Source organism: Equus przewalskii, chromosome 6 (genome assembly GCF_037783145.1).
Source record: "Equus przewalskii isolate Varuska chromosome 6, EquPr2, whole genome shotgun sequence".
NCBI classification, from domain to species: Eukaryota; Metazoa; Chordata; class Mammalia; order Perissodactyla; family Equidae; genus Equus; species Equus przewalskii.
Genome location: NC_091836.1, coordinates 28,316,140 through 28,559,932, shown reverse-complemented (window position 1 = coordinate 28,559,932; position 243,793 = coordinate 28,316,140). Strand labels below are relative to the sequence as shown.

The following is a 243,793-nucleotide window of genomic DNA, read 5'->3' as shown; positions in this document are numbered from 1 at the left end:
TGTTCTACTATTTATTTGTTCTACTTATAAACAGAGCTAAGAGTACATAAAGGTTAATTTCTGCAAAGTTATCTTTGAATATCCTTGATATTTAAAAGGGTTAACTAAAAGATCCTACAAAATACTAAGCCTTTTTTGTTATGCTTAGTACATCTATCAGCCAAATGTGTCCCTGAATGACTGAAAACTAAAATATCATCCCAAGAATAAGTCAAATTACAACTCTGTGTCAAAACCAATATGCAAAAAAGCCCAAAACTCAGTGAGCCTTCTGAGTTGAAAGGTTGGCACGTGAGGAAGTCCAGCACTGGGGATAAGAATGGTAACAAAGACATCATATATTCATTTAGGGAAGCATTAAACTAAAGTTATCTTCAAGTGAGCCAGAAAAGCTGCCCCATGAATCACACTCAATTGTACACTTAAAAATGGTTATAATGACACATTTTATGTTATATATATTTTACCAAAATTTAAACAATTAATAATGTAACATATCAAACATTATTGAATTGTACACTTTAAATGAGTGAACTGCATGATATGTGAACTATATCTCAATAAAGCTGTTTAAAAAACAACCACAAAGCTGCCCGGGAGGCTGGGCCAATCCAGCTGTTAGCGTCCTCACAGAAGCTTATACGTTACAGAGATCAACTGGCTAGTGTTACTAGGAAAGATGCTCTAATAAGCAGGAAGATGTGGGACAGTCACTGCCAGTGAGATTAATTAAGGCCTCCTTGGCACCTAAACTTTTCTACTATAACTTTTATAAGACAAATCAACAAGAATATAAATAAACAAGTCACATACTTGGTTCCTTTAAGCATATTTAATATTTGAACTCTCATTTTCTATTTTCCCAGAACCCAGAAAACAGAAAGTTGTTAGATGACCAATATTTTGTTCCAGAAACATACAGCCTTATCAGCTAATTCATAAAAGAGCTATTTTACAAAGGTACATCTGGATAATTAGAACAATAAAGTCTTTTAGGCATTTCAAAATGTGATCAGTAAAAATACATGATTATTAATAAAGTTTTTTAGATAGTTCCAGATTTTTTTTAAGTAATTTCTGTTAAAGAGTACATGATTGTATGGTGAACGAGGAGAATAAAATGTTCTAGTAGGAAGAGGCTTATTAAAAATAACCTACAGTGTGCACATCAAGTTCTCATTTTTGCAGTATATCTGCTTAGCCGTTGGCACCTGGAAATGGCGGACAGGGCTTCCTTCTAGGAGGTACATTTTTTTTCTACCAACTTATTATCAAAACCATCAGTACCAGTGGGGAAGGCATAAGGAACAAGGCAAAAGAAACTCTTTTTCTTGAGGAAAGATCAGTTTTGCAGTTCACTTTGAAAAAGGGTGGAAAAGTCAGAAAAAAACATGATTTACAAAAGAAAAATGCTAATACTAGGGGGAAAAGCCTAGCCAGCACAAAGATGACTAGAAGGTCCTGCTAGTTTTCTACTTTGAGGTCCTCTGTACACAGCTCTCCGTGGCACCCTCTGTGACGTACAGGGAAGGGAGTACTGACCGAAGCTCCAGGCGCTCACACACCACCACACCCCACTGCAGGGGACAGCGTCCCGGCCATGGGACACCCCGAACTTACCAGCATCAAAAAGGAAGTATGCAAGTAAAAGACAATTCATGGGAAACATAATTATTTTCTCTAGCTTCTAAAAATAAGAAAATAATGGACTTTTCTCCTCTACTATCACATTAGCTAGCCCCACTCTCCTCCAAAAGCAAATAAAAAGTGTTTTAAAAGGAATTCATTCTTTTTAACAGTTGTTAAGTTGTTGTTTTTAGGGAAAGGAAACCAAAAAGCTTAAAAAATATACCTTCCAAAAGCCAAAAAGCTTAAGAAATACACCTTCCATGCAGTGTAATACAATAAATAGTTACAGTTTAGCCAAGATAACTCAAACAGTCTCAGCTGATTTTAAAGTATGCAAAATATATGACTTCTAGGGCAGTAATCATGATTGAAATCATAGCACTTTGGGGCCTTGCTGATTTGCCTTGATTAACTCTGTTCTCTGAAAAAGAAGGAGACACTCCAAATGTCACTTGCTGCTTAATAGCAAAGGAGCCATTAGGCCCACAGGAGAGAGCACAGGGTCATGGCAGGTCACTTCAATAGCTAAAACCCAGCTCTCCTGCTCTGAGAAGGTTGCTTTGTCCACCACCCTTGGACCCTTCCATATGGAATTAGATTCTAACTTCTAGTCGTGTAACTTTGAGAAAACTTTGATGATAACTAGTCTCTCTCAAAGACAGAATCTAATTCCATCATCCTGAAAGGCAGATATAGTATCAGAGTAAAATGGATCTGATCATAATGGTCAAAATAAAACAAAAGATGTTGGGAAGCTAGGCTGGGAAGGAGGAGGGAAGAATTTAGGCTAGCAAGATAAAAAGAACACTTAAAATCGTCAGTTCTTTTCAGAATTAGACTTCGTTTTGGGGCTTCGTTTGAAAATCTAAATATGAATTTATTTAGAGCTATGGTCAAAGTATTTTTCCAGTTAGCCCTGTTTTTGTTCTAAGGAGAGGTTAAACTGCAGGAAAAGAAAAGCAAATAGTTGCTAAGGACAAGATATTGGCTGAACTAAAAGAGAAACCAAAACATTTCTAACCCACAAAGCTTCTTAAATGAGTGCTAGAGAATTACGCAATTACGCTGCACTGTCGGAAGATGAAAGTTCTATTTATATTTACCTTTCTCCCGATTAATTGCCCAATGATGGTATTAGTGTCAAGTAGCCACAGGTGTAACCCTTTTAGGCAGGAACGACTACATTATTTCCAGCAGCACAATAACCATTTGGTTTCTACTTGCTTCTCTGAAGAGATACAGGAAGTTCAAGTTCCAAGCTTCACTTATATATTAGCTTCTGCTTCTAAAATTTTTAATCCCATTCTGATTTAATTTACACTTGGTCTATGACTCAAAATATAATTCTAATTTACAGATGAGGTCCAATGATGCAAGTTGGTCTACTTAAAAACAGATCAGTTTTGAAAAGACAGAAACAGGAATCTGGACATAAATGAGCTTGTTTAAGTTGTAGTGGTGTTTATAAGAGTAGTTGGGAATCCTTACCACTTCTGATGAGGAGGAAAATGTAAATATATATTGGACTGCAGGGAAGAGTAAAACCACATCCAGACTCGCCACAGAGTTCAGAGGGCACTAGTAAAAGATATAAGCAGTGGATGAACTCCTTGCATATTACCAGAATTTTAAGTTTGACAAATGATTTAGTTTTAGTTGGCAAAAATACTCCAAAACATATATACCTGATGCACAAAGAAAACCACAGAAAGCCAATATAATTGAAGATCTTCTCAAGTTACAATTCTGAAACATTTATCCTCTGTCGGGTGCTGCCAATACTACTATTCTTTCTAGAGCAGGCAGTTACCAACAGCTTGCCTGCAGTGTCCAGTGTATGTTCTGGTCTGCAATTTTTAAGGTCAGTCACGCACCCAGGGTGGAGAAAGCTCCCGCAGTGAAGTCAGAGGAAGTGCTTCTGGAGCTGGTCTGAGCAGCTCTGCCTTCTCCACCATCTCTCTCCACTCCACTCTTGGCTCTCCTTGTAACTCAAAGAGCCCTTTGGCACCATCAGTGCAAAAATTAGAGTCAAACCTCCAGGTACTAAAACTTTACTGGCCTTATAATCAGCAGTACCCGTGGCTAATGATAGCCATTGTTCAACTCAGTAGTGATTCAGTTAGATAACCTTCCCAAACTCTTTTACCCGCTCCCATCCCACCCTTCCTCAGCAACCCCCACCCCTGCCACCATCTGAAGCATCTCCTTTTGTTTTTACTTCCTGCTTAATCTGCAGGGATAATTTTACACAAGTGCCAAAGTCTAATGTATAATTATAAAAATGAAACAATACCAAGAATAACAAATTTATAGTCAAGAAAATAAAATTTGCTTTCCTCTCCCTCCCAAATCCCAGCCCTCAATAGAAATGAAGACAATAGAAGAAAACACACCCATTTTCAAGTGCCTGCTATTTAGTACATTGAGGATTCCTGTTAATTGGGGATGGATCTCAGCTACAGAGAAGAGGTGCTTGCCTCAGGCTGGAGGAAGCCCACCTACTCTGCCCACCTGGGCAGCACACAGCTCAAGTCCTCTGCACAGAGGAACCATGGGCACACTATGCCTTTGAGGTGACCCGTGGGGAAGCAGCCTACTGGACAGTAGAGGGCATGGGGCATAGTTTAGTGAAGGCTGGATGCTCCTCCTTCCTCCTTCTTACTTCCTCCTCTTCTTCAGCTCTCTACCCAACTTCCTAATACCCCATCCTGAACACTTTGCTTCAGGAGCAATTGATCCTTGGGTGTACTAAATACAAAGGGCTAAAACTCTCACTACTCAATTAAAACAAAACATGGCAAAATAAAAATTAAAATGTGCTTTCAAATACGGAATGAAGTCAAATAAATACATCTGATTTTCTCTTTTTCTTAAGTCTAAGTAAAATTTCATATCCTACACCCAAAGCTCTATACATTTGGTTTTTGTTCTGAATCAAAATGAATTTCTGATAGTGAGGAGAGCAGAGTGAGAGAATGGCTATTCCCTCACTGACAGACTAGTGCAGCTGCCAGACTGTGAAGAACTAGTCCCGCTCTGGGGCCCCTGGGACATGGCGAACCCCAGGGGGTTCACAGGCAGATCCTCTGTCACACACTCGCTCTGTGTCCACACTGGAGCCAGGATGTGCTGATACAAGGCCGATGCTCAAAATCCAACAACCTTCAGTCACCTCCAGGACGCACGGCTCTAACTTTTATCTGAGAAGAATAAAGATATGCGGAGACCAAATTGAGAAGAACGAACAAATTAACACTTAGAGAATACCTATGAAATCTGTGGGCATGGGTCTATCTCTGTTTCTGGAAGAGAACAGCCTCAGCTGAAAGCAGGTAAGCAAATGAGTACAACCTGCTGCACTGAACACAGACTCAGGTGCTGTCATGGGGGACACTGCTCTCCCTGCCAGGAGAGACGCAAGTACAGCAAGACCTGAAGAGGACCCAGCCTCCGCCACGAGGGAGTCACAGCAGCGCTGGCAAACGGCCTACGGAACCTAGGCTTTAGCGGCTGACCACTGCTCTGCCTTCTGCTTTTGCCAAGAGGAAGACAGACAGAGAAGAGGCGGGGGCCCGGGAACTGACAACCACAGCTCCTCCTAGGAGAGGAAGAGCCGAGTCAGCAGACCACAGCCTCTGCTTCACACATGATGTTTGGAAACAGCAGGTTTTTAGAAAGAAAAAAGAAATGGAATCTCAGAAGGTTTCCACTTCAAAGAATAATAGGTCTTTTCATTCAATGTACTGTCCAGGCAGGCTGATTCTGGAGTCTGGAATCCACAACTTTCACTTACCTGAGTGCTTATCTGTGAGGGCCGATCCAGCCAGCCTTTGGCAAAGAATGGTGTAACTTTCCTCCACCTTCTGTAAAATAAAACCCATAAGTTTTTCATTTGAACATCATAATTTTTGTGGAAAACAGGAAAGAAGGCTTTATTTATATTACAGGTACATGCTTCCAAATTTCAACATTAACATGGTTAAAAATTTTGTTAGGATGGAAAAAAGTAAATTTCATTCCTTTTACCTGTTTTCTCCCTTGAGCGATTAACTTAAAACCTTCTCACATAAAAAGATAGAGGGGAGGGCGGCCACTGAAGATGGGCTCTCCTAAGCCCCAGGAGTCACCCTGAAAATGGCCTTCTGTGGCATGAACTCCTCAAAGCCCGCCCACCCACCGTGGCCTCACAGACTTCTCAGCTCCTCAGCCACAGGATGGCACCACATACACTCAGACCAAGAAGGGACAATCTACTAGATGAAAAACTAAGGGAGATCAGCCTTTAGCTGAAAGGCTAAGAACACTTTTAACTCTGTTCTAACTAAACGATGTCATGATAAAACATTTGGGCTGTAGCAGCTGTGTCTACTGACAGCAAAGTTTAAGATAAAGTCCTTTTCTTGGAAATTACCACACAAGTCATTTGAAATAGTGGCTAATACAATGACATCTTCTATTACCAATTTACAAAAATCCCATTCCCGCCTAGGTTTCTAGACGACAGGAGCCAGTGGAGCCAATTTCTATCTGTCACAGCATCTGGGAAACTACCAACATCCAACAATTCACAGATAATTAACAGGTTACAGCAAATTAAAGCATTTCCCAGCCTGGGTTCATGACAACAACACAGGCCCCAGCTATCTCAGCTTATTGTTCACGTTTCCTTGTGGAGGCCGGCCAATCATCCCAAATGTGTTTAGTTTCTTAAATTTAGGAACCCATGCAAACGTGCAGTTTATAAAGCTACAATTTTTTCTGTTCTTGTGATTTGTAACCAGATAAACAATGCTGATCTCAGTTTTTTATCCAGGTCTATTCATGGATAATGGTGAAAGAAAATATAAAAATCTAGAACCTTAACAAGTTTATCAACATCAGCATTTAAATCATTCTGTACTTCCTGTCTGTTAAATGTGTTTCTAACAACCAAGTCCTAAGGATGTTGAAGTCTGAGGTACCTTTAAGTGTTCAAGGTCAGCCTCTATCTTATGAATGTACTCCATGATCTGGCTTTGTGAATCTGCACAAGACGGGGGACTCTGGATCTCAAAACAGGAATCCTCCATAGCCCCCCAGCGCTGCTGGACCAGGAATTCTGGGGTGAACGGTGAAACTGCCCCATCAGAACGAGCATTCTGGGGAGAATGTTGCCGCTGGTGCGTACAGTCCACAGAGGGGATGCCTGTCACGGGTTGCGAGGGAAGCGAGGAAGCAATCTCCTCATCTGTGGAGCTCTCCTGCACTGTTTCATAGCCGTCAAGGATCAAATAGTTTCCTATTGACAGGGAGAGAGCGGTTTGATGAGATTAGTGCTGCTATCATCCCCTCAGAAAACACATAGGGGGATAGGCTGACAACTTTAACGGCTATTAAAGAGGGAGAAAAGCCATTAATTCCCAAATTCCCAAGTTTAGTTTTAAGTACATCAGAATTTTCTCACTTCTGGTTAAAGCTAAATTTAGCAAACTTTCATGGTAATTTATGAATAACTTTATATTAGTTAGCATTTTCAAAGTTAAAAGTTGAAAACTACGAAGTCCCTACATGATCCTGCCACCTCATCTCCTACCATTTTCTCCCTCACCCTACATTCCTTAACCACAAAAAGCTTGCTCCTGCTTTGCAGCCTGTGCACTGCTCTCTGCTGGAACCCTCTGCTTCCAGGTATCCACACAGCTTCCTCCCTCACTCCCCTTGGGTCTCTGCTCACACATTCCCTCATCAGAGGCCCTCTGCCCCAATGACCTTGTCTGCTCCATTACTCTCCACCCCTTAGTCTGATTTACTTTTCCTCCTAATTCTTCCTACTGACATCTATTTATCTGTTTACTTATTTACTATTACTCTTTCCCCTAGTAATACTTCAGCTTCACAAGACTAGTGGATTTTTCTGTGTTTTATTCAATGCTGTATCTCTCCCAGCACTTAGGATGGGGTCCAGCATAGAGCAGATTCAGTAGTTATTTATTGCATGGAAGAATAAACACTATACACACACACACACACACACACACACACACACACAAGATAATGCTTGGATGCCCCAACAACATCCATTTTAGCACACAGGACAGTTAACACAATGAAAATCAAAGTTTAAGTATGAAAGAAACTTGCCTGAGATGCGCAAATTAACATCCTTCTCTTCCTTTTTAACTGCTCCATCACCGTCTGATGGATTATCATCACTATGTGCTTCACGGGCATCAAAAAAGTGCTCTCCACTCTCATCAAGACCCCCTTCTGGCTCTGCAGGAGGCATCTCTGGGGTCATAATCACGTGGTCCATTACTAAAATGTTACTTGCCTGGCCATCTTGGAAAGCCAGTACCACTGAATCCTGTGGAGCAGAAGATTCAGTTGAAGTCCGTGGACCGTAACAAGATGAAATGTCACCAGTTCCAGTTCTAAAGGGCATCTGTCCTTCACCAGGATGATAGGCCTTGAGAGTTTCAGAGTTCTGGGTTCCACTGTCTGCCTGTGCCCCTGGAGAGGCTGTCCTGTATCTTGGGAAATGTGGCCAGTCTTCCTGAGTGCTCTTCTCAGTCAAACCCAGCTGTTGTACCAGCAACTGCTTCAACAAACCCACTAAAAAATTTAGGAAGGGGGAAAAAAAACACATACGTTCACAACTATAACTGCAGAAGGCCAGCATTAAGTTCGTTAGTGGAATTAGCAATTCTCTCTAAAAGTAAGAACTATTTAGTAGCATATAGTCAAAACATTTATTTCACACAATCGTTTTTTCTTTTGTCCTTGAAAATGAAATAAAGCACCATCTAGAGACTTAAAATTAAACTAGATGTGAAAAGATCAAAGCATTCTTATTGAGGTGAACTCCTATTTAGAACTGCTAAATAACCAACACCCTGCCTGCCTCTATTTTTTATTCCATATAACTGGAATACCCTAAAGGTATTTCTTAAAAGGAAGTTGAAAAGCTGTGTTAAGCTAGACAAAAAAATATGAAAGTCTTGCTTTCTTCTGCAGAAGCAGACACTACAGACACAGGCATTATTTTTTCTAATTTTATTAGACACATAGAACATTTATTTTATCATTTATAATAACCCAAACAATCTCCTTAAATGGTGAAGAAGAAAGTAAAACTGCCTTGTAATAAAACTTAATTCCAGGGGCTGGCCCCGTGGCCGAGCGGTTAGGTTCGTGCGCTCCGCTGCAGGCGGCCCAGTGTTTCGTTGGTTCGAATCCTGGGTGCGGACATGGCACTGCTCATCAAACCACGCTGGGGCGGCGTCCCACATGCCACAACTAGAAGGACCGACAACGAAGAATATACAACTATGTACCAGGGGGCTTTGGGGAGAAAAAGGAAAAAATAAAAAATCTTTAAAAAAAAAAAAAAAAAACTTAATTCCAATGATTTGGTAGCATGTACAATTTCAAAGGAGAAAGAAATATTTATTAGTTTTTAAGAAATGATCTTACTAGTGGCACAGCTTCCTTAGGTCGTTGAAAATACAATCAATTCACTTTTAAATGGGCAAGTGTATGCTATACGGTCATTCACACAATGATAGAGTTACTGGGACAATGCTAGTCAACCATCAGAAATCATCATAACTATTAATTCAAGAGAATCCAGAATAAATTAGATTTTAAAGAACTTGACCAATTCCTTACTTTCAACTCTGGCTTAACTTCTATGTTCTGTTTCTTTAGGGAAACAGTCCCTTGGAGGTCTGAGTCTTTGCCCTCTGTCTTTCTGCTCTACACTGACTTCCTAGGAGATGCTATAAATTCTCATGGCTTTGACACTCAAATCCATCTCTCTACCTATCCTCGCTCCAAATGTCCAGTCTTAAAACTCCAATTTCCTGCTCATCACTTCCTCTTAAATGGCTTGCCATTCATAATCTTAATCTCAACATGTTTTAAAATTGAGCTCATAAGCTCTTGCAAATAAAAAAAGGGAAAAACAAAGTGTGGCAGTGGACAACAGTGGTCCTTTCTGATTTTTATTTCTGACAAGAATACTGAAATTATCTCTAAATAGTCCTTTTCCTTTGCACTCGTATCCAAACAAGTCAATGGTTGTGTTTGTTGACGCCGCACTATTTTATTCCTCTGACATCATTCTAGTTCAAACCCTTTCAGCCTCAAGCCCAGACAACTACAAGAGCTTAATAGTAACTGCATCACTCCAAAGTTCTTTCCATTGAAATCCTCTCACAACCTTGAGCCACTTAATCTTTTTTCATTAGTCATACCTGGCTTAAAAACTTCAAATGGTCCTCTACAGGTAGGCAATCATTCTCAGCCTTTTCTTACCTCCAAGACACCTGAGAGATGTACTACATTCCCATTTGTAACACTGATTCTCAACCAGGCTTGTGGGGGAGGGAGGCAGCTAAGACAGTGACAAGGACCACCCATTCTCGTAGGTGGATGTGTGTGTGTGTGTGTGTGTGTGTGTGTGTGAAGGATGGGCCATGGTGGAGAATACTACGATCTCCACAAGAAAATTAGAAGAATATCTGTAGTTTGAAAAAGCCTTCAGAACCCTGTGATGTGCTATCCTTAAAGTTCAGAGGACTCAATCTGGTATTCAAGCTCATGACAGCTGGACTGGGCAACATGGCTTCTGCCTTCTCCACCTTGTCTCCCACGGCGCCTTCACCTTATATTGTCTACTGTGGGCTAACTGCTCTTCTCCCTGCTCTCTGAACACCCGCAGAGTTTTCCACCTGTGTGCTTTGGTCCTACCGTTATTCTTGTCTCAATGACTTCTACTCTTCTGCATGTCTATCTGAATTGTCCCCATTCTGCAAGGCCCTAATCACATCTGTCTTGTTTTCTGATACTTCCCTTCTCTGGTCCTCCCCACCAGATCAATTTTAACACACCTGTATTGTTTGTTTACTTAAAAAGGTGGAGGGAAGTTTTCCAACTAGATTGTAAAACTCTTGAAGGGAAAAGTCATAGTTTATACTTCTTTGGGTTCTCCCCAAATGGCTACATAGTACACTATACAATTCTGGTACTTAATAAGTATCTGTGTTAACTTATGAATAAAACTTACAATTCCTTAGTGCATCCAATGCCCACCGTTCTTCTGAGACAGGCAAGTGTGGATTTGGGATTGTGATTTGATAATTTCCTCCAACTTCCTTTAGAGTTCCATCTGCACGTTGCTCCTTTGCAAACTGTCTCTCAGCCACAAAGAGATCATCTACCTCTGATTTCCCAGAAGCACCCAGTGAATGAGATTGAGGTTTTGACGATATTAAGGGAGACTCTAATCCCAAATCTCTGTCTGTTCAACGGAACGGAAAAAGTAGAATATATCTTAAACAAAACTTCTAAATTTTAACGTGAAGCATTCAGGAAATACTTGGACAAAAATAACCACGTGAGCTACAGAGATCATCTGTTAAGTGAAATACCCAGCACTCAGCAGTGTTACATGGTACACAGAGGGCTCATAGGCAAGGTCTGTTAAAGAGAATAGTGGATCCAGAACCTGCATAAACCAAGAGTGAAAGTTTCTTTGCATTTTAGTAAGTAATATATAGACTACATTCTTCCAGGTAAACTTAACAGATCAGTTTACCTGGACTCTGCAGACCAGTGACTGAAATGCCATGATGTTCTACTTTTAGTTTTGGAGGTTCTTCTTCATCATTGTCTCCTCTATGGAGGAAAGAAAACAATCTTTCAGCTTCACGAGGTGACTAAACATCATTGCAACAAAATGGAAGAATCACCTGTTCCCTTTCTGACCAAAAACAAAGTCAGTCCCCCTACAATGAAGGGCACACTCACTCGCAAGGGGGCGACTCTGGCAGTGGAATTGGCCTTGTGGATTGCTCCTTCACTGATGCAGCCATCCGACAGATTAGGTCCTGCCAGCTGCAGGAAGTTTGAAAAGAACCCAAAATACAAAAGGGAGAGAGAAATGCCCTTTAAATATACTCAGAAAGGAAAAATAAAAACAAACCAGAAACCAAACCAACAAACAAAAAACCCTACCAGAGATAATCTTTACTTTGGCAACATATTATTAAGTAGAGACTATAACAATTCCGTACCTTAAAGAAAAACCTAACAATATTATGGATACGCTACCCATTAAAAAGCTTCACTTGACACTTCCGAGAGTTTCTTCTCTAGAAAAGATACTTTCAATAGAATAGAATCAAAGTAAGAGACATCAATCTAGAAAAGAACAAGTTCTTAGAAGAATATCTCTAAAAGAAGAGAGAGGAAGTGCTCGTTTCCATATAGTTTTTGGTTTTCAAAGCCTATTACAAAAACAAAGTTAAGTTTGTGGAACATTATATTCAGGATAATAAAAATATTAGAGCAAGGTAGCTAATACATACACAGTCTTTTCAGAAACTGTCTGTGCCACCAGCTCATAAATTTGGGCTCCATTGTCTGACATGGAGATGACGAATAAAGCTTTGTTATCTGGAAAAAACGAGACAAAAATTACTCTAACAATATGTCCTACAGAGACCATGAAGAATGTTTCTAGGGTCTGGGTATTACTCTGCATCTTAATCTAGGTACAGGTTACATGTGTCCACTTTGTAAACATGCGTTCCCTTTGTAAAAAATTCATCAAGCTATACACTTAAAATCTGTGCAACTTATTGTATCTTATACTGTATTTACTATACTTAAATAAAACAAAGATCATAAAAACTGATTCCTCAGTAATTTATCAGAAACAAGAAGGTGTCAATGTACCCAAATTACTGAACCCTATGACTCTTTTACATTTATTTTGAATTGCCCTTTTGATAAATGGTTAATACTATTCAGTGCGTACTGGAGAAAAGAGGTCATAAATTTATCTTGCCATCATGGAATTAACAAATTTTGAAAGGGATCTCATTATTAATACAGCAATATGGAACTTGCTAACTTAAACTGATTTCAAAAAACCCAAACTACACCCACCTCTTCAGATTTTACTTGTTTTTCCACCAGTCAAAACATAGAACATTCTAATCAAAGTCTTTTCATTTAGAATATCTCCCAATTCACTATCTCCACTGGTGTGTAACAATGATTTGAACATGGAATGAAGATCAAAGTAAATATGCAGACAACTTTCAAATGCAGAAAATTACTCAGAGAATCTAGGCATTCTAAATAATTTGGAGGTATAAACTCATTTCATTTTCTGAGCATGAAATAAATTTCATTTAATTTATATAAGAATATAAAAGGAACAAAATTCTATGCCAATTGTGCTACTTAAACAACACTGAATATCTTATGCGACTTCGTGATGAACCTGGAGGTCAGCGTCACTGAGCAGACATACTCGCCTGTGGCCACTTGTCGAACCAACACTGTATTCAACTTAATGACAGGGCTAAACGTGTGTTTGCTATCAGCTGTAGATGCCAGAATCTTACTATGACACCTTAATACCAGCCTATCATCCTGCTTTTGCAACAATACAAGAATGTCGTCCAGCAGCAAAGTGTATAGATCTAGAAATAAAAAAGTAGGAAAGGTGATTAGTACAGAAATCAAGGTGTGTTTTATACACTTTCTAACAACTTGACAGAGAAAATTTATTTCTGTTAAATCTAGTAAATTTTAAAAATTGACTTGCTTCTATCTTAATTTCATTTTTTAATAATTCATTTTTATTGTATTATGCCAAATGGTCAGTCTGTGACTGACGGGAAACAAAAAACAATGGTTCCTCACCACAGATAGTTTGAGATGTAGTAGTTTAAAGAAAGCTTAGACTTAGAATACAAAAATGATGGAGACAGGACTGAATCATGACCAAGTTTTCTGTTTCATCCCCAAATGAATATTTAACACACTTCACAAATAACAAAGTAACATAAGCAAATCTTCTATAAATGTATAAGTAACACAAAATAGCACTGAAAACTACTGCAACCGAAAATTGTGAATGGTTCTTTCTTCTCTTTTGCATAAAGAAACTTTGCTATTCTTTTCTCTTCTCCATCCTTACCAAAATTGACAAACATTAAACCTACCAATAGTTTTATCTCTATTCACCTTCCAAACCAATGGCCCTTCATGAATCATCTTTCTTTTTGTTAAATCCAAATTCTGCCAAAATAAAGAGAATTACACACAAATTATTTCCAAGCACTTAGTGAGATGATATTCCACATAGTTTCTTTTCAAGAAATTCTTAATATAAAAGATACTATTTGCATTCACTATCATTATTGATATCTGTCAATTACTGAAAATGGAATATAGACCAAGTTAAATTCAAAGTAAGCCGCATAGATTTTTCCTAAAAGAGAAAAGGTATCTTGCAGAAAAGCATGCAGGAGTACTGCCTTCTAAATTGCACTCTACACAGACAACAGCAGCTTATGAAAACGAAGTTGCAAACATTCAGTCACTAGATTCTCAACCCATCCCTTAATTTTTTAATGAGTAACTAGATGTGGATGATGCACAGCTTATCTATAAGAGGCCTCTGAATTCCAGGTTCTAGTTCCACAGAAAGTTCTAAGGAAGAGCACTTATGAAAAGTCCAGGTAGTATACTCAGACTTGCTCTAAATATTAATAACTTAATAAGAGAATCATCTTTCAGTATAAGTAGCTCCAGAAAAATCCCATTTTTTCATTGGGAAGTTAAGGCACTAAGCATATTAGCATGCTTTTTGATAAGGTGCCCTATATGACATAAAAGTCTATTTTAACAGTCACCAAAGAATCTGCCAAAACAACCACCTAGTCAAACAGTATAAGAAAAACTAAAATCCTAAGAAGTTATTTAATATAAAAACTCCATGTATACAAGTGGTAATTAACAAATATTTTACTATCATTCCTGTAATGGTTTCAACTGTTATGCTTTTGAAGAGTTTCATGGAAAAACAAGTTATCTTGCTTTACTCAATAATCTGGAAAGTTCCCATGGTAAACAGCCCTACTCTTATTCAAACTATAAAACGCAATAGAATTAAACTTAATAAATAATATTCTTTAGTATCTTGAAAATTCCTGTCATAAAAAGTTACAATTTCGCACAAAATATTCCTCTAATGAAAGATTAAAGTAATCTTCACACAGACCAGATATTTAAAAGGAAGAAAAGAATCATAAACATAGACAATCTATGATACAAGAACTCCTTCAGGTGATGTATGTTCCCACCGAGAGGTTAATTACCTGCCAGGTCTTTAGTACATTTTATTTTATTGTTTTAATTATGATTAGACCATCTCTCACCCTGAGTTCTTCAACATTTGGGTACTCTGACAACTTCAGATTCGAGGTATCAAGGCGACGCTGATAATCTTCTAAGCGCTGAAAATTAGACAGGATGGAGTCAAGGTTACTGCTTTGGCTATCAAAGACCTCCCTCATCCTAAATCAAACGGACACTTTTACCTGCATTTTACTGAGCTCTCTGCAACATTAGACACAACTCACAACTCCCTCTTTCTTAGAACACCCCCTTCCCTTGGCTTTGGTGATATTACTCTCCCCTAGTTTTCCTCTGAGCTCCTTGACTGTTCTTTCTCAATCTCCTTTTCAAATTCACTCACCTCTAACTAGCTTATATTTATTTTCTGAATATGTAAATTGTGTACATGGTAAAAAATTCAGAAGGTAAGATAAGGCACACAATAAAAAGTAAACCTCCTCCCAACCCTGTCCTCTTATCTCCCCACCCCCAATTTTCTCTAAAGAAGTAATCACTAAAACCCATTTCTTGGGTAGCCTATGAGAAAAAGTCTAATAAGCAAATAGAATATATGTGTAAATAAGTATGTTCGTCTCTGTGCACGTTGTGTGCATCTATGTCCTTTTTTAATAAAAGATATGGTAGCATAATATATTCATATATGTATTACTCATTTAAATGATAACATAATACATTCATATACACATTTCTCTGTGTGCGTGTGTGTATCACTCATCAATACATCTTGGAGACTGCTCCACATTAGCATATACAGAGAGCAATCTCATTCTTCTAATGGATGAACAGTATTCAACTCTGTGAATGAACTATAGTTTATTTTAACTATACCTTACTGATGGACATGTAGGTTACTTCCAACCTTCTCCTATAACAAACGATACTACAATGGCCTTAAACATATGCTTTTTTACACACGTGTAGATATATTTTCAGGATAAATTTATAGGGGAAGAATTGTTAGATCAAAAGGAATATGAATTTTTCCCAAGATCATAGAAATTTCCAAATACACACAAAATTTGAATTTGAATGTGTATTGCGAACACTCATATATTCACCACCTATATTCCACAGTTAACATCTGCTATATTTGTTTTATCCTCTATCTATCCATCTATTCATTCCTCTATCTATCCATCAATGTATCTTATATTTTGGATGCATTTCAAAATAAGTTACATGTATAAGCACACTTTACCTGTAATTTTTTTTTTTTTTATTAATGTTATGATAGATTACAACCTTGTGAGATTTCAGTTGTACATTTTTGTTAGTCATGTTGTGGGTACACCACTTCCCCCTTTGTGCCCTCCCCCCACCCCCCCTTTTCCCTGGTAACCACTAATCAGATCTCCTTGTCAATATACTAACTTCCACCTATGAGTGGTACCTGTAAATATTTTAGCACGCATATTAATAAGAAGAGTTCAATATTTGCTTACAGTTCTTTTTTAAAGTAAAATCTAACTACAGTGAAATGCATACATTTTAAACATACCTTTCCATGAGTTTTTACAAATGCATACATCTGTGCAAACTCCTATCAAGAGAGGAAATATCACCAGCACCTCAGAAAGTTCCCTCGTGCTTCTTCCTAGTTAATCTGTCTCCACATCCCCAGTGACAGACAACCTTTTCTGATGTTTTGTCCCACCACAGATTAACCTGTCCTAGAAGTTACAGGAATAGAATTATATATATGCACTCTTTATGCGTTGGGCTTCTTTCACTCAGCATAATGTTTGTGAGATTCATCCATGTTGTATGTATCGCTAGTTCATTCCCCTTTATTGCTGGTATTATTCTAGTTTATGACTATACTACATTTGGTTTACGCTATAAACATTCTTGTACAAGTCTGTGGGCATATATCTTCACTTCTCCTGGGTAAATCACTAAGAATAGAATTGCTGTGTCAAAGGGTAGACGTACGAAAATGTGCATTTTTAATTTAGGTAAAAATTGCCCTCTGGGGTTTTATCATTTCACACTCCAAACAATACATTTGAAAGTTCCTGTTTTCCTACAGCCTCACCAACAGAGCTGTCATCATACTCAGTTCCTAAGAAATCACATCCAAGTCCAGGGATTCAATTAGCCTCTATATGCTCACAATCTGACATTTTTATCTTCAGCACAGTCCTCTTAGAGGAGGATCCATATAGCCAAATGCCTACTGTATGTCTTCACCTGATATCCCAAACTGGACTTTTCATCTCCCCACAAATCTGTGGCTTCTCCCTCATCCTGTCCATCCAAATGTGCACGTCAGAGACCTGGGATTCATTCTTGACATCCCCTCTCTTCAAATCCTTTTCTAAATAAGTCACCAAGTCCTGTCAATTTTACCTTCTAAATATTTTCTCAATTCTTGCACTTCTCTAAGCTATCACCATCTATCCTGGACCTCTACAAAGGCTACTAACTGAGCCCTTTCATCCATTCTCTCCCATTCTAGGTACTTTTGCCATAAGCACCTTTGAGGTAGATATCTTTCCTGCAGACACCTTTGCCACAAGCATTTTTGAGGCCAACATTTTCACCACTTAACTAATTGGTCATAAGGCAATTTTGCTGTAAAAGATAAAATAACTGGTTGACAGTTTGCTCCACATTTCCTGGAGAATTTTAGAATGTCTATCAACGGACATGTGACAATATGCCAAGAACAAACAACAGTGCGGAAGGCTTTTCACAACACAATACAAAGCTCAGTTCCAACTATGCATCCTAGTATTTGGAAACTGATACCTCTCTTAATGAAGGAAGAAATTTTAGCAAAAAAGAAAAGCGTCATGGGGGCCGGCCCCGTGGCCGAGTGGTTAAGTTCGCACGTGATGCTTCGGCGGCCCAGGCTTTCGGGGGTTCGGATCCTGGGTGCGGACAGGGTACCACTCGTCAGGCCACACTGAGGCGGTGTCCCACATAGCACAATCAGAGGCACTCACAACTAGAATATACAACTATATACTGAGGGGCTTTGGGGAGAAGAAAATAAAGATTGGCAAATGATGTTAGCTCAGGTGTCAATCTTTAAGAACAAGAAAAAAAGAAAAAGTGTCATGGATGCTGAATGAGGAGATGCACCAAAAAGCAAAAAGAAAAAGTATAATACTTTGAACAAAAGACTTTGAAGAGACGTGCTTAAGTACAAGCAACCCACAAAATACAATCAGGTTTTGCACAGTATTGCCATGATTCTACACACACTTTAAATGTATTCAAATATTTTGTATTTATTTCACAATAAAGTCTTTTTCATTTTGTCATTCATTTCTCATTTTTTATTACATCCTTTATTCAGCAGAAATAAAACCCACAAAATAAAATCAGTTTTTTGTGCAGTTATTGCCATGAATCTACACACATTTTAAATGTACTCAAATATTTCGTGTTTATTTTGCAATAAAATCTTTTTAATTTTGTTATTCATTTTTCGTGTTCCATTATGTCCTTTTTAACATCCCTCTTTCACTTTTCATGATTTTATCTTTTATGTCAAAATTGCCTTACTGCCAATTAATTATGCAGCAACAACGCCTGCGGCAAAGATGTCTACAGCAAAGCAGCTTACGCCAAAAATACCAGACAAGCTCTCACTCTCCACTCTCCCATTTTCAACCCGTTATTCACAGAGTAGTATGAGTGATACTCATAAAGTGAAAAATCTGAACGTGCTACTCTCCTTAAACGTCTATAATGAATTCCTACTGCATTCAGAATAAAAATCAAAATCTTCAATATGGCCTGTGGGGCCCTGTATGATTTGGCCCTGGACTACTGTGCCTCATTTCGTACCACTCTAATTTTGCTTTTTAGGCATGATCCACACTATTCTAATCTTTCCATTCCTCAAACAGACCATGCTTCCTTTTTACCTCAGGACTTTCGCACATGCTGTTCCCTCTACCTGTAATGTTGCCCCCTTCCACATTCTTTTGGTACATTTCCACTCATCCTTCAGAGCCTTGGCCTAAAGGACAATTCCTCAAGGAAGCTTCCTCTGATGGCCACTACCTAACATCCTCCTCAAACTAGGGTAGGCACCTCCCTAGGAGTTATACACTCGTAGCGCATCCTGAAATGCTCCTACACAGCAGCTATCACAACTGATATAAAATATTTGCACTCTAATCTTTTCAATACCTCTGTATCCTGCTAGAACACACGCTCAGTCTGGGCAAATATTGTACTCATTGTCTTAACCACTCTCCACCCTACACACAGCATACAGTAGATGCTCTATAAATATTTGTTGAATGAACAGATGAATGAAAGAGCAAAAAAAGCAAAAGAGATGCTCAAAAAGGCCAAATACAACTCTGATGTTCTATCACAAATTGATCTGGACCCACCTACATGATCTGGACCCAAATACATGAACAGTTAACAAATATCCTGCCCATGATAGTTTTCGATTATTATTTCAGACTCTAGGTAATACTAATTTAATATTCTCACTATGTCATCCTGTAGCTTCTTTCCCTTCTTACCTGCTTGTTTTCTGCCTCCTTGACAGCCTGATTTACATAATTTAAGATCTGACGACAGTGATCTGCAGCTTTCTTCACCTTCTCCCTTTCCATTGGCCATTCTAAACATGGGGAAGAAATTCAAAATGTAAAATCGAGGAAACCAGAAAAGAATACAGATACATAACTGAGACATCGTTTTATTTCAACATCTGTAGGAACTTACTAAGACCTTGAATTATTTTTATACTAGAATAAAACCTATGGCAGAATCTCAATTTAGATAGTCTCTGGACAGGTGAAACTTCTTATGACAGTAGCTTACAACATAAATACTAATCTTTAAAAAGAAAGTATGGGGGCCGGCCCCACGGCCGAGTGGTTAAGTTTGCGCTCTCCGCTTTGGTAGCCCAGGGATTCACTGGTTCGGATCCCGTGCATGCACATGGCACCGCTCGTTAGGCCATGCTGAGGTGGTGTCCCATATAGCACAACCAGAGGCACTCACAACAAGAATATACAACTATGTACCGGGGGGCATTGGGGAGAAGAAGAAGAAAAAAAAAAAGACTGGCAACAGATGTTAGCTCAGGCGCCAATCTTTAAGAAAAGAAGAAACCATAGCATGAACCCCAAGTCCAAGAAGTGATGCTATACATCAACTATCGGGCTCACCATGGTGCACACTCTAGGGAGTGCGTCTCATTCAGGTTGTAAGCTATACAAGTGGGACTCCTTCTCCCCCTAGAATTTCACAGTACAGAGCCTACATGATTATATCCAGTGGACCTGTTAAGCAACATTTTTTTAATGATAACACAACCTAAAATAACTCCAAAATAAGTTTTTTTTAATTTGAGATTAGATTTAAAGAAAGAAAATAGATCACAACATTTGCATCATTAAACAAATATGAAATTCACCAAATGGTGTTGTTTACGTTGAGATCTATAATGTAAAGAATACCCAAATCAGAATATTCAAAATTATAATCCTCCAAACAACAGTCTAACTATACGGAACAGACATATTAAAGTATAAAAATTAATGTGTATGAGTATTTTCAAATTCTCAGGCATAAGAAACATGAGTTTGATTGCACACAATTATTAATGAGAACTAAGTATGAGAGCCTAAAGCTCAACTGAGAAACTTGGATTCAATTCATGTTTCAAAACAGGAGAGTTGGAATTATAATGCATTGGTTGGGCTTAATGACAGTACATATATAGATACAAAACATCTCTTCAACCCAGTGTAAGTTTTCTTCAAAGCAAATAGGATATACACTGGAGGAAGGACTGGTAAACTTTTTCTGTAAAGGGCCAGATAATAACTATTTTACACTTTACAAGCCAAATGGTCTTTGTCACAACTATTCAACCCTGCTGCTGCAGTGCATAAGCAGTCAGAGACAATATGTCAACAAATGAGCAGGACTTTGTTCCAATAAAACTTTATTTAGCAGAAGAGGTGATGAGCCAGATTTGGCCCATGATCCGTAGTTTGCCAAACTTTGTGCTAGAGCGACTAATAGAGTACATTAAATCAAATAGCCTCAAGATGACTGTATTGAATCTTGTTAGAAACTTTTGCCATACTATTCGGAAACCCAATCTCCAGGAAGCAGGATGCTATGAGAGATTATTTAGCAAGAACTTTTTCTGAGGGGTGAGGGGAGAGTTGGAGTTCCTAAGCTTTTTAATTTCAGTGAGAATGCTATACCTGTGTATTTGGCAATATTATCCAATAGAAGAGGGTACTTAGTAAGCCTCTGCATTTGGGTGGGAATGATATCCTTGAGCTGTAGACGACGACACAGTGGATTACTCTCAGCATCCTAAAATTAAAGTGAAATAAGTAAACTTGTAATTCTTATTAGGACTATAATTACTTACCATATGCCATATATTCATCATACAAATGTCTACAGCATCACAGTTCTGGTTATTAAATCAAGACTTAAAACATGCCAAGACACACCACTACCATACTAACTTCTGCTTGCTCCTTTAATTACACAGTGAAGGAGAGGAGCCTTTATCACTAAGCCAATGGCTTCTTTGTTACCTGTTTAAGCAAGGACTGAGAACATCCATAATCAACTCCATTGCTTTCTTGTGATAAAACACTTTTATCTTCACATATTAAGAAAATCTAGTTACGTTTCCTTATGATTGGCATTCCTACCAAAAGTTAGTCAGCTAATTTGCTATCTGCCATTCCAAGCAGGCACAATGGATCACCAGTCTAGATACCCAGCTTGTTATAACATGGGTCTGAAAGCTTTTCAGTAAAGTGCCAGATAGTAAATATTTTAGGCTTTGTATGCCATACAGTCTCTGTCACAACTACTCAACTCCGCTGTTTTAGCGCAAAAGCAGCCACAGACAATAGGTAAAGGGTAAATGCAGGAACATGGCTATGTGTGGTAAAGAGTCGTAAGATGCTCTCCAAGATTCCCTCTCTCTGATGTACACACCCAGTATAATCCCCTCCCCTTGAGTGTGGACAGAAGCTGTGAATGTGATGGGTTATCCCTCCTATGATTAGGTTACTAGCAGTTAACTTTGAGTTAATCAAAAAAGGGTAGTGTCCTAAGTGAGTCTGACTTAATCAGAGGAGTCTTCAAAAGAAAGCTCTGTCAGAGAGATACATTCCCCCTGGCCTGGAAGAAAGGAAATAGCTATCTTGTAAACTGCTTACAGGGCCACATGGCAAAGAGACATGGGCATTCTCTAAGAGCTGAAAGCAGTTCCCAGCCAACAATAGCAAGACAGGGACCTCAGTTACACATTTGCAAAGAAATAAATTCCACTAACAATCAATGAGCTTAGAAGACTCAGATGAGAACTGCAGCTCCAGCTGACAGTCTGATCTCAGTTTAGTGAAAGCGCAGAGAGAGGACCCAGCTAAAGTACACCTACACCTGTATTCCTAAACTGCAAAAACTGTGACGTAACAAATTTACATTAAGTTACTACATTTGTGGTAATCTGTTATACAGCAATAAAAAACTGTTACACTGTGTTCCAATAAAACTCATTTACAAAAACAGGCAAAGGGCTGGATATGGTCTGTGGGCTGTAGTTTACCGACCCTTGATCTATACCAATATCTACCTCAATAAGTATGATCACTGCTCTGTTCTTCCTTGGGCGTGATGTAAGCCCACACTCGTGTTTTGACGGTATTATTTTAACAATGTACATGGGCCATTTCCTGACAACATTTCCATGGCAATGTGGACTTCTATGTCATCTTTATACCCTCCAGTAATTTAAGAGATAATGTGTGGCTTTAAAAAATGTTAACATAGATAAAATCCTTGTAAAGAACTTAATCAGAATTCCCCCAGTTCATTCTACAATTGATAAAAAATTGCATTTCTTTTTTCTTACATGACTCACTCAACTCACTTGCACAAAAGTCTGGAATCTAGAATCCTTTTTCTGACGAGACTTGATCATTTCCAGGGCAAAAGGTTGGTTACTGCAAAAGGTAGCAGCAGCGTGTTTCAACTTCTCCTCCCCTGGTCCGCTGAACTGTGCCAAGAACACAAAGAACACAATAGAGAATGGGACACTGCACTTATGAAAGGCCAGGCAAAATGAGAGACAAACGCAATCCTTTCAATACTCCAATAAGTATTCTCAAGTGACAAGAAACAGAGCACTACATATCTATGTGGAATACCAATGTTTCCCCATTAAAAAGGTCTGACTCTAACACATCCAGACCTTTCCTGTCATATTCCAATGTTTTCTGGATTGTAGCCTACCACAACTTATTGCCTTTGCAGTTTATACCACTTCTAAATTAGATAGAAAGGTTGACACTTGTGGACTATGAGACACAAAATGCTTAAAGGTTGAGATTAAAATGTCATTTTCCTAGAACCTGACACCTTCACAAAAATTACATTCTTACCACTCTAGGAAGAAAATCTTTGGAATTCTAGCTTTCTCTCTTACTATGAAACCCAGGGCAGTCATAACTTTTCTGGGTCACAATAAAATTAAATCACTGCTGCTTCGCCTTTGCAGAGGCTGGAGCTCCATGCCTTGACTCTCTCTTGGGGGAGACCTATGAGCCTATGAACCTCTTTTGTTGAAAATTATACTTTTTACTGTTATTTTTTAATTAATAAATTCAAGGCTGAATATGCCATGATTTTAAAGTTTCTTATAAAACACCTAACAAGTGCTTCACACATAATAGGTACTCATATAAATACAGATGGAGCAAATTAGTTTTTAACCATCTTTACATTTGTAATAATTGCTTTATGGTTTACAAAGAAGCTTTTCATACAGTCTGCCACTTAAAGCCATATTTCCAAAAGTTTGTACATGAAGATACTTTGTGGAAAATCGTTTTGCAGTGCATTGTAGATAAATTCAGAGTATTTTCTTCTCCAACTAGGGCACACAAAGTGATATTTGAACAGATTGCTCTACTGTTACAGTCTTATTGTATTACAAATACGACACTCAAAATACTTAAAGATGAAACTGGCCACATTTTGGGTATTTTAGTCAAATACTAACAGCAGCTGGGTTTACGAAAGATGACGCCCCCAACCTCGAGCAGTTTTACAGCAGTTTTATAAGTAGCTTAAATAGAAGTAAGGTGATCTCAAGGGACCAATACTGAAAAAATACTCTCCACAACTATTTTAAAAAATAGAGTAAGTATAAAGGTCTATTCATGATTTTTGCTTTTACCATTACTGGCCAATGCTTTGCCCTAAATTAACCCTTTGTACCTAACAGTTACTAACCAAATTGGTTAGTCCATTCTGCTGTTCTTCAACTTTTTATAGGTACATCACACTGACCAAGAATACAATTCTTTTTATATATTCTAAAATAAATTTCTTGTCTCGCTCTGTTAACAGGTTTCTCCACTTTATTTTACCACATAGTAGATTTATGCAGTCCAAAGGACTGTGATAAGAGGACCAAATGTACTTCTGTACCTTACTAATGATGAATCTCACTTGACACTTGCTGTTAAACATTCTTTATACGAGATGCAAATGAAACTGTTTAGGAATCAAGATTTATATCTTAAGTCCATATGACTTACAACTTTTTAATCCAAATTTGACATGAAAATCAATGCTATATTCGGTCACACTACACATTTTCTGTTTCAAGTTGAGTAGTGTGCTGCCAAGCCAACAGAACTCAGTTATAACTTTCATTGCTGCACTGCGATCAAGAAACACCACGAATCACACAGCACAGAGCAGCCACAGAGTAAGCTGCACTATTCAAGGAAGATGAATCTCCTGAATAACAATCATTTGAGAGCGAGTCGAGGGAGAAAATGCTGTGGAAAGTTCAATAACGCAAAACGAGACTGGATTATGATTTCTTGATCTGTTCCCTGAATCAAGCAGCTAAAAGGGGATCTACTATTAGACTAGTAGATTCTGAGCTATGATCTCACCATCAACGAAAGGAGTAAGCTGAAGATAGTTTTAGTCAACTTTCTAGTATTTAATCTTTTAAATATTTATTATCGTAGAACTACCAAAATCTTGTGGCATGTCCTCAAGCAGCCTACATAGTGAAGTAAATTTCTGTGGGCATATCTAAACAGTTCCTGTTCAACCTGTGTTAAGATTTTGAGAACTACTTTATATACTTTACTAGTATTCATAGCCTTAACTACAGTACTTTCTTTAAAAGTCTGGATCAAACCCACTTTCCCCTGGAAAGACTTTCTGTATGTTCTAGTTTAGATCTCCCTGCTATATTTCCCATAAAAACCTGTACTCCCTCCTTTCTGTAACACTCATCACACTTGAAAGAACTAATGACTGTTTCCCATGGATCATAAGCTTTACTAGGGCAGGAGCTATGTCTGTTTTGATTGCCACTGAATTCCCAGCACCAAGAACAATACTTGGCACATAAGTATATATTATGGCATATACACCGACAGTCAGAGAGAAAGATAAACAGAATTTGACAAACAGCTACTATAGTCTCTGAACACTCTCCTTATACTGCAAATAAGATTAATTTTTACTTTTCTACTTTTGTGATGGTAGTTCTGGATCTACAATTATGTTTTACAGTACAATTCTGAGATTTGGATAACAGAAGATAGCTAAAATTCTCTATCAGTTAAATTATTTTTATCAACATCTGTTTTACTCCATATTCTTTAAACACAAAGAACTAGTATCTTTAATTTGATGGAAAAAAGAGCACTTAGTTTGAGCACTTAGAAGACATTAACCAAGAGAAGACATATTTGGACTCCTTCATCTTTACACTAGCTTTGCAAAATGGATGAGTTTGCATATTTGGAAAGGTTAGTTATTTAACCTTTAATCTGATCATCAAGTGTCTATAAAAATAATAAAATGAAACAGCAAATTTCTTTACCCAGGTCAGCAAATCTTCCCCAATCTGATCAATAACAGAAGTTTCATTCCTCTTTCGAACAGACTTCATTTGCTCATTCAATCCAACTAAGGAGGGGAAAAAATAGAAAAAATTAAGTATACACTCATTTCAGGCTGAGTTAAAGGTAGTACCAAGAACCTAAATTTTCAAAAAAAGAATTTTCATAGTAGTGCAGCTGCTTCTAATATCTCCTTAAATATAAATCTGAACACAATTTTTTACACATCCAGCTACCTGTGAGCTCTATCTGAAAAACAGGTGCCAACGCATAAAACAATGTGGAAACTAGCACATTACATACAGTGTAGGTGTATCAAATATGCATTTAATGTCAAGACTCCACTATAACCATGCTCATAATGAACTTAAATTTAAACAGTAGTGATTCTGCCCACTGTTCCTCTCAAAATGTGTATGTTCACAGGCAATGTGTATCATCAAGCCAGAACTTGTCAGTACATGCTGGTGAACCCTAGGGCCACCTACAAAGAAGTAAAGGCATCAATTTGGTGGGCAGGTGTTGGTAGGTGGTGATGGCACCCTTGATGCAAGAAAAGTCTAAAATTAAGGGTCAAAGAGAAAACACTGACTTACAACAAGAGGAACTCATACTACTGTCTACAAAAGTCTGAAATTTCCTTCCTGGAAAGCCAGCAAGGTAGAAATTTTTATATATTTACTCAAGTGTTCCAAGCAAAATAACAATAAAATAATTTAATTCCTGAAATCTATCCCACCCTGGGATTATATACTACATATTACTATTTATAAAATATATTTACACATATATTACCATATGGGATATATATTTTTAAAAACATATATACTGTAACTGATAGGAAGTTTCCATATTCATATTTTTAAACTTAGACATTGACTTTACATCCTAAGTCCTGTGTTAACACTGTATACAACAGAAGATATTGTTGCATTTTCTGGGGGGAAGATATTCAGGATCCAATCATTTCTTTCTTTATGTTATGCGCTCACATGTAATTATATAATTTCAGGAATGCTAACATGGATACATTTACAAGATTTTACTGCTATGGTTCCTATACATACTCACAATCTTTTATCTACTGGCAATGTTAGGGACAAAGATCAGAGTCAATTTCTCTTACTGTGAAGCTGAAGAATATCTTCCAAGTTTGAAAAAATTTTCCGTAGTTCTGAAGGTGACAGAATTCCTTCTCTGGACACTCGCTGATAAAAGACCTGATCAAGAACCTTCAGCGTTCGAACATGAGCTCTTTCAGTGTAGAACAATTCTAAGCAGGAAAAAAAAACATGAAACGTTACCTTACTTAGAATAATTCCATGGGACCAAACATAGGCGTAAGCGGGAATTAAGTAGCAAATGAGTTATGTGATAATTATTGATAGTTCTGAAAGGATGTAGTATCTCTGAAGTCACTTTCTTGATTCCATGAAACTCTCCTACAAACTGGCTCTAAGAGCTGAATACTGGCAAATGAAAAATATCATTCAAAATTATTTTGTACTTAAAAGTTAACAATGTACTCCAAAATCCATGTGTCTTTTTATAATAGTACCCACCAATCAGAACTACAACATCAGAAAACTGTAAGCCCAAACATCAGGTAGCCTTTAAATGGAGCCCTCTTCAGAAACAACAGTACTTTTGGTTACCTAATTTGCCTATAAATCATTAACTCTGAGGCCAGACTTGTAATTTCAGCATGTCTCAATGTTATCAGAGACAAGAAGGATAATTATTCAAATCACATCCTAAAGATGGTAGAGGGTACAGCATCCATGTCACATCTGTCACATACATGCTAGTGTAAAATACAGAACACTGCACTACGATAAAGAAAGACCTGGACCCTAGTGTTCTCCTTACTGCTCATCAGCTATAGAGTCTTGACTAATTCAACCAATCACCCTGAGCCTCAGCTTCCTCACTTATAATCTATACATAAAAATGACTTAGCCTGAAAGTCAAGTGATGGGACAAATGTTGTCTCAATGATTTTTCGAGCTTAAGATCTGTAATGCTATGAATCTTAAAGATCCTGATGGCTAAACACCTTTCCTTTTAAATTATCAATAAGAATCACAGAACCATTTGCATTTTTTGAGTTGTAAAGTTCAAGGATCATCTACCTAGTTTAATTTCCTCTTTGTTTAAAGCATAAGGCTAGCAGAAATTTCGAAGCAAACTCCAAGGCTCAGGGGTTTGTTTTACTCTAATAAAACTCAACAAAGGTGAACAAGAACAACTAATTAAACTCACCATTAATTACTTCCTGTCTTTTGATCTCACAAGGCTTTAGTCCCAGTAACACTTCCCGACTAACGAGCTGTTGCCAGTTGGGTGGATCTGTCTCTAAGTCATTTTCAAACTGTTCATCCTCACTTTGACTTTCTCCAAAAGCTATGCTGTCAAACCTAATGAAGAAAAAAAGATGAATTCTATCTGAGGACCTCAGGTGGACAATGGGAAATAGCGCGAGTCATTACATTACAGTAAACAGTCAGATTTCTGAAATATTTCTTAGCACAGGGCCTGAAACATCATCCCTGCCTACAAGATGCCTTACATGTGTTATATACATCTCTAAAAATATCTTTTGAATCATGTGTGTTTACCAAAAACTTTCTTTTATGCTATCTAACAGATTCATGTACAGGGTTTCTTTTCCTTTAAAATCAGAACTTTAGGGAAAAAAGATATATTTCGTAAAATATGCCTCTATTGAAAGCTACTTTAGGATTACTTACTTTCGAAAGGGCTTTGGTGTCCCGTGTTCAGTCACCCTAAAACAATGGAGAATAAAGAGTCAACATGAAAACAAAATGGTAATCGAGAAATTAATGCCAAAGATATTCAAAACTGGGTTAAACTACAGTGGCTAATAGATAATTCTTCTGGACACTGTAATGATTTAATATCAAACAAACTGAAAAACATTTCAGTACCTATCTAACATTTACTACCAATAAGTTCTAGTTCTTTCCCCCAAAAAATCACATATGGAAAAAAAAACGCTACAAAGTATAGGAATCCTATACAATCAAAAACTTTAAGCCATGTCCTAAACCCCTTAAGATATGACTGAATTACCTTTCTACTTCCCATTCCTCCTCCTGCACTTGGTCTAATGGAGGAGGTGGGAAATCAAAGATGGTATTGGGAGTACGAGGTGTGCCGTCTAAGGAGTCTCCAGATGTGGGGGTTTCTCCAACTTGTTTTGATCCTGAAAAGACAAAAGTCAGACATTCACATGGTGTTAATACTTAATAAAGACAATGATTACCAAAAAATTAGTCCTCAAAAGAGCTTCAACCTAATCCATAGCCACATTCTTATTTAAACAACTGCATGTTAGCTAGAACCAGAATTCTACTATGTAAAAATTTTAAAGACACTAAAAATAAACAGGAAAATCATTTTTAAGCAGCTTTCTTAAGACATGGCGACCACTCAGAAGAGCATGAGATGAGGAGAAACATCTTACCTTCTCCTTTTCTACTCCAGTGCCAACCTTTTTCCTTCAAATTTTAGTTACTACAGTGGTCCACCTCAAAATACAAACCTCCACTTATTTGTCTTGACTTATTACCTTTAGGTAGTATCTATTTCTTCCTCCTCTGAGCATTTGGCTCACTTATACTTCCCACCTTCACTTCCCCCCCATTTCTTCCCAATGTTTAATAATTATCTTACTATTACTAATTGGGTTACTGGTTATTACCTAAGTTTAAACAATAGAATTATATCTGTATTTTTGTTTCATCAAGGAGTTACTGTGTTAACTCTCTTCTACATCAAATTAGGTATTTAGTGTCCATATCCTTCCCTTTAATTATATTTCTTTACTTCTACCTTTCATTTCTTTCAACTACACGTTGACTCATATCATTAAGAGGATGTTTTATATTTCCATTCTGATCTACAGCTGTAACTAAATATTCTGTTCTCTGACTATTAGGTTGACTCTAAAAGTCTGAAAACCAATAGAATGCTTACATTATTGTGACAATACACATACTGTCATGTACAATGTACAACACACATAAACATATTATTCTTGCTAGGTTAAGAGGTATGTTAGTTAGGATTATGTTTTCTTTTCTACTAGTCCAATGACGCAACTCCTGGGCCACTTGAAATACAATGTTTATTACATTAAAGTCATATATTCCATCAATTACTTTATTGAGTCTCAAATTTTTTCAGCCGCTGCATCATACTATCAACTGCTTAAAACTTCCCTTTTTCTTACCCACTATGTTCCTGGGTTCCAATCTGGAGCAGCTGCTCCCTTGGCCTGTGACACAACTATCATCCTACAACTGCCCTTCACCACTTTCCCAGGTTGTTTCCCCTGCTTCCTGGATCCCACGACATTTTTGTTCTTAATTTTTCCTCTCAGTTTTCTGGAGTGTGTATCTTCAAATAATGTTCAAGGAAAAGGCACATTTTAGTTAAATTCTGAAACCTAGCATATCAAAAAATGTCTTTACATCTTTCTTCATCTTTGATAGTTTGGATGGATACAGAATTCTAAGCTCACTACCATTTTCTTTCAGCAGTTAAAGGCATCGCTCCTTTGTATTCTGGCACCTAGTGTTCTAACAAGAACATAATCCCCATTTTCTTCCTCTTAAAAGTTTTTAAGATTCTTTTTCTTTATCTCTACTGCACTGAAATTTCCAAAGACATTTTAGGTATAGATCTTTTTATTATTTTTATTACATGTATTCTTTTTTAACTCTGGAAGCTTTCTTCTGCCATTTCTCTAACTGCCTCTCCTCGTGTCCTCTGCAGATATTTTGTCAAAGAAACAAACGTTGCACCTCTGTAGTGGTTCTCTACATAATTCGTCTCTCTCCAATTTCTATCTCCTAATATTTCTGATACACATTTTGAAATATTTCCTTTATTTTTGGGGACTACTCTTTTTTTTTAATTATTGGTAGCTGTGGTAGTTTGACAACATGTCCACAAATTCTTTGATATTCCTCCGTTCAGGGGTGAGCCTAATTCTCCTCTTCTTGAGTGTGGGTGAGGTTTAGTGACTTGCTTCTGACTGGCTGAAGCGACCGGGTACACCCACAGAGACTAAGTCATAAAAGACACTGAGGCTTCTTTCTTGCTCTCTCTTTTGGATCACTCAGGGAAAGTCAGCTACCATGTCATGGAACACTCAGGCAGTTCTACGGATAAGCCCATGAGGTGAGGAGCTGAGGCCTCCAGGAAGGAACTAAGTCCTCCTGCCACCAGCCACCTACACGAGCACAGAAGCAGGTCTCCTGACCCCAGGTGAGCTTTCAGATGATCGGCTGACATCTTGACTGCAACTTATGAAAGAGCTCAAGCCAGAACTGCCCAGCTAACCTGCTCTCAAGTTCCTCACCCACCAAACAATGTGAGATAATATTTTTTGTGTTAAGCCATTAAGTTTTAGGGTAATTTACCACAAAGTAATTGATAACTAATACAATAGCTATTGTATTGTATGTAACAGTTACATTAAAATGTTTTTTGGTCTCTGAATGCTTCTTTTTCATAGCATCCTATTCTTGTTTTATAGATATGATAACGTCTTTCATTTTCCCAAGTATACTATCTAATTTAGAGGTATTTTTTCTTTCTTTCTTTTTTTTTTTTGGAGGAAGATTGGCCCTGAGCTAACATGCATCCACATGGAACATGTACCCATCTCCTTCTTCTTTATATGTGGGACACCTGCCACAGCATGGTTTGACAAGCAGTGTACCTACCTGAACCCAGGATCTGAACTGGCGAACCCTGGGCCACTACAGTGGAACACGCGAACTTAACTGCTGCGCCACTGGGCTGGCCCTAGAGGTATTTTTTAAGGTTCTTGTCTATTACCTAAATTACTGTTTTCTGCTAGGGACAGTTTTTCTGTTGTTTATATATTCTCTTTTGTGTGTCATTAATATGCTTAGCTTTATGCATTTTCTTAGCTTTTAACTCTAATAAGCAAATTTTGCGAAGAGTGAGTAATGCTGTTCATATTTAAGAATGCAAGACCAGGTCGCTCATTTGGCTTTCTTTCATTGCTAGATGGAAGTAGGTCCATTTCAGCTGGGAGCTCTCTGAGCAGAGTGAGACCTTGGTGTACCTACTGTCAGGCTTTAGGCCCCCAAATGTTAGGACTCCAGGGCACTAATATAGCGGAGGACCTAACTCTCCCTACACAATTCATTCAACTTCTCTAAAAAGAGGACACACTCGTTTTCCTCTGGTACACAAACGGCAGACTGCCTGCATGCCACAATGCAAGGACCAGAAGCTGTTGACACACTGTTTTGAGTACAGACCTTCAATTCCTAATTTTCAGCTTTATTTCTTATTCGTGCACTCTGTAACACAGGCCAACTCTGAGCCCAAAATCTCCCCAGAGTTCTAATGGGGAGACTGCCCCCACCTTGGATTCCTTACACAAATTATGGGTTCCAGCTTCCTTTATGTTGTTTTAACTATCAAACCTTTCTTGTCCACTTTCAATCTTCCAAAAATTTGTTGCAATCTCTTATTCATTGATAACATCTTCTCTTCCTCAACTTCCTTTCTCTTTATGGCTTTTGTTTATTTCTTACCTACCATGTTTTTATTTCAATGAGCCATGGGAACCATGAATTAATTCATGTACCCAATCCAACATCTTCAGAATTCCATATAAGACAAGAATCTCCAGACGTTTCTACAAATGTCACCCCTACTTCTTTGTCTTAAACAAAAACCTGTCTATCCCATGGGGATTACCTGTTCTGCTATAGCCCTCTTAAATAGAAACTGATCTTTCTGTCCTACACTGTGTACTTCAGGGTACAGAGGAGATGCACATCCTTCTTGCTCCTCAATACTACTTTTAGGTCATTATCTTGTCTTCTTATAAAATCCCCTGCTCCACTGAGGCTCTCACTCTCTGAGTATTATCACATATTCTCCCTCCTCACAACAATCATCTAGCAACACTGAACCTTTCACTGCTGGCTGTTTTCCTCTCCATGCTAATGTCACATGAGGTGACCTCAAAACCCATGGATATTATTAAGGTATTAAAACTCCTGGCTCCTTGGTTCCTTACCTTCTTCATTTCTAGTAACCTCCTCTACGCCACCTCAGTGACCACTCCCACAGCTTTATCCTTGATCTTTCCATGTCAGAAATTGAATTGCTTCCAAAATCACTAATATGGATAGGCATTCCCTCCTCCAAGTAAAACCACCTATTCTCCCAGTTCAGTTGCTTAAGAATCCCATTATAACAAGTATGAAGAAATATGGCAAAAATCTCTTTCCCCAATTATCTACAATTACTTCATATCTTTCTTTACTCTTCAAATCTCCTTGCCCTTCTCACTAAACTCTCTCTCAGTTAATAACCTTACCCTTCACATACAGTCTGCATCTCATCTCCTCTCTCCTTCTTGAAGTTATGTTCTATTGGTTATACAGTCTATCTCCTGCATCTTCAACCTCTTCCTCTCAATTGGCTTCCCCTTAGCATTTAAAAGAAATCTACAGTATTTCAGAATTTTTTTTTAAAAAGTCTTCCTTAGACGCCCCCAAGATCTGCCTCTAACTACTGACCAGTCCTCTCAACACTTCCTTTCCTTTTCCTCTACTGGACTCAGCACAATTTGAATTTTTTATTTGTGTGACTATCTCCCCAGGAGACTGAGCGCATGGGGCAAGAATCTATGTCTGCTAACATCTGGTACAAAGCTAATGCCTGACAGAGAGGTCAATACTTACTTTATGAATGGATAAGAACTCAAAATTGTCATTCAGCATAGATTTGTCAGTGGTTGTAGAATACTAAAATGTTAAAACTAAATTAAACTGGGATTCAGTCTTGATTAAAATAATATACCTCTAAATTCCTAGTTAATGTGATTGTTTTAAAATCTTGATATTAGTTAAGTTGAACTACAGCATTAGCTCACCAGTATCATTTTCTTTCCCTCCTTCCTGGGAAAGAGTGGCCCCTGAAACCACAGACGACGTGGAATTGGCTGGCAGGTATCCAGCGTCTGCTCCTTCACTTGCTAAGCCACTCTGGCGCAACTTAGCAGGGTCTTGAGGTTCAGGACTCACGGATGAGGGTGTGGATAAGTGCTTAGGGTGGCGCTGCTTCTGTAGTTCCATGGCTCTGCCAACTGAACACGAAGCAATGGTTAACAATTTGTGTTGCAAAACAGCTTAAAAAAAAAAGATGATGTAAGGATCTGGAAAAATGTCTGAAATATGGTGGGCTCTAAAAAAATGTAAGTTGAATTATTACACAAAGTGAGGGACAGATAGAAAGAAAGAGGGTTGGCGGGAGAGAGGAAGGAAGGAAGGAAAGAAGGAAAGAGAGGGAGAGAGTTGGAGGAGAAAGAAAGAGAGAGAGAAAGACAGAGGAAGGTGGAGGAAGGATGAAGAGAAAAAGGAGGGAGATGGTAGAAGATGAGGGGAGAGAAGAGGTAGATGAAGAAGGGTCACGAGAGAAGACAAGGAGAGCAATGGTGGGTGGGGAAGAGGGAACACTGAGAGACTGAGATAGGTGCATATGGAGCTGGAGTCGTTTGTAACAGTGAAGATGAAGCCTTGTAGCTCTGTGAGCTCTTAGCAAGCCCCTACCCCACATCTCCCCAACACTCACAACTTCTTCATCACAATATGCCTCAGAGACACTCCAGACTTATCTCTATCCTGCTCATTATCCCAGTTCACATCAGTCACCATGAGAAGCTCAAGACCCTCAGGTCATGATTCCTCATACATCCCTCACACAGCTTTGTACATCCCTAATCCTAAAACTCTTCCTCCTATAATTCCTAAAATTCTTCTTCTGTATCCCTTGGAACTCATGGTGAGCATGTGTGAAATGCTCCATTCTCCTCAACCTCTTCTCCAAAAATTTCCTTCGTCTTCTCAGTGTTTCTCAACAATGGGCACTACTGGTATTTAAGAATTCTTCAATGTGTGAGACAGTCAGTACCACTCTATCACAACACCATCACCACTCCAACCACGTCAGTATTTTCAAATGTGGTACTGCCCAAGTTGAGGACCACTACATAACCTAGTTTCCCTCCCCATAGTACCACTATCCCTATTTCTCCTGCAGCCCTCTCTAGTGAGCTGATCTCTCCCAATTAGGCCTGAGGGTGGAGTGAGATCAGGAAATAAAGCACAATGGAGAGGTGGAAAAATTGCAGAAGTATGGAGTGTGAGAGTAACATTTGTACAAAAGATTAAACAAATTATGGTGGAGGTATTTATACACTTTTTTTTTTAATTTAACAATCAGAACTTGAATGCAAACAAAATCAGAACGGGTAAGAAAGATATGTTATGGACAACTGATAGAATTCTCTACTGCCATTAAAGAAGATGTTTGTAACAATTACGTAGCCACATGAGGGTATTTAGTTCAGAAATAACACTGAATGGAAACAAGGCACACTGGAAGTTCATTGGAATCATTTCAAGAACACTTTTCTCCAAAATTCATTCTAGCTAAATGAGCCACCCACATAAAGTCAGCACGGAATGGTGGGAATGCAGCATTTCAAACTCAACATACTTGCACTGTTGTCATGACGGCTTGGTCTCCTCGGAGGTCCCAGGATGCTAGGGAATCCTCTTCGCTTCCCTTTTTCTTCGCCTTCCCTATCTTTCTTCATACTTTGCTAGAGTTGAGGTACAATCAAAGAGATAAGAGAGAGATAACAGAGTAGATTTCTTTTGTTTTTTTCAAACATAGAAATGCAATTCTAACGGTCAGTTGAAAGGAATTGGTTAAGTGTAAATGAAAGACACACAGACACACAGTACTCATTTAGAGGCTGGCACCCAGTACTGTGCATACATCAAACTCAAGGCGTCTTTTCAAACCCTTTAGAGCTGACAATTTTGGAAAGTAAAAAGGGAGTTTTATAACATTTACTAGGAGCTTGTTCTAAGCAATTCATTCATCTGTTGAACAAATATTTACTAAGCTCATAACATGTGAAAGCACTACGCTAAAAGCTGGAGATACAATGATGAAGGAGGTCCTTGCCCTCATAGAGCTTCACAATCTAACCAAAATTAAACAAAAACAAATAACTACAAACTGTGAAAGCTACCATAAAAGGAAAAGTGTAAGGCCATCACAGAGTCGGAGATGGCACTCTACATAAACCGCTATTTTCACATTGTCTAACAGTAGTTTATACGTCTAGATTTCTCACTAGATTCTGCATTTCTTGAGAACAGGGAAGCAAGTACTGAGAGGGAGGAAAGCACTGCACCCAAACGTAAAGCAGCACAGAGCCCTGTACCCGCCGCTGCTATGCCAGCTCTACCTTGATTTTTGGAAGGAATCCAATCCGACCCCGCTTGTGCTCCAAATTTCGAGGTTCTTTCACTTTTACTCCCAAATGCTTCATGTACATGAGAATAACATACTGCATTGTTGAACTGGAGGAGAAAAGATTAAGTAAAATGACACTTCTGAGAAGGGAGGGTGGGTGGAATGAAGATATCAAACGACTCCCAAAACTCCAATGTTGAAATTCTTAGAACTATAATTCATCAAGTAAAAAAATAAGGAACTATCTATTCACTGCAAAGAGAAAGATTCTAGTCAAGACACTAGAATATTCCTCAAATAAAATACAGCCCACCAGAGGGAGTTAGTCTACATTTTTAAGTTAAAAGAAAAAAATCATAATTTAGGACCGACAGGAGAAAACATAGTTTCTTTCTTTCTTAAAATTCTAGGAAAAAATAATTCTATTACCTCTTATCTTCTTCTACAGCCTGAGCAGTCATCCTAAAAATAAAAACATTTAAAAATGAAATATTGAAGTTTAATAAAAGAGCTGCTATTAAACTCAGATACCTGAAACAGCAGAAGGGAACCAAATGCTTTGGGCCCCATCCTAAACCTGTCACCTGGAATAAAATACCAAAACCCACTAACCCCCAAAGGAACTACATGCTTTTCACACTCATGTCATCAATTACAAATGTTTTATAACAAGAAATATTTCCAAAACCTGTGAACCGAAACTAATTATTCAACCTGTTTTTAATCAATTAGAAATTTTATAGTCATTCATTTTACCAATACCCATTAAAAGAAATATAAGAACTTTATCCAAAATATCAGCAAAAATAAAAAATTCCAGTTTCTCAAGTATTATGACACACTAAAGAGCTCCACATACACAATCTGACACCCCTTCTCAATTTGATCAAAGTGTACTTTAAACATACTAATGTCTCAGTAGAGAGGGCACGTCTACAGATACTTTTATTACTTACAGCACTTCTTCAATTTTGGCAACAATCTGCTCTGCACATGCCCGTTCCTTCTCCAAAGTTACCCGGTCCTTGTCTCGCTCTGCATCAAGTTTAGTCAGTTCACTTTCAGCCAAGGTCAGCCCCATGCTACGTTTCTGCCTAAAGGGAATGGGAGAAATTTCCTGAGGTAGCCTAGAGAAAAACTGTCTCCCTCTGGAGATGTTTCATCAGAGTTTCCATAGCTGTGAGTTTCTAGCAACAGGCAAAATGTCACAGTTTTCTATTTTGGGGCCCATGTAACCTAGGACACCAGAGGAAAAAAATTCTAGAGGCAATCACTCAACAGAACACATTATCTTGAAGGAACACACTCAGCATAGACATAGGACTGAGCTCAGATCCTAAAAGCGTATGGAATCGGGACTTACGGACCTCTCAGTACCACTCCAACCCTTTGACTCCAGATGCTCATGATGTTTTAGTAAGAGTGATAGAGACCACATGCTAAGCCAAGGATTTAACGTGCAACCTTTCCCAACCTAATAAGAAAATTAATTCAGAATGACCATATCAGCTTATATCTACCACCAAATTTACCGAAAATCTTCCAAGTGCCTCTGAACTTCTGGATGGACTTTTTCTTGCATAGTTTGGATATAGTGGCGATGTAGATCCTCAGGAATAAGCTCAGGTCTTCTTTTGTCTGTATAAAAAAAAGGAAAGGAATTATTTGACCTAAAGGTATACTCTGCACACCATAACTGGCAACATATCAATGATATTTGGTACAAACTTACAGTAAGACAAAGAAAAGTTCTTTAACGTAGTTTATGTATTTTATCTCAGAATTCAGATTTCATTTACCCTTAATGTACTACAGACTCTCTTTCTGCTGTGATTCAGATGACCTACTAGTCACCATGTGACAGACCAAACCTTTAGAGCTGAGCTCAGCTATGTATCTAGAGATGTAATTCTCCAGGATATTGGTGCTTCAAACTTACCTAGATCTACTGATATTTCATCAGGAACAGAAACTTTCAGGTGCTAAAACAAAAACGCAAACAAAGAGTGAAACAGCACTAAGGACTTTTCAAGACGTATACAAGTACTTGCATAAAAAGAGATACAACTTGGATACCTATTTTTATAAGCATACTCATGTATAAGTTCATTTATTGGGTTCCACCCATGCAAATCTCACAACTCTGGAATGTTCTATTGTCTAAACTTGAATATAAGCCCTTTTCCGAAGGATCATGTTACAAAGGAAATAGCTACAATCATTTTACTAGACGACTGAATGCTCTGTGCCTTACTTATTCCTTTTGGCTTTGGCTTTCCAGAATGAATGAGCATTGGCTTTGGTTTTCTAGAATCACTGGTTAATATAATCAGTTATACATGATTTAAATCAACTTAGGTAAAACGTGAAATATGTGTCTACTATCATGTGAAAAATGTACTCATCTATAACCATGATTTTTATCTGCTATATTTGAGATACTCACACTACACACCATGATATTCCCAACCATTTTCCTATGTGAAGTGAAACAGCCTCACAACAGGCACACACACTCCCAATGAGAAGGCACTGGAGGCCAATGCGGAGGCTTCATAGACTCAAACCTCCAGTAACCATCTGTAGTTTCTACTATTAAACTAACTAAGGTGACTGTGTCACAAAATTTACTTCTTCTTAGGTAGGATTTTTCCCATAATAACTTAGTTTCTGGTCCCATTACCAGATAGTTGTGTTCTCCCTCCTGTCACTTTGGGAAATGTTTTGGGAAAAAAACATTATTTTGCATTTAGAGGAACTATCTTAACTTCTGCATGTTTACTTTGTATTGTATACCTACTTAAGTCATACACTTCCAGAATTTGAACAATTCCTCTAAGATCTAAGGTTTTACACTTGAAAATAAGCCAATGCTAAAAATTATGACATCTCTAATATTCATTTGAAGAACAGTGAAATGGATCTGAAAGCTTCCTCTTTAACTGAAGCTGCTGCACAGTAGCTCAAATCAACTTTCCTAAAAGTACTTCTAGCACAAATGCAAAGAAGTACCTAAATGTTCATTTCCGTATGTAGGTATTTATTTGAAATAAATACCACCTGTGGCATAAAAGAATAATTAGCAAATCTATCAAGGTTCTTACACTTTTACGTTGATAAACTTCTATAAATTATGAGCAGCAAAATATAAAGTTTTGACTGAGCATGGAGCTCTCTTAATAATTGTGAGATTCAAATATACTTCAATATACTGCCATTTCATCATGGAGGCAAATTATCTTAACATCATTAAACAACGGCAGTATAATCAGAACCCTAATTAATTCATTCAATAAATATCCAAGTGGCCACTCTGTGCCAAGATCTATTTGGTGTTGGGGAAACATCGGTGAATAAACAGAACAAGAATATCTGCCCTAATGGAGCTTATGTTTAGGGCATAAGAGTGGGAATATGAACAAACAAATAAATAAAATAGAAGTTCTATGGACAAAAATAACACAGGAAAGGTGACAGAAAGTGACGGGGAGAAAATTTTAAGTAGGTTGGTTAGTGAAGGCCTCATTGAGAAGGTCATTGTCTTCCGCAATATGCAGGTGCGTAAGCAACTCTGTAAAGGAATACAGAGAAAATGGGGTGAGAGCTACAGGGAGCAGGGGAGCCAGAATGTGTCTGTGCGTGTTTGTTGGGTTTAAGACAGAAGAAGTAACAATGTTTGCATGCTAATGTGAATGATTCTAGAAAACAAAAAGCTGATGCTGCAGGAGAGAAGAGGGGTAATTGCTAGAATAAGGTCTTTGAGGGAGGATAAGGAAATAGCACGTGGGGAAAGAGAAGAGCTGGCCTCAGGAAAAAGCCAGGACAATCCCTTCACAGCATCAGGAGAAAGGGCAGAGCATATGGGATGGTGGATGTAGGAGATAAATCTGCTAGAAGTTCTCTTCTGTGTACGTTAAATTTCTCAAAGGAACAGCAAGGTCATCAGCTGGGAAAAGGACAGGAGAGGGAGTGATGGAGGCTTTAGGAAAGGGGAGGTGTGGACGGGCATCTAAGAGAACCACAAATGTGAGCACGTCAGGGACACGCAGCTGATGACTCAGGAAGCATCAGGGCTCCCCGTTACTACCCTATAGTAAGGTTAGTAACAAAGCTTATTAGTGTAAAAACCTTATTAAGATTTCTATTTGTAAAATAAAACACTATTATCATTCATGTAAGATCTTTTCCACCACTTTTCAGTTACACTTGTGCCTCTGAACTTCAAAGAGGCCAACCAGAGTTCAATTATGCAAAAGTATTATCCCTTGGATCCTGATTTTTATATATACATGTATCATTTGTCTTCTCTTTTCACTCTCATCCTAATTATGCACATGTATAAACCAAAATATACATACAAATCCCTTAAAACCTACTATGAGAATTCATATGCCTACAACTAATTTAGAAATGATAAAAAACAACAGTCAAGAGTAATCACTAAGTGAGACGTAATATAGAAGTCAGAAAGCACAATAAAGTCCAAAAACATGGGAGGGAAGACTGAAAGCAAGGGGCCAATAATTCAATGTACTAAAGCAAGGACTGTATATTAACTTGGTAACTTACTGCAGATCGATCCAGGAAGAACTGATGAAACTCAAGGAAGACACGACGAGTCTCCTTGGAATTGGTCTGTTTATACAGGTCTGAGTAGAGATAACAGAGCTGTAGTAGAGAAGGAAATGGAAAAGAGAAAGAGACAAATCATGAAAAATGTAATCTGCTAAATCCTTCTTGAGTGGGAACGTTTGGAAGAAGTAGATCACCATAAACAATGTAGTAATTATTATATACCCAAGTCTTTAAAAAAATAAATTAGTAACATTTTAAATACCTTTCACATCTATCCTTGTGTGTTTAGAAAACTGAAATAAGTCTGTCCACTCATCTTGCCAAAATGAAAAAGTTTTATGGTATAGGAATCAGTGTAAGAGCTTTCAATTGGCCAAATCAGAAAATATATTACCAATGTTGCAGGGTCAAACTGTGAAACCACATGGTGTAAGAAAACAGCCAAGTGAGCAGGGCGAGATTTTAGCAGTTCAATGCTCTGGAAACAGCTACATTGCCCATTGATCTAGAAAAGAAATAATTATACATCAATAACTCCAACACAAAAATGCAAAATGTAATGTAAGCTCACCTAAAACATAACTATCCAAATTTCATTTTGATTTTATCCTAAAAAAATTTGAGATTTTAAAAATTTCACTAGAGGGCTGGCCCAGTGGTGTAGTGGTTAAGTTCACGTGCTCAGCTTTGGCAGCCTGGGGTTTGTGGGTTCAGATCCCAGGCACAGACCTACAAACCACTCATCAAGCCATGTTGTGGTGGCACCTCACATAGAAAATAGAGGAAGACAGGCACAGATGTTAGCTCAGTGACAATCTTCCTCAAGCAAAAAGAGGAGGATTGGCAACAGATGTTAGCTCAGGGCCAATCTTCCTCACCAAAAAAAGGGAAAAAAATTTCACTAGAATTTATTAGCAATAGGCTATGGAAGCTCTCCCGCTGAAAATTAGTAATCTCTTGAGGATAAGTTGGAAGAAAGACCATCTTGGAAGAATGCAAGTTTAGAAGATGATTATCAAAGAGATCAGATGTCTACAAATCGGTATATAAAACAGTTAAACAAAAATTCTAAAAATGTAAAGGCAGGCTTTTTGCCTCATAATGAAATAACTGCCTTACTTTTCTTTCAGACTAATTGCAGAAATGGTGGCAGGAAATGGAGTTGCATGATTTTAAGTAAGGCAACTCCTAGAATACTTGTATATTCCCTAACTACACTGAACACAGAAAACAGTATAGTTACTAAACTTAAGATAACCTCGAATCCCAATTTCCATATAATCTTTTACACACTTAAATAAAAGTAGGGAAGAGAGTTAATCTAAATAAATAATACCAATTCTACACAATCTATTTCAGAAAATACAAGAGAACACTTCTCAACTCATTCTAAGAGGACAGCATTATTAACAAACTATCAAAACTAGACAGACTGGGGCCAGCCTGGTGGTGTACTGGTTAAGTTTGCGCACCCCACTTCAGTGGCCCAGGGTTTGCCAGTTCAGATTCCAGGCACGGACATACGTACCGCTATCAGGCCATGCAGAGTCAGGTGTCTCACATACAGAATAGAGGAAGATGGACATGGATGTTAGCTCAGGTGCCAATCTTTTTTTAAAGAGTTAACATCTGTTGCCAATCTTTTTTCTCCTTCTTCTTCTTCTTCTTCTCCTCCCCAAAACACCCCAGTACATGGTTGTATATTCTAGTTGTAGGTCCTTCTGGTTGTGCTATGTGGGACACTGCCTCAGCATGGCTTCATGAGCACTGCCATGTCCATGCCCAGGATCCAAACTGGTGAAACCCAGGGCTGCCAAAGCTGGAGCACGCGAACTTAACCACTTGGCCACAGGGCCGGCCCCTGGGACCAATCTTCCTCAGCAAAAAGAGGAGGATTGGTGGCGGACGTTAGCTCGGGGCTAATCTTCCTCAAAAAAGAATTAAAAAAAACACTAGACAAAGATGTTACCAAAAAAGAAAACTAAAGACCAATATCCCCCATAAACACAGATGTAAAAATCATCAGCAAATTGAATTCAAGCAATACATAAAAAAGAAAATATATTATAACCAACTGGGGTTTATCCTAGGAATGCAAAGCTGGTTCAACGTACTAACATCAATCAATGAAATTTACATTAAGTGACTAAATTTAAAAAACTACATGATCATCTCAATTATTCAACAAAATCCACATTCATGATAAAAATTCTCAGCACACTAGGAATGCAAAGCAACTTCCTTTACCTAATACAAACTATCTACAAAAAACCTGTGGCTAACATTATGCTTAATAATAAAAGAGTGAATGCTTTCTCCCTAAGATCTGGAACAAGGCCAGGACATCCTGTCTTACCACAACTTTGTACTAGAAGTCCTAACCAGTGCAATAAAGGTAAGAACAAGGAATAAAAACATAGTTGTCTATGTAGAAGATCCTAAAAAATTATATCAAAAAGCTCCCAGAAGTAGTGAGCTTATTAGCAAGATCATGGGAAATGAGGATAAGAATCAAGCCAATCATATTCCTATATACCATGAATAAACAAATGGAAATTGAAATTAAAAAAGAAACATTTATAATAATACCCACTCCCCTCCAAAAAATGAAATACTTAGGTATACATCAATGACTTTTTATCAGCTTTAAAAGCAAAGTCATTTCTATTTTCAAAGCTAAAATAAGCAATTAATCTAAGCAATTAACCAAAACCTTAGTTCTAAGATTCAGCTTCAAATCCTTACAAATATAATTTCAGTCTCCAGAAAGTGTTCATTTTGTAACAAACCAAACATCTCAGAAAACCAATAATTTGTTTTACAAAAAAAAATGTCATCACCTGTTCATGTTCAGTACCAAAATCATCATCCTCTGCTCCAATAATATGAGGTGCTATACGGGTTGAGGGACTCCCAATCAGTGATTGAGTATCCTGGTAACATTCAGAGAAAAGGAACAGAAAAATTATCTAGTGGTCAAATCAGAGAAAGACTGAGGCCAAACCATCAAAAAGACATAGTTCTCTAAACTGACTGGATTCTTTGTATTTACTTTCTTTAAAATAGTACTTTATTTTCAAAGAAGTGGTTCTCAAATTTTCAAGGCCATGAACCACTTTAGCAAAGAAAACCACACCAATATTGGTTGTTTCTTGGGAGGAAAAAAACATTTCCCCTGGAAATAACAAACACCTTTTGCCCACTACATCTTTGGTTATCTAATCACTCTCTGTATACTTTATTTATTATTTCATACATATCTACACCTTGTTACAGAAAGAAATAAAGCTGGCTTACATGAAAAATTACAATTTAAAAAAATTAGATTTAAAAAAGTGAATGAAGGCAACAGGACAAAGGAAAAACAAGAGTAGAAATGATAAGAAAAGCACAGAGGTTAATACAAAGATTTCTATTAATGTCACACAAGTGAAAGCTGTCACTAAACCCTATTTTTTCATTTTTAATTCATTTTCATAAGTGCATAACGTAGGGTTTTCAACCCCGGCACTGTTGTCATTTTGGGCCAGATAATTCTTTGTTGCGGGGGACGTCCTGTGAATTATAAGATGTTTAGCAGCATCATTAGCCTCCACCCACCCACTAGATGCCAGTAGCAGCCTCCCAGTCATGACAACCACAAATGTTTCCAGAAACTGCCAAATGTCCCCTGAGAGACAAAATCACCCCTGGTTGAAAATCATTGACGTAATACAATAAAACTTTGAAGAAATCACACAAACACTGCTAGAAAAACAAAGATAAGAAAAGTGAAAAATAAATTGTAGGTTGGCAGACCTCACTCCCACGCAATAGCTCATCCATTTGTCAACTCACAAAGTTGGATTTAGCATGAAAAAGGCAGTGTAGAGGCATTAACGTATAATGTAAAAAATAGAGGATGCTTGAAGACCACAAATATTAAAATCAAAGATCATACAGTATGAAGAGAAATAAAAATGTTGGAAGAAACAGGAAAAGAATGAATTTGGCTTAAATCTGCCAGCAGCTGAAGACAGGCTCTGGAGTAAGCAAAGGGAGTGAGGCTGTGACAAGATGGGAGTCACCTGCGTAGTAGCTATAGCTGAAACCATGCACATAGATCCACAAGTCATAAACTAAGTTAATAAGATGCAGCTGTAGTTTTTCCTCTTTAAGTGTGTTGCAACTCTATATATTTGTATCTCCTAAACTTGATTCTGCCTTTTTTACTAGTTTTTTTTTTTTTCCTGAGGAAGATTCGCCCTGAGCTAACATCCATGCCAGTCTTCCTCTATTTTGTATGTGGGTTGCCACCACAGCATGGCCACCGACGAGTGGTGTATGTCCACACCCGGAGACCCAACCTGGGCCACCAGAGTGGAGCGTGCTGAACTTAACCACTAGGCCATGGAGTCAGCCCCTTACTACTTGTGTGGTTTTTTTTTCCTCCAGCTTCCATTTTTTTTTTTAATTTTTTATTGAGTTAATGATAGGTTACAATCTTATGAAATTTCAGTTGTATATTATTGTTTGTCAGTCATGTTGTAGGTGCAACTCTTCACCCTTTGTGCCCACCCCTCATCCCCCTTTCCCCTGGTAGCCACTAATCTGTTTTCTTTGTCCACAGGTTTAAATTCCTCATATGAGTGGAGTCATACAGAGATTGTCCTTTTCTATCTGGCTTATTTCACTTAACATAATTCCCTCAAGGTCCATCCATGTTGTTGCAAATGGGACGATTTTGTTCTGTTTTGCAGCTGAGTAGTATTCCATTGTATATATGTACCACATCTTCTTTATCCAATCATCTGTTGATGGGCACTTAGGTTGCTTCCACGTCTTGGCGATTGTAAATAATGCTTCAATAAACATTGGGGTGCATAGGACTTTTGGAATTGCTGACTTCAAGCTCTCTGGATAGATACCCAGTAGTGGAATAGCTGGATCATATGGTAGTTCTATTTTTAATTTTTTGAGGAATCTCCATACTGTTTTCCATAGTGGCTGCACCAGTTTGCATTCCCAGCAGCAGTGTATGAGGGTTCCTTTTTCTCCACAACCTCTCCAACATTTGTTACTATTTGTTTTAGTTATTTTTGTCATTCTGATGGGTGTATGGTGGTATCTTAGTGTAGTTTTGATTTGCATTTCCCTGATGATCAGCAATGATGAACATCTTTTCATGTGCCTATTGGTCATCTGTATATCTTCTTTGGAGAAATGTCTGTTCATGTCTCCTGCCCATTTTTTGATCAGGTTGTTTAATTTTTTGTTGTTGAGTTGTGTGAGTTCTTTATATATTATGGATATTAAGCCTTTGTTGGATGTATTACTTGCAAATATTTTTTCCCAGTTAGTGGGTTGTTTTTTTGTTTTAATCCTGTTTTCCCTTGCCTTGAAGAAGCTCCTTAGTCCAATGAAGTCCCATTTGTTTATTCTTTCTACTGTTTCCCTTGTCTGAGAAACTACTTGTGTTTTAAACTCTAAAGCTTTAATAATTAAAAAAAGAAATCAAGTGAAACAACAGAAATTTGTTTAGAGTAGTAGACAACTTTTGATTTTATAGCTGATTCAATATTTCTGATTTTTTGATAGTCCTTGTTGCTAGTAATTAATGCATCAAAATACGCCGTTAAATCTTTTACTACAAAACTTTACACAAGTTTAATTAAAAAATAAAATCAGATTGCTAAAAGTACTCAAGTAAAAATACGCAAGATCCAGCAATTCCAAGTATAGACTCAAAAGAATTGAAAGGAAGAACTTGAACAGCTATTTGTACACTCATGTTCACAGCAGCATTATTCTCAATACTCAAAAGGTGGAAACAACCCAAGTGTTCACTGATGGATGAATGGATAAACCAAATGTGGTATATACATACAATGAATTATTATTCAGTCTTAAAAAGTAAGGGAATTCTGACACACATTACAACATGGATGAACCTTGAGGACATTACGCTAAGTAAAATAAGCTGGTCACAAAAAGACAAATATCGCATGATTCTATTTATATGAGATTCCTAGAGTAGTCAAATTCAGAGACAGAAAGTAGAATGGTGGTTGCCAGGAGCTTGGGAGAGAGGAAAATGGGGAGTTAGTGTTTAATGGGTGCCCAATTTCAGTTTGGGAAGATGAAAAAGTTCTAGAGATGGATGTGGTGATAGCTGCATTACAATGTGAATGTAACTTAATGGCAGCAAATCGTATACTTAAAAATGGCTAAAACGGTAAATTTTATGTTATGTATATTTTACTATAATAAAGAAATAACATTAAACCACCTAGTAATACTAACTATGGAGTAGCTCTTCATTCATCAACTCTTTATTAACTTCCTTTAATAAATTTAAGTTTTTGCTCAAAAAAAAAATAGAATATACAAATATCAGACATGCCTGCCACTAAGGTATAAGGAAAGCTAAAGAAAGCGTTATCATTTCATGGATTTCATACTCACAATGTCCTGATTTACTTCACTTTTCTCTGGGTTTTCCTCTAGATAAATCCTCTCTTTCAGGCCACTCTTGGGACTCTAATGAAAAAAAGACATCCAGTTCATTTCAATAGGCTCACCAAAGGGGGATCCACTCAGAATAATTTCCAAATTTCATACTTGTATTTGAAACTTCTAAGTATCTTTCATACAATACCTGACTCTGCTACATTTTTCCTGACCTTACAAGTCACAGCTTTTTAGTTTTATGTTGATAAAACAATATAGAAGCATTAGAATAGTTTTATTTCATCTCCAGGCTTGAGGGCTAATTTCTACCAAATAACTCTAACTAGATATATTACATATCTCAAACTTATTATGTCAAAATCAAACTACATCTTTATCCATCTCCTCTAACCCCCTCTGCCCCAAACTCTTCTTTCTATCCAAGTTAAAAGCACTTTGGCCTGTTTACATGAATGAAATTAAGCTTCTATTTTTCTGTTACTACCTCATGTGAAACTAACGTATGGATTTATATGAGATTTATATCGTATGTTTGGGATGACCTAATAAAAATACAAACAATATGATATGCAGAAATTTGGAGGAATAAGGAACACCCCAAAGCAATGCAAGTCATTCTTCAGAGCAGCTGAAAATGAGGTACAAAAGATTTTTATGTGAATGCCAACAGGGAAAATACATGCTATCTATACATATACCAAGATACCACAAGATAGAGAAGACCATAGGTTCACATAAACCCCACCTTGAAGAAATGGATGACTCTGGGTCTTGGACAGGAGATATAAAAGATAAAGCTAGAATAATCTGGTCACACCAAAAAGCAAGAGAGCTATCAAAGTTACTGGGGAATCATGTCAAAAAACACAGAAGACAACTTGAAGGGGCTCCCACTAGTTTAAAAAGGGACAATTTAAACATCAAAAAGAAGGACTGCAACAGACTGAAACACAGTAAGCAAATACAATAAAATCTATGATTTCAAAATACTACACACACATCCCCACACTGCTGACTTCTGGAGTTGATTAGGGTATCAACGCTTCTGAAAACAGACACATGAAGGAAAAGAATCAAATATTTATTCTGCATTTCCTATGTAAGCTATATTTTAGGGTAAACTAAAAGCTAGTAAGAGAAAATTCTTCTTTATAAAATAATTCCATCTAATAAATACACAAGGAATGACAAAAGTATAATAACATCACTTTGAAACTGGTAATTAAATAATGGATGCAATCATTTTGATTATTAATGGCAGATACAAACATTAGATAAATCCTTAATGGAGAACTTTATAATGAAGAAATCATACTGACATCATCTGAACACCTTAAACAAATTTACAGTCATAAAAAGACACCCAGACATTCACCTCCTGATGTGATGTAACAGGATGTACAAAGTACCATCATGAATTATTTTTGCCAAACAACAACTCTCAAGCCTTAATCTGATCAAGACTCCAGATCTATCAGTTTTCAGGAAATATACATGGAAAAATGTATTAAACATCACCATGAAAATACAATTAGAATCTAGGTTGTTTTACTGGACATGTGATCCATTTTCTTTAACCAAAAAAATGGGGATTAAAAAAAAGAGAAGTAGGGGCCAGCCCGTGGCCAAGTGGTTAAGTTTGTGTGTTCCGCTTCGGTGGCCCAGGGTTCACCGGTTTGGATCTTGGGCGCAGACCAACACACTGCTCATCAAGCCATGCTGTGGTGGCACCTCACATAGAAGAACTAGAATGACCTACAACTAGGATATACAACTAGGTACTGGGGATTTGGGGAGAAAAAAAAAGAAGAAGGAAATTATTATATATTAAGAGATATTAACAAAAGGCTGAAGACCTTGACTGGATCCTGATTCAAATAAACCAAATGCAAAAATATCATTATAAAACAATTAGGGTAATCAAATCTCATATTAAGAACATATTAATTCTTAAGATTTTTTTTTTTTAAAGATTGGCAGCTACGGGGGAGGAGGGAGGGCAAAAGGGGTGATTAGGCTCACACGTGAGGGGATGGACTATAATTAGTTTTCAGGTGGTGAACATGATGTAATCTACACAGAATTTGAAACATATTATGATGTACATCTGAAAATAAATAAATAAATAATTTAAAAATTAAAAAAAAATAAAGATTGGCACCTGAGCTAACAACTGTTGCCAATCTATTTTTTCTGCTTTTTTTTTTATTTTTTTTATTTCTTTCTGCTTTTTCTCCCCAAATCCCCCCAGTACATAGTTGTATATTTTAGTTGTGGGTCCTTCTAATTGTGGCATGTGGGATGCTGCCTCAACATGGCCTGATGAGTGGTGCCATGTCTGCACCCAGGATCCAAACCAGCGAAACCCTGGGCCACCGCAGCAGAGCGCGTGAACTTAACCACTCCACCATGGGGCCTGCCCCAAGTTCTTAAGATTTGATAATGGTATTATGGCTACATATTTTAAAGTCTTCTTTTCTCTTAAAAATGCATATTAATGAAATAATGTCTTGGATTTACTTTAAGATCATCCAGTATTTGCAGGGTGTGAGGAATGAGGGATATAGACAAAAGAAGTCTGAGCACCTGTTGATGCTGAGGCTGGGTGATTAGGTACATGAGGGGGGTCATTATGCTAGTCTATTTTTGAATAGGATTGAAAATTTTCCAAAATAATTTTTAAAAATATCAGCCACAAATTGACAATCAGAGAGGCAGATGCTCTGAATTTTAGAAGATGATTTGTGATCAAGCTGCTTCTCTTGTGAGAATTGAGTATGTAGCTATTCTTTAAAGCCTTCTCTGAGGTGAGAAAAAGCAGGGAATTCTACAATGATAAAAATACCATAAACACCACAGGGAGATTACTTTATAAAAATGAGCATAAAATGGAAAAAAAAAATTAAAAGCACTGATTCAAAAGATAAGAAGACTGACTGGTTCCTACAATCTTAATACAGTACAACTGAAACAAACATGGGAATCCATAAGGTAAAAGCAGCACATCTTTAGCTTCAAATGCACACTTGTAGGAATTAAACTAGGTTTGTTACGTTTTCAGTAAATATCCTATCATCTCTCACCTAGATTTCCACAATATCCACCTATTTATTTGGCTTTAGTCTCCTCATCTATAAAATGGTGATACTGCTTCTTCAAGATTATTATGTGAATTAAAATGAGTATCTGTAAAGCTTAGGTGCAACTGCCGACACAAAGTAGGTATTCAGTAAACGGTAACTATTTGTTAGCCATTCAACACACATTTGTTAAGTTCCTATTAAGCCAAACAGTCTTCTTTTCGTATACATCTCCCTATTTACTCCAATTCATTTTTCACACTGACATGTTTCTGATTGTACCTCTCTTCTGCACACAAGATAAAACCCAAACTCCTTACTCATTCATCTTGTCGTTCATTCGAATACTTATTAAAAACCAATTATGTGTCAAACAGCCTTAATTCATTGGAATGCCTGTTTCTACACTTGCCAGTTCACTCTGTATTTTAGAAAGCTGTACCTGTAAGCCAAACATTTTCATGTAACATTCTCCTAAATATAAGATAAAATTAAAATTTTCCATTCGTATCACTTGTTCTGTATTCCTACAATCTGCCAGGCTTTGGAGATATAAAGTTGAATAAGACAGTGCCTGTGCTCTCGAGAAACTTTCCATCTAATGGTAGAGACAAGCCATGAAAACAGAGGAGAAGCAGCACTAAATCAAAAAAGAGACTATGAGAAGGATTCCCAAAGCAGGACCACTAGAACAAGTTGAAGTCCTTTACAACCTGGACTCAAGACTTTGTTTCTAAGATAAACTCTAGCCATTTCATCCATAACCCTAATATACCAGTAAAATTTTCGCTGCTCTCCCCAAATGTTATGCATTTTCATACCTCAGTGCCTTTGTATATTTAGAGTGCTGGTACTCTGGAGCTGCATAGAGGCAGATCACTTATTACCTGGGGAAGTCTGGCAAGTTAGTTAACTCCCTCTGGCCTCAATTTTTGCTTTTGTAAAGTTATGATAACAATAATAGTACCTCATAAGGCTGTTTTGACAATTAATTAAGATAAGGAATGTAAAACACTTATTACAGCATATGGTATGTATGCTCAATAAATATTAGTTATTGTAATTTTTTCCTTGAGTCAAAATTGAAATTTTTCATTAAAATCTTTAGCCTATCCAATCATAAGACTCCTATCACCATCTTTCAAAAAAAGAAAAAAATCCTTAAATTTTCCACATAAGAAACTGAGTCACTGGGCCTAAGCCTCAAAAGGTGGCCTAAATGACAGCATAGACCAGTGGCTTTCAAATTTTTCTTACTGCAATCTTCAATAAGAGAGAAATTTTACACTTATAACCAGCACACACACATACATACACGTGCTTATCCACATGTCACACGTGTGTGTATATAGCAAAAGTCACAAGAAGTAAACATTTACCTCTTCTACATGCAAAACACTCTTATTTTTTATTCTAGTCTTTTTTTTTTTTTTTTTTTTTAAAGATTTTATTTTTTCCTTTTTCTTCCCAAAGCCCCCCGGTACATAGTTGTGTATTCTTCGTTGTGGGTTCTTCTAGTTGTGGCATGTGGGACGCTGCCTCAGCGTGGTCTGATGAGCAGTGCCATGTCCACGCCCAGGATTCGAACTAACAAAACACTAGGCCGCCTGAAGCAGAGCGCGCGAACTTAACCACTCGGCCACGGGGCCAGCCCCTCTAGTCTTTTTTTTTAAATGCTAGTCCCAACCCACTAACCCACTAAATTGATTTCATGACCCACAGTTTTAAAAGCACTGGTTTAGACTACTTTCTTCATCACTTTTAAAGAGGTGATCTATTTTTAAGTCATTATTCCCATCATTGCATACTACTTACAAAGTATTGCTGAATAAATAACACTGAATTTAGTTTTGAAGTATTCATATGACTGGTGTTACATCATATTCAACTTAAAATATTTTCTTATCAACTTAATAAATATTCATGTTTATCTAGCAATTTCTGGGTTAATCAAGAAAGTGTTAACTAAAAATGGGCTATTAACTGAAGTCTAACAGGAATAAGGCTTTTCCTCTTTGCAATGGCAAAGTGCCCCATGATTCAAGACTGAGTCATTCTGACCACAAATGGAACATTAACATGCTCTTAAAGATATCAACAGTCGGCCTCTCGGTTCAGTAAGAAAGCACTGGCATTATTAACTTCTCTGCACACAAACGATGCCTGCTGGGAAATTCCATCTCCTCAAAAGAAACATTTGGCAATGGGCATCCAAAGGAAAAAGTGAACTCTGGAATTAAAAGCTCATATACAACAGTGCCCAGAATTTCTGCTCACCAAATTGCTATATTAAAGATGGTGGTGATAAAATGTAAGTAATAAGAGAAATACATCTAATTCATGTAATTTAAGATCAAATCTAGAAAAGGGCTGTAAAGAAGAATACAGAAGATAAACGTGTAGAACACTTACATCTGCATTGTCACTACTGTGCCGAGAAACATCTCCACTGCTATAATCAATTCTGCCTAGTCCGTCACCAGGATCTGCTTCTACCTCACTGACTGTCAGGGCATCACCTAAAGGCTTGGAGGACGTAACTACAGCTCCATCCTAAAACAGATTAAACACACACACACGAACATATGAAAACAAACCTTTGATTACTGACTGCATAAAGAAATAGAGTCACACTGCAATCTAAATGGAGACTGTTAAAAGTTGGCCAGTTTGATGTGATCAAAAAAGCTTAAAGCTCTGAAAGTTAAATGCATAAACAACTACTAATTCTGTGGTTCTAAAATGCCATGACCTTAAAGAGAAAGAAAGTGATATTTTAATAAAGAGAATGAAAGTTCAAACTTCCAAATAGAGCAAAAAGATAGTTTGTTAAATTATATAATTTATATTCCCTGCCCATTAGTAAAGATTATTACACTATAGCATCTAGCTAACTGCCTTCCAACACTTTAGAATTTCAATAAATTGCCAATTCTGGGACACAATGCTATAACATAGATTATTGTAAGCTTTTACATCAGAAACCATATTTTTACTGTTTGAACAGAGTAAAAACGTCTTTGAAATGTCAACATTACTGAGGCATAATACTCAAAACTTCATATAGCTAATGAGAATGAAAGTAAGGAAAAAATAACCTGTAAAAGTACAGTAAACCAAAAGGTCAGGAGACCTTAGAACTATGTGACCTTGTCTAAGTCATTTAACCAGCTTAGGCCCTAATTTTCTCAACTACAGCATGATTTTTTAACTTTAAAATGAGCCCAGGCTAGATGAGCTCAAAGAATCCCTTTAGTTCTATGAACCTGGGACTTTCACTTACAGACCTAACTCAGAAAAAATAACAAATCAACAGCTTTTACTCATTTTAAACAGCAGAGCCAATCTGCCCATTTTGCTTTAAGACGGAAGCATTAAGGAGCTTTCTAATCCCAAATGTGACTATTATAGAATATAAATTTAGTTGACATATAAATGCTGAGCTATTTTTTCTAATGAGACCGTCATCTCTGTAACTTATACTCATGTAGCAAATTCTACTGAAATCTATTTTTAAATCACAATAAAAATACAGTCATTAAGAATATGAATGCGCTTTGAATTCATCAGCCTGGGTTTAAATTGTAGCTCCACTGCTTTTGAGCTACCTGACCTCAGATGAGCTATTTAACCTCTGTGAATTCCTCTAAGTGCACATGTAAAATAGGGGGAAACAGTGGTATCTAACCTCAGAGGGCTGTTGTGCAGATTAAATAAGAAAATGCTTGTCCATGTAGTTAGCACTGTAATTTTGTAAAATCTTAAACCACTACTTAAAAACATAACTGCCATTCTGTTTCAAAAGGGCAGAATGAAACTCAAAAATGTAAATGTATGTTTCTGAACATATTTTAGTAGTTTATCACATCATAGCAAATGCATTCAATTCTTTTCTGAATTATTATGGAACAAAAAAACCGTTATTATGAGCAAGCAAACAATCAGAAGCCCACATTTCTTTTAGTTAATCCATTATTTCTGTAACATCCTACACAGGACATCCTGTTGGCCTATGTTAGAAAAAATAACTTTTAAAAAAAGCAACTGCAACATTCTCTGACACATTCCCAGAAGAAAATTCTCCTGCAAAGAGTTGGGTAGCATTTTTAATAGTGATGCTACCTGAGCAGAGCCTGTGGCTTTGGATAACTGCTCTTGCAGCTGAGGAATGTGTTTCTTGGCCTCTTGGATCTCTTTTAGCAATCTTTGGGCAGGTGTTCGGTTGTAATCTTCCTGCAATAACTGAAAAGTTATAAAAATATTTTGAGAATTAATTACTTATGTCAAGAAAATATAGAAAAAGTCTATTCTTAACAAAATAGCTGATGGCACTGATTACAATACTGCTTGATTGTGATTAGGATAAATATCAACTCAACTACGCCTACAAACAACCCCATTTCTAACTTAGTACCTGTAGCCGTTCCTGTTCTTTCTGTAACATTTTCCTCAGAATTTCTACTTTCTGGTTATGAACCACATTGTTTTCCTCCTAGAAAAAGATTAAAAACAAACAAAAAAGAAGCAATACAGAGCAAGTGAAGCTATACTAAATAGAAAAACGAGACATATAACATTATGCCTCAGTTGCAATTTTCAATACCTATTAGGATTTTCTTTATTTCCAGCAGTTATGGGGACAGGCTTTTAGACATGACACTTAAAGCTAAAAGGTTACAGGGAAATTTCAGCCCTTCTATTTCACTTTAACTAAACTAGGTTCAAGAAAACATTAAATATTCATCTTAGTTGGAGAAATGAAGTTGCCTTAAGTATAACAATAACATCTTACACTTTCCCTCCTTTGGATCTTTACTGTCAACTCCCATGCATGGCTCACATTCCTAGTACTTTCTACCTGAAATATTGAAACAGCTCCCTAACGCATCTCCCGCTTTCTTTCCTTGTTTCACAACCTTATAATATTTTATTAGTCTTTCTAAAATCCTATTATAACCACAGTACTCTCTTTCTCAAAAAAATTTTAATGGATTCTTACTGCCTATCCAGTTACATGTAAATTAGCCTGGTAGCAGTGATTTTTGAAAATTAATAGTCTTACTTTTTTCAAGCTCATCTCTCACTACATAATTCCTTAAGAGACACCAGCAAACGAGTCCTAGCTACTTCGCCAGAACACTTAGTGCTTTCTTGGCTCTTTACCTCTGTTTACCCTGCTTCCTCTACCTAGGTTGCCCTCCTCCTCACTGCCAACACTTAAAAGTTACCTGTTTCTCAAGGCCCAATTCAAATAATAGCTTTCCTCAAAGTCCCTCTTTACCACAACTGGATGTGCATTCTCCCTCCTTCGAATCCTCACAGAACCTAATATTTCCCCCTTCATCATGTCTACATTCTGCCTTTGTATTATAATTATTTGTATACTCTTGTTTCAGTCTCAAACAACAAAGGTTTATTAAGCACCTACCATATGCCAAGCAATATTTCAGGCACTGGGGACAGAACAATAAATAAAATAAACAAACAAAAAAAAACCCCTGTCCTCCTAAAATTTATATTGTAAGATAACTAAGGATTTTGAATATAGGATATTTTAATTATATTTTTGTGGGTAGCAAATTCCAAATTATTATGTAATTTTTATATTAGGAAGTTATTTTCTAGAATCTTGAACTTAAATTTATTTATCAGCTCAATACTTCAAAACTCTTAATATAAAGCACAGGCATCATTGCACAACTAAGTATTTACAAGGAAGTTTTCCCACTCTTACCCCCATGAGCACAGGACTAGTAATTCTCTCCATATTCCCAGATGCTCCAGGTGAATGTGGGGATGTCATGATGGGAGACATATGTCCAATGACTGATGGCTCTACTTCAGAATCAGCAAGTGGAATCTGGGGCGACCCAGGTGGGCGTCCCTGAACAGTGAGAGCTACATAGGAACCAGCTTCAGGCGAGCAAACGAAAGAAAAGGGAAGGAAGAGAAAATAACATTGCCAAAAAAATTTTTACAGCATTTCACTACTTAACCTTTGACAATTCTAAAAGATCCAGTTATGTCAGAAAGTTTCATCATCTGCTAACCATTTCTCCACAGAAAAAGAATTCAATTTGTCATTTCTCTTTTATGATTCCCCTAAAAATCTAAAAGAACAATGCCATTTTCAGATAGCAAATTACTACTCATAAGATGAGACGTTACTTAAAAGCAAATAAAATTTATAACCTCAAGAATTTTTTTTAATTTAGGAAAGAGTAAATTAATATAACCATCTACTAATGACTATGTTCAATTAATTTCTTAAATGTAAATTTAAAAAATTATATTTTAAGATGATGCTAATTAGGCAGGATTTAACTAATTTTCTGGAATATAATGATGCAATTTTAAATTAGCTTTAAGAAGTGACTATGACAAAAACTATCCCATAAAAAAACAGAAAGAAAAAAATAATAAATAAGCACTGAGTTTTAACTTTTAAAATTTGGAGAAGAGAGAAACTCACTAGGCATATTACAAGAAAAAAAACAACAGAAAGCAAAATTAACCATAACCAGAAAGATTCAACAATAGACATTCATTATTTATCTCATATCAAGAAGATAAATGATTCCAAATAAATGACTTTTCTAAATAACTGACCTTTAAATGACAAAGTCTTTCTCTTAGACTTTCCATTAGAACTTTTAAACGTATTTCACACTTTCCTCCCAATTTTACCCTCCCATGGAACTCATTGTCACTTATTTCACAGTGTTTGGGGTTCTAAAAATTATTTTTTTTCATTTAATGGTCACAAATGCTATGATTTGGGGGGATTTTACATATATATACTTTCTGAGGTTTTTCGATCTTATTTCTCTCTCTCTCAAAAAGTCATCTATTATATCTTGTTTACTTATTCATGTGCTTGCCTTCAATAACTTCCTAGATCTTCCCATCCCTTTAGTAATTTTTTTAAAGTGAAGAAGGAAATAGTTGGAACTTTTATGTATTTATTTTTTTGGTGAGGAAGACTGGCCCTGAGCTTACATCTGTGCCAGTCTTCCTCTATGCTGTATGTGGGTCCCCTCTACAGCATGGTTTGATGAGTGGTGTAGGTCTGTGCCCAGGAACCGGACCAAGGCTGCTGAAGCAGACTGCTTTGAACTTAACCATTAGGCCACCCAGGATTTAGTTTTTTAAGTAAAATTTATATTGAAATGAGTAAAATATATAACCCAACAAGCTAATAATCTTACTTTTTAAACTTTTTATTGAGATTATGATAGTTTACAACCTTGTGAAATTTCGGTTGTACATTATTGTTAGTCATGTTGTAGGTGCACCACTTCACCCTTTGTGCCCAGCTCCCACCCTCCCTTTCCCCTGGTAACCACTAATCTGTTCTCTTTGTCTACATGTTTAACTTCCACATATGAGTGGAGTCTAACAATCTTACTTTTTATACTCTGCAATAGTTAGGCACATATTTACTATCATAAATCATCATATATATGCAGCACATAAAAATTCACAAATCACAATCTCATTAAATAAGTAATCAAATTTATTCAACTATGCAGATCTCATTTTGATCATCGCATTTCTTTCTAGAATGCAGTGAAGTTAAGAACTGTGAACAAAGTGACCTTAGAGTCCTGGTACTCTGATGAAAAGGTAAAGGAATTCATGGGTTGCTTTACTTAAGTAATAAGAAGGCCAAGACAGAATTCAGTTTATTGAGTTTATTCTAAAGATGTCCACTCACTGAAAAGAAATAGGATTAAATAAAACAGTAGTGTTTCTGCTTGGCCATAAATAACTCTCTCTTATTTGTAGTCTACTGTGGAATAGTCTGATGAAAAAGATTATAAATTCTTAATCCTGGAGATTTCTATAAGAAGATCACTACTCTGGATTATTTAATCATTTACTTATCTGAGGGAACATGATTATGTTAGACGATTTTTAAAAGTTTCATTTCAGTTCATCTAGGCCATTGTGTCTGATTTCTCAACCTCTTCCCTCTGAGGTGACTCATGCATTTCTTTCAAATATATGCTTTCAATATTACCACAGATGACAAGAACAGCCACATATACGAAGTGAGTGGAAGATACTTATTAGTTCGTTAAAAATTTTCACCTCAGATTTTCCTTTAATGCAGGGGTCAGCAAACTCCAGCTAAGAGGCGAAATCCACCCCAGAGACTGTTTTGGCAAATAAAGCTCTGTTGAAACACAGCCACACTCGTTCATTACATATCACCTATGGCTGCTTTTGTGCTAAAACGACAGAGTCAAGCAGCAGATCATACAGCCCACAAAGCCTAAAATATTTACTATCTGGCCTATTACAGACAATGCCTGTTGATCCTTGCTTTAGAGCTTCAGAAAACAATTAACACCGAGAAGACATTCACCTACATTTGATTAGCTTCACCACTTCCAGATGGTTTGAATGAGTCACCAGAGTTCCATTCACCTGTAAGAAAATGAAAACAGTGCATGTCAGATACATTCTATTGAGACAATTGATAAATTTATTTCAGGAATTATCATACATAATACAACCAATTACGATATAATATAATAATATAGTACACAGGGCTATATTAAAATATGAATATATTTGATTCAGTATTCACTTTTATCACTATTCTGTAAGGTACACTCAACAACCAAATGAACTTGAACACAAAACAAGGCCTTGACTTAACTAACTTATTCACCACAAAAAAATGACAAAATATACCATGCAACAGACTTACAAATCCTTCACAGTGAAGAACTCTTGCAAATAGAAAAGATCTCTTTGGTTTTTAATTACAAATTCAATGATTTGTCAAATATCATAAGTTTTTTAAAAGATGAAAAAGTAAGTAATACTTCCACAATAATACTCAATTTACTTTCAGTTTTCCAATCATGACCTAATGTTTACAAAGAAAATTAATTTACACTAAATGTAGGAAATGTTATCCAAAGTCTACACTAAACTAAATGAAACAAATTAAGGTAAAAATATCAAACATGGATCTAACATTATTTTTTCTGTTCCAAGTAAAATTAATTTTTACAAGTTCAAATATATCAGCGTATAAAATAAAAGTAAAACTATACTCAACATGCCCACCAGAGATGATCACTGTTAACCATGATGTTTAATCTTTGAGACATTATTCTAGCATACACACAGACAGATACACAGACACACACACACATAAACATTATAATTGCATTTCTCCTGTAAATAAATAAATACTTTTTTATTGTACTGTGGATATCTTTTAATATAGGTACATATAGACCTAATCCATTCTTTTTAAAAGCTGCCGATGAAATGCAATTTATTTCTCTAGACCTCAATTTATGAATATTTAGATTCTTTATAAGTTTTCGATATGATAAAGCTGAAATGAATTTCCCTATCCACATACAACTTTACATTTATACATTTATTTCCTTAGATAAGTTCCTAAAAGCAAAACTGCTGGTGAGAGGTTATATGCTTTCTTAAAGTATATAACTTTTGATACTTATTCACCAATTTCCATCAAAATAGATTTTACCTAATTTATACTGACAACAAGCTCATGAGAGCAGCCATTTTACCATACCCAACTATGCCAGATGTGTATTATCAATCTTTACAATTTCTGAAAACCGAATACATTGTCACCTATCATTTTAATTTCTACTTCTTTGTTATCAGAGAAGTTGGACATATCCTCATTAATATATTGTTTATTTCAATTGCTTTGGGGAATTGCCTGATAAAATTCTTCACTCATTTTTCTATCAGACTATTCTTCTTAGTAATTTAAAAGTGTTCTTTACAAATAAAGATATCATACTCTGTAATATGTTTCAAATCTTTTTTTTCCAGATAGTTCTATGTTTGTAAACATGTTCATGATGGCTTTTCCTGTTTAGTAATTTGATTTTAAGTAATCAGATTAGTCAACTGTCTCAAGAGTAATTACTGTCTAATCCATTCTTTTCCCACTAATCAGAATTCAAGGCCTGTTTCTAGATTTCCTAGTATGTTCCACTGATAGGTCTATAAGCTAGACTAGTCACTTTCTTTAAATTAATCTATACCATCTCACCTCACAAGTACCCATATACATAAATTATTTTTTTCTTCAACTATTCTTATACCTTTGTAAAGTTCATTTGGAAGAACAATCAGTTTGACAAGTAACGACGCACCTCCCCAACTCTATTTGTATACTTTGATAAGAATTTCTTGCTAACAGTTTAATTTGGAGAGAAACGATCTTCACAACAGTGAGTTACTCTCCTATTTGAGAACATATCACTCCATTTATTCAAGTCTTTTATTATGCCCTTCAGTAAAGGGTAATATTAATTTTAAAATAAAAGAAATAAATTTTCATAGTTGACAAATCCATCATATGTAATACACTGCTTTTTATAAAAATCCAAGTGAAAAAAAAATCAAAATATGGCTAAGATAGGCTGTTTTTTAATTCTACCATAAATTCCATAATAGTCCTTTCCTTACCTTGATGATTCGATCACCTGTCTGTACTCCAGCCCGCATGGCTGCTCCATCTGTAAGAGAAACTAATTATTTACAATGTAATTCATTTGTATTCACTGACAATCTTCTTGAAAGAGAAGCAGTGTAACAAAGTGGTTAGAAACACGGACTATAAAGTCAGACAAACTTGAAGTTCAAATCCCGCCTCTGCCACTCACTAGTTGTGTGACCATGCACTGATTTTATGTTTTTTTCCTCTAAGCTTCAATATTACCTGTAAAATGAGGATAAAAAATACCAGCTCAAATTATAGGACCCAACATAAAGGAAGTATTCAATATATGGTAATAGCAGTAGAAGATATTAATTATTGTCATTTTGGTAAAAGAATGGATATTTTTGAGCCTATAACCCATTTCTTTAACCTGTCTCTAACAAAATATCTCTGGTGTCATGAAGAAATAAAATTCCACAAACTTCTGTAAGAGATAATGCATAAAGTATCATGATCAAGGAGTCATAGGATTTCTAAACTATACAAGAACTGTTATCTTTCTATAAAGTACAAAGAAAATCAACTAGGGTAAATTCATGCCTATAACTATGACACTCAAGACAAATCTAGTACAACAGGCCATACGACCTGTAATGTATGTGATTATTTTATTCTGGGCAATAGCCATTATTTAAACTTGTCTATTCTTACTCTGTTTACTCCCGAGTGACGAGACTGTTTTAAAAAGTGCCTTGCCTTCTTTGACAGACTGTACGAAGACTGGATTGTCTCCACTGACCGTCAGCCCAAATCCATTGTCATCCTTCTGGATGATCACACAACGTTGAACAAGACCTGCACAAGAACCACAGAGTAAAGAGAGAAGGAAGAGAAAACAGAAAAAACAACAATTACTTATTAGTAATGAACTGTATTCCATCTGGAGAAACACAAGGCAGCACATGAAATCCATATAAAAAATAAGAGCACTAACTCCATAAACAAAACAAACACAAGAACATCACAAAGAGTCATACATATTGGTTTCTCACTGAAGGGGTAGAGTAGAACTGCTCCAAGATTAAAAACAGCTATGGCAAACTGGGAAAGATGAAGAGTAGAGAGGAGACAGTGAGAAGGAAAGCCCATTCACATCTATGTATGCTATTTATTTGTAACATAAAATCCACCCGCCCGCCCCCCCCCCAACCCATCCCTGTGTTTCTAGTGCTCTAATTGGTGTTTAAACTCAAGAAAATCAAACATTTTGGGAAATCAGACTAGTAGCATCCCATGGTAAACTCTAGAAAATTCCAATCTCACTCTCAGGAAAATATACTCAGAAAAACACACTACATAAATAAGGAGGTGCTTGAAGAGCACTTGCAGCTCCTCTCCCAAAAGGGAAAAAGGGAAAATTTCAAAGGGAAGAAAGACCTTGGCTCTTAGGAAAAATAAACAAAAAGGAGAAAAAAGTAGAAAAGATAAAGAAAGAACCTAGGAGCTCAAGCAAGTCTTTCATATACTTACCCGCTTTCTATAGGAGAAATTTGTTTTCCTTCTAGTTAAATGTCAAACAAAAATTGTCAAGGGAAGGTGAAAGAAAGAGGACCACAACCAAAGGAACAGGGATGTCCCGTAATAGAACCCTGATTAGCACCCAGGGCTGTTTTATCATAGATCAAGATCTGAAGATCCTGGACTCTGTGTTAGCCAAAGATTTAATATATTCTTTCAGTTTTGCAGAATTTAAGCATTTCATCAAAAATCAATATATAAGACATGTAAAATAACACAAGTACAATCGTGGTTAGAAAATAAAAACTTCTTAAAGATTTTTAGACAAAGAGCCATGATCTTTTAAATAAGTCTGATGTACAAAAGACATGTTAAAGATTGCGTATTTATGAATACAAATATATATATTTCTTGCTGTTAATGAAATGTCACCATTATGTGGGCCTACTACAGATGAAAGACTGGAATAAATGCATCTGAGTATGGAAAACATGACCCTTGAACCTTAGCTCACAACCCTACACAAAAATTAACTTAAAGCAAGTCATGGACCTAAATATAAAAGCTAAAGCTTTTCATAGGAAAATACAGGAGAAAATTTTCAAGACCTTAGGGTAGGCAGAGATCTTTTAGGACACAAAATGCAACAACCATAAAAGAAAAAACTGGTAAGTTGGACTCAAAATTTAAAATATCTGCTCTTCTAAAGACACCAATAAGAAAATGAAAAGGCAAGCCAGAGACTGAGAGAAAATATTCACAACACAGCTCTCTGATAAAGGATTGTATCCAGACTATATTCTTTAAAAAAACAACTCTACAATTCAGTAATGGAAGACATTTCACAACAGACAAAAGATTTGAATAAACACATCACAAAGAAAGATACACCAACAGTCAATAAGCACATGCAAAGATGGCTCAACATCAGCAGTTATCAGGAAAATGCAAATTAAAACCACAATGAGCTATCACTATACACTAACTGGAATGGCTAAAAATAAAAAGACTGATAATACCAAGGCCTGATAAGCATGTGGAGCAACTAGAACTCTCATACATTGCTGTTACGAGTGTAAAATGGTACAAACACTTGGAAAACAGTTTGGAAATTTCTTATAAAGGTAAGCATACATTTACAAATGACCTAGCAATTTCACTTCCAAGAGAAATGAAAACTTATGTCCACATAAAGGCTGGTACACAAATGTTCGTATCAGTTTTGTTCATAAGAGCCAAAAACTAGAAAGGACTCAAATATCCATCAACAGATGAATGGATAAACAAATTTTGGTATATCCGTTACAGTAAAATACTACTTAGCAAGAAAAAAAAAGGGACTACTCATACATGCAACAAACATGGATAATTCAGAAAAACATCATGCTAATAAGCAAAAGAAGGCAGATATAAAACAAAGTGCATACTATATAATTCCAATGTAGAACAGACAAAACTAAACGACAGCAACAAAAAGCAGATTAGTGGTTGCCTAGGGGCGGTGTGGGGAGCGGGGGGGGGGGGGGGGGGGGGCGAGAATAACTGCTGAGAGACATGAAGGAACTTTCTGGGGTGAGAGAAATGTCCTATATCTTAAGTAAGGTAATGATTACCTGAGTATATTCACTCATCAAAACCCATCGAACTGTACACTTAAAACAAGTGCATCTTATTTCATGTAAATTATACTGTAAGAAAGTTGATTTTCACAATATTAAAAACAATTCTAGAGACTACGAAATATAAAGCAGTATTTGAATTTAAAAATTCACCATTCCCACAAAATAGTAAATTGTAATGGGGGCAGAGGAAAGATAACTCATCAGAATTCAACCTTTTTCTTTCCCTTAAGGTTGCTTCCTTTAAGTATAAGGAAAAACTATAAATAGAATGGGTATGAATACATAAAATCAAGGAAAAAGGCATTCTTTATAAATTTCTAGTACATAATACAATAAACACAAGAATCAGAGAACCTTAAAATATTTTAAGAACAGTGTTTTACAGGAATCTTTTAAAATGCATGACCAGTTTTGGAAATATAAGCATCTAATGACCTCCTTTACAGTTATTTGAAATTCAAAATAAATTAGACATTGTGACTTTAAAATAAAAATCAAGACAACTGGAACACTCAATATATATTTTTTTCATAATACATCTATCCCTCCCAGTTCTCCTACCCTACCTCCCAAGAGCTGAAAATCAGTGAATTAAGGTTTCTAATACTGGTATTTGCTGTGCTAAGCCAATGGGCTTCTTAAGCAGACTTTTTTTGGGTCCCCGTAGAGAACAGGGTGCTGGTAAAAAATGAGGGAGAGCAGTAGTGGGAGTTAAGAGTTGGCTATGTTTGTGTATTTCACTTGAATATAATGTACGTAAAGTATTTAGCACACTGCCTGACAAATACTAAAGGCTCATAAATGTTAAGTATTATCATGATTGGAGGTAAGTTGCCCTTGAATTTTCCCACTCAGAAATATATTACTTATCTACCCATGTCATCAATTAAAAGTTAATTAAAAACATTTGTGCTCAATTCCCATGATTAACGCAACTGCTCCTTAAAATGATCAATCCTCACTTATATCTTTACCTAAATTTTGTTTTGTTTTGTTTTAAGAGACAAGCAAATTAGTTGTGGATGGGGAAGGAAGAGAGAATGGAAATTTTACAGACAAGGGCTTCTTGTGATGGGTAACTTCAGAAAATGAGAGACAGCAGGAAGGCCTCAAGAAACAAATCACCTCCTCTTATAAGCCTTTCCTAAATATCCAGGCTGGGTTAGGTGCCCCCTTAGAGACTCCCACTGCGCCTTCTATTTAGTCCCACAGTATCAGTATCACTCACAATTGATTCATATTTGTTTTTATCCTTTCGGTAGATTATAAGCTCCAAGAGTACAGGGGCTCCATCTTGTCTACAATCTTATCTCAGGACTTGGCATATGCTCTGGCACAGAAAGAGATTTTTTAACTTGCTAATGAATTAATGAAAATCCGAAAAGTAGAGGAGTCTAGAGATGGATATAAGCTCAGACAGGGAGGTGATCAGAGAGAAACAAAATACCACCACAGAGAGTCAATTTTAGCAAATATGCCTAGGGTTCTAAAAGACTGCTAAGGATTGAGTAAATATATTAGGATTATCTCAGAATACTGCAAACCTGTCTTCTCTAATTCAAAATGGTTCAGCCTGATGACTTTCTCTTTTAATTCTACAACAAAAGGAAATGAGGAATGAAGGATAAAGAGGAAAAGAAGAAAGAGCTATGTGCACATACTATTCATCTTTCTCCTCTCCCCTACCCCACTATATTGTCCATTTACTATTATTCTAAATCTATCTGCTAATCTGAGAATCTGATGTACTTTAACATACAAGAATTACTAGACCAATACAAAAAGAAAACGTACCTTACAAATACTGCCAGTTCAGAAGCTATGGAATTCAAATTAATGATATTATTTGGTCCTGTGAATCTATGGCATCTGCATAAACTTAGCTTTGGGGTCATAATTAACTGAAAACTAAGCTGTCATACCATTCAAAATTCAATAATCCAGTCTCTCAATGCTTATATCTATTATATTCCTTCCCATTCAAAATCAAATAAAATGTTTTTTTTTTTCTTGAGAGAGTTCCTCTTGTTGTAGACCTGAAGCTGTTTTAACCCATCACAGAGGATAAATTCCACCCTTAACACTGAAGTCACCAATACTGACCGAATCATCATATCTTTGAATGTCCTTTTTGACCAAAACACAAAATCCACTTCTTTGGTTTAGCAAATTTGTACTGAGCATCTGTCTACTAAGTATTTAACACTGCAGTCTGTAGGTGTTGTGAGGAATACAAAACTACTAGGAGTCTTTGCTCTAAAAGAACTTAAAATCTTGGCAGTGAAAGACAACAGAGAAACAAAGAGGGAAACAACGGCAATGTTTAAGAATCTGCGTATGGTACAGATAACAGGCCTTATAAAAGAAGGGAAAGATAAAAGTGGACTCCTGACTCCAAAATGCCATTTTCAAATTTCATTAATTAAAAAAAACTCCACCTGCCATCATTTTACTTTTTCTGGTTTTTACAAATACGTATAGTCCACGGTTTGTGTGTTTGTAGGTTTGTTTTGCTAAATCTCTTAATGTCTGGTATAAAGATTATTAATTATAATGACCATATAAATGTGTTTCTCTCTGAATATTAGTTTTTATAAGGTCACAAAATCACTTTAACATGACCTGTATCCAAACACTTTGTATGAAGACAGGCAAGGAGAGTGTTCAACAAGAAAGATAATGATAAGGCTTAAATGTCCTTAAAATTGAGTCTTGGTAATAATGCTTCTTCATTCTCATTGTTCTTAACACCATATGAAGATTTTTTTCACAACTATTTTTCAAGTGCATATGGAGTATTGGCAAACAAGTGTATACCTCTATTATTGTACTTACCAAAATATATTATAATTCTTTTTTACTAGACTGTGAACTTCTAGAAAGGAGGTACAGGCTCCTATTATCCTGGTATCCCTATGCCTTGTTATAGTGCCTGGCATATAACAGGTGATCAATGAATATTGATTAAGTAAATTTGAATTTATTTTACATAAAGAAACTGTTAAATAAATCATACTCAATCATTTTTTAAGAAAAAGCAGGGGCCGGCCCCGTGGCCGAGTGGTTAAGTTCACGTGCCCAGGGTTTCCCTGGTTTGGATCCTGGGCATGGACACAGCACTGCTCAAGCCATGCTGAGGCCACATCCCACATGCCACAACTAGAAGGAAGCACGACTAAAACTACACAACTATGTACTAGAGGGCTTTGGGGAGAAAAAGGAAAAATAAAATTTAAAAAAAAAAGAAAAAGAAAAAGAAAAATCATAGCCCTGAAAACTATGCAAAGTAGAGAAATATTTCTATAAGGACACTAACCTTCTGCCCTGACTTAAACCTAACCAAAATAATGTGATTCCCTATCTACCCTAAAATAATTCCTCTAGTTGCAAATAAATTTTTCTTTATTTCCTGTCTTTTAAGGATTATGATATTTCTCCTGGAAGCTGATAACAGATATCATACTTTATATCATAAGTGAAGTAAAGATGCTCTATCAAATTTATGTAAATATTATCTTTTCATAAATTTTATTTTCTCTTTATAACAAAGGACATTTTTCCTGTTATAACAATGTTGTATTTGAAACCAACATAAAAAGATTGTTTCTTACTCAAAAGATAATTACCAAGGATTGTATTTTTGAAAGTGAAAAAAAAACTAAATGTTTGTAATGCTTGGGAGTTTGGAGGGAAAGTCCTAAAAAGGTATTCTTAAAGGTGAGGAGTACTCCCAAGTTTCACTATAAAACATTCCTGGAAAAAAAGCAATAACTGTAGCGGCAGAGAGCAAATTAGTGAAAATGGAGTGTTACATATGTAACACATGCTAAACCTTCCGTACTGCATTTACCTTAGTGAAAGCACATTAGTATTTCTTCACCCTTGATTTTGCTATATGACCAAACTTTTTTAAGTTTCATCTCTTAAGAATTAGCTTCAGGGAAGGGTGTGGAGAAAGACTATGTGCAACCTCATAAAAACAGCTCATTTTTAAACTGATGCCAGACATACATGTTCTATGAGTAAGACCCCAGATAATCCTTTGATTAAGAAGCTTCTTGATTCTAAATGCACAAATGCTGCCAGCAAGAGAAGGCTTAAGTTCCAAGTATGCTGGTTTCTTTCTTTTAGACTATTACCAGCAATGTCTCTTTTCTATGTTACACATTCTTTTACCTTAAAATTTTTGACAAGAGAAGAAAAATCCAATTAAGATGAGTCAAAATTTTATTCCATCAATTCTCTTGACCAAAACACGGCATCCTATTCTCAAGAATCATTCATTCAAAACTCATTTAAAGAGTGCCTTCGGTGTGTCAGGAATTATGGGAGACACAGACGAATATAAATACAAATAACTAGATATGAAGCAGGACGTCAAAGTGCAGATAACAAAAGTAGCTGGGCAAAATTAGGAAAGCCCTGAGAAGGAGGCAGTAGTTGAAATGGGCCGTGAGGGATGGGGAGGATCCTAAGAGGAAGTGATAGGAGGTAAACCATTTAAGGCAATGGGAATGGCATGGGTAAAGAATGAACTCCAAGACATATTTGGGAAACGAAAATCTGGAGGAGAGTCTGGTACCTTTAGGTGAATAGCAGTAAATTAAGGTAGAATGATAAACTGGAAACAAATTATGGCATATCTTAATAACTATTTGTACCTTGTTAACAAGTGAATGACCAAATCCTTACTTTAGTAATACTAATCTGACAGAATATAGAATGGAGAAAAGGAAGTGAATCAATGTGAGATCAAAGTGAGAGAAAGTTCTAAGTCTATTGAAATAGTCTACTGACAAGATGAAAAAGTGACCAAAGCAGTGGGATGGAACCAAAAAGCAAGGGATGAAAAATAATATGATGATAGAATCAATAGAACCTGGCAAAGAGTTGCCTACAGAGAATGAGGGAAAAAGAAGCCAAAGATAATTTTAAGAAAATAAGACTAGGTGAATGGAAGAGTGATAGTACCATTAAAAAAATCAGGGAAATCAAGAGGAAGACTGATTTCTAGGCATAAGGAACAATGATCAGTTCCAGATTGATTCTGAATTGAAGGATAGTTAGAGGGGAAAGTATTCAGCAAACAGCTAAAAATATGACTGGAAATAGGGAGAAATATCAGTGACAGAAACTTGGGTCATCCCTATAAGAGGGAAAAAGCAATCAACTAAAGAAAAGACAAGAAAATAACAAAGAGAAAAGAACCAGGTAGATGTCATACTATAGAAACTAAAGAAAGGGCATCAGGATTGCCAAATGGTTCAGAGGGAAGGTGAGAACTCAGAAAAAGTTCACAGATTTTCAAGTAGGATATCTGGGTTCGCCTTCCAGAAGCTCTGTGTGTTCAGACGTCAGATTTCAAGAGGTTAAGAAGTGAATGATTTATGAGAACATAGAAGGTTCATATTGTAGAATGTTCTTTGCAAGCTTGAAGAAGAAAACAGAGAATAATAACTTGGTGGGAGTAAGAATCAAATCAAGAACTTTTCTTTTTATAGATATGAGAAGCCTGAATAAGAAAAAGATATAAATTTTTTAAAAATACAGTCTGAAGTATCCAAACCAGGATATTTCAAGTACTAACAGTTCACTTCTGCTAGGGACTGAATGTTTGTGTCCCCCTGCCAAATTCACATGTTGAGCCCTAACCCCCAATGTGACAGTATTTGGAGATGGGGCCTTTTGGAAGTAATTAGGGTTAGATGACGTCATCAGAGTGGGGCCCTCGTGATGGGATTAGTGTCCTTATAAGAGAAGAGACACCAGAGAGCTTTTCCCTCTCTCTCTCTCTCCACGTGCTTGCACCAAGGAAACACCATGTGAGGTGAGCACAAAGCAAGAAGGTGGTGGTCTGCAAGCAGGAGAAAAGCTCTCACTGGAACACAACCATGCTGGAACCCTGATCTCATACTTCTAGCCTCCAAAACTGGGAAAATAAATTTCTGTTGTTTAAACCAAGTCTCTGGTGTTTTGTTATAGCAGTCCCAGGAGACTAAGACAGCTTCAATAAGACATGGATTATTTTCTGGTACATAACACTATCAGCTGGAATCTCTTCACAAAACCAAGACAGAAGTTAGGAAGAAGCTGTAGTCTAAACCAAAATTCCCTTCCTAAACCTCTCATATCCCACAAAAACCCACAAAATTTCTCCATTACAATACAGCATGCACTGTCTAACGACGTTTCAGTCAACAACGGACCAGATATATAACAGTGGTTCCATAACATTAGTATCATGTAGGCCTGGTACGTAGTAGGCTATACCATCTAGGTTTGTGTAAGTATACTCCATAACGTTCACACAACAACGAAATCCCCTAACGATGCATTTCTCAGAATGTATCCCCGTTAAGTGATGCATGACTGTATTAGTGAGAAAAATGGAAAATTAAGTATCATTAAAATTGCAGATCAGAAAATATATCTGTACATGATCAATAGACTCCAAAAGGTAGAGAGGGAAAAATAAGGGGAAATGGAATAAATATTGACCTATTGCACCAGGCAGAAACTTAACAAAAGATGTAAATACAAAATGAACACTTGGTTTCCTTTTAAAATGAACAAAGTAAATCTCACAAAATAGCTCTAAAAATGCCTATAAGTTTAAAATAAATAATTCATAAGTGAATAAGTAGTATTTGTGTTAAGTACCCAACTAATGAATTATACCCCAAGAGAAAATAATACATAATCTCACAAGTTAAAGTGGGCTTGTTAAGAGACCCTACACTAAAGCAATTTCACCAGTTGCTATGACCCTGTTCGGTCATATTCCAGTATTTCCAAGCTTTCCTTGACTCCCTAGAGATTCTTTTTCACCCATGCACACAGTCTGAAGAAGTCTATTCACAAAGGTGATAAAATATTTGTAATGTCAAACAGATTTACGTTAGCATGTTAACTCTGTTCTGATCAACTCATCCCTCTGATAAGTGCTTTTGAGGACTCACAGCTCAGTTTCTTCCAAAAAAGGTATTTCAAGGGTTCTCAAGAAACACACACACAGAGCAGCCACACCTTACTTCCCCATTACCACTTAAAATGTTTCTGTTACTACCAAGCCAATGGCATGTCTGAACTAGTGTTAATATTCCTATCACTGGTAAGAAAAATATTAGTATAATATTTCTAGTCATGGATTCCTAGGTTGTTACTCCTCATCCAAAGCAAACAGCAAGCTTTTGCATACACAACACAGATCTAGGAAAATGGTAGGGGAGATGAAATACAACATTGCAAAGGCTACTGGAAAAGAATGGAGCTATAAAGATAGTGTTCACATTCCTAAGGAGATAATAAACCATAGGAAGCCCTTTATATAGAACAGAAAGACAGAGTCTTGAGAAATTCAGCAGCTACTTCTTACTTATGAGGAACAAAATACTTTGGAAAGATGAAAAAGCATAAACTTGACATTCCATATGGCATGGTATACATTTCCTGCTGCACTACTGTAAAAGGTTTACCTACACAGAAAAAGCACTGGTCACGAAAACCCAAGCAAAAACCTACGGGTATGTATCCAACACAGAAACATTAACTGGTTTAAAACCAAACACTGAGGCCTCATAATATGAAAGAGTATCTGACATGGACTCAAGTGTCAGGAGATATAAATTATAAAATGTCTTAAAAGGAGAAGCAGAATTTTCATTTTTTTTTTTTTTCTTTCATGTATGTCAAGCTAGGAAACAGCTGCCCTGCGGAAACTTCCACTTGATAGATTTTGGACTCTATCAGAGAAGACCTGGCTTTCCTTTGAGGCCAAATTTGGAATCCTTTTAAAAGGAACTAAGTTATGAGTCTTTCAGAGATTGTTTTAAAAGTCTTGGTTCCAGGCAGTGCTTTTCCTATTCACTTGTCTCAAAAAACTAATTAGATGCCAAAACAAGGGAAGAAGACAGGTAAAACTATGCAAAGAAAAGGAAAAATATGTATGAACTTCAAAACATGGTTTGTATTATCTTTGGAAGACAGGACACAGTCTGAAAATTATCAGTGTTTGAATCATCTGTTGCAAAAGTTGATCATTCAGGTTAAACCTGCTCTTTGTGAAGATTATTTTTAAAAGGTACCATTTTGAAATTTTCCCATTCAGAATAAGCTTTAGGGAAACATGAAAGGCATAGGCAAATTCTTCAAGCTACAAAAATAAAATACTTAAGGTATTTTTGCTGTTGTGGACAAATTATACAAGAACAGCATTTCCAGATGAAGAGTTAATTAAAAATAAAGAAACAAATAAAAAATAAATAAAAATTCCAAAGAACTGCTAACATATCTAAATTACGCAGAATTATACTTAGAGGAAAAGACTGGTAGCATTGATGAAATTCTTCATGATCGAAACTCCACAAACGGGACTTGGGAAGAAGATGCCAAGAATTCAAAGCCCATCTATGTTACTTGGAGGAACCTGACCCAAAGGTATTAGAGATAATCACTTTCCTAACAAAAACAAGATGAAAGAGAAGATGGGTAATGTGGCCTATTCTTACTCTACAATGTTAGTTTCTAGCAACCTTAAGCTTCCACATCACAGCCACATTAAAACCCCAGGCTCCCTTTCCCTGCAGTAGATCATGCCATGCAGAGCAGACACAAGGAAGGCTTCAGTTATTTCAAAAAAAAAAAAAAAGGAAACAGCATGAAGCAAGCTCCAAGGTGCAAGGCTGAATCGGCTACATTAGCTTACCATATATCTCGGATCTACTCTCCTCTGAACTAGACTTTGTCTTCTTGGAGGAGCTATCTGCACAAGAGCGGGAGAAAAGGAGAGAGATATAGAAAATATGGAGACCAATGTAAGGGGAAAACTTCATGGGGGAGAAAAGAATGAATCATGATCAAGTTAAACCGTGCAAACACAAAGTATGAACATCACAGGTGATAGCACTTGGAATAGTCACAAACAGCACAGGTAATGACATATTTTAAAGATTTATCGAAGAAAAGACAGTGCAATAAAAATATGCTCAAACAAAACACATGAATAGTCTACCAAATATATTATCTGACAACTGTAGAAATGACAAAAACACTAAAAGCTGTAATAATCTCATTATAAAGCATTGCATACTACTTTGCTAAATCTTGTTGTCTGGAAATGGGCATATCACAGATTAACAATACAGAATAAGTCAATCTAACAACACTACAATAATTTTATGAACAGAGGGCAGAAACTTGTAACCCTCAATAGCAAGACAATAACTAATCATATAAGTGAACGCCTCTAAGCTCCATGATCTCAAAATTAGGTAAGAATATCTCTTAATGTAGATCCAGAAGTTACCTATTACATACTCCCACCACCAAAACCTTCTAAATTGATGATTGGAATTTTATTTTTACTAACTGCCCAAGATGTAAGTAAATTATTAGCTATTTACTTCCTATTCTTCCCTTCCTAGATAATACTTAGAATACTTTTTCAAAATAAAAGAGCAAGTTTATTAAAAGTATAAAACATCTTAATTAGATACAAAAATATACTTCCTATTAAAAACTTAAAATTTTATTTCTAAATGAAAATACCTAAAAATAGATACATTACATTTATGTATCTAAGACCTTAGCATTTACTTACTTTACCTTTTGTCAGAGGAACATACGACCAAATAAAACAGTGTGCACAAAGAACACACATCAGTTTCAAATGACAAAAGAAGAATTATCAAGCAATTTTTATAAATTAAATACTGAGTGAGTTTACAAGGAGAAAGCAAAAACCTAAATTTTATAAGAGGAGTTCAATCTATATGTACAAAATTAAAAATGTAAATGGCCAAAAGTCCAGTAACATGAAAACTCTAGGAAAGATCAATAGCACTGAGGTTGAAAGACAGCTCTTTGAGTTCTGAATACTTTTTGACAGAAGAAAATGGGATTTGTATTCATCTACTTACTCTAAAATCAGACAATCATTAATTTTTCAAGTTGTATTTTATCTAGTACTCCAATTTACCACGATCACAGATGAATTTTTAAATGACTACAGAAATTTGTAGTTGTTATGGCCTTGATTTTATGACATAGTACTGTTCATACCATGACTTATCTCAATACTAAGTCCTTGGTCTGACCAAAATTTCCAATTACGATATAATAACTATTTCTATTATCATCATTATTTTTAAATATAATACAGTCTTACAATGATGCTTCCATAGTGGAATCCATAGTGTTGAAAATTAAAAATGCTTGCATTGCTCCTGAATGTAAAGGTTTTATATTATACAAATGAAGAGGAAGGAGAGTCCTAAACAGATCAAGTGGCTACTCCTGGGTGTTTCAGTAGTTACGCAGCTTAAGCCATATTATTCTGAACTTCATGACTCTCAATATTCTTTGGAAGAACAAACAATGTTTTACCTGTGGGGTCAAAATCATGTGATGCACTGCGCTCAACTTTCTGCTTCTTATCTGTTGGTGACTCTCGATTCAAAATACTTCCATGCCTAAATTAAATCAAAGCAATCAAATATTTACTACAAAAAATTCATTAGAATAAAAGCTTAATTTAAAAATCCAAAGTGTTTCTTACAAAGAGAAACCAAGAAATCAGTTCACCTTACACAGTCTCATAAACCTCTCTATATTTTTCAAAAGTTCAGTCTATGCTATGTATAATAAACACAAACGCTAATTACTTGGTTATAAAAAGTGCTTAAAAATAATAAAAGTAGTAATTAGTACTAAAGTCTGTTTTATTCTTAGAAATAATTACTTAAATTCTTTCAGTGGTTTTCATAGGTTAATCACTATTATTTCCATTTAACAGATAAGAAAACAGTGCCTAAAAGTTATGTAAACACATTCCCCAATCCTACATACACTACAGTCAGGTTCAAAATCACTGTGTAAATACTGGACGAATGAGAACAGTTTAAAAAAAATCTTCCTGCCTATAGTTCTAGCCACAGAAGTCTAAGCCAGGCCCAGATGACACTAGAATTACTATTTTTGCTATGACTGACCAATTACATTGATCAGATAATGGCTGGGCAGCAAATAAAACAATAACTACAATATATACAATACTAATTAATTGAAATGCCAAGATTAGCATTGGTATCTTGGACTATGCTGTCACTAAAAATGATGAAAGTACTATAACAATTTGGAATGACATACTACCTACACTTTAAATAATATTTACGACAATTAGCATGTGAGAGAAAAGAGCTGTTGAAGAGCAAGTACTGAGGAAGAGGCATCTAATCCCAGGAAATAAATAAATATGGAGATACAGATATAGGCACAGACATACTTGAACATTTGGATTTTCTCTTTACTGTCTTAAAGTAATTAAGACTGATCCAGTTTTCCAAAGTTCATTAACAAAGGCAGTTATAATTACCCAAGTAATAAAATACATCAAACACTGGCAATCCATTTACACTTCCCAAGCTACTCACAACTGAAAACAGTCACAATAGATTTGAAAATTAAATCTCTTCATAGGGAGTGACCTTAAGTATCAATTTGAACAAACTTTTAAAATGCTTATATTAAAAACACTGAAAATGTTATCAAAACAATGCCGTCTTCCAGAAAAAATATGCAACACCTGTTATATTTTAAATTTGTAAAACATTTTGAAATTTTAAACCTCTTAAACCCACATTTTCAAAAACCACAAAAATCCACCATAATTTTGAAGGAATGCTTCTAATTAAAATTTAACCTAAAGTGCAACTGAACAACTTACCTTATAGGTTTTTTGAGGGGAAACCTGAAACAAAGAAAAAAAAGGACAGATGTAGTTATTTCACTTGTAATATTGTTATTAAATTTATTCACTCTACTAAACAGAGTAAGGGATTTAAATCTTATGCTAACTTTCCCAAAGCAAGATTCAACAAAGAAGTGGAGTAAGAAGCTGGATACCAGTTTTTAATATCTTAACTACTTTCTTAAATCTTAAATTACAGGTGCATTTACCATCAGCTGTCCTTGAATACGGGTTCTCTTTTTAAAAATACAAATAATAACAACAATAGCTAAACTTATTGAGGGCTTACTAGATGCTAAGCACTATTCTAAACTGTTCACATGTATTATCTCATTTAATCCTAAAAAATAACTATGAAGAGGGGCTGGCCCTGTAGCATAGTGGTTGAGTTCTCTGTGCTCCACTTTGGCAGCCCAGGTTTGCAGGTTCGGATCCTAGGTGCAGACTCGTCAGCCATGCCGTGGTGGTGACCCACATACAAAAGAGAGAAAGACTGGCACAGACGTTGGTTCAGGGCTAATCTTCAAGTAAAAAAAAAAAAAAAAAAAAAACTGAGGCAAATATTTTGCCATCAAATTACAGTTTCCCTAGCAAAGAAAGTCCCTTCCTATCCATCACTTCTCTCCACCCCCCCAAAATACATGGGTGCTGATTACCACACTTCATTGAGCTGTGCCTTCCCTTTGATCAGGATCAAATCATGATTCTCAATTATTTACGTTTACCTTTAATAACAAACCTAGAAAAAATACTATTGGAGTACTATTAATTTTTTAAAATATATTTCAAAAGTAGAACACAAAGGGTCCTTTTTTCATTTTTCAGTTCTGTAAGGTAAAAGAACTACAGCATTTCCTCCTGGTTGTCTTTTTAATAAGAAATATTACTGAAAGCTTCTTGACAAGAGTTTGATGCTATACATAAATGCTAATCTAAGTCTAAAAGAATATTCTCAAATTTCCTCCCATTCCTCTTTCCATTTCTGTCCTTTTTAGAAATCTCAACGTATGGCATTTTATGTAAAGATTATTTAGTCTAGGTAATATGAACAAGGCTTATTAGGAATATCAGTAAAATTGGATGTTTTACAAAAGGCTACTAGGGGGCCGCCCCCATGGCTTAGTGGTTAAGTCAGTGCTCTCTGTTTCAGCGGGCCCGGGATCTCAGATTCGGATCCCAGGTGCAGACCTATACTGCCTGCCAGCCATGCTGTGGCAGTGAGCCACATACAAAACAGAGGAAGACTGGCACAGATGTTAGCTCAGGGCTACTTCTCCTCAAACAAAAAAGGAGGAGGACTGGCAACAGATGTTAGATCAGGGTGAAGCTTCCTCAGAAAAAAACAAAACAAAAACAAAACAAAACAAAAAGGCTATTAGTAAAGATAGTAAGACATAAACATAAAACAATGATACTTGGATGACTATTTTATTTGGTATGGAGGTACTTCAGTTGGAAAAAAAATTCGTAAGTACAAGTTTAATTACAATTTCCTTTAACTCCCCATATAAATCAATATTGATCCAAAGAAAAAGACAAAGAATCCAAAAACTTCCCTAATGAAGGATAGCATATTAACTCACAAGAAAGTCAGAGTTAACAAGGAAAGAGCATTCTGAGATAGGAGAGCACCACTCTAGAGAATACACTGATTACAGAAGATTACCAAATCTTCAGAAATAAGAGTTCCTACATAGTCCATCCTCACTGGTTGGAGGGGGTGGGAATGCTTTTGAATTTACAGATGAATATAAAAGTTGGCAGAAAATAATTCCCGACTGAGTTTCTGCAAAGGATAATACCTCCAGTTAGAACTTTGGACACTCTGCCTGATAGCCATTATAAAACTCCTACCCCAAAACAATGCTGCTTGCGTCAGGGACTGCACAGCCAGGGAGATTCTGGGAAAGAATCCCGGAAGTTCCCAGACTACTGATTGCAATCAGTTTCCTGAGCTATTTTTTCTTACAAAGGAATGGAAAAGGAGGGGAAAGAAGAGGACAAAAATGGAATGAGAAGATGAAGAATAAGGACTACCATGTAGTATAATTTGCTTGTCATAATCTACTTATTACATTCATAAAGTACAGATAAAGAACTTTTCTCAAACAAAAATTTTTTCATCACAATACTTTTTCTCTAATCATGAAATTCCACTTTAAAGTATGTGATAAAACAAGTATGTATGTACAGATGTATGTGTAGTCCCATATATACATAAGTAACAATGTGAAAGGCTTTCCTAGCTATTTCATTTGTTCCCTTTGCTCCAGCTAAGAAAATCACCAAGAGAGTCCCAGTTTTGTAAAAATCCTACCATCTGCTGGATATTGAGATGGAGATTTAATCAGAGCTGGAAATAGGAAGCTAGAATCCCAAAGAAAAGCCTGGGACTAGAGTTATAGAATCATCAACCTATTGATGGGCACTGAAATTTAAAACAGCATATAAAGAGAAAACACCAAGAATCAAATCCTGGGAGAAAAAAATAGCTTCTGAACGACTTGAGAATGGATGTGAAGGAGATGAAGAAATGAAGGTGACAAAGAGGAGATAAAAACGAGATAAAGAAAGTCAGTCAGAAAAGAGAAACAGCTGTGCCAGGGGCCAAGGAAGAGATCATCAACACTATGAAACACTATGCTGCAGAAAGGCAGGTCTGGAGGCTAAAAAGTGGCCATATTCTAAGCAACAAATTAGCCCACCACTAGGCTGATGAGACAATTCTGATGTACACAATCTTATATTTTCAAGTCGCTGTCCATTGTGGAGTCCAATCATAAAATCGTGACAATCTTCTTTGGTCAGATATTTATGTAGAACAGCAGAGCTGAATGCTGACATAATGTTAATGTACCTAATCAAACCATCTCTGGCTTTTGAAAATATCATATTGAACACTTGGACATGATGAACATGTTAGTGCATATTTATTTGCATATGTATTTTTCTAGATATACGACAAAGTCAAAGTACCAATGTGAAGAATCATAATAAATAAAGGAAAAGGTTATCAGGAATTTGAGCCATTGGGATAAAGTGACTAGATGCCTCACTTTTGATTACTAAGCACACTTGCATGCCAGAAATCCTAACCAAGGGCCTTAAATGCCACAATACATCTACTCACTCGACTCAGGATACCTTTTCCTTGTTAGTTCTGAGCTCTAATATTAAAGCCCATCTAATAGAGGCCTCGTCCATTTTTTTATTTTCACACTCCTCCCAGTATGTCATTACAGCGTACAGGGAAATGTGATTTGGTAATTAAAAAACTCTAACCCAATAAATAATATATACTAGAGTAAAACTTCCATTTTTTAGCCAGGTTTAACTAGTCTACAATATATATACACACACATGATTTTACAATGGGGATATCCCTTTAAGACTGCTAAAGAGAATTTCTTCTGGATTAAAAAAAAATTGCAAAGGACCGTCAAAGTTTTGTGTTATCACGTACTTGCTTATAATGAATAGCCTACTAGAAATCATATTTTCCTTTTACTGATTTTGGTGAGAAAAGAGGTAGCCTTTGACACTACTCCAGTGAGAAGTGTTCTGAAAGAAGAACAGGAATATCACACAAACTTTAGCATCGACCCTCTCTCTCCTCCAAGGTATTAGATATTTTTTCCTTGGGTGTAGTTATAATGAGGAATTTGAGAGTCTAGATGGTTCTTAATAAGGGATGATTGAAATGAAGGGGAGGAAGTTAAGGAAATTTTACTTACATTGGATAGTGGTCAAGCTTTCATTAGTAGTCAAACAATGTTAGCTACTAAATTTAGAATTCTCAAAAGTTCCATTGTAAGATACATCCTCATTTTAGCAAAGTTAAAATGCAGGGGGAAGAAAACGTGCATCTTGGAATCAATGAAATATAGTACTACTTTATTGGAATCCACTCCAGTGAGGAGAGTTACTAGACAAAGAACTCTGGAAAATAGATAACAATTAAGATAATACTAAGGCTCAACCCTCATAAAATGATAAACATCAGTGCAAAAAAATATACTATTCCAATATTGTTATAGTCAATGAAAATTAGACGTGATTTCAAGGCCTTAAGGGAAGGGAGTCCTCAGAAAAAATATAACAAGGTTCATATTCTAGTTTCACAATTTAAAAGGTGCTTGAACCTGGGCAAGTTGTTTAACCTCTCTAAGCATCATCTGTAAAATAGTGATAATACTAGTACCTAGTAACTAATTCACAAATTATTTTGAGGATTAAATTAGAAAATGAGAAACATTAAATGAGAAGTAATGCCTAGCACACAGTAAGCACTTGATTATTATTAGCTATTAGAAAGAAAAAATAAAATCTGAACTTTAGTGGCATGACTTCAAATTAAATTTAGAGAAAAGAAAAATAAACTTAAAGACTAACAACATTCAAATAGGTTTTCAACTCAGTAAAATCCACAGAAATGCATAATTCACAGCAAGTGATGAAACCATAGATTTAACTTGCCAAGTAATATATAAAATTAACGTCAATACTCAAGTTAACAAACTTCCCAGATGATACAGGGTAAGAAAAATGATCAGGTTACAACCAAAACTTTTAATTTTCCTGGCAAGCAGGGCTAGTGATTTTTTTTCAAAACCTAGTGAAATTGTGTTGACCATCCCTGCCACTTAGCAAAAAACACTAGTCATAAATCCTTTCACCACCTACAATTGATAACTGGTCTAGCTTAGAGTCACCAAAAGAACTAAAAGTTATGGAAGTAGCTAAAGGAAAATCTGATTATCTACCATTGTATTTTTTTATTAGCATATAGATCCAAAGCATAAAACGTTGTTAGCAGAGCTGGCAATAAAGCATTAGTTCTATCAGAAAGGCTCTAAAGGAGAAGCTACAGCTGACAGGATGACTCATGGAGAATTTTTCATGATGTTATTGGTTTGAAACCTCTGGACCTTGCAATACAAACCACAGAAGGACAAGGACCAAGAGCTCAGTTCTGGTGTAAAATCCAAAAATGATTCAATAGAATGCCATGTAAGATCTCAAATTAACTTCTTAAATACAGCTTAATATACTGCCATTTTTACTGAACTTAAACACATGACAGACCCTTAGTAAATGTGTCTTATTTCCTGGACATACTTTGACAAATCAAATAGTAAATTCTAAATTACTTTAAATCCCTCTGCCAGAACTAGTATTAATTGGATATTGGTTGTTTCTGAATTGGGAAAAGTAGTTCACAATAAAAATAACAGCTTATTAAAGGCTTTCATTTCCTTATCAATAATCTGGAACATTACCATTTTTGTCAATATTTCCTGTAAGGTTTCTAAATAACTTTCCTTTGAGATAATGAATATCATTAACTTAGGCAGTGTCTTTTTAGACTTCAAACTATTCACTTCAAAAAAATCAAGTAAAGACAACTGCCAGAAAAAAGTATGAGACCTTCACACTACTTAAGTATCCTCATTCCATTTAACAGCTTTCACACCACCAAATCCATGCTTACTAGAAGAGATGTTAATATCATTAAACAAATATAAGCAATAAACTGGACTCTATAGAATAATCTATGATTTATAAAATAGGGACAACACATGATTTTCATTTCATAGGGATTTAAACCTTAATTTTGCTCCACAAATCAGTATTTCAAGATATGTTTGTGAAAATAATAAAAATAAGAGGGGAAAAAAAAGAAGTCCTCTTAATCTGGGATGGGCATGTTTCCCAACAAGGTTTTAAATAAAATACATTAAGGTTAAACGTTCACATTTTGCAAACTAATGTGAAAACTGTGCAAAATTTGTTATGACAAGCTGCTTTCTGAAAATCTGCCAAAAGACACAACTGTGCTTTTGAAAAGGAGAAAGTCTCACTTAACTTTTAAGCTTTTGCATTAAGGTGTGACTGAGACAAGCTCCAGCATTAATCTGAGCTTGAGAATTTTATTAAAATGTAAAATTAAAATATAAAATAATATGTCAATTAACACTATATTGTCTGATATAAAAAAAGTTCTACTCAATTTAAATTCTTATGTATCACTTTAAATCACATGTATGATATATTTGTAGTTTGCATTAATTAAAGCATCCATTAAAAAAAATAGCATTCTGTAGCAAAGAATACTGATTCAACAAGAAAACAAATAAGAATCTTCCTAAACATTTCTTACCAAGTGCCAATACAATTACAGGAATAGGCCTCTTTTATTTCTAAAATCCTGAGAGAAGGAAAAACAACTAAAACTAAATGAGCTCCAGGATCACAGACTATTATTTATGATCTCTGCTCACCTTCACGTGTTGTACTGGGATGCACTCATTCCTTGAGTACAAAGACGGCTAATCACCACTATTTCTACACCACAAAGCTAGACAGACAAGGATTTGCCCAAAAGTCAGAGTACAAGGAAACACACAGAATCAGAAAATATAAACTTACTTACTCTAAAAATGTTCATATTTTCCTTGAACTAAACCAACACAGGTCTATTTTTTCTGAAGCAATAAAAACCTCATATGCTTTCTGGGAAGAACTCTGAGGGAATAAAGATTGAGCATATTCCATGTTTTCTACTTACAATTTTTAAAAATTAAATAAGACATCCATTATGGGTATTTTGATTACATACCCTTAAATTTATGTAAGTTATATTCTCTAGCTGGTGAAATATTTCTACTAATAAAATTTAGAGGCTATATGAATATAAAATATAGGTAAAGATAAGACTATTAACAAAACTCATCACAGCCAATATGATTACAATTAAAGCATCTATATAATACTTTCCACATCCATAAATGTTTTATTTTCTTCTGAGGAAGCTCTTTTTCATTAAAAATACTTTTACTGGTTATATATTTAATGAATGCTTTAATGAAATTTTTGGTTTTAAACCGAAGAGATTTCTCTTCACAAATGCTTTGGTTCTGGCATCAAGTATTAACAATTCCTCTTAGCTATCCACTTAGTTTATCATGAAACCACACTTTCTGCTGCCAAATCTGAAAACTCCAAACTTTCAAACCACCACAAAGAAAAAAAGACCTATGGTTTTGTGGGGAAAAGATGAGAAAATTAGGTACATGCATGCCATGTCACACTGATTTCTATAACAGTTTTTTTTTTGACCCAAAGCCAAGGAATTAGAGCTGGGTGTACTCTTATCAGTAACAAAGGCTCACCACAGCACTGAGTTTGGAAAGTCGGAAGGAAGGGGTATTTCAATTATTTTGACATTCCTCTTATAACATCCCAGAATTGGGAATCACCGCTTTACAAAGTTCAGTTCATTTTGAATTCACTGACATTCAGTTCTATTTTCTCCCTTACAGGCTAATAATGTGACTTATCCTAACATACTTAACACATAAGACTACTGCTGTTACTAATTTCTAAATAAATTTGTTGGTAACATTATTTTCATGACATTTTTAAGATAATTCTTTCCCTCAAGGGACTGAGGAATGAGATTATCATCTTTCCAAAACTGTAGTTTCCTATTAAGCAACAGTTTTCTATTTTTTAATATGAAGCAATGTCTTTCATTATTCTCAAAGATATACATGTACAAAACGTAAAAAATTAAAAAGACAAAAGAGAAAACAAAAATCATCCATCATATCAATACCCAGCATTTTCATGAATATTTCCCCTATCTTTTCTCAAGATAGAGATAGATTTCTGAAATTTGTATATAGTATAAATACAGTATATAAAATTTCTTTTTATAAAAATTAAAGCATACTGGACATATTATTTGGTTACTTTAACTTAATAAAACATCACCATAATTTTATATCACTAAATATTTTACTACAGCACTGTTTTAAACTGTGCTGCATAAAATTCTAAGGGTTCAAAAGAGGTCCCCTCAGAGAGCAGAAGTAGGCAGACGGGGCCCAGGTTCCCCATATATCAGAGCTGCTTATTAGCTTTTACTTATTTTATACATTGAACTTCCAAACAGGATAAAAATTTGAAAAACAGAGGTCTAAATAATTCTGGATAGCTTCAAAATACTTTGTGATATGGCTATTTAAGTAATTTAACCAATTCCCTTTTGTAAATATTTAGGCTACATCCCGTTTTTCAGTATAATAAACAATGTTCTAACAAAATATCCTTGTAATTCAAGTTATGCACTCCTTCTTGATTTTTTCCTTACGATGAATTTATCTACAGTAAGGAATCCATGCAGGAGTTTGGACTAAAAGTAAAGAGGATTTTGTGCGTGTCCTAGGTAAACAGAAAAGAGAGGATGTACCAGTCCCCTAGCTGAATCCCATGGACTCATAGGTAACCCTTATGCAAATACACAGCAGCAAGAACTGAAGAAGCTGTTTTGGGAACACACCTTGTAAGACAAAGGGCCAGGGTAACAATCCTTGGGTGCCCGAGTGTGGCACAAGATAGGCGAGAGAGACTACTTCTGCTAAAAGTAAAAACAGACAAAATAGAAAAAAAAAAAAAACAGACAAAATAGGAATCTACATAATAGCAGTTAGAAGTATATTATCCACAAACTGAATAAATGCCAAAAAGCTACAAATTCATATTTTCAAATGAATTTGTATTTTATTAATAACAACACTATCATTACATTTGAAGAAAAGTAAACATAGATGTGGAAGATGCGTTACCTACCTACGCAGTATGGGAACTGCACTAAGTACATACCAAGATTCTCAGTTCCCCTGCATTAAACATGAAAGCAATCCCTAAACTGGGAACCATTACATTTGTTATGGGTTGAACTGCATCCCCAAAAATGATATGTTGAAGTCCAAACTCCAGGTACCTGTGAATGTAACCTCATTTGGAAATGGGGTCTTTGCACACACTTTTGGTGTCACATCTAAGAAAATTTTGCCTAATCCAAAGTCACAAAGATTTTCTGCTACATCTTCTTCCAGAAGTTTAACGATTTTCAATTTTATTTTTTAAAGTCTACGACATATTTTGCATATTACGACAATTTTTGTATAGGGTGTGAGGTATGGATAGAAGAGTTTTCTGTTGGTGGTTTTATTTTGGCGTATGGATATGTCATTGTTCCAGCATCTTTTGTTGAAAAGATCATCCTTTCTCTACTGAATTGCCTTTGCACTTTTGTTGAAAATCAGTTGTCCATATGTATGTATGTGGGCCTATTTCTGGAATACCAAAGGGGGGAAGAGCCCTTCTCATCACATTATCAGGGGATATACAATATCAACATTATTTATCACTAGTAACATTAACATTGGTCATTTGTTTAAGGCAGTGTTTGCCAGAATTCTCCCTATAAAGTTACTTTTTTTTCCTCTTCTATTCTCTGTTCTTAAGAAGCAAGTCACTAAATTCAACCCACACTAAGAGTTGGGAAGATTAGGCTCCATCTCCTGGAGAAGGGAAAATGTACATATACTATTTGGAATTCTTCCATAAGGAGGATTTGTGTCTTCTCGTCCACTTATTTATGCAATCATTTATATCAGTATGAACTCCTATGTATTTATTTTATACTTTGAGTTCTAATCCAATACTACATTATTTATTTTCTTGCTCAAATTTTCCGCGTAAGCCATTGATAGTTCTTCCAGGTTGGCAGCTATGTCCCTTAGACATGCCCCACCCTCTTGTTTTTTGAGCACTTCCTTGTTTCTGATACATTTACAAGGTGCTCTAGGCTCATCATGTATTTTCCCTACTCCAGCCCTAGAATCAACCATTTCCCCAAGGAGCGATTTTACTAGAAAACTGTATTCAAAAACCAAGATCTGGGCACTGGGGGTGCTTGCTGCTACTGAAATGTCACTGCTTCTATGGACTCTCAGTAGACAGAACTAGGACATTTATGTGCGTATACTAACTAATGTATATGCACACGTCTATAACTGTTTCTGTATCTATCCATCTGTGTATATTAAGCTAAACATGAGTTCACACTGATGTCTCTGATTCTAATCCAGTACCACATGGTTCATTCATCTTCCCTCCCTGTTTAACTCCCCTGAGAGTGAGAAATGTAGATCCCACCAACTCTGTACTCCCAGGACAAACTCCTTGATGATGATGTACTGTTCTTTTTATATGTCTCTCTCTCTATATATATGTATATATACACCCACAAATACATATACACACATATACAAAAATATATGTATTTTATAAGTTCCTATTTATATATACAATATATAGTTATATACACTTTAACCTATTATATACTTATATATTGCTGGGATTTATAAAATTGCAAACCATTATTTCACCTAAATTGTAAAATTTATTGGCATAAAGATATTCATAATATTCCCTTATCATCCTTTAATATCCATAGAATCTGCAGTGATGTCACCTCTTTCATTCCTGAGATGGGTAATGTTTGTCTTCTCTCTTTTATTCCTAATCAGCTAGAGATTGAACAATTTTATTGATATTCTCAAAGGAACCAGCTTTGATTTTGATTTTCCCTATTGTTTTTCTGTTTCTATTTCATTGACTCCTACTCTGACCTTTATTATTTCTTTCCTTCTGCTTACCTTGGTTTTAATTTACTTTTCTTTTTCTAGTTTCTTAAAATGGAAGTTGATGTCATTGACTTTAGACTTCTCCTTTTTTCTAATAGATATTTAATACTATAACTTTCTAAGTAATGCTTTAGTGGTACCTCACAAATTGATACGTTGTTTTCATTTTTATTCAGCACAAAATAATTTCCCATTTCCCTTTTGAATTCTTCTTTGACTCATGGGTTATTTAGAATTGTGTTATTTAACTTCCAAATATTTAGGGATTTTCCAGAGATCTTTCTTTTATTGATTTCTAATTTAATTCCACTGTGGTAAGAGAACATACTTTATAAGATATGAATCCTTTTAATTTATTGAAAGTTAATTTATGGCTCAGGATATGGTCTAGTTCAGTAAATGCTCCATGTGCACTTGCAAAAAAAAAAAGTGTATTATGTTGTTGGCTAGAATGTTCTATAAAAGCAATTAGATCAAATTGGTCAATAGGGTTAAGTATTTTCCATGTCCTTGGTGACTTCTGTCTACTTCTTTCACTTACTGAGGAATATTAAAACCACCAATAATGATTATGGATCTATTTGTCCTTGCAGTTATGTCAGTTTTTGGTTCATGAATTTTGAAGCTCTGTTATTAGGTGCATAGGAAAAAAAAAAGCTTAGAACTGCTACATCTTTTTTTTTAATTGACTCCTTTATCATCATGAAGTGACTTTATCTCTAATAACATTTTTGCTCTGAAATCTACTTTATGTGATATTAATGTAGTTACTCTAGCTTTCCTTTGATCAGTGTTATCATATCTTTTTCCATCCTTTTACTTTTAAACAATGTGTATCTATTTTTAAGGTGTATTTGTTGTAAGCAGCATACAGTTGGGCTTTGCTGTTTTATCTAATCTGATAATCTCCACCTTTTAATTGGGATGTTTAGACCATTCACCTTTAATGTGATTATTGATATGGACAGGTTTAAGTCTATTATCTTGCTGTTTGCTTTTTGTCTTACCTGTTCTTTGCTTCTCCTTTTTGCTTTTTTCTGCTTTCCTTAGGATTAAATTATTTTAATCAATTAATTGATTTTTGATTTTTTTTTTTTTTTTGGTGAGGAAGATTGGCCCTGAGCTAACATCTGTGCCACTCTTTCTCTATATTGTACGTGGGGTGCCATGACAGCATGGCTTGATGAGTGGTGTGTAGGTCTGTGCCCAGGATCCAAACCACTGGCGAACCCCAGGCCGTCAAAGCAGACCATGCAAACTTAACCACTATGCCACTGGGTCAGCCCTAATCAATTAATCGATTTTTAAAACAATTTTAACATTCTGTTAACTTGTCTAACTCTCTTACTAGACCTTAAATTATCTGAAGGTAAGGACATATTCTATCTGATCTTGTATTCTAATTAGCCAGTATAGTGCTAAGCATGTATTTGACAATTCAATACATGTTTACTAAGTACATTCATTCAAAAAATTTTTGTTTAGAATGATAGAGGATATAAGTGATTCTCAAACCAGAAACCACAGCCTTCCTTCTAAGAAAACACCAATATTATTCAGTTATCTACTACTTTCCTCAGAGCCCAGCTGACTCAGGGGAACCTGACCTCACTTGAAGCAACAGAGATGGGCCTTTTTGGCCTAACGGTAATTTCCATTCTTGGGTAATTGACTGGTTCAGAAAGAGACAATGAAAACAGAAACAAAGTTTACTGGAAGCATCTCCGAAAGTATTTTCTTTCTCTTAAGAGAGAACCACATGAAACCTCTTTTCCTCTCTCCCATTGGATGTAAATGAGGAAGCAAGCAGCTCTGACTGCTACTTAGCATACATCCTCAAGAACTAGTTTAAGATGAAGCTGACACTGATGGCAAGAGTGGAAAAATGGAAAGAACCTGGGCCTTTGATACAATTTAGCCGCTAAATCAAATATCACTGAACCCTGGCTCTAGACTTATTTTTATGCAAGCCAGCAAATGTCCTTGCTGCTTAAGTCAGTTTGACTTATGTTTCCTGTCAAAGGCAGCCAAACACATACTACGTTACATAAACAGCAATCTGTGCCAAGCACTGTTCTAGACAACAGAGGTTACAGCAGTGAACAGATAAGGCCTCTACTCTCAAGAAGCTTACATTTTACAAGAAGAGAGACTAAATAAACACATAATCATACTAAATAATTTCATACAGTGCTAAGTGCTGTGAGAAAACTAAAAGAGATGCGACTGTGACTAAATGGGTTAGTTCAGCTTATTCAAAGAAGACCTCTAAGGCATTTGAGCTGAGACCTAAGTGAGGTGAAGGAAGCAGGCATGAGAAGATCTTGGGCCAGAGAGTTACAGGCTAAGGGAATCGCTACTGCAAGGGTACAAGGGAGAAGCTCAGTGTATTTGAGAAATACAAAGTCCATGTGGTCTGAGCATTGAGAATGACCAAGAGAGTAGTGCTGAGACGAAATCAACAGATTTCAGAGGCCAGATAATATAAGAATGTGAGCCATGTCAATGAGTTTAGATTTTATTCCAAGTGCAATGGAAAACCACTGGAGGGTTTTAAGTTATGACCTGATTTATGTTTTAAAGGAGCACTCTGATAAATGAATAAACCTTCATATTCCATAGATGTGAACACTAAAAGTCAGTCTAGGTCTACAGTAACAGTGTTATTTCACCCAAACATCAAATACTTATGAAGCACCTAATATGTGGAGAACATTACACAAAGTTTATAACGTTGTATATCCTGTCCCTATCACGTATGAATTCCACATTATCTTAAAGTTAGATTTCATTTAGGAAAAAGAATAAAATGAGGATAAACTAGCAAAGAATGTGGGAGGCAGCTGTTAAATTGTCCTTTCTATCCTAATTTCTCTAGATAATATCTAAAACTTGCAGACAAACTTTTTTCTTTAAAGCACAGCATTGACTGGGAGGCATCTGGTAAACTTAGAACTATAGTTCAGCCATTTAGTCTCTGCCCAGGCGAGTGTTTCAGGCCTGTTTTAACACAAGTATTTGGTTTTTTCCAAGAGCTGATGTCAGGGCTTTTCAAAGAGACAGAACAGCATTTACAGGCCAGAGAAGGAAAAAGGGTTTCCCCAGGAGCTATGCTCAATGTGGTCTTTGTACTGTTCCACTGCTAAGGGCAGGAAGACCCTGCTAGATAAAGCTATTCAGTTCCTGAAAAAAACTGTACCCTTGGAGGGTAAAACAGGGTGAATGGTCAGATTCCCATTAAGGAAATCCAGCTCGGTTTCCTATCAGTGCCCAAACCCAAATGTAAATGGACTCATCATCAGAACAGAAGTTCTTGAATTCTTACGAGAAGAACCATTCTGCTGAACTTGTATTTAAAGAGCAGATGAACTGGCTGGAAATAAATATAAATTAGAGAGGTAAAGAATAACACAGCTTTTCCATAGGGTTGAAGTCCCTGAAAAGTACTCACTTGGGAGGAATAGTTAAAATTGAGGAACACTCAAAATGTTTAAGCTCACACTTGGTAGTTAAAAATTATGCTTGGGGGACTGGCCCAGTGGTGGTTAAGTTCACGTGCTCCAGTGGCCCGAGGTTTGCTGGTTCAGATCCTGGACACGGACCTACACACCTTTCATCAAGGCATGCTGTGGCAGCATCCCACATAATAGAACTAGAAGGACATATAACTAGAATATACAACTATGTACTGGCGCTTTGGGGTAAAAAAAAAAAAAAAAAAAGAGGAAGAATGGCAACAGATGTTAGCTCAGAGCCAATGTTCCTCACCAAAAAAAAAAAAAAAAAAGCATAAAAAGAGGACTGGCTTCGTTTGCTTCCTCCCTTAAAAAAAAAAAAATAAATATAAAAATTATGCTTGGAAGATTGCTCCAAATACATATCCTCCATTATCCATAAGAATAATGATTAACAATTAAAATCATAATGATAACAGCTAAAACTTATTTGGGTAGTTTTACTTGAGTACTTACCATACGCCAGTTTCTGTAGTAAGTCCTTTATATATAGTAGCTAATTTAATTCTAACAAAATTCTAAGCGAGAAATATTTTTTTAGCCTCACTTTATAGCAGAAAAACGTGAGGTTCAAAGAGGTTAAGTAACTTTTACAAGCTATATAACTAGTCAATGGAGGACCTCTGATTCAAACCCTCACAGTCTAACAGAGCCCCTGCTCTCAACCTCTAGACAACTGCCTTACAACAAAACAGCATGTTCCCTTCCTATAAGTTTTCACAGTTCAACAAAAGTTTTCACATAAGTCAGATCAGAAACGTAGATCTGGCATAACTACAAAATATTTAGCTAGAAAGGTATTTATACTCTTTATATAGTTTCAGGCAAAGATGAGCCAATATAAACTGGTTACAAAAGAACTCCCAATCCTACAGAATCTGCATCTCCAAATTCCAAAGCTCAGCGGAGAATTCAGTTACTATCCACTGACGTATGGGCACCTGGCCAGCTACACATCTAAAGAGAAACCTGTTTTCACCTGAGTGTGTTTCTTCATGGCAATATTCTCACAAAGCACTGGTTGCTTCAATAAATATGCTTTAAATTCCAGGTAAACATGGAAGAGAACAAAAGCAATTTTACTCCACAAGCCTTCCTCAACATTAAAAGCAAAATAGAGGGGGAAAAAAATCCATCTTCTATGAAAGAGGGACATGAATATAACCTCAAACCATTAACTACAAAACATACTTGCCAAATCTATTAAATTCTGGATTCATACCAAAGAAATTCTAGTAGGCTTGAAGAGGAAACAGATTTCCCTAAACACAAGGGTCACGACCTGAAACATAAATCCATCCTTTGATTAGAAAGGCAATATAGGTGTGTGGATAGAGCGAGGGAACAGGGGACTACAGAGACCTAGAACAGCAGGAGGCAGGAAAATTCAAGAAAAAATACACTGACACATTCCCAGGTGTGGGATACTGCTAGAGGCAAAGCAGAGATAATGGTGAAAAGACAGAGTAACTGCCACTGGAACACAACACAGAGAACCTGTGACCTCAAGAACTTTGCTGTAAGTCACAGAGGCCCTTTTGAACACTGACAGAAAAGAACAGTAACAGAAAAATGGAATAGTTAATAATAATAGCTAATACTTAGTGTGCATGTAACCTATGCCACTAACTGTTGTAACTGCATTACATATATTAACTCATTTAATCTTCACTAATACTATCATTATCTCCATTTTACAGATGAAGAAACTAAGGCACAGAAAGATTAACAAACTTGCCCAAGGTCTGACAGTAAGCACAGAAGCTGAGATATGAACTCAGATATCACAGTTCTGTAGCTTTGTTCTTAATCACCATGCCTTACAGAAATAAAAAGAATATTCACAAAAGTACTAGAGTGTCCAAAACCAAAAGTGACAAATGTTGGAGAGGTTGTGGAGAAAAAGGAACCCTCATACACTGTTGGTGGGAATGCAAACTGGTGCAGCCACTATGGAAAACAGTATGGAGATTTCTCAAAAAGTTAAAAATAGAAATACCCTATGACCCAGCTATCCCACTACTGGGTATCTATCCTAAGAACTTGAAATCAGCAATCCCAAGAATCCCATGCACCCCTATGTTGATCGCAGCATTATTTACAATAGCCAAGATGTGGAACCAACCTAAATGCCCAGAAACTGACAATTGCATAAAGAAGATATGGTATATATACACAATGGAATACTACTCAGCCATAAAAAAGGACCAAATTGTCCCATTCGCATCAACATGGATGGACCTTGAGGGTATTATATTAAGCGAAATAAGCCAGACAGAGAAAGATGAACTCTATGTGACCCCACTTATAGGTGGAAGTTAACATATAGACATGGAGAACCGATCGGTGGTTACCAGGGAAAAGGGGGGGTGGGGGGAGGGCACAAAGGGTGAAGTGGTGTACCCACAACATGACTAACAATAATGTACAACTGAAATCTCACAAGGTTATAATCTATCATAATCTTAATTAAAAAAGAAAAAAAGTACTAGAGTGATGTCAACAACATGGCAGAGTGAGCAGTTTTCTTTGTCTCTCCCCGTTCGAACTAAAACTAAATGGACATTCATTGATCAACGGAGGATACTCACACAGCACTGCAGGACGCCTGAGAGACCTGTACTGCTATACATGGGAAAGTGGATGGACTAGCCCTGGGGAGGAAGTGGAGATAGGTGAGAACTCTCCGGCCCCCAGACAGCCCACTATCCATGAATGACTCTCTCCTGGCTGAAGCACTCATAGCACTGCCACAGACCCAAGGGTGGGGATGCACACTGGCGTGACTGAGGAAACAGGTGACTACGGCCCTAAGCCCCCCGTGACTGTTCTTTGGACCAGTGGGAAAATCTACAGTCCTACTGCAGCCCCAGGCAGTGACTTGGGTTCAGACTCAGTAGGGAAACCCCACCCACCAAGCACAAAGGCTGGGCGACGTAGGAGCAGACGCAGCATGGCTGGGCAAGCAAACCACCAGCTGCATTAAACGCCCATAACTCTGCTGAAGCCCTGAGGGGGTAAGTGAGATCCAGTGTGACCGTGGGAGTGGGTGGTGACAATCTGGAGCCCCACTGTGATCGTTTCTTAGTCCAATGGGAAAATCTATAGTCCCACAGTGGCCCCAGGGAGAGACTCAGCTCAGGAGAGTTTCTCGTTGGCCCTAGTGGAGAGGCCCCACCCACCAAGCACAAAGGCTGGGTGACCTAGGAGCAGACAAGGTGCAGCTGGGTGATCAAACCGCCAGCTGCATTAAACGTCCGTAGCTCTGCTGCAGCCCAGAGAGGGCAAGTGAGATCCAGTGTGACCACAGGAACAGGTGGTGACAATCTGGAGCCCAAGCGTGATTATTCCTTAGTCCAGTGGGAAAATCCATAGTCCCACAGTGGCCCCAGGGAGAGACTTGGCTCGGCCTAAGGGACAGGCCCCGCCTACCAAGCACAAAGGCTGGTGCGACCTAGGAGCAGACATGGCATGGCTGGGCGAGAAAGCCACCAGCTGCATTAAACATACATAGTTCTGCTGTGGCCCCAGGGGTGCAAGTGAGATCCAGTGGGTCCTGACGGCAGCAGAGCTGTGAGTTTGGACAAACAAGCTCCCAGCTGCTCGAAAGCCCATAACACTGCTGCAGTCCCTAAGGAGGCAGCATGTCTAGGTGGGTCTGTAAGAGTAGGCAGCAGCAACCCAAAGTCCCAGTGTGACTGTTCCCACAGTTGACGGGAGACCCCACAGGACCACTGCAATCCCAAGGAGTGGCCCAGGCTCAGTCGGGAACAGCTCATGGGCATCCTGGTGGGTGCAGATGACACAGCTCCTGCCCCTTCCTTCAGTGGCAGCAAGTGGAAGCAGTAACCAAACTCTATCTCTATGGAGAGGCACAAATCCACACCAGCAAGCAGTATGAAAAAATATATTAAATCTCCAGAACAGAAGGAAAATGACAAGTACCCAGAAAACAATCCCAATACAGAAATCTATAACCTAAACAACAAAGAATTCAAAATAGCTATCATTAAAAAACTAAATGAGTTCAGAGAATACAGATAGACAACACAACAAGTTCAGGAGCTATGTTACAAAAGTATTTGAAACTATAAAGAAGAACCAATCAGAAATGTTGGAGAGGAAAAACACAATGGATGAGATTAAGAAAAATCTGGACTCCTTGAACGGTATGGCTGATAATATGGAGAAAAGAATTAGCAGTCTGGAGGATAGGCATATAGAAATGCTTCAGATAGAGAAGGAGAGAGAACTAAGACTAAAAAGAAATGAAGAAGCTCTGAGAAATACCCAACTCGATTAGAAAATGCAATATAAGGATTATAGGTATCCCAGAGGGAGAAGAGGAAGAGAATGGAACAGAACACTTGTTCAAAGAAATAATAGCTGAGAACTTCCCAAACCTGGGGAGCGAGCTGGAAATCCATATGACAGAAGCCAATAGATCTCCAAACCTCATCAACGTAAAAAGACCAACTACACAGCATATAGTAATAAAACTGGCAAAAGTCAATGACCAAGAAAAAATATTAAGGACAGCAAGGCAGAAGAAAATAACTTACAAAGGAACCCCTATTGGGCTGTCAGCACATTTCTCAGCAGAAACCTTACAGGCTAGGAGAGAGTGGAATGATAAGAACAACATGAAGAAGGAAAATTACAGGCTAGTATCGCTGAGGAACACAGACGCAAAAATCCTCAACAAAATATCAGCAAACCGAATACAGCAACACATTAAAAAGATCATACATCACGATCAAGTGGGATTTATACCAAGGACACAGGGATAGTTCAACATCTGCAGGTCAATCAATGTGATAAACCACATGAACAAAATGAGGAACAAAAACCACATGATCATCTCAATAGATGCAGAGAAAGCCTTCGACAAGATCCAACACCCATTTATGATAAAAACTCTCAATAAAATGGGTATAGAAGGAAAGTATCTCAACGTAAAAGGCCATGTTTGACAAATCCACAGCCAATATCATACTCATTGGGGAAAAATTGAAAGCCATCCCTCTGAGAACAGGAACAAGACAAGGGTGCCCACTCTCACCACTCTTATTCAACACAGTACTGGAGATATTGGTCAGAGCAATTAGGCAAGAAAAAGAAATAAAAGGAATCCAAATACGCAATAAAGAAGTGAAACTCTCGCTGTTTGCAGACGACATGATCTTATATATAGAAAACTCTAAAAAAAATCCATTGGAAAGATACAAGAAGTAACCAACAGTCACAGCAAAGTTGTAGGGTACAAAATCAACTTACATTTATAAATCAGTCGCATTTTTATACTCTCATAAGGAACTAACAGAAAGAGAACTCAAGAACACAATCCCATTCACCATCACAACAAAAAGAATAAAATATCTTGGAATAAATTTAACCAAGGAAGTGAAAGACCTATACAACGAAAAACTATAAGACTTTCTTGAAACAAATTGATGACGACATAGAGATGGAAAGACATTCCATGCACATGGATTGGAAGAATAAACACAGTTAAAATGTCCATACTACCTAAAGCAATCTACAGATTCAGTGCAATCCCAATCAGAATCCCAATGACATTCTTCACAGAAATACAACAAAGAATCTTAAAATTCATATGGGGCAACAAAGGACTCTCAATTGCTAAAGGAATCCTGAGAAAAAAGGACAAAGCTGGAGGCATCACAATCCCTGACTTCAAAATATACTACAAAGCTACAGTAATCAAAACAGCATGGTACTGGTACAAAAACAGGCACACACATCAATCGAACAGAACTGAAAGCCCAGAAATAAAAAACACACATCTACTGACAGCTAATCTTCAACAAAGGAGCTGAGAACATACAAAGGAGAAAGGAAAGTCTCTTCAACAAATGGTGTTGGGAAAACTGGACAGCCACAAGAATGAAAATAGACCATTCTCTTACATCATTCACAAAAATAAACCCAAAATGGATCAAAGACTTTAAAGGTAAGACCTAAAACCATAAGACTTCTAGAAGAAAACATAGGCAGTACACTCTTTGACATCAGCCATAAAAGGATCTTTTTGGACACTATGTCTTCTCAGACAAGGGAAACAACAGAACGAATAAACAAGCAGGACTTCATCAGATTAAACAGTTTCTACAAGGCAAGGGAAAACAGGATTGAAACAAAAGGACAATCCACCAACTGGAAAAAAATATTTGCAAATCATATATCCGACAAGGGTTAATCTCCATAATATATAAAGAACTCACACAACTCAACAACAAAAAGTCAAACCACCAGATCAAAAAATGGGCAGGGGATATGAACAGACATTTCCCCAAAGAAGATATACAGATGGCCAATAGGCACATGAAAAGATCATCATCATCACTGATCATGAGGGAAATGCAAATCAAAACTGCATTAAGATATCACCTTACACCCATTAGAATAGCTATAATAACCAAGACAAAAAGTAACAAATGTTGGAGAGGTTGTGGAGAAAAAGGAACCCTCATACACTGCTGGTGGGAATGCAAACTGGTGCAGCCACTATGGAAAACAGTATGGAGATTTCCAAAAAAGTTAGAAATACCACATGACCCAGACATCCCACTGCTGGGTATCTACCCAAAGAACTTGAAATCAGCAATTCAAAGAGACTCACGTACCCCTATGTTCATTGCAGTATTAGTCACAACAGCCAAGACGTGGAAGAACCCTAAGTGCCCATCAACTGATGACTGGATAAAGAAGATATGGTATATATATACAATGGAATACTACTCAGCCATAAAAAAAGGATAAAATTGTCCCATTCACAACAACATGGATGGACCTTGAGGGTACTATATTAAGCACAATAAGCCAGCGAGAGAAAGACAAACTCTGTATGATTCCACTCATATGTGGAAGACAAACAAACACATGGACAGAGAGAATAGATTGGTGGTTACCAGGGGGAAGGGGAGCAGGGGGTGGGCACAAAGAGTGAAGGGGTGCACCTATAAGATGACCAACAAATAATAATGTACAACTGAAATTTAAAAAAATAAAAGAGTACTAAAAACCTTCCAAAAGACACAGAATAATTTGAACCTGAAGATAGAAAGGGTACATTGTTTTTATAACAGACAAAATAATCAACATTAACATATACACTACTAAAATTATGAAAATTCAAGATTTTAAATAAAGAGCTATATAAGCACCCAGATAAAAAAAATTTAAGTCATGTACAAGTGGGAAAGATTGTTAGCCTCAAGACTTCTCCACAATAAGATTGCACATGACAGAAGATATGACTCCAATGGGAGAAGATAATGTTACACTGTCTAAAATTTCTTCACAAGTTTTTATGCACACTGGAAAGAGAGATATAAGAGAAATAAGAATTTAAAGAAATAAAGAAGGCACCTATGAGCTTCTTAGAGGGGAAAAAAAACTACTTGAAGACAAATCCATCCAATAAAAATACAATAAAAATAAAGAACTCAGGAATACAGAAGCTAAGCTAAAAGGATTGAGAGTAAGTACTGAATCAATTAACACGCAGAAACTAATAAATACCTATAACAAAAGCCACCCTCACTGCCATCCAGTAAAACACTAGCGTTTCCTCAACGGAGAATTTGTCTTAACTTTGTACCATCACTATACCCCATACAGTACTTCTGCCTATAGTAGTCAACAAACAATGCTTTTTAAAAAATGATGATCTGATCTATCACCCACCCCACCTCCAACCGGCAGGAATATAAACTCAATGAAAGCAGGATCTCTGGTTCACTGCTAGGACAGTGCTAGGCACAGAGCAGGTGCTCAATAAATATTTATCTAATGAAAGAATGCATATTAGACCCGGGCAGGTGGATCTGCTCTATCTTCTGGGCTCCAACCAACTGCCGTCTGGGCATATCCATTTAGACATCCCATGGCATCTCAAATTGCAGCAAATCCCAAACTAAATTTATTTTATTTTATTGAGGTTATGATAGATTATAACATTGTGAAATTTCATTCGTACATTATTGTCAGTCACCTTATAGGTGCACCACTTCAGCCTTTGTGCTGACCCCTTACCCCCATTCCCTGTGGCAACCACTAAATAGTTCTCTTTGTCCATGTCCAAACTAAATTCTTACTCTGCCTCTCAAAACCTGCTTCTCCATCTCAATAAACAGACCTCCATCCACCTAGCTGATCTAGTCAGAAACTAGCAGTCATTAATGACACCTTCCTCTTCCTGAGGTCCCACATCCAATAAATCCAACTCTCCATCCATCCAACAATATTTATTGAGCATTTACTGTCTCCTAAGCACTACTCTAGAGGCAGAAGACACAAAATAAATAAAAGTCTCTATTTTCGTGGAGTTAACATCCATCATCGGATTCTACTGATTTTACCCTCAATGCACATGTCAAATTTGTCTATTTCTGACCTTCGCCATTGCTAGCTTAGAGCTAGCCACCTCGTCTAGGGTCCAGACTATTTCAATAGTTTAACAGGTCTTTCCACTTCTACTCTTGCACACATCCTCCTATCCATTTTCCCATATAGCAGCCATATAATTCCAAAATACAAATTTTAGCGTGTCCCTCCCCTGCTTATATTATTTCAATAGCTTCCCATTGCATTTAGGAAAAGAATCCAAACACCAAACACAACAGGCAAGGCCCAAATATAAAATAGAGTTCTTGTTACTTTTCTAATCTCAACTTCTACCACTCTCCGGCTCACTCATTATGCTTCAGCCACAGCAGCCTTCCTTCAGTGCTTCACATGCTTGCTTCCTCCAGAAAGGGGTATCTAGCATGAAGCTCTCTCAATCTGGGACACTCTCCCCACCAACCCAACTCCTGAGTATACTTTAGGTCTTTGCTTAAAGGCTGTTATCTGAGAGAGGACTTTCCTGACCTCTGTTCCCCAATTTAAATTAGGTCCTTCCTGTTACTGTCTCCCATAATTACTTGTTCTCTCTTTTTTCACTACGATTTACCACATTTTATAATTAATTATTTTGTGTTTAATGTTAGCCCATATCATTGGACAGCTCCATAAGTACATGGTAAATCCAGCACCTGGCACAGCTCCTCAAAGTGTTCAATAAATATTTGTTGAATTAATTAATAACCCATTCAAGGAAAAGAGACAAGTGGAGAAATTCTAAGCAAGGGAAGAAGCATGTGCTGATGTGTCTGGAGAAAATGCAAGTAGCTCGGTATGGCTAGATCATGGGGGGAGAATAATGATGTCTGGAGAAATATGCAGTGCAAGATCAACAACGGTCTATCTAGCATACAGAGGAATTTAAATTTTGGTCTATAGGAAGGTTTTTAACTCTGGTTTCAGCTTCTACAGGTATCGGATATTTTGAGGTTAGGGGATCTCTAAAGAGTTTCAAAAGAGTCCATAACATTCCTCCTGCAAAGAATCACTGCTAGAGACAATACAGGAACATAAAGGTTTCAAGCCAGGCAGAAATATGATCCAACATGTATCTTAGAAATATCGCCTTGCAAATAGCATGGAGTATGGGCAGAAAAGGTATGAAACTGAAGGCTGAGAAAACAATTAGAAAATAATAATAGTACAGATTTCAAAAAATGATGAGGATCTACATGAGTGCAATTTCAAAGGCAACGAAGAAAAGTGGATAAATACCAAAAATAATATTACTAAAATAGCACTGAACCTGTATTTAGAAATAAATAGAATTATTTATTTCTAAAATAAGACTTAGAAAAGGAGGGAAAGGAACTCCCAGGATTTTGGCTTAGATGACATAACATTTCATTGTGCCACTCACCATGGCAAGAAATGCAAGAGCAGGTCTGGGAAAGAAGCAGTTTTAGCTTTGTCAAGGTACCTGCAGGACACCAGAGCAGAGATGTCTACTAAGGACTTGAGTTGAGAGAGAGACTGACCTGGAAATTCAGACTTGGATGACATCAACACAATACCAGAAATCATCAAAGTAGATGAGATTCCCCAGAGATTCAGTTAACATCATCTATAAAAATGTAAGGGTTAGACTATATCTGAAATACACTCCTAAAGTAATTTTACTCAGTATTACTGATTTTTATGGAATAAAAAAATCTTCTAAACTTATGAAAAAAGCTTATTATTTTAAACTTCACATGTCTATAGATTCCACTTCCTCATCATGTTCTTATACTATATTTGAATTCAAATTTAGGTCACAACTATTTCATAGCAGAGAAAATACTAAAAATGTTTAGTTATGACTTCTCTTGCAATGTCAAAGTATTTGCAGTGGTAGAATTCACCTGTTAAAAAAAGTATTAGCATATTGAAAAATACTCTGAAAGCTTTTCTTCTTAAAAAGTGTAAATGTGATATTTTTTACTTTTTAAAAATTTTTACTTAATGTGAACAACAGTATTATCAATTACATTTCTAGTTCCTATAGCAAGAAACACTCATAAAAGCCTACCCTGATAAATGGCAGCTACAAAAAACCTACAGCTAACATCATACTTAACGGTGAAAAATGGAATGCTTTCCCTCTAAGATCAGGAACAGGACAGAGATGTCCCCTCTCACCACTTTTACTCAACACTGTACTATTCTAGCCAGTGCAACAATGCAAAAAAAATAAATAAAAGGCAACCGGACTGGAAAATAAGAAGTAAAACTGTCTTTATTCACAGACCACACGATGATCTATGTAAAAAAAACCTCTATGAAATCAACAAAAAAAGCTACCAGAACTAATTAATAAGTTTAGCAAGGTGGCAAGATTCAAAATCAAGTCTATTTCTGTATGTTGTACCAGCAATGAAGAATTAGAACTGAAATTGAAAAGACAACACCATTTATGACAGCATTAAAATATTAAATACCTAGGGTAAACCTGACAAACATGTGCAAGACCTGTAAACTGAAAACCAGACAACATGGCTGAGAGAAATTAAGGCCTAAATAAATGGAGTGATATGTCATGTTCATGAATTGAAAAACTCAATATTGTTAAGATGTCATTTGTCCACAAATTGATCTACAAATTCAATGCAATTCCAATCAAAATCCCAATATGCTTTTTTCCAGAAATTGACAAACTGATTCTAAAGTTCATATAGAAACGCAAAGGGCCTAGAAGAGCTAACAACTTTGAAAAAGAAGAACATGGTTGGAGAACTAACTCTACTTAACTTCAGGACTTATAAAGCTACAGTAGTCAAGACAGAGTGGTTCCAGGGTCAAGACAGACAAATGGATCAATAGAACAGAATAGAGACCTCATGTCTATGGACAACTGATTTTCGACAAAGGTGTAAAGGCAACTCAGTCGAGAAAAGATAATCTATTTAACCTATGGGTCTGGAATATTTTGATATCCACATGCAAAAAATATACGTCAATCTACACTCACAGCATATAAAAAAATTACCTCAAAAAGTATCACAGGGGCTGGCCCCATGGCCGAGTGATTAAGTTTGCCTGCTCCGCTTTGGCGGCCCAGGGTTTCACCGGTTCAAATCCTGGGCGCCGACATGGCACTGCTCATCAAGCCATGCTGAGGCAGCGTCCCACATGCCACAACTAGAGGGACCCACAAGTAAAAATACACAATTATGTACCAGGGGGCTTTGGGGAGAAAAAGGAAAAATTTTTTTAAAATCTTAAAAAAAAAAAAGTATCACAGATCTGAAAGTAAATTTAAAACTTTAAACTTACAAAAGCAAATATAGCAAAAACATTGGTTATGCAAATACTTCTTAGATATACCAAGTGCGTAATCCATAAAAGAAAAACTTGACAGACTGCAATTCAAAGTTAAAAACTTTTGATCTTTGAAATGTGAACTATTATCTCAATAAAGCTGTTAAAAAAGAGAATACTAAGAGAATGAAAAGACAAACCACAGATTGGGACAAAATATTTCCAAATCATATATCTAATAATAGACTCATATCACAATGTATAATGAACTCTTACAACTCAATAATAAAAAGACTGTAATTAAAAACAAGACTTGAACAGAGAATTCATGAAAGAAGACACATGGATGGCAAATAAACACATGAAAAGATGCTCAAGAGACTGGTCATTAGATGAAATGCAAATTAAAAGTACAATGACACCATTATACACACACTAAAATGATTGAAATTAAAAAGACTAAAAATAGCAAGTATTAGTGAGGTTGTGGAGCAACTGGAACACTGCTGGTAGGAAGGTAATATGATACAACCACTTCAGAAAAACAGTTTGGCAATTTCTTAAAAAGTTAAATACACTCCCATCACATGATTCAGCCCATTGCACTTGTAGGTGAAATGAAAACATGTGTCCATACAAAGACCTGTATGTCCAAAGCAAATTTATTCTTAATAGTCCAAAACTTGAAACAACTCAAATATCCATCAATGAATAAACGGATAAACAAACTGTGGTATATCCATACATTGGAATATTACTCAACAATAAAACACATGAACTATTGATACACACATGGACAAATCTTACAATAATTACGCAGAATGAAAGAAGTCACACAAAAAAAATCTTACAATCTTACAGTACATATATAGCCTAAGATTCCAATCATATAAAACTCAAGAAAATGCAAACTAATCTATAATGAAAATATCAGTGGGTACCTGAGGATGGGTGGGGAGGATTGAGAAGGAAGAATTACAAAAGGCATTAAGAAAACTTTTGTGGTGACGGATATATTTATTACCTTAATTGTGGTGAATGGTTTCTCAGTTGTATACATATATCCAAAACTATCAAACTGTATACTTTAAACATAGGCAATTTATTATACTTCAATAAAGCTGTTAAAATCTCAAAAAGCCTCATGCTCAAACGAACCAAAACCACCAGTAAACATTACATCATACTTCATGAAATATCTATTAAGTAAAAGACTCACTGGTCTGAATACTTTCTACCCACTGTAAATTAGTAACATTTGAGAGTATAGATAAATTAACAGATAAACCAAAAAGGAACTTTGCTACTGTGTTTTTCTCTGCATAAGTGGAAGCATCTAACAATACTTTTTAGTATTTTTAAATAGAATACTGAGTAAACCTATGGTTATCAAGTTCTATACTATCAATAATTTCCTATGGGGAAATCCTAGCAAACTTAAGTTTACTTGCCTAGACTCAATTGTTATGTATGTTTTCTTCTCTTCAAGAATCTCACACTAATTAGTTCCTTAAAGAATCACTGTGATAGTAAAATGATTAATTTTAGTCCCAAGAGAACTTATTGGTATTAAAAAGTATGCAGTTACTTATATATTTTACCAATGTACTCTACAAGTCTATTATTCACGCATTCATTCATTTATTCAATAAATTTATACCTGTATACTATGTAGTCAGACACTACTCTAGGTCCTTGCAATATATCTGGAGGAAAGGGAAGAAGGAGACGACAGACAATAATGATCTTAACAAATAAATGTATACGGTAATACATGAGAAGATGATATGCATTACAGTTTCCCCCCCCAAAAAAGCACAGCAGGTTATGTAGGATCAGGAATGGAAACTAAATATATTTATAATAAAAACTTCAAAGTAATGAGACTTGTTTCCATAAGCCACACATGAAAATCTCTTACACTGAATAGAATCATATGTTAGAACTGAACTTCAGGTGACCTAGTTCAACCCTCACACTTTACAGATGATGGTAGATGATTTACACAATCATTCAGTTCCTGGCAGAGATTAGGATCCCTATCTCCCGTTCACCCTACTGACATCACTCTTTGTGATGTCAAATAATTGCCATAAAATGTTTTAATCTGCTCATGTGGAAACAGTGGAAAGACTTAGACTGGCCTGGGCTTCATCACTTCATAGTTTTGTTACTTAGGGTAATTACTTGACCTCTTGAAACATAAATTCCCTCATCTATAAAAGAAGGATGGTGATAATTTCGTGACTGGGTTGTTCTAAGAACTAAATGTAGTAGTGTATGTAAAATACCTACATGTCAGTATTAAATATATAACCAATACTTGTATCCTAGCACCAAAAATAGTATGTCATATGCATGAGTTTTTTATATCTTCTACTAGACCATAAATCTCGTGTATATTTAAAGTATCGACCATAAAGAAAACGCTCAATAAGCATTTGTTAATATTATGAGGGTTCAACCAGCTTTCAAAATATGGCAAACAGTATGAAAGCTCATATCACTATGATGGAGAGAATCAAATTAACTGAAAGCTTCAGAGCATGTTTAAAAATGTTTTCGGTCTCTTTTCTAAACAGAGAAGTCTATAGCACTAAATACTTTTTAGTGTTATAAACTATGGTCCTGAATCTTTCTGTCCAGAAGAAAAAAACTTGCACCAGGAAAAACACCTTGAGGAGAAAACAAAAAGCCTGCAGCATTTCATACCACTTCTACTTTTTACATTCATGCTTCTACTCCTGTACTCACAGATATGAATGCAAAAAAAAGAAAGGCAGAATGCAATTCCAATGCCATCACAAAGAATTCCAGCAGCTTCTTCATATTTATAACCAACATTTTAGCTGACAAGATAAAAAATACCACAAACTGGACAAAGGATAAAATAATTAAATTGATGAGTGCCATGGATATTACCTTTTCCAAATGGTTGTATATTTCAATTTAGTTTCAAATGAAAAAACAATCATGAAGATCACTCTGTAAAAACATTCCCTTCCCCCACTAGAGGATTAATCCCTGTTCACCCCCATATCCCATTCAAGGTGCCTTGGGTATCAAAAGGAAACAACCATTTTGAAGCTTCAGATAATTAAATCACAATTTACAGAATAAATCAAAGTCCTTAGCTAAGATTAAGGAGAACTTATGTCAGCTCAGTTCTAAAAATGTAAAAGAACAATGCTGCCTCCTATCCTTTTGAATAAAAATATCCCTGCAATGCTGGATGTTAAAACCTTTGTTCTCAAGCTAAGCAATTAAAGCACAGGTTTTCAAAACTAGGAATTTCTTCCTTTAGGTCAAATTAGGCTTTTTAAAACACAAGAAAACCTTAAAAGCTATTTTAAGAATAACGAATGATGTAAAATATCCTTTTCCTCTTTTATTTTATTCCTGTTATAGGTAAATCCCTTTCACTGAAGCTATTTTTCTACCATTTTGCTACATTCCATACACCACGGAGAAAACAAAGACTGCTATAGATTACCTGGATCACCGGACAAATCAGCAGACAAGTAAAAGCTCAAAAGGCTCGTTTCCATGGAGGAGAACGAAATCCTCACCAAAACATCACTCCCTTAGCAATCCTAGGCTTTTTCTTTACATACACACTCGACATCCTTGGAAAGGCATTTGTCGGATGATTTTACTGACCACAAGGGGGATGATAGGAAGAAACCCCACCTCTTCTCCCACCACCAATCATCTACCATCATCAGCTGAAGCCCAAAACTGCGCTGCTGATAGAAAGGGAAAGAACAGCATCCACGTCCACTGCTCTAGACGATTACAGCATAAAAATACAGAAATGATAAAGAACGCAAATATTTAGCTGACAATTTTTTAAGGGAGCAGACCAAGTAGCTCCCACAAAATTTAAAATTCTTGTAAGAGATCCAATGATAGAGCCACAAAAAATTAATTTTCTTTAGAATTTCCTGAAGTATAATTTTTAGAAAAATATATAGTGTCTCTATCAAAAATAGAGTTCCTCAAATATCCTGACACTTTGTTGTTACTACCGCTCCTTTCTCTAAAGCCAAATAAATTAGGATTTACCAAAGAAGTCTCCTTTGGTTGGTAGTGCGACCCCTTCAAAAATAATCTTGGGTAGGAGGTGGGGGTGGAGGAGAAACAGATAAAAAATGAGAGGAGGAAAAATATTTTCTGCCCCAATAAGCCTAATTAAGTTTGTAAGCAAGGCTGGGAGGACTGAAATTTCTTCATGCTACTCTGTCTGTTTGTGTTTGATTATTGTAATTCTCCCCTTCCCTTCCCTAATTATGCCCCAGGCATTACGATGTCTGGCACTGTTAACCAGCATCCATGTCACTTCCAGTAGAATGAGGGAGGGACAAGAACACACTCATTCAATCTAATCCCTAGAAGCCATCTTATTTTGCGAAAAGAGTAATTTGCCTCAAACATTGCTCTCTAACAAATGCACTACCACACTAGGAAGACTCATTAGCCTCTACTTCCCTTTTCAGAAACATCAACCCAACTTCACAATTTGCACATACACAATTTCTGAGATCAATGAATTAGTAATGAACGAAACATACATTCTTTGTTTTATAAAACACAGTCCCTAAAACATCTGAATATATCTAACTTTAAATTAGAATCCAGTAATCATTTCACTCACATAATTATAGCCCAGGGTTCTGTGAATTTATAAACAAATTCAAGGAACCTGAGAACCACAGTTAATGATCTATGAAGAATCAGCTTCCAAGAAACCACATCTTGGTAAATATAGTTTGTAAAAAATAAACAAACCAAAGAAGAAGAACCAAAGAAGAGACAGATGAGAAGATTTTATGGATTTTCTAAACTAGACACTAACAGCTGTAATGTTTTCCTTGGGTAATATTAAAGAACAAATTTGCTGAATTTATGGTTTACAAGTACTTAACAGAGTAGTGATAAAACTTACCATACAACCACGACCCAGAAATCTCAAGTGATGTGAAAATTTATGTTCACACAAAAACTTGCGCATGGATGTTTATAGCAGCTTTACTGATAATTGTTAAACACCGGAAGCAACCATGATGTCCTTCAACGGGGAAATGGACAAACTATGACTGTGACTCATCCATACACTGGAATAATACTATTTAACAATTTAAAAAGAACAAACTATTAATTCACACAACAATATGGAGAAATCTTAAATGCATTTTACTATGTTAAAGAAGTCAGATGGAAAATCCAAAGATTTTCCTATCATTCCATTCATATGACACTCTGGAAAACGCAAAACTAAAAAGAGACTAGCAGTTACTAGGGATCAGGGGTGGGGAGAGTGGTTGACTACAAAGGGGACACACGGGAACATTTGGAGTGCAGGATCTGTTCTGTAAGACACTAGGGTGGTGGATACATGACTCTACTCTTTTGTCAGAACCCACAGAACTGCACATTACCAAGAGTAAATTTCAATGAATGCTGATCAAACAACAACAAAGCCATCAAACAGAATGTCAGAAGATTCCAAGATGAAAGGTGGACTGTGACAAATGAATCCAAGTGCATTATAAAGTATAAAATAACTGGACTAAGGGGTGGAGGAAAAAGCTGACCTAACTAACTTTAGAAAACAATGTTTTGACTGGAAATTGTAAGGGTAATGACAAAAATAAACACTGTGCTCTAATTGGAAAATTTGTTTCTCGTGTGTATACAGTTCTGAAATAGCTTTCCATGTGCACTAGAAGCGAACAAGTCAGTTAATGGATAAGGGGTCACTGGATGCAGGTTTCTCACTATCAGATAGGGGAGTGAAATACAAACAAGAAAGGAAGACGAGAGTAAACCCTATGGTACTGGATTAAACTCAGAGACAGCAGTGTGAACTCATGTTTAATTTAATATATATACAAATGAATACAGAAACAATTATAGACATGTGTGGATACATGGGTTAGTATACATACATGTATTACCTAGCCCTGCCCCTTGAGAGGGTCTAAAAGCAATGGTACACCAACAGCAACGAGCACACTGAGCGCCCACATTTTGGTTTCTATATATCATTCTCCAATAAAAGGAATCACAGATCAGGGCAAATCTTCCTCAGCAAAAAAAAAAAGAAAAAAAAAACCATTCACACAAAGAAAACACCAGGCTCAGATGACTTTACTGGTGAAGTCTCACAAACATTTAAAGGAAGAGATAATAACTACAGAAAATAAATATTTAAAGGAAGAGATAAATAATCCTACACACGCTCTCTCTGAAAACAGATGACACTGCCCAACTCATTTCCTGAGGCCAATATCACCCTGAAATCAAAACGAGGCAGTGAAATTACAAAAACATGAAAAACCAATATCCCTCATGAACACAGTTATAAAAATCTTCACCAAAATATTAAAAAGCAAATCTATCAATATATACAAAGAATAATATATAATGACCAAATGGGGTTTATCCCAGGAATGCAAAGTTGGCTCAGCATTCAAAATTCAATATAATTCACCATATTACCACTCTACAAAAGAAAAAAACATATGATCATCTCAACAGATGCAGAAACAGCATTTTATAAAATTCAATATCCATTGATGATAAAACTTCTCAGAAACTAAGATAGAAAGTAACTTCTCCAAACTAATAAAGGGCATCTATAAAAAACAAACACAAAGCATCTTACTTAATGGTAACAGATTGAATGCTCCCTAAGATCGAGAACAAGGATAGGATGTCTATGTATCTACTCTCACAACTTCTATTTAACAAGTTAGCTAGAAGAGTAAGACAATAAAAATGAACACAGAAAACGTTTACAGACTGAAAAGAAGTACAATTGTCTTCAACCAGAGAAAAATAATCACCTATGTAAAAAATCCAAAGGAATCAAAAAAACCTAGTAGAACTAATCAGTTTAGCAAGCTAACAGTGCCCAAGATCAATATACCAAAAAAACTGTATTTCTATATACTAGCAACAAATTAAAAATTAATTTTTAAATGTCATTTACAATAACCTCAAAACACATAAAATAGAGATGAAGTTAAACTATACGCAAGACCTGTACACTGAAAACTACAGAATCTTTTAAAGAGAAATTAAAGACTTCAATAAATGGAGAGTGAGATAAATAGAATACAAAGACAACAACAACAAACACATAGATACAGAGATTAGACTGGTGGTTACCAGAGGGGATAGGGAGGGAGAAGGGAAAAAGGGGTGAATAGGCACATGTGTTAGGGGGATGGATGGTAATTAGTCTTTGGGTGGTAAACATGATTTAATCTACACAGAAACTGAAATATAATGATGTACACTTGAAATTTATATAATGTTATAAACCAAACTTACTCAATTAAAAAAAGGAAATATGAAAATAAATAAAATGGGGCTGGCCCCATGGCTGAGTAGATAAGTTCGCATGCTGTGCTTTGGCAGCCCAGGGTTTCGCCAGTTCAAATCCTGGGCACGGACATGGCACCACTCATCAAGCCATGCTGAGGCAGCATCCCACATGCCACAACTAGAAGGATCCACAACTAAAACTATGCAACTATCTACCAGGGGGCTTTGGGGAGAAAAAGAAAAAATAAAATCTTAAAAAATAAATAAATAAAATAATTAACCCATTAAAATTAACGTAAATAATACACTTTTATGAAAAATAACCATATTTTCCAAAATAAAAAAATCAGTGAGAAAAAAATAAAGTAAAATAAATAAATGGAGACTGAGATTATGTTCATGGATCAGAAGACTCACACTGTTAAGATACTGATTCTCCCCAATCTGATCTAGATTCAACACAATCATACTCAAAATCACAGCATGTTTATTTTTAAACAGAAATTGACATGCTGATCCTAAAATTCATATGGAAATACAAAGGATGTAGAAGAGCCAAAAAAATTTTTAGGAAAACAACAAAGTTGGAAGACTTATACTATCTTTTTTCAAGATTTAAGATGAAGTTAAGGTAATCAAGACATAAGGATAGGGATATTGATCAAAAGAATATAACAGAGAGAATATAAACTGACCCATGCATAGATGGTTGAGTTTTTAATACAAATGCCAAGATAATTTAACAGGGAAAGAATTGTCTTTTATACAAACAGCACTGGAACATACGCCAAAACAAACACACACACAAACAAACCTCAACTATTACTTCCACCATACACAAATGTTAACTTGATATATATCATAGTCCTAAACATAAGAGCTAAAACTTCTAGAAAAAATTAGAAGAAAATTCTTGTGACCTTAGATTAGATCAAGATTTTTCGGATAGTATCCAAAAAGCGAAAACACAAAAGAAAAAGTTGATAAACTGAACGTCATCAAAATTGAAAACTTCTGGGGGCTGGCCCCGTGGCCAAGTGGTTAAGTTCACGCACTCTGCTGCAGGCGGCCCAGTGTTTCGTGGGTTCGAATCCTGGGCACGGACATGGCACTGCTCATCAATCCCTGCTGAGGCAGCGTCCCACATGCCACAACTAGAAGGACCCACAACAAAGAATACACAACTATGTACTGGGGGGCTTTGGGGAGAAAAAGGAAAAAAATAAAATCTTTAAAAAAAAAAATTGAGGGGCTGGCCCCGTGGCCGAGTGGTTAAGTTCTCGCGCTCCGCTGCAGGCGGACCAGTGTTTCGTCAGTTCGAATCCTGGGCGCGGACATGGCACTGCTCATCAAACCACGCTGAGGCAGCGTCCCACATACCACAACTAGAAGGACCCACAACGAAGAATGTACAACTATGTGCCAAGGGGCTTTGGGGAGAAAAAGGAAAAAAATAAAATCTTTAAAAAAAAAAAAAAATTGAAAACTTCTGTTCTTTGAAAGACACTGTTAAGGAAATAAAAGGACAAGCCACAAACTGGGAGAAAAATTTTCAAAACACCTGATAAAGGACCCATATCTTACATCTCAATAAGACAAGCCAATTTTTTAAAAGATCTGGAAAGATACTTCACGAAAGAAAACAAATAGCAAAAAGCCCATAAAAACCACATTAACCATAAGAGAAATGGAAGTAAAAAATACAATGAGACTGTCATTCACACTCACTAAAATTAAAATGAGTGATAACGCCAAGTGTTGATGAAGATGTGGAGCAAGCGAAACTCTCCTACCTTGCTGGTGAGAATGTAAAATAAGAGAGTCACTTTGGAAAACAGTTTGGCAGTTTCTCATAAAGTTAAATATATACAACTTAGCCATCCTACTTCAAGATTTTCACCAAAGAGAAGTGAAAATGTACAATCACAAAACCTTATATCCAAATGTTCAGATTTATTCAAAATAGCCAAAACTAGAGACAATCCAAATATCTATAAGCAGGTAAATAGATAAAGAAACTGGTAGAGCCACACAGTAGAATACTATACAGCAAGAAAAAGGAGCGGAGTACTACAATATGCAACAGCTTGGATGAAAAAGCATTAAAGAACACAGACATAAAAAGATTATACACTGGTAGATTTCATTTACACGAAATTCTAGAAAAGGCAAAACTCTTGTGACAGAAAGCAGAACAGCAGCTGTAGGAGATTAAATGAAAAAATGCATGAGAGAACTTTTTGGGGTGATGGAAACATTCTACAGTAGTCCCCCATCCACAGGGGATGAGCTCCAAGACCCACAGCAGATTGCCTGAAACTGCTAATAGTATCGAACCCTATATATACTATGTTTTTCCTGGGATAAATGCTTAGTACAGGAAAAACACAGTAGATAAAAGTTACAGCCATGGTGTAAAAGTTATAAAACTTTTATATGTAGGTTATAAAGTTATAAAACTGTTTAATGTGTGTGTATATATATATATGACATAAAAAACTTTTTTATGTATATTGATATACATTTTAAATGTAACTTTTATAAAAATTATAAAAGTTACACAGTGTAACTTTTGCAATTTGAGATATGAGAGCAAAACCAGCAAGAATTTCTTTTTCCTTCTGCAGAATTTCACAAATAGAAGATTCCTTCTTACCATAGACCTTAGTTAGCAACCTCAGCATATGATTTTTTTTCCTTCTTTATTAAGTTGATAGCTTTCACCTTTTCACTCAAAGGAAGCACTTCACGCCTTCTCTTTGGCATATCTGAATTGCCAGCATGACCACTCTTAGACTTTGGGGCCAGGAACTGAGTAAAATAAGGGCTACTTAAACACAAGCACTGCGATACCACGGCAGTGGCTCTGATAACCAAGACTGCTGCTGAGGGACTACACTACAGCACGCAAACGTTGGCCAAAGGAGTGTGACACTCCAGGCAGCAGTGCGACCGCACAAAATTTCATAATGCTGTTCAGAACAGCTGGCAATTTAAAACTTATAAATTGTTTATTTCTGGAACTTTCCATTTAATATTTTCAGACTGTGGTTGACCGTAACTGAAACCTCAGAAAGTGGAATCATGGCTAAGGGGGACTACTGTCTATCTAATTATAGTAGTGTTAGTTAAAACTGTATTTACTCGTCAAAGGTCATCAGAATACACGAGTTAACTTTAATAACATGTAAATTGTATCACAAAATAAGTCTATTTTTTAAAAGATAAAAGGAAGAGAATAGGTCCAGAATTTAAACAGCTGATAAACTTCCTTCTCTAACTTCCTACCTAAAATATTAAAACCTACGTTGTTGCTTTAGATCAACACAAAATCCTTAGAATTTCGCAGGAAAATAAACCTTTATTTCAAAAATAAAACTTGAAAGGTTGAATATTTTAAAAATTTAATTCTTACTTCCGGCATATTATTTGGAAAAATATTTAACACTTCAATGAACACTATATCAATATGACGACTTACTTCAATACTTTAAAGCCCAAGTAATTACCTAACTAGGATAATCTTACCAGAATATTCCATCTCTCTACCAATGGAGAAAACTGACAAACACTACTTTGGCCAGGTGAGGAGGTCATCATCCAGGTCATAAATTGTGTTGCCAGTATGTACCCTTGATATGAAGTGATGGAAACCACACTATACTTCTGTGATCTTCCTTCCAACAACCGGTAACTCCAGTCTAACCATGAGAAAAACATCAAACAAATGCCTATGTAGAGGCATATTATAAAATACCTGACCAGTACTCCTCAAAACTGTCAAGATGATCAAAAACAAGGTAAGTCTAAGAAACTGTCACAGTCTGAGAAACTTTCACAGCCAAGAGGAACCTAAGGAGAAAAGACAACTAAATGTAACATGGTATCCTAAGTGAGATCCTGGAACAGAAAAAGGACAACAGGTTAAGGAAATCAGAATAAACTTTGGACTTTAGTTAATAATGTATTAAGAACCAGTCATTAATTATAACAAATATATCATAGTAATATGTTAATAGAGGAATCTGAGTGAAAGTATAGGGTACACGTTCCTCTCTGTACTAGCTTTTCAATTTTTCTATAAATCTAACCCTGTTCTAAAAAATAAACTCTTAAAAAAAAAGCCCTCTCCCTCTCACCACCGAATTAAAAAGTCCATCTCACCAGGAGAACTTAGAATGTTACAGGAAAAGGAAAGGAAAGATACAAGGCGAAGGGAATCAAGAAAAGGACTGTATGAATGCTAATTTAAAGAACATGATTATAACTTTGGTAGAAAATTATATTATAAAGCTTCTTCTTCTTTCTTTTTATTTTTTACTATTTAGTGAGAGAAGAGAAAGCATAAAAAAAAAGGGCAAAAGATGATCTAACAGGGATGTTAAAAATACTCTTCCTCCTGCTTATACAGCTGTACTGGTGTTTTGACGTCAATCTCAAGACTCCCGTGGATTATAGCAACAATTCAGTCTTTGGTGTTTGCCGTATAAATTTCAAAGCAAAACCAGTTATTAATGAATGTTCAGTTTCCATGATGAGAAGACTAACTTTGCTTAAAATCTGAGAAATACAGTGGCTAACTATGGGGGAAGAGGGACAGGACTGGACACGATCGTTCTGACCACGCTTGAGTCCAAGTCTTCTCTCTCAGCTCTTTAAGTCATAAATCTTCTCCTTCTTAATCATCACTGGAAATTAAAGTGAAATGCCAATCTCTTTCATTTCCTTTACAAGTGTGAAAAAGACTCAGTTGGGTAAAAGCACATTATTACTGTGTCCTTCAAAATTCAGGGTTGATATCCAAAAATTTTTGAAATTTCAAAGACTGGAATATCTGTGCTTTGTATGGTGGATTTAACTTAATAGAGCTATGTTAGTGATTTGAATCACTAATTTACATGAGTCAATGTAATTGGTTATTCATAAAGCATATACTTCGCTAAAACCATCATAAATTCCTCACTATTCAAAGAGATGTGCTTTGAGAAATTTTTTTTCCTAAGTTTGTAACTACATGAGGACTGAGATTGTTATACCAAAATTCACAAGGTTAATTTTGCATATTGGCAGGTAATTTCTACTGTGTTGGATATGTTGTATTCTTGAATTAAGAAACCTCAAGAGGATATTGATTTTTAGCTTTGTAAACCTTTGGAGTTGAACAGAAAAATCACCTAGAAATGTTCAGTAGTTCAACGAAGCTATTTTTATCAAGTATCATAACAGTTAGCTATATAGAATAATCCAACTTTATCTCCAAAAGTACCTCCTTACTCTTTATAGATGATTAAATCAAAAGGAGTGAATGTTTCTTCTCTACCTAAGGATAAAATATTCCAGGAATGTAAAAACTGAACTGTTAGAGACAATAAAAAACTAGGAACTAGGCAATTCATTTTTACGATAAAAAGCATTATCTGAAAGTCATAGCATCTTTCCTACATTGAACAATGGTTACACTCTGAAATGATCATAGGAGAACACAGGAGGCACCACGCAGAAGTTGTTAATGAGAGCCACTAGATTATATTTAAAAGAAGCACGATAAAGAGAAGACATTTAACTATTAACTATTAAAATACATTTTTCATATTTTAATTTTGTTCTCAAAATGTTTTTTATTTCCACCACTATAAAAAAAAGAGTTGCAAATTAAAAAAAATATGGGAAAGAAACATAGAAGGGAAAATATCACCTAAAGTCCTACTATTCATCATTATTTCACTAGTTAAATAAAGTATACAGCTATACAATAGAATTTGGTACAGTCACAGAGCATAGGACTCACAACCAGCTACAATAATTAAAAACAAGACAACTATTGTTAAAAATCCCCTGAAGTAGATATTATAATAGGTATTACAGATAAAGAGACAAAAGCTAAGTTAAGCCAAGTAACTTTCTCAAGGTCACTCAGCCAACAAATGGTAGAGACAGCATTTGAAACCAGACCTATCTAATTGCAAACACTATTTCTGCAAAAACTTGGAAAATTTTGTGGGGCAAAACCCCACAAAAATTGAGCACCTATCTTACCTCTAAAAAACAAACTTCAGTTTTCCATAAATAAATCTTTCAAATGCAAGGAGTTAACCAAGGAAGGATTCCTCTACTCTACTGCTCACCTGCCTAGGGAAGATCAAGATATGTCTGAGAGCAGACCGAACCCTGCAAAGCTAACTGATTAATAATCAACTGGGAGAAAAGTCTGTTAGACAGAACTTTGTACTGCGGCAGTGTATGACAGTGTGCAGTGAAGTACAAATAACTGTAATTTAGGGGCATGAAATAATATCAAGCCAATGTTAAAGATGGTCTATCTATTAGAACAGATAAGAACTCTGCTTCCTGAATACACAGAAAACATTACCAGAGTAGATCAGAGCAGTAAACAATTCTACTGAAACCCAGATGGTGGGGCTAATGGTGACTGGTTAAAAAAGGAGAGAGCTGTACATTCTACTGTAATTTATAAGGCATTTTTACTGTAGTAGAGGTTACCTTTTGGTTACTATTAGTTATCTAGTGTTCTCTTAAAAGTTTTAGTAGTTTTAAGGGTGGCACCAAAAATTCCAATATTCAAAAGTATGAAGGTAACACAAAAAAGTTTAGAGTACCACTTCCCTAGATTATAATCCAAGTTAGTGCCTTAAAAATTGGGTTATAAAATACCTAAATAACAGCAGCTTATCCATCCAAAGTCAGTTTTGGTGAGTCACGTTTTACATTATCCCCTCAGTTTTTTATTAAAGGTCATTAGAAAAGACATAAAAAAACCTGCTCATAAATTGTTATGAAACTGTTGTAGGAGACACTGTCCCCAGTATTGTCTTGAAACTCACTTGAATAATATTTTTTATGAATTTTATGGCAAATAATAAAAATTGGGCTTCTTTGTTACAATGTAGGAAATACAGCCACCAAGAACCAAATCAGATTTATTTTTCCCCACAGCATCCGGAAAGCAGAGCAGCTTAATCGCAACAGCTGTATTAACCCTCACAGGGGTTAGGTTGTGTGTGTGTGTTCTGTATTACAAACCACTTGACATCCTTTTTGTGAAAATGGGGCATAACCATCATAAGTAATTTTTAAAAGTCAAAATAAGTTTAAATATTGAAGGCATTTTTCTTTAATAGTAATGATTCTAATAAATATCTATAATCTGACTTGGGGCGAACCCCCCTACCAAAATAACTCCTTTTTTCAAGTTTTTAATTAGGAAAAAAATCAAATCTCATTTGATCCTGTGAGGTACATAGTAGTATAAAAGTAAATATTATTCTCCCAATATAGATTAGGAGAGTTAGGCTCAAAAAACAGAACAAATAAGTTGACTTAATTATCATATCATCCTTGAGGGAGACAGCTGGGATTCCCAGTAATTCTGACTCCCATATGCTTTCCTCTATATCATAATACCTTAAATAGAACTTCCAGCCAAGAAAACATAACATTAAAATATTAGACGATAAAGAATGACAAGAAGATAGAGGGAAGGAGATGGCAATGGCGGAGGGGAAAGGAGAAAAAAAGGAAGGGAGAAGGAAGGAAGGAAGGAAAAAAGGAAAGAGGGAAGAGGGAGAGACCAATCAACCATTCATAACAGCAGTGAAAATCAAAGTATCTAGGGAAAAACTTGACAAAAAATGTTTTCAGATCTCTATGGATAAAATTACAAATTATCACTGAAGAACATAAGAGAAGACCTGACATTTCTAAAAAAATACCACGATCATGTATCAGAAAACACTATCATAAGGATGCTCATTTTCCCCAAACTAAACTAAATACTCAATGTAATTAAAATTAAAAACCCAAGGGGCTTTTTATGGAACCTGATAAGCTGATCCGAAAATTCACATGAAAAAGAAAAAGTCAAGAACAGCAATAAAAATTTTGAAAAAGAAAAACTGGGTAAGGAGACTTACTCTGCTCATAGAGCTTAAATAATCCAGACAGTTTGGTATTGGTATAGAAACAGCCAAATAAACCAATGGAACAGAATAGAGAGCTCAGAAAGAAATCCACAAAATAGAGGGCACTGCAAATCAACAGGGAAAAGACAGATGGTACAAAAAATGGGGCAAGAAAACTGGTTATCTATAAGGAATAATAAAACTCGATCTGTACCTCATGCCACATTCACAGTATTTTATTAGTTTAAAAACTCCAGCTGTAGAATATATCCAACATGAATTTAATTTTTATAAAGTTAAATAAATCTGTCCCCCCAAAAATTCTATAATGTTGGAAGATCCATAACTATGTAGCAAAAGTATACAAACACACATGAGAGCAATAAACACCAAATTAGTGCTTACTTCTGGAGAAGAGAAGGAGAGTAGGGAAAAGTAAACAGGAGAGCCTCAACTTTATCTGCAATTTTTATCCCCACCCCCAAAAAAGATGCTGCTAGGTAGTAGGTGGATAGATGCTCATTATATTCTTTTTTTGTCTTATGCTTGTAATATTTCACAGTGAAGCAAAACGAGGGGGAAAAGGAAATTTAAAACTTAGATATTGCAGCTAATAGAGACTTCCATTATTGAATAACACTGAGAAAGCATAGATTTTTTTCCTTTTTTAAGTTTAGAATTCATTTAAAGAATAAAACATTCTTATATACCTCTAGAATACTACTTCCGTTAAAACTGCATCACTCCTATTAATCTCTGTAAAATGATAAATGTAATGCTTCAATGGCTTATACCACCAGTTCACTAACTTAACACTCTAAAATTTATGAGTAAGCACCAGTTCTGAAACAGCTCTCCTTTATCTTTGAAATTTATTATAAACTTTCAATTAAAAACAAAAGATTTGAGTGCACACTACCGTAGTCATTAGTCACCATATAACAGCATGCTGCTATCATGGAGACAGCTAGACACCATGGACAACACCAATCTACTTTATCAGCAGCTAAAGAATGACCACCTATATTATAAACACTGCCAAGTAAAAATAACTTAAGAGCCAGATAATATTTATAAAACTTTTCTAAAAGGAAAATGTACAGAAAAAAACATGAGTTTTAGTATTGGTCATATTGAGGTCAAAATCTGGCACAGCCACTCAAGACTTTGTGTGACACTAAGAAGCTTACTGAACTTCAGTGAACTCCAATTTCCTCACAAACAATTTAACTAAGTACTTGCTTTACAGGAATGTTGTGAGGATTAAATGAGATAAGTGTTTAGGCCAGTACTTAGGACATACCAGGTAATAAACAAACGCTGATTTCCTTTAATAAAAATGCTACTTAGGGGCCAGCCCTGTAGCCTAGTGGTTAAGTTCAGCACGCTCCACGTTGGCAGCCTGGGCCCAGTTCCCAGGCATGGACCTACACCATTTGTCAGCAGCCACGCCGTGGTGGCAACCCACATACAAAACAGAAGAAGACTAGTAACAGATGTTAGCCCAGAGCGAATCTTCCTCAGCAAAAAAAAAAAAAAAAAGCTATCCAAATATAAGAATACTATCTTAAATTCCACATTGTTTTCTTCTCTATTCCACAATGAAATCTTTGGGCCTTATTTTATCATTTAAAAAGTATTCCAACAGATTTTTTTAATTATTAAAAGCACATAAACAAAAGAAATTATAGATTTTTTTGTGCTGTTCTACAATCCTTGGAAAAACTCCCACCAACATGTTTTTCCCCAAAACTATAGGAAGTTTCAAATCTATTCACATATCACAAAAGTTCTGAGATATGAAGAAGAGAATTACAGATCAATCATTTGCTCTTTCCTTCCCATGCTGTGACCCCCTACTTGTGTAATCGCCCAAAGAATCAGATGCAATAAGACTGTTGGACAGTAATTAAGCTTCTTAAAAGTACCCAGCTCTACTTTGCCACAGCGTAGTAGTGACTGGTTAAATTTTTTTCTTTTCTATTTATTTCTATCCATCTATGGAATATATGCTATCATGTGACCTTGGAGAAGGGAAGATGGGCAAGTTCAGAATTAGGAAACTGGAATCAGGATGTTGGAGTCAGACTGTGGTCATGTGGTCATATTAATTTACCCGTGCTCACAGCCAGAAAAAAGGACGAGATCAGCCAATGCTTTTGTGGAAAAATAAGGAACTTCATATTTGATATGCAAGAACAGAGCACTTACTGTATTATGTTATTGCCCACAGCATCATGAAAAGATCAAAAAAGAAATTTAATGTAACTCCCTCAAAGCAGATACATTTAAATTTAAATTAAATTTCAGGTCATCAAGAAAGATCCTGTTGGTATTGTTTTCTGTTTTTAACTGACTGTTTCTCCAGAGTCTTGCAACAGAGGAATAGTTGGCAGGATTTTTTTTTCCTGCCTCTTTTTGTTATTGTTACTGAAGTGCTACCAGGGGTACATGTAATTTCTAAAATTTGACCTAAAAATTATTCTTTCCCACTTGGGAGGTGCCCCTTTTCACTAAGATACAACTTCAGAAGTAGTGCACATAAATTGGTGAGCAAGTCAACTAAGACTCATCGAGATAACCAGGTTCACTGACCGGCAATCCACAGGGTAACAGATGTCAGAAACATATTATCCTCATAGTCATATTACCTATTTGTTCTTCTCAATCTTAGCAAATTAGAAACAGGATCTTCAACAATATATAGGATTTAAAGAAGTGAAGTATAAGGAAAAGGGAACCTGAAGTTGTTAATTATCTGATTAAATTTAAATACCCCCAAATGAGAAAACAGTTTTTTAAGAGCCAAACTTCCATCTCAAATTCTTCACATTTACATTAAACATCCAGAACCTCGGGGGTCACCCTAGATCCTTCATTTTCCTTTATCCCTGTATCTAACTGGTCACTACAGTCCTCTCCAATCCTACCACCACTGCCCTAGTTCAGGAACCACTCATATCTCCCATCAGTCTCCTAAACTGCACTCCTTGTCTCAAGAATTACTTGTCCCTGGTCACCCAGAAGATTACTACTACAGTTTTTCATTAAAATAAAAATCAAGTATGCAAATAAATACCACATAGAGTTTTCACTCAAAAACAAAACATCTCTAATTACAAAAGCAATATATATTCATTGTTGAAAGCCTAGAAAATACAGACAAATATGCAGTAAGACAAAAATCATCCATAATCTCACAACCCAGAAACGCTTTAAAAATTAGTACACCTGGGAGACTTTTTGCTTAAGCATTATACATGTATTGTTTTCAAACATAATTGGCATTATATTTGAAACTTCATTTCCTACTTTCACATACCATGGACACCTTCCCATTAAGGTTTACTTGAAAATGTCTTTAGTGCTTATAAAATATTCTATCAAATGTCATACAGTAATTTAACACTGGTCTCCTGGGAGCTCCTTGCCACTATAATTTCTAGGTCTACCTCTTCAGAGGCACCAGACTTAGATTGGTTCTTCTTCACCCCTAAAACAAATAATGGTGTGGGTGGCATCTTTGTATAAAAATTGGCAACTAAATCTTTATTTTCTTTATGTCTTGAGATATATACCAAAATTGGCATTACTAGACCAATAGGTTTGAGTATTTCTTAGGCTTCTGAGCTATCTGTCAAATTATTTTCTATAAAGTTTAAATCAACTTACATGCTCAACTGCAGGGTTTAAGAGACACTGCCTTACCACAATCCTCCCTAGCATTAAGTATTTATTTAAATTGCAATTACAAAAAGGAAAAAAAAAAAAAGATGAAGTTCCTGACACAGCAAGGCATAGCCTCAGAGATTCTTCTCAAATTTTTTGCTTGGTATCCAAAATTATGCCTTATGCTATGACACTATACCTTTTATCCGGGTTTATTTGTTCATTCATTCATCTATTGAACTATTTACTGCCTGTTGTCTTCCAGGTACTGAGAACACAAAAGTAAATGAGACAGATAAGCTCAGTAAAGCTGGAAAAATTAGTTTCATGATTCCTCCATCCAAAGCACTGTCCTCAGAGCTATCAAATTCCCTCTCTACTACCTACCTACTGCATCCCATCTGGGCTCAGTCCTTGAAGAGAGGCAGTCCCTACGCTGATCAATATGACATCTGTGATAATGGAAAGTGGTGAGATAAGAGGCTGGAAAAGTTAGACAAAGACCAAGTAGTGAATGGTCTTGAACTCACGTTAAGGAACTTGCCATAAACCTGTAGGCTGTTGTTTCCCATACTTAAGCACCTCCTTAATGATTTGCCACAGTCACATAACCCCTGAACTATTAATTAACATTTTTCTTTCAGTAACATTACTTTCATTTCAAAAGGAAACTTTATTTCGCTGTTATAAATAAAAAGTCAATATTATTTGCCACAAATAGAAGGCAATAGTAGACAAAAAATACAAACTATCATTAAATTTTAAAAATTAAAAATTAAATGCAAGTAAAGCATTCTTGGAAATAGGAACACTAACAGTTAGCACAGCTGTAACATGGTCATTACAGCGGCCGTGAAAAAGGCATTTCATGTTTCCTTCTCCTCACAGCTACAGTTATGACATGCCTTTAGCCATACAGTAAAAAGTGTCCTATTCAATGCACTGGTACTAGTGACTGGTCATTTAACGGAAAACAGCAGTTAAAGTAAGGACTTGTTTAAAAAAACCACTCATATATACTTTAAACTTCATTTCAATCTAAAATACATGTGTCTATTTATTTGCCAATTTTTAAATGCAAGACCAAGGCCTTCTCTTTAAGTAAGGATGTGTTGATTGGAATGCTGCATTATTTTTCTTGTATAAACTATACTAAAATACATCAGCTATGATTTATTTCCTGTTTCAGTTTCCTTACAGTACAGCAAGAAACTAGATCTACCCTTCTCCAAAATAGCTAACAGTTGTTTTTTTACCCCTATCTAATTTGACAGCAATTTCTTTAATGACAAGTCTCTACTCGTATTTCCAAAGTACACACAACTCAGTCTTCATAGAAACAATTTTCTTTTTATGCTCACATTTCATCGTTTTTCATAATATTTAACTAAACTAATTCTAATACAAGTTCAATAGGTTGGGACTATACTGGAAGGAATGGAAGTATTGAGACATACTACAAAGTAGCCTACTAAGTACAAGCATTTAACTCACTGTGGGTAAAAGTCATGCTGTACAGAGGGAATAGAGAGAGTCCATTAAACTGAGGTTAACTAAGAGATTTCCACTACTGCTTCTCTCCTCTCTTCTTCCTAAATATATTGGTAATATCTTTCAAGACTTATTTAGCTTTAAACACATAATGTTTAGCTTCCCTTGATGTTATAGGACTTTGTGAACTCCTAAATGACCATCCATCTTTACCACATTCCCTCCAACAATTCTTATTGTAATTGGCCACCTTGAGAAACTCCAAAACTTTTATTTTTTTTTTTTTTTTTTTTGAGGAAGATAAGCCCTGAGCTAACATCCCCTGCCAATCCTTCTCTTTTTGCTGAGGAAGACTGACCCTGAGCTAACATCCACGCCCATTTTCCTCTACTTTATATGTGGGGACGCCTGCCACAGCATGGCTTGAGCAGCAGTGTGCAGGTCTGCACCTGGGGGTCCGAATCAGTGAACCACAGGCCACCGAAGCAGAGCGCGTGAACTTAGCTGCTATGCGACCAGGCTGGCCCCAAAACTTTTATCTTAACACCAGGAATGATACTCTTTCTTGGCAGTTTTGCAATATCTCTAACACTATTATTTGCACACTTTTTGTTAGCCAATACAGCTCAAAAACATTCATTAAAAATCTTATGAAAGTATTCTCTATCTTAACTTCAAAACTGGAACTACATACAGAGTTTGGCAGAAATAGTGGAAAATTCTTCACACATCCATTTGAGTTGCAGGAAGAATTTTAAATATTTCTGGAAGAAATCTTCAATTTGTGAGATCATACGCATGACTGAGACAAGCTTTGCAAATAAGAACATCTTGAAAAATATATCTAGGTGAACAACTTAAATTCACCCTGACAAATTTAAGTATTCCATGTACAAAACAAAGTGAACAGGATAACTGCAAAACTAGAACTGTAAGATATCTAAGTGAGTTGGATTATTTTTCCTCTCTGAAAGAACTACTTAAAGACTCCTCTGAAAAACCACTGAAAATATTCTGAATACTATAAAAAATGCTTGACAGATTTGATAAGTTTTCACAAGAATTTTCCCAAACTAAATGACAGCAAAGAGCAGAAGAGGAACCCCCTTTCTACTTCATGACCATCAACTAATAATTAACTTGACAGATCCAGAAGAAGAGATTCTAAATATTACTTTAGATGGTTTCTTGGAACAAAAGGCCTAATTTTTACTAGTATTTAACTGCAGACCAGAGTTGACTATTATCCATCTTAAGATCTTTCCAACTACAAATACTTGAGAACTGGGACTCTTGGTGCTTGTTAACATCAAAATTTAAAAATGGAACTGTCCTAATGACCTTAAATCTCAGTTACACACCAAACAATGTCCAAACAAATACCCCTTTATTGCTGACTGAAAACAGTCTCCTTACTGAGGAACTGATTTTCAGGCAGACATTTTTATAAATCAAAGGATGCATTACTGTATTTCATTTTTAATTTTTTAAAATTTCATAATAGTTGATAATTTTTTCTACTATTGCCTTCCATATGTGGCAAAAATACTGATTTTCTATTTATAATAATGAAATAAAGTTTCCTTTGGAAATGGATTTTCAATTTAAAAAGTAATGTTAAAGAAAAACTAAGTAATTGATAGTTCAGGAACTATAAGACTATGGCAAATCATTAAGGTAATATCCAAATAAGTAAAGTATGGGAAACAACAATCAACAAGATAAAGACAAGTTCCTGAACATGCACTCGAGATCAGTCTAATTATCCTTCTAATCTCTGTTCTCACCACTTTCCCTCAACACAAACTTGTTATAGCAACATCCCATACAGAACCAACCATCCTTTCTGCCTAAAATGCCCGTTCTATTATCCATACCTCCACCTCCACACACTACACCACACACACACCATATCTAAACACCCAACTCAACTCCTTACCTTTCCAAGAGACTCTACGCTAAGGAATACCTTACTCCAAGAAATCCTCCCTAACCATGTCTCCTCAGACTGTATATCTTATTAGAGACTTTGTCTTATTCGTCTATATAGCTTTCTCTGGTTCCCAGCAGAGTTATTCAATAAATAATTTTTGGAAGAATGACTCTCAAGTTTTACTCTTACTTGACAACTCTGTACCATTTAGCAATGTCAATTACGTCCTATTTTCAACTGTTATCCCTTCATGAAGTTTCCTTTACAATGTACTCTCCTGGAACTCCTCCTACTCCTCTGTACCATTTCTTTGATTCTCTGTAACTGTTTCTCAACAGCCTTTGAGAGCACTTCTATGCTCCCCCAAATATGTGACCCAAGATACCATACTGGCCATCCTTCTGGAGCAATCTCATTCTTATTGAACTCACCTATTCAAATTACTTCAACCACCATCACCAACACAGTAGCAATAACCAAGATCTCACTCCTACACATCAGGTTGCCTATTAGACATTTGCACCTGGACAGTCCATAGGTACCTGTAGTGCGCAGCCTTAAAATAACCCCCAATGAATCTTGCTTCCTGGAATTCACGCCCTGTATAGTTTCCTCCCTCACCAAAGGGAGCTAATCTGTTGAAGTGATAGAATGTTACAAAAATGAGAGTGTGTGACTTCTGAGGTCAGCTCATAAAAGTTATCATCACTTCCACCTTGCTCTCTATGATCACTTGATCTGGGTAAAGCCAGCTGCCTCAAACATCCCTATGGAGAGCTCCACCTGGAGCAAGGAACTGAGGCCTCCTACCAACAACCAGCACTCACTTGCCCAGCATTTGAGTGATTCACCTTGGAAATGGATCTGCCAGCTCCCGTCAAGCCCTCAGATGACTGAAGCCCTTGCTTCAGAATCTACTGCACCATACTACATCTCTACTGCAACCTCATTAGAAACCCTGAACCAGAACCACCTAACTAAGTTGCTCCCAGATTCCTGATCACAGTAAACAGTATGAGATAATAAATGTTTAGCAGCACTGTCCAGCAGAACTTTTGGAAGTGATTAAAATGTTCTATGTCCAAAGTCCAATACAGGAGTTATTGGACTATTGTGGTTAGAGTGACTGAAGAACCAAATTTTCAATTTTATTTTATTTTAACTACTTTAAATTTAAATAGCCACATGTGTCTTGCGTGCTGGACAGTGCAAGTTTATTAATTATTTTGGGATAATCTATTACACAGCAATAGATAACTACTATAGTACCTTAAACCAAATCTGTCCCTTCGTACATCTGTTCTCTTCTCCATCTTTCATCTGATCATTTGACCAAATAAAAATAACAAACCAAAATAAAACCATCCCTCCTCTATTTCATGTTCCCCATCCTGGTGAATAGTACCAAAGTCCACCCAAATACCCAAGCCAGAAAGGCCCTCTCTTTCACCACCTACCCTTTTCATACTACTTGTATTCTTAATATCTTCTCAATAGCTCTATTTCTCTCTTCTCTTTTAAATGTATTGTTACAACTTTAGTTTAGAACTTCATTATTTTTCATCTGGATTATTAAAAAATGTCCTACTGGTTTCTCTGCTCCTAAAACTGCTTCTCAAGACTAATCTATTCTTCACACTGCCACCTAAATGATCTGTCTACAACACAACAATCATCTATTACTCCTCTGATTAAAGGCCTTCAATGGCTTCCCACAATGCAGAGGATAAAAGCCAAAGTCCTCAGAATGACATAAAAATAACTCGGTGCCTCCTATCCCTACAACTTTTGCTGTGCCCATGATCAACCTCCAGGTTCTAATCACCCTGAACGATATGTGTTCCTAGAAAACATGAGCTATTTCACCTCTGTGGCATTCTTCACATTGCTACTTCTACCTGAAACGCTTTTCCATCCCTTACCTGTCTGGTAAGTGCATCCTATATTTCAGGATTCACTGGAAGTATTCATCTCCTCTATGAAGCTGTTTCTGATTTATCCAGAAAGTATTGATTCTTCTCGAGTCCCCACTGTGCCTGTGCACTTAGCTGCCTACATGTCTCTATTAGACTAGAAGTTCCTAAAAGGCAGAAATAGTACCAGTTTCAATGGTGGCTATATCTGGCAATACAGTATAGTGTTTAACAGCGCAGGCTGGGAAGTCAGACACACTCAGACTAAAATCCCAATTTTACCACTCACTAGGCATGGTAGTTAAACTTTCTGAGCTTCTGTTACTTACCTGTAAAATGGAGATCATATAAGAAAACCCATTACCTCACAGGGTCATTGTGAGGAATAAGTATAATAATACGTATGTACAAAATATTACAGTGCCTGCTACATAACTTTCACTCAATAAATGTATTTTGGATAGAGAGATTAATGCTTCAGTTACTACTTCTCGAGTAGGTAAAGAAAAGCTGAAAAAGGTCAAAATAGAAGGCATCATGTTTGAAATAACTTTTGCAAGCCTACTCTAAAGAATAATGAGTAATCCAGGAAGCCTATTGGGCATCCAATATGTGGTCAGAAAATGGCAGGGAATGTCAAAAGGACTCAACCAAAAATAAATAAAAGGTTGAGGAAGAGCACAGGTTCTAGATGGGGTCAAATAAGAGATAAGAAGCCTGGTGATGACAATGAAGGCAAAAAGTACATGCAAGATGGTATAGGGGAGAAGTAGAAGCTAAGAGAGAGAAAAACACAAAAATTTGAAAGTAGAACTCTTCTAGGCAATGAGAAGATCTAAGATGTAGTCATACAGACAGAAAGTTCCTAAGATAAATCATATGGAACTACAAATATTGGACTGTTTTTGACTAATAAAATGGATTGGTGAATTTTTTATATAATAAATTAGATCTTTTAAAAATAACAAAATAAAAGTTTGGGGATTACATGTTAATACCATTTTACATTCTACCTTTTGCCTTCAGTGCCTGAGACAATGTGAGCTTGTAAAACAATTACGCTGAACAATAAACTACATTCCTATTAAAGTGTCCTGGATGTTCTCTGAAACTCAATTTAGAACTTGCTGCTATAATTTACATTAAAAGACAGGAGACTAAATAAATAACCTTCTTTGGCTGAACCTTCTCATTTGAATTTTATACTTTATACTATTTGTTTTTGGATTTTAGCTTCACAGAAATGACAGCTACCCAAAACTATGTGCAGTAGTAAAAGCAATGAACCAAGAGTCCAAAAACCTGGATTTTAAACCTGGTTCCAAAAATGTACTAGCTGGGAAATACTAGACTAGTCAAAGAACGTCTCTGAATCTAAGTTTTTCCTCATCTGCAAAATGAGAATAACATGGCCTCGTAGTATTTGTTACGTCTTAAATATAATAACTATAACGCATCTAGAATGATGCTTCATAAATGAATGCTGTTTATTGTTACTAAATACGGAAACAGTTGTAAAAGTACAGTAAATGCTAATGTAAATTACTACTAGTATCATACAAATAAATATATGAAAGTCACAATAATTTGGCTTGTTAGATAAGACAAGACTTGAATTACACTGTTTGTGTGGTAATAACCTTCTCATTTCTAAATAGCAAAATAAGCATGGGCAAATATTTCTATAATAAGATTATTTATGGACTGTGAATTGAACGTTTACCTCCTCATTTTTCCCAATCTGACTTTTTAACTTCATCAGTGCTCAAAGATGACAGAACATTCTCCAGACTAGCCATATCGATCAACTGTAAACTTTTAAAGCTGGATAAGCAAAGGTTTCCTTATTGCTAACAGCGTGAGGAAGCAATGGTAGCTAAAATGATATGGTAAATATTTATGCAAAATTAACAGACCTTTACCCCACAGGGAGGCTGCAAGCATGGGAAAAAGCAGCTTCCCAGAACTCAGCATAGCGGATGTCTGTAGATCTCCCTAAGGGCTATGAAGTCTCTGCATCCATCAGAATGCTTCAAAGGGCACTGCCTCTCTGTATGCAGCCTCTTTCTAAATCTTAAACCTAGTAAAATTCTCAAATTATAATTCTCTAGTCTTTCTCCACCTAGAAACAGTACTTATTCAATAAAAGATTTACTTTGTGGGCTTATTTTTTAAACCAACTATCTGCCTACTTTCGTTCTAGATTCTGTAGGGTTATTATGAAAATGTAAGAAAACAATTTATGGTTAAAAAGGATTAGGTTAAAAAATAACACACTTAAATATCTCTTAAGCAAATTTTCTTCCCAATGTTATCGTACAAAAAGTGGCCAAACCAAAATGATCCATCAGACCAAAATGATCCATCACAGAATTTCAGCAACAGAAAAAAAAATCATTCACAAGGAAGAAATAACGATTAAAAGTAACAATGTTTTATTGCTCAGAAGATGAATCTAGAGCTAGAATAAAAGGAATAATTACTTATTTCTTTAAGTGGTAGAAAATAAAAACAACGATAAAGAAGGGAAGGGCACTACTATAACAAGAAATCTTTAAAAAGAAAATATTATCTCCACTGCCACTTAACCAAACATAGACTCTTGGTAAGAAAAAACAAACCCAATTTGCTTAAATCATTTATGCTTCACAAAGGCCTGATCACCTACTATTAAAATCACTCATCTGCTGCCTTTCCTTCCTCTTACATACTCAGATAACATTTTTTTAAGTCACTTAACTGCTTTCTGTGCCTATAATAGAAAAAAAAAAATAAACCACAAAACTTCTATTAGATGAGCCTTAAACTTCCTAAAAGAACCTCAGAATAGTTACAATGGAAAATGATTTATAAGCAACATACATCAGGCTTCAAAAAAGTCTCCAATGTTGGTGGTGAGCACAATGCAGACTATACAGAAACTGATATATAATAATGTACACATGAAATTACACGATGTTATAAGCCAATACGACCCCAATAAATTTTTTAAAAAGTCCAAAGTTTACAAATGTGTGTACATTTAAAGCAATGAATAAGAAACCAAAACACAATGTAGTCATTCTTTAGAGGAAATGAGACAAAATCCGTCATGTCAGAAATCTAGAAAAGGGAACAGGTAAACAGCTGATTACGAGTGGAAAGACTAGGGCTGACCCAGTGGCGCAGTGGTTAAGTGCGCACATTCCGCTTCTCGGGAGCCCGGGGTTCGCTGGTTCGGATCCCCAGTGTGGACACGGCACCACTTGGCCAGCCATGCTGTGGTAGGCATCCCACATAGAAAGTAGAGGAAGATGGGCACGGATGTTAGCTCAGGGCCAGGCTTCCTCAGCAAAAAAAGAGGAGGACTGGCAGCAGTTAGCTCAGGGCTAATTTTCCTCAAAAAAAAAAAAGAGTAGAAAGAATAAAACATAGTTATGAAATTATATTATGAAGACAACACTTTAATGGTGTTGAAGATGAAATCCACTTCCTGGGTTTCATTCAACCAATTCAAAAGATCAATTAACTGATCCAAGTGAGCCAATCTCAACAGGCCAAGAGAAAATGGGTACTGGAGTCATAATCCCAACTCTTCTGTTTAGAAACTACGTGACCTTGTGCAAATTAGGAAATGTCTTAAAACCTCATTTTTCTGTTTTAAAATGGGGATGGTAATGTTTAACTTACATAGCTGAGAAGATTAAAAAGGCAATGCACACAAAGGACCTAGGACAGTGCCCCGCACTTAGTATGTACTCAATAAACATAAAATCCTTTACCACATCCCAATTTCTTTATAAGACTAAATTTCATCTATTTTAAAATGCTCAGTTTCACATACATTCATCTTGCCACGTTGCTAAAATGTAAAATAGTAGAGCAACAAGTCATCATGATTTAGGCACTGTCTTGCTAACCAAACTACCGTAGTTTCCAGAACCCTTCACTGATCAAATCGTCACTATATTTATCACTGGATGCACAAAGTTTAGGCTTAAGGGGTTGCTAATACCTCCAAAGAAGTAGCTAAGGAGTAGACGCTCTCCTTCAAGTAGAGACTAAAGCAATGCCAAATTGATAAAATGCGATTTCTTCCATTCAAACGCAATGAACAACTAAAGCTTCTTAAATTTCAACTTATACCATGTCCTTTTCACTTTAGTTTAGGTAACTCATCAAAATATAATTAAACTGAAAAATAAAAAGGAAATATAGAAGAACAGTATGTTACAGGAAGTAACATTAATTTTTGCAATTTGGAAGATAAATGTAATCGTTAATCATGATTTCATACAACCACTTCCCCAAAATACACAGGACTTCTCACCCTAACCTTCAGTACTAATCAATGAATATCACTCTTACAGGTAAATTTCTTAATTCTTAAATATAAATGAGCAGGAAAGCAAGAGCCCAAAATAAATTTGTCAACACAATGACCTACACAGAGCAGGCATTTAATATTTACTGAATAAATGCACAAACAAATGAACTAATGTTGTAAAGATAGAGCTGGATGAATTCTGAGTCACCAAAGGCAGATTTAAAAGTTGATTACCAATCCTAAAAATCTTATCAATTCTGCAACCAGAGATGTTACTGTTTCACAGTCTGAACTGAAATAACTCTTTAGTCACTCTTCAGTCTACTCCTAATTTCAAATGTATCTTAATTCTAAAAACAGCCTATAATTTGAAATATATAGGATAAAAATACGATCACTGCAGGAAAAAAGTGTCGCAGCAGCAGCAAATACACATGAATTCAAAATCATTTCATATGCACAGATCAAAGTTTTAGGAAAACCTAACTAATTTCTGAGGTTTAAACAATAACAGCTATTATAACTTAATGACCTCTTATATGCTAGGTAATTAAATACATTCTCACTTAATCTTCATGACAACTCTGAAAAGTAAGTACTATTATTCCCACTTTTACAGATGAGAAAACTAAACTGGCATTCAGAGAGGTAAATTTGCCTAAGGTCTCCCAGCCAGTACGTAGCAGGACACAACCAAAACCCAGAGTCTCTTCTCTACAAATTCCTCATTCAGGGCCCTTCTATGGCTCTTCTCTTACAAAAGCTAAAAAATAAAAGTAAAAAATATATATATAAAATTAACAGCTGAAATTCTCTTTTCCTTTAAAAGCTACGTTTTATCTCTGACAAAGAGGATAGTCTCAAAAAGAATTCTGCCAGGGGAGTCAAAATTAACATAATTACTAATATTTATCCACATAATATTTCTCTTAATTCCTATTTTTGGAAACAGAACTGCACCTTGTATTCCTTTAAGCAATAATCAGATGGTGAAAAGCTTCTCTTTTTTCGCTTGTCACATCCAGGCAACACACCCAATTTACCTTTAACACTGTCTCAAGAATTCTGATCATGCAGAGCTTCTGGGTAAATACAGTAACTAGAAACCACAAACCTTTCCCCAAATTGTATAACTAACAATTGCAACTAAAATGCCACCAAAGTACAGGTATATTATTCTGACAAACGTACTATCTCTGTTATCTCTGAAAACAAATGTTTTTCAATTGTGATACAACAGAAAAATAACATGAACAATGGTAAATCAAAGAGTTATTCTCCATAGGGAAAAAACTGGCTATTCATTTACATTTTAAATAGACTATATTGTCCCAAGCAACCAAAGCCAGAATCAATTCAATGCCAAGAAAAATTCAAATTTAAATAAAAACTTTATTTGCAAGCCAACGACAGCCATTTTACTACTGCGGTTACTACATGGATTCTGAAATATCAACAATATGTATAACTTAATTAAAGAAAACTAAAATTACCTGGATACTTAGAAAGACCACGTTAATCTAAGTGCCTCTATGCACAGTGAAAGAAGCCAGTTAAGAAAATAAAATTAGATGTAGTACTATACTAAAATACACTATTTTCATCATATTACATGCAATAATTTATTCACTAGCCTGTATAAATCCTCTTTGATTACCGCACTGTCTCATGCCAATCTACAAACTGAAGGGATTACGTCTATTTAATTTGCTTTCTCCTGTTGATTACATAACACTCCCTCCCCAAAGAACGTCCTGTGAAACTGATGATCCTAGATCCATAAGGTAATGTCTATTACTCCCTATAGCCACAGAATGACAAGTAAACTTATTGTATTACACTGAATGCTAATAAAATCTGTGAAGTCTTAAGTCAAAATGGAGGCTTTTAAAGCTCTCAGATGAGCTAGCCTGAGCAGTTGAAAGTGGTTTTAATTATTTCTAAACTAAAATTAGACAGGCTCACTTCCTTACTTTTATATCATATTAAAGATCCCCTTAAAGACTTGATAGGGCCTTTCTCTGCATTGCAAATAGCATGGGTCAGTAGAGGACTTTTATAAACGAATCTGATGATCTTCTCTAGAGTAAATAACATCACTGACTGGGAACTCCCAGAAGACTTGGAGCCATTAAGGGCTGGGATTCCTTTCAATTGGCGTCATTTCAACAGAGGCTCAGTGAGAAATGAAACCTCCTGCAAATCAAATCTGTTACAATGTTATTTTTTCCAGCGGTTAATTACCTGCTTTCGCTAGACACACAGACACACACACACCTCCCCACCCTAAAGTGGAGAAAAGGAGGTGCTGGGAAAAATAGACGACATTCTGTTGTAAGCCTCCTCCAGAAATACTCGAAATGAAATCAAAACAAGTTTCTGGCTGTCAAATTCTAGATACACTCCAGGAACAACCTTTCCTACCTGACACCTGTCAGCCCACAGTATATTAGCTCAAACTATTAGACAGTAAGAATTTACTAAAAGAAGTCACACTTTGAGACCTTATCTTTCAGAGCTACTTAGTGAAACATTTATGGGTGAAATTACGATATACAGACACTGCTTCAAAATAATCCAGTGGAGAAGCAGGACAAGGAAACATAAACCAAGACTGTCTGCACACTGCTAATTATTGAAGCTAATGATGAGAACATGGAGGTTCATCATAGTATTCTCTATACTTCTGTATATGTTTGAAATATTTCATCAAAAATTTTTTTTCCACAGATCCAAAACAACCCATTTAACAAGTATTTATTGAGCAATTCCTGTGGTACACTATATTATTGTTCCTAATTATTCACGCTCCCCTTTCCTTCCTTAAGAGGATTATACAGCGTTACCCATTGTCCATTATCGTGTGACTCGTAATGCCACCTGTGGGAGAAGTAGACATCCCTCACTCACTGACAATGAGCTTGACCATATGACTTGCTTTGGCCAATGACACATGAGTGATGCGATGTACACCATGACCAAGTGGAAGCTTCAAGAGTCATCACATGTTTGCATCAGTTTTCCTGCTTTCTCCCTCTGCCACAATAATCTCATGTCCCAGGCAGGGCCTGCTCCTTCAGACTGGGTTCCAAAAATGCTGCAGCCAATCTACAGCTAACAAAATGTAACGTAAACAAAAATAAACCAGTGTTGTAAGCCACTGAAATTTGACAGTGTTGCTATGGTACCATAACCTAGCAAAAGCTGACAAATACACCTACTCTGGGCTAGGCACAAAGAATATTAAAATGATAGGCTCAAATATTTATAAGAATTTTTGAAAGGCAGACAAAAAAAATTTAACTCTTGTTACCCCTGAGGAGAGAGTCTGAGGACCCGCAGATGGGCAGGGACAGGGGTCAGATCAGAAGGAGTTAATACTATTATATATCGTTTGAATTTTTTTGTGTATTTTCTTTTTATGTGAACAAGATCATCTGAGTAGCTGGATAATTTGTGCTTTTTTTCCCCTATGTCTTAGTATTAAAAAAGAACAAAAATATAATAAAGCAAATAGTAATTACTTAAAAACAAATAAGAAGTATCCTCCTACCCTTGAGAAACTCAAAAATTAGTTGACAATTTAGCTTTAAACAAAGTCTCTTCCCAAAAACCATTCATTGTTAATTTTTTCAAGAGGCAAGGGCTAAACGCAAAAGCAAAAAAACAAATTAGGAGTATGACACAAACACTTCTATCAGTTTGCTCATCTGAAGGCGTCAGCAAAGCAAGGATAGGGTTTTGTGTATGGGTGGTGCAACTGATCTCAAGGAAAATTCTCTCAATTATACTATTATGGTATGCCACTTAAACTGGTGAATAAGCTTGATCTAGGTGTTTTGTGATGAACAAGCCTTAACTAGTACTATAGACAAGCTATCTACTCCACTAAGTTAACACATGTAGGATAAAATTATCAAGAAGAGTCAGAAGAAGGGAAAAAAAGAAAAAATTTCTAACCACGACTCTTGCAATGATTAAACAACACCGGAACAGTTACAGAAGTCAAGGTCCACAGAGTAACACTCTACTACATGAACACGTTTTTACTTAAATTTGAGCAATTTCTGAACATAGCAGTAACCTGCAACTATGATTAGGAACACATCTATGCTCTTCATCTTGGATCTCAAAGCACTTTACAAACATTAATTTAACTCTCATATCGCCTGAGAGGTAGATATTATACAACATTATAACCATCTATCCTGCCACTACAAAATATTTAAATACCCCTTCAGCAGTACTTGTCATGAGAAGGTCTTGCCCAAACAGCCAATAAAACAGGAAATAAGCTGACAGTGCATGTGCCACCAACAATCTCTGAAAAGATCAGACCTTCACCCACAAGAACCACTTCCTCTGAGTAAACCACAGAGACTGTACAGAGCAAACCACAACATATCAACTTGTGCCTGGAACACAGGCAGATAACCCATCTAGAATCTACGGGAGGCTATGTCTAAGCACCTTCACAAGATTTCTTATATGCATGTAGGTATATTCTGGGGACTTTTTATTCTTCAGCCACCTTCTGCATTATGATCAATTTCACAATTAATTTCTCCAGATGCTGATGAAGTCCACAGTCTTTTCACAATAGAATAATCTACATTTTCTGAATCCACAGAAGACCCACGAAATCCTCTGGTCTCTCTTGAGTGTATGAACCTAAAACCAGGACTTAAATGAAATATTTGACCAAAACTGTAGTCTCAGAGCAGTATCTTTAAATGACTACAATAGACTTTACAACATCAGAAGAAAAAGCAGTCTAACAAGTGGCTAACCAACGCAAGCATTAACTAAACCAGGTTTTCTTAGGTATGTCCAGTCTCCTCGTAAGTTGTTACTCACAGTCTCAAGACAGGAAATCTAAGTTTTCATTGGCTATTAGATCTGCTGGTCTCTCAACACTGGGAAGCTACCCAGGCCTGTCATGTGACTATGATCTCAAAAACCAGGATTCATCATTTGAATAAGTAAAAGATTCTGTTTTGGCATGAATCTAAACTGTGAGCAGCACTGGTGCATGCTAATTCAATAAGGTAAACTTAGTGTATTTCTCCTTTCACTAAAAGTCTACAATGTACGCTTATAGCAGTCTAGGCAAAGCCTCTGACCTTCAGCACCATCATGTATTACCTCTGCAAAATTAAAGAGCTGAAAATATTTCTAGCCACTAGCTTCAAAGATTTCTCTTAGAGTTAGAAGCTGTCTTACCACTAGTAACAATTATTCTAAATACAGTGGAAAGACAGTAAAATGTTATTTCAATTTTAACTATAGTGCATTTTATTGGAAAAATACTGCTAAGCACTGCAGGTCTATTTCTTTTCACTAATATGTGGAAATAACAGAAAAAAATAAGATCAAACAAACAAAAATGTGGGGGAAAAAACCATACAATTTAAGGTAAGGCTGAAAAACCAGTGCAAAAAAAAAGAAGAGTAACAACTTCCAGATGTATCTCATCACACTGCAACAGATATTTTACTTTAGAGCTATAATCACATCTCTTCATTTACTTCTAAGTTCAGAGATGTTTTATCTTCACTTCTGATTGATTTTCAACCAAGAATGGCTCCTAATACTTATCATTTGTTTGCTACCTTTTTGTCACATAATTGATAACACCTTCTACATTAAGAGCATTCATATTTGAAAGAATCACTTTGCAAAGTCTTTTATAACATGAGTAATTGCTTAATTAGTCAATTTGGTAATTATGCTGTTTGTATAAATTTACTGTTTCTATTTGATTGTGACCTCTCCCAAATCCATTCTAAAAATGAAACAAAGTGATTTAAAATGATCTTGAGAATCTCTTTACCCATAATTTTGGGCTATGCCTAGAGAAGACCAAAGACCTCCTGAATTACAGTAAAACTACAGTTGGAACTTGCTGCTCTAGAACACGTGTAAAGATAAAATACAGAATATCACATTTTGTACTAGGAGAACATCTAAGGAAAAAAATCATTTTGTACTAGGAGAGCAATTGGGGGAAAGTTAATAAAATATTAAGAGGGACAGGTCGATTTTTAGACAACAATCAACAGCACATACAACATGGCTATGCAAGGAACAAGGGTGGGGGAGGGAAAAGGTGGCAGATAACTGTCTGAACCATTTATAGTCATACAAACATAAAATGGGAGGAGAGCATTATTTAGCCTGGTACAGCAAGTATATACAAGTAACAGGACAACTTAAAAGAAAAGTTTGAGTTAAAGATCAAGAAAAACTTCCCGACTAAAAGATCTATCAGATTGTTGTTCAGTCTCCTGAGGAAGTGACGAGAGCTTTATCCTCTAGAGATACTTAAAATTAGAACAGATAAGGTACTAGAAAGCATCCTGTAAGAGAAAAATGAAATCCTGTAAGAGAAAAATCCAACTCTGACTTGGTCAGGTCGGACAGCTACTAAAGGAAAGTAGAAGAGAAAAAATAATATACATAGAAAGATGATAATTTAAAGTGAAAGTGGAGGACTTGAGAGCCAGAATCTAGGTTAAAATCTTGGGTCTGTCCTTTCCAGTTTTAGAATCTTGACTTAAACTCTGAGTTACCTAAAGTGTAAATGATGACCTGACCTATGCTGAGGAGAAAACATTTAAGTGCTAAAACATTATGCTACCATAGCACATTACACACCTAAAGGTATTTTACTCAAAGGAAACAGAATATTTATAATTTTGCTGATTTAAAATTTTCAGTTCAAAAACCACTATTTTGAAGACTCTTAATTATTAAAAGAGAAAGGAGCATGTCTTCAAATGAAGTTTTAAAACAGCATTAAAACCAAGTTTTAACAAATGAGACCAAATGAAGTTAAGCTCCCTGTTCTTCAAAATGTGGCATGGTCAATTTCTAGGAGATAAGAAATTATATGATAACAAATATCTCAAGTAACTTTGTCAGACAACTAAGATGTCTAAAAGAGTCTCTCCAATTACCTCTGGAAAACCATTAAAATATCCTGCCGTTTCTGTGACCCATATCAGCCTGGTAGGCAGGCAATTCATACCCATTTCCAGAAGGCTTTCAGAAGAGGCAACCACATATGTTTACTCAAAGATTTTCCAACTATTTTCTCTGGGATCACAAGGCTCCACAGAAAAATATATAAAACCCACCATTTACAAGTTTCATCAATGTTTGCCTCAAATTTCATTTAAAGCGAAAATTCAAACTTAGTTTAAAAAAAAAACCCTACATGTTAACTCAATGTCATACAGTACATTTTAACAATTGGAAACCACCAATGTGTTAAGTGGTATTACCAGGTTAACATATTTTTGTAATGATTCAAATAAAGCTTCTCTTGCCATCTCACTGAATAATACGAACATCATATAAATGTGCCATTAATCAGGAAGACTATAGCTCTGTACTTTGTGAAAAATTTCCTTCAGACTGTACATGTTGACTCATGTACAACTGTACAAGTGAGGGACTATCGCATACCTCGATGAATCAGGATTTCATGCTGAACAACTAAAAGAAAAGACAACATAAAATTGAATACTAAAGCTAGCCCTGTGATCCTGATCCCCAATTTCAATTTTGTATTTATCAAACGACTGACCTTACAAGTAAATGTTACAAATAATTTCACCTTGCAAATGACTCAAGCAACCTTGAAAACAGCACACATACAGGAGTTTTTTGTTTTTTAATCAAAAGCATTATATGGCAATGCTGGCAGAAAAAGTATCGCGAATGAAAATGCTAATTTCTGGGTATATGCATATAAAATCACAGGCTTCCACACTTTAAAAGTTTGCTTAAGTTAAATAAGCTTAAAGCTGAACTCAATGCTAAGAAAATGTCAATATATCAAAAATCTTTATCTATAAACCAAAAACAACAACAAAACCCTTAAGTCCTAGACAAGACAAAGGTCCATTTATTTCAAGGTAGATCCTTACAACAAAATCCTACCCATATCATCCCTGAAAATTCACTGTTCTAGAATCTAGTCTGAAATCATTTAGTGAGTCCACTGAAAGAGCATGCTCTCCTGTCCATCTCTCAGAATAAATTCCGACTGCCATAGGATCCCTCAACTCTCAGAGACAGAAGACAGGCAGTAGGAGGATTGAAAACAATTAGGATATATTTTAGGACTGAACACAGCAATCAATGCAAACTGAAGAGCAACAATCAGATACTTCTGCCACTTTTTAAGTGCTGATTCGAAGAGTTGAAAAGTTGTCTCCAGATCTCACAGAAGTTACGAAGCAAGACACTGGATGGTATTCATAAACTGCCTGGATTTTTTTCTTCAACTGTTCAAATACACTACATAAAAACAGTAGCTACCATGAACATAGTGTGGGTTTTAAATTTATGACTATGCCTTTATAAAAAGGAGTAGGGGATCTGGGGAGTGGAAGATGAAAAGAAGGGAGTAAATGAATGTGTTAATTTAACTGCAAAATAATAACAGAATATAAAAGAGTTCTGAGTATCCACAGTGACCAATCAGAGCCTAAACATAGCTGAATTCCATCCCAGCCCCAGCACGTCCCTAACACAAGAATAAAACCCTTCTTATCTTGTTCAGCCATGTGTCGCCTGCCACAAACTGCAAAACAGAACAACGCCCAAAACCAGCTAGTCTGATTTCAAGTGAGGACAGACTGACTCTGTAGTCAGAAGCACCACAATGAAAGAACTCTAAATCACACAGCTGGCCTGGTGGGTCTGCACACTCTACAAAACAAAGCCATACCACATACAGTACTTCAAACTTGAAAGGATCTTTAAAAAGCTACGCTAGCACTGTTAATTTGCCAAGAGCTCCAGAATCAGTAAAATATACCTACAGTGCACTGGAGTTAGACAGTGAGAAGAGAGGATGAGGTAGGTAAGGGCTGGGAAAAAGCTAGGAACTATTCTCTACTCCTAACTCTGTCAGGGCATTCCTGGCACAGAAATGAGACTAAACCAGTACTTCCGGATTTCACCCAACACATATTCAAATCAGGGACAACTACTCTCTTAAACAGCAAATGGATGCTAGATATTTACGGAATAATTTATGTTTAAAGAAAAAGTAATAGTCACATAAGAACAATTCTTGTTTAAAAAAAAAAAGCAAGTAACACATTCCTAAGAAATAAATATCTATACTGTCTCAGAAGTGCATATTAAATTAAGCGGCTTGTAAAGTTTTTCTTCTTCTAAAAAATATATAAAATCAGGCAGCACCTGAACCAACTCAAGGATATTAATACCGTAAACCAATCTGCAGATTCGTCTTATACTTACAACATTCATCTCTTAATCCTTTGTGCCTAGCAAAGAACAGGCATTCAATAATTGCATGCTTACTTTATATTTATATTCACCTAAGTTATGAAAAGGACACAAATCCCAAGATTTTATTTCCAAGATAATGGAGAGAGGAAGAAAATCTCTGAGAAGCAAAGGGGAAGAAAAGTCATTACTTGGGTGCTTTTATGTGGAATGAGCTGGTGACCCTCAATTCTGCTTCTACAAAATTAAACACTCCTAGTATCGCAATGAAAACTACCAACACTACGTTAACAAGACTTCTTGTCTGAGGCTCAACAGAGAGGGCAAGAATCAAATGAGCCAGGAAAACAATTACCCACACACCCGTGGAAGTGACTTCTCAGAAGCAAAACATCCTGAAAGAAAAAGGAATGGGAATAACTAGGAAATGGAGATAAGCATTGTTGCCACTCATGTTAAATGTACTCTCAGAAAAGTTGAAAATTAAAACGCATTTAAAAAAAAAATACGCGAACAAAGAATAAATATAAATAGTTTAAATATTTCACGGAATCTTTTAAGTGAACATCCACGTGACACTGGAAAGCATCAACAGGAAGAGGAAGTTCTGTTTCTGGAGTGGCTGTTATGGTATGATAATGGAATCTGGCCCGTTGAAAATCAACAAATGAGTCTTACAATTGGGTGAAACTCATTAGGAAATTCAAGTACTTTCTGCAGGAGCACTACTGTTGCACTTTTCATCAAAGCGCCTTCTTTGGCCCCCTAATTCAGTTATTTGATCTTGTTCTTTTTTAATGATGTAATAGTTTGAAGGATAACTTAAAAAAAAAAGTGACAGAAATTTGGGACCAGGATACAATGTCATAAATAAATTGAGAAATAAAATGTAGTAAAGGAATTAATATGCTTTTACTGCTTAACCTATTATTCCAAAGAATAACTCTTAAGAGTAAGGGAACTCCACTTAAACCACAAATGGTCTCCCTCAATTCACCAAACACCAGGAGGCAACACAGATAAGCACTACTATAAAAGACTCACAAAACTCAACAAATCCACCTGCCACACTTGTACCACAACATTCACTTAGGGTTTGTATCCCTTAAATGCAAACGTCCCTGGAAGATGAAACACTAAAAGTGCAATAATTAAAATTAAACCCCATGAATCTTCCTCGCCTTTTTTTTAGCTCCTTGACATTGCCCCCAGCAAGAGCCTGTGATTTACTGATAATTTCAACATTGTGGAAAATTATTAGAGAATAAACACTGTGCAGGTCAATACTTAAAGGAGATCAAGTTCATAAATTCTTATGCAGCAGTCTCAAACTAAAATTCACAAATAGAAATTCCTAAAAAGTAACAGTGTCTGGAAACAACAGGACAGAAGTAAAACCGATGATGCACCAATACCCCAGCTGACTTCGGGCACTGACCTTCACCCAAAATGACCTTCCTCTGGTTCCAAGTACAGAATCCTAATGCACACTACAGAGAGAAGACCACAATCATGGTTTTGCCTACCCCTTCTCTGAGAATCTGGAGGAAAGTTTCCCTCCAGAAAAAACTACATTTCCAAATTCAATCAACCGGGGAACTTGGCAGCAACCCTAGACTAATTGCAGAGCTCGGAAACAAGCTTCTCTCCTGCGCCTGTCAACGCCACTGGTCAAAGGCAATCAGACTCTCCTGCTAGGTCGGGCGAATCCAGGAAGGCTAAGCGCAGGGGGGGCTTCATACCAACCTGTCGGTGATGGTAGACTGTGTGCCACTCATTGGGGCCCTTGGCGAGAGGTCCTCCTTTTATCCAACTTGCATTTTACAGTAGCACCTCCACCCCACCCCCAGTGCTCTGGGATCAGGCCCGACTCCGCAAGGGACACAAAAGTCCAACTCAAAACTCCATGCAGTCATCTAGAACGTCCGATGGGAAGGGGTCAAGGAAAGGGGATGTGGGGTGGAGCAAAACAAGTTATTTCCCCAAACAACCCGACAAAGTCTGCCAGAAGGCGAGTTCTAGAGCTCGAGAGCAATCCTCGAGGAGGCACAAGGAGAAAACTTCGTCACCGAGGGAAGTCGGCGAACCGCAGGGAAGGGGCCCGGGAAGCCCTCCGGGGCCGGGGCGGGATCCGCTCGCGCTGGGTGTCGGCGCCTCCTCCGGAGTCTCGGGGCCTGCGCGTCCCGCTGCCGCAGGGCCGACCCTCCCGTCTCCGCTCTATCTGGGGTCGCCGGCCGCTCGTGGCCGCAGCCCCGGCCGCATCTCGGGCCGCCCCGCGCCAGGCTCGCGCGGCTCCATGTCCCCGGGCCGGGGAAGCCCTCTCGTCTTCCTCGCCGCCCCCACGGGGTGCGGGGGCGAGCGCGGGTGCCGGGGGCGCGGGTCCCGCGGCCAAGGGTGACAGGAACCTGGTCTCAGCGCCGCGGGCTGCTCCCCATCCCACGGAGGCCCGGACTCTTCCGCAGTCGGCAGAGGCGGCGGCGGCTCCTCCCCGACGCGCCGGGAGGCGGCGGTTCCAGCGAGGGGCGGGAGGTTCCCGTCCGGCCCGGCCTGGAAACACCGACCCCGGAGGCCGGCGGCGGCGGCGGCGGCGGCGGCAGCGACTCGCAGCGCAGGGCCGGCTCGCCGGGTCCTGGGGCCCTCGCGGGAGCGCGCGCGGCGGGCGGAGGAGGCCGGCGGCGGTGGGGCCGCGCGACCCTCGCAGGCGCGCGCACGGGTTCCGGTTCCGGTTCTGTCTTCCTAGCCCCAGCCGCGGCCTGCGCGAGCGAGCTCGTCCCCTCCCCCGCCGACTTTTTTTGGCCTCCTCCCCTCAGACTTCGGGAAGCCGCCTCACCCGGGATCCCTCCGCGGCGCGCACGGCCGCCGCACCGCCCGCGCCGCCCGCGCCGCCCGCCGCCCCCGCTCCCCCGCCTCGAGGTCACGCCGCCCCCGTGCGGACGCCTCCGCCGGAGTCGTGGTGGGGAGAGCGGCAAAGTAGTTCTGCCGCGCGGAGGGAGGTGGGACAGTAGGACCCCGAGAGTTTCTTCAGGCAACCCACCGTCGCCCCCGGGGCCCTGGGAAAGCTGCGTGTCTGTAGTTTGAAGTCTAGATTGTACTAACGCAGCTTTAACCGGAGGCCGCCAGAGCGCGCCCCCAATCTCGAGGATTTCGGGCTGAGAGTCTCTTTGGAAAACACCCGACCCCTTGTCCTAGAAACTTATTCCTTGAGGGAGTGTACTTGTTCCGATTTCCTGGTAACATGTATAGGCTGCTTTTGACCGATGGAAGCGAGCTTAGGTCCAGGGTCCCGGACACTGCCCCTCTCTTCCGAAGCAAACCCCAGCAAAGAGCCGTTTGGGCCTTGGCCGCTCACCTGGGGCACCTGCTGGCCTCGTTCCGGGACCGAGGCCGCCACGCACACTGACTGCCTGGTTGCCTGGGGAGGGTCGGAGGACAGGGCTGTGTAGGGCTGGGGAGAAAGAGTTTGGGAATTGGAGCCGCGATTGCTTGGGATAATACTGCTTTTAGGCTGCTTCTGCTTTGGCAAAATGAAATGCATTATTTGCCAGATGAGAAAGCATGATGCCTTCCACAGCGACTTAAGCTTGCCTGTGGAAAGAAATGGGAGCAGAAAATACAGTCTTTATCCGATACATGGCATTACAGTTCTCTTTGAAGAGTTCCCAAATATCTTTTCAGTTTCTTTCCTACCGCGTAGATAGATTTAGATATCTGTCTAGTTTTATGATTGCATAATTTGCTAGTGTAGCAGTTTAAGCACAATGTGCAATTTAGTTCTTCAGTTCCAACCTTCCAGGTCTAAAGCGGCTGTCCCTTTATCCAAGTATTTTCAGACTTTTGAGTTTAAACCTGAATTGGTGGTCTTCAGCCTTTTTTGTGGCAATCAAGTGGCAACGCAAATGTAAGTCTCAGGGGATGTGGAGAGGGGAAACAATTACAATGAACTCTTAACAATGCTGTTTATAGAAGTCAATCTACAACAGTTCATGAAAGGATCATGGTCCCTGAATAGATGCATGAGCTAAGGCTGACGTTAGAACGGGGTAAAAAAAGGATAAGATAAACAGAGGCCAAAGATGACTCTTTATTGTTTGATTTTTGTAAGTCCAGGACACAGCCAGCTAATTTTGTAATGTTTATTTTGGGAAAGAACAGAAGCAGATTAGGGTTCCGGGCCACTTTCCTAATGATCAGACCAGGACACATTGCCACCTGCTGGTGTACCCTAACATGATAATTCTGTCCTGAAAAACTCTTCATTAAATTATTTTCTACATATAACTGGAAAGAGCTCCCTCCATCTATATATACAATGACCAAAATGCAACCTTATCTCCAAACGTATCTTTCTTAAACATAAAATATCTTTTTTGCCCTATTCTAATAATTGTACAGTGTAGCTATCAAATTAATTGGACCCAGTGACTCATCAAATTATGCTTTTTAAAAATTGGTTCCCCTCTTCCCTTCAAGACTGCCTCACTACTTGAGCTTCAGAAATAAAACAAACTGGGAAAGTTTCCTAATTCACCTTCTCTTCCTTGCATACAAAACCTCTTGGCAGACTGCTTTCAAGATCTTTCCAAACTTAAACAGACCCAAAGTTCTAGCTGTGAGCAAAGAAGGCATTTGCTGTGGGAAAGCTTCAGAAGACGGTAAGCAAAGGATTTAATTAAGCCAGTGGTTCATTCCAGAACTATTTTTTTCTTAATGATGAAAACCTCTATATTCACCCACAAAGCGCTAACAGGAAAATGTCCCTGAAAGCCTCTTTACAGCTGTTGGAAGCTCTAGACTGTTCTAAAGTCTCTATCTGAAGAATGCCTTCAGAAAAGTCACACTAATCTACGTAGAACACACTCCCCAGGGTCATTAGTTCTTGGCCTAGAAAAATGAAATTGGTGACACAAACCACCGTGCCTGCTCTTTGAGGAGGTTTTCCAGTGGGGGTTATTCTAACCCACATTCCCCTCCCCTCATCCATTCTTTCAACGTGCTTATTGAGCACCTACTCTCCTGACACTGTTCTAGGCGTTGGAAGCACAGTCCCGAAGAAAGTCGAAGGCCCTGTCTTCATGGAGCCCACTCAACATCATCATTTTCAAGGCAGCTGCCCACAGGTGGCCAAATAAGAAAGAAATTAAGTTCTTCCTCTCTCTTTTGGCAAACTGTTTTCTGTATGTCGATTATTGCTCCTAAAAGTAAAGAATGGTAGGAATGGTTGATGACAAGCAGCAGATAAGAGTTATTTCACTGATATGTATAAATATGGGTCAACATTTCTACAGGCCAAAAGACATTTTTTTTTTTTTTTTACTTCTTGCAAAAACTACAACAAAGATATAAAGGCAGACTCTGGGTTGATAAAAAGTTGTTTATTTTTATAAAATTTAGTACAAATCTTACTGAAATATAAATCCTTCTTGAGCAGTGTTAGTAATTATTACATAGTAATCCAAATGCAAATGAGTCCTGCACTTGGTCTGACCACACAAGTGAATTAGCCCTTCATTTACCTGTGATGTAAAAACTCAGCATCTTAACTGCTGAGTCATCTTTATTTCTCATTTCTCCCTCAGAGAGTTTCCTTCATAGGTATTAGCTGCAACATCAAGAATAGCTGAAATGAGGAAATCTCTTTCCCTTAGCATTATTTAGGTTTCTCAAAATTCAAAAAAACTACATACATTCCCATAAGAGTACCCCACAACAGCAAGATCTGCAATCCCTTCATTTCTGAAGAGTAGGGAGAAAGAATTGGTACCAGATTAAGCCTATTCATTTGGCTGGTATGGAACAGGTTACCCTGTGCCCAAATTCAAGAGCCAGCTTTTCCTTTTTCTTTTTTTTTTTTTTTTAAGCTCATGCGCCAAGCCACTCTTTTTTACTAGGCTTTTGCTAAAATCAGCACTCTCCGGCATCCTACTTTGACCACAAATTTGTTGGAAGGAACCTAACCAGCATTTTAGGGATACTGATCGTAGACAAAAAGAGATAGAGATGCTACCGTCAGATTATTTCCATGGCCAGCAAAACTCTTTAACCAAATGACAGTCATTTGAGAAGACTCACTGTCAACATGCCTTTTCAAGTTGCTTTTCCCAGAGCAATGATGACTTTACGTGGTTCCAACCACTCCGTCATGCCTGGCCAATGATATCCATTTTCAAGACCACTCATTAGGTTGGGATTACCAGTCACCATAGGATGGGCTCACACTTCCTACTGACCTTCAGCCTTGACTTCAAGAACCCCATACACTGGCTCACCAACTGAGCTAATCAGTCACCATGGGCCTCAATAACATAGTCAAATAAATAAGTAAACAACAAATATATAAATAAATAAATACTTCATTTTTTCATAAAAGCCCTACGTTAAAGACCTCCCTTAATAAAATGCCACATATTGTCTCTATGAAATACACAATGGGGTATTTCATTCATTCACAACAGGGTTTAAACTGAGGCATAGAGTAAACAAGCGACCTGCCCAAATGATCTGGCAAGTGAGTAGCAATATTAGTTAAAAGAGCCCAGGAATTCTTGATTCCTATCCCCTTGTTCTGTGCTTACACTCTTGCTTTTCCTAGGTGAGATTAGAGACTATCACACTAAAAAATATTTTTTCCTTCCAAGACTGGCCTTGTCATAACATTCTGTCCATAGACACTGGCACCTTTTTCCGAGAAAAAGAAAAAGTTGTAAGAGGACTAAAAGGGAATGTATCCGAAATGCAAAAAAATTAGCCTCATCCCCCTGAGGCCAGGACACACTTTGGTTCTCTGGGTCTAGCCTGCAGTGTGCACAGCAGAGCTGAAACCTGAACTGTCATCTCAAGCTCAGTGGAATCCACAGGGTAAATCCCTATGGAATTTAGTCACAGCCTCTCATGCCTACGAGATTAATGCACAAAGCCCTGAGAACTGGCATGGTTTTCCTGGTTGGGCAGAACCCGTACAACAGGACTCGGTAAATCTGCCCACACCTCATTCATCTCTCATCCAAAGCCCTGGCTCTATGGTTTTTGTGCAGAAAGAGTTAACATGGCAGGACTGAACTGCTCTCCTTGGAAAGGCTGCTTGCAAGGCTGGCCCTTGGCTGGCATCTGGGAGCTTAGATTTCGGGAGAGCTCCCACCCTTAACTGATAAGACTGGCTCACTGTGCCTAAACTGTTTGTGCAAATATGGTTTATGCTGAATACCTGCTTTCCTGTTGGGAGTCAGGAATTTTGCTACCCACCAGGCAAAGGCTGCCTACATGACCAGCCCCCAATAAAAACCTTGGGCACTGAGTCTCTAATGAGCTTCCTTGGTGGACATTTCACACCTATTGTCGGAAATCGTTGCTAGAAGAATTAAGCACGTCCTGTGTGATCCCACTGGGAGAGGGCTCCAGAAGCTTAGGCCTGGTTTCCCCTGTACTCTGCCCCAGGTGCTTCTTCTCTTTTCTGATCTGTCTTTGTATCCTTCCCCTATAATAAAGCAATGAGTACTACTATGTACTGAGTCTCGTGAGTCCTCCTAGCGAACCTGAGGGTGGTCGTGGGGACCCCAGATGCAGTTGGTACAGGGATGCTCAGTAAGTAACCCATCACCACTGCCACAGCTTCACCCCCATCCTTCTCTCATCCTCTGTCCCCTTCGTTTAAGCAGATTCAATCCCCTGATCTAATAGTCAGAATGTCAAAGGCATTCTTCTTCCTGGAAGTTCCTCCCTTTTTAGTAAATGGGGTGAATTATTATAAATTGCTACATGGAAAGTGTTGAAGGAGTCACTTCTCAAAGGAATAAGGAAGAAAGAGCAGTAATCTTTTTCGAGTTCCTTTCTAAGCTGTCTGACGATCCAGCCTCCTAGCGACGAGAGGACCCAGGGTCACCACAGACTAAAAGGGATGCAGCAGTGCTCACCTCACAGTTCTGACTGATGCACAACTACCACTGAGGAGGAGTCGCACTTTCTACAACTGTGCGATGGTAGAAGTTAGTGTTTTAATACTGGTATGTGCCGCACTCGAAGACCAACCAAACTGATCAAGACATTTAGCCCTTTTTAGAAACCTAAGTTTGTTATAAGCGTGATTCCGTAACAGCCATATTTCCAACCTGGTTCCCACGGCTGACTTAACCCAATCCATTATCTGGAGCAAGCCTTGGCGAGTGCGTCTTGACATGTCCATTACATTTTCGCTGCCACTCCTCACTTCGCCTGCTTCTCCAGGCATGGTACTTCTTGATGCTTTTCCTCCATGCAAAGCGCCAGATGCTAACCATGAAACACCAAGACACAGCATACATCGCTACTCCCCCAACCTTTACAAACCACTTGGGCTTGGGTGAGACCATTTCACAGTAAAGGAGGCGAGCTCCTACGCCAATCCTCACTCCGGTGAACAGAGCCACAAAGAGGAAGTCCACCACATCTCCAGTGAAACTGTGGTAGTGCCCTGTTTCACGGAGAAACCAGCGCATCTGCAGCAAGGGGTTGGTAATCTCACTTCCAAAGAGGACTGCATTGACCTCTGTGCCTGACTCTCCAAGCACCAGGGCCATGATGATGCCCAAGATACTCAGTGTGTGGTGAGCCAGCATCAGGGCACCCTCAGACTGGAAGTAGATGCACCAGCCCAAGTCGAAGATGAAGTAGCCCAAGGTGAGACACAGAACGTGCACTTGGAGAGGTGTATTAGGTGAGCCTGAAATAAACCAAGATAGAAGCAAATTGAGTGACTGGCAATTGTGCTACCTTGCAGAGGGATCCTATGTTGTCGTCTCTCAAACCTTTTTGAATCACTGAAAGCAAAAACAATGGCAGGAACATGCTTTTTAATGACAACAAAAGAAAGACTAAAATCTAAAAACTTGGTCTTTCTCAAAGCAAACAGCGTTACAGGCCCCAGGAAATGTTCTGATGAATCAGATCTCAATGAGTGATTCAAGCATCAGCAATTATCTCAGCGTCCTTTCTGTGTAGCAGCATAAAATAGAGTTATTTTGTTCTTTCAGTTAAAATCCTACATGGCTTCTTTCTTTTATTTTATTTTACTTTTTTTTACCAGCTAAAGGTCTGTTTCCAGATTCTTTTAGTTATGCTGTCCTGGGTGTCAGATTAATTTCTTAGCTTAATGGATTGGATTATTGGGCACTCGTGGTCCTAACTGATCTTGAAACTGGACTCTGGAAAGAACCCCAGAAGTTAGTGTGTTCCCGTGTCCAAGACAATAGCGTGCAAGGACCTGACATGTTTGAATCCATTAGAAGCCATCATATAAAACTTAAAGCCTAAGAGTTACTTTCATATCAGTTTGACAGTTTTGGGGAAAACTCGGAAGCTCAATATGTGAATCCAAGGAAATTTTTTTAAAAACAGAATCTAAGGAATTGAAAAACAATCAGATTCTAGAGACTTGGGGACTGAATTCTGGCCCCTCAAAATTGAAGCCCTAAGTCCGGTACCTCAGAATATAACTCTATTTGGGGATAGGACCTTTAAAGAGGTAATTAAGTTAAAATGGGGTCATCAGGGTGGGCACTAATCCCATGTGACTGGTGTCTTTATAAAACTAGGAGATTAGGACACAGACACACACGAAGGGAAGACCATGTGAGGACACAGCAAGAAGGTAGCCATCTGCAAGCAAAGGAGCGAAGCCTCAGAAGAAACAAAATTGGCCAACACCTTGATGTTGAATTTCTAGCCTCCTGAATTGTAAGAAAATAAATTTCTGTTGTTTAAGCTACCCAGTCTGTAGCATTTTGTAATGGCAGCCCCAACAAACTAATACAGGGGATATGATTTTTGTACTCTAAGGAAGTAGCACTCATACATCTAGCAGCTTAAAAATTAATATAACTGGCCCAGATAATGAGGCATTGCTTACCATCATCTATTTGATGGTAAATGCATACAACACAGTGTTACGTAACAATTAAAAAGGACAGCTATATACACAGACATGGAAAGATGATGTCCTTCGAATACACAATCAAGTAACAATTGCAGGTTACCAAAAAGTATATATAATACAGTCTATTTGTGTCTGTTTGGGGGCGACAGTGGATGTTGATATTGGCTTTACTTGTACATTCCAATCAATTAAATTGAAGCACTTAAAATTTGTTTTAAAAGTAGAGAGTTATGAAAACAGAAACCATAGGTAACATACACAATATCAGAGTTAACACTGAAGACGAATGAAGACTCCCAATACAAATTATAATGCTAATTATTCTTCAATACTGTACAAATTCTGTGAAAAAGTCCCATCTTTCTAAGACTACCCCCCAAATGATGAATCCCTAAGGGAAAATCCTCTACTGTCTCCCACCTACCTGGGTGGGTAAAAGGCCAAGGGCCATCAATGAAGCCAATATAAGCAGAGAGGCCTATAGAGAGGACTCCATGGGTGAAGGTAACCAGGCGGCAGCTCCACTCATAGCTTCGGTGCTTAGTCAGGCGGCAGAGAGAAATGTAGAGCGAGAGCCAGCCCCCCAGGCTGCACAGCACCTGCAGACACAGAGCTAATGCCATCCTATGATGAAAAGACCGAAACCAGAAAAACAAAGGAGGCACCCTAAGAAAACAGCATTGGGTCAATTTGTGTATAATCTTCATTTCTACTCTAGAATAGTATAAAAATATTGCCTTCGCTGAAACCCTTCTTCCTTATCTGCATAGTCAAGAATCTTCTGTTTAAGTGTGGCTGTATTTCTGACTCCGTGTTCCTTAGAGATAACATGTTGGCAGCTGTTAAAAGCTGTAAACTGAAAACCAGACCTGCCTTCTGAGTTAGTAGACTGTCTAATATAACATGTGGTTACGATGAGTAAATGTCAATCATCATAACCAGCCAGTGATGACTGACCTTGGAAAATGATACACAAGTAATATAATACATGTATTAGATAACGTGTTCACATTTCAAGAGTCCCAATAAGAAGCTCTCATGAAAAAAATACCGCCACCACTTGTGGTCTCGACTCGATAGGTCATATGACAAATGGCAGTTTCATGTGGTTTTAAGCTGATACTGAACTCAAGTGATGTTTGGATGTGGGTCACAGGTTTATCAGCAACATCGAAACTTGAGGTAAACCTAAATATAGCGCTAAACAAAGACTCCAGATATCTTGGAAGGAAAAAAGTAAAATAAAATCCTAGTCCTATTCAGTTCTGAAATCCAACTCAGAGATTTACCAAGAGGGAAGCAGAAGGATTTGAAGTACAAAAGGAGAGTTTTTGTTGAGATACAAAAATATCTTTAAGGCAATTATTCAGTTAAAAATGAAACAAAGTCACAAAGCTACACTTCGAAATTTTTACGGGTGACAAATATATCAGGATAAGAACTATCGTGACTGAGTCAATTTAGTCATACAGGACTAAAAAATAACTAAGATGCTGTTATTAATATTCATTAGCCCTTCTATTGAAAGGAGGAATGAAACAGTCAAAAACATTTCAGATATCTGTCTCATCTCAGCAAGAATCTTCCGCATGGCTACACTGCTTAACCCTATTCTGACAAGTGAAATAGTATCTGTGGACCAACACACTCAATACACAAGCCACTCCCAAGAATGCTATCCAGAGAGGGCTTGATGAAGGTCAAGTTCTGTACAGCTCATCTGAAATCAGATTTGTAGTCAAGAGAACAGCAGACGTCAATCATAGACGAGTTCCTATTCTGTCTCTGCCCCTAACCAGCCATAAGAGTGCCGGCAAATCACCTCAATTGAAAAAAAAAGAAGAAAAGAAAAGAGGGTTGAAAAATTCTATAATCCAGTCCAGTTCTAACAAGCAGTTCCGAGATAAGTTTTGTAAAACGTCTAGGCCAGTTTTCAGAGCAAGGGCCAGAAATACAAAGTACCCAGAGTGAAAAGAACAGTCCTCCCTCATTTCCTTTCAAAGGCCAGGGTCACCGGCCAGTAATGCGGATCAGCTCATTTGGATATGCCGATTAGTATTTTTAGAGTCCTCTTCCCTGAATCCTAATTCCCTGGCAGAACAGAGGAAACAGTAGTCCATTTACAAACATTTCAATAAAAGAAGAGACATTTGTAAATGGAGGATACAACTCTGTGACCTTGGGAAAGTCACTCCATCTCTGGGTTTCGGCTTTTTACTCCAGGGTAAAGGAATGGCAGGGTATTTAGATGGCCATTCCAGCTCAGAATTCCAAGGCTCCGGGCCTCGCTCCTCCCGTTCCAGGGCCAGATTCGGGAGGAGGAGCGCGGGGCGGGCCCACCTGGCTCTCGGCCTCGGAGCAGGCGTGGCTGGGGCGAGCAGCAACCTCAGGCGGCTCGCAGGCATGGCGAGCGCATCTCCCCTGCACCGGCCTGCGGGCTGTGGCCAAGCCCGGCTCGGGCACACCTGAGCCCGGCCGCTGTGCGGGCATCCGTGCGGGCGCCGAGCCTGGCGCAGACAGGCCTCCAGCTCCCAAGACAGGAGGAGGCCCCGTCCCCTCGGAGGCCAGACCATCCGCCCGCCTCCTTCCCCACCAGCGGGCCGGCAGGTCCGGAGCCCAGCCCGGCCGCGGGAGCTGGGCGGTTCGCGCCGCGCGGTTACCTGGCCGAGCGCCCCGGGAAGCCTCGGGCGCTTGGGCCCCTAAGCTTGGGGCCCGGATCCCGCGAGCAGGAAGCAGCGGAAAGAGGGAGAGAGAATGAGGCTCTGACGGTGGAGGAGGAGGAGGAGCCGGGGGTCTGGGGGCACCTGGTGGCTGGGAGGACGGAGCGCAGAGCCGGAGCTGGACGAGGCAAGGTTCCTAAGGGAGCCGGAGGGTTCTCCTTCGCGCAGGGCTCAGTGTGCGTGTGTGTGTGTGTCCGTGTGATCTACTGGTGACGTGAGATCTGCAGGCTGTTGTCCTTGTTTGTTTGTTATTCTCTGTTTGAGTAATTATCCATACCCCCCCCCCCCCGCCCCCACCAGGAGACAGCCCATCCAATACCGGTTGTTGAGCACCCACTAAGAGCCTCACTCCTACTAGGCACTGTGAGAGATGTAAGACATAGTCCCTGCCCCTCATGCTTGAGCCTAAATTGTGAAACAAGCACGCAAATAACTAATTCCCAGGAAAAGCCTCAGGCCTGGGAATTAGAAGTTACTCATCATTTCAGCCCTGTCACCAACTTGACAGTAGAGTAGTATAAGGCTTAAGAATAAACCTGGTTTGGTTACTGGGCAAGTTTTAACTTTTCTGTGCCTCAGTTTTCTCATTTGTAGAATGAAAATATTAATAAGACTTATCTCCTAAGGTTATTGTAAGAATTTTACACACTTCATATGTGTAAAGTGCTTAGAACAACGTCTGGCACATGGAAGTGACTATATAAATGTTAATTATTGTTGTTATGTTACTTTGGGTAAATCCTTTCTCCTCTCTGGATCTATTTTAATACCAAGGAAAGTAAGTTCGAAGAGACGACCAAGCATATGTCTGGAGGCTCAAAGGGGGTTAAGAGGGCATCTGGCTTGGTTGATCCAGACAGGCAATGATGGGGTGCTGGGGGGCCCAGACAGTCGTAAAAGAGAAGACTTTGCACAGAGATGTGAGTGTTTAAGCCATGTCTGGGGAATAGTAAGTAGTCTAGTTTGGGTCATTTGTCTTTTCAATCCTTCAACAGTAAGGATCACACTGTTTTCATCTTTGTTTTCCTAGTACTTGATAAGAGGCAGGTACAATAAATATTTGCTGATTGAATGAATGGGAAGTGAGTCCAGAAAAGTATATCAGAAGCATATTTTGGCTCTTAAACCTCATTGATCATCTATACCACTTGGTAAGTTTTTTCAAAATACCCTTGTGCAGGCTCCACCTTGAAGATTATATTTAGTAGGCCTGGTGTGGGTCCCAGGAATCTGTATCTTTTAAAACCTGCCCAGGCGTCCTTCAGATGATCAGTCACATTTGAGAACCACTGCTGTTAGAGGCCCCTAAATGACTGATACCAGCCTAAGATGCCAGGCCGAGGCCTCTTATTATGTGGATAACAGGAAACCTACAATGTTATTGGGCAAGGGAATAATTTTGTCACCTTCTCCAAGCCGTTGCTACTCAAAGTGTAGTCCATGGACCAGAAAAATCTGCATCACCTGAGAGTTTGTTAGAAACACAGAATCTCAGACCCTAACCCCAGACCTTCTGAATCAGAATCTGCATTTTAACAAGGTCCCCAGTGATTTGTATGAGCATCTGGGCAGTGGTTCTCAACCCAGGTAGCACTATACCATCACCTGAGGAGCTTTTAAGTCTCCCAATGCCCAGACACACCCTAGACAAAGGAAATCAAACTCTGTGTGGGTATTAACCTTTATTAAAGTTCCCCAGGTGGTTCCAATGTGCAACCAGGGTTGAGAATCCCTGTCATACACTCAACTAAAAGCAGTTTAAGATGAATTGGAGAAGACAGCCTGTTACAAGTGGGTTGGAATGGACCAGATAAGAGGTAATGATAGCCTGAAGAAAAAAAACATGGAAAGATCCATCTCACTAAAGGGATAGTATGCAAATTTCAATCCTTTCCCCGCTGGTTTTTGTTGCAGTATTTTTTTCTTCTAGTATGTGAATCTGGAACTTTCTTTTTGCTGTCATCATTTCCCAGGAAAGAACAGAGTATTTGAGGCCTCAGGAGTCTAAAGGCTGAGGGGGTAACGGAAGGCGCCAGTTCTCCCAGTGGAGCCGTTATTGGCCTTTATCATAGGGTGAATGGGATTCCAGGTTCGAGCTTCATTATCTGGGATTAAATTTTATTTATTTATATATCTTTGGCCACAGTCCTTGTTCCATCTTATCAGATCGTTGGCAACAGTGGCATCTCCCAGAAAAGTTCTGGGCTGTTAGGGAGAGCAGGGGATAGGAAACTCCCCACCAATTTAGTTTAATAACAATGACAATGATAATCATAATCGCAATAATAACAGATAACACTTATTAATGTGCCAGGCATTGTTCTAGGCACTTTACATATACTAACTCATTTCGTTCTCACAATAACTCTGTGAGATGGATTTCATTGTTATGCCCATTTTACAGGTGAGAACCTGAGGCACAGAGCAGTCAAGGAACTCCCTCAAGGTGCCATGATTAGTAGGAAGCAGATTTGGTTATGAACCCAGGCAATATGGCTCTGGAGGCCGTGCTCTTAACCAGCAAGATATGCTGCCTCCACTCATCTAGAATGTCCTATGGATGCGTACTGTATTTTTCTGTGTGCACAGCTCCTAATCTCAGTGAAGGGCATTAGAAATTCTTTAGAGGTAAAAAAGGAATTCAGTTTTTAAAAATCTTAATTGCCTATTACGTACTAGTCACAATGCTAGTGATGGGGAAATGGAGAAAAAGAGACAACCTCAACTACAAGGAGCTCACCTCAGTCAAGTGGGAGAAGCAGAAGAGTCAACAAATGCAGTACATGAGATATGACATAAACATTTAGAGTGCACAGGGGGGAGAGGCACAGAGGCCAGACACCTGGGGACTCAGGGCAGGATTCCTAATTTGAGTCCTGGGACCAAGCCAATTCTTAGGGTTGGACCAAAAGTCCTTGGCATTAGGAGCCTACAGCTGGGTCCACCTGTCTTGAGTCAACTAAAGATCGAAGTATGAAACAAAGTTTGAAAAGCCGCAGTAACGATCATTTTCTCCTTTCTGACCCCCTGGACAATGACTGGTTGTTGCCATTAGATTCTCTTGTGCCTGATTAGGTGCTGAAGAAGCTAATCAAGTTTCGCTTAAACTTCATTGGAATTATGAGTTTTATGGAATCACGCAGACATGAAAAGTAAGTTGGTACTCACTTTCAGATTTGACTCTATTCAGCAACTGTCCGAGTCAATGGACAATGGAAGCTACTGGAGGCTAAGCAGTTAGGCTACAATTCTGTTTCTTTCTTTCTTAAGAACCTAGTCAAATAGAGATCCCAAAAATAGACCCCCATAAATATAGTCAACTGATCTTTGACATAGGAGCTAAGGCAACATGATGGAGAAAAGATAGTCTCTTCATAAATGGTGCTAGCACAACTGGACAACCACATGCAAAAAAATGAATCTCGATACAGACCGTATACCCTGCACAAAAATGAACTCAGAATGAATCATAGACCTAAAGCTAAAATGCAAAACTATAAAACTCCCAGGAGAAAACATAGATGATTCTGGGTTTGGTGATGCCTTTTTTAGATACAACACCGAAGACACAATCCATGAAAGAAATAATTGATAAGCTGGACTTCATTAAAATGGAAAACTTATGCTCTGCAAAACACAAGATCAAGAGAAATAGAAGAGAAGTCAGACTAGGAGAAAATATTTGCAAAAGACACACTGATAAAGAATAGTTATCCAAAATATACAAGAACTCTTAAAACTCAACAGTAAGAAAACAAACAACCTGATTGAAAGATGGGCCAAAGACCTTAATGGATTCCTCACCAAAGAAGATATAGAGATGGTAAATAAGTATGTGAAAAGATGTCCCACATCATATGTCATCAGGGAAATGCAAATTAAAATAACAATGAGATACCACTACAAACCTATTAGAATGGCCAGAATCCAGAACACTGACAACAACAAATGCTATCGAGGGTGTGGAGCAACAGGAACTCTCAGACCTTGCTGGTAGGAATGCACAATGGTACAGCCACTTTGGAAGACAGTTTGGCAGTTTCTTGCAAAAGTAAATATACTCTTACCATATGATCCAGCAATCACACCTCTTGTCATTTAGCCAAAGGAACTGAAAATTTATATTCACACAACAACCTGCACATAGATATTTATAGCAGCTTTATTCATAATTGCCAAAACTTGGAAGCACCCAAGATGTCCTTCGGTAGGTGAATGGATAAACATACTGTGGTACATGCAGACAATAGAATATTATTTCATGCTGAAAAGAAATGAGCTATCAAGCCATGCAAAGACATGGAGGAATCTTAAATGCATATTACTAAGTGAAATAAGCCAATCTAGAAAGGCTATACAGTCATGCATCACTTAACAATGGGTATACGTTCTGAGAAATGGGTCATTAGGTGATATTGTTGCTGTGCAAACATCATAGAGTGTACTTATCCAAACCTAGATGGTATAGCGTACTATATATCTGGGCTATGTAGTACTAATCTTATGAGACCATCATCATATATGCAGTCCATTGTTGACCAAAACATCATTAGGTGGCACGTGACTATATACTATATGATTCCAATGATATGACATTCTGGAAAAGGCAAAACTATGGAAACAGTAAAAAGATCACTGGTCGCCAAGGGTGTAGTGGGGAGAGAGATGAACAGGCAGAGCTCAGAGGATTTTAGGGCAATGAAAATATTCTGTATGATATTGTAATGATGGATATATGTCGTTATACTTTTGTCGAAATCTGTAGAATGTAGAACACCAAGAGTGAACTCTACGGTAAACGATGGACTTTGGGCGATATGATGTGTCACTGTAGGTTCATCAGTGGTAACAAATGTACCACTTTAGTGGAGAATGTTGATAATGGGGGACGCTATGCATGTGTGGAGATAGGAGGTACCCAGGAAATCTCTGTACTTTCCTCTCAATTTTGTTGTAAACCTAAAACTGCTCTAAAAAAAATTGTGTTTAAACAAAAGGCAACAAATGAAAACCAGAGTCCTGGACAGTGCAGGAGATCAACTTTCAGCACTCACCTGAGCAGGATGTCAAGGTAGCCAGGACTGCAGCAGGAAAGGGTAAGCTCTGGCACCGAGGAGTATACAAGGAGGAGTGCACACAGGCATGTGCGTGTAGGCAGAGAGATGCACAGATGGGCTCATGGGGGCAGAGTAGTGCCTTGATTTACTTAAATCACTGCTGAAGCCTCCTCTTGCTGTCTCTGCTACATACGTAGCCCCTTTCAACTAGTTCTTTTCTTGAGAATGTTACCACTACCAGGAGGCCTTCTCCTACTTGATAAATGAAATATTAGTCTTACTATAAGCCCCATTCAAACATCAGGGACAGTTAACTCTTGATTTTTTATGTATAGGTTTCCCATTTGGATATTATTATTTGCACCCAATGTTTAATCCCAATTTTAGTTTTTCCCCATCAGCCATTACATTTTTGAAGGGTCTCACTTTCCCACATGTCAGTGTTTACCTCAGGAATGATAACTACTTAAATTTTTATTAACCTAAGAAAAACACAAGGAAAGCTTCCCTGCCCCTCAGTCCCCTCACCCAAAGTCACGGTGCATTCCAAAGCCAAATAGATTTGATTATTGAATTATCCTTTGCCATAAATATCTATTGCTTTCCATTGTGAATAGTGAATGATTGACCTTCATCATATCCGAGATATGAGCTGTCGGCCTCACCCTCCACCTGAGTCTCCGAATGACTTGACCTCAGACATTTACCATTCTCCCACTTACCAAAGGAGCCAATCTCTTGCCTACTCTGCCCTCAAGGTAGTTTAATCAAAAAGAGTAAGAAGTCTGAACTCTTCAGAGCCCTGTATTAAGGTATGTCATCTTTAGGATCAGTTTGGGGAGTAATAGACTTACTGCACCAATTTGAAACATTTTCCCCATCTCATTTCATTATATGCACTCACACCCCCTCACAACAAAAGACACAGAACAGCAATCTCAACCTCTTCTTATCAATAGTGGAATAGTTTACACCATCACTATACAAATTTATTTAGAAACAGATTCCTTTGAATCTCAACATTTCCTTGGATATGCAGTCTTTTTTTAAAAAAAGTTACCATTTCTGGAATGGCTTCATGTTACATCTCTACACACTGGCCCACAAAGAAGGAGATTAGAGATAATGTTCCCAAGAAGTCAACAAGGATTCCCAGCCCCCGTGGGAACTCCTGTGGGAGCTAGCACAGTATTTCACACTTTGGTATTTTTTCCTTTCTTTTTTTTAAAAGAAGATAAAATATTACAGAGATGTCCTCAAAGTTCACACCTGAGTTAAACATTTTGCTGGAAAATTCCACATGAAGGAGAGAAGAACATAATGCAAAAACAGGAAAGGGCTATATACAGGTATTTTGCCAGCATAATTGCTGCATTTTGGCTTTTGTGTGCTTCCTTCTGCAGCCAGGAGAAGGAAGAGAGGACAAGATGAGGGGAAACACAGGGAAGGAGAGAAGGAGGAAGCACTGCTGAACTCTGGCCAGACGTAGCAGACAGAAGAGCACCTGTGGGTAAAGAAATGTGCCCAGGGACTGACGGTGGCTCAGCCTTCTGTAAAGAGGAGGGAACTTGGAGAACGCAATCATCGATGGATTTGGTTCTAGAAAAGGGAGCAGGGCTAAAAGGAAAATGGGGTGAAATGAAGATTCAGTCAGAAAACTCTGCTGAACAGAGAAAACCATCAAGGCTTTAGTGGAGACATCAGATTCAAATCTTCTCACAGATTTTTGAATCAGTTCGGAGATTGCGGCTAAGTTCAGAGTCAAAAGCATTGTCTCCTCTCCTGGTTGTTTGGCATGCCAAGCAAATGGCTGTCCCCAGAAGCCCACAGATGAGTTGGAGAATCATAGTAAGAAGTCCTTTCTCTGAAAGACTACGGCCACAGTGAAGCCATCTAAAATATTTAGAACTAGAGGATAAGGGCACAGATAAGGAGGAGGAAAAAGGTAAACTCCTAGGAGGGGTACATATTTCAAGAGCTCTAGGAGTCAGCACATGGTTCAATCACAGTTTGGATCTCCAGAGGTCCTTGCTCTTGAAGAAGGCAAGAATTTGGGTTCATTGATAGTGGAGATTCTCTGCCACTCTTCTGAAAGTAATCTTTCCATACAGAGAAGGTGTGCTTCCCTTCCTTCCAGTGGGGAATACAGGGCCAGGTGGAATAGGAGAAACTTTTTGGTCTCAGTGGAGGTAGGTAGGGTGATTCCATCGGTACCAAGATCTGGAAGGAAGAAGGAAACGAGTCAATCACGAAGCTGCTAATGTGATGAGGGAAGATGGGAATGGGCAGTGAGGGCTAACAGATTTCCTTCTGGAGTGAGAAAATGTTCTGGAATTAGATCATGGTGATGGTTGCAAAACCTTGTGAATATACTAAAAACCACTGAATTGTACACTTTGAAATGGTAAATTTTATGATATGTGAATTATATCTCAAAACAACTTTTTAAAATGTACACTATATTGTTTTCTCTCTTTTTTTGGTGGGGATGGTTGCGGAGCTCCAACTTTTTGGGCTGTGCAATGATTGGCCAATAAGAGCTGGCTACCTTGCTGAGTGGACAAGTGGATTCATCTCTTTCTACAAGCTCAGGGCTTTGATCTATTGCTTAACTTTCAAATCTCTGTTTTGCTCTGAATTAGGGAAGAATCTCCTAAGGCATCTGCTCTGAGAATACTGTTTAGAGTAGATTCTTTGGCCCAAGAGGCTGCTTTTCCCACTGCATCCCAGGTGGGAGCGTGGGATAGGGAGCAGCCTCACTTCCCTCTCTCGCTGTGCCAGCCACACTCAAAGCTCAGGCTCACATCACAACACCCGAGAATGGGGTTGCTGGCATGAAGTGGAGCACTCCTAAGTCCAGGGAAGGACCTGGCCCTTTCTGACAGGAGTGTATGGAAATTTCCATCCTCGAAGTGAGGACGGAAATTTTGGCTTTGTTGACATCAGCTCCTTGCCAGGACTGCTCACTGGCTGAAGCTTCTCTTTTAAAGCCCACTCCCTAGGGATAAAGTCCAGTCTGGCTCTCTGTCTGTCCCCTCCCTGTCAACTCATTCCTCTTTTCCAACCCAGTGACAAGCTTTCTTTCCCAAGGTATTGACCCAGACACAGCTTCTCCCATGCCCCTTCACCCTTCTGGGACATTGCTGTACTCTGCCCTCCATCTTACCCTGAAGAGTTAAAACTGGAGGAGGAGTTCACTGTTGCTTTGGAGTTATTTTGAGATGCAGTGGGGCTGCTGGCGTGGAGTCCTGAGCCAGGAGACGAAGGGCTGCTGTTGTTCCCAGGGGAACAGGATGACGTTGCTGAGGATGAAGAGAAGCAAAAACAAGGGGAAAATAATGCAGCTGGGTCCTGGGACCTCATGACATGGCCCTTCAGACTTGTATCCCCCAAGGATCTCACTATCTCCCTACTCCCACTCATCATCCACCTCCTACCATGTTAGCATCAATGCCCAGCCCCAGAGGGGCCCTCATCATAAATGCTTTCCTCAGCCCAGGCCTTGGAGAGGGGCATGGCTGGTTCTGCAAGTCCAACACTTGCCAAATGCAAAAAGGACAGATGCCAAAATCATCCTACTATGGGACACACCCTGGGCTGGGCATATGCAGCCCAGACCAACAGGCGGGACAGGAAAAAGAACAAGAAGCTTTGGAAAGGAAGAGAAGAGGAAAGAAAGAAAAGTGCTTGGGGAGGAAAAGAGAACCGGAGAGCATAACTAAAGATTGCCAGCCTCTCTAGTGCTCCCATCTCTACAAGGAAAATATACATGGTCTTCTAGACAGAGCACAGCCAGGAGTGAGGAGATCTGAGACTCAGTCCCCAGCCGTTCACTAAGTAGCTTTGTGGCCTGTGGTAACTTGCCTCACTTCCCTGAAACTCATTTTTGACCTCTGAAAAACGGCAGATTTGGATTAAACTGAATTCTTACGTTTGAGTTTCCTACACAGCATTCAATGGATAAGGTGACATATTTTACCATCCAAGCTAAGATACTTTGAAGAGTGGAAGGGAGTGCTATTGATAATTATGTCTGGACAAGAGGCAGACACTGGGATTGTCTAGGCATATCCAGACCGATGGTCACCTATCTAGTTCTTTGAAATGCTGTAGGTACTTTTTGAAAAGCTGAGTTCTGTAGAAAATTATTTTGGAACATCCTGCCTTCCATACAGCTCATTTAGGAACATATAATGTACTTCGGTGCTGAGAAGTGCTACAATTAAAACAAAATAAAAAACAAACACTGGTTTAAACTTTGCTTATTCAGCATTTCCCAAACTTACTGGACAGATCACGGAAGTTTTTTTCTCCTAGCACAGATTTTAATATCCTTTGAGATACAGTTAGGGAATGCTGACTTAGGTAGGTATCTTCAGTCCTAATATTCCACTATTTAAAGGAATTGTGATGTTATTCAGAAACCTCATTTTAAAGCTCACCTGTTCCAGGCATAGTGCTGTGGATGGGAGGGACAGAGAGGGGGCCCAGAGACCCAGACGGAGAGACCTGAAAGGCAACAGAAGCTTGTAAATGTCCATTTCCACTCCCTTCTCCAACCTTGGGTGATTCTCCCAGGATGCTGGGTCCCAGACTCTTCAGAGACCAAGGCTCAGCTTCCTTCAAGATTTCCTAATCCCAAATCTATACTCCATCCCCCATTTCACAGGAAGGCCTCTGGACCACCCTGCTGGACCATCCAGCTGTAGCTCTGCCCTGCTCCCACAGCTCCCTGCTGCTGACACCAGGCCCTGCCTTCCCTGTCGTACATCCCTGGCAAGGTTTCTTTGGCATTGCCAGGTTGAAGGTGCCGTGCTTGAGTGCTCTGGCTATGAGAAGGACACTCCACTTGGATCCTGCTGTGGCAGACACTGCCACTTGGCTGCCTATTTTCCAGTCCCTATTTCTTCATTCCTAAAAGCCTCCTGCTTTTGCTCAGGGCAGCAGAGTGCTTGGCCCTACCGACCCTGTTTCAGGCGTCCCATCCTCATGCATGAGTGGACCATCGACTCTTGAGACGACCAGAGAAGCTGAACTTCAGTCTCTGAAGCTTTTCGTTTTGCCCTGGAGACCTCACAGCATCATGAACTCTGAGATTTGGAAGGGACCTGAGATAATCTGGTTTAACCTCCCACAGAGTTCAGGAATCTCCCCTCAGCGTCACTATCCTAGAACAACCTAGAACAAGATGTAACACAAAGAATGGACTTTGTAGCCTGGCAGATCTGGGGGTGAGACCTGGCTCCATCACTATCTATGAGACTTTGGGCAAGTTACCTAACTCATTTCTTATCCTTAAAATAGCAGTAATACCTCCCTTATATTTTCTTTTAATTAAGACTTAATGAGATAATGTCCATAATGCTTCCAACTCAGTGCCCAGCACAGAGTGCTGGCTTGTTAAATGTTCGTTTCCTTCCTTCCTGAAAGAAGCTGTCAACTGCTGTGTGTCTCTAGACACTGTTCACCTCATCATTTGACCTGAAATCTGCATACTTTCCCTCTCTCTTATTCTTCTCATGCTGACAGAGGAAGCTCTGATCAATGTTTTCAAAGAACATTGAAAGAAGTTCTGCTCAGGGAGCTGTGATTTGCTATTCCTCTCCTCCCCAGTTTGGAACATCCCATCCCAACAGGATGCGGCATGTACTCATCTCCAAATTAATGAGCAGGGGCTTCGGCCGCGTTCATGTACCTGTCCTTTTACAATGAGCCTCCTCAGTAGGCTGCAGGCCCATGAAGGGTGGAGCCAGGTGTAGGGCAGTGTGGTAAGAGATGTTATCAATAATCTCCCTCTCTCTGCTCCTCCTCCCTTCCTGCTGCCACACCCAAGAATTTGTTGTTGTTTTTAAATAAATGTATTTAGTCATTATGACCAGCTTCTTCCATTTCCTTCTGGAGACAGGCTGTGCATACACAAGCAGACATATATATGGTGCCCCCTTTTTAATTTTTTGTATAAATAGTAGCATTCTGCTGACATTGGTATGCACCACCTTGGCAGTTTTGTTTTTTTTTTTTCTTTGCTTAACTGTATATCTTGGAGATCATTTCATATCAGAAGAAGAAACCATGTCCTGGTCCCAAAGAGACTGTCCCAGTGAGACCTGAGGAGAAGATAGGATCAAAACATTTTTCTCTGTTCTCTTTCTCCATGACACCACAAGTATTAATATAATTATTTATTTAATGTCTTCCTCCCCGACTAGGCTGTTAGACTTCGTGAGGGCAGGACGACACCTGTGTGGCTCACTACTCTATCCGCAGTGTCTACCACAGTCCCTGGAACTTTGCAGGTGCTCAGCAAATATGTGTTGAATGAATGATGAGAATGAATGAGGCTCCTTCCAGGCTCCTCCATGCCTCCCACCACTCTTCTCCAAGTTGATGTCTTGGGTTGGGGTTGAACCCAAGCGGCAACCTACTTCCCATGTACTCTAAGCTAAGCAGCATCTTTAAAGATTGCAAGGCTCTTAGGACATGGTTCAACTTCCTTAACACGGCCTACAACGCCCTACTAATCTAGCCTCCACCTACTACTCCAGTCTCCTCAGTCACTCTCTCTCTCCCTGGGGTCCAGCTCATTTCCAGCCTCTCTGCTTCCTCTCCCACCCACCCTAGCCTCAGGCTCTTTGTGTAAACTGTTTCCTCTGCCTAGAATGTTCTTCCCTAAACTCTATCCTCCCTGCATTACCCAACTCAGACTATTCCCCATTAATGTCTTCTACTGTCAGTTCAAGCATCATTCTTCAGAGAAGCCCCTGACCCCCTGGACTAGGTCAGGTCCCTCAAATACCTGTACATCTTCTCTGGAGACTTCATCACAAATAACATTAGTTTAATGTCTATTTTCCCTCCTGGACTGTAAGCAAGGGATCACATGTATCCTGTACACCACTGTATCCCAGTGCCAAACGTATAGTGGGTGCCCAATAAATATCTAAGAAAGGAATGATGATTGAATATCATGTTGCCTCCAACTTAAAATTTTCAATGGTTCCTCATAGCTTTGAGGATAATTTAGCATCCACGACCTATCATAATCTGGCCCTCATTAAACTCTCTGCCTTAGTCCCAACCCTTGGCTGCAGCCAGATTGAAATGCTTGTGCTTTCCCAAATGCATCACGTTGTGTTATAATTCCATGCCTTCTCACAGATCGTTTCTTCTGTCTGCTATGCTGTCCTTCTGGCTAGCTCTGAATCTATTCTTCAAACAAATTAGGGGATCAGCCCTCCCAGACCCCATTCTAATTTGGGTGTCTTTCGTCTGTGTCCCAATAGCACTCCCACGAGGCTCCTGACCTCTACTTCACCCCTCGCATCTACTTCACTGCAATTTCTTGCCTTTTCTGGCTCCTACTTCTCAGTTTCTTCCCTTGATCCTCTTCTTTTGCCCATCCTTAAAATGCTGGTGTTGCCCAGTGTTGAGCCCTGGACTTTCCTCTTTGCTTCCCCCCTGCAAACTCCATAGGTGAGCTCCTCATCACCCAGGATTGCAACGCCCACCAGTATGCTTATGACTCCCAATCCATATCTCTATGCTGGCCTTCCCTCCTGACCTCCAGGCCCATCATTCCAAGTGCCCAGGGACATTCCCACGTGGGTTTCCCCTAGGCCTCACCGTACATCATAATGATGTAAAGAACAGAAATCATCACTTTTTCCTACTCCCAAACCAGTTCCTCCACCTGTGTTTGCTTTCCCATCAACAGCACCACCATCTACCCAATCAGCCCAGCCTGAATGCTGAGAGTCATCCCAGAGTATTCTCTCTCCTTCATTGCTCTCCCTGCCCCCACCCGATTGCCAGTGTATTAACCAAGACCTAATAATTCTACCTTCTAATTATCTCCTGAATCTCTCCCATCGCCCTCATTCTTACCACGTGGCTCTGCCTCAGCCCTCATTATTCCTCTACTGGAATAACCACAGTCATGTCCAACTGGTCTCCCTACAATGAATCTTGTGATTCTGAAGACACACTTTATACTGCAGTCAGAGCCATCATTCTGAAAAGCAAATCTGAGCAGGCCAGTGCTCTGTTTAACGTCCTTCAATGACTCCTCCAAGACTTCAAGCTCCTTAGCATTGCACATAGTCCCCTCAGTCCTGCCTTTGCTGATCTATCCAGCCTCTTCTTCCAGCATTCCTCCACGCGGAACCACCTGCGGTTTCATGAATGTGCCATATATTCTCCCTGCTGCATACCACTGTTCTCATCCTTTCCCCTTGTGAGAACGCCACCTCCCACTTATTTGCCTCATCACTCCTTCCTGTCCTTTTAGACTCAGCTCAGGTACTAATTATCTCCTTGGGGAAGCTTTCCCTAACTACCACCTCCCAAGGCTTTGTTAGCTGCTACTCCAAAGTTCTCCTAGAGAAATTGTCATGTTGTTTATCATTTGTTTATTTGTCTATCCCCTCTGCTAGGCAGTGAGGTCCTCTGGGACAGGGGACAAATATTATTTATTTGTGTATGCCCAGCACTCCACACAAAGACCAATATAGAGTTGATAGTCAAATGTTTGGTGAAAGTATGAACAATGGTGTAGTTTTTATTAAACAACTATGTCCCACCCTGGACAAGGCTGAATCTCACCCATCCTTGAGTGCTGAAAGACTAGAGGACAACACCATTATCCCCAACTACCTTAACTTTCCAACCATCATCATCCCCAGGGATGGAGAAGAACCCTCCCATGCCTGCCTACCAGGCACTATCTCTCTCCTGGATGTAGAAGATATTTCCTATTCTCCCAACTTCCAAGGCTGCCTAAACTGCAAATTATTCCCAGCCCTGACTTCTCCCCTGAATGCCAGAACCATAGATATAACTGTCTACCTGCTACTTCCTCTCAGATGCCCAGGAGAGGTGTCTAGCTTAATACGACCAGCTCCAAATTTTTAGTTTTCCCCCTCAAACCTCTTCCTCCTGCAGGCTCATCATCTCAAAAAAATGGCAGCACTTTCTAATCAGTTGCCCAGGCCAAAACCTTTGAAGTCCTCTTTGCCTCATTTCTCATACTCTGTATCTGAGCTATCAGCACAACTTGTTGGCTCCATGGTCGAAGTATATTCAGAATCCAACCACTTCTTCTCACCACCATGGCTATCGCCCCAGCCCAAGCCTCCACTGCTCTCAGCCTGATTTTTGTAATGCTCCAGGCTCGTCTCCTGCTTCCACACAGATTGTTCTCCACACAGCAGCCATGTCAGCCAGCTCAGGCTTCTCTGCTGAGAGCTCTCCAGCAGCTTCTTATTTCACACCAACTAAAAGTCAGGGTCCTTTCAACGGCCCCCAAGACCTTGGGCGGTCTGCTCCCTGCTACTCCTCTGACTTCATCTCCAACTTCTTGCCTCCTTCCTGGCTCTGGCCCAGCTTACACTGGCCTCCTTGCTGTTCCACAAACATGCCAGGTCTTTTCACTTGCTGGTCCCTCTGCCTGGAACACTCTTTCCCCCAGATATTTCATTCCCTTTCAACACTGAGGTCTCTGTTCAAATGTCACCTTATCAGAGAGGTCCTCTCTGACCTCTCTATCAAAAAAGCATCTCCCCACTATCACTTTCTATCCCCTTAGCCTTCTTGATTTTTCTTTAGATATTTAATATAAGCATCTATTTGCTTATTTATTGTATGCCTCCCTAAACTTCCAAGCCCCATATTCCCCAGAATGAAGAAGACTCTTTGCCTTCCAGGCATCATCTTCCCCAGTGCTTGGCAGGCAACTTGGTTCCCGGCCACTCACCAGTCGGGAATTGTAAATGGGCGATTTGATGGGTGTGGCCATAGGGCAGTTGATTCGCTTCTCCTTTTGGCGTCGGTTGCAGAACCAGACCCTCACCACCTCCTTCTCCATGGACAACTGCTCTGCAATCATGGAGATCTCCTCTGAGCTGGGTTTGGGGTTCTACAGAGACCAAAGAGATAGAGGGCTGTCAGGAGGAGAAAGGAATAGGGTCAAGAATCGGGGATGGGGGACAGATGTTCCAGAGAAGCAGGATAGAACAATAGATGCATCAAAAGCTTTAGAAGCAGACCTAGAACAGAATATAGGCTTTATCACTTACTGTGTGTTTTAGGAAACTTTCTTAACCTCTCTGAGCCTCAGTCTTATCATCTATGAAATGAGAATAATAATGCCTACCATATAGGATTATTGTGAGGATTGAATGAGAAAATGTGTGTGAAGTGCCAAGCACAGGCCTGACACTGAGTACAGGCTTTATAAATGTAGGTTCTTTTCTGTCACTCCTTCCTTCAGGAAAAGTTCTGGAAAGAGGGGTCCATTGATGAGTTATGTGGGGCAGGAAGAATCCCCAGAAGCTGTGCTCCCCTCTGTGTTCTTTCTTTCTAACCTGATGATATCCTTCTCCTGTGTCATTGCTGCCTGTCCTACCTCAAAATAGGAAATCATAAAGCTAAAACTCATGGACCCATCAAGACTGTGGAGATTATATGTATCTATCGATCACTGTCTTCTTCTGACCCCTCCCCACACCCAATCTTTGATCTCAGCCCCTTTTCCTCCCTCCTTACTCTTGTGCTCTGAGAAACCTAATCAGAATGAAAAGCCTAGCTCTTGTCATCCTGCCAGGAGAATGCAGCCACAAATCCTTGAGCCAGATGCAGTGGAGAATCTGCTGGAGGGGCGGCAGTCCTGGAGGCCTGGAGGATGGACCTGTGTGGTGTGGATGGAGGCTCTGGAGGCTGGTACCTAAGGGATCCTGATTAGTAGCTGTTTAGACCACACCTGTTTTCCCCTCTTCTCTCCCCCATCTCCCACGGAACACATAGCTGGTATTATTAGCTTCCACATACTGGCTCAAGAATATGCTTTTGCTATAAGTTCCAAAAAATGTATGTATATAGTATGGTCACAGGTATTTAAATGTGTGTGGAAAAGGAAATACACGTAGACGGCATTTGATGGTGGATTTTTTTTTCTACATTGTGCATTTTTCTAATTATTTACAATGAGGCTTTATTACATTCATAATTTGAAAAATACAAAACAATTTATAGAAAATAAAGAATTTATATATAATGCCCTGGCTTTGCTCCCCTTACCTCAACTGGATACATAGATACACCCTCTTCTGGGACCCTATCTCCCATTCTTTAAATCTCCCAGTGAGAGAGACAATGGGCCCCAAATAGATGTCATGGCAAGAAGGGTCAGTGGAGGAAAAGTTCCTGGAACCTGAGATGAAGGGCAGCCTCGAACACCTGGGGATGGAGTGTATCTTTGCTTTCTAACCCTTTCCCAGGGCAGGTATATGGTGGTGAGGGGTTGGTGTCCAGGGGTCTGTGTGAGCCTGCTCATGCAGCTGTGGAAGTTGGCCCACCCGCTTCCCCCCTGAAGAGGCCACTCACATCTTGAAATCTCTTCTCTAGAGTCAGGCGGATGTTGGTCTCGATGCTGGTCCGTTTCTTCCTCTTCCTACCGAACACTTCGCTGAGGGTGGGGTAAGAGCTGGGAGTGCTCATGGAGGGGTCTGACGGAGAGGATTCTGTCGGGAGGTGAAAGAGCAGAGGAGGCTCAGAGAAGGGAACACATGGCTGGTTCAGGCCCTGTTGTAACGGACTCGAGGTCCAATGACCTTCTTGGTGGGTTCTGCAGTGGCATTTTCAGGACCAGCCCCCTCCCCCCAGCAGGAGAGCCAGAAGAGATCAAGAATCTTGCTTCTCTTCGTTGCTCTGGGCAAAGGTCTTCCATGACTCCCAGAGCAGTGCCTGCAGTGTTTGCGGTCATGGTTCAGGGACGCCAACATCAGCGCCATGTGTAGGTGTGAGTGGGTGCAGGCAGAGCTCCTACAAGTCACATTTGTGAGTCTGTCTTTTACGAGTATGCCTGGACGTGAATACCAAGTAACATGTGAATTGGCGTTTTGAACTAAAAGCAATGGCACTTGGTGGCAGAATGTTGGTGTTGACGCCATTTTCTTTTTAGTGTGTTAGAGCTGAGGCTGTAAGATCGATAGGCAGGGATGTCCCTCAGGAAGGATTCAGGTGTTAGCTGGGGCATCACACTAGAAATGATCTATAAGGTCCTTGCCCAAAGACCCTAAGACCCTCTGATCATATTTCTCACTTCAGTGCTGCAGTAAAAGTAGCCCAAGGGACGGCCTGTCAGGGGGACTTCCGAGAGGGTAACACCCGTGGCTGCCCACCCCACCCCTTCCTCCTTCTCCACAGTAACCACTAATCTACACGTATCTATTTCATAGGTCCCAGCCTTGGCACTGGCTCTGCTCCTTCCCTGTCTACCTAGACCAGGTGCTCTCAACCGGGAGCGATTTTGCACCACCATCACTCCCCCAGGGGACATTTGGCAATATCTGGAGACATTTTTGCATGTCTCAATGGGGGGCAGGTGCTACCGGCATCTAGTGGGAGGAGACCAAGGATGCTGCTACATCTAAATACCCTACAATTCACAGGACAGCCTCCCACAACAAAGAATTACTGGCCCAAGATATTGATGGTTGAGAAACTGTCTCATGCTATTCCCTGACACCAACTCTTCTATTCAGTATGCTAAACACTTTGCCCTCGGCTTACACCCTTGACCTCCTGGGAGGCCTCCCTGACCACCACGTGTGACTGAATCTCCTGCAAACCCCTCTCCTGCTGTAAGGCTTTCCTGACCAGTCTAGTTCACAGTAACTCCCTGCCCCCTGAAAACCTACTCAAGAATTAGCCAGGCAGAGATCTTGTGTGGTGCCTGTCGCCTCCCCCTCCCAGCCATGAGAACCCACTTTCCTGTCCCCCGACCTAGACCTCATCCAGACTGCAGTCTCGGTAAGTGTGTTTCCCCTGCAGACCCAAACTTCGTCTCTCGTGAGCTGTCCTGAGGTCTAGGCTGGGTGGGTCTGGGGCAGGGAATGGAAAGGGGACAAGTCTTCATGGCCAGAGACCTAAAGCCATGTCTTCCAAAGGGCTTTATGAGTAACGAAGCTGACATTTTCATTTCCACTTGCCTGTCTCCTGGGCCTCATTTCTCAGTTGGTTCCAGACTCAGGAGGAGAAGAAAGGGGTGTTACGTATCAACTGCCTACAGCCCCAACACAGACAAGTCACTAGCCCCTTCCCTGCAGAATCCTCTAGGGCACCAGCTGTCCTCTGTCCCTGAGGCCTACCTGCATCGTTCAGCCACTTCTCCAGCAGTGGCTTCAGCTTGCACATGTTCTTGAAGCTCAGATTGAGGGCCTCAAACCGCGAGATGGTGGTCTGGCTGAAGTCGTTGCCATAAAGCTTTCCCATTGCCAGCCCCACGTCTCCCTGCATGTGGGGATTCAAAGGGAGGAACTTGAGAGACAGGCTCCTTCTCTTCTTCGTCTGCACCCCCTACCATCCTAGCACCTATCATGCACCCAGCGAACCTTCAAGCACTCACCCATCACCTCGCCCCTTTCCGGGTTTTTCCCTCTAAGATGGAGAATTGGTCTACTTCTCTCCCTAGACTTTGAGTGGGCCTTGCCTATGTGCCTAGCTTCTAGCCTGGCCCTCATTCCTCTCCCCTCCACCAGCAGTGTCTTCAGTTCCCCCACCAATGGTGACTGTGCCCTATTCTCAGGGAACAGAGGGACACAATGGGCTTGCCCCAAACATAGAGCCTCAGGTTGGTCTTGAAACCCGCACTTGGGAAGACCAGTCTCCACTCACTCAACCTGATTTCTTCCATCTCCTCCCCCTAAACAAACCTGTGTGAAGCCCAGCTTAATGCGCCTCTGCTTGAAGGTCTTGGCAAACTTCTCCAGCTCTTCCAGGTCACTGGGCTCATCAGCCCCTCCAGAGCTGGGTAGATGCTTGGGCACTGGGAGATGCTGGGACGCTTCCAGGTGGGGTTCTAAAGAAGATCCTGGCAGCCCGGGGCGCCCAACTGCCTAAGAGGGAGTATACGCCAAGCAGATCCACAAATAGTCAACAGATCAGATGGCATTTTTCTGATATTTTGTACTAACAGGCCCACTCAGAGGATGACAGATCCCTGGGGACATCTGATTCCTATTTTTTCAGTGGGCTGAAAGTGGAAATTGGAGCTTCTGTGAAGGGTTAGTAAATAGCTAGAATAGCTGGGGTAGAAACAGAAGGAATGTGGGGAAGGGAAGTGACCTTTCTGGGTTCTGGCCTATGACTCAATGTTTGACTCTGAGCAGGTGACTTCCTTCTTTCAGTTTTCCACCATAAAAGGAGCAACCTGGGTTGTTTACAAAGATTCCAAAACCAAATCTCAGAATGGGACAGGGAAAAGGGTGTTGGCCTTGCCTGTTCTTTTCCACAAAGCAAAGTAACTGAGGTGTTCGACAGGCATTAACTGAAGATAACAGAGGGCATCGGATAGTCACTGCACTAATAGAATTTGCATAACATTTCAAACTCTTGTGACTGTCACTTTACTTTCTAAACCACCATTTTCTTTCATGAGAGTGTTTTTCACTTTTGAAAAAAAGTCAAAGGTATCCCAGTGCTATCAGAATGTATCTTGATCTCATTCCTAGTTGTCAGGAGATATTCTTTCTTTAGTTTATTTTCATAGGAAAATGGACCCTTAAACCTGGAACCCACGTTGTGCCCATTTGGGGTCAGAAGTGAAGATATCTATCATTCCACAAAGTGGGAGTGGGAGCCAGGCCTAGGGGTCCAGACACTGTGTCCCGAACAGGGGCCACTGACCATGTGGATACCTTGGCCTAAGTCCATCCTCCTCTCTCTCTTCCCAGTTTACTCTTCTCCTAGACTGGGGTCAGCTTTACTCCTTCTTCCTTCCAAAACATTCAGGTCTACCATTCAGATGGGCATCCTTATGAGGAGGAAGCTAAAAGGACCAGAGAGAAGTTAAGGATTCTTTTCCCTGATACAGGGTCTTTTAGAACAGAATGATTTGAAACCGTTACGGGTTTGATCCTGTTTGCAGGGAGGGGGTGGCACAGACCAGACCCTCAGGACAAAGCCTAAGTCCTCTTTGAGCCCCTTCCTTTCCATTAATTCATTTGCTCTCTCATCTGACAAATACTTACTGAGTTCTTTGCTAGACCGTCTCCTTCCCCTCTTCACATGCAATCAGGAGCTGAACTGCATTGTCCCAGCTTCCCGAAACATCTCCTCACTCATCCCCTCCTCTCTGTTCCCATTGCCACAAACCTAAGCCGGTCCCTGCTTACCGCTGCCCAGGAGGATCTCAATCACCTTCTCAACAGCCTCCCTGCTTCTGGCCTCTCCCGGCTCTCATCACATAAGATGTGAGAGTTGAACTTGAGGATTCCCTAGCATCTGTTCCAGACCTAAGTTTATGATGATTCTGAGGAGAGCAGTCAGGAGGAAGTACAAAGCTTACGATCCTGGCGTCCCCATTTCTATTAGCCACTAGAGGGCACCCTCCCCCCTTCCAGGTGTCTTCAGTGTACTCTAGCCCTCTAAAATCCTGGCCCTTCCTGACCCATGGGGATCTTAGCACAGAGAAGGGACATTAGGATCTCTGCAGTCATTCCCAACTCTTCTGCACATCCATCTCTGCAGAGCCATCTTGCGCAGCCGTGAAGGTCATTAACTGCACGGGGCACCCAGACGAGGGGAGGAGTGGCAGCTACCACACAGCTTCTGCTGCCCTGGCCAAGCCAGACACACTGGTATGTGGCGGCATCCGGCTGGAGGAAGAGGTGTCTTTTTTTCTAATTGGCAATCAGGTGGTGCAGGGAACCACGCAGCTCTGCAAACAGCCTCTCTGGCAGACCTCAGTGCTCCTGACCTGCACACGTGCCCACTGCAGGATGCAGCCTCGGATAGTAGATCTTAAGAGAGGCCCAGAGGTGGGAGACACTGACTTTGTGGTCTGGGGACATGAGATCTATGGGACTCTGGTCTCTGCCTTGGGGCTTAAGAGCACCCAGCCAGGGCTGGCGGCCACCTTGGCATCCCTGGAAACTCAGCTGACCCCTGGTTCTAAGAGGAGTGCTGGTAGGGCCTGATCGGGCTGGAGTGGAGTGGCCGCAGTACTGAGCAGGCTGGCCAGGGAGCTGGAATCTCTGGGTTCTCCTTCTGGCTCCTTCAGTCACATTGGGCCGATCACTTCCCCTGGCTGCGGCTTAAATGTCCTTGTGTGCCAGCAGGAATAGACCCTGGCTTTTCCCTCTTCCCAGAGGGGTAAGTGTACCGACAAAACCAGGGAGCTTAACTCTGTCAGGAGCTGAGACATTCCTAGAGGAAACAGGGACAATGTGGTTGTTTACCTGGGACGCCAGGCCAGGCCCCGTCTGCGGGAGGAGGAGCGAGCTTTGTTGCTGTGGAAAGGGGAGAAGATTTGGCTGCAGACCTGGGTGAAAGGGGAGGGACAAAGGAACAAAGGAATAAAATCCAGGCCATCGGAAAGACATGCTCTACAACTTTGGAACCACGATAGCTGTCTCCACCCCCTACTACCTAATCAGGTCCCTTGACCCACCTCAAGCCTCCGTGGAGAGGCCCCCAAGGGCAATGCCAGGCATTGCCACACACAGCTGGAGGCGAATCAGACACAGGGATAAACAGATGTAAACAGCAGTCCCCAAACCAGTCCTTCTGCTTGCCTGCCTGCCTGGAGTGGTGCAAGGCTGATGAAGACAGTCTGCTCTGGTATCTGATAACCAGGGCTGAAGAAATCCAAGAAGGAAGGAGATGCGGGAAGTGACAGCTAAGAATTCAAGCTGGAGCTGAGGATTTCCGTTTTGCCTGCAGAAGTAGCTGGGATGGCTACTTCTGCAGGCAAAGATGCAAAGATGTCAGACTAAGTAGATGGGGCCGTACAGCTCCAAAGGGCAGTGGATCATTGGCCAGAGGCTCTTGGCAGAACCAGGACATTTTACACTTGGGAGAAAGGGCTAAGAGAGTAAGGGAAGATGAGAGGCCAAGTGTGGGGAAGTTCAGTCTGTCTCTCTGGTGGTGTGGACTACACCTGCTCGTTGCACTGCCTGAGGATGGCTTTCTCTTTCCCTCTCCAGGAAAACTGTCCATGAAGGGCTCTGCCCGGCTGCTGGTCATGACAGTGGCCTCCCTCTAGGAAGGGCCACAGCCAGGAACTCTTACTTTCACTGAGGGAATGGGGCCATCAAACTACCACAGCAGATGATGGGGCGGGTCACCCCAATCACTCAGCACAGAGCAGAACCTTGGGGTGTCTATTGTCCCCAAGCTGTTTTGGGTCACCGATGTACAGCATCTCCTGATGCTGACCTTTATACTCCTCAGCCTAAAAAAGTCAGGGCTTAATTTTTCCTTACTAAGATAAATAGGCACAAAGCTCTTATAAGGAACCCTGGACTGGGAGTCCAGAGGCTTGACTACTAATAGTAATCTAATATTTGTATTGCGTTTTGAAATATACAAACCCTTTTCACATGCATTATTTCAAATAACCCTCAATAACCTTGTGAGGTAGAGTTTCGCTATTATTTCATTTTTATAAAGGAGGAAATGGAAACTCAGAGAGGTTAGGTAAGTTTCTCAAGGAAACACAGCTAATAAGTGATTTTTGTTTTTTTACCAATGAATTTTTCTGACTCCAAATTTTGAACTAGGTTTTTTTCCCCCCCGTGCTTCATACACTGATCTCATTGGTTATATGCCTCAGCCATTTTTCACATCACTATCTTCCCAAAAAATTGAATTAACTGTTATCTTCCTTTTCCTATTCCAAGAATATGATATATATTGTTTAGCTAATACTTAAAGGTTCAAATGTGTTCTCATTCATCATCATAATAACACTCTGAGATGACTTGGAAATTAAGGTTTGGGACTACAATTTTGGAAGAGTTGAATCTTCTTTGGATTCTGGGTTCCCAAAGCCTCTACTTGGGATTTGTACAATGGAGGGGAGCTTATAATTCCTCCACCACTTTTGGCTCTAGTTAGTGGAGCTGGGAGAGAGAGAGGCAGGACAGTACAACGGCCAAGAACACGGGTTTCAGACAGACTGATCTGGAACCTTCTGGTAGGTCACCAGAGACATAATATGACTACCTATACACAGTTATTTTATTTTTTTGCTGAGGAAGCTTAGCCCTCAGCTAACATCTGTGCCAATCTTCTTTTTTTTGCTTGAGGAAAATTAGCTCTGAGCTAACATCTGTGCCAATCTTCCTCTACTTTGTATGTGGGTTGCCGCCACAGCATGGCTGACGAGTGGTGTAAGTTCACATTCGGGAACAAACCTATGAATGTCGGGACACTGAAGCAGAGTGCTGAACTTAACCACTACAACACAGAGCCAGCCCCTGCACAAGGTTGTTTTGAAAAATGTCAGGAAAATCACTCAGCAGAGCTCCTGGCATATCATGATCAAGAAATGTTGGCTAATATTATGAATATTCTGTCTCTTTTGCTCTTGGCCAAAGAGAAGTTCTCTGGTAGCAACTTCCCTGCCAAAGAAAATCTGAAAACCCTCTCGACAGCCTGTGGGTGGCACTGCCGCTCTATCCGAATAGAATCACAGTCGGGCTTCCCAGAGGTGAAGTCTGAATCCGTTCCTGGAGATTTCCAAGGAATTGGGACTTGTCATATACCACATCAACCAAGGAGTGCCTCCTTCTTTGTACTGTTCCCTGAGAGATTTCCAAGGAATTGGGACTTGTCTGTACTGTGTTTCTCAAGGAGCTCCTCCTTCCTTGTATACCCCAGCTTTCTGCCACCCTAGCACCTTCAGATTTGACTCTATGAAATTGAAGTGGTGGGCCAGACCAAGCACGAGGCTGGGGAGACTCAGTCTGGAGGGGCAATCCCAGGGTCCCTACCTCAGGCCCCAAGGTGGACAAGCTGGTCTGAATACCAGAGGGATGAGCCACTCCCCACGCCCCATACTTGGGCATCCCCACTGGGCAAGCAGCAGCAACACTTTACTGGATTCGGTCCTTCTGGAAAGCCCCAAGCTTCTTACCTTGCTGCCCAGGCTGGGTCTGAGATAGCAGGAACTGGGATACAGACTGTAGGTGGCCAGGAACCAGCACGAGCTGCTGGAGCGGGTGGAGGGTAGTCATGTCCTACACGCGAGGAGATACACATATCACAGAATTTACAAGCTGGGGGGGCCAGTGCCATCTGCCTGCTGCCCGTCTGTGCCAAAGGCCTCCACACCCTTAGAGTTTGCGGGCATTGACCTTGCCTTATGCCTCCGTGTAACCCCAGCATCTGGCACATGGTAGCTGTTCCCTTAATGCTGGTGTTGTTACAGCTCCTGCACTTGGCCAGGCAGTGCCTTGCAACCTACTGTTACTTAGACCTTGCCTTGTTATTTAACTTTTCTGTGAGTCAGGCCTGTCTCCCAACTAGACTGTAAATGCCCTGAGAGCACTGACTGGGTATTATACATCTCAGAGGTTTACCCTAGAAGTGATGTGCAATCCCAATTGTCCATTGTTACTATTTTTTTAAAAGCTCACGCCACTTGATTATGCTAAAAGCCATGTCTTGGCCATTTCCTGGGCCTGAACCTTTCCTGGAGGAAGGGGCAGGTTATTAGTTCTTAATAAAACCAATTTGACTAAACAGAAAGTGCGTTTCCCCCGATTTCCTCCCGCCAACCCCAAAAAGGGAAATACTAGTCCCAATACTTGGGGACCTGGGAGTGCTCTGAGATCTAGACCCCCCAGGGCTCTGTGACCCTGCAGGCCTGAGCTTAGGTCTGTGCGGTAGACGTGGTGAACCCTTGCTGAATGAAGCAGGGAAGGAATGGATGCACCTTCTAGTCTTAAATATTTCCAGGGGAGGGATGGCTCTTTCTTCCCCAGGTCATCCAGACCAAGAAAGGGGACAGGGACACCACATGGACATCCGCCCTCTCAGACACTGGCCGTTACTGTTTCTGGATGCCTCTTTCTGCCCCGCACCAGCACCCTGTTCTACTTTGGCTTTGATGTAAAACCTTGGAGAAGGGAGGAGAGTGGGCCCGCTGGGGACAGAATTGCTCTGTATGTGTAGCAGTAGGTGTCATCATAGGGCTCCTCTGAATACGGCTGGAAGACGCCAGCCCTGTAGTTGCCAGGTCCACCGTTTTGGCAAGATTGGCTCCTTTTTCTCCCAGTGAGGCAGAGACCTCCCTCTTCACATAACCAGCCAAGCTGCAGCTTTAAGAGGATGTTTTGTAAGCCCATGTGCACCCCGGGCCTCCCAACCCCTTTCTCCCCTTCCCTGCAGGGGGTTCTTTAGAACATCATGGATTCACTGAGAGCCAGATCTACAGATCAAGCAGTTTGCAGAAGGCTTGAGATAAACCTGACAAGGGTTGGCATTTACCCCAGACATTTGGTTTCCGGCCATCGTGGCAGGTCCTTGGCTCAGGTGGCATGGCCGATGTGAGAGGGTCTGCTGCAGGGAGTCACTGAGGTCCTCAGTTTTAATCTGTAAGTGGAGGCACGAGGAGAGCATCAGTTCTAGGCCTGCCCAGGCAGACGGAAATGGAAACTTCGAGAAGAGCAAGGCAGGAAGCTGAGTAACAAGCCGGGAGAGTGAAGAGCTAGAACAGTGCCTGCTGGGCTGCAGCTCGATTTTCCTGCGTGCGTGTGCCCTTCAGGCCAGGGCAGCTCGTGAGACACAGAGGTGAGGGGCCCTCTGGAGTAATAATCTGCAAGATGGGGAATCCACTTAGCTCGGTTATTTCCAAACACCATTCTGGAGTCTATGCCCATACGTGGGGCAGTTTACGTTCTTCTCATTGAAATGAGAGAAAATAAGGATATCGTAGTGACTTGAAAAAATTTCTTTAAAATTCTGAGATGATGTTTTTTTTCCTTGGGGGGATATGTCAGAATTTCTTCTATGAAGTGATGGTGATCCTAAATGGCATTTTTTAAACTCCCCACCTCACAAAGTACAAAAATTGGCGACCCTTTATCAACTTCCCCTATATTCTGTTTTTTATTTTCCAGGTACACAAAATCCCAAAGTCTGGGAACCAGCTTTCCCTCCATCCCCGCCTTGTTTTCCACACTCCTCCATCCTCTGCGTGCTAAGCGGCCTCCGTAGCCAGCCCTCTTTGCCCATGTGGCTTTGGTGACAGTCCTTGCCTGTCTCCCTACAGGCAAGGACATGTCTCCCTCACAGTCGCTGCTGCAGTTGCAGCCTGAGGGGCCTGTGGTGGTTTCCAAACTCTGCCCAGCCTCCAGCACCCTTCGATGACAGCACACCCACCCACTCGTGGGTTTCCCAGGTGTCCAAGGGCAGGGCAGGAAGCACAACTTGTGCCCACCCCTCCTCCCACCCCGAGAACAGCTTCACTCTTGCAGCTTTTCAGGAAGTTCATTTGCGGGCTGGGGGGCAGAGGAGCCAAGTGATTTTGAATTCATATAATATGGCAAGGAGTACGGGATCTAGAACATACCCTATAAATGACGTTAGGGAGACCCTCTGATGGAAACTCTTGGCCATAGAGATCCTGCTAAAAGCATTTTTTTGGTCTGTGCTGGGAATGTCAGTGACATCCCAGAATCTCTCCTGTCTCTATAGTTTAACTCAAGTTAAAAGTTCAGACTAATAGCTATACTTGTGCTTAATCTCTGTGGGAAAATGGTGCTGTGGAACACTTAAAGAAAGAATTCCCTTTAGTTGGAGAGTTAGGAAGATCCTATTGAGTGACTGAGACCGAGGAGGGAGCTAATGTCCTAAATATGTGCCTTGCACATAGTGGGAACCCACTGCGTGTTAATTGAATAAAAGACATAAACACAACCCATCTCTCCACGGTCTCCAGTGGGATACATTGGGGAAAACATTTAACAGGGAGCTAGACTTTGTTTCTAGTCCTAACTCTGACTCTAACATACTATGTAAACTTGAACAATCATTTAGCCTCTAGGGGACTTGGTTTCTCCATCTGTTATACACTTCTCTATGATTTTTCTCTCTTTCAGCCCTAAAATGGAATTATCAATTCTAATTGCCTAGTGCATTTGGCAGAGCCGGCTAGTCCAGGTTGCTGTCATGTTCTTAGAGAAAGCAGATCTAAACAGCACCGAGAAGCCCTTGTTGCACCAGAATTGGTAAGAGGATGCTTCTTTCAGGGACAGTGTTTACAAATCATTCCTTTCTTCTCCTCTCACCCAAGGAGACTCTCCTGGAGCCTTGGAAGCAAAGAGGAGGAAAGGAGAGAGATAGGAAGGAGCATAGTAGGGGCAGAGCTAGACTTTCGGAAAACTCAAAAGGCATGGCCACCTGGACACGCTCTCCAGGACAGCCCCAATCCCTATCCCCAGTGCCCCTGAGCTCTTCCTACCACACTAGGCATCTCTATCTAAGGAGCTCTAGCATCCTAGTTCTTCCCCCGAAAATTAGAGTTTTCACATCCTAAATTCCAGGGAAACATTTGTTAGCAAGTTTTAGAAAGCTAGAAATAGATGATAAACTACTTATTTAAAATCACCGCCACCCTTAAGGTTTGCTCCAAGAGGAGACTTTATTGAAGCAAAGCCTTTTTGGCCAGCCTCCCCTCCCCACATCTCCCCTCTCTATCCCCCTCCTGCCCCAGGGCATCCCTCGTCCTAGAGTGGGGACAGGTGAGGCAGGATGGAGGAAGGGGGACGGGGGAGAACATGGAAAATTGGAGCTGAAACCACAGTGGTGGAACCACCGCAGGCAGCTTGGCACAGCTTCAGCTGCGAGGCAAGTGTCAGGCTTCCTTTATAGACTTATTATGAGCAATGGAGAGATAAGGAGGTGCAGCTATGACAGAGCTTGAAAACATGTGCTTTGCCTCCAACCTGGGCACTATCTGTTAGAATCAGTGCCAGGTCTTCCTGCAACACTTAATTTCAGAAACCAGCGCCATCATAAAAGAAAACGCACCCTTTCATCTGTTTCCTGGATCAATTGCCCTCCAAACTCTTCAAGGGGCACTTTCGACCTCCCAGGTCTGAAAACGAAGTGCCTGATGGCAGAAAGTTCCTTAGGGGGTCAGTCCGGGGCGTTCTGACTATGCAGTGTGCTATTCTTCTGAGTTTTTGCTTTGTCGACATTTTACTCTCTTGTTTTTCATAATTCATTACCCCTTGTTTGGGAGCTGCTGAGAGTAACCCCCAAAGAAGACAATCCTAAACAAACCCAGTTGAAAGACAATAAAGAAGACTTCTTTTTCTATGACAAGTTCTAAAGTCTCCGCTTGGGTGGGTGGGTGGGTCTCAGAAAGGGCAGAGCTGGAAGAGGAGGGGAAGCAGGTACATCAGCCGCCCGTACGCTTTGCCGACAATTCTCTGAGAGTTCAGAGGCTAAGAAACTAAGAAATAAAGTCCTTCACAAATCAAAAAATCCCTTTCACAGCTGTCGAGTGGAAAAGATTGGAGCCTTTCCAGGCAACTGGGTGTTGGCTGTGGATCTGGAAGATGCGATAGAGAGACTTCTGTTGGATCCCCTTGACTTCTAATGTGATAACCGGAGGCAAATTGGATGAAAACCGAATTCCCCCGTATTTGTGAAAACCCAACCAAACCCACGGGCTGCCTGGAATCATGAAGATCAACTGCAGGGTCCCTTTGGGGGTTCTCCTCACACAAGTGGAATATTTCTCCAGGATCAGCTTGGGATGGGCTAACCCCTGGGGACACAGGCCACCACAGAGGGTTCTGCCCTGTAACAGCCATTGATCATCCTGTCCATGTAGTAGACAAGGTTTGTTAGTTTAAGATCTTCTCCACCCACTGCACTGTGCAAAGGTATTACACTGAGTCTTGGGCAGTGACCAGGGAGGTAAAACGGCATCATGAGTGATTATCTTTTCTAATCCCAGTGAACTCCCTGACATCATCTGCTTTAGAAAGCAGTAGCCTTGTCATGGGAGGAGAGAGCCCCTTCTGAGAAGCTGGAAATCCTTCATACATGCTTTACTTGGCTTCACTGTGGGGACTAATGTTTACCTTCCCATCTCATAGAGGCCCAGAGAGCCTCAGAAATGAGCAGAAAGTTACATAACAAGACAGTGGCAAAACTCCAACAAGGGAATCATTCTCTGACCCTCCCCGGTGCTCTTTCTGCAAAACAATCCTACAAACGTCCCAGGGATATGACCATAGGTAATGGAAAAGGCAGTGTTCTGGCCCAGACATACACTTGGACCTCCTTATTAACCATCTGTTTGGGGGTCATGTGATGGGGCTCGGGGGGTGGTACTGGGGTACTCATCCTTAGCTCCCTCCCCATGACATTTTCACATGGTCCTCTCCAGGGGGAAAACAACCCAACACTAATGAACATATCATCAGCGATGAAAATGATCAAAGCTGTTGTCCCAGTTGCATAACTCGTTTGTGGAAAGTGTTTCATAAACATTTCACAAGAAGGTGAATTTCAAAGCTTGAACATCTCCCAACCTGCCTTCAATTACAGGCAAGATTTTTTTCTTTCTCTCCCTTCTACACTTCTCCTTAGCAGTGAGGAAGAATTTCTGTTTTGTAACTGATCTATAAAGGGTTGGCAAACATGTTGCTCATGAAAATATCCTAAAAATATACTCCAAGCGGTGGAAGGGGGCAGGGAGGTAACTCATCTTAGGTGAAGAAAGCTAGAAGTCCCCGAAGAGATGTTGGCTGTATTTTCGCTTGGAGGGCTGTCCTCCCTCAGTGGCTCTCAGCTGCTCATGTGTCCAGGGCTCTTGCCTCTTTGGATGCCTCTGGGAAGTGCCTGGGGAGATGGCCTCATCCAGTCCCCCGTCAGACCTATGAGAGACCAGCCTGTGCACCTTTGCCCCTGCACACTGGGATCTTCTCCCTGACAACATCCAACTTCCAGACAAACGAGTGATGGAGGAGAGGAGACATGGGCCCTTTAATAGACTAACGGCTCCCTAGGAGGCTGGGGCCACTTAGAGTTACTAACTCCTGAAAGGAAACTTTCCAAAGAGGCATCCTTGTCTTTCCTGCTTGCATTTACCCTGGAAATGCAACGAGCTTATCAGTCATGTTATTTAGTTCTTTGGCTTCAGTTCTTAAGACATAGCATTGCTAGTGCTGACACATGCATGAAAAAAACTCCATCATTTTAAGCCCATAAAAGTTTTCTTCTTGGAGCCGGCCTGGTGGTTTAGTGGTTAAGTTCGTGCACTCAGCTCCAGTGGCCCAGGGTTCATGGGTTTGGATCCTGGGCACGGACCTACACACTGTGCATCAAGCCATGCTGTGGTGGCATCCCACATACAAAATACAGGAAGATTGGCACAGATGTTAGCTCAGTGACAATCTTCTTCAAGCAAAAAGAGGAAGATTGGCAACAGATGTTAGCTCAGGGCCAATCTTCCTCACCAAAAAAAAAAAGTTTTCCTCTCTCTCTGGCATAGAAGTCTGTGAATTTAGGTTTATGTTTAAAAACTCTGGGAAGGGGCTGTGCCCTTATTGAGGACAGATTCTCACAAATATTTCTTGGTGCCCAGGACTTGAACAACTTTAACCAATGATTACTTCACAACCCTCCTGAAATGCCAGCAGTGTCCCCTGCAGTGGGGAGCCGGAATGGTGAGTCTTCCCTTTTTTGACCCTGATCCCCTCTGAATCAGAGTCTTCTGGTTCTCCTGGTAGCCTACCTGGTAGACAAGCTCACAGAGCTGCTACTCTCCAGGGAGGAGCACCACAGAGAACTGTGGATACACCTGCACAGCGGGCTGTTCTGCCCCCAAATAAGTGAAATGGTAGGAGGTGGGGGAGGTGGGGAGTAAGAAATGCCAAGCATGGTCCTTGAATCAAACTCTGAAAACTGTTTCTAAGCCCAGTGGCTATTCTTGGGAAATATCTGGTGTGTGAATGCAATTTGTCATCACACTGAGTTCTTCTATAAACATCTGGGCTGCCTATCATGGGAGGACTTTGCTGTCCTTTTCAGAGCAGTGGATGATTAAAAAAAGACATCCAGGAAAGAAGCACAGGCTCAGAATCAACCAGGGGACCTGACTTTGGGTTCCATCTTTGCTTCTAACTGGTTGCATGATCTAATATTAAGTTACTTCATTCATTTCTCTAGGCCTAGATTATTCCTCCATAAAAGGAGGGAAATAGACTAGATGGAATCTCCTTAAGAAATTTATAATGTATAAAAGGCAGGGTGGGAGGAGACTTGTGCGCATCTAAGTATGCTAACTGTGTCACTAGACCCATTTTACAGATGAAAAGACTGAGGCTTGGAGATGTTAAGAAACTTGCACAGAGTCACACTACTGGTAAATAATAGAGCTGAGATTTCAATCCAAGTCTATGTGACTCCATAGCTCTTCGACATAAACCTAACTCTCACTACTGTGTGTGATGGAGTCATAGGATCATAGTTTCTTCAGGATAGCTTAGTGCAGATCATGCCAGGTGCATGGCTGACATTCAACAGGTATTGATTCCCTTCCTTCCGCATTAGAACTGGAAGGAAATGTAGATATCACCCAAGCCCAATGGTTCATTTTATAGCTAAGACTCCTGAAGCCCAGAGAGGGGAAATAAGTTGCTCAGGGTAACGCAGCTAGAGTTGCAGCCAAGCCAGGCCTAAAGATCAAGCCACGGCCCTAACTCCTTGCCCAGTATTCAGTCCATTCCCCTGCACTTTGGCACTGCTCTGTCCTCTAGTTCTGTCACTCTGAGGCTGTTGCCTACTCCGGCTCCAGTAATAATTCAGTAGTAACCCTAATCTCATTGCTCTGAGATTTAATCTCAGTCAAAAGGAAAGTCCCCATTGAGAGTTCTCAATTACTATACAGGGTAAGGTTTAGATACAGAGAAAGCACACATCTGCTTGATATGATAACACAGTGGACATGGCTTGGGCACCTGCATCTGTATTTCTTTGACTCTCGTGTGTACAAATTAACTCCAGGGGGTTGATATTTGTTCTCTCCTTCCCTTGTTATGAGGAAGAGAGGTGGTGGTCGGGGGTGGGGGAAGGGAAGGCTCCGCCATGCCACAAAATCCCCATCCCAGTGTGTATTTACTATGGGGTCCCAAAGGAAACTAATGAGAGGAAGGGCAGATGCCCTGCTTGTCCTGGACACCCATGCGCACCCATGCACACACATGCGCGGTGCCAACCTGTCGCTGTGAAGCACTACGCAGATTAGTTCCAAGAGCTTCAGCTTAAGAAAGAGAAAGCAATGTTTTTATTTAGCACTTTAGAGATTAAAAGGCACTTTCAAATGCATCTTCATTTATTCTTCATGATAATTCAATGAGGAAAATAGTCTTACCAGACCGTTTTTATGGATATAGGAATCAAGACTAGAAGAATTGAAGTAACATGCCCACCATCACACAGCCAGGAAGAGCACAGCCTGACTTTCTGCTCAGGTCTTTGGCCTCCAGACCCTCCCGTCTTCTGCCTATACCACTCTGCCAGTCAGCCCCATTGGGCTCCCACCCAGAAACGTGCCTATTGACCCTGCCACCTCTGTGCACCATGTTGTTTTCATGTGTAGTGCAGAGTTGGTGTAAACGTTTCCACAAGTGTAGCCTAAGACTTTTACACATACATGGGGCCCACATAGTTATCAAAAGTAAAGTTTGCAACAAGTCCAAATGGGCTTTTCTTTGGCATTTCCCGGTTAACTGCCTATGACCTGGAAGCCTGCCTCTGAAAGTCTAAGCATTGGCTATAAATGCAAGGAAATGATTTTCCTGGTAATTTTCATCCTTAAGAACAGTCTTCCAGTAAGGCTGAGGTCCTTGTCTCTTATAAAGCAGGCATCTCTTGTGGCCCTCTGACACCAGGTCCACTCCAAAAGCAGTGGAGTAGATGGTATTCCATGTGGCATGCTTTAAACACAGAGGTTTCCTGCCCTGTAAAGGTCCCTTCCCAGTTCAGTTTAGTTCAACAAACATTTAGCATGCACCTGTTGTATACTAAGAGGAACTGTGGATCCAAAGATGAACAGGGACCTCCCAGAGTGATTAGGAGACGTCAGGTAAAAAGTAATCACCTGCAGTGCAATCTTTATAGCAATCAGAAGTAGGTGCAGTGGTGGCACGGAAAGGCTGCGATTCACTTTGTCAGAGCGGAGGACAGCTCAAGAAAGGGGAGGGAGTTAAGGAAGGCTCCTCAGAAGAACAGTCCTTCTGAGCAGCCCTGAAGGATGAAGAGGGCTCCCTCCCCAGGAGAAGGCAAAGAAGGGCACGCCGGGAAGTGGGAGCGACTTGTCCAAAGTCACACAGGGCAAAACAGGGCTTCACGTTCAGAAGTGACAAACAAGTGGGGTGGGAGACGCCGGGGCAAGAGCAGTGTCGTGCAAAGGAGTTTAGACCGGACTCCGGGGGCAAAGTGCAACTAGAGTAAAGCCGAGTGACATGGTGAGATTTTCCTTTAGTTCAGTTAAGCTAACAGCTGCATGGAAAATGGATTTGAAGAGAGAACAACTGTAAGCGGGGCAACTAGTTAAAAAGCTGTTCATTGCACTAGTCTAGGTAAGACTGGTGAAGGTGTGCCTAAGGCCAAAACAGCAAGCCTCAGAGTGGAGGAGACAGAATGGAGAGTGTTTAGGATAGAAAATGCATTTCCACCCACCCCTAGAGGTTTATCCTTTATAACAAAGGACAGTTTATTTCAGGAATTCTCTTTTGAATTACCACACAACTAAAAGGACTAACAGAAAAAGAAATCTGAAAGACCACAGCCAACTGAACTGCTCATAATAGATGGAGTGGAGGGCATCTGGGGTTCCAGAAGGTATTCACTTTCTAACTCACCTATTTCTGCAATGTTCAATTTTTACAAGCTAATTCTTAATTTTAAATTAGAAAAAAATTAAGATTAAAAATAGTAAGCACTCAAAATTTCATATATCTGTATAGAAATTTTAGTTTACAAGGAGCTAAAGTTGGTTGTAGAGCTTCTTCTTTTGCCTGGTGAAAGGGAAGTCTTGAGAGGTCTAGAGGCACATTATCTCAATAAACAGACACATCTATGCATATCTGTGTATGTGTGTATGTTTATATCTATTTGTATGTATGTGTGTATGTGTGTGTGTATATATATATACACACACACATACACAATGATTCTGCATATTTATTACCTGGGAGACTATCTTGCTTGCTATGACCAGCCCAGCACATAGCAGAATGCCTGTTACTTACTAAGTGATTATTAAATATATGGGGAATTAATGCATAAATAGTTTCAATGATCCTGGAATATGGGAAACTGAGTCTCAGAGAAGTCACATGATTTCCTAAAGGCCATACAGCCAGGAAGTGGCAGAGCTGGAATTTGAGCCCAGGTCTGACTGGATCCAGAATCAATCCTCTTTCCACTGTATCACACAGACTTAAAAAGTCATGTCAAACTAGGCTCATTTCCTTGTATATAGGGTTCCTAGGAGTGAGGATCAGGTGAACCCTATAATTATTGCATGTATACATGTATATATATATATGTATATATTCTCCCTGGAGCCAGGATGGGGTCATATGGGCTGAGATAGTGTTGATTAAGAAGTCACTGTCATCCAGGAGGGATGTCTCCAATGGCGTGCCACAGGACTCTGCTTGTGGTCCAGTCTTGCTAACAGTGTTACCAGGAACTTGGATAAAGATACAGCATGCTTACATAATAAATCTCTATATGAGGAGCAGGCCTAGCTAGTACCTTGCACAAAGACATCAAGATTAAAAAGAAAAGCTTGAAAAAATGGAAAGAAGGGAAGAAAGTAGTGAGATAAAACTCAGGAGCAAATGTAAAAATTCTTTACTTAGAATATGAAAATTAACTGTACAAGTTGAGGCAACAGTTTATATTTAAAAAGACTTGAGAGGTGTTAACTGATTCTAAGACCATGTAAGTTGACAGTGTGATATAATTATCTTTTAAAAAGTCTGTAGGATAGGCTGTTCTAACAGAAGTAGACTATCAAGGGAGGTTTCCCTACTTGACCATGTAAGTTCCATGAGGACAGGCCCACTACTGTCTTATCTATGCTTGGGACGACTGGAATCAGGGCACAATAGAGTGCCTGCTCACTAAAAATGTGCTGAATGAGTAAATGGATGAATGCATGAACAAACGGTCCACTGTGCTCTGGCCCAGCCAGATGTCATCTGAGTGTCGAGTGTTGTACACTTGTGGACATTATACCTAAAGAGGGTGATTGGCAGGTGATTGCATATAAAGGCATCAAGACACAGACAGGTTCAAGGAGTTCCTCACGGCATGGTAAGAAAAAATATTTGAAGCAACCTAATGTCCATTGATAGAACAATGGAGAGGTAAAACTGCATTGAAACCATAGAATATTATATGATCATTCATTAACAAAAATCGTATAACTCTATGTATACTGCCGTGAAACAATCTATAAATCTCATTTTTAAATTTAAAAAGAAAGTTTCAGAAAAACACATACAGTATAATTTATACATACATATATATGTACATACATATGCATTTTAAAGACTTCACATTCATACATTTCCATTAGCACTCATATCCATGCAAGTGCAGAGAGAAAAGTCTTCTGGACATATACACTGACATCTAGACATCTAAACATATACACCATACTGATAATAGGAGTTACTTCTAGGAAGGGGGCTGAGCTGAACAGGGATCCAAAGTCTTCTTTTTTATCTCTATTACTAAATTTTTTTACAACAAGAAAGAGTTCGTGTATTATGCGTATAATTGCTGTAAGTAAGGCAATCAGAAACCCGATTATGTGGAATCGTCCAGGGAATTATAGATATTTACATGGAAAGGGGAAGATTTCAGGGTGAGAGCTCGTCTCACATACCAAAGGGCTGTCAAGGGAAGGGGATGGACTCAGGCCCTGGAACTGAGGCAGGCAGAGTGACAACCATAGGGGTGACAATCACAGGCAAGTCGATTGGGGTCTAACAGGATGGCCTAACATTGCAACCCCCTCAACCCTGGGGTAGGCTGCATTCTGGGTAGTAAGTCCAAAATCCCTGGGAGAGCCTTGCCAGATACGTGAGGCCAGGAGCCAACTGACACGGTGTCAGCAGTGCAATGCATGCGCCAGGAGATAGGTTAGGCCGGAATCACCGGTTCCTAAGCTTTTGAGGCTCCTGACAAGTAAACCATTTTTTTTTGGAGAGTTTAGATAGGGTTGTTTTATTTTGCCAAAAAAAGAATATTAAAGTAACTAATATCATCTACTCAGACCATCATTGCATCACATACAATTAATATTTTAACACTAAAAAATGAAAATGTCAGATTATAAAAACTGAATATATTTAGCTTTATAAAAATTCTCTACATTTTCTGGGGCTGGCCCCGTGGCCGAGTGGTTAAGTTCGTGCATGCTGCTTTGGTGGCCCAGGGTTTCACGGGTTCAAATCCTGGGCACAGACATGGTACTGCTCATTGGGCCATGCTGAGGCGGCATCCCACATGCCACAGCTAGAAGGACCCACAGCTAAACTTATGCAACTATGTACCAGAGGGGGCTTTGGGAGAAAAGGGAAAATAAAATCTTCAGCAAAATACAACCCCCCAAAATTCTCTACATTTTCTTTTTTTAAAATGTCACTGCAGACAGTGAAAACTTAGTCATAAGATGTTATAGGTCGAATAAATAAGAGTGTCCACATACACAATAGAAGGGAAGAAGAAGAAAGCCTTTGTGCCAGACAACTGGGAACAGGGGACAGATGACCTAAGGAACCCTTTAGCTCTAAGAGTCCATGTGTCTCTGACTCACGCCAGAGTTAGGAACTCAATCCAAATTTGTCTCCATAGTTGATGAAAAATAGAGTCACAGTGATAGCAGGTGTCATTGGCTGCCCCCAACCACACTGTTTTCATTAAACGGCCAGGAGAGGGCAGTCCCAGGAGAGCCACGTTACTCCCTAAGGGGCATTTGTAAGGAGGCTGTTCTGGCTTGGGAGACACAGCTCGGTGCCAAACTCCCAACCTCAAATAATTTAGAAAACTGAGTTGGTCGGGGCTGGACCTGTAGCCAAGCGATTAAGTTCGCGTGCTCTGCTTCGGTGGCCCAGGGTTCGGATCGTGGGCGCGGACATGGTACCACTCATTAGGCCATGTTGAGGCAGCATTCCACATGCCACAACTAGAAGGATCCACAACTAAAATATACAACTATGTACTGGGGGGATTTAGGGAGAAAAAAAAAAAGAAGATTGGCAACAGTTGTTAGCTGAGGTGCCAATCTTTAAAAAAAATAATAAAAATTAAAAAAAAAAACTGAGTTGGTCAGAGTCCTGTAGGCAGACCCTGGATCCCCAGAGGGTAGGCCCTAGCACCCAGCAAACACTGAGCAAACAAGCGAGACGCCTCAGCCAACAGCTCTCAGGTCCCAGCCAGCCAGTGATAGAGTTGGGAAATATTTACCAGAGCCAACTAGATGGAGCCCATTGCCCACTCTATTTGCATAAACCCAACGAGCTCCCCTTCCTTGGAAAAGAGGTGAGTTTCTGTAGATCACTGGCTGAGAGAAAGAAAGACGACAGGGAGCAGAGCAGCATGAAGAACAGAAGGCCCTGAAAAGCAGAGAGATGGGAGTTCACGGCACCCAGGATGGAGGGATGGGTGGGTAGGCAGGTAGGTTCATTCCAACCATCCACCAACTCATTTATTTAGGAAACACATATTGAATCTCTACTGTGTGCCAGGCACTGCTCTACTGTAATAAATAAAATATAAATCCTTTTGAGCCAGCCCTGGTGGCCGAGTGGTCAAAGTTCAGTGTGCTCTGCCTCAGCGGCCCAGGTTCGGTTCCTGGCTATAGGACCACACCACTCCTCTGTCAGTAGCCATGCTGTGGTGGCAGCTCACATAGAAGAACTAGAAGGACCTACAACTAGAATATACAACTATATGCTGGGGCTTTGAGGAGGAAAAAAGAAAGAGAGAGAGGAAGATTGGCAACAGATGTTAGCTCAGGGCGAATCTTTCCCAGCAAAAAAAAAAAAAAAAAAAAAAAAAAATATATATATATATATATATATATATACACACACATATATATTTATAAACTGTTCCCTTAAATATTGGGGTGGGGGAGGCAGACCCATGCACAATAGAAGCCCATCAAGGTACAGAAGATGGAGGGGAAGGTTCTGGAGGGCTACGTGGAGAACAAGACATCTGAGCTGAGTTTGGAAAGATGACTGAGAGCCTGATGGGTAGATGGGGAGTGAGGGCAGGGCTCATTCAAAACACAGTCAAGATGCCTGTTCCTCCCTACATTCAGGACACCTCCATCCTCTCAAAGAGAATTCTCCTTGCTTCTTATGAGCACTCAGGTGGAACTTGGCAGTCCTTAGGACCTGGGAAAGAGGGGACTGGAGGCCTCTTGTGAGGTTGGACTCCCCATATCCTATTTCCTCAGAGGCTACCTGAGCAGGAACGGGACAACCTACCCATGGTAAGGAGGCTGGGCCCTTGCTGAGTTGCCAGATCCTGGACAAAGTCCTGAACCCCAGGTCCCACTGCCCTCCACGTTGCTTTACGCCAGAAAAGCATCTGGCCCTCCCAGGCCCCTGGGCAAAGCCAGGCTCTAGGGAGGGCCCCATTAGCCAGAAAGCTGCCCTTGTGCTGCCAGGCTGAACGTAAGGGGAAGCACCAAATCCTCAGAAAGGAAGTTGGTTCTGGTTCAGTCAGAGACGGGGGTACTCCTTGCCTTCAGACAGCTGCACTGTGTCCCCCTCCAGACACAGTGGTGTTAACACTTCCTGGCCTGGTGGCTCTTGCCTAGCGGCTTGATCGCTCTTCTGAGCCACAGTTCTGAGGGTCCCAGCCCAGAGCTGGGGGCACAGAAGCACTCGACCACTGGCCCCTGCAGGAATCAATGTCTGCCCCCAGAGACTGGGTGTCCAAACCTTTCCAGACCTCAGTTTACCAGCTACACAAGGGGCCTACAAAACCCACTTCCCAGGCCTCAGAGGAGCACATCCACAGTGACGGGGTACAGTTTAAAACTTTCCTTGTTAAGATCATACACTTTCTTTGAGAATCTCATCAGGGGGAAGAGCAAGATTAATATCTACTTCACTTTAAGTAAACCCTAACTGACCGTAAAGGGGCGTTCTTTGTTCTCTGAAAAGGTTCAGCCTAATGTCCTTTAAATAGCAGGATTTCTTGGTGGAGAAAACTAAGAGTTAGTTTACAGAACTTCGACTTATGTGCAACCTTTCGGGAACCAGCCTTTTAGGTACAGTGAGGCAGGCCCATGTTTACCTGGCACAGACCGAGTCTGGCTAGTTTTTCTTATTATTGCTCTAGTAATGGGCTGAATCAGGTCCAAAGGCACAGGTAAGAGCACTCAGAGGAAGGCCAGCAGATGGAGAAATCTGGGTAGAACCGCCATCTGGAAAAAGGTGAACTCCAGGCCTCCAGAGCCTCGGAGGCGGAACTAAGAAGAGGCAAACTGGAGCCGGGCTGATGTGAGATGGGGCAGCTGGAACAACAGTGTCGCAACAGCAACAATAACTCCTGTTTCTTGAGTGCGTACTACCTCCCAGGCACTTTACACTCGAGATCCCATTTAATCCTCGTTGCTATTGTTTCCCCCATTTTACAGAGGCAGAAACTGAGGCTTGGAGAGGGCGAGTGGCCAGGTCACACAGCTCCCATTGGTAGAGCCAGGATTCGAGTCCACGTCTGTGTGATGCCAGAGCTGCACCGCTGACCACTACACTGTCCTCTGCGACGCAGCCTACAACTGCAGCAGGGCATGACAGCAAAGTCTGCGGGAAAGTATTAGAAGACGCCAGCGCAGGGGAGGGACGGCCAAGAAAAAAAAAGCAAAACAGGATGTGAACCAAGGATCCTTGGGGGTTGGGAGCCATAGGGATTTCTGTGATCACATGGCGGGGGCGGGGGTGGGGGGGGGGAGGCCTGACACTTCATCTGAACACAAGCGGTGGAGGTCCCGGGAGGCTACAGGGGCAATAAAGGCAGCTCCAGGTAGGAAAATAATCTGGATTTGGGGATAACCGATCAGCACGGAACATACTGCCTCTTATCAGGTAGGCACTGAATCCCAGCTCTGTCACTTGATTGCAAGTCACTTTACCATTCTGAGCTTCAGATCCCTAATTTGTCGAATGAGAATTATAACGCTCGCTTTACATAGTTATTGTGAGAGGAAAAACCTATTGGCTCAATGAAGTCCTCCGTGAGTTAAGCAGAAAGGGACACGAAATGGGACGTGCCCTGGTGTCCGGTAGGGAACTGAACGTAGAAACAGCTCCTGAGCCCTGAGTGTGGCCTCCAAATCTACTCGAGACTGGGCTAGACTGGGGGAAGGAAGTTTGAGGTGGAAAACGGTGGAAAAAGCTGCAGCTGTGATTCTGGGAGAAGTAGACTCTCCAGGTTCCTAGAGCTGCCTTGACAGCCCTCTGACTCCAGGGGGCAAAGAGAAAGCCAGGCCCCACCCCCTGCCCCGCAGGCATCCACACAGGCAAACACTCCTCCCCTCCCTGCACCCTTCTCACGCACAGGCCAGGGAGGCGCTTCTCACAGGGCCAGGGGAACCCTCTGGGTGGGACCCTTCTTCACCCCACCCTTTACCTGGCAGCCTTCCCCGAGCCTGCGATACTATCTCTGCCATCCCAGTTGGCAAGCCCCAGTCGGGGAGTCAGTAGGAGGGAGAGGGCTCTGGAAACGTGGAAAAGTACCGTACAAATGTCAAACGAGGGGCTCTGGGGGATGTCTCATTGGCAGAAGTTCTCGCTCTTTCTCTTTCTCAAAAGCAGCCTGGTTCACTGTCAAGTCAGACAGGCCTGTTGTATATCTGAGCTCCACCTTGGCTATTACTTAACCTCTCTGAGCTATAGCTTCCCCGGCTATACAATGGGAATGAGACTACTCACCTCACCGGGCTGTCCTAAAGATTAAGTCATAACAAATAAGACACAACTTTATATAAAGTGCCTAGCACATCCCGTCATCCTCAGTTTGAATCCTGGCTCTAGGCAAGTCCCGACCTTTCAGAGCCCAGTTTCCTCATCTGTAAAATGGGGATTACAGAAGCTCCTGCTCGGGGTTGCTGTAAGGGTTAAATGAGGTACTGCTTGGGAAGGGCTCAGCCCAGTGCCTGTGGAACAGAGGGCTCAATAAATGGTATTTGCTTCTTCTGTGATTGTCCAGGGCCTAACCCAGCTTCCCTTTCAAGACCCCTGCACCAAAGAGACGCCTGCGTGAGAGGGGAAGAGCCGGCCCTGCTGTTAGTGTCTCCAGAGTCTGCATCCACCAAAGGCCACTCACTGAACTCTTCAAAGGAAACCCACTTAGCGATCCCTGGAGAACCAGGGAGAGGCCACAGACGCTTTCCTCTTCCGCTCACGTCCTCACTACTCTCCATGTGCCCCACCCTCAGCAGAGAGGAACATTCTGGAACATTCCGTCTCCACTCCCCAGTTAGACACATCCATGGGCTTGTGCCAGTGCTGGAGCCTGAGGAAGCTGGGCCCCAGACCCAGTGTCACAGAGGGGCGTTGCAGTGGTGTGGTATGTTTTGGACAGTCTGATAAACCAGGGTGGGCTAGGGATGGAACTCACAGCTGCTCCTGTTTCTCCCTGCTCTTCACTGTCCTGCTCTCCACAAGGCTGGGTCCGTCCAGTACTGGGGCTGCTGCCCGAGCCACAAACAGGAGACTGTTGACATCTGAGCCTCGGGCCAAAGAGCCAAGTGTGGCTGGCAAAGGAGGACAAATTCCGACCAATCCAAAAGCAAAGACAGCTATCAGCTTCTGCCCACTGGAGCCTAGGGGCTGGGGGCTTAGACTGAGATATCGTGGATCCCAGAAAAAAATCGCCTTTCTGGTAATGCTAGCTTTCTGGTAGCATCCTCAGCCCATCCAAACAAGTGCAAGCCCAGCTCAGCAGCCACAGGGAGGAGAGGAAGAGAAAATTATGGGTTCTGATTCATCAGAAAATAATAGGAGCTAATGTTTATTGATTGATTACTGGATGTCAGAGACTATTCTAAGTTATAAATCTTAACTATAAATAATCCTTACAACACGCCTAGGAAGTAGATACTATTCCTGTTCTCACCTCTGGATGAGGAATATGAGGCACAGAGAGGTTGCCCAAGTCACTACGTCGGCCTGCCTCCTCTGAGACCTGCGGGGTGTGGAGCACCAGAACCATGCAGTCTGGCGTCTGGCAGGCCTGGCTTTAAATTCAGACCTGTCCGCTTATGGATGGTAGGGCAAGCATTAAATGGAATAATGGTTATAAAGCATTTGGCACTCAGTGTCTGGCACACAGGCAGGATCCAATAAATATCATTATTTTTATATTATTTTGACAACACTGGGGAAATCACTTTGGAGAAAGGAGTCCTTTGACCTCGCCAATTATCCCCTGCCTGAAAATTCCACTCTGTGGCTGCCTAGTCACTCAGTAAGCCAGCTCACTCCCTGTTGAGGCCACACTGGTTTACCACTCCTTGTTCTGACATTTTTTGGAAATTTTCAGACCTGTCCCCCTCATTGCACAGCAAGTAAGTTCTCTGAGGGCAGAGGCTGTGTGTGTTATTTCTGGGGTGCTCTTCCCAGTGCCCAGGGAGCCTCTACTTTCCGCTGCCTCGTATTTCTATGTAGCAGAGCTGTAGCAAGGAGAACATCTTTCTCTCTGCCTCCCGGTAGAAGTGACCTCTCTCTACAGCGGGTCTAGGACAGCTGTCCTCACTGGAGGTGACAGCTAACCTGCATGGCATTTTCTGAAATCTGTGGGGTGGTTTTTCTGGCTGGCTTCATAATTAGGAGGCTCGATTTGCATTTCCTGGGTAGAGGGCAGGCATTCTAGATATCCTGCAGTACAGAAGATGGGACAAATGACAAACCCTTGTTCATGTCCCATATGACTTTCAAATGCCCCACAAGACATTTGTGTCAGTAAACAGCCTGCCTATAATCATATAAGCCCAGAACCCAATTCCATTTTTTATGCAAGCACAAAGTATCTTTTGCACACTTTTTCTTTGTTGTGTGTGAGGAAGATTTGCCCTGAGCTAACATCCATTGCTAATCATCCTCTCTTTTTTTGCTTGAGGAAGATTAGCCCTGAGCCAACAGCTGTGCCAATCTTCCTCCACTTTTTATGTGGGATGCACAGCATGGCTGACTAGTGGAGTTGGTCTGCACCCGGGATCTGAACCCATGAACTTGGGCTGCTGAAAGTGGAGTGCAGAACCTTAACCACTTGGCCATGGGGCCGGCCCTGCACACTTTTAATACGCACTGATTTTTTTCTAGGGATGTCATTTTCTGTGTAAATTGAGGAAAGATTATATTTTATTTTGTTTGGAGGTTTACCAAGAGTTGTTTAACATTTTGGAAAACCATGGCTTTTGAGCTCTCAGTACAGCATACCCCTATCAGACTGTATTTGTGTCTGTCACGTTCATAAAGGTGCAAGCATCCTACCATCTCATTAAACCTTCCAGGGGAGTGTGCCCAATGACTTACTTTGACCATTCCTTCTATAGTCTCATTTATAAGCACTCACTCCTCAGCCTGTCCCTTTGGTGTTCCTTCTCCTCTAGGTCTGTCCCCATCCCACTCTGCATACCCTCTCTAGGTGACCTCACTCCCTCCCATCACTTTAGTTAACATGATTCAATTGTGACTCCCCAATATGCATCTTTAGTCCTGACCTGTCTCCTGGGCTCCAGATCCAAATTTCTCACCACGTGTTGGGCACCCATAGCCCATTATCTACCCTTCTTTCTTCTGCTGTCATCTGGACAAATGCTCCACCTCCTGTCCTCTTGATCTCTGGTTGCAGTCCCACTAATGCTCAGCATCCTAAGCTAGCAAACTAAGAACTGTGCTGGACTCTTCCCTTTCCTTTGCTGTCAAGGTACAATTTGTTGCCAAAATGCTCTTGATTTTATATCAGAAATATCTCTCAAATCTGAGTCTCTCCATGCCTACTGACACAGTAATAATAATAACAAATACGTATACAGTATGCATGTTCTAGACACTTGTCTAAGTGGTACATGCGCGCGTGCGCACGCACACACACACACACACACACACACACACTCATTTGATCCTCATATCAACCCTGTGAGATAGGAACCATTATTCACCCCATTTTACAGACAAGGAGTTTGAGGAACACAGAAGCTGAAGAACTTGCCCAAGGTCACAGAGCCAGGTAGAATTCAAACCCAGAATACAAACTGGGGCACTCTGGCTCCACGTGTGCTTAGCTCTTCGCTGTAATCCCTCTCCTTAGCATTGCCCACTTCTTCCTACCACAACGGCATCCCACCAGGCCTCTCTTGCATCATTCGTCCTTCCTTCCCTCCTCACCCACACCCGCCTCTAATGCTCTTCCATTAAATGAAACTAGTCATGCTTGAAAATGCCGAGTGGCTCCCTACTGCCCAAGGGATAAAATCCAAACTTCTTTCCTGGGCATCTAGAGCTCTTCGTAATCTGGCCCAACCCACAGCTCCAGCCTCATCTTCCACCATCTCATCCCTCTTCTCACATCTCCAAAGCCGTGCCCTTTACAACACTGAGCCTTCACACACTGTCTCCTCTGCCTGGAATATTCCTGCTGGCCCTCTCTACCAGTCAAGCTCCCTACTCTTCTCTTGCCACGTACTTCAGACACCATCTCTTTGTTGATATAGTTGGGCAGTATCCCAGAGCTCAGTACTGTCATGTCTCTTACAGAATTCACTGCACACTACTGCAATTTATCTTCTTACAAATGACACCCTCTATCTAGTTCTTGGAATGACTAAACCTTCAAAGAATGAATGGAATACCCCAGATCCAGCCTGTTGGTTTCTTCCGTTTCTGCCCCCAAATTTCAAATGATTCCTTTCACCGGATCACACACGATCATAAAGGCTGGGAAGATTCCATGTGACACAGTTGCCCTCACTCTCTACAGCTCAGGGTGAAAAATGGACACTCTCTTCCCCATTTCTCTTCAAAGACAAACATGAGAGGAGAAAGGAAGTCAAAGTAACCACTGAGCATACGGTATGAAAAAAATGATGGGACCATAACATTCAGACTGCAGGGGCCTAAGAGATCATTCCATCCAAACGTCTTCGTTTGATTCATGAGGAAACAGGCCCAGAAAGCAGGAGAGGATTGTATAAGGGCAGAAATAGCACCGGCACCCAGGATTGCCAACTCCCCCAGTTAAGGAATTGGCAATTTTGTCTTATCTTTCCTGGGGACTGAGGGTTGGTCCTGCTTCTAGGTCCTGGGGTCTTTCCACAATTATCCTCCAAACAGGCTCAGGCTGCTTTCCTGGGACTGGGAAGTTAAAAGCCTTAGCATAAAACTTCCCAATAAGCCAAAGTCCCTTGTGCATGCAGCTTCAGGACTGCAGGTGACCTGGCACCTTGCCACAACTCCCAATTGCACCAGCCGGCTTGGGGCCTTGCAACAAGAGCTTCACCGAGGGCAGTGGCTCATCCTTTGCTCCCTTGCGTCTGCCAACCCCTTTCCTGTATCAGATACAGAGGCTGCTCCTACACAACCACTCTTTCTTCCCCTCCCCACTCCCTCTCCCTCCCATTTCCTCCCAGTTAGTCCTGCTGAGGTCACGCTCAGCCTCTGGCTCCCAGGCCCCTCCCTAAGGACGGTGTGTATAGACAAGGAGAGAGGAGTTGAGAGACTGCAGAGGAGGATGCAGCAAGGCACCATGGGGAAAATAGGCTCTGGAGCCAAAGAGAGGTGGGTTCAAATCCTGGTTCTGCCAGTTGACCAATCGTGTGACCTTTGGTAAATTACTTAATCTCTCAAATCCTTTGCCAAATAAGGTGGAGCTGCCTAGGAGGCAGTTTCCTCATTTGTATAATGGGGATAGTTAACACTTACCTTATTGATTTATAGTGAGAATTAAACGAGATAAAGTGCCCAAATCACCTTACACAGAGCCTGGCATCAGCAGGTATTGGTTTGCTTCCCTTGTTGTGAAGTGTGATGGCATGAGTCTCAATGCACTGGCCTGAGAAATCCTGGGGACCCACCTGTAGGCCTGCAGGTGAGCTGGTGTGAATGTGAGCATGTGGGCGTCAATATCTGATGGCATCCGTGGGACAGAGGGAGGGGGAGCGAGGACGAGCCTTAGGGAGGGTGTGGAGGTGTGTGCTTGTGAGCAGAAAAGGGCTCCAGTCTAAGTGTATAAATGAGTGTGACTCGGCTGAGCCTCTCTTCCTCCAAAATTCCCCCCTCTTTAAAGGAAAGATCTGTCGTGTCTGTTCTTGTCAGTCATGAGAAATCTAAAAACCCTTCCAGGGGAGGGAGGGAACGACCCACCCCAGGAGACTCATCCGAGGGAAGCCAACTCAAGCAAGGCCCACTCCTGGCAGAAGCTAGGAAACTTCCTTCCAACTGGTGTGGAAACCATACCCCAAAAGTTGTGCAAAGGGTCATGGGTTCTCTCTGCAGGCTGCCCAGGGCCAGAGGGGCTGCCCTCAGCCTTGTTCCAAGCGCGAGGGTTTCTCAAGTTTCAGAAAGATCACAAGGCAACCAAACCCACTGGGACTGTGGGGCTGGCCACCTCCAGGCAGGGCTGGTATGGCGATATCTTGGTGTGGGATGGGCTCCTCCCTGTGCATGTGGTCCAACGGCCTGGGGCAGCGAGAGGTAGGCCCTAGGCTGGGATCCTGAGTCCTCAGGATGGAAAGCACAGGGCACAGGCCATATCCCAACCTGCTTAGGACTCTCTTTCAGGATCACAGAGTCCTTGGGAAACTTCCTCCATCCTCCTGCCCTTAAAGGAAACCTGGCCAAACTCTCCCTTAGACAAGAATCTGTCTCATATTTAAAGACCTTGAGTGAGGAGCTGATTCTATAGTCTCTCTCGGTAGTTGATCCAGGGTTTAATAAACGACATTGGCTGCAAGGCCTCCCTCATAGCTAACCTAGATATCTCTTTAACTGAAGTCTCTGTTTTAGGTCCTGAGCACAGAGGGAGAGTAGTCGGCCTCTACTTGTTAGCAAACTGCCCCAGTGAACAAAATTGAAGAAGTTGCTTGCCTAAGAGGGTTTGGCTCAGGACTCAAGATTATTCCTCCCTCTGACAGTAAACGATACAACTAGAGTTAACAGCCTTTTAGGAAGCGTTAGTGGTGACTTCAAATCACTGTGCAGATAAAGGAGGAGAAGAATCCATGTCTGCGTTTTACCCCCAGCCCCACCCTAGGCTTCCATATACAGCTGGATTCAGAATAGCGGAGCAGGAAAGAGCCCCAGTGAGTCCCAGCGCACCACTACACTGGGATTGACCTCCCTTCCCCTGGCTGGCTCCCTCTCCAGCCCGCTTTGCTCTACCTGACCAACTCCCACTCATCCTTCAGAGCTAGACTCAGACATCACCTCCTCCACAAAGCCAGGCCTGAGCTCCCAGGAAAAATTAACTGTGCCCATTTCTGTTTGACACCATGTTTTTTCCACATCTCTAGTAAAGCAGGAATGAGATTGTATTATAATTAATTCACTTAAAAGTCTCTCTCTCCCCCCGTCTACTTCTCCCTCTCCCTCCATCTCTGTCTCCCCCACGCCCTCAAACTAGACTGTGAGCTCCTCCAGGCCGGAGACTATGTCGTCATTTTCCTTGTATTCCCACACCTGGCATAGTACATGTTCCCCCCACCCCAAATCTATGGAATAAATTAATCTTTCAGCTGAGAAAACTCAGACCAAAAATATTAAGTGACTTGACTAAGGTTATATAGCTAGTTAGTGGCAGAAACAGGACCAAAACCCAGGCTTTCTGACTTTGCATCTAATTCTCACCACTCCGCCTCGCTCTAGGGCCCCGCATTATTGCTTCCTGGGTGTCTCCAGCTTGGACTTCCTCCTCCCACCATCTGCTTCTGACATCACACCCTGTCCTGGCCCTCACCCCCCAGCCTTCCCATCAGCCTCTACCCTTACAGGGAAAGTCCTCTCCCTCCACCCCACCCTACTCTTTACACATCCATCCATCCATCCTGCAGTCTGTCCAACACCACCTTCCCTGACTAACTGGAACCCCACCCAACTCGGCCTCCTTCAAAGGCACCAAGCTTGCGTCTATGCCATCCCCCTGACCTGGGCTACGCACTCCTTCCTGAGCTCTTTTTGTTGTTTCTCTCTTTTTGTCCCCATCTTCTTCCTTTAAGTCAGGAGCCCCCTAAGGAACCCACACACTCCATCCTTGCATCTCCATAAATTCCTCTACACACAGTCAGTCCACACAGACAGACTTGCCCAAGAGGCAACTGAGGCTGAGTTCAGGCAGGAGAGGAGCTGCTGTCCCAGATTCTGGACCACATTTGGCACGCAGTTGATCTTAAATGGATGCTGCACTCATCAGTACACTTCTGAGGGGAAAGCGAAGAGGAGACTCCATCACTGGACTGTGGGCTGGGGGAAGGGTTGGGTGCAAAGGCCCTTTAAGGCTGCGAGTCTATGAATAAACGCCCTCAAACTTACTTAATCTTCTTGGTATCCCCCACACCTGACACAGTGTAAGTGACCCCCAAAATCTATAGAATAAACGTTTTCTTCTGAAAGTCCTTACCTGCCTGTTGAAATCTAGGCCATTTCGATCATTTCCTGGAAGAGATAAAAAAGAAATTAGTTGCTAGCAGGATTGGTAGAGACTGAAGGTTAGAGGAAGAATAGGATGTTGGGAGGGGCTTGCCCTCATTCTGAAAAAAAACATCTGCTTCCCCCGTGGCCAGGAGCTTCTTGCTTGTCCTATTTCCTGGAAAGCTCTTTGGAAAATCTCCTCCAGGGAGGTGGGTAACCAGGCAAAGGGGAGACTGGCTTGTCCAAGGTCACATAGAGTCAGTCTGGATTAGAATTTGCTGCACAAGGCCGGCTTCGTGGCCAAGTGGTTAAGTTTGTGTGCTCTGTTTCAGTGGCCCAGGGTTTGCAGGTTTGGATCCTGGGCATGGACCTACACACTGCTCACCAAGCCAGGCTGTGGCAGGTTCCCACAGAGAAGAAGTAGAAGGACTTACTACTAGGATATACACCTATGTACTGGGGCTTTGAGGAGAAAAAAAAAAGGAGGAAAATTGGCAACAGATATTAGCTCAGGGCCAATCTTCCTCCCCCAAAAAGAAAAAAAAAAAGAACTTGCCAGACCAGAGTGCTGGTTCTGCTGCTGTCCCTCAGACAGAAGCTATTACATACATTTTCATGGATAAGCAAGGAATGACCAGCCACACATCCTAAAGAAATTGCGTGAATGCAAGAAGTCCTCCCTCTGTCCTAGTCCTCCAGGGGTGATGACCCCTCAATCATGTCAGGTAGACACATGTCAATCCTGTTTTACCCTCCCCCAACTTTCATTTCTTGTTTAGGTCATCTTTTTCCTTTAACAATAAATGTTGGGTTGAAAAAGTAAATATGTGCTAAATAGAGAAAACTTTTTGGTTCAGAAAAAGTATAAAGTAGCAGAAAACTCACTCTGCTGAGAGGCAGCTGTAATTAATATTTTTGTATACTTTATGGTCTTTTTTATGCATACCTTTCCCACTGATATACACCACCCCATATAGATTTTTACCCTACTTTTTCCAGTGAGCATCATAAATATTTCTCTTATATTATAAAGGGGCATCATAAATCTTTCTCTGATGCTCACAAGCATCATTTCTAATTGCTACCTAATATTCCATTCTATCAACATACCATCATTTGCTTAAACATATACTTATTGTTAGAGAAATTGTTTCCATTCTTCACTATCATAAAATTTCCTATGCGTGTAGATCTCTAGGGCAGGAGCGGCCAACTTTCCTTTGGGTCCCATGGTTTGTTGGCTATATAGTGGCAAGGAAAATGACTATTTATTAAATACTATACACTCAGAGCCTAGCACTGGGCTTAGTATAATAGGAGCTCAAAAACATATTGATTGATTGAATGAATAAATGAACAAATGAATGAATTCAGAACTTTCAATCAGAAAATTCTTCTGCTTTTCATTGGATCTTCAATACCTTCAGAATACAGCTCGAATTTCTTAGCACAACGTATAATTTCCCATATGACCTGGTTTCTGCCTACCTCCCCTGCTTCGTCTTCTGCCACTCATGATTCCCCCGGGGACTCCTTCCCGAGGGCCCTGCGCTCCAGCCCCACGGAATGCTCGCTCATGTCCAAACACATCAGGCCTCTCACGTTTCCATGCCTCCATGCACTGTTCCCTTTCACAGAGTTAGCCCCCCGCCCTCTCTACCAACGACATGGCACTTATCACGTAACTCCTTATTTGTCTGCAAATTCTATGAAAATGTCACCTCCCCAGAGTGGCCTCCCCAGACCACTGTTTACGGTCACCTCCACTAGTTTATGAATTCCCACTAGTTTATGAATTCCTTGAAACTGGGACAATGACACCCATTTTTGCATCCTCAGTGGCCACCACAGTTCCTAACATGAGTCAGAGGTTCATGAAATACATGTAGGTGAACTAATGGAATCTAAGAGAATCCTCTGGAGTTTTAATGTAAGCCCGGTTCCCTCTGCTCTGTTTAAACAACGCGGGGAAGCGCAGACCTTTCCAGTATGGTTGTGGCATCTCTGAGAGCAACTGGGCCAGGAAGATGAGAGCAGAGCGTGAACGGTGAGGGGATCCTGAGAAAGAGGAAAATGGTGAGATACGAGTGATCTCTGAATAGCAGCCTGATTCTGAGATTAACTAAGATGATATACAAAATCTACGAGGGGAGCAGAAGGTGGGAAGGGCCACAGACTGAAAACAGTTGTGTATAGAGGGGTAGACTTGAAGGTAAAATTGCTCTTATCTTAAAAAAAAATCCTTTCATGATATTGTAAAGTTGCCTAATAAGAAGTAATTGTAAAATTGGACAAAAGAGCAAATCCATTCCTTCTACAAGTATTTTCTAAGCACACTTTACATGCCGGGCACTGTTCTAGGCACTGGGAATAGAACATTGGAGAAGACAGAAATCCCTGACTCATGGAGCTAGTTTTCTAGTTGAGGAAACATAAAAGGAAGAAGTAAACAAATATATAACTTCCTTTAGAGACAATTACTGTGGGGAACAATAATACATGGTCGGGGGAGAGAGCATCAGAAGCTGTTCATAACCAGGGTGGTCTGGGAAGGCCACTCGGGGGAGGTGACATTTTCATCCAGTGAAGTGAGGACCCACCCTTTTGAAGGTCTGGGGAAGATCATTCCAGATAGAGGGATCAGGACCTGAGGCAAGAACAGGCTTGCACGCTGAGGAACAGGAATGAGGCTGGAATGGCTGGAGAGAAGTGGCTGGGGAACCAGGGGCGAGATGACACAGATCCGGTAGACAGGTCATGGTGAAAACTTTCAGCTGTTACACCAAGGATGATGGGAAGTGATGGAGGGTTTTGAGCAGAAGAGTAACATGATCTGACTTAAGTGTTTAAAACTGCAGTCGATCAGCCGTAGAGAGTAAGAGAGTAGAAAGGGAGACCAACTGGGAGGCTGTTGCAATGGCTCAGGTGAGAGAGGGCTGTGGACTGGGTGGAAGGGTAGCAATGGAGGTGGTAAGAAGGGCCTGGATTTAGAATACATTTTGAATTGATAGCTCATGGCAGCAGTTGATAGACGGGAGGTGGGGTACAAGGGAAAGAGAGGAATCAAGGACGATTCCTAGGGTTTGGGCTTTCTTGATGGAGTGAGTGGTGATACAATTCCCTGACATGGGGGTGACTCGGGGAGGAGCAGGCTGGTGGTAGAAAGTGAAAAGCTCCATTTTTGGACGTGTTGAGTTTAGGATGCCATTTAGATATCCCAGGAGAGGGAGGGAAATGAGTTTGGACTGAGGAGAGGTATCAAGTCAGAAGTCTAAATCAGGTAGTTATCAGCTTATAGGTGGTATTTAAAGCCATAGGACTTGGTGAAGTTACAAAGGAACTGAGTCCAGATAAAGAAGAAAAAAGGGTCAAGATTGGGATGAGGAGAAAGAGCCAGCAAAGGAGACTGAGAAAGATTGGGCACTCAAGTAGGAGGAAGACCAGGCAAGTATGGAGTCTGGAAGGCAAGAGGAGAAGGTTCCAGAAGGAGGTAATAATATATATGTGAATGAGATCTAGAAATTGAGAGAAACACTGGGAGCCAAAACACATTGACTTGAGGGGGTCATCAGGTTTGTGGACAATTTAAAAAGGTCTTTGCTTTTGGTTCCTGTGAATGCCATCACTGTGTTTGTGAGATCCACAAAATGAAAAAGACGAGCATGCAGAATTCAGAGACTGATTTTAAAACCCACCAGCCAACAAAATTAACAGCTTCTCTTGCACATAAGTTTTTCCGTGGCCCTTCTCAAGAGGCCTCTGAACGTGAGGATACACCTGCTGCTCTTGGAGCCTGGTGACAGAGTTTCTCCTTCTCATCAAATTCATCCTTACCTGCATTGGTATCTCCGCCTGACTTTCCTTGAATCCTGGGCTAACTGAATGGCTGGACTAGAGGAGCCTGGTCCAGCCAGGACCTCCCAGGAGTCTGACCCCATGACATTCCAGGAGAGCAGAGGGTGGCACGTAGCTCAGCGCTGGGCAATGAGTAAGGGCTCAGGTCCCCAACGCTATTCCTATTCAGATTCTGACTCCACTGCTAAGCAGGAGACACGGCTTCCCTCATGGTCCCCAGCCTGAGAGAAAAGCTCAGAGCCTCTGGGGGTCTCAGTCAAGACACAGTGACGTAGTCTACTAGAGGCATTAGTTAATTTCTGATGACACCCGATTCTCTCTCCAGATTTGGCCGAGGGGGAGCTGCCTCAGCCCTCGTTTTACTGCTGCACTTGTTCCTTCTCTCTCCCATGGTCCGCTGGACTTGCTCTACCTGGCATCTCTCCCCACCCAGCCTACAGGAGAGGCCTGGGAGGTGGTGCCTGGGAATTCTGGGCCAACATCTAGCTCCCTGGGGTGCTGCTGCTGCCTTAATGCTCTAGATTGAGAGGTGACTGGTGAGGCAGTCCCAGGACTCAATTTATTCACCTTTGAAACAGTGCAGAAGGTGCTCCTCTTCCCAAAGAAAGGAAGGGGTACCATCATCATATTGGTCCACAATCACCAGAAACTTCTTTTTCTACCCCTTTAAGATGCTATGTGGAGGAGCAGTGGGGCATACTTAGAAAGAGTTCTGGACTTAAAGTCAGAGCCCTGGGGTTCCAGCCTGGGCTCCCGCACTGCGCAGCTGTGTGACCTTGGTCAAGGCAGGAAGTTCCAGAGTCTCAGGTTTCTCAGTGGCAAAGGAAGGTCATAATTCCCCTTCCACTCACTTCCCAGGAATATAGGAAAGCTTGAGTAAGACAAAGCTGGTGGCTGTGCTTTGTAAGCTGGGAAGCAATAACCAATTGTGGAGCTGGGCTCCAGACATCCTGGGCTATTCCTCAAACAGGCTGAGCTTGGTCCTATGTTAGGGACTTTCATACTCTGTTCCCTCTGACTGGAATGCCCATGTTTCCCTAGAAAATACACACTCATCCTTCAAGACCTAACTCGAATGTCACACCCTCCATCAAGCTCATCCAAAGGGATTTCCTCCTCTGTGTTTCCACATCTCTTATTTATATCTCTTATAGCACACAGCACATTTTTTAGAGTCAGTGGTTTGTGTGTCCATATCCCTCAGGAAATTATGAGCCCCTAGGGGCCAGGGCTATCATATCTTGTTTATCATTGTAACTCAAGTGCCTCAAAGTGTCCAACACATAGTAGGTGCTGAAAGACTATGTGTTTGACCCAAATTACTAAGAAACTGCTACCAAAATGAATCTTCCATTCAGACCTAAGAAATCACAGGCGTCACCATCTGCAGAAACCTGAACACATTCTATTTCCAAGGCCTGGCTCCCTCTTTGGAAGGTGGCAGCTGTTGCAGAAAAAACAAAGCAGGACAGAGACACATAGGAGCAATTTTTTTCCTTTTAAACATTTATTTATTTACTGTACAAAATATTTACACTATCGCTGTAACCGTCTGGCCCTATTTCCTGACCTGATGGATTTGCAGCAGGCTGTGGTCTCTGCTGAAGTTCTAGAAACCCGCTGACACTCTCCTTGGCGTTCACCTGGTGCCTGGTCTCCTTCAAAGATACTAAAAGGCCAGAAGCTTAGCTGGCCCCCCAAGTACCCGGGCCACAAGGGCATAAATAAAAGAACGGGCCCAAATAAGAAATGTGAATTGAAAATTGCCCAAGAAGTAACAGCCACTCTTCCTTCTCTCCAACACATTGTATCTTTTCCTCACACTGGCCAGTACCAAGGCAGGACTAGGAAAAAAGGTGAAAGGCCAAAAAGAGAGAAGATAGTTTTGAATAGAGTTAGAAGAGACAGAATAAACTGGAAGAAAAGAAAACCACAGCAGGAGCATTATATTTAGAGTCAGAAGAACAATGAAGTCCAACCTCCGAGGGGACGCACCTTGCTAAGCTCAGAGAACCTCAGAGAACCTGAACTGGGACCAAAGCTCGGGTTTCTCAACTCCTGTACTCATTCAATTTCCCCAATAAACACACCGCATCAAGAGCGCACCAGAGCATTCAACTTTAGTCAACAGCTTAGGCAAATAAACAGGATAGATGTTGATCGATTTTAAAGTAATTTGGAGCCGAGAGGGAGATTAATACAGAAAACTGGATGATGGACTCAGGGTTAGAAAACATTTTTGCAGGTTCTAATAGGAGGCCAACACCAACAAGATGAAATGGAACAGGAATAAATGTAAAGTCTTGCATTTAGGTTAAAAATAAACTGTATAAAGGTAAACTGGGCACTTAGAAATCGTTAAGAGGGTAAATTTTGTGTTTAAATTTTATTTTATGTTATTTTACAACATAATTTTAATAAACTTTATTTTACTTTTTACAATAAAAATTAAAAAGAAAAAAAGTAAGCTGAAGATTTTTTTTTAATTAGGGAATTGTGTTTTGACAAATACTCTAACCTGGAAACCTTTCTACTTCATATTGAGTAGTCAACTAAAGTAGTCAAATTGCACAAAAGCATGCTCTGCCTTTAAGACTGTCTGCTGTATGACCCAACAACCCCACTTCTGGGTGTATATCCAAAGGAAATGAACACAGGATCTTTAAGAGAGATCTGCACCCCATGTTCATTGCAGTATTATTCACAATAGCGAAGATATGGGAACAACCTAAGTGTCCGTCAGCGAATGAACGGATAAAGAAGATAGGGTGTATGTAGATATATATATATACACACACAATGGAATATTATTCAGCCACGAGAAAGAAGGAAATCCTGCCATTTACGACAACATGGACAGATCTTGAGGGTATTATGTTGAGTGAAATAAGCCAGAGAAAGACAAATACTGCATGGTATCACTTATGTATGGAATCTAAAAAAAAAGTCAAATTCATAGAAAGAGACAGTAGAAAAGTGGTTGCCAGGGACTTGGGGTGGGAGAAATAGGGAGAGGTTGGTAAAAGGGCACAAACTTCCAGCTAGAAGATGAATAAGATCTGAGGATCTAATGTAAACACGGTGACTATAGTTAATAACACTGTAATGCATAACCGAAATTTGCTAAGAGAGAACTTATGTTTACTCACCAAAAAAAAAAAGATAAATATGCAAAGTGAGGCATATGTTAATTTACTAGACGGTGGGAATTTTTCCACAACGTATACATATATCAAATCACCACAATGTACACTGTAAATATCTCACAGTTTGATTTGTCAGTTATACCTCAACAAAGCTCAAAGAAGACTATCTACAGCATTGTGAAGCCTGATAAGGAGTTTCTTCACCAATACCACCAACCAACCTCCAAATGGAGCTAACAATAGAAATAGTCACAGCTGATGCTCGTGGTGATTAAAATTTACGTGTGCATTCCTGACCATCGAAATATCTCTACTCTGTATTTCACATTTTTAAAGAGGCTAAATCTCCTACAGAAATCCAGTACAGTCATGAGCCAAATAAGACCTTTAGATCAACGATGGACCGCATATATGACAGTGGTCCCCTAAGATTAGTACCGCATGGCCTTGGTGTGTAGCAGGCTGTACCATCTAGGTCTGTGTAAGGGCACTCTGATGTTCATGCAACGACGAAATCTGACGATGCATCTCTCAGAACATGTCCCCGTGATTAAACGCACACGACTGTATACACCTCCCCCAACAAAAAAAGAAAAACAAAAACAAACGAATCTTATTTCCCTTTATTGGCAGACACTATTGGGAAATAAACATACTGCAGTTCCTTGCGGGGAAAGGACTATAGGAGAAGCTGGTGTTAGAGTATCTCATGCGAAAAAGAAACAACAAAAAAGGAGTTTTCATTGACCAAAGCTCAGTATTGGCCCCAAACGTGCCACACGTGGGTGCTGAAAAAGCTAATGCTCTCCCATGCGTTAACAGACATGCAGATCATTGCAGATCTCAGACTGAGAGCATCATGCCCAGTTCAGGGCGCCATTTTTCAAAAGATACCCTGATGAAATGGGCTATAGAGCCTGAGGACCAAGATGGTAAGAAGCCCAGCGTCACACTGGATAAGGAGAGGGTATTCAGGCCAGAGAGCACACTTGCCTTTAGACAGAACCTTCTTCAAAGGGTCGCCATGAGAATTAAATGACTCATTTTGTTAAGTGTGATAACGGTGTTGTAGTTAAGAAGGAAAATGTCCTCACGTTTTAGAGGTCATACTGCCATATTTAGGATTGAAATGTTATAATGTCAATAATTTACAAGCAAATATCCCGGCGACAAGAATGGCAGAAGTCTGATGGTTGTCGAGAGCAGGCAATGAGTGTACGGGGCTCACTGTATTCGACTCTACTTTTGTTTGTGTCTGAAAATGTCCACAATGAAAAGTTAAAAAATAAAGTTTTCAGGAAAAAAATGGATGAATCAAATATGGCAAAATGTTAACCGTTATTAAATCCAGGTGATGAGTATACGCTGTTCATTAGACTGTTTTCTCTCTTTTCTGTATTTCTGAAGTTTTTCAAAATAAAACAAGCCAACAAGGGAACACTTGAAAGCAGTGTGCCAGGTGCATAGTAAGTGCTTAAATAAATGTCAGTGGACTTTTTCTTCCTCCCCAAATGTTGGCATGGAAGTGAAACAGGCTTAGCCTGCAGCTCCAAAGAGCAGAACAAGGGCCAGCGATGGAAGCTTCTGGGAAGCGGGCTTCATCTCAGCATAAGGAAGAATTCTGTAAGAAGTGGAATTGTCCAGCTGTGAAACGGGCAGTTTCACATCAGCAGAGCTGCCCACTGCCAGGAATATTCAAGCAGAGGCTGCGTCTTTCAGGGATGTTACAGAATTAGGTTTTGAATTGAGGGGCAACTTGAGAGCATCAACAGGGGGCTCTCAGGTGACCCCTAAAATCCCTTCCATCTCTAAAGTCTTGGGATTCAATGCAGCTGATTGAAAGGTACCAGGGCTTTTTCTTCCCCTCCCAAAGCTGGTCGCCGTCTGCAGCATCTGCAGGGGGAGGCACAGGAAAGACCAAAGAACTCTCCTCACCATTTCTCTCTGTCCTCTTTGTTCTGCACACAATAAAAGACAAGGACACAGAGCGGACGAGGAGGCAGAAAGCGCTCGCAAAGGAAGCTTCAGAACCCCGTCTCTGGAGATCTTGGGGGCAAATGGGTGAGATCCGTGCCAAGCTGGAAGGGCTACCAGCTGGGGTCTCCCAAGGCCTCTTGTGGTTCTCATGGTCCCCTGGGAGTCCCCAGGCCATGACGCTTTCAGCAAGAAAGCAGAAGGAGAGCAAACACCTTGCAGCCCTGGCTCATAGGGCTGGGAGGGACCCCAGGAGGTCGTTGGGGCAAGTTCCCTGCCTTTGGGAAGATGAAGCATTAGTATTCACCCCATTTTCAAGGTGAAGAATCTGAGTCTCTACAAGGTTAAGTGATGATACATACAAACAGACGGAGCTTTTAAAGTATGGGCACATGTTGGGAATGATCCTCAGGGGGAGACAAAAGCTCTCACTGGGTTTCCAACCCAGTGTGGTGTACCCTACCCACTCTAGCATGACTACATTGTTACCATGTCCGAGGACTCCACCCAAGCCCCAGTTTAGCTCCCCAACTCCAGCATCTCCCTGGGCCCTCATGGTTCCCAGAACCGTTCATTGGTACCAAAGGGCTCCCAAGAAAGGAAGAGGCTGGGGCTGCAGTTCGAGGGAGCAGGGTTAAATATGAAAACCACGGCCCAGTCCATAGAAAATGGGATTAAGTGATCAAAAGAGGGCAAAAGGCACAGTGAATTAGCGAGGAGCCCAAGGATTCTGGAAAGAACCTCCTTAGGCCAGAAAGGTCATCACACCCAATGGAGTCTCCATGAGAAAGGCAGTCTGCAGGAGGTGCTGGGGTGTGAAGAGCAACATCCACCTCTGCCTCTCCTCCCCTGACATCCAGTGAGCACCGGGTCAGCCGTGCAGCCTGCCTGGCCAGGACAGTAGGAGCCGGCGCCAGCCCTCTGCTTTCCCACCTCTGAGCCTGCAGCCTCACAGGCCCCGCTGATTTGCATAGCTTTGGCAGCCCTGGGATGTGAGTTTGCCTGGGGAGCAATTCTCTGGGTGAGGGAGGTGGAAGTACAAGAATGGAGAACCGTTCCAGCAGGATTTTTCACTTCTGCCTGGTAAACAATGCAGAGAGCATTCGGCAATGGGGAGGAGCCTCTCCCATTTCTGGACTGCTTCTCTTCTCACCAGATCCGCTCCTAGTATAACGCAGTAAGCCTTTCAGTGCCACTCTGTGACCACTTGGCAACTTGCTGGCACTTCCTGGGACAGCACATATTAAAGTCACCAGAGCAAACCAAGAGACTTCCCAATGAGGACATTAAAACCAGTCCAAACAGTTCATAGGACCCCCCAGACACCACGCCTACCTTTTTGGTTACTTGAGGTTCCTCCAAGGAACTGAGAAGTCTTGCCTAATGGTCAGAGTGCCGAGCAGAGAACGCACAGTAAACTGAGCTGGAAGGTCACTTCAAAGGCTGTTTTACACTGGACTTTGGGCCAGTGGCTTAATCTCCATAGCCTTCACTTTCCCTTAAATATTAAAACAAAAAAGTTTCTGTCTGCATTCCTGCCACCTCTTTCATAGGAGCAAAGAAATGCCCAGAAGGAAACTGAGGATGACCCCTGAAGCCACCTGAAGCACAGGACACAGGAGGACCTGTCATGGACTGTGGGAAGGGCACCGGCTTAGGGATTGGGAGATGAGTTCCACTTCTCCACTAGCTGAGTGTCCTTGGTCAAGTCGCCTGACCTTTGAGGGTACAGATGGCAAATGCAAAGACACGGCGTGAGTGCAAGCCATGCCCAGGCAGATATCACTAATGGATTGCTGCACCCTCTTCCTTTTCCTAAACTCGGTGCTCAGAGATCACCACCAATGATCAGAATTAGCTCTCCCGAACAAACCCACTTGCTACTCCAGGACTGGATGACCTTTCAGGTTCCCTATACCTCTGACAGTCTGTGCATTTGGGGATTTTCATGATTTAAAGCTTCTTCCTCTCTACCCCAAGGGAGAGAATGGCAGAGTAACCATGACCAACCTCACGGCTTCTTGCAACATGGCCTTTGTGAGGGACCTGCTGACTTTTCTCCACATGCACCGTCAGGAGACTGAATCCCAAAGCCTTGCTCTCGAGGCCCTTCCCACAGGTCTCGGGAGCCCGGGGACACACCACAGTGGACAGAAGGCACTCTGCTGCACCCCTTTGCTAGAAGAGAAGTCCAGCATCTTCCCAGCTTCCCTCTGCAATCTGTCACATCATTCTTTGATAAACGAAAGGCTCCTCACCAAGGCCTCCTAGTTTTTTAGGAAATACAAACCCCATTTCTTCTCAGTCCGAGCTAGAGATGGGGCTCTCTGGGGCTCTTATGCATTGCCCCCTCCTCTCCAGCTGGCCACACACTGATGCTGCAGTCACCACCCCAGGGGCAAAGGAGACAGCATGATCAGGGGCTAAGCTGAAGGAGCATCCTGGGCAGTCGCACCAGGTTCCAGAAAAAGAGTCCAGGGACTCAGGCTACTGTGGCAAGGAAGCGGGCCAGAAGAGTCAGGTTTCCACAAAAGTCTTGACTCATAGTCCCCTGACCCTGGCAAAACAATAAAAATCCATCTTCAAAGGAAGAACTCTGTTAAATAAACCCAGGTTGTGGGCGCTCCCAACAAGCACATCTCAGAGAAGCACCTCAGCTGCTATTTTTCTGTCAGAACATTTTCATGCTCGAGGGGACCACAGAGACTCCTGGTACTGCACCCATCATTTACAAGTGAGGAAACAGTCTTGGAGAGGACAAGTCATGAGCTAAAGGTCACACAGGCAATAAATGGCAAAGTGGGAACAAACCCCCAGAGCTCCGATGCCCGGACCTGACTCTCTCCACAGCCCATGGGGCTCTTTCCAGGTCAACTCCAGACCAGCACCAGCTCCACTCCTGGCCCAGCCTTGAGAGGGGAAGAGGTGCAAGGTCAGTAAGAGACCTCTATCCTAGCCCTCTTTCCAGGGCTGAGTGAAGTCTTGGGAGAAGGGGTGGGCAAGGGGCAGGAGGAGCTGGCAGAGAGGGGCATGAATGCGGTTGGGCTCTGGTTCCCATGTGGGCGCCGATGTCCTTTGTGCGGCTCAGCAGGGCATGTGTGGAATGAGAAAGCTTACACGGGAGATGCCATCTCATATTCGTGGAACAGCTCACACTTCCAAAAGCTGCTACAGATACACTCTCCTTTCGTTCATTCCTCCCACTCGGTTGCAGATAAGGAAGCCCAGGCTGGGTCACCCGGGCTGGAGGGAAGGAACTCGATGCATCTCAAAGCTCTGGCTCCTGGGCCAGTGTGCTCACCACCATGCCAGGTCACAGTGCCTGCGCTGGGTTTGCTCCTTTGCTTTGCAGTGACCTTTCACATCCAGTTATTTGATCCTCACCACACCTGTGAGGTCTACAGGGTGGCAATTACAGAACTCCTATTTTACCAGTGAGTAAACTGAGGGCCAGAGAGGGTGGGGCTTGTTAGACCTCACACAGCCATCTTCTGAGTCCAGACACCATGTCCTTTCCCTCATGCGGTGTAATGCTGCCAGTGTCACGTCTTCCTCTCCTGTCTGGGGCCTATGTTCCTGGGGCTGGAGAGGCCACTTCTGAGGGAAGGGTGGTGGGGAGGGGAGAGTCTCTGTTCAATGAAACAACAAAACAAAAACAAAGGACAGGGTGGTTGGGGGTGGGGGTGCAGGGACATGGACATGCCTCTGGGGCGGGGAAAGGCTCCTAAAGAAACATCCTCTCAAACCCTGCTGTGGCCTTGGGAAAGTCACTCCCCTTGTCCGACCCCAGTCGCTCTTCCCGTAAAATAGGAGACCAGGACTAGATCAGAGAATTTTCAAGCATTTTGGCAGCAGAACACTGTTTTCAAATAATAAGGATTAATTAATAGCTGACATTTATGGAGCATTCACCAAGCTCTGTAGTAAACATTTTATACATATGGCAGCATTTAATCCTCACAACCACCTGTGAGTAGGTGCTCTTACTATCCCCATTTTACAGCTGAGGAAACTTGAGGCTCAGGGAAGTTAATCACCTTGCCTAAGGTAACTGATTAGTAAGTCACCGAGCAGAAACTCAAACCCACATCTGTGCACCAGCCAAGGCTGTCCACACTACACTACACTCTCTTGAAATGCAACCGCATCTGGAGTTGCTGCCGAAACTCGAGGCAAAAAAAGGACCTTTAGACTTTCCAGAACCATAAATATCATCTTGTCTCGTTGAATCTGTCCCATCTCAGCCCTGGGTCCTGGGAGAAGGGGTCTTTCTACCGACTCTCTCCCTTTCTTCTGCCATTTCCCTGCTTCCGGAGTAGTAAAGACAAACCCGAGTCAGGATGCACACAAGCAGCCCACACTGGGGCGAGGGCGTGGGCTCTCCATGGAGCCCATGTCTTAGCTCCTGAGTGTAAGTGGGTATGACAGTGAATTCACAGGCAGGTCTACGCAGGCGATAGTCCATCTTCCTCATAGAGGCTCCCTGGATTGGCTGTTGGGTCACTGCCCCACCATGTGGACACTTTGTCCCTCTGATACTAATACCAGCAAATAGCGTTATTCCGTGGCAGGCATTGTTCTAAGTGCTGTACAAATGTTGACTCAGTTCATCCTCGTAGCAACCCTAGGAGGTAGGCACTATTATTACTCCCACTTTACAGATGAGGAACTGAGCAGAGGGCCATTAAGCAATGAGTCCAAGGTCGTATAACTAATAAGTAGAGAAGCTAGCTTCAAATACAGAGTCTGGCTCCAAAGTCTATGCTCTTAATGACTGCATCTTGGTAAGCTGGGGGGCAGGGGTGCCCTTCCTAACACATTAGAGGAACTGAGGGGTGCAGCAACTCACCTCATTCAAAGAGTCTTGCAAATAATAACTGGTGAGTGCCAAGGATCAGAGCATGCTCCGATCACAGCATCTTAGGGCTAGAAGTGATCTTAGAGACTCTCAAGTTCAGACCCTTCATCCAATGTGTACAAAGTCAGGCCCAAAGACGGGAAGCGATTTGTCTAAGGGCACAGGTTGGTGGTAGAGATGAGTCCAGAACCCATCTGTCCTCACATCTCCTCAGCCAAACCAGAAAGTGCAGATTGTTCTCCAATTTCACTGATAGAAAAACTGAGATGACTAGTCTGTGGTCACCAGAAGGAGGGAGGCCTAAGTGCAGAACTAGAACTTGCCCAATGGTCCTTGTGAGCTCAACATCCTCAGGACCCTGGGGCATAAACTGAGCCCAGAGGCAGGAGGGGATAGAGACCCAGCTCATCTTCCCAGGCAGAGGCCACTAACACTCAGCCCGACCACAACCACCGGCAGGTCCCCAGGGGCCTGTGGAGATGGGTGGGAGGGGAACCAGCCAAATGCTTTCAACAACTTTGAGCCCGGAGCAGACATTTGCCAGTCGGCTTAACCCCTTTTGTCCGTGCTTCCCTCCTCAAGAAAATCTTAATCATCCTCATTTGAATTTCAAATGACCTCTCCCCTCTCCCCCTCCCCACCCCAACAGGCTTTGAGGCAGGGATATGGAAATTCACCCTGCAGTATGGAAATCATCGCCCTATGCAAATTGGGCGCTGAGACCCCATCGTCATAGCAACCACTGGGTTTCCTCTCCTTTCGGCCCCTCTCTGTGCTCTCTGGCTTAGATTTTTTGTTCCTCTTCTCAGCCGGAGCAGGTGGGGGTGAGCAAGCCCTCTGCTGGGGGCCTCACTGAAGTGGACAGCAGTCAGGTGGGGTGCTCCTAACCCAGGTGACCAGGGGGCCCAGACCTGCTAGACTACCCGCCAGTTCCTTTCATGCAAACCTGGACCAGTCACACCCAAGTGAGGCCAACTGCTGGGTTTTTCTGGGCTGGGCTACATCAAGCATGGGCTAGGTAGTGGTGGGGAAGTTCTGGAGTCTGGAGGACACAGCAATGCCCTGAGAGGAGGCGACAGGAGAGGGGACACCTGGGGGGCTTCGGAGGTGCCTGTGGTAGGAGATGAAAAGGCACTGCATGGAGCCCGTACGTAAAATGCCATGCAAATGAACACCTATTATTTTTTGAGTCAACAGCACTGGTGCTTTTTGGGAGATGCCTGCAGCTCTGTTTCCCATGCCCCGGGCTTGGCACAGAGGCCTGCCCTTCCTGAGTCTCCCCGGGGCCCTGCTGTGACCACAGGAGCTCCCCCCAGCGAGCACTGGCCCAAGGAGGAGGCAAGAGAGGACTTTGAACTGTTAGTGGCTGAAGTCTCTAGAAATGAAATTCAGCCACCTTGAGGGCTCTTGCCGTTCTCTGATCCTGCCCTGCCCGCCGCTCAGGCTTCAATGAGGGGGAATGTCCCCCTGCTGGGACAACCTCATGCAGCTTCCCTTTTAAGGACACAGCTGATTCTCTCGGGTCCTCCCAAACCAAAGGCTGTGGGGAGTGTGGGGTGAGAGGGTGAGAGAGAAGTTGGACCTGCTTCTCCCTGCAGCAACTCTTCCTAAGCTTGGGTCATCCTAGGAAAGCCCTCCCCGGGAAGGGGTTTAAATATGGGAGACCTTCCAGCAGATGCGGGCTGAGACTCAGCTCTCGGTGCCCCGGCTCTCCTGTAGTTTCACAACCCCCGCAAGGACCCCAGCCGGCCTTTGAAAGAGCAGCCTAGACCAGAGATGAAGACTGCCAGTAGGTGCACCTCTGGTCCCGCCCCGAGGGTTTGGAGGTGGGGATTGTGTGAGTGTGAATTTGTATTTGTGTCTGTCTGTCTGTGCGCTTGGGAGATGGGGTGGGACAGAGTGTAACTCATCTTAGTTGCCTGGATGTTGGCTGCTCCTCGAGCCCCTAAGATTTACCCTAATTTGGTTGCTTGTTTCTCTTTAAATTCTTTTTCTCCTGTTCAGCACTTTTCTACACCAGGTGTTCATTGCCCTAATTGTTTCTTGAGGAAGAGGTAGACCAGGAGACAGAAAGTGTTTACTCACAGCTAGGGGGCAGGGTGTGTGATTTGGGCTGCCTTAGTGGAAGGCTGAGGCCCAGAAAGCTACAGCGGCCCCGAGTCTCTGGACGCTGCTCAGTGTCCAGTCTCCCAGTTTGTGTGTGGGGGACCTACCTCTCCTGCTGGATCTCCCCATCATCACCCCCACATTACCCACAGCGGGAGTAGGAGGAATGTTAAGAAGGTCGTAAGATGTGCCCAGGGTCAGAAGTACCCATTGCTCACGGAATGCCTACTCTTACACACGAGGGAAACTCCTCTGAGGCAGAGCATCTGAAAGTGTGGTCCAACAGCCAGGGCTGGTCTGTGAACTGTTCATTAAGGGCCGAGACCAGGGATGTACAAACGCGGAGAGGAAGAATTTAGAAATGTTAATGGCACCTCAAGCACGCCATCAGTGGGCTCTCCCTGCTGAAGTGGATGGAGACCAGTTTGGGCCCTGTGGAACCTGTGTGGTGGGTACGAGCTGAGTGCCAGTCCTGCGCGGTAGGACCACATACGGGTCTGTGACACACTGGAGGTAAAACGACTGGTCCTGCACCCCAGATTGTTTGTGAAGCAGTGCTCTAAAGAATGACCACCGGTGAAACCAAGTGGAGATCTGGACTGTAAAAGACAGCATGTGGACGCCACCCACCCAGCTCCCTCACTTTGACCCCTCTGAGGCTGGAGAGAAGGGAGGTCCATGTTCTTCTAGGGGTGGCAGAGATGGCAGCTGGGGTGGCAAGGGGCCACTTCCTTAAAGAGACCTCCAAAAGGAAGAGGGAGTGGTGCCAGGCAGGATCATCTGAACAGGAGGGTCCTGCCTTGTCCATCCTGTGGGTCTGGGTTTGGGAACAGACAGATGAGAAAGTGTCTGAGAGCTGTAAGGCATGGCACAGGTGTGAGCTGCTGCTGTCACTGCTTTATTGGCTAAGGTTCCTGAGAGCTGGGGAGGTGATCCCTGATGTCACAGGCCGCCCCCTGAGACCTCCAGCATGTACAGCCGCAGGATGCAGCCTGGGTGGTGAATCAATACTTTCTAATCTGCCTGTCACAGAAACTGGAAATAGGTGGGATGGAAGCCACTCTGGGTTTGAGAAGGCCAGAACAAGAGGCAATGGGCTTATGCTGCAGCATGTGGGTCTTAGGTGAGAGATAAGAAAGGAGTGTCAGGCACTGAAGATTGTATCCTACAAGGATAGGTGGCCAAGAGAAATTGGAGGATTAGCTTTTCTTAAGGATGAAGAATAGATGAGGAAAACAAACGTCTCTGAAAACAGTAGTTTCTTTCATTTTCCAGAGATAGTTTTGAAATGTCTCCAAAGGAAGAGAGAGGTATGGACAAGACACCCTCTCAGAATCCTCACACCCTCAGGGATTCCTATCAGTTCCCCCTGGGCATCTGGAGGAGCTGTGGCTTCATTTTTCTTTTCCAGCAAGGTGAGGGATGGAGTGGGGACAGATGGAGACACAGGAGCAGAGTCACCAGGCTTGGATCCTAGAGACTGCCTGCCCCCCCCCCCCCCCGCCCCATTTTACCCCTGCAGCACGCTCCTCCCCATAGAACACGGAGGAAATGCAAGTCTAGGGCACAAGTAGACTTGTCCCACATCGCTCAGTGACAGAGCTCTGTCTTGTCGTGTGAATGTTTCTGATAATTATCAATGTAAGGATGGACTGTATTTGTATGGTGGCATATACTTTGCAAAGTACTTTCATATCCACTGTCATTTAATCATAAAAGGAAGGGTGTGTGTGTGTACATGCATGCAGATGTGCCTCGTTTAGAAAGCGCTGTCAATAGGAGACTTCTGCACCTTCCCCTAAGGCTCGCCTTTCCCTAAGTACTTCCTGGATTTCTCCTGTCCTCTCTGTCATTGAAAGAATAGTTTTATTCAATAAATATTTGGATTGAAAACCACACACATTTCTAAAAGTCTTCTGCCTGTCTCTGCCTGGAACCTCACCTCTTGGTCGTGATGAGACACAGTTCCTTTATCCTCAGCTTGTTTTCTCCAGGACTGAGCAGGGTGGAGACGGCGAGGCCCCGGGAATGAATTGACGGGGAGTTTCTAGCCTTGGGTCAGTTACTCATTCTTTCTCTGGGACCTTAGGAAAATCACTGACCTCTCTGGGCTCCCTGTAGAATCATGTCAATTCCTTCTTAAAACCATGCTGAAAGTTCCCAGTGTTAAGTGAGCAGACTTTCTGCAAAGAGTCCCCAAACAGCTAACTCACCTCAGCGGAACTTCTAGGGGGTGGGACAGACGCTAGTCACTTCGCCTGGCAGACAGGACAATTGAAGAGGGGGAAGAGGGGCAGCAGGAAGAGACGACTGACAAAGTCCAGTCCCCCCTCACCTCTAGCCCCTCTTTTCTTCCCCTAGACTCGCCTCATGAAGTCCTTCCTTCCTGATCTCTGAGCAGGACCAGGGAGCCAAGGCATTTGCTCCTCTGTCATCTGGCTTTGTAACCCTACCCCACTCCCCCTGTCAAATGACAACTGAGCCTGGAGAGTTGCAAGGGGTGGGGGTGCTGGCGCATTGGTGAGGCTGGTTCAGGATGAGAGGAGGGAAGGAGAAAGTTCTCTCTGAGGCTGGATCCTTGCCCTCCACAGCTCACCAGAAGGGAGTGGGCTGGCCGGCTCCTTCCCTCACTTTCCCAACAAGCATGTTTTTGCCCCAGACACAGCTTCTGCCTCTTGGATTAGACGACCCACTAGTAGGAGCTTGACTCCCCTATAGTCCCTTGCTGGTGTCACGCTGCACAATCTTGGCACCTCCCTGATGCTGCCACTCTCTTGTGTCCTCTGTCCCTGGTCTCGGCTTGCTCCCCAGTCTTCCCACCACCATCTTTGGGTAGAAAGTCACTAGAAAGACCCAGGTTTAATGCTGTCATTTGCTTGGTATGGGATCTTGGGAAAATCAGCTAACATTCTTTCCTATGACCAGCCTCAATGTCTTCACCTGCAAAGCGGGACGGTGACATGTGCCCTCACAGAACTGTTGTAAAGGCCAAATGCAGTAAGAGCTTGAGCGTGCTCTTCCAGTCACAAGTTGGCATTGTCACCTGCTTCACCATGAATTCCTGCACTAGGAGGACAGCTCCTTGAGTTCAGGGGCTGTTTCTTCATCTTTCTGAGCTGGGGCTCTGACACAAGTGCGCTCCAGAGATGTTGGTTATGGGACCAGGTAGGTCAGAGAGAAGGATCAGAGCCCAAATAAAGCAAGGCAGCTGGAGATGTCAGAGAGAGAGAGATCAGAAAAAGGGGACCGTGAGGGGCTGAGGGAGTGGGGGTGGAGGGGCTGAGGAAGCCTTCATACAAATGCAGGATGCGGAAACCGATGGGAGAGAATCTGGAAAAGCAGAGCCGTGTACTCATCTTTTAAAATTCAGCCCTTAGCGATTATCCAGTTCAAAGCTCTCTTTTTTTTTTTTTTTTTTTTTTTTAAAGATTTTATTTTTTCCTTTTTCTCCCCAAAGCCCCCCGGTACATAGTTGTGTATTCTTCGTTGTGGGTCCTTCTAGTTGTGGCATGTGGGACGCTGCCTCAGCGTGGTCTGATGAGCAGTGCCATGTCCGCGCCCAGGATTCGAACCAACGAAACACTGGGCCGCCTGCAGCGGAGCGCGCGAACTTAACCACTCGGCCACGGGGCCAGCCCCTCAAAGCTCTCTTTTAAGAGAGGAAAATAAGGTCCGGGTGGGGAAACGCTTGCCCAATAATCTGCAGGGAGTTAATGGCAGAACCTGGAGTCAGACGGGGATTAGTTTGATTCCTAGTTAGATGCTGTGTGATCCTGGGCAGGCTAGTTTCTCATGCTGAGCCACGATTTCCTCACTGATAAAAACAGGGATAGCAAGAACGAAATGAGATGATGTACATAAAGTTCTGGGTACATGTGCGTGTGCCTGGGTATGAGGAGAGGCTCTCTGAATGTGGCTGGCCTTTCCCTCCTTCCTCCGGAGCCCACTGTGCGTCCTCCCCTGGGTTTGAGGCTACGCTGTGACCAGTGTGGTCAAAAGTCGTAGGGTGAGTTGCATGGGTGCTTGGGGGTTGTCAGTTACGGACCTGGGGGCTTTTGGAATGTGGGTAAGGCTATAAATTCTTATCAACCACTCAACTGAGAACAGAAAAAACTATTGTCAGCCTCCAGAATGAAGAAAGAGTAACAACAGGTGAGGAGGGAAAAGGAAAGATAGAGAAGCTGATAGTTCAGAAATCTAGAAACAGCTTGGCTCCAGTTGTCAGGAGGTGTGGAAATAGCATCGGAGCCTTCTCTGGTCCCGTCTGCTGTCACACTATGAGGCCTTGGGCCTCTGTCCATGCCTTGGCTTCCTCACAGGCAGAAGGAAAGGGGAGGATGAGCTATGCAGCCAGGCCTCTACCAACCAGGAAATCTGTGTCTGGACCTGAAAATGCTCTCCTTTGCAGTCCTGGCCAGTGTGGACGGGGAAATTCACTTCCCTTTCCCAGCTCCCACCCCTGGTGCCCATTGGGGATTTCACACAACACAGTGGGTGCTCTCAGGGAGCCGGGGCTTTCTAGGTCACCTTTGTTTATAGTTCCTTTAAAAGCCAGAGACAAACCACCCCTCAATTCACGTACTGCTGGGAAGGGGAATCTGCCTTTTAAAAATCCAAAGGAAGCCATTAAACCAAGTTGATAACCATTGTGACTCATAATAAGCTTTACTCTGTAAAAAATGAGTCAGAACGACTTTCCAGGAAGTTTGGTTACTTTAATTAGCTACCTCTTTTTTCTTGCCCTGAAAAACATGCAGTAATTTGATGATCACTTAAGCATGGATGCTACCAGCCACGGAGCTGAGCCCCTGGAAGTGAAGGATCTAGAGATGGAGAAGTTCCAGACAGCACGGACTCCGTGGTCCGAAGAGGACCCACACAGAATCCTTTCCTGAATGGTGAAAGAACAAAACCAACCTCCGGGGCTGACCCCCTTGGCCTGAGTATAGGGGAGAGGAGCACCCCAGTTATCTGCAGCCATGCTCATTCTGTATATTACAGAATCACAGAATCTTAATCATGCCATCAGAGGGAATGATGACCACAGCTGCCACGTGCCAAGCGCTGTGCTAAGGGCTTTAAACATCATCTCAGCTAACTCTCAACCCACTCTCTGAGATGGGCATTAATTGTCTCCCTTTACAGGAGAGACGAGGCTAAATTAACTTATTGCATCATACAATCAGTAAGCAGGAGAACTGTGATTTTTATCCCAGATCTGTTTGATTCTAAATCCACACTCTTCAAAGGTCATCTGTTCCTGCCTCCTAGGGAGGCATAGTCTCTGGTCTAAGGGCATATATTGGATTGGTTGTAACTCTAGGATGACAGTCACATTCTGAAAGTCCCAGCTTATGTCCAGATTGTTTCTCCTTCAACCTAGCCTGGACATAGCTCCCACAGTCCTAGATAGGAGGCCAGAACTTGCTCAGACCGTCCATAACACCTTAACCGTCCTAACTCCTGGCCAGGATCTGAACTCCCTCCATCTCCTGGCTCACTTTTCAGGGTCTATGTAGCTCCTCCTCACTCCCAACACGGTGACCCTGACTTTGTCACATAACTGATTACAGAGCACCAGTGCCAGCCTGCTAAGCATGGTCTTCTTCCCACATGGACACTCTCTAGCTGTGTCCCCACACACCTGGGCAGTATACCTGGCCCACGTGAACAGAGTTGGCTCTAGCCCACCTGCTACCGAGAAAGGGTGGCCCACCTTCTCCAGAATCATGGCTTCTAGACTCTGATTTTTCCCTAGGGAAGAGTGTCAGCGCAGAGACCATGCCCATTACTTTCCAGCTGAAGGGATTTCAAAGCCTTGCTTGGGTTCTTGAGGCTGGAGGGCATCTTCTTCTCAATTAGCAAGAATAGGTGGCCCCTCCACAGACCCTTAGTAAAACATATTCAACCAGCAAATCAATCAAAAAATGGGTGCAACTGGCCCACACTCTTCTAGTTCAGCTGTCCGTATACATCAAGCAAAATATAAAACCTATAGCTCTAACTGTGAAATAGACACTGTTTCAATATTAAAGGGGGGGGCATACAAGTTTATGGTAAATGCATCCTACTGATGCCCATCCCTCCCCCCAGCAAGACCCTCAATTATCTTGTTCCCAGTCCCAAGTCTTTTAGCTTCAAGAATAGAACTAGGCTGCACCTGAAGACTTGGGAAAAGATCTTAGCTCTGGGGAACATCGATTCTCTTCCACTTCTAACTTCTACGTCTCTAATAATCCAGATGAAAGACTAATTGAGGTCTTGTTGGGATGCTATTAAAGTTATTTAGTGGTGTCACAATTTATACTCATCTTTCTTTAAGTTCTTTTTAATTATATGGAGCTTTCAAACCAAGGCTTGGGCTATGGAGTTAAAAGCAGAGAGCTATGAAACTTTCTTCTTAATTCTTTCCTGACCTCTTTCCCTTCTTCACAAAGCAGAGTCATTTCCAGGCACCACGCCTTCCTCTCTGAGTCTATTTACCACCCACATGCACGTAATTTGGAAGAGGAACAATTGCACACGGGCCTCTCTGGTTACTTCTCTGAGTAGGACTATTGAGATATCTGGGGTTAAAAGGCCCTAATCCCCATCTACGAAAGACAGGGTCTGCCTTCCATCAGTCAGTAGAAGCTGGGAACTCAGCCTGCTGCTTCTAGGGGTGTTGGAATGGCGCATCAAGAAGTGAATCTCCTCCCTAATTTCTTTGTTTTTAAGGATCTGGCCCTCTCCTAGCCTAGGTCTGGAGGTTTTGTTCCACTGTAGACCAGTGTCTACTGTTCGAGAGCTCCAGGGTCATACACCATGTCTCTAGGGAATGTCTTCATTTCCTAAGACCCAGCTTCTCAGTCTGATTGGGCGAAAGACCAAGCAAGGAGGGAAACCACATTGTTCGACAATTTGCAACAACTCTCTCCCACCCGGTGCTTTCCTGTTCCCTTCCCCAGAAGAGAAGACCCTTACCTGTCTCCACCTGGCCGAGAGCACTGCGAACATTCGTGGAATCTGCCACATCCCCACTCATCTTGATATCTGCAGGGGAAACACAACTGATTTTAATAACAGGTCACAATTTTTCTTGCTATGACACATGTGGCTTTAACTAAACAGCAAAGATGAATGTGTAATTACAACAACCATCAGACTTTCAAATTCCGGATTCCCGCACATACAATCATTAGAATATTCATAAGCTCGGGGGCACACTTCCCCTCCTCCTGTGCTGGCCTCCGTTCCCTCGCCTTTCTCTTCAGCGCTTCTGAAGGGTCTCTCACCTTCTGCATCATTCATCGCCACTTCCTTCTATCACCGGGCTCAGTTGGTAAAAATTTAACAAGGGGAGGGGGACAGTGAAGGTGGGGGATGGGGGAGAATGCTTCCCATTCTTAATCCTCATTTCCGTTGGGATATAAGGAATTTATTTTATTTTTCAAAGTAACAGAAGAAATATCCATCTCCCTCCTCTCCCCGTAATAACCCTACCCTGGGAGGTAAGAGTACCCTTGAACCAAGGCTTGCCCTTCTCACCTTTCTTCCTCAACTCCTGCCTCTGTTCTCTGTCTGGTTCTCAGAGGTCAGCTCACTGTCTGGGGATGAACCCTGGCTCCTGTGTGACCCCCATGGAGAGCCTGTCCTCTGGGATCCTTACCTTCTCTCCTACTCCTTTCACTTGCTCAGTGAGAAGGGGATGGCGGGCAGTCAGGTCAGTGCCCCACAGAGAGAGAAGACCTACCCCAGGCCCCCGTCTCAGCCCCCAAGTGCTGCTGGTCCGGCCTCTCTGCCCTGCTTCATTTCAATAAATTAAACATTTACCCACAACAGACAGCTGCCACCACCTAAGAGGCCCCTAAGTGTCCTCCAGGGTCAGCAGAGAGAAGGAAAGAGGCAACTTTGAACTAACTCACTCTCTTGGCTCCCCTCCTTATTAAACCACCCCAATACTGAAGCCGTTAAAGACAAGAATATTTTATTCAAATTGTGTTGACCCCCCCCTCCTCGCCCCCACCCTCGTCTCTGGGGCGGCACTTTAACTCTTTCAAACCAGATAAAGTCTTGGTGAGCCGATTTGCATGCCCGGCTCCCCAGCCAATCCCAGGTAAGCAGGCAGTCTTAATTTGCATCAGGTAATCAGGCAGTTGGCAGTCTGGACGCCTGAGGTCTGGAGACGATCAGGATGAGGGAAAAGGGCTGACCTCCGCCCCAGGAAAAGCAGGGAGAAAACCTTCTTCTTCTTTTTTTTTTTTTAGGGCAATGATGTGTGTGGCTCTCACAGAGATTAAATTGTGGCCCCTGGAGGCGTAGTGACTGCAGTTCAGGAGGGGTGACTGCCATGCCAAGCAAGACAGATGGGGTGTCCAGAGGCTCTCCAGCCCTTAGAACACCCCCAGAAGCAGGGGAAGGAGCAAGCAATCCTAGGAGCCACCGTGGTTTGAGGAATATTTTTGAGACCTGCCAAATCGACAACTCCCAGGTAAATGCTTGGAGCTCCACCCAGCCCTCTCCAGTCAGCCACACTGTCCTGCATGGTCATAGACCTCTAGGGGAGACCCTGTGCCCACAGCCCACCACCCCTCACAGGGTACTACATTTAGGAGGGCATTTCTCGAGCCTAACCTAAGTCCTTCTGACTGCAGTTTGAAACTTTCTGTATAGTCTGTCATGCATGAATATGCAGAATAACTAGTGTGGGCCACCTGGACACATCTGCAAAGGGCTCCTGCCACTGCTCACCTTCCGCTTCAAGGGAGAAATGGGCTTTGCTTTGTCCCACCCATGAAGTTCTACGCCTGGAGCTGGGCATTGCCTAACACAGATCTGCTCACCCCACACTTCCCCACAGGAATTCTTCAATGGGGCTGAGCAAACGTCAGAGACTGCTGGGATGGTGCCAAAAGGGGCGAGTCCTTCCCCGGGTGGTTTTTAACCCACTTCAGAGGTTAAACCCAGAATTCAGAGCATGGGTTTTGGCGGCAGACAGATCTGGAATTAATCCCAGTGCCATCGCTAACTAGCTGGGAGACCCTGGCCACGTATTTGAACCTCAGCTGTCTCCACTGAAAAATGGGACTAGTGACACTTACTTCCCAGAGTTACGGTGAGGAGTAAAGGAAATGCTGAACGAAAACTGCCCGGCACAGTTCCTGGCACAAAGTGAGCACACAACAAACAAACTAACTAAACAGATACTCAGGCTGAGATGTCACAATGGACAGCTCTGGCTCAGCACTGCTGTAATTTGTCCTTTAGCTGGGAAGCCATCAGCATTCTCCAGATTCTGACTTCATAGGAAAAATGCTCATGGGATCAGGAAGAGTTTAAGAGGAGGTAAAGCTGGGATAACCAGCACATTCTCTGAATCAACTTACTTCAAACTCCTGACGTTTAAGAAGGGCAACTCTTTAGCTAAACCATAATTTTACGCCAGTAACCCAGACTCTCTGCATCGCCTGTAAATATCCCCAAAAGCCATCTCACTCGCTCTTTAAATTAACTTAAAAGGTAGTTCTAATCACGTCTAAATATAACTTTTGAAGGAGTCAAAAGGCCCCACACTCTGCCGGGAGTGAGGAGTAAATGAAATACTGAATTTACTCCTCTACTCATTTGATGCATCCATTACGGGAGCAACATTGTGACACTTTGGGTTCCGATAGAGATTTGAGCCCGAATGGAGGGGCAAGCTGAGATGATCTGTGGATCTTGTTCGATTCCATAGGATGTGAAGATACTGAGAACCTGCTCCTGTTGGGGAGGAGGCTGAGGCTGATGGGTGGGACAAGCTTTTGAGTCTCAGTCTAAAAATGGGGCAACACCGAAACTCCCTGAGACGCCATAACCCTTCGCCTGTTAGATAGCACTTGCCAAGGGTGGGTGAGAGAGCTGTGGGGTGGGGCCAGGCGTCTTGGCTGTTTTGATCTCAGCCTGCAACTGAGTAGTCTCCTTGCCATCGCTTTCTTCCCTGGAGAGGCTCAGATGCTCTACGTAAGAGCCCAGATACCAGACATAGACCTTCAACTGCCTCACCAGCACACATACTCTGAAGCTGGGGCAAGATGCTGGCCACCCACCCTGCCCTCCCTGTGCCTTGGCAGGACCCAGGAGCAGTCAGTCCCTCTTTACATATCTGTGAACCAGGATGTGTGTGTGTGAGTCCACAGGAGCAAAGTGCAAGGGATGGCATTTCCCCCAGGCTGCAGGCTGAGTGTCCACAGTGTCCTGAGCCTTCTGGTCCAGGCAATGCCAGGAAAGCAGAGGGCCCATCCCTCTCTCTCCTACTGTTCATCTTTATGTTTTTGGAAGGAACTGGAGCTCCCTCGTGACGTCTCCTTCACACACCCGCTGATGGAGGCACTTCTACCAGAGGGAATTTAAGGGACCCACTCGTCCTAATTCTGAGCTAGCCATGGCTCCAACTCTCCCCAGGAGAAGACTTCTCTCACCTCTTCTTCAAGAGAAACCCACTTCCTCTCACAATGAGGCCTTCAAACTCAAAGGGTATTTCTGAGCTTAACTAGTATTAGTCTGTGAGACTCCATCCCTCTTTCCCAACCCTGATGGGGACAACTCACAGGGGGAAGGGCAGAAAAAGAGATGCTCTGGGGCCAACTAGGTGTCCTCCTCCAGCTGGCTTCCCACTGTTTTCCTCCATCTCTTCTCTCCTTCCCTAGCTGTCTGTCTGTCTGACTCTTGTCTACCCTTCTGCCTGTTTTTGGCCTAGGAGTGAGGAGCCCCACCTTGGCTGGGGTGCCCCATGCCTGGTGACCTCATGCCTGCTCAGGTGCTCGTGCTTGCACTGAGATGCCCTATAAAACACAAAGTGCCGAGGCCCCGGGCTGACCTGAATCAGGTTATCAGGTTATCAGGGTGAAAAGACAGGCTGACTTGGGGGCTGCAGTGCTCTTGGAGCTGACGGGGACCTGGGCGCAGAGCTTCACCCTACGTTGTGTGCTCCTGTCTCCCCTCCTTCCCCTATCCAAACTGTTCCAGTAAATCAATGAGGAGGAGTCCCCAAGGGCCCAGGCCTGGGAATTCACAGGGGAAGTGCCACTGATAAAGAATCAGCAGGATACAGGATTACTGTGAGGGGGAAAATCGAACTCCAAAGAGACTAAATTTCTACAAAGAGGGTGGTGGACTGAGAGACCTGAGACAGGGACCCATACTGAGATACTCCATAGAGGGACCCTCCCTCACAGACCCCACAGCAGAGCCTACACTGAAAGACCCTACAAAGATGACCCTGAAAAGCCCACCAAGAAGACCCAGCAAAGAGAATCCTCAAATGGAGACCAATCACAGAAACTCCACAGAAAGTCCCAAACTGAGAGATCTCTTTGAGGTGCCACTGAAGGGGAACCAGACACCACAGAGGGGCCAAGACAGAAACCTCAAGGAGGCCTGGACGGCCCTGAGGCCCAGGCTACAGAAATGGGTTGTGGAGGGGCAGAAGTAGCTGTAGAGAGCTGAATCGGGGACCCACCCTGAGGAGTCACCTGCCTTGGGGTCAGCACGATCTCCCCCTCTGTGTCTGGAACCCCTTTGTGTCGGCCTACAGTGGACAGGCATGAGGGAGGCATCTGGGCTTCTGAAAAGCATCAGCCTGGAGCTTCCTCCAAGGCCAAGGCATGCAGGCTTGGCCTTCTCACCTCTACCTCACTCGCTGTCCTCCTCTGGCTGGATCCTCTTAGACCCTCGGCTGCTTCCCTGCTGGGTCCCAGCTGTCCCACCTCCTCCCACTTGCCCCAGAGCAGGAGCCCTCAGTAGACAATGAGGCGGAAAACCCCCAGGAAGTCTCTGATCTTGATCCTAAAGAACTTCCCGCTGGGGGCCCACCTTTCTGAAGCCTTGCTCCCATTCAAACGTGGGTCTTCTTGGTAGGGGGTGAAGAAAGGAGAGCAGGGATCTGCCCCAGGTCTGCCCAGCTCCATGTGGGTGCCACAGGGTCTGGCAACAGACTTTCTCCAAACATTGGATGACACCCAGTTGGATGGTTCCTTCCGCCTTCCCTGGCCCTTCCTGGCACGTCCTGGCACCTGGAGATCCACTCAGAGTCAGCACCTCTCTGTCAGCCTGCCTTTCTCTCGGCCCAGCTGGGACTGCTCTGGGGAACTGTGGACCCTGTGTCTCCTCCGGGCACCCACTGCTACTTGTTTTCAGGATTGGTGGGCTCCAGCCTGCTCTGTGCCTTGGGGCGCGTCCGGAGAATTGCCTCCCCCCACTCTTCCTCCGCACTCTCCCAGAAAGGAAAGCAGGTAACAAAATTCCCATCAACAGCCCTGAAATCCTAACCAAAGGGCCTTGGGTGCTGCCTCTTTGCAAGGTAAGTTGCTGGTCTGAGATGGCCATTCAGGCTCAGCGTTCTTCACCTCAAGCCTGTTCTCTGCTCAGGCCCTCAGACCTCCAGATGCCCACCCTTCAGGATTAGCTCCTGTTCTAGGCTGGCTGTGAAAGGAGGGATCAGCAGAGCGAATGGAGGGGCCTCCATGTCCATATACCATTCATGCAGGGGAAACGACTCCTGGAAAAGCATTTCCATCTCCTGGGTTCCCACCCCTGAGGAAAAGAGGGCTTGGTATCCGAACCCATGGGACATAGAATACAGAGGAGGTATCTGTCATCACCCTCTCAGACACAGAGATGGAAGCACCTATCCCACAGGCCCCTGGGCAGGCTGCTCCTCCTGTGGGGTCCCACAGAGCTGCTGAGCGGCACCTGCACACAGACTCCAGCCCCACCCTGCACTGAGCCTAGAGCACCGCCAAGACCCACAGACCATGTGAGTGGGCACACCTTCACACACGGGGTCTGCGGCATCTCTTCTCCCAACGTGCACGGGAAAGGTAGACTCACCTCTGATATGCACGGACACATGCTTCCAGAAGCCCTAATCAATACATGTGTGGCATGGCACCTGCCCCAGGTGTGCTTCTATAATTGTCTGGCCCCACTCACTCCTCCTGGGTCCCCCAGCCCACCCCCAGCCCTTACAAATGTCACTTTGCCTTCACTTCACGTAAATGCCAGGGACACCAAACACATAACATGTGGATACATGCATTTTCCTCACTTATGCCCTCCCAGGTCCACACCCCTGGCTGACTGAGTGAGCCACCCTCTGCAATCAGGGAAGAGGGCGACCTCACGGAGACGGCCACAGTTCAGCGTACCCAAGTCGCACACATCTGCCACTCTCCAGCTGTGAGAGAGTGAAGAGGGTGGGCTTCAGAATCTCTTTCACCCCTGCTGCAGCCCCCGCCCTCATTCTTTTCCAAGGTCCCCCGGGCATCTGCCTGCTTACGCCCGCCCCTGGGTGACCCGCTATCCACACTGCCCTCTCCTGGCCGCTGGGGAATAAGACCCCCGAGCACGGCGCCCCTCGGCCCCTTCCCGCGCGCAGTGACACCTGTCAGAGCTCACTGCCTCTGCCCCTCACCTGTGTGCATGGGTTCCAGATTCACCATCCTGCCCCAGGAGGGGCCAAAGCCAGCGCCCCCCCAGGCCCCTCGCGTCTGCCCCAGCCGGGCCCCCGGGGAAGCCAGGGTCTCCTTCCTCCCGTCCCGGCCGCCGCCGCCGCGGGAGCCGCTGCCGGAGCCGTCGCCGCCGCCGTCGCGCGCTCCGCTGCTCCCGCCCGCCCGGGCAGCCCTCGGCGCGGCCAGGATTGCCACACTCCCCAGGTGAGCACGCGGCGCGGCGCGGGGCGGGGGCCGCCGGCCACGCCCCCTGGCAGGGCCCCCGCTCCTGGCCCCGGGCCCATGCAAAGCGGCGATTTGCATACGCGGAGCTGGGGGCCGGGGGAGAGGGCAGGGGGTGCTGCCGGGGCAGGTCCCGACCCCGCGGAACACCTGTCTGCCCCAACCGGGTCTGGCGGCCTCTCCCCACCGCGCCCGCAGAAACCCGGACTCCTGGTCCAGCTCGCCCTTTTTTCGAAGCCCTGGCGGATTATCCAGCCTCGGCGTGAGCTTCGGTCTGGACAGACTCCGAAGTGTAAGCGCTGCAAGGAGCCTGGAGTGTTTGGAGAAGCCATAAGGGTGTGCTGGAAAGAATCTGGTTTTGGAATCCTTCCTCTCAATTGCTTACCAGCTGTGTGTCATGAGATAAGGCTCTCCACCTCTCTGAACTCATTTTACTCGTCTGTAAAACGAGGCAGGTACTAATCATAACTGGCCTCTGTCTACGCGGAGTCCACAGGTGGCCTAGCTCACGTAGCCCCCAGGCATCCTCACGACATCTGGGGCCTAGCTGGAGCCCAGCTGATGATCGCACTTCCGGGGGGAAGACACTGCCCCTTGCCTGCCCCCAGTCCCAGCTTGCATGAGGCTCTATGAGAGGATGCTATGAAAGTTATTTACTAGTGTCAGCGGTTGTGGGAACAGCTATGTCCCTCATCTCCAGAGCTGAGAAGTGACTTGTCCAAAGGCACCCAATTCCCTAGTGACAGGTGGAGCCTGGCTGGAGTCAGGTCTCTGGACTCTCACTCCAGTGCTCTTTGCAGCACCCATCATAGACTCACCATCTGAGCTCCGCCCACCCCTCTCCTCCACTCTTGAGGTCCCAGGAAGTGGCGCCAAGACCCAGGCTGCACCTGCCTGTAAGCCCAGAAAGCCACATGCAGACAGGGCACAGGGCCTCACCTTCCTTTGCAGACAGGGCTCCCTGTGGACCTGCCTTCGCCTTAGTCTCCAGGACTATTTCCTGCCCACTGAACAGGTCCTGGGCTTTTCTGCCACTGCCTTGTTTACAGTGTTTTTTCCACCTGGCGTGTCCAACCACCCTCCACCCCAGTAACCCCCATTATAGAATCCAGCACCTACTGAGCTTCCACTGTGCTCGCCACACTTTAAAGGCACGTGATCTTGTATAGTCCTCATAACAACTTGTAAATCGGATAGTTACGATTTCCATTTTACAGAGGGGGAAAGTGAGACAGAGAGTTTGACGTGCCCCGTGTTGCGCAGCTGTATCAGGGCTCCCGTTCTAAAGCACAGCGTGCCACTTCCTCGATGCCCGATGCACCGTTCAAATGCTGCCTCCTTTCTGGAGTCGGAAGTGAGCTGATCAGGCTTTTACTAAATTACTGTAACACTGCAGTGTTCTTAACAGTCCTTGTGGCGGATTCTGTGGGACTTTTCTCTCCTACCCCGTGGGTGTTAACTGATCGGCTGCCCCCACAGCACCAAGCACAGTGCTGGGTACACAACAGGTGTCAGAGAGGGCTCCGAGGGTGCCACAGTGGCCCCAGAGGAATGGAAAGCATTTAATAAGTGCTTCTTCAGGTCCACACAAACCGCTGTCCCCTAGTCACATAGTCCTCTCTTCCTCCCGCTCTTGGCAAGACGGGAAGGGGCTTTCTTACCGTTTCTTCTGGCTGGGGGAAGAGATCAGGGAAGGCTTCCTTGAGGCTGAATGAACCCTGGGACCCCCCTCAGGACACTTCCAGACCGTCCCGTCTCTCCTTCCCTTCTCCTTCCTTTCCCTCCCCTCCTGCACTGCAGCTTTGGTCCCTTCCCTGAGGTGCATTTCTTATCTACAACTGCATGTCACCTGTCCTCATGCTAGAAAAATGCCTGCGCATAGTTTATATAGCCCTTTGTGCTTGTGATTTCCATATCTCTATTTGCACAGTATTTGCATGGCCACGTGCACTGAGGGTCTGATTCTCCAACCACCGTATCTGGGACCTGTTTCTCTTTTCCATGTGCAAAGTTACATTTCTTCTCTGGGCTTTAGTTTCCCAGACAGCAGAGGGGCATGTACCTAATGATTTCCAAGGGTCTTCCAGCTCCAGCAGCCTAGGATTCTAGGGTCCCAAGGATGGGGGTGGGGGTGGTGCTCTTGGGGATGGGGCCCACTGGGGCAGAGACAGGACCTTGGAAGTTCACAGTTGGAAGTACAACTTTGGATTCCAGACATGGGGTGGGAGGATGGGAAGGTGGTAGGAGGTGGAGGTGGGGAGAGGGTGGCAGGTATTACTTCAAACTTCATTCATTTACTAATTCCTTTACTCATTCATTCAATAAATGTTGGTTGAGTACTTCCTATATGACAAGGGAGGTGCTACATGTTGGTCATGAACCTTCTAATTTAGTCAGCATGATTTTAGAAGGAAGGTGTAATTTTTAGGCTCCGTTTGTGGATGGGGAAACTGAGGTTCAGGCAGGTTGACGCAGCTAGTCGGTGATGGAGTTGGGATTTATACCAGGTCTGCCTGAGTCCAAAGCTGGTGCTTTTCATCTCACCCTCCAGCGTCTGAGCCTGAGTCTCACCTTCTCTCTCCTCCTTCCATGATCGTGTAACTCAAGGTGAAAGGAAGCTAGATATCATTCATAGGAAGAACCGGAGGTCCACAGGGGAGGCACTTGCCCAGGTCCTTGGGGAGAGTCCCAGCACAGCACAGACCCTCGCATTCTCTCTGCTCCTCCTTCATATGCCCCTCCTGGGTCTTAGAAGGTTGGCTGGGTTTGTGATATGTGTGTACGGGGCAAGGGGTAGGGTAGGACAATTTTTATTCCTTCCTTCTCTGACTTGCTTGATGATCACTTCAACTAGATGAACCAGAATGGGAGCACAAAAGACCCCTTTCCTTTATCCCTCCGTCCTTCCAGCACTCAGTCTCCATGAAATCAGCTTTTTGAGTTCTGGGTGGATGGGAGGTGGTGGGAAAGGTGCCAATCTTCTGGGCCTCATACTCTCTCTCTCTATTTAGCCTGGGAGACGAAAAGCTGTGGGGTAGAGGAGAGAGATAGAGGGTTGCCTGGAGGTTAGAAAGGAACAGAGAAAAGAAAGGGAAAAAGAAGCAAGGACAGGAAATTTCAGTGCCTTTGGACATCAAAAGAGTGGTATGCAAATTAAATTCAAATTAAATGCAAATGAACCCACCCTGCCTCCCTTACCCACCTCTCTCAACAACTGGAGGACTTTTTCAGAGTAGCCAAAGCCTTACTCCAGGATGCGGTCAACTCAGACCTCTCCCCAGGTCTTCCTGGTCCTCCTGGGGTGACATCTGATTCCCCTGGCTGCACCTCTAGGAATTCACTAGCTCCCCAGGTCCCATTTCTACTTGAGCACGCTATTAGCTTCTTTTGCTTCCAGGACAGAAGGTTCTAGGAGTCAAGCATCCCCTTCCGGACATGTTGCTGGAAATGGGCTATAGCCCTGGAGAAAGTGCTCGGGGGAGGGGGTTGGGACCCCAGCCCTGTTCCCCACCTCAACAAAGAAAAGTAGTCTTCTTGGCTGTAGGCTGTGCTGTTCACTCTCATTTCCTGTCATGTCAGCTGGATTGAGTCGTCAGGGCTGGGAGCAGGGTGGAGAGCGAGGCGTCCTGGAAAGTCACCAAGCAACAAGTCCTTTCTAGCTCATTCTGTCTGCCAGATGGGCTCCCAGAGCGTGGGGGTGCTGGGTGGGGGTCAGCTCCCTGCCTTGGGGCGACCACAGGGAATGGATCCAGGCTCAGGCTTCCCAAAAGAGCAGATGGAAGGTAGGTAGAGGCCAGGAAGAACTTCCAGGCCTCTTTTAAGATGGCACCTTGGAGTCAATCCAATGGTGCCAGAGGAATATTGCAGACCGGGGGCGGAGCTCATAGTGTCAGGGTGATAAAATGAGAGGTGCTCTGGGAACGGGATAAAGCAACTGTTTCTGGGGAGTAGACTGGAGAAGACATGGGAGCCAGGACACAGAGCTATCCCCTGCCCCTGACATCTCTAATGCTGAGCCGCCAACCCTGGACATCCCACCCCACCCAGGTCCCAGCCTTCACTCATGTCCAGGGGGAGGAGTACACGCAAACTCATTGCCCATCTTGTACTTGAAGGTTCCGAATAATATGTATTTAATTCTAAAACAGCGTGACAACTCTGTCTTCCAATGAACTTTTTATTGGGCCTGGGTCCAGCCACCCTAATTGCACCATCAGCAGAGCTCTGCCTCAGTGAGCCCTTTCCTGCCTGCCCCACCTCTCCCGCCCCAGACCAGCTCCACCACCTAAGCCTCCTGCTCCAACTGCATGCTCAGGGCAAGTCTAAGCCCAGGGTGCCCTCTTGTGGTGATGGGTGTGTGACCCTGACTTGAGCACCCACCTGCAAGACTGGCGAGGTCTCACCACCGTCCTGAGCTGAGTGCCCTCCGTGATGGGGGAACCACAGGTGGGGGCCCCACTCCAGGCAAGTTGGAGATACTGAATTTTAGTTTCAGAGTGCTGTTGGGTCTCCTAGTCCATGATCCCCATCAAAGGCCAGAATTTACCCTGTGACCCCAGTTGGAGTCAGCCAGCTTCAGCCCAGTGAATGCAGTGACAGGAGCCCTGGGCCTTGTTGGGCTGTCGGTCCTGTTGCTGGACAGCTCTGCTGGTTAAAATGTCCTACCTCCCACACTGCCCTCCTGGGCTTCTGAGCTACAGGCCAATCCTACACTCCCACGTAGGTCAGCCATCCGTCCATTCATCCACTCAGAATGTGTATTGATTACCCACTGGTGCTATGCTTTGGGCTGGGAATGGAACGGAGACCAGACACTGTCCCTGTCCTCAGGAAGCTCACGGCCTGGAGACGCTTGTGGACCAGAGAACAGGCAAGCCCCTCACACTGTGGCACATGCTCTAACAGGGAAGTAGAGGCTGGTACAGGGCCTGCTGCAGCACACGCCTCACCCAATCTGGGGATGGGCACCACGAAAGGCTTCCTAGAGGAAGGGACATCTAAGCTGAGGTCCCCAGCAAAGAGGAAGGAGGTGGGAGTGGGAGTAAGCAGTATGAGCAAAGGGAACAGCATATGCCAGGAGGGTGTGAGGGCCATTGGGGCCCCCAAGTAGTGTGGCTGGATGATCACCAAGTACAAGACGCAGAAAAACACAGGTGAGTGAGGGTAATGTTTGTGCGGGAGGACCTTGAGTCGGCTCTAATTTAGGTGGAAATAACCCACCAGTTTCCGTAACAGATGACTTGTTACTGATTGCACATAGTTGAGTCGTGACAACTAGGTTGGGAATTGCTGAGGACAAGGAGGATGCTGGTAAGAAGTTTAACTGTGAAGAAACAGGGAGGAATAGGGCTGAGGTGGAGAAGGGCTTGGGTTTGAGGTGTTTTTTATTCTGTGTTTTAGATGGGAAAGATTTAAATACTCTCAGGGCTGATGAGAAGGAGGCAGGAAAGAGGGAGGTGGAGGAGGTAGAGAGGCGACAATTTCTGCAGAGAGGGAGGGGGAGGTGCTGGGAGACAGAACCCTGAGGTGGGAGAGAAGGGATGCCCCCCCACGATTATGACAGGAGAGAATCCCGAAAGGCAGGTGTGGAGCACAGGTGGGGTAGAGATGCTGCATCCCACCCCAAGCCTTCTGTTTCCCGTGATGTGGGAGGGGAGGGGGCCGTGTGGGCAATGTCACTTCATCTGGCCTCTCCCTGCCTGGGAGTCAGGACATTCTCCCAGAACGACACATAGCAGGAGTCAGGGCCAAGGCTTCCCCGGGGGTGTGGACGCTACCCCTGAAAGGCTCTGCAGGCCTGGATCCTGAGGTAGCTTGTGGCCTGCTGGTCCCTTGACGGGAAGCCCCCTGTGGTCTGGACCTTCTCCTGGGGAGAGTGTGCACTGAGTCCCTGCCAAGTCAGCCTGCTTCTCCACCTCACTTTGGCCCCCTTCCTTTCCACTGTCCATTCTCTGGGTCCCCAACTGGGACCATAGTTGTTGTCAGTCAGGGTCTCTGCAGGAAAACAGAATCAACTTGACTCAGAGTACCTTTCATGAAGGTAATGCTTGCTTTAGAGGGGCGAGCAGGGTGAAGGGAACCAGAGAGTAGCGGCACAGGGAAGCGAGGGCTGAAGAGGCAGGAGGGGGAAATGATGGTCCAGGAGCCCAGGAGGTCTGGAGCGTTGGAGGAAGGAAGTCAAGGCAGAAGTGTGGTACAGAAGCAGCAAGGGGCAGGGATACAGGTCCTGAGTTCTCTCTTGTCCTGCCCTCTCACCTCTGGTGCTTCTCACTGGCTGAGCCAGACATGAGGGAGCCCAGGTGAGGCTGATCCAGAGGTGGCTGTCCTGGGGCACAGAGCAAGGCAGAGGAGGGCGGAGGGTGAAGGGGCTAGGGGCAGGGGGCAGATGGGGAACAACCAGCACTCCCGTCACCTGGCTGCAGTCAATGGCTTGACAGCTGAGAACGAATCCTGAAATGCTTTAATGTTTCTCACGGTCCAAGCGGCAAACAATTTATGATAAAATCGAATGATGGCAAGTGTGATGGTCAATTTTATGTGTCAGCTTGGCTAGACTCTGGCACCCAGTTTTTTGGTCTAACACTAGTCTAGATGTTGCTGTGAAGGTATTTGGTAGATGGGACTAACATCTACAGTCAGCTGACTTTAAAAAGGAGATTACCCTTGACAGTGAGGGTGGGCCTCATCCAATCACTTGAAGGCCTTAAGAGCAAAAAGTGAGGTTTCCTGAAGGAGAAGGAATTCTGCCTCAAGACTGTAACAGGGGAATCCTGTCTGACTTTCCAGCCTGCGCTACAGATTTCAGACATCAGCTTTTGCTTAAGCTGCCAGCCTGCCAGGATTTCGGACTTGCCAGACCCCACGATTGCATGAGCTAATGCCTTAAAATAAATTTCTTGCTCTCTCTCTGCATCCACTGGTTCTCTTTCTCCGGGGAACCCCTACTGATCCAGCAGGGATGTGGGGGAAAAGGGCCTCTCAGACACTGCTAGTGAGAGTGCACGCTGGGACAGTCCCACCTGGAGAGCCATCTGACATGATCTACCAAACACTGGCCCTGGCAGTTCTCCATTTTTACCATTTCTCTACAGTGTGGCTTGAAAGAGCAAGTCACAGGGAACAACTCAGTCCACCAGTAGCCGTATGGCTAATAATCCTTGGTAGAATGCCAGGAGCAATTAGCTGTTGGCTGCCAGCGTCGGGGAAGACCTCAGAGATGCTCCAGCAAGGCCCCCCGTCAGCAGGTGAGGGAGCGGGGGCCTGTAAGAGGGTGCCCCCCCAGATTGCTCAGAGCTGGGACTAGGCCTTGTTCCTCACATGAATTCTTAGCCTCAAGCTTTGCTTCTTGGGTGTGGTCCTTGCCGACTTCTGGCCAGACTCCTTGGCGGCCCCGCCCACCACATCCAGGTCCCCTGAAGACCCTAGGCAGACGTGCCCCAACTGTGGGGCCCCACAGTTCCCCCACCTCAGGCTTCCCTTGGCTAACAACACTCCAGGGAGAAGAACCTGAAGAAAACTCACGGAAAGTACAGCAAGGCCCAGCCCAGGCCAGGTGATCTGGCACCACTTTCATCTTCTCTGGCTTGAAGGGGCTCTGGTGAGGTCCCAGCTCTTGGTCTCCCACCAGAGGGCCTTGCTTACTTTGGCAAAGGGGAGCTTTGGGCCCCCTGCCCCATGGACTCAGTGGTTGCTCCCGCAGGACTGGCCCCAGCAGCTGCTCCCTACCTCGTACTTCTCCTCGTCCACCGGTGAGTGAGCTGTGCTCTCTGAAGGTCCAGCTGGCCCATCTGATGGACCCATTGGGTTAGTAGGTGTATGTGGAGTAAGATGGCCAGGGGTTGGATCCCAGCCCTAACTAGCTGTCCGACCTTTGGCAAGTCACACAACTTTATAGGTCAGCCACATCCATAAAATGTCACAGAATTACTAAAGGAGCCAATGAGCTAATTTATATGAAGGTACTTTGTAAATCCTAAACAGCCAGAGAAATGAGTACTTGCTGTAAGAATATTATCTCTCCGGATGTTTCTACACGTCCACAAAGGCCTCCTGAGGAAAGTGGGGCCTTGTCTCAAGGTGTCTCTCAAAGAGCTGACCGTTGACACCTATTTACATGGTGGGTGGGGTGCGAGGTGCTTCTCCAAGTAACCTCCCCACCCTGAGGAAGGGTTGGGGCTCAGGCCTGAGGCCCCGGATTGGAGGGACAGGAGGAAAAGGCCCGGGAACATGGCTGAAGCTGGTCTTTGAAAACAAGGAGGCACATCCACCTGAAAACGATGTCTCCCCACCGACCCTGATTTGACCATGGCCAAGCAAGCCTGGCGTCACTACAACCCCGTGGCCTGCACAGGTTCAAGTGCAGGAGCAGCCTGTCCTGGGGGAGCTGGGGAGCAGAGTAAGGGAGACGGGCTGCAAGCTCCTCCCTCCCTCCTGGAGAGGCCTGGGAGGATCTGACTCCCCCCTCTCCTTCCTCCTAAGGAGTTGGGTCCCCTGGAACTTTCCCAGCTCCTGAAACACTCCAGTCTCTGCCCTGTGCTCACACAGCCTCCTTGCCAAGTTCTTACCATCCTTCAGCCTCAACCCGTGTCGCATCTCGTGCAGGAAACTTTCCCCCATAAATTCAGCCCGCATATCCCTCCTTCTCAGAAGTCTTCCAGGGCCCAGCCCAGCACTTCCCACCACAGCCTCTGCATGCTGGGAGATACTTCTGAAGAGAAGGGGCCGTCATGATGTCTGGTTTAGTTGTCTCAGGTTTATAGATGAGGATGTGCCTGCTCTTTTCACTAACAGTAACAAGATCTATAGTAATAGTTAACACCGTGAGCGCTATGTGCGAGGCACTTGAAATATATGAATTCACTTAAATCTCACAATTAAGCTCATTTTATAGTTGAGAGAGAGCTGAGGCACAGAGAGGTAAAGCAACTTGACCCAAGATTGCACAGCAAATAAGAGGCAAGGTCAGGATGTGAACCCTGGAAGTCTGCTTCTACAGTTTTGTCCTTAATTTATCTCATGCTGTTTATTACTGTCTGGCTTACTCATCTATGTATGGCTCCTCTTCTTGAGTAACACCCCCCATCCCCCAAACCCCCACTCCCACCTTCTCCCACTACACAATGGGTGACCATACAACAGGTGCCTTAGAAATCCTGGTCCCAGGACTGGTCCCCAACAGGGTACAGGAGCGCTTTTCCTGACACCAGGGGGCAGCATTGGCTAAAAGTTCTCTCAGAACACCGAGCCTTGAGCTGTCAGTCAAGTAAAAATTTAAACTTTTATTTCTGGTACAAATGATAAATACTTTGCATTAAAAATCTGGAATTCAAGTTTTCCTCATACTTCATGCTCCCTCCCACCCCAGAACGTTACAAAAATATTTCTGTTTAGGGGGAGAGCTGGCGCCTGCTTGGGCCACCAAGTCCGGGTCTGGGGAGAGGCACACGCGGTCTGTCTCCGGGCTGGGGGGCCCCACCCACCCAGGGGCAGCAGTGAGAAGGCATCATGGTCTGGTGGGGGGGCTGTGGCGTCGGTCCCCGACAGCCCCCTCTCTGGGGCAATGGTCCCCTCCTTGTTGGGCAGTGGGACGGTGCAGAGGGGCCAGCTCCTTCTGGGTGGGGGGGTGGGTGGGGAGATGGGGTAACAGGCACAGACACCTTTTAGGGTCTAAACCTGCAAAGACTTAAAGGGGAGATTCACAGGCCATCACATTTTGATTGCTGGAAAGAGAACACTTCGGGGTAGATGGAGGAGGGGAGGGGTGTAAATTTGGAGAACCCTTTCCCCTCTCTGCCCCCAAGGAAGGCGCAGAGTGGGAGCAGGGGGAGGGTGCCTTCATGAGTTAACCCCTGCCATGCCACATCCCTTGTCACAGTCATGAGTGATGGGGCCAGAGGCTCCGGGATTAGGGAAGGGACGGGAAATAAGGCCTCAGGTGGGGGCTGCCACCCCCTCTGGTGGCTGGAGGAGGAGCTGTGGCCCAGAGCAGCTACCTCTGGGCCACCCCCTCAGCCCAGCTGGGCTAGGGGTCCTCGTCCCAGAGACACAGCTGCCTCTGGGGCACATAGAAGTCGAAGCGGTAGTTCTTCTGGCAGCTGCGGATGCCGCACTTGTAGGGCGTCAGCCTGTCGCGACTGTGGCAGAACTTGAGCATGCAGGGGTACCAGGCCAGGCTCAGGCCGTAGCGGCAGACACAGGGCTTCCCGCGGTCCCCCACCTGCCCACAGCGGGGCAGCGGCATCTGCTCTGAGGCCTTGGGCAGAGCCTCGAACACGGAGCTGTCCACACCTTGGGGAGGGAGGCAAAGGTCAGCATGGAGGCAAAGGAGGGCCTCTTCAGGCATCCCATCACCCCTCTGACCTAAGTATTAGCATCCCTGTCTTACAGATGAGAAAACTGGCCCAGAGAGGTTTAGCCATCTGACTGAGGTCACACAGTAAGTGGAATCAGGACTGGAACCCAGGTCTGTCTGACTTCAAGGCCTCCACTCAGCCAGGCTGCCACCTTATGCTTAAAAACATCATTATACTGGAACGTAATGGAATAGAGGCCTGGGGAGAATGGGAAAGAAATCCAGGACAGCTTCTTAAAGGAGGTGATATCTGAGGAGGGCCAGGCAGGGAAGGGCCAGCACACACTTGCTGGGGAGGCCAGGGCACAGGGTAGACGGGAGGGTGCTTGTGAGCGGTGCTGGGGGTGACAGCAGTGGCCATGGGAGGGACCAGCCCCTGGGGGACAGTATCAGGTTTGCTCCTCGGTCTGGGGTCAGCCCACTGGGGAGGGCTGTGTGTGTGGAGGTAGGACCACAGCTCTATCGGGCATTTCTAACTCCAGCGCTGTCCTAGGAGGGATGGGTATTTCTTTACTGCTCAGCTGGCTGGAAGGACCAGGGACCTGGAGTTGTAATGGCGACATCTCCATGTCCCCTCCACAAGAGGACCTGGGGACAGTCCTGGAAAGGTACCAGATGGGCCAGCAGTGAAGTCACACAGGCTGGAGAGGCAGGGACCCCACAAAGATGGGAGGAATCCTCATGGATCTTGGCGAGAGACGCTGGCACCAAGGAAGGTGTGAAGGAAAGGAGAAGCTGGCTTCTGAGAGGTGGCAGCAGAGGTGGGCAGGTGGGAATGGGTGTCTTTGGGCCCCACCTGGACCCTGGTGCTGGTGCCCCTCTCCCAGGACAGAAGGTCCATCTGCGTTCTCACCAACGGCAGGGATGAGGTGGGAGATGTCTGGGAATCTCCCTCCACAGGGCCAGGCAGTCACAGTTCTGTGTCCCTAGCTGAAATGGGTCCCTTTCATCTAGCTGACTCCTCTCACTGAAGAGCCACACAGGTGTCACTTCCTCTAGGAAGCCTTCCTTGACCAATCTCAGCGTGGCTTACAGGTCCCTCCCCTGAACTCCCTTATCTCAACACTGTGCTCTATCATGTTGGATGTGATACAGTGGGCAGCACCCAGCTGACCTTGCTCCACCCAGAACCGGACGTCCTCCTGGCGGGTGTAGATGGCGTCCACGGCCTCAGCGCACACGTTGCGGAGATGGGGGCTCAGCAGGCCCCCCTGGCTGAAGTTGACGGCGATGTCCATGTGCAGGTGCTCCAGGCCCCGTACCTCCTCTGCCTGCCGCACGGCCCGGGGGTTTTTCTGTGGGGAGGAGAAGAGCCATTCCCAACTGGACTCAAAATGCTCCCAGCCCATTCTTTCCCTGATGGCCAAGAGTCAGACAAGCCCAAGCTGGTTGCCTTTAGCACCTTGGGGCTATCTGTGGAGTGGCAGACAAGGGGCATCCAGCCCCCCTCAACTGGTGGAGAAACTGACACCCAGAGCACAGCCCCGCCTTTGCAGCTGGCCCCTGGGCTGACGTCTCGGGCCTGATGGGGAATTCTGACATGCTGCTGGGGGGTGGTGTTGGAAGTGGGTAGGCCAGGCAGGCTGTCCCAGGGCAAATGACCTCCGGGTTCTGTATTTCCAATCTCCAGGGACTGAGTCTCCCTGGGAAGGGCAGGCAAAAGGGGAGTGACCCCGGGCAGGCCCAGGGCAGGGCTGAACAGTTCAGGGAACAGAGATGAGGCTGGGGAGAGGCTCAGGGCCCAGGAAGGGACTGGGAGCAGGTCAACAGGCAGAAGGGTTTTAAACACTGCACTGGACAGTTTATACGCATCACCTCATTTAAATCTCATTATAACCCATTTCTCAACAAGAAAATAGAGGCTCTGAAGGGGAGGTAACTTGTCCAATGTTGCTCCAATAATGAATGGTAGCGCTGGGTCTGAAGGCAGATCCGACTTCACAGTCCAAGCCCCTAGCCTCCATCATAAATGGGGGGGAGGGGACCCTGAGATTAGGGGACTGGAGTAATCTGGGAATTGGGGGTTCAGTGCTGATTAGAGGTTTGAGGCTATGGAGTCAGGTTTGGCCTGGGGCAAAATCAGGGGGTTCAGGACTATAAGGTGAGAGTGGGGTGCCAGGGAGGAGGGCGAAGGTGGGTCAGGTGCTGGGTGGGAGACTGAGGCTGGGGTAAGGTCCAGGCTTGGGGCCTGGCTGGCTGCAGGGGTGAGGGCCCTGGGGCAGGAGCTGCGCCGGGCAGGCCCGGGGCAGGCACTCACCTGTCGAAGCTTGGCCATGGCCTCACTGGGGATGATCTCATTGCGGTGCAGCCGGGTGACAAAGCAGAGGGCCTGGAACTGACTCTGCCCCTTCTCCAGCTCCCCCAGGATCAGGGCCCGGAAGATCTTCACATCCTGATGGGGAAGGGCAGAAGGATGGGGACCAGCTGGAGGGGGCAGGCCTCCCCACAGCCCAGCCAGTGCTCAGCTCAGGTCCCGGGGACACACATGCCTGGACACTGCCCTGCCACAGACACCTCCCTCCTGCTGGCCTAGGAATTTCAGTCTTTCCCATTTGAACCTGTGATTTAAAAGAAAGAACACACCCTAGATGTTCCCAAACCACCTGGAAAATTCACATAGAGAACCGCGAGGAAGCTTTTCAAAACAGAGCTGTTTAAAAGTACACAACTTCGCCTTGAAGGTCACTGCCCCCCTTTCTGGCATCCGGCTCATTCATAGCTGATGCTTCCCTTCAGTGGCACCCCCGTGTCATCCCGATCAGCAGGGTCAGTGCCCCTACAATCACCTGACCAGGGCACTGTGGGGGAGGGGCTGCACCTTCTACAAGGAGATTGCAGAGTTTCTCTCACTGACATTCTTACTCAGCAGGTTTAGGGGAGGCCTAGAAACTGGTGCTCCTCAAAATGCCCCTGCTGCTTCCAATCAGCCAGGCTCCGGGCTGCCTCCATCTCAGACGGAGGTGGTGGGGGCAGGATGGGGTTAAGGGCAGATGCAGCCGGGACCTTCTGGCCTGCGGGAGCTGGGGTGGCTCACCTTTCCCTTCCCCGTGCACTTCTCCTTCCCCCATGGGTTACTAACGGCATTGCCAGCGGGCCGAAGGCTCCTTCCTGTTACTGACTCACTGCACGAATGGGGAAGGCTGGAGGGCAGCAGAGGCAGAAGGGAGAGGGGCCACAGGGTGTGATGGGGTTCCCTTCCCAACTTGGCTGCTGGAACCCTGTGCTCTGACCCACCTGCACCCGAGGTGCCCCTGCTCTCACGAATCTCTGTTAGCCTTGTCTAACAGTGAGAAGTTAGCAGGTCCCAGCACAAGTAGTCTAAATCTGTCATGACCCCCCTGCCGGGGTGGTACCCTGGCCACAATGACCACTCTCCTCCAGGAGCCGCAGTGGTCCTGCCCTGGCACTGAGTATACAGCCCTGTGTGGCTCCTCACCTGTCAATGTTCCTGCCTGGCCTTGTCCCCTAACAGGGTCCCTGTTCACTGAGGGCTTACCTGCTCGAGTAAGTGGTCTGAGAACGGGTCTGGGGGTCCCCCTGGACTTCCTGGTACAGGCAGTGAGGGGCCCATGGTTCCATCCCAACCCTGCAATGTATCAGCCAGTGCCCAGGCACACCTCCCAGCTTCTCGAA

At 41.5% G+C, this 243,793-nt stretch overlaps 4 protein-coding genes across 20 annotated transcripts in view; all 4 read right to left on the bottom strand.

Moving 5' to 3' along the window:
* Positions 1 to 817: 817 nt before the first annotated feature.
* Positions 818 to 141,789, bottom strand: ARHGEF12 (Rho guanine nucleotide exchange factor 12). Of its 12 annotated transcripts, none has more exons than XM_008513726.2 (41): positions 140,773 to 141,789; positions 75,492 to 75,515; positions 74,153 to 74,238; positions 72,474 to 72,530; positions 61,386 to 61,484; positions 60,656 to 60,705; positions 58,552 to 58,609; positions 55,911 to 56,089; positions 54,591 to 54,668; positions 54,299 to 54,418; positions 52,589 to 52,729; positions 47,091 to 47,165; positions 43,487 to 43,579; positions 41,041 to 41,151; positions 40,641 to 40,739; positions 38,011 to 38,053; positions 37,604 to 37,709; positions 37,028 to 37,165; positions 36,501 to 36,533; positions 36,064 to 36,178; positions 35,301 to 35,406; positions 33,676 to 33,888; positions 28,815 to 28,947; positions 28,472 to 28,507; positions 27,984 to 28,138; positions 26,848 to 26,994; positions 25,703 to 25,788; positions 22,718 to 22,843; positions 21,024 to 21,138; positions 19,320 to 19,420; positions 14,847 to 14,924; positions 13,629 to 13,704; positions 12,936 to 13,103; positions 11,979 to 12,066; positions 11,419 to 11,505; positions 11,207 to 11,286; positions 10,676 to 10,909; positions 7,750 to 8,220; positions 6,591 to 6,907; positions 5,423 to 5,492; positions 818 to 4,829 (listed from the first exon to the last, which is right to left on the bottom strand). In XM_008513726.2, the coding sequence occupies exons 1-41, from the start codon at positions 140,802 to 140,804 to the stop codon at positions 4,819 to 4,821; spliced, it is 4,635 nt and encodes a 1,544-aa protein (XP_008511948.1). In that variant the 5' UTR covers positions 140,805 to 141,789; the 3' UTR covers positions 818 to 4,818. The 12 variants fall into 12 exon arrangements, with proteins under 12 accessions (XP_008511948.1, XP_070481132.1, XP_070481135.1 ...); XM_070625031.1 differs by having other exon boundaries at positions 61,341 to 61,484; positions 140,773 to 141,729; XM_070625034.1 differs by lacking the exon at positions 140,773 to 141,789 and adding an exon at positions 104,690 to 104,859.
* A 2,594-nt stretch (positions 141,790 to 144,383) lies between these two features.
* On the bottom strand, positions 144,384 to 151,842 carry TLCD5 (TLC domain containing 5). Of its 6 annotated transcripts, none has more exons than XM_008513732.2 (3): positions 151,591 to 151,842; positions 149,355 to 149,554; positions 144,384 to 147,718 (listed from the first exon to the last, which is right to left on the bottom strand). In XM_008513732.2, the coding sequence occupies exons 2-3, from the start codon at positions 149,551 to 149,553 to the stop codon at positions 147,147 to 147,149; spliced, it is 771 nt and encodes a 256-aa protein (XP_008511954.1). In that variant the 5' UTR covers position 149,554; positions 151,591 to 151,842; the 3' UTR covers positions 144,384 to 147,146. The 6 variants fall into 6 exon arrangements, with proteins under 6 accessions (XP_008511954.1, XP_070481158.1, XP_008511956.1 ...); XM_070625057.1 differs by having other exon boundaries at positions 149,355 to 149,529; positions 151,271 to 151,782; XM_008513734.2 differs by having other exon boundaries at positions 149,355 to 149,543; positions 151,591 to 151,688.
* Positions 151,843 to 157,648: 5,806 nt separating this feature from the next.
* On the bottom strand, positions 157,649 to 229,890 carry POU2F3 (POU class 2 homeobox 3). Its single transcript, XM_008513735.2, has 13 exons — positions 229,551 to 229,890; positions 223,082 to 223,150; positions 200,169 to 200,203; positions 176,979 to 177,083; positions 175,624 to 175,726; positions 172,943 to 173,025; positions 170,417 to 170,599; positions 169,853 to 169,994; positions 168,087 to 168,223; positions 166,459 to 166,620; positions 161,150 to 161,216; positions 159,874 to 160,009; positions 157,649 to 158,927 (listed from the first exon to the last, which is right to left on the bottom strand). The coding sequence occupies exons 1-13, from the start codon at positions 229,888 to 229,890 to the stop codon at positions 158,888 to 158,890; spliced, it is 1,602 nt and encodes a 533-aa protein (XP_008511957.2). The 3' UTR covers positions 157,649 to 158,887.
* Positions 229,891 to 239,067: 9,177 nt separating this feature from the next.
* OAF (out at first homolog) overlaps positions 239,068 to 243,793 on the bottom strand; it is a 17,429-nt gene continuing 12,703 nt past the window's right edge. The window contains exons 2-4 of the mRNA XM_008513739.2: positions 242,418 to 242,552; positions 241,275 to 241,455; positions 239,068 to 240,096 (exon numbers count right to left, since the gene is read on the bottom strand). Coding sequence (XP_008511961.2) covers positions 239,831 to 240,096; positions 241,275 to 241,455; positions 242,418 to 242,552 — 582 coding nt within the window. The 3' untranslated portion in view covers positions 239,068 to 239,830. The remainder of the gene's footprint in view (positions 240,097 to 241,274; positions 241,456 to 242,417; positions 242,553 to 243,793) is intronic.

What these genes read in the sequence shown, in the direction of transcription:
- POU2F3 (XM_008513735.2), bottom strand. Translation starts at nt 229,890, where the DNA reads ATGCAAATCGCCGCTTTGCATGGGCCCGGGGCCAGGAGCGGGGGCCCT. An exon ending in TCTCGGCCAGGTGGAGACAG is followed by an intron (nt 200,204 to 223,081) that starts GTAAGGGTCTTC and finishes TATCTCTTCCAG; the next exon opens with GAAATGATCGAAATGGCCTA. An exon ending in CCGGAAACCAAATGTCTGGG is followed by an intron (nt 175,727 to 176,978) that starts GTAAATGCCAAC and finishes CCTCGCGTGTAG; the next exon opens with GACATGACTACCCTCCACCC.
- TLCD5 (XM_070625056.1), bottom strand. Translation starts at nt 151,503, where the DNA reads ATGGTCTGGCCTCCGAGGGGACGGGGCCTCCTCCTGTCTTGGGAGCTG. An exon ending in GCTCCGAGGCCGAGAGCCAG is followed by an intron (nt 149,555 to 151,270) that starts GTGGGCCCGCCC and finishes TTTTCATCATAG; the next exon opens with GATGGCATTAGCTCTGTGTC. An exon ending in TTGGCCTTTTACCCACCCAG is followed by an intron (nt 147,719 to 149,354) that starts GTAGGTGGGAGA and finishes GGTTTATTTCAG; the next exon opens with GCTCACCTAATACACCTCTC.
- ARHGEF12 (XM_070625031.1), bottom strand. Translation starts at nt 140,804, where the DNA reads ATGAGTGGCACACAGTCTACCATCACCGACAG. An exon ending in CAGTCTACCATCACCGACAG is followed by an intron (nt 75,516 to 140,772) that starts GTTGGTATGAAG and finishes TCTTTGTTTCAG; the next exon opens with GTTTCCCCTCAAAAAACCTA. An exon ending in TCTTCCTGGATCGATCTGCA is followed by an intron (nt 38,054 to 40,640) that starts GTAAGTTACCAA and finishes TTTTTGTTTTAG; the next exon opens with CACCTGAAAGTTTCTGTTCC.